This window comes from Amphiprion ocellaris, chromosome 22, assembly GCF_022539595.1.
Source record: "Amphiprion ocellaris isolate individual 3 ecotype Okinawa chromosome 22, ASM2253959v1, whole genome shotgun sequence".
NCBI lineage: Eukaryota > Metazoa > Chordata > Actinopteri > Pomacentridae > Amphiprion > Amphiprion ocellaris.
In genome coordinates this window covers 15061050-15347516 of record NC_072787.1, presented here as the reverse complement: position 1 = coordinate 15347516, position 286467 = coordinate 15061050, and the positions used below count along the sequence as shown (strand labels likewise).

Sequence of the window (286467 nt, the reverse complement as noted above, 5' to 3'; positions counted from 1 at the left end):
GAAGTTTGTCCCTCTATTGTCTTTACAAGCATGAAGTCGAAAATGAGGTCTGTTTTAAGCTTGTATTCTGTTGCTTTTTCTGCTGCTACAATTAGCCACTGATAGCACAAATGCTACCCAAGATGGCTGTTGCCTTCGTACCTAATTGTAAATGTCAGTGGTGACCCAGTGAAGTAGGGATCAGATTTTAATCTGATGGCTCATGATGCTAAAGTAGATGCCTGAAATGTGTCAGAAAGAAGCCTCGGTCAGGGAAATAACCCTCAGATATTAAGCACAATCAGACTCAGATTCATGAGACTTTATTTCTATGACGGCTTTGAATTGGAGAGTTTTATTCAGGCTTATCACAGTGAAATGGAAAACAACCTCAGCTCTGTGTGCCTCAAATAAAAAAAAACAAACACACAAAACCACCACGTTTTAAATTGGAATTAAATGAGCTTTCATGCCTAGATTTGAGCTAATGAAAACGAAACGAGGACACTTAAGAGTCCTGACCGATTTCCCAAACCCAGAAGTGTCCCGATGCCAAAAGTGGACAAATGAAGATTATGCTGAGATTATAATAAGGATGCCAAAGCCATTATCCAGTCTACTTTGACAAATGTTGTGCCTTTCTGTGAGCAGATGGGACCTAGAGTTTGGGTGGGGAAACAGGCAGAGTATCTTTCACCCAGTTGGCTAGAAAAGACCGGGATAAACGGCAAGCCGGGACACTGTCAAGAATCGCCAATACTACATGTGATTTTGTGTTTGGGTGTTTACATTTGATGAAATCTGACCTGTTAGCACAACAAATATTACATTATTATTCAAAGGTATTTGTATTTAAATAAAATTCTGTTATAACAGGTTTGTTCGCCACTGTTATGATCTTTTTGTGTGTAAATTAAAACATAATAAAACCTCAGCGATCCCCTGCTTATGTCAGCCAGTGACAGCCTATAGCCTCAGATTGGGCAGAGAACCTTGGCCGCAGCTACTTAATTATGAGAGTGTTAAATGCCGTATGTTGTGGGCTGGGGCAAAACAAACTGACCAGAGGCTGCAACAAAGAGGCTGTTTTCCCTCGTGGAAAAGGATTAGAATGGCCTGTCACTCAGCAGGGTCACGCAGAGCAGGGGCACTACTTAAAAAGTCATTTAGAAAATTAAGATGCCCCCAGTTGAGCATGTGATCTAGAAAAAAAAACAACATGCTAATTAAAACGCCAAATAAATACTCGGCACAGCCTTGAGGCATCCACAGTTGACCTGTCTACTACAAACTATTTTGCTTTGAAGTTCTTAATCTGCAAGGCTTTGGCGTGTTAAATGTTGATCTCGCATGGAGGTCCCATTAATTAACAAGAGGTTTCTTGACTGCACACTGATTAAGTGTAACCCTCAGAGGAAAAGGTAAAATGTGGGGAGCACCTTCATGTGTCCTGTGGCAGGATTTACCTACATTTGTTGATGGGCTGCTACTAAAAAATGCCAATGTCCCCGATAAACACAATCTCAATATTTACAATGCAGATGTCCTGTTTGAAGTTCGCCCCTGAACAGAATGGGACTAGAAAATCACCTGCAGCAATGTGGGATGACAGAGACAAGATGAAAACAAGCTTCTCACAACGTGATCCAGGGACTCCGCTGTAATTACCACACAATTACCTTTGATTACTGCTGTATTTAGTTACTGCTGCATATATTATTGTTCTACCCCGAGCTCTCAGGACACAAGCGCAGGAATCAGCTCGGCAAGCAGCAGCACAAATTCATCCGCCAATTATTTTATCTTTTAGGTAATCACTGCCATTTTTCACCCACTGTCTCAGTTAAAAACATTCCTGACATCTACTGTTCAGACTGAGACAATCTGTAATCTATAAATAAAAGATTAAGATGAAGGAAGTGTAGCGTGACTCAGGATCTCTGAGAATTCGGTCAAACGGTATCATTTAAATCATGCATTTCTGTATCTGCCCATGAAGCAGCATAATCTGAGCAGGTTACAGAGATTATGTCCAGGTTACTGAGCACTGCTGCTGTCCACAGCGGCAGGCAGGACAGACTGAATGCTGCTGCTTTGACAGAAGTTATGAATACAGATCGGACCTCATAACTGACAGGACTTACTGATGGATGCTCGGGGCCTCTGGGACTGAGCAGATGATTTGACAGGGAGCTCTACAGTAAAGCTGCTGCTACAGAAAAGGTGGACGACGGACAGGTGAGCATCAGCTGTGTTGGTTAGGTATAGTGTGTTGAGCAGTATGTGCACAAGCAGGGGGAAATGTGAGAGTTCAAATGGTGCACACCAGTTTAAGTTTCTGCAGATTTATCTCATAAAATATTAACTAAAGCCGGTCTATCTGACTATTTAAAATTGAAAAATAAAGTTTGTCATTTACATTAAAATCTGCATATTGTAAGCACTTACATACTTTAAATTATTATGACATCATGCTTTTGAGCAAGCTATGTTTTCCATACAAAATGGCTTAAATGGGATAGTTTATGGCTTAATTGAAATGTAGAAGAGGTTTTGTTTACAGTCTTTACTTTTGAAGGCATTAAGGTGCATTTCAGTGTCAAATCAATGACAGTTTTATGTGTTGATGTGCTGATAGAAATTCAATTTGAATTAACCCCAAAAACTGCAGGTATTATCTTTAAAAACAGAAAGGAGAAAAAAAATTCAAAATTACACCATTCATCAGCACTAGAGCCTGTAAATCAGGATGTTGAGTTACTCATCTGTGATGCATCGTACTGTTGGAAAACTTAACAAAATCTATGCTGAAAATCATGATAATATATTCAACATATCTCATCATTTAAAAATTCAACAAAAATAAACCATTCACTTCAGCCAAAGAAAAATAAAAATTCTGGGCTTGTCAGTGCAACCATGAAGCCATTAGTGATTCAGCTGTGACCAACAGTCACATGGCAAAAATACAGGGACTTTTCAGCTGAGCATCAGGCTGTTTACACAGAGCAGAGAGGAGACAAGTACGGAAAAAAATGAATAATGTAAGTAGTTAAATATCTGTGGTATGTGGAGCCTCTATTTTCTTCAACACCTGTGAGTACATGTTGGACATATTGATTGCACTGATTCAGTTTCTGTATTTAAAAAATAATAATAATGTATTTTTTTCTTTTTTCATGAGTTGCACTGCACAAAAGACATTTTTGAGTTCTCTCTCCCTCTAGCCCTGTTTATGCTGTTTCCACAGAGATGTAAGACTTTATAATGCTGTGAAAAACAACCCATAGCGAGTAAAAAACAAAACACCTGAAACTGCTTGAGGTTCAGAAGGTTAAGTACACTTTTTGGACAAGGTAAAGGTCATGAAATTGTGGCATAATAAAGAATAACTTCTGTATTTTAACTGATATACTGATTTTTTTTTTATACTGTTGAGAAACATTTTTTTATTATATCCAACAATAACACTCTGTTTTAATAAGAAATTGGGAAAGATGCACCTAAAAAATAGTTTGTATGTTTATCGATGGAACCTCCCTGCAACATCTACATGTACAACATCTTTGAAATGTCTTCTGCATAAACAGCAACTGATTTGTTTTTCTTGCTCATCACTTGATAATGCTACATTCTGCATGTGAATGTGCTGCTGAAGTTGCGATGCACTGTGGCAGTGTGCTGTGCTCAGAGTGACATCCTGATTCCTGAGCCTGTGCATGAGTCAGTCCCACCCTTCCATCTCTGGAGCAGGCTTCAGCCCTCACGCCTCATATCAGCCTGACTTTGATGGACACATGTTCCCTCTGTGCTTGGCAGGACGGTCTTTTGAGGAAACTCAACAAAAATGGCAACAGGGATTGAGCCGACACACACCGACGCCCCCAGACCTCGTCTCCCAAAAAATCCCAGACATGCACTTGTTTGCTCGCACCTTTATTCTGCCACTTGATTCTTTATGATGAAATCTGGCAAGACACTGTAAACTATCTGCACCTTTAGAACTGGAGATGTCTTTAGATCATTTGTAGACAACTTTCAGTCACTTTTCTGGCCAAATTTGTGCTGTGTCAAAAAGTTAGCCAGTCATTTACAGCGATAATTACTTGACAGAAAAAATTAACGCAGCATCCACTACAATAACTGTAGTGTTGCTCAGTGTAACAAATACATGTGCAGCAGGCTATAAACATTTAACATCACAAGAGTGAACATAACTAAGATTAACTGTGCACTCAGAACATAAATGCCAACACATCACTCGCAGTGCTAAAACTCTTTATACTCTTTATTCAGCGTGGCGGCACACTTGACTGAAGCAAGGTCTACTCCTTCGCCAGGAGACAAAGGGAGTCCTGCACTACGTCTGTGTCAGTCTGTTCATCCCATTATATCCACTCTGCTGCTCCCAGTCATCAGCTATGACGAGCCTTCACCTGAGTTGACAGGTGACTGTCCTGAGGCAGCGCAGCGCCCAACAGGGGAGCCTTAACCTGCCAACTATCTGTCAGTCCCCCAAAACCAGCTCTGTCATGTCATCTCCTGCATGCCAATCACAGTGACACATCAAGTTTGTGTCAGGAAACAGTGTTGGAGATTACAATCTAATACAACATTGCCCTGAGCAAATGGGAGGACGAGGCAATTATTATGAGACGGAGATGATAATGTAAATGTTGGCAGGCTGCATGCAAATAATTACAAATAGGAGATTTCTTCCTAAAGATGGAACTTTTGGTGTGATTGCTTGTGCGATATAGAGGAGGAGTAAGGACTCAAGAGAGTCCACTGATGAGAAGATGACAGGGTCTACAACAAGAACAAAAAGGATTTCATTAAAGTATCATGTAAAGTTGCAGCTTCATCCCCGTAGTGAGAAAAAGAAAATGAATATAGTTCTCAGACTAATCTCCTAATTTTAGCCAAAAAAATCTGAACACAAGCTCCTCTTACAAGGAGTTGGATTAAGAATGGAATGAGATGTGCAACGATTAGTTGAATCGCTAATTAATTGATTGAAAGAAACTTAATTAGTAATTGTTATGGTAACTGATTAATCTTTTATATTTTTGGCAAGCAAAAACACCAACGTTTTTAGCTGACAAGTTTGAAAAATAGTTTTTCTGTTATGGTAAACGGAATGTTTTAGGGCTTGGACAAAATAAGACATCTGATGATGCACTTTGTGCTTTAGAATATTGAGATTGGGCATTTTTTCCTGTCTTCTGATATTTTATAGACAAAATGATTCATCGAACAAGTGGGAAATACATGACAGATGAATCAATAAAGAAAATAATCACTTGAGACACCCACCATAACTTCCACATTTTGTTTACAGGGTTCCATGATTTAAACAGAAACATGCTTCCTAAAAACAACAATAAGCAATCAGAATAAATAAGTCCGTAAGGCTTGTAGAATCATACAATAATAGTCCTATTACAACAGCGGTGTATGTGAAAATGGTCACTAATGGTGATTAATCCACAGAGAATTGTCACCCGACTCTTACATAGCTGATTTTTAACAAAAACTCACTGAAAGCTGCCTGTCCAACACAAAGACATCAATGACAAAGTATACATAAAGGGGCATGAACAGCTAAAAAGTTGGTTGAGACCAAATCAGAGCTAAAAGGAAAGTAAATATTGGACTTACATTTACCAAGAGACCAGAGAACAACTATTTGTGAATGGTAATGTTGTTCAATATCTGCTGGATTAGTGGTGCAAATTAGCACCCGTTAACTGCTATTGAGCTTGTTATATGAACTTAAAATGGTTGTGTTTACAGATTATTTACTGTCTCGTGTTTCTTTAAAAAATATCTCCTAGTTGAGCCTTAAGATGATGCTATTTTGTCAATTTCTGCTTACAATTTTGACCTCATTTAATGAATGAATAAATAAATAAAAAGATAATTTGTCCTCGTCCCATTTTGAGACTCAGCAGGACATCATTCAGCACCAGCGATGTATTCATACTAAGTGCTTTATGTGAACACAGCTTTAAGAAATCCAAGTTAATTTATCTGTTGTCCTTCGCTTCTGATTAGACCGAGATTCATTTGTGCAATGGTAAAGGTTGAACCGACCTAGCCCTGTAATCACGGATTTTTGAGTGTTAGGAGGGGGGAAGCAGTCTGTGCCATATGGCTAACGATCACAATAATAAATCAATTTCAGGCACCACGTCATAATTTATCTAAGAAATTATGAATTTTCCCGTTCAGTTGTTTCCAGTGAGTTGTCGTGGCATTCCAGGACCTCATTTGAAAAGTGGCAACGAGGCAAGCAGGCAGAGTTTTAACCAACTGCTGGGATTTTACATGGGACTAATCATGAAGCATTGATTGATTGAAACCCTGTTATCAGTGGACGCTTCCCCCCCATATGTAAATGAGTAACCTTTAGGAGGGCTCCGAGTGGCAGCAGTGGCAGATGGGCAGTAACTGTAATGGGGTGGAGGTTGGCTTGAATAAATATCCCATAGTCTGGAGCGTACCTAGAGTCTACAGTGCCCAACCAGGCTCCATGACAGAGTCCATGACAAAAGAAAGGTTAAGGCTCCAGGATTCAAAGTCATTGAGAGAAGAGCTGGAAAAAAGTCATTAAACTGATTAGTGGACATACAGAAAATCAATTTTGAAAATAGATTAACAGAATAATTCAGGTAATTTTTCAGTAAAAATGACACAAAAAAAAGGTTTCAGGTTCACAAATGTGATTATTTGCTGTTTTTTTCCTCAATCATTTAAATTTGACTTTGATTTAAGTCCAGGCCTGATAGACAGTAAACAAATGATGAGATAAAATAAGAGAAAACTATTTCTGACTAAATTTGCACTGCAGTTTTTGTATGGATCAAACTTACAAGATGTTATGTGATAATTAGAGGCGTTTGCAGATTTTGTCTCTTTGTTATCTGTTTATCTGTTTCCAGCAATTGTGCTAATCTAAGCTGTCTGGGTCCTGGCTGTGGTTTCCTATTTAACAGACATTATAATGGTATTAATTCTGTCATCTAAGTCCTAATTATGAAGTTAATAAGTCTATTTCGCAAATTGTTCAACTCTGACTTTAACTCTACACCTCAAAAGGAAACAGTGCCCAATATACTTATTTTCTCTGACTTGGTGTGGAAGCTGTTCATGCTTACACATTTCTATTTATATATTTAGCTAAAACCATAAATAGACAGTCTCAGTGGATTTTAGCATGTGTCACTAATTTCATTTTGAAGTACTTGAGAGACAAAAGCTGCGGCCCTTTTGTCCTCGGCCCAACAACTGGGAATACGCAGAAACAAAGGCATCAGTGGCATCTAATTGAAATCCTTCAGAGAATGTCAAAAGGGAGAGGAGGACAAAGAATACAGTGGGAGAGAAAAACTAACACAGACAGAGAAAGTGACGTTGGGTTGGAGAATAAAGCAAGAAAACGCTGCAGAGACAAGTGAGGTCACCCTGCTGCTGATCTGGAGAATAGCAACGCAGAGTGCAGCTGAAAACAGGGCAGCAAAGACTCAGACCTACTGTGAGGCAGAGGTGGAAACGTCCATTTTCCCCTGCAGCCTTAAATTAACATGACAGCCAGTGGCTTCTTGCAACCGCAAAAGTGAGTGATTAGTATTATCGTTTAAATTGTAATTTGGCAGTTAATTAAAGTGACCTTGGTTTCTATTGCTGCATCTGTAAACGGGCAACCAGAGTGCCGTTCCGTCTCTCAGCCGTCTGTGAGGCCGCTGTCACTGGGGCCCGGTACAGGATTAAGTCACCCCGGTGACAAAACCAAATTAAGCAGCTGTCATCGCCTACCTGCAGCTCGGAGCTTAAGATGATCAACTTATGACCGGTCGGGGAGCAGAGCCTTTTCCTACTCTCCCTCCTCCCATTATCATTTTGTAATTTATGATTAGTTTTAAGGCTTTTTTTTTTTCTGGAGCATCATTAAAAACGAGATGTTAAGAGCGACCTGCATGAAATCATTGGTACCACGTATTAATGTTTGATGAAAAAGTCTGTGACAACATCTTTAAAACCCAGTGGAGTGCGTTTTACAATTAGTTGTGTAGTTATGAGTGTGGAAAATTGTCCGCTGCATTCTCTGACCCTGACTAAAGCGTGCAAAATAAATAATTTAACAGAAATGCAAGCGTTTTGAGATTCCCGGTGTATAACATTCTCTAAACGTTCTAATCCTGTGGGAGAAACTGAATGTGACAGAGGTAAACTGAGGGAACCTTCATAACTACTGGAAGGTGACTGCACTCCATCAACACCAACATGTTATGATACATATTTCATACTGTGATGGAGAGTATAAAGTGAAAATGCACATCAACTGGAAATGAATTATAAACACGTTTTCATCATCCTCAGAGAAAGGCAGCTAACTGCGTTTACATTGCTATAATCCTGCAAACTAAATGTATTGACTTTAAACAACTTATAGCGTGTGAATATTTCATGCTCTCAGGACAGTTTAAGGAAAAACAACAGATGAAGCTTAGAAATTGCATCTGTGGTGTATTCACGTCCTCTCAATCTGCCTCAGCTTATGATTTCCTGCATCTCACAGAATGTGGTTAAACAAAGCCAGGAGAATATGTCTCCTCTTGCTGCATTCAGTAGGTATACATGTTGGTCAGGACAGACACTTTAACACATAATAAAATAGTAACTCTCTCACGCAATATCATGGAAATGTGTATAAATAGCATGCAAAATGGTTCAGGTGCAAAAAAACAACAAATATGAAAAAATACATTCTGGTAATATATGTTTAGTTATATGGGAATTTAGAAAATGATTATTATAAGCCAATTGGCTGAAGGTGTAATAGCAATGATATTGGTGATTTGCAGTTAAAAAAGCATCTAAACCTACATTTTTAACATATAACATGTCAACACTTCATCATTTTACCCTGTTAGACATTTGTGTAGAATTTTGCTAATATCTGCATATGAATCTGGAGCTATGGACAGAAATATGTTTTGCGTAAGGCGTAATGATATTCCCTAGAGGATTTCAACATATATCATGTTCACAAGAATGGGATGGACAGACAGACACCCTGAAAATCTAATAAATAAATATAAACTGCATTTAATGACTGTATTTAACATGTGTTAAATGTTAATATAGTATCAAAATGTAGACAAAACATGTTAGACAGGACTATGTAGGACTTGAATACACTACTAATTTTAATCCAGTTTTAAAATTTTCAAGGCATCAGCAGCACTACACTGATTCTCACTCAAACATTACCATAATTTCAACAATAACTTTGACAGACACGCTCCATCAGTGGAACCAATCACAACATGACAAATCATTAGATAATCAAAGGTCAGTGTCTTGTGTGTCTAAAGCTTTACACAGATTTTCTGTAATTACAATGACTAGAGTGATGTGCAGGAAATATTTCAGTGCAGGGACCTGATTGACAATTTGATAGTTGTCCTAATATCCATAATATTGTGGATAGAACTTCATATGTCATGAATAAATCCACAATGTGTCCTTTCTCTAATATGTGATCATAAAGTTATTGGCAAACATTAGTAAAGGTGGAACTTGACTAACGTGACCCAATGTCAAACTTTGGTCAATCAAAGCTGATATACACTTCAACATCACCTGTATGAACAAGAAAATGAAACAGGTAGTCAGACATCAGCTGACTTAGCAGGAGGGAAAGAGCTGGAGGGAAATTAATGGTTTGTCAACGAAAAACTTCTGATGAACATGCCACTAACTGAGAGCTAAAGTGAAACACAGAGTTTCCCTAAACTCGGGGTTAAATAAAGTTTCATAAACCTGCCTGTCCCGGCAGCTAAGGGTGACAAGGTAAGAGACGATACCTGGCCACATCCAGTTGAATAAAGACACAACAGTCATGTTTCCACTGCAGGAACTTGAGGCAGAAAGAAGGTAGAAGGAACACGTATGGAAACAGCTCCCTAATTGGCCCGTTCAGTGTTTCCGTTTCCACTGCAGTGTACTGATCTAGGAAGTAACATAATTTAGCATCAGCTTCAACATCAACCCAGAGTGCATAAAAAGAATGACAACAGTGTAGGGAACTGAGATGGTTGCTGGGTCACTGTTGTGTTAGCGTATACAGTGAATATTTAGCTGTTGATGGTGATGCTTGTCTGCTGGGTTGCTGGTTTTTAAGAAACTGTGCTTGTTGCTATCTTGTCCAGTTCAATCAATTAGTTGTTCGTCAGCCTTTGTTGGATGTTGGATGCAGCTATGAAGGTAATTACATTATGGTACTAACTCAGGAATAATAAAAATATGCACAGATTATTATTTTGTTTGCATAAGTGTATGTCGATGCTGGCTCACTGTCACGGCTTACACTGACACTTGACTAGACCAGAGCGATCATTAATATTATTAGTAACACCCGAGCCTCTCCTGCTACGACAAGTCAAAATGTGTGAAAGAGCCCACAGCAGAGGTCCACCCACCTTCAATCTGGGCTCAGGTCTAATCAGCTAAACAACCGAAAGAATCTGTGCAGAACCTGCAAGTAAATACTGGGGCTTTTACACAAATATCTGAACCTCTGCAAGTGCTCGCTCACTCTTCTTCTGTCGCCACAAGTGTAAATCAAGCTACTGTCCTCAGACGATGACACTGTGTTGATAGGCTTTGTCTATAGCATGACGACTCAGCAACCTCAGAGTAACTTCTCCTCAGACTCATCAGCCTGAAAGACAATTTGTAAATCTAACACTCGCGAGCATGCAGCTTCGAGGCTGAAACAGGTGGCAGAAGATGTGAAGGGTGGGAGAGTGTTTCTGGGTGGGTGGGATGAGACAGAGTTGGGGGAGGGGGCATCAGAACAAGCACTCATGATAAAACAGGCCCATACAGACTGACAGCAGGTAAATTGTATGTCAGCAAGGTCTGCATTTCAATCCTTGCATATTTTCAATAGGCACAGATGAGAAGCCTCCCCGCATCGCTGCCCGCAAACAGACTGATTCGGTGCTAACTGTTTTTGATTAAAACGTCAATAAGGCTGTGGGCTCCTTTCATCTCTCGGGTCCCAAGCTGTCTGTCTCCTCACCCACGAAGCCCCCGCCGCCGGCCCCCACGAGCGGGGTCCAGCTCGTGACACGGGCGGCCATTTATCTACTCTGAGAATCGTGTCAGGTAATAAGCCCCGTCTCCAGAGAGCATTTAGCCTGATAGCAAAAGCTGATTGGGACAAAAGGCCCCTGAATCTCATTCTGGCTCCCACAGTGGCAGGTGACTGCTGAGGTAAACACACTTCTCTGGGGATAAAGAAGAGACGCGAGGAGGAGATGGAGTAAAAGATACACCGCGGAAGCGAGAGAGTGCTTCATCGTGGCAGCTGCTCCTAAACTTGGGATCTACTGGAGATGAGACAAATGCCCAGGGGTGCTGTTTGTAACCATTATTACCAGAGGATACACCAGAGGTTAACACACTAACATATGTGCTGTGACTCACTGTTTCAGGTGTTCTAAACATAAAAACAAACCACTGAAATAGAGACGCCTTTCCACAGTGATGTTGCATTAACAGAGATAGATGGATGTGGCTCTTATCGCCTGCCTTGAAAAAAAATGACATGAACTGGACTCACAAGGAACTCAGCCTGTAGATTCTAACACTCACCCAAAACAGGCACATGAGGATGCTGTCTTGTTTGGCTTTGTTTGCTTGAGCCTGAGAGAAACAGAGAGGAGGGAAGGCAGGATGGTCAGAGCAAGCAGCAGCTGTATCCACAGATGCTCATGTAAAAACATCCTTATTCACATGTTCCCCTCCACTTGTTTGTTTCCTGGTAATTTAGCCCTTCAGCACCAAAAAAAAAAAAAATGCTGCTTTGTTTTCATACTAACAAGGCAATTAGCAATCATTACAAATTTTCTTCTCTGGGTTGCCTACAGGCAGATACTGGTAATGATTTTAACCAATGCGTTTAATCTTCAATTCATGCACGTGTGTGTCTTGTTTAAAAGAGAGCAATACATGCATGAAGGTTAAAATCCTGAGCAACCAGGGTGTTTATCTGCCACCGTTTCCCACTGAGTGTAATGCCGTATAATAGATGTGCATGTCCTGAGCAGAGACGAGCACAGGGCAAGTATTGGAGGTACAACGGAGAGGTGGAAATTGGAGCAGACAGGAGGCACTGACACCAAAGGAGCGGTAAACGGTGCTTCCGAGTCCCCAAGGATGCTCTGTCACGCTGTGATCACCGGTAACAGCACCAGGAGACCAGAGGGAGGGGAGAGGCAGAAAAGAGATAACATAACTGCACCTAAAACAGCATTGATTACACCTGAGGGAGGTAAGACTCAATGGCAGATTCCAAAAAAAGCAAGTCAGCCTTGCGCTGTACTTGTAAGGATGCACCACTGAAAATTCACCTGATAAATTTGTACACTGTGGGGTGGCAAAAAGCAGGAGCAGCTATAAAATAACTTGGGCTGTAAGCATAAACATACTGTGGGCATTAGTCAGTAAGCTGAGAACAGAAGTCCATAAAGTTAATTGTTAAATATAAAGCTTCAAACTTCTCTGCCATTAACCTCTAACACTGTCCTGCACTTGCTGCAGTCGAGCAACATCCATTCATTTTCACTGCTTGTACTATTTCACAATGCAGCTATAATAAAAACAAGACTACAAGCAAACACCCTTTTTCTCAAACTGGCTGAACAAACTCACTTGTAAACTTTCACTTGATTGAACCAGAAGTCAAAGTGCCTCACTTCCTTCCACATAGAAATGAATAGGAAATCAAACCCAGTCTGATTTGCACGTTTTCTCAAGAAAAAAAAACCTGGATCTAGATATAAAAACAATTATATATTACACTTCACAAACTTTTTCAAAAAATCTACTAAAGAAATAGTTTAAAAGAAACATCTTTTAAAATGCCTTTTTCTACACTATTACACAAACTTCTGGATTCACACTTTTCCTAGATTCTTAGCCAAACTTAATACCAAATTTCAAAAAGATTCAATAAGACTCACAGAAATACTGACAGAAAAACACAAGCAGAAACCTTGCCAAGGGCAGTAGAAAGAACTATTATCTCAACTCAACAGCCTCCTCTTTCATATTCAAGAGTAGTTTTAGCCACAGCCTTATTCTGTACTGTACAGTCATCATGGAGAGGGGACGGGTATGCCAATGTCAACAAATGTGTTTTGCTTTTTATCGCTGCTCTAAAACACATCATCTTGAGTGAGCAATTTGCTAAAACCATCATTCCACTGAGTGTCTGCCTTTTTAAACAACCACACAACAGATGCCCAACCTCCACTTTCCGCCACATTCATGGTCCCCAGCTCTCTGTGGCCTCATTTCATATGCAGGTTCATCTGGCCCAGGACAGCGTGGCCCTTGCTGCAGAGTGGCCCGACAGTCCCCTGGGCCAGGCCCTCTGTTCAGGGTCCCCAGGGGCCAACCCCCTACCCTGCTTACCTGCTTCAGCTCATATGAGCGGCTATGGCTGCCATATGCGAAGCTGTAGGAAAGCAGATGCTGTTTTTCCATTTGTGAAATCAAGTTTTTGGAAAGCAGTCAGCATTTTGATGGTCAGAGTGAAGCCACTGAGTGAGTGTAAAGGGAAGAGGGCGGTGAGGAGGCAGCAGGCTCAGTTGTTCGGCGCTGTACACTAACGCTGCAAGGTCTGATCATAACTGTGAGGATATGCTGATCTCGCAAAGCGGGGGCACGGCATTGTTTTATGTGTCAACACTTGCACTCATCTGTGCAAGTACATACAGTACAAAGACATGCACACACACAGGCCTGATGCGTATTTGTCTGCAGCTGAGCAGTTCCTTTGTCAGTCATCTGCTGATACTGATAGACAATACGGGGGTGAGGATGCGTGTCATAAAGGGAAAAGCCTGAATGAAATGACAGAATCTCTCGCCGTCCTCCTCCTCCACTGCCTCCATCGCTCCCTGTCCCCGAACATCTCACCCTCAGCAGCCTGGGAAGCTATGACAAGCCTGACACCTGTCAGTCATACAGAGTCAGACAGGATGGAGAGGACAGCAGCATACACAGGTCCACATGTTGGAGCAGAGCTGCACTGAACTCACTTTACCACTCATCCACACACACACACACACACACACACACACACACACACACACACACACACACACACACACACACACACACACACACACACACACACACACACACAGCAGGTACAGTAGAGCTGCTGCTGCATGGTGACGCTGCCAATGTGACCCATGTTGAACAAATAGTTTTTCCATCCATGTTTGTGCACAGCAACCAACGGAGACAATTAAATAAAACACCTGCAATTTCATTTTTTCCTAATAGTTTATCAACACTCTGAAAGCAATAATCCATAAAGTAATACAACTCATAATGTTTTGATGTGGATTATATTAATACTACAATTAAAGTTATGCTGACTGGAAGTTTGAAAGGTTAGATTTCACACAATTATGTGTCAAAGCGTTGAACGACCGCAGTCACCGGCTCCCTCCTGGCGACAAATTTCATTAACAAACCTGATGTATACAGCACACGCAGCCACAGTTCAAATGGAGGACATAAATTTCAGCCCGTGGGGTACAGCGGTCACATTACAACTAATCAACTGCTCTCCCTGTACCCTTCTGGGAAAAAAAAATCTTCTTCTGTTCAGATGGGTGGGTGGGTGGGTGGGTGGGTGGGGGGGGGGATAAAGGAAAATATGATGCTTTATTTCTAATCAGCATAAATTACCGGCATCCATCAGGTGAAGTTCAAATTAAAATCCTCATCTGACAATGCAGTGGGAAATGTGTGAGCTCACTCATGAATCAGTGTGATTTAATCCAATCATATAGGACCCCAAAGCCAAAATTTCCAATAAGAATCAACCCAACTGCCCTTCTTCACATTTCGTCATTAAATCTTAAAGGGAACGTTTGAGGTTCGGGCAAAATCACAAAGAAAACAAATCATCACATCATGTCATCCTACTCAACCACCTGATCTTAATCATTTTTCACTTGCAGACTTGTGCGCAAATGTCAAAAAATGCCCTTAAACTGAATTCTTCACATTTTATTGTATAGTATTCTGCTCTGTCAATAGTGCTACTATCCAGGTGAAAAAGTTAGAGGAGGAGCCAAAGAAAGGGGCAGTGAGTAGTTACCTGGAGTTGTTGTGACTGAAGTTAACTCAGCAGGACTTCATCAGGCAGCTTGATATGGTGTTGAAATTCATGTATGGTAATTAAAAAACATTTCCTCCCACAGACAAGCAAACAGATATGAAAGAGTTTCCCAAATTAAGTCCAAACAGCACCTGTTCAAAATGTCCTCCAAAACGTTGGGTGTTAATTGGCAAGCCCCGCCCACTACCTGCCGCTACTTCTACTTACTGCTTTTCTTGTTGTTGAGATGTGTGTAGTTTGCAAACAGATTTAGTGCATTATCGCCACCAACTGGTTGGAGTGTGAATCAGACTCTCACGTTTGCAACTTTGGCCAAAGGAAAAAAAATCTAATTGGTTTGTCTAAGCTACTGAAGTATAATTTGATAACACTCACTTTTTTGGTTGCTTTGTAGAATGTCCATGATATCAGATTTTACTTTTATTTTCCTGAGGTTTTGGTTGTCTTCTTTCTGCCTCATATTTCTCACTCCCTGCTACCACTTAAAATGAAAAGCAAATAGAAGAAACAGCACGAATCACATGATTACAACCTTAACATAACCTATCAATATAAAATATAAAAATGCAAATGTAATATTAGATTATTGCAAGTCTTTACTTACAAAGTACAAAAATGACCAGCTGCCTTCTTATTGCTCTGCTATTTCTTTATGTTTTTTGGGATCTGGTTTCCTGTTTGGTATTTTAATTATTTGTAGCCAACTTGAAAATTACTACTATAAATAAAAATATAACCTTAAACAATGATGCTCTTAGAACTATATTTTGAGAAAGTGGACTAAAATACGATGTTTTATGACTTGGTGGTAAAGTATGAACCAACTACATCAGTTTAGTATTATAGTTTAATTTCCATGCCATGTCAAATTTTCAAATTGACACAACCCAAATAAAACACAATGAGGGATCCATTTATGTACAGGATTTCTGAAAGGCTTTGTCATTTAGAATATGGGACAATTATGCAGTCTTTTTTTAAATATTGTGGGATGACACTGAGCTATAAAAATGAAAATGAATGACAGCTATAGGATTGTGCAGAAAAAAAAAACAGCAGGTTAAACACAATAGTACATCTTATTGGATAATTTCATGCTATTATTTGCACTTTGAAAAGGCAATCAAAAAGCGATTGTGAATATAATTAATTTGCTTCAAATACTTGCAGGAATTTGTGACATAAATATCAAATCTTTTTTATTTTAAAACTTTCATTTGGGAAACAATTCACATAATTCAATCTGAGACAATGCACATCAGCAGTAACACACATTTGAGAATGAATTATAAAAAAAATAAAGTAATAGTTAAGCACACTATTGCTTTAGCAGCTTTAAAATACAGTCTAACTAATGGTTAAAAAGACCTCATGATTCAGTTCTAGTGCCACAGTCCCTGGTCTTATAACTCACATATTTATGGCAAAATAAAACCAATTCAATTTGGGCTAATTTTAAGCACTATTATTTTAACCTTAAATGTGATGGCCGGAGCCCTGACAATGTCCTTGCAGAACCTCCAGGCGGCCGCTGCTCACAGATTTAAGACAGGAGTCACAAAGACAGCACCCTATAGATATCACACCTAAAAGCCACTTTAGTGTTTTCAATTCAACTTATGAAACTAATTAGTGTAATTGATCTAATTATTAGTTAAAGTGCACATATTTAACATTGGTAAAAATGTTTAAAAGTGGATAATTAAGAGGAGCTACTCAGAAACACCTCTATAAAACATGGGAGGCAAAGAGAGACTGAAATGGAACTTGTCCAATTAATCAAATAAGTGTGGCAATTAACTAAGTGAGTGCTTAAGGGCGGCAGTGGAAGAGAGGACAATTGATTTTCTCTCAAAGTGCTTAATGCCTCTCATTTTATTAGAACTAAAGACTGAAGATGGTTGAGAGGCTGAATCCAGATATACAATGTACAATAAAAGTGCCTAAAACTGAATTTACAACATAAAGGAAGTATAGACAGAGAGGAATTGATAGAAATAGAATAGAATAAAAGAATAAAATTGAAAGAACAGCTCAAAATGAATACAAAAAATAAGTCTAGTGATCTAATATGGACACTTGTGGGTTTGTTTTAGTCCAGCATCAACATAAATGCGGCGTCTTTTGCAAATGACAATATCCTGGGCTGATTGTGAACCTTGTGGCAGGGAGTTCAAAGACAAGAAGCACATCCAATCAGGGCGGCCTTGGAAGCAGCTCTCCCTGCCTAGATTAGTTTTATTGAACAGATGGCATTTCAATTTTGAACTTTTGCACTGGTGCAAAAAAAGCTTGGAGAGTCAGGCTGTTTTTCTCACATCACTGACAGAAGCTGCGCATCAGATGAAGGGGATGTGTGAAATAGCATTCCCAAGCATTTCTGTCTCCATGCTCAGGACACAAACACTCAGATACAGACACGGTGCGGAGGCCGGACCATGCTGCTCCATCAGATGTTAAAACAAAAAATATTAAAGGCAAGGAATTCAGTGCAAACTCTCCACTGAATGTAAAGCCATGTAACAGTAATGAGTTGTATTATATGCTGTACAATGGTGCAGGGTGTCGTGTGGTTGCATGTGTGTGTCGAAATGTGTAATTAAATAAACAAAGGGAGGCGAATCATGGGGGTCCTGTCATATCAAAAACAGAGCACCAGTCGGTTATTTAATGTCTTTCTACCACCATCCGCTGATATTGCCCCACATTAGCGGCATCATGTTCTCAATTTTCCCCCAGTAGCATTGCTAGTCCTGGCAGCCAGCTTGCCCACGCCGGCACGAGTCGAGAGGACAACTGGAGAAAGATCACAGTTCAGACTCAGTCAGATGGAAAATATGGAAATCAGGCGGTGGACGGACGGACCGCTGTGTGTTCCCCCTGTTTCAGCAAGCTGCCACAGTTTGACTGACAAACTGACTTTTTGAGGGGCCTGTGCCCATTCCAGTCAGAGTTTATTGAAGGTGATTTTGATCTCCTCCATGAGGCCACAGCAGTGGTGCTGCCATCTGTCACCTTGATTGCATGGCGGCCTCTCTAGGGGGAGCGCCATGGCTCCTGATCGTTTACAGATTGTGCTGCTTTCGCCTCCATAAGGGCCACATGCACAGGGCCAGATGGTGAGCATACACGCTTATTATGAGTCTTTATCTCTGTGCAGGAAGGAGTGGAACCATTAGGCCTCCCTCAGGATCTCCACTCCTCTCTGCAGCCATGCTGTTCCTCCACAAATACAGTCCTCTTCTTCAGCTGTCACTGGCCTACGACAATACACATACACACACGCACAGGCACACACAGAGCACACAGGACCACTTGTCAAAAAAACAAACACAGATCTACTTAGGGCATGTGATGGTTGTGTTAATACATCTGCACACAGACACACATGCACAAACACAGCTACACACACACACAAACACCTGTTTCTAATCCTGAATAATGGGAAAATATGGCATGTGGCAAAATGTTAGGTGGGGATGGGTGTTGGTGACATTCGTAGTCATGGTAACGCGTTGTCATGTAATAGACACTGTCATTTGATGTGTGACATGTAGGATTATTGACATATGCTGTCAGTGTCACACCTTTAGATAATATGTGAGAGTATCCTACAGGATCGTGGCGACGCCTGTGTGACCACATGGGCTAATGATCACCCTTAATATGCTTCTAAAGAGGCATCCGTGTGTGTGCCTGGAAATTGTCACAATAAAATAATCAGAGCACTATGCTGTGCTATAGAGTCTGTGTGCACAAATGTCCATTCATGCATGAGTCTGATTCAAACAGATTCAGCCTGGTATGAGACATTGGCAGGAGGCTGTTGTCCCTATCCCTGACATATGTACTGCATGACCAGGAGGGTGAAGAGTATGTTCAGGATTAAAAACTGACATGTGTAACGTCACCACACATTTGTCATGCTCCTTTAGAAGCCCAAAGTTCATTCACTTTAACGCTATTCACTGTTTGGTAAACTGTGTGATTTTATATGGAGGCAAAATGGAATTCATAATTATTCAGGCATTTACTGTGTAATGCCTTAATGAGCATTGCTAAGCTCTTCATGAGAGGTAATATCCCACTTGATCAGAGATTAACAAAGGCATTTCGGTGTACGCTTTAATGCAAAAGGCTTAACTGCTCGAAGCATGGCTTCATTTCTCTCAATTACATCTAATCTAATGTTTGGATTCCCTCAGCAAAGATGCACTATTCAAGCGCATAGCTGACCTAATGACTGAAGAAACACTCCCTTGCATAAATAATGTCTCAAAATCTTCACTGTAGCATATCCACCGAAGATAATCTACATAATTCCTTTGTGTGGGTAATAAAAACCTGCTAAATTGCTGCTTGTTTGTTAAAAGAATGGGTTGATGTCAGTAGAAAATGCAGTAAGCACTCTATTGTCCTTTGCTGTCCCTGATTTTCTGTCCTGGAGCAATACGGCAATGTGCTGCACTTTTAGGACAACAGCCGGCTATCTGTGAGGGTGAGCCCCCTCGTCAGTCTCCAGCACGGTGCACAAACTGACATACTGTACGCCAGCCTGTGGTCATATTTCAGCTCAGAGCAAAGCGGAAACACTCCATTGCCGCAGACTGCAGCATGACTTTGGTCAAACCAAGGCAAGGCAGAATGAAAACCACCGTGAATATATTTCAATAAGCCTTGACTTAGAAAGAAAAACCATCCCAGTCATGTTAAAGGTAAATATGTTCTCCCCATCCCAGCGCATTTCTATAGAATCATGCATTTTATACCTGAACCTATCAGTGTGCGGAAAAAATTACATTGAAATGTTTTAAAAAATGTAAAACATGGACTGCTGGCATTACCTGCCACAAGTCCATCAAAGAGACAGAGCATCTGACCGGCTAAATGAGCACACACCACTATAATATCACCACACTAAACATGAACATAATCACTCATGAAAGAAGGTCACCGAGGCCTTCAGGGGGTGTACTGTACTGAGCAGCACCTGAACTGGACCCAACTGCAGCTCAGTGGGGTATCATGAAAAGTGCCACGAGCACCCAGCCCTTGCAGGCCTGTCACAGACTGAAGGTGTCACCCAGGAAACAGCAGATAAATTAACCTCTGTGGGCTCCAACCAAACGCAGCCTGCAGCATGCCAACGCAGCCCAGCAGAGCATTTTCGTTCTCTGTTCGGTTCACTGAAGCTTTGGTGAAACAATGCCGGGACGATATTAGTAAAATGAGGTGAAGATAATATAAAATCAATCAGGAAAAATGTTAACTGATCACTCATGGTTTGGCTTTGGAAGGCCATCCACAAGTGAAATCATACACTACCGACACATATTTAGTTATGCTAATGGTCTTTTTTCAATGAATCTAAATGGCACAAACACAATTTCCAAATTCAATGGAGCATTTCTGACCTATACACCCGGCTGAGGTGAAAATTCTTACATGAAACAACCATTTTCAGATAAACAGTGATCCAGCCAGTGTGAAAATAATAAAATTTATATTCCTCACAATGCATCAGCAATGTTTTATAGGGGATTTGGTGGCCAAACTTCCATGTAATTGAAGAGGTATTGCTAGACCCCACTGGAGACATACCATCGGAGCACACCAGAGCTGAGTTACTTAGAAGAAGCTTCCTCTTGTTTGCATTGGAATTAGCTCCAAGAGCACATACACACATGCACACCCATTTCAGCACACACTCACTCTCAGCCTTTTTCACCCTTCTGCATCAATCTGTTCCCAAGCTGTTCCCACATTTTGGTGAATTTCCCAGGCTTATTCCTTGGCAGAAGTGAATACTGGGGCTGATTACTTTAGCGTGAACCCATCGAGTCTGCCCGGTCTGCATGCTCAAAAACCAGCTACCTTCCTCTTCTCGCAGTGAGCTTCTCAAAGAAATCTAAATGTGGGGGGTGCAAAGTTGCAAGCTACATCATTAACATTAGTTTAGTACATACAAACAACGGCAGCCTCTTCCAAGACGCCGCAGCATCCACATCGATCTTTAATGCAGAACAACCGTCAGCAACAAATCCAAACCTCATTAAAGAATATAAATTCAAAATCTATTCTGGCACTCAATCCATTGCAGATTTTCTCCCTCTTTCTGTCTCATAAATTACAGTTCTGGTGCACTGTGCAAATATTACCAAGCTGTAAGACAGCTGTGCCCCATTAAAATGTGTTATGGTTGCTGATTTCCTACAGCACATGGTCATCTCGCCAAATCTGCAGCCAGTAATTAGCAGAGATGAAATGTTTAATTGTGCCTTAATTTTGATAAAATTTATCTGTCAACCATCCTATAATCAGGCATTATGCTCACAAATCAACGTCAGCAGATTTAGGCTGGGAGACATCCACTAACCTGACAGACATGTCTAGATGTCACTGCCCTGCTCTAACTGCTTAGAGCTGAGGAAACAGGATGGTATGTTAATTCTGATTAGAGAACTGAGGGGATAAAACAGAGGGCTTCATTTTACTAGTGCAGATAATACAGAGTGTATCCCATTACTGCCCAGACAGGAGTCTATACAGTTTGATTATGTGTATGCTCATGGAAAAATTTAGTCAAAGAAACAATGTCTGCGTGTGCCGTTTGTCTCCCTGTGAGCGGATAACAAGATGGGAGCATGTGGGTGATCTTGTCAGAATCACAGGACAAGAGGAAGAAAGAATTCTCTGACAGATGGATGACAGGAGTGCAGGAGTGGGAGAAGGTCAAGATGGGAGAGACACAAAGCCGTCCACACTAACTGGGAGAGAGTGTGCGATTTCTCAGGGTGCTAAACCGTGTAGTCCTGCCAAAGCACGGTCCAGGCAGGCGGAGAGGGGCTGCTGGTGGCTCTCTTGTGGGGATACAGGGACTCGAGATGAGGCAGTGGAGAGGACCATGTATTAACTCTGACAGCAAGAGGATGGTGGAGGCTCAAAGTGATGGGTGATTTGGATTATTGGGTAAATGTTAAAATGTTAAATCAATAAAATTGTCATTGTGATCGAGTTTAGTTTGTGCATCTTTGTGTAAGTGTCTCACTTGGTATCAGATTTTTCAACATCTCTAAATGCAATGTTCTTACAAATAAAGAATTTTAAGTCTATAGTTAGAGCAACCTTGAACTGCAACAAAGTGTGTTTGTGAAATCGCACGCAGTAAAGGACATCAGCCGTTTTGCATATTTATGACTTATGTTGTCCCTGAGAGAGGCCACCCCCTCCCTAGGGGCATTATGGGTGATTATTGTCATCTCAATGCAGCCAGTTATTCACCAACATGCACCGCATAAAACACATCATTACAAAGGGCCACGACAGGAAATGAGATGTGGGGCAGGGCTCCAGGAGCAGCCCTTTCTAATCACAACGGCCAACTGTCACCCTCCGCATCCGCTCGTCTGCCACAGCTTTAAGCGGCAGTGTGGAAGGATTTCACTGCAAACTTTCGAGAGGATCTGCAGTGGTAGGACATCCTGCATAACATGTGGCACCCATGATAATTACGGCAGAATTAACACAGGCGGGTTTATGGCCCTTCTGCCGCCAGGAGATGGCTGCCAGATAGACACAGGCCTCGTGTTTGAGCAGCATACTTGGGTCCAGACGCCCACCCGTCTCTAACACTTCTCACTACAACAACTGTTCTGGAGGAGAGGACCACTTTCTGCAGAGCTGCCTGTCACAAACCCTCTCATCCTCACAGCAAAGTCTGAATAAATTGAGAACAGTTCTTGGAAACTGGCAAATTACAAACATGGAGAAGCCAAATGAATACTGTTAGTGCTAGACTTAAAGTCTACATTTCAACTCAATATTGAACCATTTAGGCAGTGAGGAGGAAATCCTATTTAGTGCTTTTGTCACTGTGCCCAAACATATTAACATTAACATATGATTAACGTGAGCACAAAAATGTTAAAAAAAAAAAAAAAACTTTTTTGTTGCAGTTGCAATTATTTTTAATTAGGAAATTCTCTGACAGAACAACCTGTGAGATAACTTGGAAAGAAATCTAATCCTCTTTACTATGAACAGAGACTTTCCTTGTGCAGATGACAGGATACACATGAGTTTCATGCGTATACGGCGACTGAACTGGATAACCAGACCCATCAAAGCGTTTGTGTCCCCCCATACGGAAACTCCATCTCTAAAGCGCCACTACAAGGGAGGGGACATCAATAAAGAAGAGCCAGCCACCCTCTCGTCCTTGATTTCTTGGGGTTTTGTTCCGGGATTAAAGAAGAATGTTTCCGATTTGCATTTTAAAACGTCATGATCAAAAACAATTACCCTCCTCCTTCTGTATTTTTCTCACAACAAATGAATCCGATTACAGGCCTTGGTGAGCACTGGCTTCTTATGGCCTTGTTGCACTGACAATATTTGAAGTTTCCTGCAGTAACTTCATTAGGCGTATTTTGTCCAGAATTAGTGGAGCGTGCTGAAAATTGCTAATGACAGATGTTTCTCCACACTGTCACACTCCTTGTATCATTTGATTTGGAAAGCAACATACGGTGTTCTGCTCCATCAGTATGTCACAGACTGTCTGCAAACAGCTGGTCATAACTCAGTTCAGTGAAAACCATTACTTTCCAATGAAGTGCTGGACACGTTCCAAATTGGGTTTTGGCATGGCCTCAGCTGCACCCGTGATGCAGTGCAGCCCAGTATTGCAGGTACACATGGCGGAGAGGAGGAGGGGTGAAGGGAGCAGGTGAAGAGGTTTTCTATGAGCCCTCTGTCTCTTTGCTCTCCAGCCGGGCAGACGCTCAGATAGTGGATGAATTCTGGAGGAGCCGACACAGAGCGTGAACAAAGACGAGATTGAAATACTGTAACATCGCCTGTTAGAAGCTCAGTGCTGCTCTTGAGCCATCTTATTCCTAAATAGCATGCAATGAGTTTAGATTCAAGGGGGACAGAAGTGATATTTTGATTTTAAAAATATTGATTTATATCACTGGTAAAACACTTGCCGAGATTATTTATCTTTAGATAAATGAATATATTTTTAACTATTTGCAAATTAAAACATCCAAATATCAAAGTTATATTTTCAGTGTTTTCCTTCAGATCACTGTAAAAGCTGTTTTGTTTGGACCAGAAAAGAAACAAGCAATTATTTGAAGAAATAGTTTGACCTTTTGGGAATTGCAAAAGAAAAAAAAAAGTCAAGATGTAAGTTTGCTCAAAGAGGCTCGAATTGGCACAATGAGCTACCGGTTTGAGTTGAAAATGTTTCAGAACCCTGGGGAGTTCAAAATCTGCTTCAACTAAAGACGCTAGTTGTTTTTGGTGAAAAAAACACAAACTGAATCAATGGTCAAGCAGTTAAAATCACATAAATGATACAAGGCAACACATTTCTTTTGCTTTCCGCTGAAGAATTAGACCGATGCAACTCTCATATGTGTCTGGTAAAATATAAAACTTCAGCCAGGAGTCAGTTTGGGGACCTTAGTTTACGACAAAAACTGCAAACAACAAGACTGACTCTGTCAAATGTGGCAAAATCTGCCAACCAGCATCTCTAAAGCTCGATAAGTAACATATTAACATGTAGCATATTTAACACACCGATCTGAGAGTGGTATTAATCTTCTCATCTTCACTCTTGGAAAAACAGCAAATAAATAATTTCTTGGCTTTTGCTATTCTACAAAAATGACAAATTATCATGTACTGAGCTTTTAGACTAAATAAATCAATAATGTATTAGATATAAAAATAACAGTGTGCATTTGGAATAAGTACAGATTTCTACCATACACTATGCGGACTCTGTGTGCGATGAATATTCCTGCAATTAAAAGGTAAAGATTCTGGGTGTTAGGCTACAAAGCTCTGGCCAGGAAGACGGTGCTGTGTGCCAGGACATCTCACAGCTCAGCTGCTGCCTGCATGCAGCAGAAGTGTCATTGACACCTCGCTCCATCTCTAAAGATAAGGCAGTAATGACGTTCCGTATTCCCGGGCCTGTCGAGCCTGGGTGTTAGTCACTATTTGGCCCAAGTGGTAAAGATCCCAACAGCAAAATAGCATGCTGGCAACATATGCTAAATTAATCTAAAATCCTTCATCTCAGAGTCATCTTTCTTTTACAAAAACAGATTTTTAGGAAGGTTAAGAAAACAAATGAAGGATGATTTTGCGCATGAAGGTTATATTATGGCAAAAATGTAAAAATGTTTGATAATTCTTTCATTGGGTGGTGTTTCATTACATTAAATGTCACTATCATCACATTCTTGGTGTTAAAAGGGTCAAAAACACCAGTTCAACATGAACCACTCCCATTTACTGTATCAGTTCTGTGACCTCTGGCGATATCTGGTCATTTTATGTCTTCACTGACTGTATAACTGTAACTGTTGGTTTGAAAACCTGACAAAAGAGAACCAAATTGGATTAACGAAGACAAATGTGTGAACTCGGTTGCATGAATGTGGTCTTTCTAGTCCCTTTGGATGGTATTTTTGCTGCAAAGGCCTGTTCTCTCAATCACTGTAATAAGGCTGATCCCAGGCAGAGCTCTGACAGCTCAGAGATGAGGCTGCCCTCGTTCTATACAGCACAAATAATTGGACTAACAAACTGAAGTCTCTCTATGAATGCACCACCACTGTGTGCAACTGCGCATTTCATTTACACTCAGGTGCAGTGAAAATTAAAGACAGTTATAATCACCCCCAAAAAACCAAACATCTTGCCTTAAATTTTTCTTTTTGGTTGAAATTAAACACAGAAGTTATTCATTTTTCTTCATTCAGTGGAAAAATAATCAATTTGTATGAGATTATTGCTGGTAACAGTCAGGAATCACTTTTACTTTACTGAAATCATGCACGTCTGCTGCTGCACTTTTCTCTACAAGACACATCAAATTTAACTCATTTACACTGGTATCCTAACAGTATTTACCCAATATAGTGAACAAAGCATTTTATTTTCTTTAGAGGTGTTACCGAAGGAGAGTGTCTCAATTTTTCCTCACAAGAAACACACATCATTCATAGTTTCAGGGATGAGGAGCTGCACTGATGTACACAGCAGTGTTATCTCATTATCTCCACTGCCACTGTTAGCAGACCATGAGCAGTACAGTGGAAGTACACAGAGCATCTTTAAGGAATATCGTCCCATTACGCTGCTAAGATGTCTCCCACAAGGATAAAACCCTTTACTTCTTGTATTAATGTTGTTTCTGTGGAGAGCAGTAATGCGGTGTTGTTTAGCCACGAAGAAGTGAAAAATGAAACATCATTTGCGCGTTCATGGTCACGTAAACATTGAGCACACTATCCGCAACGCATGCAATGTCCCTGCTTTTAATGGGATGTTATTTATTTGAATTGTAAAATAGGCATGTCTAATGGAGCTCCACCTCACTGTGTGCTGTGCAGAGATACAGTAGCGCTTCATAGGTGCTATATTAAGGCAAAAGTGACAGCACTAATATTGCTAACATAACTAATTACCTTTAATAAATGAGATATTTTACCATTTTAGTATGCTGATCCTCATCTTCTATTCCCTGACCCCAAACTGACAATTGTGTTAATTACATCTGATGAGGTTAGTTGACACAAATTTACGTTTTAACTACATTAAAGTGAAAGGAAGAAGACATTGCCCTTGGAGTCATCAACTCAATCAACACTAATGACTCTAATGCTTCTTTGAATTTAATACTTATCACGCATATAATTGAGGCTCAGTCCACAAAAATCTGAGCAGTAATACTGTGAGGACAGGATTTCTGCTACAGTTCAACATTTTTGGACGTAAAATCAGCTTAAATTTCCCCAAATCACATAAGAATAAAACTTGTGATTTTTTTTTAATATATATTTAATTCAGGGAATATCTCTATCTGTTGACCTTTATATTGTCTCTCCTGTTGTCTCTCTTGTTCTTTTTGTGGATCATATTTCCTCTCCAGTCACTCCAGCATGCTCCAAGTCTCTCCTTTGATTTCACAAGGATCCTCCTCAAAACAAAAAGTCACATTTATCTCAGTAATTGGCCTCAGCGTTTAAGTGGATAATGTGGTTATCGCTGCATTCTTTGTTTCATTTCTTCCCCTCCACCGCTCTTTTCTTTCCCTCTCTATTTGTCTTGCCTTTTTTTTTCTCCGTGAAACTGTTGAGCTGGTAAGTTCAATGCAGAGGCACGTATGCACTCTGGAAAGGTAATCTAGAAGCCAGTTGAGCCATGACAAATAGGGACAGCTGGCCTAATTGAATCATTTGAGCTAAGACAGCTCAACTTGGTTATCCCCTCTGCAGCCCACACTGATATTAGTGCAGGAATCATTAGCCATGAAATCATGTCTGCCCTCTCTGACTGCATCCTTTATGACATGACAGCCAGCCCAGCCTGTCTCTTTCACTCTCACACCAAAAAGAGCCCTTCATCATAAACAGGCAGAGATGGAGGCAACCAGGACCGACTAAAATGTCTCTTTGTCTTTTTTTGAATGCTTGTTCTTATTAAAGTGTTTCACCAGATGTCACGCACAGCGCATTGTGCTTATATCAAGGCATTACTGTACAACAAAAACATGAAAACATTTAGTTTCATCCAATTCTTCTGCAGCGATGTCAGTATCAGGGTAATGTTTCATGACACAAAAATGTCCTTTCTGTGTTCAAGAATGTAACAGATATGTCGCTTTTGAAGATATTTATCTGTCCTCTTCCAGTAAAACATTTTGAGTTACCACCTGTCACACTTCGCAGCCCTTAATGAGACACAATTACTTTCATTCCTGGAGACCATTTGCAAATAATGCAATCAGGTGGGCACGATGGGCTCCACTGAAGGATCCAGGGAGCCTCTTGGTGGAGGAAAGACGGATGCCACATGTTCCGAGACCCCTCCTGTCTCTCAACCTGTTTTTTGTGGTTCCTTTCTGCAGGACCCCCCTTCATGCCAGGCAGTGCCATGGGCATCTAAAACTGAGAGGAACAGAGCAGCCAAACAGACATTTATACTCAGTCTGGCACTGGTTTGGTAAAAGAGGGTGAAGCATTGAAGAATAACTGCATGATTTCTTTTGATAATTTTGATTAAACAAGGGTTCGTGTTTTATTTGTTCAACTACTGAGTACAAAAACTCTCTTTAAAGCCCTGAAAGTTCATTATCCTCTGCTCTGGTGTAGTGATGTAGGACATGAGGGGGTGGGGACTAAAGGCTCAATGGATGGTCCTTGTGCGCTGTGTAATAATGGACATCCATCCCAGAGTGAGGATGCCTAGCTTAATGGAGCTCAGACTGGGGATACTGTGCAATGTTCAGGCCCATTTCCTTTTGACTCACATTCCACTGGGGGTGGCATGACCCCAATGAGACGCCTGCTTTCCCCAGGTGGCAGTGAGCGATGCTCCTCCACAGTGTAGGGGCAGGGGAGCGAGGAGACCCTTCTTTGCCCAGTGGGTTGGGCTGGAAAAACAGACGCCCACACAGGCTTGCACATCCCTTACGCACACATTCACTCAGTTGCACCCTTCACACCCTCAGGGTGTCCAGCCCACTTTCAAGGAAATTTTGACATGAGCAATTATTGAGGGTTAGGGAGTGACAGGTCTATTCCAGGTTTCAACAGGCACACAGAGGAAAAGCGGGCTGACAATCGTCTGGAATTATCACTCGGGTTGAGGCAGTGTGCTGAACTAAGTGAGCTGCATGTCTGTCTGCCTCTCTTTTTCTCCCTCAGGGCTTTTTAGACGAGCGCTCTGCCTCTCCCTGGATGTTTACACATCATTAAGGTTCTCCTGTCTCATCTCTGCTCTGTCCTTTAAAGAGCGGGCCTGCAGTAGGTCTGAGGTGGAAGAAAAGACAGTTTCTGGTCAAGCGTGAGGGAAAGAAAACAGTGCTGCAGAGGAGGCAGCAGCAACCTAAAGACAGTGAGAAAACACTTCGGTTCATGTCAAGAGGAGCCGCTTGTGTGCTGTTAGAAAGTTTTTCCGAACAACTTGATGTTCAGACTTTCAAACTAAACAGTTTTTCAAAAATATTTTTTGGTCGTGTACCAGCCAGACTTTTGCTATAGCATCATGTTATTAATCATATCCATTCATATAACTTTTTCAAATGAGCGCGTTAGAGAAACTCTACAATTATTATTAACAAAAGTAAAGCAATCAGCGATTGTTTGCATCATCAACAGAGCTTTAAAAAGAACTTCCAAAATCTGACTTCTGGAAGAAAAAAGAAAGCAGTAGCAGGAAAGTCTGGTGTGTGGCAGACACGTTAGACAACACTGGTAATGAAGCATTGGCAGAAAGTGATAATTATTTTAATTAATGATAATGGTTTTAATGATTCAACATTTTGGCTAATTGATTATGATTGATTGCACATTACTAAACAAGGAAAGTGAATCAGGGAGGTAATCAGACAGATGACAGCACAGGTCAACACTACAGCGTGACGGAACATACACTACACATGCTAATCAGACCCAGAGAGACGAGAGAGGCAGAGGGAGAGACGGGCAGATGGAGGCTGGGATGAAGAGCTGGAGTAAAAACAGAAAATGGGGCTCTCTAGAAGAAATGCAAAGAAAGGAAAGAAAGCAAATGGACTTAAAGATAAAGAAACGCCACGGAACATGCAGCAGTTGTTAAAATAGAACAGGAAAACTGCAAAAACAGGGGAAGTGATTCCAGCAAGTAGCACATACTTTATCAAGAGAACTTTTTTATTTGTTACAGGATGATATCTTAAAATAGCAATAATAGCAGCTGAAGGATTTTGCATCATTGTAAAAGTTCAAGTTTAAGTTTCTGATGAACATACCTAATTTCCTAGGCACATTACTATAAAGCTAGTAGTTAAAGGTGTATGCAGGTGAAGAGAGAAGATTTGTTTGCCCTTTCGCCTTAATTTCTAAAGCAGATTTGTTTCACCATCAACACTGTGTTTCTAGTGTCCTCCAGCATCCCTCGTGGCTTTTGTTCACCATTGTCTCACTGTGCATCTCTTTAGGTAAAATCTCTAAAATCCTAATTACAGATGGTGCAAACCGATAATAAACAAGGCCTCAAGCAGGAATCTGGGCACGAACAAGAGCACACTTCCTTGTCCAAGAGGTATCAGTGACACTAGTGTCTCTTCACAGCCACTTGAAGTGGGTTTGTATCAGGGAGGAGGCATCAAATCTCCTGCATCCTCATCCCACCGTGGAGGATCACCCTGCGACCCAACCAGTGATTAACATTTGTGATGGCGATGGTCCTTCCTCTCCTCTTCTCCATCTCCTCCTCTTGCTTTTCTCCATCGTGCCGACACTTGTCAGAAGGATTTTGCCACTTCCCAGACTCCCCCACTCCACCTCCATCATCAGCTGCTATTGTCTAAGCCTTGAATCACAGCCCACCCCAGGAGCCCGTGACATGCAAATCCGTCCCCTTGATTTCACTTTGGAGAGACGGTGAGTGGAGTGTTGAAGTGTCCTGATCCCTGACCCCCCCCCAACACCTCCTTCTCTGTCTGTGGACGGACTCGGTTTGAGTTTAATTAATGAAATGTATGATAATGTGATTTCTTTAATAGAATGACATAGTCTAATGGTGTTGTGTGATTATGATTAATATAGTACTTTGGTGGGAGAGAACATCAGCCAAGAGCTAAATGAGAACCTTCTCTCTCCAGTTCCAGTCCTGGACACAGTTCAGCTCTGCCTTGGACCTCTGTACAGCGCTGGTGTCTGTCACTTAGCTTAGAAAGTGACTGGGATTTACTGAACAGCATGTGCTTTACTTTTCCTCAGGCATTTTTAAAGAAACAGTTTGACGTGTTTGGGGAAGTACTTTTATTTGCATTATTGGTGAGAGCTACAAAAAGATCTGTATTGTAAGTATGAAGGTACAGCCAGTAACCAATAAGCCTAGCTTAGCATTATAAGTTGTGAATACACAACAAACTAACATAACTGTTTACATCAATCTTTTTGAGGTGTGACATTTTATAAGGAAATTATGTTTAACCAACAAACTAGTTAGGAGAATTAAATCTTCTGCAATCAAAGGTGTTTTTAAATACACATGACTGGCAATAGAAACACAAGATTTTAAACTATTTATAAAATGAAGTTGCTCCAACTAATATATGCTTGTAATTTAAAAGGTATTTTCAAGTTTTATGTACCTAATTACCATAGTTATGAACACAAGTTTTAAAGTTGACAAATATTTCATAAATTGAGTTGTTCCAATTAGACAGAGAAAACATAAACAAGAAATTTTCATTTAAAATACACACAATATTAAGTTGATGCATTTATCAATACTGTTTTATCAGCTCAACTAAATAAAATAATGTTTGAAAATGAACAGTTTTATCAAAAATAAATAAATCAATGCAATCAGGTGGTAAGTAGGTGGTGAGAACTGGTCCTCTGAGTTCATAGTTTTTAGAGTCTTCTAACAAGCACCTATAAATCTTACAAACTAAACCTGCAATAATAGATTATTTGGCCATTTGAAAGAAGCAGAATTTGACATATTTTAATATTTCAAATTAAGGTGGTGAACATGATAGTAAACGGTTGCTGAGTAGTAGATATGAAGAAGTGTTAAGAGTATGGTCATTATCAATATTTCGTCCACTTAAGTTGTGTGAGTTTGTACCAGTTACTAAACACTCCACTCCATCCATCCATCCATTATCTACACACTGCTTAATCCTCATTAGGGTCGTGGGGGGCTGGAGTCTATCCCAGCTGACTGAGGGTGAAGGCAGGGGACACCCTGGACAGGTCACCAGTCTATCACAGGGCCACACATACAGACAAACAAACAATTTAGAATCAATTTAGAGCCACCAGTTAACCTCAGCATATTTTTGGACTGTGGGAGGAAGCCAGACTACCTGGCATACACAGGGAGAACATGCAAACTCCATGCAGACAGATCCCAGGCCCTGGCCGGGATGCAAATCGAGGATCTTCTAGCTGCGAGGCAGCAGTACTAACCACCGAGTCACTGTGCATCCCGCTCCACGACATTCATCTGCTAACTGTAAATTGTGTCTACTGTTGTTTTTGTTACTGTTTTTAATGAAAGCCTGCTGTTCTCTGAAAATTATGCCACATGAGCAGCAAAGAGAAGCTTTAAGACACAGTGAAGTTGCAATCTAAAAAAACAAAACATTTGGCTGAAAGATGCTATGGATATGAAGTGAACTCGTGTCACTTGACATGTAATTACATCATAAATAAAAGTCATAGCCATAGTAGCTTTAACACAAAATAATGATGTGTTAAAATGGTACATTTTGATTTTTTTTTAGATGCTGAGCTGTTCCTGCTGACAGCCTGACAATCTTACAGTGAGAGTGACTGAATGTTTCCTTCTGTTGGGCTAAGTTGTTGTAGATTCATATTTAACATACAGACATGAGAGCACAATCAATCATCTCATCTAAAGCTCTGCAAGAAAGCAAATAAGCACTTAATATGAACATATAGCTTATCTATCTTGTTTATAGAATATGCCAATATTTACTCTGCTTATGAAACTGCAGCGACTACATCCACTTCTAAAAGCTGCTTCTGTTTTCATCATTGCTTTGTGAACTATAATGTCGACCTCATATAAACACATAGAAGATTAATGCTTCAAACCGATCACACATATTCTATATATCTTCTGCTTGTAATGATACCACAGGTCAAAGGTCACTATTTTCTCTCTCAGATGCAGCCTGGTGAAGAGGCAGTCAAGCATGAACCATATTATCCTTGAAGAGATTAATGTAGCTGAGTGAATGAAGAGGGTAATGATGTGGACAAAGGCCACTTATTTTCTTTTCACAATGGGAGTCGCTACTTTGATTTCTGTCAGGTGTTTTCCTCATTGTCCAAATATTCATTCTAATTTCAACATATGGCAAGAAAACTCGTTTTGCACTTCAGAGTTGAGACTCTTCTTTGGCGGTTAATCCGAAGTGGAAAAATCAAGGTAAACGCTTGTGTTTCAGAAACAAAGTCCTCCATCATATCCACCTGTCTGAAGGTTGCCTGAAGGACAGGAGTGAAGCCATTGTCTGGAGAAACAGGAGGTTCGAGGGAAGTTCTTCTCCACAACCGTTTGTCACTCTGATATCTGGTAAATGTGATAATTAATACTGTAATTTAACTAAACCCACTCTGTGAGGTCTGTAATTAAAACTGATGTACCTACTTAGCACACCAAGCATCACAGGTGGGCCCAAATTAATCTGCAAATAGAGCTAAATTGCCTGTGCTTAGCGTTTTCGTCAACGTCACTCACTTTGGGAGGAAATATCTGTAATTAATTCTGATATAACAAAGCCATAAATTTGAGGTTAAACGCAGCCTTGACAACAGACGCGATGACAGCAAGAGACCTCATCTTGTCCTCCCAGATGGGATCCAAGACTCTGCTTTCTCCCAAGAACTTGGCTGAGACTTCCTCTGACAACTGTTTGCTGCAATAAAGACAAGAGCAGATATTCAGAAGATAGACTCTTTTTTTTTCTTGCTTTCCCTTTCAGTCATTTTCAGTTTCGAGTAAATCGAAATGAACTGTGAGTGAAAGTCGGCTTCCAGGCAACAGAATGGAAAATGAAATGATTAGTTCTGGATGGAAGCCAAATGAATGAATGCATTTTTGATTTTGACTCACAATGAAATGAAGCTGCATCCACACAACAATTTACAAGCTTGTATAGTCTGACTTTTTGCTCTCTCCTCAGCATTTCTTTGCTACTTCAGGCACAGCAAGAATGTTTTACTATATGTTTATGGTTCTTTTGTAAATCCAAGTTACACCCTGTTGCTCACTGGTAAATATACTACAAGTCTTATTCTCAGATATGGAGCATTAAAATCATTAAAGGAAAGTTTTAATAGTAATCCGCACTAAAATTGATTGTTAAAACCTTAAATTTTGCACATTTAAAGCCTGAAAGATCAGTTTACAACATGATCTGAGACATCCAGTATATAAAAAAGGCTTCAAATTATCTACTACAACTACAAAGCTGAGAAATTTGCATACGGATAACGTAAAAAAAAAAAAAAAAAAAAAAAAAAAAGAGGTGTGCTGAAATTCAAGGCTCCTGCTATGAATGCACAACATTGTTCATTGTTATCTCCTGGGTTTTTGTTTTGGTTGCTACACACACCACAAGCTGGCACACAGCTATTGTTGAGGAAAAATAGTAGATTAAACTCAACGACAGTCAAATCAAAGAAATAATCACATATTTATGAATATTTAATATGGTCATGGCAAATAAGGCAAGTAATTAGGAGTTTCCATAAATTAGCAAATTGTTATTTTATGTTAATGAGAGATCTTCAGCTTTTTTTCCTCATGAATAATTTATAAATCAACAAAAAAAAAGAGAAAGTTTAGCAGGGAAGGAATGAGGAAGTCTGACTGTTGATCAGACACATGCACATGTGCCGAGACACACGAACGCACAGCTTTCCTTCACTTCCTATTGTTTAGCTCAGTTTGTCACTGGATATTTATTAGGTTGGAGATGGCAGGTTTTTAGCAGTTGAATGTACAATGCAGCCGGGTGTGGAGTTGTTTTGGAAGAAGAGGTGATACTGGCATCGCAAGCAAGCGCCTGTTCATGGCCACTTTATTCAGAAAGCAGTAGGCTCTCCCAAAGGTACAGCAGAAGAATGTGCAAATTAGTGGGAGAGACAAATGTATTGTGAGCAGAATGCAGGGATTTTTTAATTTTTTGGGGGAAGAAATACAGGAATCAGTGAAGATCTCTGCACACTGGAGGGGTGGGGTCTCACTAAAGGGGTTAATATGAAGGCAGAGGAGAGGGGTGGGTGGGGCAGGAAGGGCAGCCAGTCAGAAAACAAGAGCAAAACAAATCTGTGATCTGGAACTCGGAGAGCAGCCACTCAGGAGGGATTAATGAGAAGTAGGAGGCTGTGAAATTATGTGGCCTTTGAGTGGGGAGAATGGCCCTAGCAGAGCATGGCCCTGAAATGAGGTGAGACAAACTTCACCTGATCCACAATTAACGGCATCATGCGGATGGGTGACAAAGAGTCACAGCAGGGGGAAGGCGAGGAGAGGGGTGGGGGATAAAAAAGCACAATTCACTTTGTGGCAAATTATCAGCCCCTCCAAAAAGGGGCAGCCATCAGAAACCGGGACTCAATGAGGTGGAGGAGAGGATTTTACACACCTGTCTTTTTTAAAAAAGACAGTGACAGCAATGAGAGGAGAGATTTATGCCTAATAAGGGCAAACAGTAGCTGGGCATGGAGACAATTAACGATATGGAAAAGCATAAATGAAGAGTGAAAGAGTGAGAGACGGAGGAGGAAAATGGGGTAGAGTTGATTGCGCACAGGGTGAGGAGCAATAACAGGAGCACAAATGATTAAGTGGTGTTAGGGACTAGGAACACTTGTTTGCAAGGACAATCTTTGTGTGCTTTTGTTGTCTGCCGGCCGCCTTTATCTTTGTGTAATTCTCCGTCTGATGAAATGTGTTTAAAGAGATGAATTGGGATCGGAGGAGCCGTCCTGACATGATTATGAGGGATTCATCTGCAGCCATCTGCCACCGTTATGAAGGGGGGGTGGGGAGGCTAGCAGAGATAGAGAGAGAAAGGGAGAGAGAGATGGAGGGAGGAAGGAGGGAGGGAAGCGCAGACCTTCTGTTCAGCAACCCTGCCACAGACCCACTATTACACGGGCCTCTGGCCTACAGTTTAACACGAAGACTGGGTTCGCCCCAGTATGTGAAGGTGAGTCCAATTAAAGAAGCAGAAGTGGGTCATAAAACTTGTGCGCTTGTTTTACACGATTCATTAAAACATCATCTTAACAGCAGAAAAGACGACTCGGATGGTAAATGCAGAGACACGAAGACGGCTCACGTCAGAATCACAGTCTGGAAACATAAAATCAAACTTCATCCTCTTTTTCTAATATTTCCCAGGTACCACTGGTACTACATTCCGGCTAGGAAATGGCACCTACAGACTACATCATATTCACACACCAGTTGGAGAACAGGGCACAGCAGATGGGTCCATTGCTCATCACAACGTCCACTTGTTCTAAAGGGGAAAGCGGGGGCCTCAGACAGCATGTCTTAAGTTGTGTAATAGGCTTTTAGTGTCACAAATGAAAGTCACACATTTGCTTTTTTTTCTCAGGTTGTTCGCTTTTCCCTCTTTTTTCTTTTGGACTGAGAGATTTGTTCACACTGCCCAACATCACTGCGATAAAAATGGGATAGAAGCAAATTGTATAACATAAACCTCACATGGTCTCATGGAGAGGAAGGCACAAACATTAACAGTCATGATTTTCTCTTGAACAGTATTGATGACTAATGCCTCAATCTCTGATGTGTGACAGCAGTTGCCATGGCATCTGGCATCCATGTTTTTCTCTCCTGTTGTAAAACCATGGTCTGTGTTATTCGCCTCTATAATTTTCGAATTTTAAATTGACAGCTGTCTTCTTTTTTGATGATTACTTTGTGAGAAAAATCACACCGTTCCTCGAGTGTTTTAACAACGCACCTACACTGTTTCATCCTTTTCCCACTGTTAAGACTGAGCCATCACTTCCTATCACAGGTCAACGTTACGGTGCTTAATTATGTGCCGGCTGCTTGGGGCTTCTAATAACCTGTCATTGAGGGGAATTTGAATGTCACACCATTTTGTTGGGCCCTAATGGCAGCGGGCAGATCCACTGATGAGCCGTTTTGGGACAATTACAGCGAGATAGTCAAATCACAGGTCCCGCTCTGTGTGCGCGCACAAGCCGGCCGAGCGCGCGCACGCACGCACGCACGGGGCATGCGCGCACCGCCACACTTGTTGTCTCTTGACCCCCGCAGTCGGGCTCGCGCAAAGAAGCCGCGTCTCCTCCACCGGCGCAGTTCAAACACTCTCACTGTAGCCTTTTATTATCCGTCTAATCCAGATATCAGCGATTTCATCAAGCCGGCAAGATATGCATATCATGAATTATTTTGACACCGGGACCTTTTAATTTTCGTCGGCAATATTTCATCCCACCAATCAGTGCCTGGAGTGGCTGTCGCCGGGGCGGACGCGGCGGTGTCAGAGGACGAGGCTACCCCCCGGCGGATCCAAATCATCCGGGGGACAATAATGAGCTATGGCCACAATTATGAGCTGCCTGTGTGTGCACGCATCTCATCAGGGCCTCCGTAGTGAGCTGCTGCAGGGAGGGAGGCGGAAATACACAATGCAAGAAATATACATCAGATTATACAGAAAAAGAGGTGACTTTATTTTAAAAATTATAATAAAAAAAGGTGTTCTATTGGCAGAATCATTCAAATCAAGGAGCAGGTATCACCTTATACTAGTACTGCATGTAAATATTGTAGTTTCTTTTACACTGACTTGCAGTTTAACAGTTCTTTAAGCCACATTTAGTCTACTACAATACACCTGAAAGTGTTAATTTGATGTTTTTTATAAGCTACATCTACAACACTACATATAAGATCCACCACATTGTTTTCTTTTTTAAATCACAGTTAAAATGTGGATTTTAAATGCAACGCACCTACACAGGTTTTATAAAATATGCCACATTGTTATAGAATTAGGTTACAGTAAGTAAAGGCTGTTTCATTTGACTGTTGCATAATAATAGAATTAATGTATTATGATCAATTAATATCATCTTTAATATCAGTTTCAAGATATACATATCATTCCTTTGTAGTTTTAGTTGATGAAAAAGCAACTGAATGCAGGACATTTACTTGTATTCCAGTTTTTATAGATTCCCTTTGTACATCAGAAACAGTATCTGAATGTTTCTTCTGTGCAAAACATCAGCTTCTGTTGATATGTTGTGCAAAATATTTCTCATTCATAGACAGACAATAGCTAAAGTTCAGCAACAATTAAAGCGCTTACATGCTTCACTAACAATTATCAAGTATCATATAATACTAAAGAAGTCATTCTGTATTATAAAAATACTATATTTAATTAGATTACTTGAAGCTGAAGCATAGCCTGTGATGGAAACTATTTAATATTTGTGATTTTACTTCAGAAAAGGTTTAACATGTCTGGCATTCTCCAAAGGGGCATCTTCACAAAGCTGCACCTTATTGATTACTTAATGATACACTATGAGAATGAACTGCCAGGTTGTAACTAACATGTATGACTGCAAATATAATGGCTTGTTGGAAGGGGAGAAGCCAGTGGCCATTTATTAATGGTCAGCTAACATAATTGCATATTATGTGTTCCTATTAATGGCGATTTATAAAGAGGTAGTAAAAGATTTATTAATGAGGACAATTAATTAAGGCAATAGCTGGGATTTAACACATCAATAAAGGAGCCTTAATATAAAGATGTAGCAAAAGAGTCCTCTTCAGTCACACTGTCTACATTTTTTGCTGCCTGATATACTCACAAAGGCTACATACACTGTAAAAAACTGTAATTTTACTGATTTTTTTTCTGTATTTGAAAAAAATTTATAAAATTACAAAAATGTACTGAGTTTGCGTGTCTTGTGTCAGATAATATTTAAAAAAACATGTAGCTGTATAAACATCAAAATTTCCAATTTCTTACAGAAAATGTATTTATTTATTTTAAAAACTGTTGAAATACATTCACAAATGTATTGTAATTTCACAGTTATTTTTATTTTCTTTAACAGATAAACTACTGAATTCAAGTTTGATACTGCAGATATTTTTCTAAAATTAGATATCATTTGTGTCAGTTAACGTAAAAAAAACAAGCACTGTTTCTGTAGTTTTACATAAGTTTGTTTGTTAAATGAGAAATATCTTGTATAATCACAGAAGTTTTCACAACAAAAATGTTGAATTAAGCAAACTTGATCAGTGCAAAATACAGTTTCTATCTATCTATCTATCTATCTATCTATCTATCTATCTATCTATCTATCTATCTATCTATCTATCTATCTATCTATCTATCTATGTTCCATTCATTCATCCATCCATCGTGGGTTGTTCATTGTTTTTACACGTATAAAGAACATTTAATAAACACCAAAAATGAAAATTAAGGCTAGAGAATGTGTTTCAAGTGTGCAAAATTACTGTATTTTTACGAGATTGCTATTTTTCCCATTATTTTACAGTATTTTATGGCACCCAAGCTGCTGCAATATTACCTATTTCTGACTCTTTTTTTTTTTTTTTTTTTTTACAGTGTATAGAGTCCCAGAGATGCATGACATTCCTGCAGCACACAGGGTCTCAGGTCTGTCAGTGATATGTGGACTGTGTAACTTAATACTGTGTGTCTTTGCCCAGCTCCCTGTAGAGCGGGTATTACGCGCGCAAATTGGATGCTCAAACAGTCAGTCCATGACCTTCCCTCATCCTGGATGTTGACCCCCGTATAAAGAGAGACATTACATCTCGTTACACAACAACACGGCTCCGGCGCTTCGCTCCAGATAAAGAAAAATGTCTCAATTAAATCTTCACCGGGGCCCCCCTGCCGAAGAGTTATCGCTGCCCCGGTAGCGCTGATCGCTACACTCACACATCCTCAAAAGTTATTTGACATAAATTGCCGGAGTCACATCATTTCCTGCCACACTCTGAGCGGGATTTACGGCTGATCCCATTGACTGGGAGCTGAACCTCCAATAAAATTCCTCAAGAGCCAGGCGGGGGCCGTGAGACGCACCTATCTGCCCTCCATCGCACCCTCCTCCCCCTCCTCCTCCCCCTCCAGCACCCTGCGCAGATTAACCATGCAAATACGCACAGGTGGGAGGGTGATACTGACAACACAGCTATGCACATATATGCAACTGGGCTGATATGCGCGCAACACAGTCTGATTGAGTCTTATCTGATGGGAAACTGCAAACGCGGCTTATCCAAAGGAGTGAAGGAGGGTGAAATTATCTGCAGCTTTAATATGAAAATGAGAGGCGAGTGCAGCCTGTGTTCTCTGGAGGATGTCCCCTTATGTGCACCCCCCCTCAAAAAATAGGAATAATGTCATTAAAAGGCAGCATATGAACCCTTGAAGAAAGCCATTTGAAAGTGAGAATTGCTCAACATTAGTGCTCAGGCGTTGAGGAGAAAGGTGCACACTATTAACTGCTAAAAACAACCTTATGGCTGCATTAGTCCCGTTGGGTCCACTGATATTAAAAGCTGAGGTGACCAAAGCATGTTAATGGCTGCAGGGCGTTAATGGTTAAATGATGAGTCTTAAGGCTCGAGTTCAAAACCTACCAGGTGGAAAAGCAGTTTCAGCATGGGAGCTCTCAATAATCATCTGAGGTCATGCAATTACAAACAAGTGTTTTCATCAGATGTGATGAGATTATGCTCTGAACTACACACTCATTTGTCAGGCTTGCTGTCTCTCTCTAGTGGTGATGTGTGAGAAATATGAGCTCAACGACTCACAGGCCTTTTATAATGAAAACTGGACACCCCTACAGCATGTATTTGATCACTGTCAATAGCTATGGATCTGTCTGCGGCAGTAAAAGGCACAAGAGAGTCATTGTGAAGCAGTAAATTTAAATGCCGCACAGCAGAGTTCACCTACATGAGACACTGGATTGAAACTCAACTTGTCAAGTGCTCAGAAAATTGTACATTTCCAATGCTCTTGTATGAATGGATTCTTACCTACTGTAGTGCAGGACGGAGTGGCCAGGAAGGTGGGGTGCAGCAATTAGGAGCTTCAACTCTTTCAGGCTCTTGAAGACGTTTCATCTCTCATCCAACAGGCTTCTTCAGTTCTAACAAGGTGCAGCAAGTTTAAAGACATTTCTTAAGCGTCATAAATAAGGTGTTCTAAGTGTCCAGATCATCCTCTTCATAAGGAGTTTGACCTCCTTCCTTCAGGCAGCTGCTCAAAATAAATAAAACAACATTTTAATTATCTTTTATTCCTTATAGCCAGTGAATGGCTGAATCTATCCTTGTTATTTATATTGTAGAGAACAATGTTACATCTTACCACTTTATCTGTTTGGTGTTGGTCTTAAAACTATCTTTCACGAAGAAGCTAGTAGTTTTTTTATTTATTTTTTTGCTTCTACTTATTTTTTAGAAAAATAATACTTTGTACATATTTTCTTTACTGTTACCTGTTGTCATCAATGTTTGTGTATGAACAATGTGTTGATATTTGAATAGGAACAAAATACAAAAGGGAAATAAAGCTACAAGACTACTGAGGAAAACCAGTCTAGGTGGATTAAAAAAAAAGAATGTTTATCCCCCTAAAAAAGCACATGAAATTATCCTGTCTGTTTCCTGTGTGCACACCAACAAGCCAGCTTACTCGGGCCCGGCAGAACTAGCTGAATGATTTACAAGCTGTGTTATTACCAGACTTTCTTTCTGCCCATCTCAGAAGAAGAAATTTGTCAGTACAAACAAAGGTTTAATATAATTACGGCCTCGGGAAATTCAAATGTCTTCTAGCAACATTAAACATCATTTCTAGTCCTCGTCCATCTGGATGATACAGCAGATAAGTGAAGGCCTTCTCACCAGCTTGGCACAGCATTTCATTGGATGTTCAGCAGCAGCAGTGGCTCCAGGGCCTCCAGCTGGGGTTGGCTGCTGCTTCTGCGTGCCTACCAGCACCGCGACTGGGGGAAGTGGTGGGCCGGCCACAGGATCGCCCTGGGGCAGCTCACTTATTCACCAGGACAGAAAAGTGAATTTCGCCTCTCTCTCTCTCTCCCTCTGCAAGGAATGTTTGCTGCCCTCAGCAAACTGATTTGACAAAGTGCATTCTGGAGCACTGGTGTGAGCTCTGCACGTGTCATGTAGATGAAACAATCAGAAAGTAATGAGACAGAGTACAACACTGACAAATGATAGGTCAACGCTTTACGCTACAACCGAAAGAAAAAAAAGATCTGCGAAAAATAAAAGGCACAAGACCAATGCTGATTTTGAAGTTTTATCATAATTTGCATTAACAGTGTCTGGGAATCTACAGTTTTAAGATCTGCATACATTATATTACACCTGCTAACAGTTGAAGTCTGTACACATGAAGTTAAATTTGTGAGGACTTAGTTGTTAGCCTTACAGATGTGGTCAGTTTAACAGTAGAGGGGATTTATACTTGGATCAACACATAATGGCAATTTTGAACAATGTTCAAGTATTTCTTTGCAGTATGAGCTGAAACATCAAATGGTAAAATCACACAATATGATGCAACATAGAGATTAACTCTGTGCAAAATGGACAAATCAAGAAAAAAAGAATACTGCTGAGAATTACTATTTTCAACTAACGTTTTTGTTTAAAAACATTACTTTATAGGCTGTTGTTGACCTATTATCTCTACATTAAATGCAAAAATGATTATTGCTTCTCCAGAGGGTGGCAACCATCAGTTCAGGGTTATTCCTTCCTCTGTTTGACTTCAACCAAGTGTGACGTCTCTCCACCATCAAAAGGATAAAAGTCGCCTGGTCAGCAGTGTCAGTAATAATTGTTAATGACACTCACACATGTCAAAATAATAAAACCTTGAGTAAGTGACAAGGTTGTAAGGACTAAAGAACCATGAAAATCCTCAATAGCATTAGTGTTTGCGGCTACAACATCAAGTCCTAATTTATGTCAGAAAATGCAAACCAGTTTAACTAAAACAGAAAAAAAAACCTTCACATGTAAGGTCTGAGATTTTAGGGAATCAGGCACCATTTACAAAATGTACATAACCACACTGTTGTTACAGGACCGCTCATACAACAGCATCAGGGAGTCCTCTCTATGAGTGTGTGTGAGCGTGCACCAACATCATCTTTGCTTTAAGGACACTGCTGGCTAAACTGAAAATGAAACAGAGCAAGTGCAGCTACAATACTGTAAAAATGTCAGTGGAATTCCAGGTTAACACTGAGAAGTATATGAGAAGCAGGCAGGTAACAGGTCTGTCTTCACCATGCTGACTTAGGGTTTTACTAAAGCTACAGAAGGCTATAATGCTGATGTAAGGTAGGAGGCTGAAAGCAGAGGTAGCCTAAACTCTGTGCAGTTAACACAGGAAGTTGTCAGTCAGTTTGTAGCCACTACAGAGCTCACATTTGATTTTTTTTTTCCTGGAATATTATTTTATCAGAGAAGTCCTGATTTTTGACAGAAGCGACTAAACACATGGAGAGGTTATATTTTAATCAGCCAACTAGCTAATTAGTTGTTCTTTCAGGATGCAGTAGAGTCTAACGCGTGTGAGCTAGTGGCTGAATTAGCTGTGGTCTCTTGCTGGTGTCTATTTACTCTCTCTACTGAAGTGGCGTCCCTCAGTGAGCTAAAAGATGACAGAGGCCAGCTGCTGCTACAAAAGCACAAACATTAAACATGCTTGGAGCTCTCAAATTATTCGAATGAATGACGAATAAATAATAATTACAATGAAATGTCAAAAAGGCACACACAATAATCAAGGATGGAGGCATCAGGCAAGATTGGCACAAAAGCGTAATAGCATGCTAAAAAAAATAAAACTGAAGAGGGAAGCAAAAATGGACATAATTAGGAAATTAAAGGATGAAAAATGTGAAAAATGTATATATGGTAAAAGGACAATAATTGGGAATAAGTGCCAGGAAAAAAGCAACCAAAATCATGCACAAAAAAAGGAACTCCCAATTTTCAACGTACGCAAAATCAGCCTCAGAACAATTAAGTACGGCTGCCACATGTCACCTCAGTCAACACAGTGATACACATTTCCAAAAAGCTATTTGGTTTCGTTTGATTTAAAGTCCTCTGGCTATGTCTTTTGAGATACATTTGCAGCTAGTATATAGTTGTGCACATACAGCCAGTAGTGGGATTTGGAGCTCAATATATACGCAAGTTATTGCAGGCTCCACTTGGAAGTCCAGCACTTGTTGCACACGTGTCAGGGCTCTGTGTGCTTTGGAGAGGGGAGTCTAGGCTAGTGTAGGGCCGTGAGGAAGGGCGTAGTCCGGTACTAGGCTGAGAGATGCTAAGGCTGCAGCTAGATGGTACCTTTGACAAAACAGGGAGCAAAAAAAAATAAACACAGGAAGTTGTCACCAGTAGAAGGAGCGTGACAGGAAGTTGGCGGCTGTGCTCAGCCAGCCCATGCCGTCTGTGATAGATCCTACACGTGTGACAGCCTTGTCCTGCTCCTGGGACGGACTCTCCTCCTCAGGCAGGTAGTCTGGGATGTCCGTGTTCTCCTCGACCAGCACTGCTGAGTCCTCCTGGAATGGCACCACCAGCTGCACACAGAGGAAAAAACAGTTAGTGAATAAATTGGGCCCTTTTCATCTTGAATGCAAGCAGTTTAACCAAAAAATATATTCTCTTAATCAATATATAGTACATTTATGTAACTACAAAGTCATATAGTTTTTATTTTCAGCAAAAAATACATGACTAAGCGAGGTCTGACCCCTGCTGGCCACATACAGTACTGCTACTAGTGTTACCTTTGTCTCTTTCAGCTGTTTGGGCAACATGTATTTAAATTCTTTAAGGAGGGATTCCTTATGTTTTATGGAGTGGAATTTCACATACTGTTAAATTGCTTGTAAATATGGAGCCATGAAAGAGTTTGGAATATGCGCTGCTAATTGGTAATACTGTAAAAGGTGCAACTAGGACTGGTCACGTCTTTTGTAAAAACCAACTAGCCTACAGTGTACGGCAGAGCTGTGACTAGCTAATCATGTCAGTGTGAATAAGTCTCAGCCAGAGGCACTGGGGTTACACTCCCTGTACACAACATACAACAAGCACACAGCCCCATCAGCTCACTTGTTCTAGGAGAAAATTAGGGTTATGTAGAGCAGTTTAAAGTAAACAATGTCAGACAATTCAGTTGTCCTCACCTCTCCTCCGTCCTCCGTCTTCACCACCTGCTGAGCCTTCATTACTTTGGTGGAGTTAATTGCAGTTCCCAATGCCTGTGAGAAGAAAATGAGTTTACTCTGAAGGAGAAATTTAATGTTAATGCTAAACATTGCTGTTAATGACTAACAACTTTGTTCCTATCACAGGTTGATAATACTACCTAGTCTGCTGTCCTGTATACAGTTTTGTACCATTGGTGGTTTGGTTCCAAAATCAATATCAATGTTATGTCATCCAACAAATTTGATGGATTATATGTATTTGTTTTTTTTAATATGATAAGAGTATGTTTTCATTTCTTTTTTAAAGCTGTGCTCTCTGATTTAACAGCCCAGTTTTAAATAATAAAGCTTTTGCAATGACACAAGGGAACAGATTTCCCCAGTTTTAATATCCTGAAAAGCATATTTTTATTTTCATAAATTGAACATGGACATATAAAGTACTAAGCAACTGGTACTAACCAAAATTAGAATTGCTATTCATTTATTGTTAGACTTTGGCAATAAATATATAAATAAATAAAATGCAGCATTCTTTAACTCCAATGTAGTTTTCCCTGTCTGGACACTTGCCTCAGCTTTAAGGTCAGAACGGATCCTGACAACACATCTCTTCACAGCCATCTGGAAGGTGAAACTGATGACTCCTCGAATCTTTAGTAAGGCCTCCTCACACAGGCTCCTTCGAGTCTGGCAAAGGACAGGAATCAGGTGAAAGTTAAAAACAGACAGTGACACAAAAAGCTTGTTAATGAGTTGATAATGATGTCTTAAAATCCATTACGCAATATGACTCTGAAAATGTAATGTCAAATCAGCTTCAAATGAATTCCATTAAATGTGGACATATAAAATAATAAATATCCCACTGCAACATACTTCTGAAAAACAGAGTTTACATATCCATGGTTTCCAGCTGCCACAGTGTTGTGTGTCTCCACTAAAGCGACAGGGATACAGCCCACCAGAGGCCGTCTGTTTGCTGTAATGTAATCTGGCTAGGTGCAAGCTTCCTGCAGAGCAGCATTCAGGTTCAATCTCAACGTCCTGCTGTTCAATGGCTGACATTTACAACCTGACCCCTCTGCCCTCCTATCATGTGCCAGATAGACACCCCTAAGATACTTTGGCAACACTGTGATTATGACAGCAGCGAACACGCTGAACTGAAAAGAGATTTTTGCGCATCAACAGGCCTTTGGTGTGTGTCTGGGCATGACAGATGCGCGCCAATATGCCATGTTGAGCCCTGAATGCACTCTGTGAGCACTTACAGAGTCATCCAGTCCATCAATGTGCAGCACTACAGTTTTGGCCCTCTTGTTGGTGGAGCCCAGGAAGAACTGAGCTTTACGCCTGCAGGAGGCAGCCGCTGCCTCGGCCTGTTCAGCCTCATCTTTACCAGCCGACTGCAGAATCTCATAGATCTCAGAGGCCAGCAGTTTGGTCTCCCCGGGAGATGTACTCCTTTGGATGAAAGAAAGTGAAAATAAATGACAGACAAGGACACAGTCATACATACATAGTGTATATACAGCACAATTTACCAAAAGTGGTTTATGTACACACAAGTAGCCAGTGGCACTCAACTGAAAATGCTTAAAATCACCTGTTATGTTGACATAATTTATTTCTCAGTGCATCAGTAACCAAACTAAAGGATGATGTCCAACATAGGTCTGTCAAATCTAGTGCACTTTGAAATGGCAATTTTACCCTGGGAAGATATTTCTGTCAGGTTTTATAGAAATATTAAAGCAAAGGCAAACTAATCATGATGTCTGTAAGCCTCTCTGGAAGGAGGAGGTGTGAACCATGCACCAAACTGAAGTTAATTCATTAAGCTCCCATTTTGTAATATCCAGTGAATGTGGCCTGAATCTGACTAGTTTGACTGGCTTTGTGTTTCTGAGAGAACACAGGCACCCACACTCGCAGCAAGCATTTATATGCACTCAGTTTATGAATACCGCCAATTTTTACATTTCTATATTCAAAGATTCCTTGTATAACCATTCAGTATATGCAAAGGCAACACTGCCGTCCACCACATATTGAAACTCAAAGCAAATAAGCCTATTCAATAATTTTGTCGTTTTTGGTGCCCTTTTGCAAAAAAAAAGCCAGAACAGAGTATAACATTTTTGACATTAAAAAATGAAAATCTTCTGTGTTAATATTTAGAATAACACAGACTCCCAAACAAACCTCCAGTGAAATTCCTTTGTCTGTTTAGTTCTATATATGTTTGATTAAAACAGAGCTTTGTAGCTTTCATCTTTCCGTGTCGACTAGTCTGACTATCTTTCCTGAGACAGAACAGGCCCCTACATTAGTAGAGAACATCTAAATGTAATCAATTCAAGAATACTGTCCATTTTGCATCTTTCTATTTCAACATTCTTTGTACAACCATTTATTTCAACCAAACAACACTTTGGTCTGGAACACAAAATTCAAACCCAAGTTAATTAAGCCTATTCGCCACTTTGTCAGGTTGGAAAAAAACAAAAGCAATAGCACAGCATAATATTTTATAGGGCAGCAGCTTTTTTTCTTGAGGAAGCCATGTGAGTTCAGTTGCAGTTGTGGTGACAGAATTGATATTTTATGAGAGATTCTCGGTTAACCCTGCAGGCTATACTGCTGTATATGTCACCAAGTCATCAGTCCTTCTATAGTAACCACATACGACACTGGTTGTCTGGCATTGCTGCCCTCTGGGATCCTGGTGATCTCCAGCACTGTGCAACACATTTCTACCACTGCTGTATGGAAGCCTGTCAGCCTTTCAGCAAACCAAACACTCTCCTCGGTTGACCTATTCGTCTATACAACACTTTAGGCACTAGTTAAGCGACAACATCTTCTAAAACTTCAGATCTTAATGAGTTGAAGGATTAAAAATGAAACTCACACCTGGTTCACGCAGCTATGCTAGACACTCCCCCTCAGCCATGTGTTCCCACTCTGTCCAGCTATGATCGACCTCTATCCAAAGTTAGACTGACTGGACTGTGAGAAGCTTGCTGCTGTTTCTGGAGGGCTCCTCATGATGCCAATCCTGACTACCTGAAGTGACTGCTTTACTTGCGGGCAAGCAAGAGCTTTGCTTTAGGGTGGAGGGTCTTAGCTTCAGGTTAAAACCAGCTATCCTCAGACCACTCTACTACACGGCACAGGTGACCAGAATGTGTGCATCATCATTATCATTTTAAGTATAGATTACATTAAGCATAGTGTTACTAAAAAGCCTATAAAAGGACAAACAACAACAACAAAAAATGTAATACACCATGTGTGCAAAAAACCCCAATAAGCAAACAACAAAACAGGAGTAAATATATGCCTACATCAGTTAAAACACGTAAGGGGACTCATCAACAATTTCTAGACCTGACAAGATCTATTAAAATCTATATGATGCACAAACAGCATTTTAAGTCTTTGCCACTCTATTCTAATTCAACTCTAATCACACTTATCCTGACATGGCAAAGAGAAGGACATTGCCCTGCCTGCCTGGAAATTCTGCAGACTGGCAAACATTGTCCACGCAAAACAAAAGAAATCCTTGGTTACAGTTTTATGTCAAGAAAGTGCATTGTGAGCATGTGTGTGTGTGTGTGTGTAATGTGGCAGTAACAGGGACTTGCTTCTGCATGACATTCTGCAAACTCAGCATCATGCCCAGCTCGCCCTTCATCTTCTCCCTGTTGGCTCGACATTCTGCCAGGTAGCGCACAGCCTGCAAGGACAAGGGCAACTGTTATCTATCCAGCGTTAAAAGCTGACAGACGCTTTGTAATATCAAAACAGAAAGTCTGTTTAAAACGGGCATGCATGTGCAGTGGTATAATATTACATAACCAATATAAATACACATGCACCGACTTTGTGTTTACACTTCACAGGTCACTGTCAAGGAGCAACTATTACATAAAGCCACTTAAATGTGTACTCGCAGTACAAGGCATGTACTGTACAAAAGGGTGGCTGTGGCTGAAGGAGGGAGAGAAAGCTACATGTAGGCTCTGCATCATGTTTACACCACAACAGACAGCAGATGTCACCATTGTACAGTGCTTTTAAATATACAGTCACTTTAAAGCCACCACGTGTCAGTGTGTGACTGCGTGGGACACCATGGTACAAGAAATGGCCTTTAAACCCTCGCTGAAAGCTGCACCGACACTAATGGACAGCAGGGGGGGACAAATGACATTAGCAGAAAACAAATGAACAACAGATCCAGTAAGAAACTGCTGGTTATTCCAGACAGGTCGAATCCTACAAACTGCTGTATATTTTTCAGTTAAAAAGTTAATATATTTAATAGGAGTCAATCGATATGTTTTACCAGAACAGATACTGCTTATTAGTAATCAAGGAGACCCATGACAATACTCTGAACTGATACACATCTGCAGTAAAAATAAAAATCGTGTTTAAAAACACAAACTCCAACACAAAACTTCACTGAAATTCCTTTATCTATTTATGATTCACATATGTTTGAAAAAACCAGAGCTTTTTTCAATTTTATCCTTCAGTCTTGACAGACTGTGATGTGTAACCAATCACATAGTGCTGTGGGCAGGGCATCGCTTGAGACCACGCTGTTCTGTCTACAGAGAGAGGCAGCTGCATCAGAGCCAAAGCAGCACAGTTGTAAAAAAAATTATCAAAAATTGGTTTTAAAAAAAAAAAAAAAATATCAACAACAATAATACTGGATCTGATAATGGTCTGATCTCTAATATTTAATATCTCTCTTTACACTTATACTGAATATTCTCCCCTGTGTATTCAGGGCACCTTCATGCACCAGGTACTCTGCGTGTGGTGTGAAGAATCCAACATGCATGCATTAAGAAGATGTACAAAAGTGGATGCTGCTTACCAAGAGTGCAGAGTAGACGACCTGTGGGTTCGGGTGGTCCAAAAACAGAATGAGACCTGGCAGACAGCCCTGGTCTTCTACTATGGCTCTCCGGTTTAAGGGGTCAGCAGCAAGATCTCGCAGCTGGTTCACCACGGTCAGTGCATCCAACTCCGCACTCATGGTGCCTCTTGTCTAGAGGCCACACACATCAAAACAACCTCTCCACTTTACTGAAAAAAGAAAGATGGCATACATCAGGATGGTTACGCGACGCAAGTTAGGATGCAGCTAATGATCATTTTCTTATCAATTAAGAGTAGAGCTGCAACTATTAATTGTTTAATTTTTAACTATGAAATGCATCACCTACTATTGTGATATATGCTTAATCGGTTTGATAAAAAGGCTCCAAATTCTCTGATTCCAGCGTCTTCACTTTGAGTGTTGTTTGGTTTCTTCACTCCTCTTTGATAATAAACTGAATAAACCTCAGCTGGAGAAAAAAGAAGACAAGACAAAACACTAATTAACATTTTTCACCAATTTCTAGATCAGACAACTAATCAGTTTATTAAGAAAACAATCAATAGAGTAACTGTCAATGAGCATAATCACTAGTTCTGATAAATATGTCCAATTTCTCAATGTGGCATCTACAAATTTGATATTTTTTCTGGTCACTGTTGAAATTTAAAGTATAGTAGAACAACATAAAGTACAGACTAGCCATATTTTAAAAATTATTACAGTATGGTATCACTGAACGTTTGTCGAGTCATCTTCATTAATTATGTGAATATTAAATAGTTGTCAGAATTGTTTATAAAGCACTACCTGTGAATCAGCTATCTGACCAATCAATGAACAGCCACACTGCTAAAAACACCTTAGTAAATAACAAAAAAATATATAATCAGCTATTTCAAACCTTTTTCACTAACTTGATACAAACCAATGCTATTGTTACACCTTATAATATTAAATGCCAATGACATATACCAACTATGAAGCTTTTGTTATTCTATTTGATCTTATTCCACTGAGTAAGGCCACTGAACTGAACTTCTATCAGTTATTAGCTGCGAAATGCAGTAGAACGCCATCTGACTTCATACTGACTACTGTTAAGTACCTGACTTTAATTATACACATTGATGAGACTGTGGCTATCACATAAAAGAACATATGGCTGAGCACACAATGGTGGGCAAAATTTTAAATAGTCTGGTGTAACTCTACTTCACAGCAAAAACAGACGTATTGTTTTCGTAAGCCAAAATACAAATGTTCAGTTTTGTCCGAGACACTTTCTACGACCCCCAACCTCACCTCAAATCACGCCCTGTGCAACACAGACGAGTCGGCAGCTAAGCTAGGCTAGCAAGCGCTACTTGACAATTACAGCATACCTTTTTGTCAGTTTTCATGAAAATTACGGGACAACCCCCGCTGGCTTCAGTAAGGGCAGACACAAAAGCGGCTCAACGGCAAACAGTTATGTTCCGACACTATCTTAAAAACTAGTGGAACCAAACAGGTTCATGAACGATAGGCCTGCGCCTCTTTCTTCACTGTGCTTCTTTAGCTAGCAGCTGTGCACTGTGTTTGGGTTTTGTGGCACACTACTGGGTACAGCTGTTTTGTGATCCAGGACGTCCCAACTATCCACAAGGATCCCCACAGTTTAAAGGTGACATTTCCCCGCCGGGAAACGTAGGGAATCATAACGAGCGTCCATGGATTTTCTGGCAAATGATTGGATGTTGAAATTTGAGTGACTGTCAAAATAACAAATCGTCAGACAGCTTTCTTTCGTCGCTCAAATATGGTTGGCGATTTTACCTGTCAATCATTCTGACTAACCAATGGTTGTGTTTTACAGTGACAATTTATCCTTTGTAATCCCAATAACCCAATTGGCTCTTCCCACTTTAATCACCTCCTGCTGTACATGTCCGTCGGTTTGACAAGGTGGAAAAATTGAGAAAGTTGTCCGCTAGCGGGAGTCCGGTAAGTTGGTTTCAAAGTCACACACGACTGAATTTCAGATATCACTGATACGTGTAGCTTTAGTACGCTGTCACACATTTTGGGTTTCTGAAACTGTGCGTGTGTAAGATAAATCCTGATAAACTTCTCTGCGGTAAGTTAGATGGAGTTAGCTCGTCCGCTATCGTTGTTAGCGTCAGCTAGCATCTCTGCCTGCTACCTTAAAGTTCAAAAAAACACCCGTTAAATTGAGCTTAACGTACCCATTAGCAACTCTCAAACATTATATCAGCTTATATGTATCAGACCTGCTGTTGACTCAGTTTTACACGTTTCTCGGTGTCCTTACTTTAGCTCTGAAGTCAACAAACATCTGTGGAAAAAAACTAGCGCCAGCTGGAAAACGTCTGCTCCTCCGATCCCAAGATTTTGTCTGCGTGATAATAGGTAGGTTTGTGGATACATAACGTTACGTACATAAAACGGTGCAGTAAATACTCTATTTACCTCAGCTGGAAATTGCAGTGTAACAGCAGTCCACAGACAACAACTTAAACTGCATAAACTACAATTGCAGCTTTAATAATAATACTTGAAAGCTAACTTAGCCCTCTCTGGCTGTACAAGTTTTGTTTTTGCATTTTTAAGTAAGCTTACTTATGGCTGCTTAGCTCATAACAATGTTGCTTTGCTGTTTTACTACAGTTGTACCATATGCCTACATACGAGATATTTACATCTCTAAATCAAACAAGTATTGACAGCAAGGATAATAATGGAGAGACGGAGAGAACTATGCCAGTTTTCTAAATAAATATCAGGCAACACAACCAGAGGTTTATGCAGTCTGCCAGTGTGTTAATAGAAACATAAAGTTAGTAGAGTTACTATATTTATTTGCTTATTTCTATCTGTCTATCTATTGTATATCTTATTCTTATTGTTTCGGTCTGGAACAGGTGCACAATACATTTCACTGCGTATTATACTGTGTATAATTGTGTTTGTGATAAATAAAGGTCTTGAGTCTTGAATCTTGAATCTTTAATCATATCATTGTTGGTTTTAGGTTTTGCGTTTGAAGATGATTCAACCTGAATTTCTTTGTTGTTCAGTATTTCTTCTAGATTAGCATTTGCTGATGATGATGCTGGGCCATGTGCTCATCTGCCCTGGTGAAACACATCGATAGATATGAGTAAAGAGCATGCACGGATCGAAATGGACCTGGTACGTGACCGACTATTTCTCTACATTAATGCTGCACAGGCATAACTGCTGTATTGTTCTTTGTCTGTCATTTGAGAGAACTTCATTTGATTCTCTCACTTATCAAATGTGTCAAGTGCCAGCCATAGATTAGAGATATTTTTGTGTGTTTCCACTCAAATGCACCTTGGGGAGACTGCATTTAGTTAAATAGTAAAATAATCCTGAATGACAGAATCTGGTATGTTATTTTTCCTCTCATTTGTGATATAAATTTTGTGGAAAATCTTTAATTTTACAGGCATTTGGATCAACAAAGCCTTATGGGTCCACAAGAAGTATTGTAAGGAGAATAGCAACTAGTCTTCCCATCAAACCCTGTCCCAGGGTTCATTTTCAGGTGAGGAAAGTTTACTATCATTAGAAATTTTATAGCAGAACTTATGTCTAATGCTGTCTTTTGGATTTTAAGATAATGACATGTTCTCCCTCTTGTCATTTCAAGTGCTTTAAACGTGACGTATGATTTAACCGTATGTCCTCATCTGTCTTTCCACCCATCTCTCCTGACTGCTGAAGTTGCAGCCAAGTGACAACAAATCACACCCTCTTCAGCTTTTGTTTACCCTCTGCTTGGCTCCCTGTTTTCATTTTATGAACCATAAACAGAGTGAATGAACTTTTTGCAAGACATGTTTCTTTTTCATCAAAACACCGACTGAACCTTTGAGATATTTCACCTCAGTGGCATGTCATTTAAAAAGTTGACTTGCTTTTCTTTACTGTCTGTCACCTTCAACACTGTGCTTTCTTTTCTCTTCTTTTCTTCTGTCTCCAGCTACCCTCCCTAACTATGAGGAATGCAGTATGTCTGCTTTAGGTCAGTTTGTTCAGCAACCTTCAACAACCTTGAGCTGATTAAAGACCACCTGAGCTACCTGAACCTTTCATTAACAATGTACAGACCTATTCCTACCTTCTCCCGCTGAACTGCCTGGATTTTTACTTAATGCCTTCTTTTTATTATTAGTTGTTGAAATGCAGTGTTGTGATGTGTGCTGGTATGTGTGTGTGTGTGTGCTCTCTCTTCTGGCATGTTTTTCCCTGAACTTTTTCTCTAAATGTTGAAAGCAGCTTTGTCTCCTCTCGTAGCTTTATCCATACACTGAGGATGCTGGTGTCCTGATTGGCAACACGAGACAGAACAACCTGGTGGCCTCTCTGGCTGATATTGCCTGGCTTGACAAGGATGATGATGACGACGACGAAGATTACTTTGGCAGACCCAGGTGAGAGCGGCATGATGATTGCAATGTTTTGACTAGGGTTGTGTGTAGCATGAACTGTTCGTGGAGTGGATGTGCTCCAGAATGTATCCTTTTACAGGCTACACCTGCAGGGCATGTACAGTGTAGATTTATGTGAGTCACAGGCAAAACAAGATGGTGAGCTTTCTGTTTTGTTGTGTCTTTAGTTTTTGGACTGAACACATTGCTGTTTTCACAGAGTTTACATCACTGCAGTACAGTAGACTATTTAAGGGATAAAGTTACTAAGCAACCACCAGCTGATACTGGCAAAACAAGTACTTAAAAGGTCATCAAAACCCCAGAATGGAAGCTCAGGTTTTATACAAAGTTGTGTTTTTTGTATATTGGTAGTTCAGTGTAAGAAAAATTAAACACTTTATTACCCATTTCTGTGTTAAAAGCCATGCACACCTCGTGTAAAAAATATGAGTGGAAGACTGGCCTAATTTTGCATTTGCAGAGCAGATCTCTTTGGTGCACTACTTGCGTCCTCCTCTCATGCCTGGTGTAACCAGTTTTACTGTTTATGATGAAAGTATTGCGTTGCAGCAGAAGCTCTGTGAATCTATATACATGTTCAGTCTGGCCATGGCTTAAGAAAACATCTTGTAGAACACAATTTCACTGTTAAGAATTGATATGTTTTTTTGAGTAGTGTCCTAGAAAAGGTGATTCGTTAATTGCTCATAATTGGCTGTATTGAAACAGGTCAGGGATCCCACAAGGACTTGCATTTCGAGCCCACCATCCTCAGAGAAAACCCCCAACCCGCCGGAGGTCACTACCCAGCCTACATCAGGGAGCTCCGGACCCCCAGGGGCCAACAGTTGCAAATGATGAGGCCATTCAGAAGATCAGCGCACTGGAGACTGAACTTGCAAAACTCAGAGCTCAGATAGCACAAATCGTACTGGCTCAGGAAAAGAACACACAGCCAGGTGCCTCTTAACAAACAAACTATTATATGACTGTACTGAATAATTTGCTGTCTACTTTTTGTGCCCAGTAATACCACTATTTTGCCTCTAGATGGCAGCAGAACATTACATTGCCAGCTTGTAAGCTTTTTCCTTTCTTTGTTTCACAGCAGCTGCTAACACAGGGACATCTCCTGCTCCCCCTCCTCCTGCTCCACCTCTTCCTCCTCCTCCTCCTCCTCCTCCACCACCACCCCCAAATCTACAGCGGACATTTTCAGCCATTGATTTGATTAAAGAGCGCAGGGGGAAGAAGACAGACGGCCAGACAGCTTTGGATTCAAGGCCAGCAGAAATACCCAACATGCTTGATGTCCTGAAGGACATGAGCAAAGTCAAGTTGCGATCAGTTAAAAGGTTGGCCTCAGCTTTCAGATGTGAATGAGTTACACATTTAGATATATGTGGAAGTGACAGATGGTGACCACAGAAGTATTCCTGAAGTCTCTCAGAGGTCTTTGTAACCTCATCAGTGAACATTACTGTAAATAGTTACAGATCCATGTAAATGCAAATTCAACTCAACCGGACACCTTTTTTCCTCCACATAAACTACCAAGGGTTAATCTGAATCTCTTCATATCCATTGACATCATGTAATTGTTCTGTTCCTTCATTTGACTTAACATCATTAACTGGACAATGTCGTCTCATGTTCTCTTTGAGTTACTGTCATTATTAAAAACACATGTTTGTTGTGGTCTAAAATAATATTGTATTCAGAATTTGTAAAAGTCCTTGTTACCTTCATGTTTTTATAGTCGTCCAGTGGAAGATGATGCCAAAGTGAAGCCCAGTGAGCCGGCAGACGCTGCAGCTCTTATCGCTGAAGCCTTGAAACGCAAGTTCGCTCATCGCTATCGAAACAACAGCGAACACGATGACGTGGAAGATTTCAAACTTCCTGTCCCAGATGTGAAACCTCAAACTGAAACCCCTCTGGTGAGACGTTACTGTATTGTTGTTTTTCCTGATTCACATCTAGAAGGTGTAAAAAAACTGTAAATGCGGTTTTTGTACATGTTAATTCAGATGCTAACATTTTATTTATCTATTCTTTTGGTGGTACTTCTGGGTTTCACACATTCTTTTATCTACCATCTAATCAAGCAGTTGCAATGCGCCTCGTGAGAATCTTGCTGAAGTGGTTTGCGGTGTTGTCATAGAATTTATTCAGTTTTTTCCTGTTTTCACAGTTTGGCCAGCACATGTTGAGGGCAACTGGAAAAAGAAAGCTGCTCTGAACAGGTGGATCTGAGCTCCAAGTCCAGATGTTCTGTGGACACTTTAAAGTGCCTTATTGACCTTTCAGTACCAGCTGTTTCTGTGGAAGGACAAGGGATTTAGACTAGGGAGTTAGACTTGCTGTGCCAAGTATCAGTCATCTCATAGTGTTGCTTCTGGTCATCATCCTGACCATCTGTTTTTGCACTTTTATAACTTATATTAGCTTTCTCTTTTACAAACAGATTTTTTGTTTGTTTGTTTAACAGAATGTCTTTTGTTTTTGTGTTTGAGAGTCAAGATTTCTCACAGTTTGGTGTGAACATGCATGTTGAACACTACAGAATGATAAAATGTTAGTTTTATTTTTCAATTATTAGGTTTTCATTTAACTGGTTGCACATAGTTGATCAGTTATGCATTCCCATTTTTGAGGGTGTATAAAAGCTTCTACTGCAGGAGAAAGGAGCACTTTCTGGAATATTGTGCTGTAATTTTATATACATGTAGACTAATTTATAATTGGGATCTATGTATTTATGTTGTGGTTAAAGTAGATAATTTAGTTTTAACAATTAATTTTGTCCTAGACGTGACTGTTATTAATACCAGTTGTTTTCAGTCAAGTTTCAGTGTGACGTTTGAACAGATTTTATCTGCTGCCTGTGGAAGTTGCATCACATTTGCTCGTCTTGCCAAGGCTTGTATGGTTCAAATATGTGCATTACAATTTTTAGTTTATATTTCTCTGAATGATTCACCTTTAAGAACCAAAGACATTCCATTTATACCCTTCAAAATTCTGCCAAATTATTCTTTTATGTGTCCTTTTCCCTTTCTTATTTCCCAGTTAAAATTATGCTTAAATATTTAGGAGAATTATGTTCCTTTTAAAGTTTCTAGTTGTAGATAATTAACGGTACAGGTACATATGCAGTGTTATGTTGCTTTATCGGTGCCTACCTCTGGTGACAAGAGCTGCCTTTTATTGAGAAACACTCTCCTAAAACACTATTCACTAAAGAAAATACTGCATTGTTGTAGTTCCAGTCTGTATTGATGGCATAATGGGTCCTAAGGTACTCACAGTCATCAGTATCCCAAAGGTATAAATTATGCTTTCAAGCCAGTAATCATCCCATTTTTGTGCCTCTGTTTTGAAATGTGACACTTGCTGAGTCACGAGGTTTTAGGCAGTATTTTGGTCAGAGTTATTGATTGCACATTGTTACCGTTTCTGATCACTGTCCATACCATTGTAGTTGCTGCTTCAAGTCAACTCGATTACCTTTTATAAGGGAAGGTGGACTGGGTGTGCCAGTAGTAAGTGACTTAAATTACAGTTCAATATTTTGTAGAAGAGTTCTTTTAAATATAAATTAACTTAAAATTGTCAAATCTCTAAATAAAAGTTCTCTCTTGATATGCTCTGGTGTATTTCTGCAATTATTCTACTTCGATTTGAAACAAATTGTTAATCATTTTTCATTTGTAAGTCAGTTGTTAGTTATTTGTCATTGGTCCCACTTGTGTATTTCAATATTTGTAGGTGTGGATTATTTGTCAGATGAAACAAGACATTTAAAAAAACAATTTGGAATCTAAGGAGTCAGAGTGGCCATTTTACAATGTTTTATAAAGCAAACACGTTGTCATCATGCTTGTATTTTCTGCAGGTTTATCATAACTAAAATCAAAGGGAAAGAAAAAGTGGCCACAGAGCTAAAGTAGATCTTAACACTGGGGTTGTCAGAAATCTAGAAAAGACAATAAATAAAAATACAGTGTTCTTCCTCTTCCTGTAACCTCTCCTATCAGACAAGCACAAGCCTATGGGATATACACAAGCAACACAAGCTTGATCACAGACATAAACTGAATTAGCTGTTGCTGCCACCGCAAGCCTTTGGGCAACAGAAGGCTAAATTCACCATAGTGAACCACCTACCTAAACAGCAGGTAGGGACGACCCATCCACCACCATCGTCCCTGTGCTCAAAAAGTCGTTACAACCCTCAATGACTACTGCTCAGTCGCCCACACCCCGGTCATTATGAAGTACTTCAAGGGGATGATGTTGGCCCACCTCAAGAGAAGAATCCCTACAGATCTGAACAGCCATTAATTAGCATACCAAACGAACAGATCTACAGAGGATACCGTCTCGGTTGCCCTTCATATAGCCCTAACCCACCCGGAGCAGCCAAATACCTACATCAGGATGCTCTTAGCAGTGCCTTCAACACTGTAATCCCCCATAAACTGGTATACAAACTCACCAACCTTGAACACTCTTCACCCCCTTCACCATGGACTGTGCCCCCACCCACTCCTCCAACACCCTGACAAAGTTTGCCGATGATACTACAGTGGTCGACCTTAGAAGGGACAACAAGGAGACCTGCTACAGGCAAGAGGTCCAACATCTGATAGGGTGGGGTGCAGACAACGACCTGGTCCTCAACACCACCAGAACAAAGGAAGTCATCATAGACTTCAGGAGGACCAGGAGAGTCGTACAGTCCCCACTCAATATTAGCGGGGAAGAGTTAAGAGAGGGTGGACAAATTCCTTGGCATTCACATTACCAAGGATCGGACGTGGACGCTAAACACCTCCAAACTGGTGAAAAAAGCCCAGCAGAGGATGTTCTTCCTGAGGACCTTGAAGCAGGCTGGTTTGGCTACACAACTGCTTATGAACATCTACAGAAGTACCATCAAGAGCATCCTCTGCTAAAGCAAAAGACAGGAAAAATTTGTCCCAGACTATGAGGCTGAGGAACAGCTTATTCCCCAGAGCTGTAGCCTCCATTACACCACCTCCGTCCCTCTCCCCCGCCCACAAACAAGAGCAGGAACTCTTACCACCCCCCAGCTCTCAAACAGAGACTCACTAATGGACCATAAACATATTAATGTGTAATAACCATCTCAACCTAAGCATTTTATTTTAACTAGCATCTTTAAAGCAGATATTGCACCTCATTGCACTGTTACACTTATTTTAATACTTGTTTTTTGGAAGCTGTGTGTTGTTGTCTGTTACACTATGTTGGTTTTTTAAAAGTGCCAACAAAATTTTGTTGTAGAAATGCAATGGCAATAAACAGAATTGAATCCTTGAACCCAAACAACCTCTACAACACATTTAGATGTTACAGAAAAATACAGTTAACTCTTTCAGTAGCCCAGGAGAAGAGTGGCAAGCTCAGAGTATAGTAATTCTTTTGATTCTTTGATATAATTGCAGTTGAATGAAATGAGTAACTTATTGCATTTGTTAGAGGTAACTTCTAAAATGTTGCACAAAATTAAAAGAAAATGCGAATTAGGTTTGTTGGAAGCAGCTGCCTTAGTTGGAAGAGGGCAGTATGGAATGTAATAAAGTAGAAGAGTTTTCAGTTCCAGAGATTGGAAACTGCTCAAGGAAGGAAAAAAAAACAAATTTAGTCCATCTACTACAAAAAACCCCACTGATAATTCTTTGATGGCAACTGGTATTGGTCGTTTTTAACGCTGTCTGAAGGCTAAGACTTGATAGAAGTGGAAACGGCTGATCATCGTGCGAATTAAATGTTCGCCGTTTCGGAAATTATTTGAAAAACGTATTTCCATCTCCCATTATGTGCATTAACTCTTCAAGAAAAAAAAAAAGTCAAATGCATCTCAGCGTAAAAAACGTTCACGAAATTTGGTACGTTTGTTCAAATTATGCCATTTCTCTTAACTTTTTCTGATGCGATACTTCAAAATGCAAAAAATCCTTTAGAGGCGCTGCTTTACAGCTGCTACTAGTGCAGGAGTTGCAGCTTTTCTTGTATAAATTTCCCATCATCTAATCAGGCTTTCTACCATAAGGATGTGCACATGCATTAACCAATAGGAACAACACTCTTCCGCTGAAAAGACCTGTGATTGGTTTAAAGCCTGAAAACAAAACTAGCAGGTGGTGCAGAAGACTAGTTTCCTCTCACACCCTTTAAATTACAATATGCTGAAAAGACATGACAGAATTTTGCCTCATTATACAAAAAAATAGAAATTGCTTATCTCACCTTTAACAAAAGCTGAATGGAAAGCCGTGGCTAACAGTTTTCATTGTTTCATCGGTATACTTGACTCTTGTGAAAGTCAGATATTTATCAACAACAGGTTTTATTATTCAAATTGTAACTGCAACAAGCATGTATCAAAAAGGTCAATACAGCAAAGCCTTTACAAAATGTGGCTCGACACTGAAGTCTTCCCAAAAATGGCTGTCGCAACAAATTGTAAACAGTTTTATCAACAGTCTTACAGCACTTACAGCAAAATACAAATCAGCTAAAGTAAGAAAAGCACCTGTTATCTTTCAAAATGTTTAAACACAAACACAATTTGTGCCACTGTACAGAATCAAGGTAGACAAACCAAACACAAAGAAATGGAATGTTCAAATTCACTCGACCATTTTGTTTCCATACAAAAAAAAAAAAAAAAGGACAGCTGGAGTTGTTCCTCACAACAAAAAGGCAAAGGGATCGGACAGTGCATTCAAACACAAGCACACCATGCACTTGATGGGAAAAGGAGTTGGTTTGGTCACTTAGCATAGTTTGTGCATAGTCATAAGGCATCATTTGAGCAGTCCTTTAGGTTTCATGTGGCTGTGAGAGACATTCTGCGGAGAGGGAGTCTCCTTCAGTAGATCCTAGCCAAAAAAAAAAAAAAAATACAACCTTGCATCGTCCATGGTCACCTCCTCCCTCTCTCCCTCTCAAAAGAGACTGGCAAAACCCTGAGCGAGTCGAGTTGCGTGGAGTGGAGTTCCAGGTGAGATGCATGTGCAGTGACTGACCAGACTCCAGTGTGGCAGGGGAAGCTTCCCCCCTCCTCAAGTTCATCTAGGACCGGATGATGCGGAAACATCATCAGAAAATGACTAACTTCTATAATACCTTCGCGGGATGTCTTGGAGAGGTCATGGAGACAAAGCTGCACATCCAACACCATCGTTGTTTGGGAGTGCAAGAACACATGGTAGCACAGGTGGAGTCATTTATGGCATCTGGTGTGTCTGAATAAGGTTCTGCTCATGGCTTCAACAGTGGGATGACAGTTCAAACGAGTGGTTCTTCACATCTGTGCTTTGAAGGCAAACCGTGGAGCCGACACGATACACTTCAGTTCGAGGGAAAGATACAACAAACAAGGAAATGCGTAAACAGTCTTCGTAGAGGCAGCAAAAGGACTGGGCTTGTCACATTTTTTTTGTTTGTTTGTTTTTACATGAGGAAGAATCTTCAATACAAATGCAACATGGCATTACTTTAAAGTCTTAGGAGGGTCTCATGTCTGAATACTCCGGTTGTCTCAGTCGATTCAGTTCAGATCATTCTTCAAATCTTTGTTTTCAAATGGCACTTCAAAATACCAGAAAAATGTCTTTATCATTTCGTATACTGCTTTCCCCTTAAGGTTCACCAACAAAGAAAAAAAAAGAAAGTGGTGCATTCAGTCAGCAATGCCAAAACTTCAGTTGACAAATAAATAAAACAAAGCAAATAAAAGAAAAATACAGCAGTAGCCAAATGAGGTATCTATGTATTGCTCTATGCCAAAAAAAAGAGGAATTAAAAATTAAATAAATTAAATAAAATCAGTGGTTTATCAAGATGGGAGGCCAAAGCAACAAAACACAAATAAGGTGTTGGGATCAGGTGGGGCTGCGGCAGGGCTGCGGGCCACCGGATGCCCCACCCAGCCCTCAGTGTGGTGAGGCCCTGAGGCCGGGGTCAGGGGTCAGGAGGTTGAGGTGAAAGGGCACACTAGGAGTGTCAGGATTCTCTGCTTCCCTGAGGTATTTCTTTGGAGCTGGTTCCTCCTGCGACTGCAGCTGTGTTAGCGTCTCTTCGCGCAGCGGTGGCAGCGTCTCCTGTGTCTGCGCTGGCTATGCTGGCCTCTGCCTCCTCGGAGACGGGGGTTTGTTCCTGCTGCAGGCCCCCCCAGCTGGCCTTGTTCAGCCCCATGTGGCCCAGCATAGTCTGGGACAGGCGGGTGTCCGAGAAACGGGCCCACTCTGCAAACAGCGGCTCCGCCACATACGTCATAAAGCCTGAAGAGGGAGAAAAGGTGGCAGCTTCAGTGTTAGATACAAGCCATAAGAAATGACTGAATACCACAAACATGCATCACTGCTACAAAACTTGCCTATTTGAATGTTGCCGACTGTGTTCATCTCTCTGTCACAAAGTGGGCTGACTTCAAGTTTGTGCTTCTTCTCAATGTCTCCTAATAAAATTGAATGTACAGAATTTATTTATAAACTGTTTTGTGCGTTCCACAGTTATAGAATCACAGATAATAATTACAGAAAGAACAAAGCGCAAAACAAATAAAAACAAAGAAGATGATGAACAATGTATGAGCAAGCAGCAGACAGATAACCTTGTTGGAAGAACTCCTCTGTCACTTTCTCACTCCACTGTTTGCTTTGCTCCCAGGGTCTGCAGGGGTTACAGATGTCTGCACACTTCAGAGCCATCTGTACAGAGTGGGAATAAAAACAAAATAAGAACCCAGTGTTTTGCTGAGAGGCTGGAGTGTTTATATGGCAGAGGACGTAACCGACCTGCAGGATGAAGTGACGGTGGCTGGCGTTGCTCAAGCACAGGTTGTTCTGATCCAGGTGTATGCGAAACCTGGACAGGTACTCATTCTGTCTGCTGATGTCCGTGGCCAGGATTAAGGAGCCCAACTCCCTCTCCATGTTCAGGCTGAGGTGTCAGAAATTGTGTTGAACAAAATGTTCAGTTTAAGCACAGACTGTGGCTTCTGTTGGCAGTTTCTCTTTAAAACTCAGCAGAGAAGACTCCTAAATTAAATCAGTTTCTGTATAACCTACTATTGTGTGCCATGTGGCACGATGTTTGACTCTTCTGGGTACTCTAAACAACATTTCAGTGTCAGACTGACCTGTCCTCAGCAGGCAAATGGGAAAACAGCCCAGTCTCTCTGAGCAGACCCACAGCCGACTTCCAGTGGTGGTTTTCCAGAACTGAGGTATTCTGTGTGTTAAAAATGACATATTGCAGACAGATGCTCATTAATTCAATACACTGTGTGATGGTGTCTTCCACTCCAGTCCTTTAATAAGTAGGTTAGGCAGGTTAAAGAACAACTGTTATGTTGGCTTACTCTATAGAGTGTGGCTAGATAGTGGTCAGTCTTGATGAGGAAAGGCTGGTTGACCCCAGGATGGTCCAGGTCATGTGTGGCAGCTGCTAGGAGACCCAGTAGGATGTCATAGGAGGTCAGAGACTTTGCAAGCTGCAGTCACAAGACAAAGATTATGAGGACTTAACATTAAAATACAACTTATCTCAACATGACACACAGGCTAGAAACATTTTTTTGAATTTAGACATTCAAAATTGGCCATTAACTAGCTGCTTAAAACCAAAAGGACCAAATGTCTTGTCTGCATGTCTCACCATGGGTTCCCGCAGGTAGCAGTACATGGCCTGTGTGACATCTGCAGCATGGACAGCATTGTGGTATGGGTTGTTGCTGTGATAGTCCTCCTGAACCATGACCAAAAACCTCCAGAGTTTGACCATGTCCAGCTGGAAGAGCTCCACCAGGCCATACTGGTTCAGCAGGTGGAAGGTCAGAGTGATCAGGCTGTTTCCTGAGTGAGAGGACAAATAACGGTTAGCACTGAGGTAAATGAATTGCTACTGTAAATCTGTTGTGTGCGTTGCATTCTATGAGCTATTTTCCACCTTAATTTTATGTATTGGTGCACGTACATTCACTTCACCTCCTAATCCGTTTCATTTTAAATATGTGAGACTTTTAATAATGTTCCTTCCCAAAGCACTGTGATCAAGTCAGGGGCATTGCAAGGACATATTTTAAGGCTTTTTGAGGTCTCTCCTTTTATAACTGTTCAAAAATTGATGGTTTAAACTCTAATGTGAAAAAAGAAGCAGTTACTTTAGTTTTTGGTTTGTCACCCAAACCTACTGTGTACTGTTGAGTTGTTAATCTCCACTGCAGCAAATATGCAGCAATTTTTAACTACTAAGGGGAACTACCGTAAAACTCTTTATGTTATATGGTATTATAATAATACATTTTATTTGAAGGCGCTTTTCTCGGCACTCAAGGACACAGTACAAACAAACATTTTGATATATGCACAATACACATTAAAAACAGTAAAGAAAAGTTTGTTTCATATGATTTTGAAGATTTTAGAGAATTCTCTCAACAAAAGTAAGCACTTAACAATGGAAGGCCCAAGCAATTTAAAAATGTATACTCTGCACACAATTACGAATATAAACTGAAATTCTTAAGGCTCAGAAAATGATGTTCTACCAGGATTCTGCTGATTTGGTTTGCTTGTACAAGGACTCTAGTGGTTTCAGGACTGTTTCCCCTGCCTAATCCCATCACAGCATGCAGCAATATCTCTGCTCCATCCACAAAAAGGCAGTTCTCAATTAGTCCAAAATTTGCCGTTTCCACAGTTTTTTTTGCCATATTGCCTAAAATTATTTTAGTTGGTTCCATTACTATGCAAAAGATTAAATTCAGTAACCACATCAATCTTTTCACCATTCACACAAAATGTCCATATTAAGGGGCTTGGAAAAAAAATACATTTAGAGAGTTTAGGGGAAATGACTTTCAGATGATGCAATTCTAAAAAACACAGCACAAACTCCTCCTCCTTTATCAAGCTGTTTCTTTGGAATCATTTGCTCTAAAGCCGAACTGCATGTGATAATGATGCCCTTCCCAAAGTCAGATGTAGTTATTCAGTTACAGAGTTAATCTCCAAACTGTCGGCCATCCAACAGATGGCACTAGTGGTAACACTTTGAATCTAAATCAGAGTTGATGCTGGATTCCCCAGTCAGTGCATAACTTTTCATATCATGATATTTAAATGAACTTCTCATCAGGGTTTCAGATCATATTTTACCTACCGTTTGTCAACCTATCAAAGCGGAAAATGTCAAAGTTCCAATTCCCGACTTTTTCCAGCATGCACTAGAAGAGATGGAAAAGAGAAGCACAAAGTTAGTGATGTGAAGTCTGGGGGAAAATGGTGGAAGTCTTATTAGGATGACATTCTATAAAAGATAGGAGCCATACTCTAGCCTGTCCAGTGTAATCTTCATCGAGGATGTGGAGGGGGATCTGTTGGGGGACTCCCCGCAGCAGGCGGGACGAGTGCAGGTATCTCTGGAAGCTGAGCAGCCTGTGGACCCTCCTTTCAGGACCAGAGCTGGCCGACGTGGACCCACAGCTCAGCCGCGCTGCACACACAGACACGCAGAAATATTTTACAAAAGATGCAACATGTGAAATAGACAACAATTTTTAAGGACGTGTTTATTTCAAAAGCTCATTAGGCTCGGAGAATCATTTGGCCCGGCCAAGCTCGGTGGGGATCTGACACCAACACAGCGATATACAAACAGTCGCTGCTGACACAGCCGCCCACTCATAAGCCTTTCGTCTGGGATCACACAGCAGACATGCTTTGTCAGTGGTCTCCCTCACATACACACACCCTCACACAAAGGCACACTGTCTGAACAAACTGTGGCTGCCATCCGGAAACACGTCAGCATGAGGTAGGATTACTTTTGGGTCATAATGTCAACACACTCACGTTACTTCTTTGTAACTCTTTGATGTTTTCTGAAAAGCCTTCATGGAGTATGAAAGTGGATATTTTATCACACACCTATTCATACAGGTGTGATAAAAAAGCCTCAAACAAGGTTTAAACTAAGACACGCCTCCGTCTTTGTCATCATGTGAAGTATTGTATAAAAGCAGCACAAACATCTGTCAGTCTCGCTGGAGAAGGACAAACTGTGTGGAGCTACGGTCTGCTAATGCCTCTTGTTATCAGAGAGGCTGGCAAGTCAAAGTAATCGGGCTGCGATTCATACTCACTGTGAAGAGTTCGGAAGTCAATGCACAGGTATGGGTGGGAGCTCCTTCGTTCCGGTTCAAATCCAACCTGACTTCTCACTCTCACATCTCCTAGAAGAAATCAGCACTTATTTCCTCAAGATTCATACTGTGTGAAAAAAAAAGTGTCTGAAAATGTTCAGCCAAGCAGTAATTGGAAATATTTTTAGTATATAGTGGAATTTTTCTTGTGTAAGTGCCATGAGGATGGGCTTTACCACACGATGAACAGAGTGTTACAATTAGATTAATGCAGATGAATTTCAAGTGACCACCACAGGTGAAATTCAGTCCCAACCCTTTAAAACAAGCATCTTTTTCAAAAGCCCCAAGCCCTGTCCATGCATACATAGGTATTCTAGAAAATACAGCCTGTTTGCTTTAGGTCACTAAAAAATGAAGTGTTTGGAAAAGTCCTTCCATTCATAGTGTTGACGTGTAAATGGGGAAAACGTTTTTGGCCGTTGATATCAGTGTGTTCCGTTACCTCCTGGCCAAAATAGCGCTAGGGCTAACCTTGCTAACAGGGCTTTCTAAGTGTTCACACATAAATGTAAAGTTACTCTTCCACTATATTGAAAATCAGAGGCATCAAAATCCATCAACACACATGAATCCACCTGTCCTTGATGTGCTCCTGCTGGTGGCCTAGAGGAACTTGTAATAGCTTAATTTCAGGCTTCTGATTGGCCAGTGTGACTTTAGGGTTGCAGTTAAATCACGGCCTATTGGTCTGGCATGCTCTTGACATGGCTTCATGGTGTTTTTGTGTTTTCATGTGGAGGTTTTTATTTAAGAAGAAAAAAACTATGACAAAAAAAAAAATACCTGTGTACATTTGGACTAGGCCCTAGATAGTATCATTTTCATCTAGAATGGTTTCATTAATTAGTCCTTCTAAAAAGCTGAAACTTATTTTCGTTTTCTGACAACATTCAAAGACAGAGTGACAATGTGCAACAAACTGCTATTTTTCCTGTTATTTCTGATTTTAAAATGACCTTTTGTTGCTTCTGTCTTTGATATGATCCAGCCTGTTTAATATTTTGTCTTAAAAGCTGTGTCAAATACTTCAGAATTTTTTTTGGAAAGTGTTATTTGAATAAATACAATTGTATGCTTAGAAAAAATACATGATTTTAAGACAAAGGTAATAATAAACTATTCATTTTGTTAGAATCCAACAATAATAGATCTCAAGTTTTAGAGAGAAAATTGCTGTGAGTTTTTTTTCTATAGTTGATACACATTCCCTGTAGCTTGAAGTGTGGACAGAAAATCCCTCCATTAGGTCTCAGCTTTTCATAATCATCAGGAAATAATCCATCTCATACTAAGAATTGACAGCGAATCAGAACATAACCTCTCTGTTGTGGTAAAACCCATCACTTTGGTATTCCCAGCAAACTAAAACAAGCAAAAGATGTGATTTCAAAAACACTATTTGACCCAGGCCTGCTGTGTGCTTATCCATGTGCGGGCACAGTCACACACAAACGCACACTCCCATGTCCCAGAAGAGGAAATTCAACAGACAGACAAGTCAATCAAACAGCTGAGCATGCAATGCCATGTCAAGACAGTCTGGTCTACTATTAGTACTCAGAGCCGCTGAGAGTGATCTATAGTCCAGCTATGTCTGTTTTTAGTAGTCAGGCAGAAGAACAGGGACAGGCTCCAGACTTGGACCCAACAGACGGCGGCCGGCCTGCTTGTAGACTGCAGTCAGGAGCAGTGAGAGCATAGTGAGGTGACAGGATGGTGCTGTGACACTGATGCAGTAAAATGCTAGTGTGTCGTTCCAGGCAACACTCTATAAACAGAAAGACTATATATGGCAGTATACTGATCAAGGTGCTAAACAGTGCAATGGTATGTTTCCAGCATGGCACTTCATATTGTGTCATGTGTGCGTCAGGATCAAAAAGCAGTCACACAGGTGTGTTCCCACATCCAGCACGTTACTTACTTGCAAACAGCTGTTTGAATACTACACAAGCTCCTATCAAAATACCAAAAACTAAGAATTACTATTCAGGCAGAATGATGCTAAACAGTAATTTGAGAGGCTGTTTTTGACATGAATGTGGAGAGTGAAACTATGTCAGTGGCATTTCACGTGCAGAACAGAAATTATAACCAAAAAAAACACTATAATCCATGCACTCCTAGTGTGCGAGTGTGTGCCCACATGTATATACACATCTGTGACATCTGGAGATGCATGTGTTAGGGCTCAGCATGTGTGTGTGCTTGTGTGATTAGTGTGTTTTGAGTGTCACAGGGTCCATGTTTCCCCTACGGTGCATTAGTGCTGGCGCTCTGGGGTGGATGTAGGTCATGTCATTATAACTGATGTGGCGAAAGCTCTGAGTCCTGCTATTTGAAAGCACATCAGCACATCAGCATTAACTTGGCAGTCTGAACCCTGGCCCAGTCTGCATTAGTGTGCCTCTCCTCACACTCAATTTAATATAAAATCTACAGACAGATGCTTTATGCCAGTGACGTATGAGGCTGCCATCATACTTAGCCAAGTAAAATGATTAAAAAGCTAAAGCTCTTTCAGTGAGCTCCATAAAACGCTGTTACTGTGACTAGACACACGTGGCAGCAGTTGACTCAGGACCAAATAGGAAAAATAGTATAGCAATATTACGTGAAACCAAGAATAAAAAAAAAAAACTTGCTATGTTTTACAGTAGCAATCTGATGCTGAAAAACATAACATTGTGAGCGACTATACTTTGTTTTTTGTTGCCGATACCTCCCAGTCAAACCACAAGAACTATGACAAAGTGGCAGAAGCTGCATGTGAGGGCACATCCACGTTTAATAGACAGAACTCAGGCGTACAACACAGCTCTAATCGCACCATTATACTCAATAACCCTATTGATTAGTAAGCCTCGGCTGATCTGGCTGCTTCCTCGATCTATTTGATACCATCTGCCTGGCAGAGCTGTGATCGCTCCATCCATACATCCATTTTCTAAACTGCTTATCCTGTTTAGGGTCACTGAGGGCAAATGGACACATACACATGCAGTATATACACGCAGACACATGTACATAAACACAATAATACCCTCCAAAGAACCTTTGGTCTGTTTAGGGGTCAAATGTAATCCAGATCTCATAACAAATCTGATCAGAACTTTAAAGACACTCAACACTACAGATACATAAAATCTAAACCTATTGTGACTGGGAGCTTAGAAAAAGGCCAGGGATTGCGTGGATTCTGGACGTGCACTTTAGTGCGTCCCCATCTCCTCATAATCTCTACATCCCTCACTCCATTTCTGATCCATCCATTTCCCATCTCATTGCTGTTTTTTTAAGCCATTGCATATTAAGAAATGGACATGATCATGGAGGAGATAAAGTCTCTGATATCTGTAACACGTGTATGTGTGTCTCATGAAAATGCATGTGTGTATGCATGAAGAACGGGGAAACACTTACCTAGCATGCGAATGTACAGCGCTGTCTGGTCAGAGCTGTCGTAGGAGATGGCCCCTCGTCTCTGAACAAACAGAACGAAACATCATCAACTGTTTACGGTTTAGACCAATATAATGTCGCAATTATATTATTACCGCAACATAATGAGTTCCTGCCACTGGTTAGTGAGCCCAAAATTGATGTGGGTGGCATAACAATCCCATCTACCCCAAACACACATTTCAAAAACACAAAAATACAGCCATTATTTATACATTTTAACATATACACAGAACTTGATGAGTTGAAAGTGGCGCAATGCTGCTACTGTTCATTCTAATCTGCAGTGAGTGTGTGTACGTGTGTGCATTACTGTTATACTGATAAACAAGTTCCAGCTCCGTATCATCAGCCTGATATGGCACTGCTATCAGTCATGTGAGAAACACATGTGCAACGTGCACAAACATACACACACATAGAAATACACACCTACAAACACACACAGCATTTCCCATAAATAGAAAATATCTTGAGTCTCATCCAAATAGATCTGCCCCCACCCAAGACGTTTTCTGTGATATTTTTACTTGCCTTTAAAGGTTTGCCTGAAAGCCCAGTTGGAAATGCAGAAAGGTTATAAAGTATACATTGAAAAAAAATACTTCCCTAATATTATGTCAGCAGGTGAATGCAATTTGAATTCATTTGAATTTGTATTTGAATTGACTCTTGTAGAGCAACCGGGGCATATGCAACCAACCAGTCAATAACAAGTCCATTCCTAAGGAGAGTATCTCATACATTTAAAAAAAAAAAATCAATTTAATAATGAAAATAATTTGATATAATTCTCCTTTCCATTCTCAACCAAAACACATACATTCTAGCAGCTGCATCTTAAGAGCATTTCTTCTAAACAGCAGATACAGGAAGTACGGTCTCCAACAAGTTTAGTGGCCATCTGCTAAGGGCTGATTTAATAAAAGCTCATCTAAACTGAGATTTGGACATTTGATTTAGATTTTGCCAGGGAAACATATGAAACAAACATGACGAACTTGCTGAATTAAAAGCAAAAATAGACAGATCATGATGTGCAAATAACATTACAAATCACTTAAGACTACTTAGCTTCCTGAAACAATCACACTATTTACAGCATATGGCTTCCACAATCCGAAAAACACACGTTTGCAATAAAGTGGTGAACTTCAATATATCAAAGGATAGACAGTATGGGGGCAACATTTTTACTGAGTAAATACTTCAAGACTATCACCAAAAAGCTTCTTATCAGGGAATGCTCCCCGAAGCACCAGGAAGAGTCCAGACAGCTGTGATTTCCTAACAATAGGTAATCTTTTTCCATGCCATTCTTGAGCGATGGAAATACAGCTGCCACCACATCTGCATTGTGGGTTATGGATATTATTGTTCAAGCACAGAACAGCAACGATGTTCAGCCTCATGGCAATTTCCTGAAGTATAATTTAGTACCAGTCTCTGCCACTGTAGTCAAATCTATATTGTTGCACAACTTTCTAATGATACACCACTTAAGTTAATGGTTTATAGTAGCTCATCAGGCATCACAAGGCTCCAGTTGTGCATCAAACCATTTTCATATGCAGGCTGCAACTGTGGTTTTAGGGCATCAACAAGAAATTTATTTTTTTATGGTTTTTGAGATCACTGTTATAACTGACCTACTGTGCAATTAACTAATATTATATAAAGGTTGGAATAAGGATGCCCCTTTTGACCTTGGAAGGAGGAATAAGTTGCAAAATGCTTGTCTGCAGTGATATCTGGTGCCAACTGGAATCCCTGAACAGGAGGTAGCTGCAACAGTGGTAGCTGTAGCTTGCATGACTCTGGTAACTGCATATTTGCTCTGTCGACAGACAGCTGCTCAGGACTACACTGAGGTGTTGGCTCACCTCTCTATGCACTCCACACATCCTGGCTCAACTCCCCACTCTCCCTTCTGGGGCTACCCTTGTCTAGGGTTACCCATTCCACAGGGAGCCTGCATAACTGGCAGGTTGGCTCAGTAGCTCTCTGCCAGACTGATGGCTGTCCAGTTGGACAACAGGTCTAACCTATCTGGTTGACTGAATAAAAAGTGCATAACCAGAGAGTAAACCCCTGGTTAACGCTTACTACCCAGCACAAGAAAGTTTGTAAATAAAGATTTGATATTATGGCTCAAACCATAAAGACTAAGCCTGAGCTACAGCAACTGGCTTGATAAATCTGTCTATGTTCTGTGACCATATAATGACAACCGTCTGGCTACACCACAAAGACAAACACATGCAAACACAAATGAACTTGCTTGTATACATATTAGTTCAGATCCTTCGGATTACTTTGAATCTCCTTCACACACACAAATACACATCTGACAATGTCTGTCCTCTAAGCATATGACAGCCACCAATCCAAAGCTAATATTTTACCAGCTAGCAAACAGCTTGACTCAGGGTGGGTAATGTGCAAAGCTGTATTTTAGTGTCAACAGGCCTCTGTGTTTACACACGGCACCAGTGTTTAGTGTGAGCGTTATAGATTGTGTGCATGTATGCATGGGCTGTGTGTGTCTGCGTGTGTGTACGGGGGTTGCTACTGGCTGTAACATGCGTGGGAACTGCATAATGCTGGCTCAAGGGCTGGGAATGAAGAGTGACCAGTGCTGCCAGCACTTGCCCAAACAAACCTTTTGGCCAGAGCTTGCTGGACACACACACTAACACACACTCTCTCATACAGGGCCAGCCACCAGTTGGCACTTACTGGCATGTGCTCCCTCATGAGCTGGTAGGAGGTAAGCAGCAGCGCACTTTTGTCTGTCACATTCCCACTATGAACACAGGGGAAAGTCACGTTTTACCCTTGAAAAGGCCGGCCCACAACACACACCCATGCCACGCCTTGCAGCACCAACACACACAGAATCACACACCCGTAGCGCAGTCATGGTCCGATAAGAACCTGAGCCACTTTGTAAGCCTTGTGTGTTTGGTGTTTCCGCATCACAGCTGAGGGTGATGAGAGAAGCAAGAGAGATGCAGGATGTCAAAGGCAGGATCTGAACTCAATGTCACAGATGCATAATTCACTTATTAAAACTTAACGAATAAATTTGATTTGCTGTCATTGTTTACATGCACGTCACAAATTTGAATCACATGAAACATTAGGAATGGAACCCAGCAGTGGTCAATCATGTGTTTGAACATGTTTAGCATCCAAAATTTGAGTGTAAAATTTTGTTTTATCCTGAAAGTCACATTCCTGTTCTGGAAACAGCATGTGTCTTTCCGGGGATTTACAACATTTTTATTAAGGCTAAACAGAGATGTTTAGAGAGTTACAGCAAACTGATTAGCACAGCATGCATACTTTATGCAAGAAACTCAAGAGAGCTTAACGCTTTGTTCAGTTCCTTAACAACAACAGCCTTCCATGGGCATGTTTGATACTGGAAAGTTTTAACTATGAAGCAGCTGCAGGAGGTATTTATTTGTTTGCTGCTAACTTTCATCTGTAGCAGATCCGGGCATTTTTCCAAGGTTTTGAACCTGTGGAATCTGTGAATCTCAACCTCCAACATAAAAACATTGGTGGCACAGTGACCCTATCACAGCTTCTCATCATTGACGTTAAACAGGTGCGTCACAGCTTCACAGAAATCTGCCACTTTATCACAGACAGACAGACAAAACACAGATAAAACACCTGAGACATCGTCAGTAGTTTTCTAAGCGCATATTTGAAGCTTTTTTATTTGGGAATCCTCGTAATCACTGTCTCTCTCAGTCTCGCCCTCAGCCACAAAGAAAAACACCCTAACTTAGCTAAGCGGCAAATAGGCAAACATATCTGCCAAAGTGATCACCCAATTAGGAAGACTAATATTAAGAAAGAGAGTTTTTGACAAAAATGCATCCTTTCATTTCATGATACGAACTGTTGGATTTTACACTGACTTCTGGATCAGAAAGGTCATAGAGTAGACCTACTTTCTGGTGGGTCAACATGTCTTTCAGGTTGACAGCAGTCCTTGTTTTTTTTTGTTCCACTATATTTTTTGGTCTGGCTTGCTAAAAAACACAGTTAGCCCCTTTTTCCTTAAATGACACTGAAGTTGCCCAATTCCCTCCTACTTTTGATTCAGTGCCTTCATTCAACATTGCATTGACGACAAAGGCAGAGTGCCAAAATGAAGAAAACAAAGTGCAAGGGAAATGTGGAGAAATTCTGGGTAAAAAAATAACGACATGTCCCTGAGGCAAATGCTACAAAATGTACAAAAAAAATAATAAAAATCACTGACATGTTTGCCGCAGGACGTTCTTCAGTGCCCGTAGACCGTGGCCGATGATGGTGGTGGTAGGTGAGGAGACGGAGAAGGATGAGGGTGAAAGTGGAGGGAGTGTAGAACCATTAGGTCATGAGAAATGATGATCATTAGCATGCTATGCTATTCTGATGTCACTTCCTGTTAAAATGGAGTTCTTCTCCTCCACTGTCGTCAAGTGCTTGTTCTATGGGAACCACAGGTTTGGTTTGGTTTCTCTCAATAATACTGGAATTAATATTTAAATTAGTCAGGTAAATTTGTAATGTTAATCTTATTTGTCTGTTTTTTCCCCTCTCTTCTTATAATGTACTTTTGGTCAATGTCTGCTTTCTTTTAAATATAAATAACAGTGATTTGACCTGATTTCAAGAGCCCCTTGATAAAACTGAGCCATTTGGCCAAGTGGTGAACAAAATAGCCCAGTGTTTGCAAAGTTACATGGATAATACCACTCCAGTTAAGCTAGCTTGCTACATTTACGAATGCAGGTGTAGTTTGAAAGCTAGCTAGTTACAATGCTAATGTTACCATGTCAGTGTGCCCACCGGCCAACACAATTAGTAAGCATTTGCTGTCTGTTTGTAGGGTAGCTCTCATGGCTGTGATATGTTATTATTGGGAAAACGGTATTTTGTCAACCACTATTCAGCAACATTAACAGTGAATCAGCTGACAGCATTTGTTGTTTTGTTCTTGTACTTATTAGGCTCTTGGGCGATCTTGCCTTGACCTAAAAAAAAAAACATATAAGATTATTTTGTGTAGCTTTACTTTTAATGCAATGCTGATTTTATCTTTAGGACACCAATCAGTGATGTCTCATCTCTCAAATACGCACAGGATGCTCTCACTTGTTTTGTTTAGGATCCATCCAAAGATTTTGCAGACATCCTTTTCACTTACTGACTTTAGAGTTCACTCAACGCTACTTTGTCTGGAAAACACATATCATCTAATTAATCATTTATCATGTCCTCTCTCTCCCCCTCACACAAACAGGATGTCATTGCTTGTTTTAGCATTCATCGCTGTGTAGTAGACAATTTTCAACATTTTCTGAATGTATTTGTCATGTTTTCTTTCTTTTTACTGTTTTTTGAGTTCCTCTTAATTGGCAAATAAATAAATACATTTAGGAGACAGTGAAGATGGGTGAAGTGTGACCAATAATGGTGGTCCGGTGTGGGCTAAAAATCCAGGGTCGACGTTTTGTACCGGTCCACTATAGATTAAATACAGTCAGAGTTCTTACTGTCAGCATCTAGCGGACATTAGAAAAACTACAGCCTCAGGAACTTGTGCTTTGCCTCTACTGCTGAGCCGTGCTGGTTGTCAGTTTGCATTTGACCCACTGCCTCAGGCATCAAACTAAGCAGAGATGGGATTAAAATTTCTACCAATCTGTTTTCCTTTGGGCTCATGCAAAACAGGGTGTGAGGGGAGAAATGTGACTCACTGGGCTCTAAATACAGTGAAGTCATCATTCATCCATCTCTGATGTATTCTGGATAGATAATTTCCAGAAATAAAAGCCTTTTGTTTAAAAAAAAAAAACAAAAAAAACAACCAAACAAAAAAAACTCACCATTTTACATTGTTGATTAATACTTAAGATTAACACTTTTTTGTTTACAACATAATTCCATATGTATTCTTTTATAGTTTCGATGTATTCTGTATTAATCTACAATGTATAAAATAATTAAATATAAAACATTAAATGAGAAGGTGTGTCAAAGCTTTTAACTGGTACTGTATATATACATCTAACCACTACTATGATAAAAAGTGACATATTTGTATATGTAGTCAGACCTAATTGTAGTTAACTGGTACAAACCCTAACTTATGTCATCATCCATGTCCCGTGCATGATGGTCACTTTAACTTGTAACTGGGAAAATACAAACAGTGCAATAAGCAAATGGAAGAAAAAATACTATGGGTCTTCCGTATACTTTATAAAAATTACCTAATGAATACTTCATTGAAATACAATATTGGAAATACAGCCACAAAAAGCAGAAAACTGGTTCCAGAAAACCTGCTAATGCATTTCATACATGCTATGGATTATGATATTGGTATTTCATTGGTATCTGCTGACAAAAGCTTTAAAAGGAAATCTAAGTCTTGCCCTGTGAATACATACATTTAAAAAGCATTTCAGCACAATATTATAGTAACAATAGGCATAATATTATGTTAATTCCACTAAAGGACAGACAATACGTGGAAAAAAGAAGTGCATTTATCAGTATTGCCATCAGCAATCGCCCAAAATGAAATGGAAAATATTGGCACATCGGATGTGAGCAAAACTCAATATCATGCATCCCTAACACAGGCACTAAAAACCAGGCATATTGATTGTGGGCCATGTTTTTTTTCCCAGTTTTGTTCAATGAAGCTTCACAAAATAAAAAAAAAGTCTTGCTTTTAACACCTGAATTTGCAGGCGCTTGTTGTTTGCTTGCAGCAGCCTGAGAACAAACCGAATTCAGGCTTGTTTGGAGTTTACCCCCAGCATAACAGTCCGCTCATTGTGCTCCCTGCAAATCCACGTAAGTTTGTTTATATACGGCTCAGTTTCTTATCTGAGCTTCATCTCACTGCCTGAGGTCACAGCACTCAGGTTTCTGAGGTCAGGACCTGATGTCCAAACAACTGACTGTGTGAGCAACCCCAGGGCTTCGTTGTTAGTCATTTTATAAAATCCTACAAGTAAATAGATGCTAACTATATCACTAAAAGTTTCACAAATATGGACTCAAGTGACCCAAGTACTGGAATCTGGTGAAATTTTGCTTTTTGTCCCCCTAAACAGCTAATTTATTCTGATGGTCATGCTTGATCCAGGAAAAAAGACCTACGCACATGTATTTCTAGTAAAAGACACTGGACGAGTTGCAAAAACTCTACCCATCAACAGTTCATCGGCTTTGTCATCATAGCATTGTGATTAAGCTGATATTGTAGTCTGATGACCTTTGAATTGTATTCCATGGTCCAGTACAGTCTCTCTTCCTTGTTCCAAAAACAGGCAAAAAACTTCCCTTATTGTGTTATTACCTTTGAAAACTTGGTTTTAACCGACGACAAGCCTACTGCAGTCACACACAGTAGGCTTGTCACACAGCTGGGGCCGAGCAAATGAGGAAGCCAGCAGTATTCCTATAAACTGACATATCAGAAACAAAGCCGTGCACACACGCACACCACACACACATGTAAATTCCCGAGATAAAAGCCGCTGGACTCAGCGCGGTTTCATAAACTAAAAGCTTCCTTCTGAGTTATGACCTCTTGCAGCGTTCTGCTGTGTGGGACGGCACATTCCAGTAACTGAGTGCTAGGCCATAAACACTGGCAGGTTTGGAGAGAGTGTGTGTTTGTGCACCAGTTGCTGCATACACAAAAGCCCTAGATAGAGTCTACCTGTTGGAAGAGTGTTTTATGAGTACACTGTCCACTGTGACACACTCCAGCTGCAGTGAGTTTTTGAGAGAGGGCTGCTGGTTTGAGGAAAGGCCTGGGGTAAATTGGCCTGATGCCTTAGCCAGCAAATGACATTGAGTGTTGTCGCTGAACAAAGTGGCACACTTGTCGAGCAGTAATATATCTGCAACGGCTGTTTTTTTTACTAGCGGGTAAAGTGTCATAAAATGATTTAAGCCTTCTTTTACACAGAGTGCTTTAAGGGGCCTTGCATACATTTGCTTTTAGCGGTGCTCTATGAAATAGGCACAGTTAAGAGGTGGGGGGAAGAGGGAGTTTTGCTTCATATTCTCACAGGCTGTGTATCCTGCGCAGGAATTTCATTCATTTCAAACATCATCCCCAGGCTCTAATTGCTTCTCGGGGCCAGCTTAATGCCCCCCCTCTCCTTGAAACTTTCTGAGGAAAGCAAACAAAAGCCAGGTCACCAACCAGTGAAACCTATCTGGGGGTTTAAAACCAGTAACACAGCTTCCTTCCTGTATAGACTTATATATGCAGATACATATGATTGTTTATTCAGCCAGAGGGTTGACATTGTGTCTGTTTGTGTGTTGATGTAGAACCACATTCTCATGGCCGATTGCACTCGACACTGCAGCACAAAAACAGAATGGTCATGTGACAAGAGGGGGGCCCCTTACAGAGAGACACGGGGAGCGCATATGTTTAAATGAAGACAGGATATAAGGTTTGGCTCCTCTTTAGTTATAAATAACATACATCTGCTTTAATAACAAACAGGACCTTGCATTCCAGTTGAACGTAGGTTTTGGCAGCACAGGGGTTAAAGTTTTTGTGAAAGGTTGTGAAACACCAGGCTCAGACTCTGAACAGCTCCTTCAGCATTCTTACCACATCCTGAAACAACGTCAATCTCATGGCATTGCACAGAAAAAAAAACCTTATCGGTTCAGTTAAAATCAACAAAGTTACTCCCTCAGAAAGAAGGGCTGTACTGTATTCCCTTATCAATCTCTCCACAGAAACATCCATAGTTTGGATGAAACAAGCAGTGCTATCTCCTACCCTCATGCACAGACTCGTCATCATCTCCTGTGTCTAAACATCTAGAATGAGAAGAGTTGATCTAGGGTCAGTGGCCACCATACTCTTGATGATATCTCTGAATGTGATATGACAGGCTGATCAGGGTTTCCAGTCTTAGCTGTTTTCCTCCCATGACCACCAACAGCCATGCGAAAGCACATCAATACTGAGCATCTGTTTATTGACTCATGTTGCTACACGATATTTTTTTTCTTTTTTCTAAAGTTGTAAATTGCACAACCTTATCGCAGTCATATGACCGTGCACAAGTGTGCATTACTAGTACCAGACCATGATACACACGGCACAGAAATCCTCAGTCCTGCCATGTGCGTCAGTTTGAAAATTTGGGCAACTCCAAGCTGTCTGCATGTGCATATGCATGTTTGTTTTTTCGTTTAGATGAGAAACACATGACTCTTTACAGTGTAATACCCTTTGTCTGGTACTCTGGGTTCTTTCATTTCATTTTGCACCAATCTAATCTGTCTCAGTCCTGTGTTTACCCTCCGCTTCTTCATGAGAATCCAGAGAGAACCAACATGCATCTCTATATTCAAGTGAAAATTCAAACCCATCTTCCACCTCACTTTTGGGAATTAATCAACAAGCAACATGCATTGTACTGCAAACAATGGAGGCATTGTAATGGATAAATGAGCCCATTTATTTAATGCCATTGCTGTTTTCAACGCCTCTTCAACAGCATATTTACACCCAATCATAAGCATTCCACAACCACAGTGACATATTCTTCTGAGACTCAGTCGTGTCTACAACCCTACACTTTCGTCCTCTGTTTACAAGAGGAAATGTCTTGATCTGCGAGGGGTAGGGGAGGGGGCTAGAGGAGAAAGAGAAAGAAAGAGAGGGAGCTTGTGAGTGAGTGGAACAAGATAGCCAGAGAAAGAAAAGAGGCTGAGACTCCGGCCATCTGTGAGTCTGGCAGAGGGCCAAACCACTGCCCACAGAGCCCAGGCACATGCCTAACTGCCTCTTTCTGCAATGGTAGTCCAGCCCTGCTTCCACAAACAACAGGCCTGTGGAACCACACACAAAAACACAGCAGCCACCAAGGACAAATGCACCCTTATGGTCATAAATAGGGCCCGAAACACAATATTTGTAGAAGTGTAATTGCTCGGTGACAAAGGCTGACTGACACTGCTTTATGTGTGCATGCATGCTCACCCAGTTCTGCCAATACTCCCGAGGATAAAAAGACAAATGACAATGTCAGCAGGTCTTTATGTTTAATTACTAAATTCCTGTCTACTGCTTTGTTATTTTTGCATCATGTATAGTGATTGCAAACATTGTGTGATTTAACAATGTCTCCACAAAACATCATGCAGATAATTATTGTTTCACTCGAAATTTGCTTAACACTACGGAGTGTAAAGTTAATTGCAAACGACCCCTTTTTTCACAACAGAGAAGCACAAAAACAGCATACCTCATACTGTCTGATTAAAAAGGAACCTGGCCATGAGACACCACTGCTTTACAATTGTGTTTGTATGCAAACGATGAGTTAGCCAGCTTTATACCGAGATGAATTTTCTCCTGAGGTTTTGAGATCTCCCCCGGCAACCCTCCTTTGGGCTGTGGTCTGAGGTACAAGGTCCAAGAACCACCAAGGCAGGAGGACAGTTTCAGGGTCTGGGATGAGTCTTCCTAACTGAGGCAAGTTAGTAATGATGGGGATGTAGGAGAATGACTGCAAGCATGAAGCAAATAGATTAATAGACAGATGACTGGATGGTTAGAAAAGTCCTGTTCATCCAACTTTTCCAACATTTCAGTACATCAGTTGAAAAGAAAAAAAAACAAGAATCCCTGTCAAAAAGACCACTGAAGATGGACCTTTTATAGTCAAGGTCTATGCGGTGGTCTTTTTGAGGGCAGCCTGTGAAGATCCGTGGTGGGATCAAAGCAGACACACATGGGTGATTATGTGGAGCAGGGTCCGGTACAAAGCGCTAATGGACAGCCCATTGAAGAATACTCTCACACAGTCAAAGACAGTGACTTAATGCTTAGCTAATGGGTTGAGAGACGCCATCCAACACAGTGGGAGTTTCTGTTCATGAGTAACTAGCGAGCCGTGACCCAAAGACATGAGAATACATCCTGCTGCTTTTGTCCACAAAAACTGAAGCAATAGTAAGGATGTGTGTACATTTTTTTTTAAAGCGTAACACTGTGGAGACTCATTGTTGACTTGATGTACAACTTTTCTCTGAGCTGATATCGCAGGCACACGTGTCATAGTGGGTTAAACTAGTGCACTAGACAAAGGCATAATAGATGAAACATCATCTGAGACACATGCTCAAAAATGCAGTAAAGGATCAATGATTGGTTTATGCATTGGAAATGCACTGTGCTGCAGTGCCAATTTTTCCTGAGAGTCGAGCAGAAAGTGACCTCACAATTTGAAGACTGTTGTTGTGGCCCACCTTTTCTTTTCTTTCACCACAGAGCAGGTGAAATAAATAGAGGCAGGCTCACCAGAGGAACACTGTCAAAGAGTTCAAGTCTCCAAGAAAGCAGGAAGTTCAAGTATGACTCAATGATTTGTTTCAAAAGGACGTTAACATAAATAACAGTGTTGCACGTTCCTTCTGGCCAATCCCAGGAGTAAACTGCTATACTTCAGCATCACGTTGTGAGTGCTGGCTGGTGCAAGCCAAGAAGGCCTTTATCTGTGGGCAACATACACAAATGCAAAGTTGGTTTTGTGAGATAGCTTGCAGTGTGTGTTTTTGGGTCTAAGAGATAAGAATACGTTGTGTGTGCCGTTGCAAGTGAGCGTTCACTGTGTGTTGGGGCCTAAATATCCAGCAACCACCTGCAAGATTCCTGTGGATTATTCGTGTATTTGTTGAAAAGAAGGTGGTTTTGAGGCCTGTGTGATCCCCAGAGCCAAACCCCACTGTGGCTACATGATTAAAAATTAAGAAAGGAGTAGTAATTTTTAATTTGTTTTACCTGTGACAGCTGTCTTGGATCAGGAGCCCCGAAGAGAGAAGAGCTGGAGCTGAAACTAATGGCTCCCCTCCGGCTGAGGACATGCTTGGGAACCGGCCTGTCGAGAGGCAAAACCGGCAGCTGATAACATACTTCCATTGAACACTCAGGGCTGGATCCGGATCAAAAATATATTAAAAAAAAAAAAAAAAGAAAAAAAATCAAATATACAGCGAAAAACGATAACAGATGCAATGCGAAAATAGATGAATGGTGAATTAGAAAATCCTCCCAAAGCCGAAAAAAATCTTTCAAAATTGTGGAAACGATCTGATATCGAGCCGCAAAGTATTTCTGTTCATTATGAGCGACTCAAAACTTGTCCAGATCGCCTTCATTGATGCTGCGTCTCATCTACCTCCACCGTTTTACCTCCTTCGGTGTCATTCTGTGAGAGCAAAAAAAATAATAATCATGCTGCTGTTGCATTTGCCCCTTTCCTTCTCATTTTACTCAAATCCGGGCCCACGGACGACGAGACCTTCTTGCCATTTTCTGGGTCTTTATGAAATCGCTTCCTCATTTTCAAAGCAGAAAAAACGTCCGTTCATTTGGGTTTCGTGGCGCTTGCAGATCCGCATATCACATATCCCGATATGAAAACAAAAGGCACGACCACTTCCAAAAAATGTCATCAACATATCATATTGTGAGCAACACCGGCGGCTGAAGTGAGGCAGCTCCAGGACGTGAGACCTTGTCAGTCGTGGCCGGGAGGTTTTTTTCTCATTCACACTCAAACCGGTGGCGAAATATAATCAACATGTAGGGCTTTTCCGTCTTTTTTCTGAAGCTGCATGATGAAGGAGCAGTTGTCTAATTCACCGCTGACCGTAAAGCAGAAAGTGTCTGGCTCAGAGAGGGGAACCCCGACGTTCATCTCACTCACTGCGACTCCGGCGCCTTTAAAGGAAACGTAATGGCGCGTAACACAAAACTATCAACCGAAAACGACAAATTAATGACCTGAAGTGCGTTTATTTCCCTACAACTACCTACCTATCGTCCTAAACATTAGCCTACTGTATGCTTTTAAAGCGCTCACCACCTGCCAGAGATGGTGCTGTTGGAGCGAGCGAAAAAACGCCCTTGCCTACGTTTGACCAATAGCGCAGGGGTAGGGATTGTAAGCTAAGCGCTGATTGGACAACGCTGCTTACGGATGATAAAACGGCTTTCGTGATTCGCTGCGGGGCCAGGGCGATCCTAAGACCTATATGAGCAGTCGTTTGCAGACGGCGTGGACTTTCTCAAGGGTATTCCTCCACAACGGGGCTTGCCCTGCAGCGGTCCACATCATTGCCTGTGATTACCTTCCTCTCATGAGTCATACTACTTGGGAGCTGAGACTTACAGGGAGTTTGAAACACAGCCTAGGAAATACAGAAAAAATGCTGCATCTCTGTCAGGCAGTGGCAATTTGCTTTATATGACTGCATGAGGTGACTCAAGACACTTTCAAATTACAATGCACAAGTGAGTCTGTTACCCCTTTTACTGTGTGCGTGCACTGATTTTATCTGTCGTGCATATGTGACCTCCTGCTCCAGCTGAGCCTCCAGTAAGTCCACAAGTCAAACACACTATAACATCAGCTGTCCAGAACATGAGCAATTTCACTGGAGGTTTCCCTGCCATGCCCATGTGCTGGGGGACAATGGATGTGCCATGGCAACAGTCCGGCCCAGTACCAATACAGGAGTAATCCCCTCCCTCCCCATTTCAATGGGCCTGAATGTTGTTCCTCACAATCACACCCCCCACAAAGAGGTCCGGCATCTTTTCCAGGCAACTAAGGCAACACTGCAAAACACAACAACAAATGTGTCGTAGGCAGCGGCAGGGGTGGAAAGAGTACCAGAATAGCCTAGTCAAACAGAGATACAGTATGATTTGACTTTCTGATCAGTTCATTTAAGGAGCTTGTGTTTGAAATGACAAAAGGAGAACTATAAAGTAGATATATTAACTAAGTGACAATCTAAAAGAAAATGTAGTGCTCAGACTTAAACCACTTCACAACCTGAGCCCTGCAACACAAACCTCCATCTGGAAAATGCACAGATACCTGCCAGAGTACTGAAAATCCTTAAAAGATTTTTCAGAGGATTTGTTCAGATGGAGAGAAAAAAAGGATCAGTGAAATTTATATTTAAAAAAACCTCCAAAATGATCCATAACTGTATTTCCCTCAGTAACTCTAGCAACCCTGAGGGGAATGCTTAATTAAAAAAAAAAAACTATTTAAGTAATCCAGTGAAAGTATAATAACTAGGTTCAGAATGCACTTCAAGGAGAACAAGTAGGTGGAAAAGCTTCTCACTGACTCTACTTCTAATTTCTTTCTTTTTCCCTCTGAATGGTTTGATGGTAACAACGACTTTCTCTGTGGTGTTAGAATAAGTGTAAATGACTAACATGACCTGGCTTGCTTTTTAGAGATGGTCAACCACACATGGGTGGTACTGTTTTTATCTTTAGAGTTTACAAACCTGTTGTTGCCAGACAACTCAGAAACAGCTTGATCTCATTTATGACTATGTCAGTGGTGCATCACATGGCTGTACATGCAAGAGCAGATATTTTACATCTACTCCTCTAAGTATACATTTGGGTAAATGATTTGGGAAGCATTTCCGTTAATTAATTTCTTCCGCAGCCTTTTTTCTTTTTTGCCACATACACATAAACTAGCGCACAAAGTACACAGACACACACCTTTGTAGCAGGTGTGTTTAACTGCTTAAGCATCAGTCTCAGGAGCTCTAGTAAGACAGCTGAGCTGCATACCTGCTGATTCCCCTTGGGGTCACAGGTGCAGTATCTGCATGAGAGACCCCCCAAAGCTCCACTCTTCCTGACTCTAGTCTTACTGAAAACTCTCTGGAGCCAGATTGTAATCCACCACGGTGTCCCTAATTCATTTATCTTTCACCCTCTGACGACACTGTAAGCGTCACTGGACTCTATCTTTTCCTTCATTAGCCATGCTGCAGTTTTACACCTTTAGTTCTTAAACACATTCCTTATGTGCATCTATCAACAGAGCGCTATACCTTAACACACATACACAGACATTCCTGATGTTTTAAAAATGTATGTAAAACTACTGCTATTATTATTAGGGTAAATTTGAAGAAATAAACAGTATAATTCTATATTAAGATAGAATTACAAAACCTATAAATGCATTGCTGCGTGTATATAGAGCCATCTTGTGGTGAAAAAGAGGCTACGCAATTAAAGTGTGCAGGTAGAATAAAACAATACCTTCAAGATAAATTAGACAAATTAGTGCATATTTCAAGTATAATTTAAATTAATAGATTTTGTTAATTATGAAGAAAAATTTATTCATAACAGACTTATATTTTTCAGAGTATTGAATACTACACATGACTTTATGCCTGCCAAATGCAAAAACTATGCAAACCTGGCACATATTCTCTGTGGTATCACTTACAGTTTGATGAGAGCTTGCATCTCTGTACTTGCATACATGCTTTTTGAAAAGGTGTTTAAAGCTACATAATACTTAAAACTAATAAGCACGTTCAACTTGACGACAGAGTCCAAGATATCACCAATGTGTGACTATTTATTATTTAGGTGTTGCTTCCATCCATATTGTGTACAATATATTTGCTGAAAGGAATATGAATCATAAGATCTAAATTCAGCAGCATAACCAGGACTGCAGTGTTCAGTCTTATGGTGACGACTGCAATGATGTCAATATGCAGCTGGACATTGTCAGCCCTCTTTTTGCCACTAGATAGCACCCTTTTACTGTGTTAAGGGCCAGTTGATTTTATAGTAATGGCTCCTTAGTAGAAACTAGAGTAGGGTGCTTCTTTGATCAGCATCAACATTCAGATAGTTTATTGATTTGGATATGTTAAAAAAAAAAAAAAGTATTGAGAGAGTTGGTTAATTTTTAAAGAATCAAAACTCTCATCGGTTTATGTATTTTAATACTGAAGCTCATAAGTTGGCACAGATGGGCTGCCTCTGTGCTTCAGGGTTAAGACATCAGTCATGAACTGCAATGTCCCAGGTTCAGGTCCATCGCACTTCCTCATTTTTTGTCATTTCCCTCAAGGCAAGATGCCCTAGCAAACAATTTGGCACTAGAGCTGTATGGATGTCTTCGGTGAGAATAGGTAAGTCAACTTTATTATAAAATATGAGCACCTGCCACCTGGTGTTGAGGAAGTCGTTTTTGCAAGTTGTTTTGAGTCACAGATAATTCATTCTGTACCCAAGTTGCAAAATAACCCTTTAAAATTGTCTTGTTTGATTCACATTACCTCACCTTGAAAGAAACTTGATGTCTTGGTAATGCACCTTTGTAAGTGTCTCTGTCCTCCCCTGTTAGGTTCTCATGCCAGAAGGGAAAATAACAGTTCAGTAATTAAGTTGCTCAAGTAACAATGTATTAAACATAGCTTAAAGTGGCCACGACAGAGTGGAGAATGTCAAAGGATTCATAAAAATGCCAGGATTCTGTGTGTTCACTGTACCCTTGGTCTAACCTGCTTAATGCAGACAGCTCTTGACGTGTAAACACCTCAGAGCTAGATGCTGAAATCACCCCGAACCCTTCACTACACTCTGAAGTAAATTGTTAAAGAAGGTAGATGCACTTCTCATGGTTTAGAGGGTAGGAGATTTAAACCAGGCTGAGACAAGCCCTTGAATGCTGAGTACATCTCAGTTTCCCATGACCATGAGCTGCAGTGGTGCTTGTTAAAACAGACTGACGTCTCTTTTACGTCACTGTATGGGAGAAGATGTTACATAAAGTTCCATGAGGAAATCTGGCTGTTTGACTTCATCTTTCTTATGATCAAGTACTATATGTCCAATATGACATATACAAAAGTGATGTATTCATCATGAAAATTCCTCTGTATACATAGACTGTTTTCATTATCAGAGGATTTTGGAACAGCAAGATTTGTGTTCTGAAAGATTGTGGTTTAATGTTTTATTATTATACTGCTGGACTATCTTTAAAAGCAGTTGTACAATCGTGACCCATATTATGCATATACTGCAGCATGAACTACCAGTTTGACATGAAACCAGACACCATGTGTAATGATTTGTGTGTAGTATATCTTTATAGCAGCCTAGCATGGTTGAAAAATGGCTCTTTGGTTCAGTCTGTCTTTTGCTGACAAACATTTATAAAAAGCTAAATTAAATTTTGAATGATGCCTGCAAAAGAAGCTCTGTCACTTCAACTAGTTTCAAATTGTGCTGACTCCAACAAGCAGGAAAAGACACTTCTCACCATGACAACCATTATTGACATCTGACAAAGGGTGTAAAAATTCTGATTTCACAAGTGAAATGTGGCTATACTTTAATGAAAATGTGTGATATTATGTTTGAATGTCCGGTTAGATTTTCAGAACATTGGTCATTTGAAGGATTTCTACTTAACAAGTAACGACAGATAATAATGAGCCACTGTGTACCTTAGAAGACTATCGGTGTGCTGCTCAGGACCTCTAGAAGAATCGATTACAGTCTGACAGGTACACAGGAATTGGGAAGCATGTCGGAGAATGTTCTGAAGCTCACCACCTAAAAATTGAAGAAGAGAAAAATAGGTAACACCTTCTGATAGATAAATTTAGTTGCTCCTCATACCTTTAATTGTGTGATGTAGGATTTCTGTAATGTAGTACCTCTAATATCTGCAACAGTACACAGGGCTAAATCAGTTTTGCTTTCAAAATACCATAACTCTATACTTGATATCTTGAAACACCAGAGACAATCTCATAGCCGTGATAACTGCTGCGAAGATTCCTTCTCTCCAGGACATTATATAATTGGAGTTCTCCCCTGAACACGAAATGGTTCTGCTGAACCGGCTATCAGTTTTTTGTGTATTGTTGTTTCTCTGTCCAACTTCTTATAATTTGTCTGCTTTATATCCCCATTATATCTCTATTTTGCTCATCTCAATCATACGCTGTATTTTTTATTATAAACAGGCCCAGACCTCTCTTTTATCCTTAAATATTATTAGTGTGTTGTTTGTTCAATCTCTTCAGCCTTAGTGGGCTGCATATGTTGCATTTTAATATTATTTGAAATTAAAAAAATTTAGTATTTTGCATATTATCATAAATTTCGCACATTGGTCTCTGGCTAAAACTTGCCATAACATAAGGAATTTACATTAGACCAAATAGTTTGTGCATTAAAATGGATGCACAGAAATGAAAAGGGGATTATACTCATTACATTTACTCCCATTGCTACAATTAAAATACTGTGTAGTGCACTTGTAACTTTAATAGTATGCAAAGTAGCCTCTTGTCTAGTGTTTTTGCGCTTTCCTACAGATTACAAACACTGTAGCTGTCCATAATAATAACAAACTAAGTCTAAGTGTAAATTGTCCAGAAGTTGGCCTGCTAACATTTATAGTCCATCAGTCCAAGTGTCTGGACTTACTGTTTTTACTACGTCCTTCACATTTTAAATCATCTTGGAAAATATCTAACAGTGTTCTCTACTGAATTGTGAACAAGATACGTTTTATTTTTACTATTTTCCTTCTATTTCTCCTAATCCCCAGTGATTCCACAATGATCTACAACTGCTTTTACAATTGCTAGTACATTTGTAATAGTCGGTACCAGTCTTTCAGCTGTAGGTTTAAATTTACGTAAGTATTTCTGGATTACCAGGGTATATCAGTACTTCTTGTAATCCTGATTCCTAAGTGGTGGAATTATACTTCAGTGGGTCATTTTGGGACAAGTGTGGAGATGCAGATACATTATTTGAGATTGCTTACCAAGACTTTTAAAATCACAGGCAGCGACTGCTTGCCATCTGTATGAATACAATATGACTTCCACCTAACTGAAATATTCATAAAAGAGAACAGATGGCACCATTTGCGCTGCTCCCTTTTCTGGTCCCATATACACTTTTATCTTGCTTATGAGCTTGTAGACCTTTATGTGTATGGATACGTGTGAGTGCATGTGTATAACATCTCCTCTTGTGTATTTTGTGGCCTTGGCGGTGCCTGTAGACCTTTTTACTATACACTCAAAGCACCGCTGAGAAAAAGAGAGGAACAGGAGTTTCACACTGTGCTCTTTAAGCTGGCAGCTATTAGCCTCAAAAGCAGCACTGTCTGGCATTCATATTGGCCTTTCATCTCCAAGAAATCTCCATACTGCTCTTAATTTGTCAATCTTTATTGGATTTTTGCCAACAGGCAGTACCGCAATATTATGAGTCAGACATTAATGGCGTAAAAATTATGAATTCACTTCAATTGCAAACATAACTCAGAACATTTCTTAATTGATCTCATTTGAATTCGCTTTTAGGCATCATCTCGTGAGCATCTGAGCAGTCCTTGCTTGTTGCTAATGAATACGTAATCACACTAGTTCCTCCTTTATAAAGATAACTGATTAAAACTAAAAAAAAACGGTGTGCCCACAACATCATAAGATTACAAAAATGCACCATTTGTAGAACAGAACAGAAAAACACATATGCAAAAATGAGAAACTGGGCTAAATGCACATGCCTTTACTTCATTTAAAAAAATCTGCTATTTGGCATTTTCATAGATTTATAAAAACACAAGAGACAGAAACGTTATAGCTAAGAGTAGGATATGAAGGCAATGACATAATTCTCACCTTTTAAGCATTAACTTGGTAAATCTTTACAGCTGCAGTTCCAAACTTGCAGTCTAATTTCACTGGATGGACACCAAATGAAACAAAGGCGGACAAATTAGCTAGAGAAAGAGAGATTTGTGTATTTTCACAGTGATAACATCTGTCTAAAATGTTTAAATATGACTCACTGATTCTGATGTGCCCGCATGAATAGCGCTCTGTTCATATCCGAGTGGCCTTTCAATAAAAGGAACGAAGGTGTGGGGAAGACAGATGTCATATTGGATGAGTCAGATGTAAAAAACAGATTAGGTATGCTTAGATGGGTCACATGCTGCCAGAACTATGAGAATATTATGCCATGCCTGTTTTGATATAAGTCATTTAGTTTGTAGTTAAACACACTTTACTAGATATTTGACATATTTTGTATAAATGTTTAGATAAAGCAACAACACACGCTTTCGTAGTATATTAAATACAACATAATTACCTCTAAACCTCCAAAGATAATGTTTTTTGTTGAAAAAAGCAACAGATGCTGAACAGTTTCTCCAGAAATTAAGATTTTAAAACATTTTTATCATATACATTAACAAGAGGAGACATGCCAAAGTAGTAATTGTCTAGACCTCTCATTAGTTGAAATGCAGGTGCTGAGGAATTTTATTGCAGTGTATCAAAGCCAATGGTTTTCTTCATGTCAAAATGTTGACAGTATTGTCAGTACAAAGACAGAGGCAGTCGTTCATCTGTACGTTTAATTGCTTTCTTCGCTTTTTATGAAACATCAAAAGAATGGAGCATTCAACTAAAGCAGAAGTCTTTAAAACATTAAAGCACTCATACACATGCATAAACTGAAGCAGTCCATTACTGAAGGACGGGCATTTCAATTCGTAATTTAAATTAATATGCTGCTAATGAGACTCACTGGACAGAGGATAGCATTTGTGAAACAACACAGAAAAGTGTCATCCATTATAAACAGACACTTTATTAGTGTGTGATGCATGCTACGATCCTCCACACAACTGCTAATTATTGCCTCTGAGTCATCCATCTGAGTGTGCTTGCAGTACAGTCACAAGCTATTTCATAGTCAAAGCAAATTATAAAGTTTGTTTTCATCACTTTAAACTCAACGGTGTACCTGCAGGTGCGATCATTTTTAATTTAACATGCAGATCGACAATGCAAAGTACGCTTACTGACTAGACCTCCACTGTAACTGAAGCAGATCTGAATATTAGTTACCCTCCGTTCTTGTTTGACTATGAAAAGCTGAGGTTTTTTCACTGAAGTATGTTTGTAGTGTGAAAATGTAGTTCAGAAAAAATGACTGAATGTACAAATTTCTACACTCTAGCTAGAAACCGCTCTCCTTTCTGTGCCTAAAGGTTTTATTTCCTGAAAGATGCATTTTCATTATTTTTTTAGAAAGCAATGCATGTAAGAACAACAATCTAAATAAAGAAACTGCTTTGTATTCTGTCTATTATACAGCACGTCTACCACTAAGTATCCTGTCTATTATACAGTAGGTGGACCAGTAAGACAGCAATCTGCTGCCAATGAGAATTACTGGATAGAGGACAGCATTTGTGCAACAACACAGATATGTGCCAACCACAATAAAACAGTGCAACTACTGCAAATCACACAGTAGTTGTTTGTGAATTCGAATTTACGTATATGACGTATCGCTATTACACTGCAAAAAAGAATCTCTCCTTCGAGCCGGATTCGAACCAGCGACCTAAGGATTACTATGGAACCACTACAGTCCTCCGCTCTACCAACTGAGCTATCGAAGGGAGCTACAAGCTAACATCGAACTGTACAATATTATTGATAAACACAAATACAGTCGTCAGACGTCTTACGCGAGTCTGCGGTAGAGTACAAATGCTGCATGTGGTGTCAAGAGGACGCTACTTTCCTTTCGTCGCCGCACATTCGCGTCCGCTGTAGTTAGTTCAACTCAGCTCCACTGTTTCCAACTTTCACACTCCGTGACAATAATAGAGTGATAAGAGTTATGAACAAACTTACTTTCACTGACAGTCGCCATTTAAGGCTAATAAATCCTCTCGTTCATGAACGTTTAAGCTAACCTAGCTAACCGAACGTTTAAGCTAACCTAGGTTAAACGTTGACGTTAGCTAAATTAATGCTACGTCAAAGTCCAAACTTCCTGCATAACGCGAAATATAGCACTAACACGTCAGGTGTTATACCGTCGCAACAAGTAAACCATGTTTTTGAAGTTATAATGAGTTGCAGGCGGATTTGTCTGCACACCGTTTAAAAGGAGACCATAAAAACACATGCTACAGTGGGGAATTAGCTCAAATGGTAGAGCGCTCGCTTAGCATGCGAGAGGTAGCGGGATCGATGCCCGCATTCTCCAGAGAAACCTTTTCTAGTTCTCAAACGAATGTGACAATAATCCAAATATCGCCCTCAAGCGGTTTGTTTTCATTTGCTTTTTTGCTTTACAGCTACTTTAATAGATGGAGTCACAACTGCAATAAAGCACAGCATTGATGGGTAGCAATGTCAAGCTAGCTAGCGCTAAGCTAGCTGTTTAAGGACAAAATAATGGCTAAAACAAAAGTACTTTGTTGTAGTTTTACAAGTACCGCAATTTATTTAATGCTTGACTAAAAATGCAGCTTAATAACTCACCTGGTGTTGTAGCAAACCTTCCCAGGTTTATGGTCGTGGTCTTTCTGGTTCAAGAAGTTACTGCTTCGAAGTTGGTCCTCTGACGGCTACCTGGAAAGGTGTTACCTAGCGTCCGTCCAACGACTAGCTAAGGTTAGCTGTCTAAAAAGTTAGCATAAACGCAATGCTAAAAAACCATTTTGGCTAGTTTTAATATTTTAAAATGTTTATTATGCGTTTATATCTTGTTTCCTATGTCTGTTGATTTGCTACTACGTGTATTTAATAGGTATCGGCGTTCATTAACTGTTTAAACTAAATATTTTGTTACATGGGAACGAAAGTGTCTACATTCACTTACGAGCGGCGGGCCGCCATTCCGAATTCCTAGCCGCTGCTCCTTCAAATTTCTTTTTTTTTATTGTAGCAAATACACCACCGCCGTATGTCTCCACCTTCACAGCAGTCTTGCACTGTCGAGTACTCGCGAGTACTAAGGTAAACTACAGATAACTATCTTGCTTAGTATCTACTCTTTCATACCTTGGGTTAATACAACGTTAATTACTCGCGAGAGCGCGGCCTTGAAAGTGACGTCAAAGCACCCAGGCAGCAGGTCAGAGTCAGAGGAGTGTTGTCTGGGAAAATAGGGCAGCGACTTACAGGAGAAAAGTTAGCTTAAGATAACTCATAATAGATTTTACAAGTTAAATAGACATTCCCAAAATATTGATGACCAGCTATCGTTACGTAACATATCGGTAGCTTCAGTTAATTGGGCCCGGTGCCAACTCAATGTGGCTAACATGAGTAAACCAATTGATAGCATTAAGCTAATATCTACACGCCATGATGTTACTGCTGACTGCATTTTCAGATGAGCTTCTTCTTCTATTTTATTTTTAATTTTTACATTCAACCGTTAAAAGGTATTTTCAACTGGCCATTCAATAAATAAGTTGTAAAAGTAAAATCTGCAGTCAAATGTCATTTGTTTACGTTGTCACGGCCACTGCTGAAAAAAATCCTAGAGGAAACACTGCGGATGCATTACTAGCTAAAATCATTAATGGTGTGCAGCGTGACTGGGCGAAATATATGTTTTTACTTAAAGTCAGGTATTTCTGGTAGCTTAGGCATCCTTTATCACGACTGTGAGATGCAAAGCCCCCACCCCCCTGAAACATACAGATACACGGAGCAGTCCCTGGTGGTGGTGTAGAGGAGGCTGTAAAGGCTGGTGGGCAGCTGTTCAGTCCTGCCCTGCTCAGTTTCAAATATGGGCAAGGTACAAATGGCAACCTCAGACATGACAGCAGTAGCTGCTAAAAACAGAACTGACACCAGCGAGATAGGAGCCTACACCCTCTAGGACACGAACAGCAGGCCTACTCCTCAGGCTGACGCTGGGCCTGCTGGAGATTGCTTTCAGAAAAGGACCTTTTTGAAAATAATGCTTATGTGGGTCTTATCTAATTAAGTTCTGGTAGTGTATCAAATCGCCTGACAGAGCCTATCACCATGGAAAACTTGGAGAAACAGCTGATTTGTCCCATATGCCTGGAAATGTTTACAAAGCCGGTGGTCATCCTACCCTGCCAGCACAACCTCTGCAGAAAATGTGCTAATGATGTTTTCCAGGTAAGCAACTGAGTAAATTCCACTGACTGTTTTAGTAATGGGATAAAAGTAGTTATTAACTCCAGGATTATTGCTGTTATACATTAGTTCCTCAGTTGACAGCCTGTGTCATCTGTACCATTGACATATTTATGAACTGACCTGCATTTTTAGCGCATTAAAGATTTTTTCTGGATATCATAAATGCACTCCCATTTGAAAGTGTTGTGTTTTAGTCTGAAAACCATCACTGTGTGTGCCACATCTACTGATAAATTAACATTTATAAGCTGTGTTTATCAAACAATATTAATGACAAAGAATTACTAACAGAAAATACAACTTTTATTTAATTGTTCTAAGTATTAGTTTGTATATTTATAACACTTGTGAACTGTCAGAGAGTTGTGCTAATGGGGTTCCACTTTTGTGTTATTGACTGCTAATCCACTGGATTAACATTTCATAACTCTTAAGTGAAACAATTTAATTAATTTATCCATCAAAACCCTGCCATCATACTAAATTTAGGGTTTGAATTGTTATCGCTTCAAGGCTTCAAACCCATACCTTCCAACAAGAAGCGGCTCGTTGACATCTGGTGGCCGTTTCCGATGCCCGTCCTGCAGACACGAGGTGGTTCTGGACAGGCATGGTGTTTACGGTCTGCAGAGGAACCTCCTGGTTGAGAATATCATTGACATGTTCAAACAGGAGTCCAGCAGGTGAGATAGATCAGACATACATTCAGTCTGTCTTGATATAGCAAACTGTCACCACTTACACGTTACACCGTCATGTCGAGAACATCGTTTGTGTAATAGTCAAAGCTGTCCTTAAGCGCTGTGATTAGAGATCATAAAAGAGAAAAGGGATGAGCAGTGTACTGACACAAAGTGTACTAGTTGCTGGTGTGGCTTTCGTGCCGGTGGCTACTGAGTCAGGGAGCTGCAGTGGATGACAGGATGATTCTAGTAGTAGTCATCCACACAGATGATTTATCCAGGAGCCGACTGGGTTGCCAAAGGGCTTGTATGACACAAGATCCACAACACTTCAACTCGTGCACTCAGGATGCTTAGCGTCCTACTTTGTCATTGTTTTGTGGTATTGTTTTATATAATCAAATGTAGTATTTTACTGACAATTCTCTAATATCTTGGGTAGCTTGTATAGGATGAACTGATATGAACTATTTATAACATATCAGAAATTCCTTCCGTTTTCTTCATCTTCAACTGAGGTCGGTCGTAGTGGCAACAGTCTAAGCAGGGCATACCTGACGTTCCTCTCCCCAGCAACATGTTCCAGCTTCTTCCGGAAAGAAGCTAATAGATATCAAAGAGATCGCTGTATACTTGCAACCACATCTGGATACTATTCAGCTTACTGGTGACCTATTGATTACAGTGCTGACAGTTCATGTGTATAGCGAGGCAAGACTGATGGATCATCAATAAACTGCTGACATGTATAACGGTGACATTATCAAACTGACAATACATGTCACATCAGTATGCACTGAAATGTGCAGCGTGACAGCAAGGTACCACTGTTTTCAATACACCTCAACAGCAGCAAGCCAGCGCCGGAGAGGAAAGAAGAAACACCCATGTGTGATGTTCACGAGGATGAAAAGATCAACATCTACTGTGTAACCCATGGTGTGCCTACTTGCTCCATGTGTAAAGTGTTTGGAGCCCACAAGGACTGTGAGGTGGCGCCAATCAGCAGCATCTACGAGACAAAGAAGGTGAGGCCTTAAATACTCATGGAGGGTCGTAGTACAAAAGTAATGCAGTAAAAATAAACAGGTTTTATCGTGAAGTACTTTTATTTTTGTTGGGAATTTGTCCAAAATTAAAGTCAGTAACCACTCTGACGTGTCCTTGCCCCCTAGACGGAGCTGAGTGACGGGATTGCCATGATGGTTGGGAACAACGACAGGATGCAGGGCATCATTAGTCAGCTAGAGGAAGCCTGTCGTGCCATAGAGGTCAGTGTCCAACTGCTGCAGTGTCGGGCCGCTCACTCACACAGCAGGCCTCACTCTGCACACACTAATGCACCTGTACAGACGCACAAACTGATGTAATGTGTCCTTGTCACCGCCGCTCTCTCGGCTTTTATCGGTCTGAGAGATTTAGACAGAGAGGCAGGAAGTGAAAAATGAATGTTTTGGTGCCACAGTCTCTCTTTTTCACATTTTCTCCTGTGTTGGCTTCACATACACTCGGCAGAGAGCCTCATTCTGCCTCTGGCCCTCTAACATTGACAAAAACAAGCAGGGTGATGGATGGGGAGGGAACAGACAGCTTTTTCGATGGTTCACGTGCCACAGTTGGACGTAGTAGAAAGGAAGCTGGAGTGGTTCCAGTCCCCCATGTGTTCCCCACTCAGTGGCGTCACTCAGGACGGACGAGCAAAATGAGCCTCACTGTCCTCCCTGCACATATGGCCCAACCGGATGAACAGAAAACAAACTAACAACAGCATTTGTGCTATGGAGTATTTACACCATCATACATAAAAAAACTACTATTATTTCATGTTCTTTGGTTTTTAATATTCTAAACCCTTTTGTACCCTGGAATTTTATTTGCACACTTACTCTTGTCACCAACGCCATGATAATTGGTTAATGATATGTCTTTCCCCTATGTGTCTCTTTCTGTTTTCCACTCATGTACGTCCAGGAGAATGGTCGGAGGCAGAAGACTCTGGTGTGTGAGAAGTTTGACCATCTGTATTCTATCCTGGAGGACAAGAAGAGGCAGATGAGTCAGAAGGTGACGGCCGAACAGGAAGAGAAGGTGAACTATATCCAGGGCCTGACGAGGAAATACGGAGACCATCTGGAGGAAAGCTGTAAGATTGTGGAGTTGGGGATCCAGACAATGGAGGAGCCAGAAATGGCTTTATTCCTTCAGGTAAGAGAGGATTTTGACTCCCACATGAAGAAAGCCCCACAGTTAGCAGTATTTCATGTATGAAATATGAATGGAAGAGATCTTCCCCTTGTATTTTTCAGAACACAAAGCCTCTCCTCAAAAAGTGAGCATATGTTTCAATGCACCAATCATTTCACTGATGGGAGATGTTTGCTGTGTGAAAAAGATAACATCCTGTCATTTTAAGATCAAAATCCTAACATAACACTGTTCAAAAACACTTCATTTTTTTCCGCCTGTTTGCAGTTTTTAAAAAAAAAAAAAATGCTTGCGAACAGTTTACCAAATTCACATCTGTGCCTGCATATCAAACCATAACTCTAATGCAACAAGGTCACACCTCTGTTAGCTGTGGAAAGTAATTGTGTGAAATGATGCAGATCACTATCTTTTGCTGTGGCATCTTGAAATAGCTTGTGGAACGTGCGAAACATCACAGATTTGTGTGTATTTAGGAAGTGTTGCCTTGACTATGTGAGGATGGAGCTTTCCTATAATTATACTATTTGCACCTTATGCGCTCAGGATCGCAGAAGCATCCACCACCACACACTTGGACAAAGTTGAGCGCGGCTACGAGAACATGGATCACTACAGCGTCAACTTCAAGAAGGAAGGAAAGGCCCTGCGCACCATTGACTTCGCCCTAGGTGAAGGGACAGATTGATCATGGAATCAACTTACAAACTCCACCTCAGTCGTGCAGCTCTACTTATTTGTACCTAACTTCTTTTACAGATGATGACGACGAGGATGAAGAGGATGAGGACGCAGAGGGAGGTACAGAGGAAGGAGAAGGGGCCCAGACTGTATCTGGAGGTGCTGCAGTTACAGCCACCTCCAGCCAACCTTCTGCCCCCCAGCAGATAAGCTCCTCTCCCAGCGCAGCCAAGAGCGCCGCCTCGACCTTATCCGACAACCGCCAGACAACACCTAAGCCAGGAGCAGAATAATTGTTGCTCCTAAATGTTGATTTCAGGTCAGTTGTGATACATTTTCTCCCAAACTGGGGAACTGTGCGACAAGTTTAGATCTCTGCCGAAGGGAAAGCCTGAGTTGCAGATCCAGAAGAAAGAGACAGAATTTATAATGCACTTCTTTCTCCTCTATTGTGCATACTGACTGATCTTATTTCTTTTTCGCTCATTAAATACATGTTTTGCTTCTTCCTTTTCATTTTGGACACACTTAATGACAGAGCGACTATGGGTTTCCGTCGGCTGTTTCCAGAATTCAGACGTATTCATACATTTTTTATGTAGCTGACCTTTTGCGACTGCTTAAACTACATCATTAGAGAGCATGACAAGAGGGCCTCAGGTTTTCCTCCCTGTCGTATACTTTTTTTTTATGACTGATATAACTTCATGAGTACGGAAGCAGAGTAAAAAAAAACTCACTGTGACATTTCAGTATTTTCTACACGCAACTGCCTGAATTATGTGTCGTATTCATTGTCGTGTAACACAGTTATATTTTCCTATTACGGACAAAACATCTTTTCACCATTTTTATGGTATATTGTATATTATGTGACATTAAAACTGATGTGATCAAAGTAGGCTATTTCTCAAGTCTTAGTTGACTTAAAATTCCCCAAAATTCTGTTCTCATTTTTATTTCTTGCTGTATTTTTGGTCTCTGAATACACTTTTGGGTGTCTGTGTGTGCACATGTGCAACAAATACTACTTTTCTCTTCCACTGCTCCTTTTTTATCTCTTTTAAACTCCTTTTCACTTATTTCTGTCAAAGGAAATCCAACTATATGCATTAGTGACCTTTTTATAGTTCAGGCATTTATAAGGTCCTTCTCTACTGTATGGTCATGACACCTCTCCTGCAGACTGCCAGCTTCACAGCGAGTCTTAGGCTGTCACTCAGCTTATTTGCTGTCCTGCAATGGTCTCACCTTGCTGCAGCTCCACTACTGAAGTAGTCCACCACTGAGTCCCATCTAATTATTGCACACCATCTCTCAGTGAGTTGGATCCTTTACAAATGGGCTCAATGCAGCACTAAGCCCCAAGTTGCTACGTGGGCCAAACAGAGTAGGATGACTCACCACCCACAGCTCTTGCTTGGTTTTACCCCGACACTGTGGGTCAAGGATCAGCATTCACATATACGCACAAACACAGATCAATACACAGGGACGCGGCGTCTTCCACACTCATTAGGTGTCGGTGGTACATCTCTGAGCTATTTGTGGTTGCCTCTTGCTGGTATAATGAGAATTGCCTCCTGAGGAGTAAGGGTTTAGAAGAAAGGATGCTGTACAAATGTCCACCTGAATGGCTGTGAGCGCTCGTACAGCGTGCTTCCTAACATCTCCCAGCAAATTGTTGCTGCAGATTTTGTGTGTGTTAGAGAGGAGGCACGGTGTTAACCCACGACTTGGCTCCAGAGCAATGCCATGGTTACACCATATACAATTTTTGTATTCACTCAGAAAAACCTCTCTCTCGATCAATATCTGTGTAGGCAAGACTCAAGATGCAGTGGCCATTTGTGCTCTGTCTAACCAACTCTTTGCTTTTTACTTTACACGTATATACAATATATTCAATGTCAGATTTAAAATGTCAAAAAAGTATTATGGAAGCGTACTTTAATCAGATTAGTAATTAAATAGTTTTTATTGGGAGTTACTACTAACTAATATGTAAGGATATTCACAGAGAAGTGTAAGCATTGCTTTGAATTTTTTATTAAAAAATATAGATATAAGACGTTCTGTTGCACAACAGAAAATGACTGGTTGCACATAAGTTTATTAACAAACATAAATATCATAAATACAGTGGTTCATAATCTAAAACAAAATGCCAATTTTGTCACTGCAAGTCATGTGTTAACCAAAAGTATTTCATGTCAAATATGAAGAACGGCGCAACTCTACAGATCTGACACCAACATTAAAATGGCAAGGTACAATCGGCTCATTATAAGTCAAGCCCGTTTATGCTCCATAGTTTGAGGTTAAAGCTATAAACAATAGAGTGATAAAAGCAGCACTATATTGTACAGAGCATGTTTTGTGCTGATGGTAAAAATGAAAAAGAAAAAGAAGAAACAAAGAAAAAGAAAAGGGAGATGAGATCTTTGGCGGAATGGAAAGAGGTCTTCATTTCCCGAAGAGCTCCATCATTCTTCTGTTATTTTGCGCTTGCTGGGCCAGCTGTTCCGCCCTGGACATCTCCATCATCTCCCGGAGCAGGTGGAAGGTCAGATCCAGGGATATCGGCGGGTCCTCGGACCTTCTTCCCCTCTCCATGGATTCGTCCCCGCGGTCTCCGAAGCCGCTTATGAGCGCCCTGATGTTCCCAACTTTGCCTTGTAAAAGGCGTCGTGTCAGCTGGAGTTGTAACGCTCTGTTGTAGATGGCAGGTGATCCGCCGGGATACATGGACGTGGATGGGAAAGAGTTAGAGTCCCCGTTGCCCAGCCGGATGAAATACTCCTCTCCAAGCCGCTCCAGAATGGGACCAGACTGCTGCTGTTGCTGGGAGTTTTGGGTTTGGGGAGCTGGGACGCGCAGGGTACCGCCAGGGCTCTCAATAGCCCGACATTCGTAGCGCGGTAAGAAGGCAACTAGCAGAATCACGGTGGTACCAAGTAAATTGAGCTTCATGTCAGGATATCAGCAGGAATCTGTGAAGAAAAAGACATGTTTTTGCATTATTAAATTGTGGGATTTATCCCAACCTTTGGTATGAAATGTGCTGCGTAAAAAGGCATTTACGCACGAAAGAAGAGACATTAGAATAATGTAACAGGTTGATAACTATCACTGTTAATGTTGCACTTTATTTTTCATACGATATTTTGTGATTCATCACCAGCTCTTGATAATAATCCGAGTGGGTCTTGTGAGATTGATCCGTAATGTGTAATATTTGCGCGTAAAAAAAAACTCGGATTTCTGGCTCAGTGCGGATGGAAGTTGAGGATTATTATCTTTTATCGTTACATTTTCTCCATTGCGGCAAAAAAAAGATCAGGTATGAAAGTAAAATGTTACTACCGAAGATGAAAAGCCACTTTGTGATCTGCAAATACGTTTTTCTGAACGTTTTCCAAATCACAAGAGCTCTTCAATCAAATGTGTTTAGTTAAATCGTGCACCAAAAAGAAAGAGAACGTGTGAGATGGAAGGAAAGCATGTAGACTAACTCGAAATGTGGGTAAGATAAATTAAGCTTTTCTTACCTTCAGTCTTTAGAGGAGGTCCAGTGCAGTGTTGTAGGTTGCCAGGTAGTTTGGCGAGATGCCGCCCTCCTTCACTTCTTTGAAGAAACAAGTATATAGTTACTTAAAGGGGAGATGCTGAATGGACTTATATAGCCGCCGTCACTATAAGTGTCGCGCTCCAAGCTGAGATTGAGTCTGCGCGTTCTTGCATGGGGTGTAACGTGAATGGACGCCTCTGACAAAGTGCTTTAGTTTAGATGAGATGAGTCATATGTGAGTGTGCGCGCGCGTGCACGAGCGTTTACCTCTGTTGCTTTCAGAATAGGCCTATAGGTGCCACACCTGCTGGCATTTTCACTGGGATGAGTTAGAGTGAAAATAATTGCAGAGGTTCTTGGTTTATAGGAGGAAAAAATCCAAGTTAAAGGTTAGTATTAAGTCAGGATGCGTTTGAAATTGTGCTTTATAGGCTTAGAGCTCATCAAAAAATGTTCTTTACAGCTGATGGCTTCAATTGAGGTGTTACTATGCAAAAGTTATTAATGATTCAGAGAGGAAACATATTGCAGGTACAACAGGTACATTTTGGTGCCATCTGCAGAATGGGTTTGTTTCTTCATATTGCACAATACTAATAATTCTAAAGCTGTTTCCCATCAGACCTGCTGTATTCACTGCATGCGCATTTGCAAACACCTCAGGCTGGGAGAGAGGTATTGTCTCCCTATGATTCATTGCTGCTGCTGCTGCTGCACATATGTACGTCACTACCTCTGCCACTGGGTGCCCTGGCCACCCTCCTCCAGAGGGTCCAAACACCACACTTCCAGGACAGAGAGTTTAATCAGATGACCTATTAGAATGTTAAACAGTTTTTTAACTTGTCTGCTTGTTTCTTTTTAATTCGTACTCCAGCTGTAGTGCAATACCATAAAATATTGAAAAAGTTGACACTTTTCTTCCTAAGTGACTCAGTATATTTGTTCAGCAACCTTTTACAAACCTCTGTCATTAATCCTTAACAGTAAATCCATTTCACCCAGACATTCAGCCCAGGAAAATTAACTTCCAGACATACAGTGTAATGGGCAGAGTGGCTTAGCAAGATACTGTGCACGTAAAGTAAAAACATCCAATCTGGGAGAGAGAGCAGAGGAGAAAATTTGATTTTATAAATGTCATCATGGAGTACAAGGTGAGTTTTTTTCTCTCAGAATAAGTACCATCCTTCAAATCTCACACATTATCTGTGGACATTTTAGAGGATCAGAACGTAATTTGCAGCCGGCGTGAAATTGTTTCTCCTATAGCCTCCCCACTTTGTCGCTCTTCATGCTCCGTGCTGCTCCAGGGGAGGTGTCAGGTCCCATCATGAGAAACACATGTTGCCTGACACAAATAGAAAACACCGCCAGATGAGAGACGGACTGCTCGTGGTCAACTCACGTCACCTCATTTTCAAATCACTGTCCCCTGAACAGATCACTGCGAGAGAAATCCTCTATTGTGACGCCACACCGGAAAAGACTTGGGCTTAAATTATCATCCCATTGTTTCCTCAATTAGAGCAAGTCTCTCAGGTGATTGGATGAGATTTAATGAATCGTCCTTGGAAATTAGGATGTTTCCATTTGACCTTTCATTTTGACCTTTTTGTGGGGAGGGAACACAAAATAGCAAACACTGAAAGCTACTTCTGGGGAAATTTTTCACTATTAGATGTACAAATCCTCCACAGCAGGGGATTCATTAACTGATCATTCGATTTTCTGTTTGAGAACTGTTAAGGGAAGGGGGCATGTGCTTCTCTCTGAACTGCCCCTTCCTAAATAATTGGACAGTGTTTCCCAGTGTCATGTTTTTCCTCATACTTCCGGTGCTCTGCTCCACTTTGACAGACAAAATGTTAATTATCAAAGTCACTCTTGCTGTTTAAGTGAGTGTAATTGCTGCCACTGAAGAGTTCAGGGCTCCACACTTACGCCACCACTTAACCTCAGTCCTACAGCTCAGGTGTCCTTCTGGTTTATAGTCCAGTGATATAACCCGTTATAAAAACACTTCTAATAGAAGTGAGAGTCTGGCCTTTCATCTTGCAAAAAAAAAGGACATGGAAAATTTTTACAGAAATGGCATTTCTTGCTTTACAGTTCACAACAAAACAACACGAAGTGCAGCCCACTTGATACACAAGTAATTAAATATAAGATCATTTAAGGCCAAACTTATCAGTAAATTATGCATCTGCAGGTCAGTGTCATCCAGAGTTTACCAGATGTTAAATTATCCAGTGCAGTTAAGCTGCTTTAAAAAGATCTGTTTTGATGCATGTTTCAGAAATATAACAGACCTCTGAAGATCGTGAAATGATCACCTTGTGAAAAATTAAGCGTGAGGCAGCTGGCTTTCTCAGGCTTCTCCTCTGGTTTGCATGCAACTTAACAGTGTGTACGTAGACCGCATGAGACTGTATGAAGCCAAGCTGTCCGTAATGCATCAAAACCCCCAAGGGCCATCCTGTCCATACCAATCTAGCATGTGTAGGTCTGAAGGTGCAAAGACAGAGGCTTCCCTGACGCTTGTTCACATAGCGGATGCCCATCTTGTCACATGCAGGCTGTCATCTGACAAAATTTGGTGATACTTAAAACGCAGCCCTTGATTTACAGTGTCATTTCAATGTTTCAGCCATCAGATATCGCTAAAATGCTTTCTTTATCTGTTTAAATGCAGTGTCAGAAGTAGAAAGCTGACTAACAACTGCATATTAAGTATTTTTATAGTTACTTGGTGCCTGCAGAGTAGTACTGAGAAACAAATCTAAAAAAGTTAGAGAAAATGCTGATAGCAACCATGTTTTGAAAAGGAAGAATAGTTACCTCTTGATTTAAGAGCCAGCATGACTGGTTCTTACTAAATAATCAGTAAAATTGTAAATGTGATTAAATGTTTATAGTTTCCTTAATTTAATCTAAAAGCTAGTTGTCTAAATAAGATAGTAGACATTTAGATTATACAATTTGTCTATGGATAACATAATGCATGCATTAAATTAAAGTATGAGTCTTGGGTTTCACAGTATCCTACTGACAAGTCATGTAAAAACACCAAAACTGTGCGTTAGCCGTCTCTCTTTACTGTCTGGCTCAAGCCTGTTTGTTCCTCTGAAGGCATAAATCTTTTAAAATGGGTCATAAAGACATAGTTTCATTTTTTAAAGAGATCAATAATTTTCCAGAACAGCTGGGTGCTGTAGTTTTTAGCAAAGGTTACCCCAACAGGAGTAAATGTTGCATTTGTTCAGCAGACGCATTTGCTGTGGTAGTTACTGTTTACAGCACCAGGATGGTGTCTGTAGCAAAGAAAGAACATGTCAGTCTGTGCTACTGTGTGACTTTATGTGCTTTTAGCTTTTCATGAGCTTTCTTCTCTAAATGAAACACGTGCCACTTTTTGTATCACAAATTAGTTAAAAATTGTATCTTTTTTTCATACATTGGTGTGAAAACACAAATAAAACGGGATTATAAATGTTTTCTTTCAGAGGCCGCTTGATTTTTTTACCATACAGCTTAACATATGCAACCTTGATGCTCAAATTTAAAGATTTTGCTGAACTTTAACTTGTAATTTCCCCATTCAGCCCTGATGCAGGATGCCTATAGCACCAGTCAAAATGAAATGTTCTCAGCTCTCACATTCATAGAGCACTTTATAATAGTAATGGTCATTAAGGATGTGGAGTGAGATGTGGGAGCAGGTCTCTGTGTTCTCCTCATTATGTTATGTCCATAAAATGGGATATATTTTACAAAGTTGTCTCTGTCGGGAAATGCTAAATGTTCTGCTTCTGTGAGTGATTTCCTGTTATTAAGTGATATTTTATTTAAGTGATGCGTGACATACAGAAATAAGGTTTTACTCAAGGCAGACTGGCTCAGTGTGATAAAAAAAAAACTTGTAGTCTCAAGAGAAATCTAGGTCAAAGCCATTCTACCAAAATTGTAACCCACTTTTCCTTGCTTTTTGATAATACACTTTGACCATAATTGTCTCTCGGGGCCCCTTAATCTTAACATATAACTCTGATACTGTCTCCCACCGTGTGCCCTCATGGTTGAGTTGTGAGTCATTTAAAATTGAGCGATTCTGTCACATTTTAATGCAGCTGTAAAGTGCAACCAGTGGCGGGAGATTAAAATAACTTTATGCCTCCGTTTAGGATGATTGCTAAACATCATATGCATTGACAGTGACAGGTCAAAGTGACAGAAAAGAGCCAGAGAAAAGAAACATTTTGTTATTTTAATGTTGTCTGTGAGCGTTAAAGACCTTAAAACTCTTTTCTACACAACTACCCTCGTTCCATGTAACAATTTGAGGCATAAAGGCTGAAATCACTGAACGGGTTTCGTCCTGCCTTCATGAATATCTGTCAGACTGATCTGTAAAACAGCGATGAGTGGTTAGCTCAGATATGTTTACATAAGAGCTCTTTATCTGGGTTAAGATGTTCAAAAAACTGCAAAATGTGCAGATTAAAATGGTTCTGTCTGCTATTACATAATATTTGTTTTCCTGTTTGACATTTTAATATATAAGGCAAAGACGTTCCTAGTTTAAGATCAAATGCGTTTTGGAAAATGTGAGATTTATTTATTGTCAAGTGGAAGGCTAATCAGACAAGACTGCCTAGTTTGTTTTCTCTCTTTAGTGTGTTTTCCTTTAGAATATAGCAGCTACAGTACGTTGTATTTCAACATGAGGAACAGCATCATAGCAGCGATGCACATCTACTACCACGCAACAGTAACTAGCTCAGTCAACACATTTCAAAATGCGCGTTTGATACCAATTATCTCAGAGTTCACTTCTTGGCCTTCTTTTGTCAGAGATCGGAGATGTGATGTTGCCACTCTGGGTGGTAACACCTTCCTCAAGCTCCCTGCAAGTTGCCAGTTCGCAAGAAAGTCTCGTTAGCTCGATGTATGTGTTCAAACGGGGCGTCCTGCTGCCGCTTCATGTCGTGTGCAACAAAACCCCGAGTCCTCTCACACGCTGGGCATTCGCCATCACAGCGCGCATAATGGATGTCCTCCACCACATTAGACAGGACGGAAAGCCAGTGAAGATGCAGTGAAATCAGCTGTGTTGGTGCAGGATGAGAAGCATTGTTGTTTTTCAGGATGTGCATTTTTAAAATAGTCTAATGAGGAAAAAAAAAGTACCATCTAGTTGTGTTGTGTATTATGATGGAGCAGCAAATCGGGTCCCCTTGTGCAGAAATGGGACTATCTCCACCACAAAAATACACTCCTGATTCTGGTGTGTATCACATTAGATGGTAATTAGGAGAGTGTCTGTCCAATCAAAACATGCTGCACATAACTGTGCTCCTTATCCGTGCATGTTTTACCCCCGAGTAAACCGAATGACTCATCCTTTTCTGTTTTACTGGTTAAGATGAGAAGATGACTGAGAACTTTCTACAGGAAGCTGGAAAGTATTTCTCTTCTCTAATTGTTTTCGTAGGTGTCAGTGTTTCCTCCTCGGTTTCTCTCTGATCCTTGGTGAGGAGCTAACAGGCACTGATCACACAGTGGCAGCAGGCCAAAATCAGAAATGAGACAATCACGGCAGACAGTGGCACTCAGGGAAAATCTGACAACAGCGCAAGAAAAGAAATTAATTCTTTCTTTGCATAAAAATGAGCCTTAAACAGCAAAACTGAACTCCAAAATGGCTTTTACGACCAATAAACACACCCCTGTAATGCTATATGGTTGAAACAATGTGTATTTTTACTGTACAATGAATAATATGTTTTTAATAAATATACCGTGCTGCTGAGAGCAATAACAGTGTCAGAGCATCATTGCTGGAGGGAACCTTGCTCTTTGTGATTAATTCGATTGAGTGGCCGTAATTTAAAAGCTTCCAGAGCTCAGCATCAATCTACCGCACTAGTCGAATAAAACTAATGTAATGAATCAATCAACAGAGATCCACACATTAATCTGGAGCGCTCCTCTGTCAGAAACCTTTCAACACCAGGCTTAAACCCCTCCAGAGAAAGGGAGAGAGTGACTGTACAGCATGTGTGACTAGAGATGGAGAAATCACATACAGTAGGCGGGAGACTGAGAGGAGGAAGATGCAAGTACAGTATGGCGAGCAGTTGGACACGCAGACCACTCTTGTCTAGTAAATTCATTAGTTTGAGTGATTGGACGACTCAAGAGTGACATCGTGACAATGCAGAGGCAGCTGCCAGACGGAGGAGAAGGTGCCAGGAACTGCACTGTCCTTCACTGTGCCCCCTTTATCCAGCGATGATGGGAGGTCATCCAACCATTTAGCAATACAGAGGATCTGATGTAACTGTCCCTGACGCTTTTAATGCAGGAAGAAAACACACTTTGACGCAGCGAGCACAAAGAAATCAGTTTTACGACTTGAGTGGGAAAAGCGAGACGACACCTTGTGACAGATGTATTGTTCAGATTATCTCCAGGAATTTCCACAATCAGAGTTTTATGAAACCACATCACAGAGCACAGACACCAGTGTTATTACTTGAGAGCGGAGAGAAATCAGAAGCTATAAAACAACATATCATACGTAGCATATTTAATAAGAAAAGTTTCACATTGCTTTTCCAGCCCAAGACAATGTTCAGTACATAATTCTCTTGCGACATAGCTGCTTTATGCAGAGATTAAAGAAAAAAATGTCCCTAAGCTCTATAGGTGCTGGTACACAAACCTCTAGCAGCTGCTAGTTTCATCAGTTTATACATATTTTAATTGTGATCAAAATAGACACTGTGCAGGATGTTTTACAGTTGAAAAATATACTCTTAAGTCCTCTTGGGTTGAAATTTCTGGTAATTCTAAATTGCATTTTCTTCTTAGTAATTAACCGACATACACCGACAAAAAAAGATGTAAAGGTATATACAGCGTTGCATCATTTAACATCAGTTTTATGCTTTGTCAGACACACTAAAATCCTTCACTAATATGGGCTATGCAAAATCTATTCATCAACTGGATTCCCTAGCAAGATTTTTTTTTTTTAAACTAAAAATGTTCTGAGAATGTTCTGCAAAATTCTAGTAATGTTTTCAGTTGGACTTATGACTTTTTTTTTTTAAACATAGAATAACATTCTCTAAAGTCACACTAAAAACATTTGAATGCTGCACTGAGAATGTCCTTCCTTTTTTATTATGTCACACTGTGTAATATTGTGGGAATGTTTAATACTATTTAATATGCTACTTTAACAACATCCCTGAAATATGCTCAGAATACTGCAGGCAAAATAGTCTAATTTTGTTAATATATCACATTAGAGGAATGCTTCATAATCTGAGGCCTCAACAAATGCTGGTAAATGAATTTTGAATATTGGTTTGGGAGTGTTTTTCCTTTGTTGTCAGGTAACATAATCTGTGGCCCTAAGAACATCCTGAAAACATCATCTGAACTCGGAAAGTTTTAATTGAAATTGAATTCTAACATTTTCTTTAAAATAGTATTAGAACTTTATGTACTGGCCGCTGGATCTACACTGACAGCACCGTCATGGAACAACTGGAACCTTTGACTTCTGCAAACCAAATGCAAACCTGAACTTTCAATTTCCAGAAGTGAAAATCAGGAATAACCATTGGTCAGATTGTAGGAAGTGTCTTTGTCCTTCATCTTACAAGAAAACATTTCAAACCCCTTCACTGAAATTATATTATCATAATGCAAATTTTCTCAGAACACCTACAATACATGTAAGATTTCTTAAGGCTTTCCTAATGCCTTGCTTCTGGCTGCCCTTATTACAACCCACAAACTGAAAAGTTGCTTATATCTGCAGCATCCTGTACTGCTAAAGGATAAAAATTACTTTCTGTTTATGTGCTCTAAATTGCAGCTGCAGGCTCTTGTTATGCAGCCAAGCATACTGACCTTGTGAGAAACTTTGCATCCTGATATGTTTAAGCTCGGAGGATATGCGTGGCCTTCACACAGCCACCGCCTGAGCTTGTCATGTTCTCCTCTCTATACATACTGCCTGCGTTTATCCACTGTCTCTGCTTCAGCTGCTTTGGCAGACCTCAGCACACCCTGCTGCCGATGCGACGATGCTACAATCAGCGGCCTGCTTTGTTTTGCTCCATCCAGATTTATCTGTGTCGAGAGCGAGACCTCTGCAGCCCACGTTGTGTTCTCTTTTGTCCGACTGCTGCATCTTAACCGCTCTGTTGGTCTATTTTTACTGCTACACACCCCACTTTTGGCCTGTCTTAGCGTCAAGTTTTGAATCCCCTGTTAGAATGAAATATCCTCTATCTGTAGATTTACCAGTTTCAGTGTGCTTGCTAACACTGACCGCTGCATGTAGTCTAAGCCGCTTACCACATCCTGTCTCAACCTCTAAATCTGCTCTTTGTTGTAAGATTCACATTATGCCATCTTCCTAATCTTTAAAAACCCCTCTCCAGTATCCTCAAAATGGTATCTTTCGCATACAGTGCTTTTTTTTTTTTTTTTACCTCACGGTTTTCCTCAACTGTCATTTCTTCTGTAAATCTCTCAGTCATGAGCAAGAGCTGAAAACCATCTCAGTAAATGATCAGGATGTAGCTTTTAGATGTGGTTTTCAACGTATCTCCACTCTGATGTTGCACTTTTTGAGCTTAACTTCATTCTCTAATGTATGCAGCGAGTTAATTTCAGTGCAAACTGCAAAAGTGTTCCTCTTGCTGCTCTGTTATTTTTGCCAGCTGGACAGCCTGTTTTGTACAAAGCGAGATAAGTCTAATTTGTCTGATAGACACAGTGTTTTCCGTATTAAACAGTAAATAAAAATAATATGCCACATGGAGTAAAGGTGAGATTTTTCTTTGTTGCCTTATCCCCGTCAAGACAGCAATTTAGATTGGCTTGCATGATTCCTTGCAATTAAATTCCCTTTAAAATCTCACTAAGTGCTCTACGATGGCAGAAGGTTGAGATTGCTTTGGAGTTATTCCCCGCAGCAGGACTCGAAGACGTAAAACGAAGAAATTAATTAAATCTCCGGTCATTATATTTGAGTACCTGCAGTTTCGTTGCTAATTGTTGTTTTCAGTTTTACATACTAATCCGTAAAGCTTCTTTAATTACCTTGCGTCTGCGTTAAAGCCTGTTTTAAAGTATTTATCTTGGCGCAAAAATGCCACTTAAATTTGACAAGCAAATGTTCATTGATCAGAGCTAGAAGGCTACACTCAAGTATGCCAAGAACTTTCAATGTGATTACTGAATTGCTCTGTGACCAATGTTTGCAAGCTGTGTTTTGTAATTAGTGTTTTTTTTCCCTCCTTTTTTTCCCCTCCTTCTTTCAATCCCTCCTGATGTGTCCAGCTCACTGGGCTGTGCATTTAACGCCCACGCAGGCGATTGTCAACTCAGGTGGGCTTCCCCAAGCTCCTTGACCCCTCTCAGCACCGGCGAGCATGAATTTCATTACCCACAGTTACGCAAACACTAATTAGATGGGGGATTTGGATGTTGGCACAACACCAATCTTTCGCTCTGCACTGAGCTGGAAGCCATTACTCTCCATGACGCTCCAGTTTGTCGTTTTATCTCCTCCGCTACACGTGTTGCATGTATTTCTACCACGCTCGCAACAACGCATACTTAACAATACAGCAGAGAACAAGAGCGGAGACTTAATATATGCAGCCATCTGCCTGATTGAGTCGTGTGATATAACAGTGAGCCTCGGGGTGGGAACAGTTTAGTTTAACTTGGGTTGGCAGTGACTTTCAAACAGGGCAGAAGGAAAAGGAGCCTAACTAACCACAAGTAGGTTGTATGTAGCCGGAGGCGATTCACACAATGGCAGTCAAGATGCTGCTTTGTTGCACCGCTACTCACTGCCTGTAACAACAAGTAAAGAATCTCAAAGTGGCATCTGTTGTCTCTTCTAAATGATCTGTGACTCTGAAACATCATGTTTTGTTTGAGTCATTTTGGAGTCAGGGCAGGTTTGCAAAATGAGCAAAGAAAGCTGGAGTAAATTATCCACAAATCTTTGTTCAGGAGAAGAAAAAAAACCAACGCCTCAATACACGTGAGAATTACCACAGCGGATGTGATGTTTGGTTTCACTTTGAGGTGCTTCTTTGACGTCATTGTGTGAAGGTGTGTGTTCTGTATTCTCATGACAGATTATAGGAAGCTTGTAGAGACTGTAGAGAGCACCCTCTCAGAAGAACTGCTGACTTCTGCCATTTTGATCATCTTAAGAGCTTCTTTCACTCGCTGGTGAATCCAAAATGGCAACAGAGCCGCGGGAGTCCCACGTTTCAAAACCTCCACCTCACATCTAACCTCCGAGTCGGAGCAAGTGTGGACAAAATAACAGAAACACCCAATAATATCAAGCACCTAAGAGGGAGCAGCGTCACGCTTTGCTTTGAAAACAGATTTGAGGCTTCTTTAAATGCTGCCACAGTCTGAAACTGTGTTTAATGAATAGAAGAAATTCCCTCTTTGAAGGGTGATGGAGGTGCAAATCTGCTTTCCTCGCTGAGATTCAAAACTCTCCATCAAGGTTCATTGATGTTTCGATTTTATTCACTGCTCAGGGGTGCAGATTTTAAGCTTCTTACACCAGGTTTTTCTTCTTTATGCACAGGCACTGGATAAAAGTGGTTTCTGAAAGGTAGCTCTGCCATACATTCGAGCTTTGAATGCTGAAGGTCACAACCTACAGTTTTCTTAGGAGCAACAGAGGTACCAGTTCAATTTAGTGGTCACTTTAGTGATTCAAGACTGCACATCCGAGGCACTTAATCACTGTACTTTAAAGTCCATTTATGACCAGTGCTCCTCTCCGCTGATGCACTTTGTCCACACTGATGATTTCTGAAAGTCTGGCAGTTGACTCATGTTGCGTGGCCAACATAGATTCCACAGTTCAACAATAATGATGCTTAAACCCCAAGATCAAATATAACTTTAGAAACCAAGCGTGTTTGAGTAGTCTGAACCTGAGACGGCTTGTGAAAATTCTTCTAAATTGTTTCACTTACTCAAACTCTGGGGCATGAGAGGGGGAAAAAGCAGAGTTTAAATTTACATATCAAAGCAAGGAGGCTTCGGGGTCCCTGCATAGATGTATGTGATCCATATTATTTATAACTCAGGAATGTCTCCTGGGTTCCTGATGCTGTTAGGCATCTGTCAAGCAACAAGAGAGGACAGTTGGGTGAATGGAGCTCGCAATTAGTGACTGCTGCACGACGCATGACCAACACTTAATCACGGCGTTGATCAGAGAACTTTTTGAGGAACAAAGCAAACCGGCTGACAGGAGTCACTTTGAGGGACGCAAGACTTTACATGACTACCACTGTTTCTTTGCTGCAACATGAATGTGATCATACAGGGATGTTTAGCATGCCGGTGACACTGACACTCTGTTAGCAATAAGTGACAGTGGCCCTGAGGATGAGTGCAGCAAGGTGACTTCTGCCCTTTTGCTAATGAGCACCTCTCCTCTGGCTCATTCAACAACACTGACTGATGTATGAGCTGCTCCTGTTGAATGCTGCCAGAACAAAGTCACTGTTCCCTGGTGGATTACTTTGAACCTATTCAGGGTGTGATGCTCAGCACTGAATATGTCATACAAGAGAGTGAATGCAACGAGTGCAACGGCGTCCCCTCTTGCAGATGCAGATGAGCATCAAGCACAAATAATGGGCTAATGGATTGTTCAATTAGACCAGCGGGAAAATGTAAAATCTCCATAGCTGGAATAAATTCAACAGCTTGTAAAATTATGGTTTAAAAGCCTCCAAACAGTCAAAACACTATTTAAGTTCATCTCTAAACTTGCACTTTGTGTCACTGACTCGGAACCATCATTTACATCCTGACTTGCGTCTCCCACTCAACACTTTTCCAGTTGCAATCAGAATTAATTAAGAGCTTTTGAATTTCACTAGACAGATAAAATGTCTACAAATCCTTTTTGAAATATCAGTGGTGCATGACACGCAGCCCACCAGGGAGACAACAGCACTTCCACAGCGTCTTCAGTGCCTCATTGAAAAAGACAATTTGTCACTTGTCAGGGCACGTATTTAGTTTGAAACAATTTCCCTCTGTATTATTTTCTTACATTCCCCATGGTCCATTGCCATCAAATCAACTGGCATCAAGCTGAATAGCACTTAGTGGCTAAAAGCCCTCTTGTCTTTGAAGGGTACGTCATCAAGGAGTGATGATTTCTTTTTATAAGCCACATTTTCACACAAAACGACCACTCATCATTAAACTGCGTTCAAAAAATATATGAAAACTATATTAAATCGTGCACATCCTTTTTAGCTACTACTGTGCTTTTTCCCAAAATTATGTCTGATTGACCAATTTCTACATCCTTCCTGCAGTGAACAATTCCCCAAAGGAATTAGTGGCTGTCTGCATTCATTAAGCTCAGTATCAGTCTAATTATGCGCCAATGTGCACCTACGGGCTAATTAAGTGGGGATCAATAAGGGCCCTGGATGCCCCTCACGTAGGGGCCCAGCGCTCAGCCCCCTCATTATTGGAGCTGCACCGAGGCTTCAAAGAGGATTTCTCAAGCTCTACCCGAGGGCTGGATGACACATTAGGCTGCAGGTTCGGCAAAACTTGGTGTTTCTGCTCATCTCTTTCTTTTTACTGTGTGTGTGTGTGTTGGAGTTAGAGGCATGTGAAGAATACCGCCGGCTATAGAGGAAGATGACGAGCTATTTAAAGACATTCCACAAGTCATGAAGCCCAGTGGAGTTTTAACATGATTATGAGGTGAAAGACTGTAAGGACCTGTGGCAGCGCAAAATTTAACCATCTTGCGTGTGCGCTGCTCATGTAGTGTAACTGTCTTGTTTCTGCCTGCTGAATTTAGATGAATGCGTCAACCACTATTTTAAGGAAAATCATTTTGACGTATGGCAACTCTAATGAAATTATGTTCAACTAACAAACTTAATTGAGTGGATGAATTAGGTTTTCCTTTATAATGAAAGATATTTTTAACTGTCAGATTATGTTAAGATAGACGAGGTGACATGAAATCCTAAACTCGAGGTGACCAAAAAATCAAGTACGCAGCTAATTTATTAAGTTATCTCAACTTGAATTTTGCTTTAGATCTTTAAAAAGAGAAATATGAGTTTAACTTACACACAATGTGAAATTGATGCAGTTATTGACAGTATAATGTTGATGCCAGACAAAAAATAATGTTTGCAACTTAAAAGGTTTATCTAAATCAGTAGATTAGATGTGTTGTGTGTTTCTATTAATTAAGTTTGGTCTCTTTGATTACTTTTTAGGGTGGCGTTTTTTTTTTGTTTGTTTGTTTTACTGTGCATTCATATATTACCGCAATAAAAAGACACAAAAACAGCACAAACATGGACAGAAATAGATAACTAAAAAATGTCTTCTCTGCAGTGTGACGAAGGTAACAGACCATAAATCATACAAAAGAAATAAAGTGAATGTTACATTTTCTTTTTTGGTTATTTAATTTTTTGTTTTAAAAAAAAAAAAAAAAAAAAAAACACAACTGCAATCAACATATGCAACATTCTTCCAAGTGCCCACAGGTGTTACTAGTGCTGGAAAAATATGAGCTCTACATACTATAGACCATTGATGATTTATATTTTTCATTTGTTCCTTTATGTGTGTAAACAATGCCTCAAGTTCAGCTCACTTCAGATGAAAAATCCCAGAATTTTTGTTACATGACTTTGTCAACGCACTGAATTTCTCTTCAAGGGTTAATTATATAGATTTGTTATTTGTTACTGTTTGAATGGACTATCTTCAGTTTATCTGTCAGTCCTGTTGCTTGCTTGGTGGAAATGCAAACATCCAGTTTAGATTCAGCTTCAGTTTTATTTGTGTGCAAATAAAAATAATCAACCCTGTCGTTTGTCATACAGTGATTTGGTTTACCTTAATGGTGGTGGCTTTTTTTGTCGGCTTCGTTTGGTTTTATTTGTCTGATGTTGTGCAGTACTTTGGGCAACATGTTTGTGTGTTTGTGTTCAGATGTGTTATATAAACAAACAAGTAAGATCTGAGGCAGCAGAGTTTCTAAAAAAGGTTTAATCCGGTCAACTTAAGTTATAAAGTTTGCAACAGAACAACCCAGATCCCAATCATCCCACAACCTGGCTATGGACGATAAATGATTATAATAGCTACATAAAAACAACATATCCATTAAATACATTAAAAATGGGAGAATAATGATGTGCACTACTAAAACTGGTTATAAGAGAAGGTTTAAAACAGAACAAATTTTGTTTGGTGCAGAATTAACCAACTTTTCTCGCTCTCCAGCACATTTGAGTCAAGTAGCTATCACTCTGAGGTGCGACAGTTCGGCTGTTAATAAAATCTAGAAGGTGACCTTAAATGTGGTGACAGGTTTTAATGAATCTTCTCTTATCTTATTTTTTCTTACTTGAAACACGCTAACATTACCTCTACCCATCTGTAGGGCAGGAAATGTACAGACATGCTATAGGGGGCAAATCCAGAGTGAAGAGGAGACTGAACAAGGTAGTTAGAGGGCTGAGTTTAGTATTTTAAATATATGGAACCAAGAAGCTTTAGCTGCAGGTCCAGAACATGCAAATAGTTTGCTAGAGGTTACTGCCATCTGTTACAGGTGTAGCTGCTATCAGAAAGTATCTCTGGCAGTTAAGTGTTAATGAAGCAGAGATGGATGACGAGTATGTCATTGCAGCGGTGGTGTGAGATGGCATCTTCCAAAAGATGCAATAAGGGCTGGATTTAGAGGGTCACTTATCCTGCAAATTAACAAAATGACTTTTAAACTAAATCTAAGGTAAGAAATAAGTCCATTTCAGGATAATGGCTGTGGTAATAGAGGAATCACTTTTGCACAAAGTGCCTGATTTAAAAGAAGTATAAGAAAGCCATTAGGCAAATTGTGTTTATCTGAAAAGCACAAAAAACAGAGAGAAAACCTCATCATCACTCAATTCATTAATCTCTGTTGAGTAGGTTACCAACCAAAGGCAGGAACTGAACAAGACAGGGGGACAAAGTATTGTTCAGAACTAATGTGTGGATTGAAGTTTTCCAAACTCAAGCCAGACTTTTAATGGTAGTCGTAGCAACCAGGTTGTTTTTGACGCTGCTTAGGGACGCTGGAAGTAAATTCCAAGGTGCAATTAGTTTTATAAAGACAATATGTTAGTATGAACTGAGGGTAGGTGGTTGTGACAAGGCTTAAGCTTGACTTATACTTAGGTACAGCGAAGCCACATACATCATGCCATAACCTGCCATCCACCTCTGTAGACATGTAACTACATATTATAGCCACACTGACTGCTTAAACTCTGATTAGTCTCCTTGGTAGTAATGATTTGCACAAATACAATGCTTTTGCAAAACTAAATGTTTGTAATAGATCGTAACTGTATCTGGCATGCTCCTAATGCAAATACAATGTACATATGCCATTCTTTTGTTTCCAGACCTCTACCAAATTGTCTAAAGAGTCAGTAGATTCCAACAGCCAACCTTTATTATTGATGTAGTAGCTGCGGTTGGTAATGTTACTTGCCCAGTTAAAAAGCACTAAACTGTTTTCAGACATGAGCTGTAAATCCAATACAAGTAATCCAATTTGGGCAATGTAGACAATATTTAGGGAAGAAAAGGCAAAGGGCTGGAAATATATAAAAGTAGGTACTCTGCACATAAGGAGAGTGAGTGCTATGTGATGGGTTATGGTTAACAACACTGTTTCTACACAGAAAGCCTAGTTTCAGTGTCAGTTTAACAGAGCAGTACCAGTGCTCTATGTCATATACACAACACGTTCAGGCACAGTATCGAGTTATAGGTCACCCAGGTTGGGCAGAGCTCATGGCCCAATACACATTTACTGCACTTACATGTGTAGATTGCTGGACAACACTGTAAAAATATGCTTCTGCTCACATTCATCAGTGCGTAAATCTTTGTGTAGACAGCTGGAACTGTCAGATGTGGGTGAAGCAGATGAGTCATCTCAAGACACATCACACGGTCAGGTCAAGGCCTTACAAAGCAGTGGAGATAGTGGGTGTCCCTGGCATGTCCTGACCTGAAGATGAAAAGGCTTCCATTGGTGCGTACAGATACAACTACTGAGGCCTTGCACAGCAGGTGAATCCAATTAATATAGAAAATATTTTTATAGAAGCCCAAATTGGTTTTCCACAGGGAGCGAGAAGACTACTTCAAGAGAAAACAAAGTGTAGCTTGTAATTACTGACAAACTAGTGTCGTCCAAATTTAAGAGAGCATTTGATCTTTTAAAATTCTGATTGGAATTATTCGTTTGAGACAGCGAGCTGATTTTAAATTTTAACTTTTAACTAGATGTTCTTCAAACCCTAAGGACTATTAATTGATGCTATTAATACAAAAAAAACAATTAAATAAGCTGTTGATAAATTAGCCTTTAATCACTCAGTTCCTGTTCCGACAAAGTTGTGAGGCAACTTCTTGGAGGTTCTGGCTCGGCGGAGTACTGGGTGTAACCGATGATGTCACTGCAATGAGCCCCCACCGTGCTGCTGAATACCAAACTGAGGGACGACCTCTGTAAGTTGCCATGACACCAGGCGCCACCCGGCTCCGTCTGCTTCCAGCATTCAGCATGGAGCCTCTCCACCACATACACACTCGCACAAACACATGCATGATCATAACCCCTCACACACACACACACACACGCGCGCACACACACTCACACACGCAGTGGTGATGTGGTTGGAATGATATCTCAAGGACTCTCCTCTCCGTGCCATGCTGGGTCTAGGAAGCAGGCCAGGTTTCGGGGAGCTGAACCGCTTCAGTCGTGTCAACTGGACGGAGAGGGGGTGCACTTCCGGGAGACGACGGCTACGTTTCCTGCTCGCCTGCTGTGTCCTGGATCGACAGAACTGGGTAACACTTGCCACAGCAAGACGTCTAAACACATAATTACCCTTTACCATCTTTTGTCGTGTTTAAAATGAGAAGATGCAGCAAAATAACTGTTTATGCTGCATGTCTTTTTTCCCTGCAAAAAGAAAAAAAAACACATAAACAGATGATGCAGTTTGTCTTCCGGCCTCTCAGAGCGTGAGATGCCATGCGGTGCAGGCAGTAGTTCGGGAGCAGCAGGTAGCTGTGAGGCATTGCTCATCGCCAAATGGTGTTTCTGTCCCAACCACGGCAGATCAATAAGAGCTCTGACCTCAACTGTCAGCCAACTAAACTCTGCTCACAAGGGGACGCTCATCTCCCTCGTGAGGATGTACAGGATGTAATCTAGAAAAGTGCGTAAGCCTGTCAGCTAGGTCATGTGGATTTTTTTTTTTAGTTTTAAATGAGCAGCCATGGGTTAACTTAGACAGATGGATCCTTTTATTGATTCGTTCCAAGAAAACGTGTCACATGAAGCTGTTATTTAGCATGATATTTGCCAAGGTGATGGATCTATAGGTTCACTGTATGTTCAGGGAATATGTTCGAGCCTCTTGTATGCCTCTTTGACATCTGAAATTCCTCCTTTGCATGCTCAGTCACTTCTCTTTCTCCCTGCAGAAGGAAGACATCACCTTGCAAAACATGGAAAATGCGGAATTTCTTTGAAGACAATACACAGAAAGACATTTCTTTGAATCCTGAACAAATGGATTAAAAATACCTTCTCTCTCCTCCAGCCAAGTAGGTCAAAGAATTTTATGTAATAACAGAACAACTATAAATACACAAGCAAACTGTCAGCAGCTAATCACGTCTGATTTATGCCAGGATGGTGCTGACGAGATTATTTTGCTCTCCTATATGCGGGCCTCCAGCGCTCTCACCTCTTCTGTGATGCTAACAGGTCAACTTTGGGAGGGAGAAGAAGGCTTCAAGCCTCAGGCCAGTGTTTGCATGAATGAATGTCCTTTCTTGTTCACAGTGATTCATAGATCATGGTGGCTACCAGTCAGTAGGTATGTAAAGATGAGATGAATACCGATGCATGCACATCTTTCAAAACTGAACATTTAATCTGTGAAAGATGTAGAATAGAAACACTCTTTTGTGTAAAAAGCTTTGAATATGTTGGACAGATGCAATATTTTAACTGCACATGTATTCAGCAAATAGTGTAACAACGTGCAGCTTGAATGGACTCTGTAGCTCTTTAAATAATGCAAACCACTGATCCTGTTAGAGTTTGTCCCTGCTAAGTGAACCATTCACAAGTTGTGTTCATTCATAAAAAACATAAATGTGCAAAGCTGCTTAAAGTCTTTATTTATATCTCAGTCATTCCGTTACGTGGCAGGATGTCTTTCACACTGAAGACAGATGATAATGTTCAATGCATTTCAAATGCATTATTAAATATTTCATATTTTCAGAAGAGAAGTCTAAGGGGTGATGTATTTTACACTTTCTCTCAATATGAAAGTTTTTTTTCAATATCATATTAGGAGTACTTACAAAAACTGCAAGGGCCTCATCTCTTGCAGATGCAGATGAATTATGAATGTCTTGGCAAAGGCAAGGGAGGCCAGAAATGTCATGACATAATCTTGTCCAGAATTCAATCATCTCCAGTGAAAAAATACGGTTCTTTTGCCTTGTTGGCGTGTTCTTGTGGTGTTTGTATATGTTAGGAGACACACAATGAATGAAATTTGTAAATAAACACCAGGAAAATTTCAAAAACACAGACTTCGGGTTTTCATACATAACAAACCTAAGGAACCAATCCTGTCAGCTTGCAGGGGGAAGCTTTCTGTATCATCATATGTCTTCACAATTGGTTTGTGAGTGAAACATATCTGGCTGAATTACTCCAATATTACAACTTGGTTTTGGTGTGCTTGAGCTGCAGTGAGCAGAGGTGTGGCTCATGGGGACTTCATAGAGCTGCTTACTCTAGATCAGGAGTCACCAACTTTTTTGAACCTGAGAGCAACTTCAAGGGTACTGAGTAGTATGAAGGGCACCTTGTTTGATACAAACTTCCTCAATAGCAAACTTGCGCCATCATCTTTAAACAATAATAAAAATAATGAAAATAATATGTAAAAAGACTGATCACATTTATGTTAATTATTCCCTACAATAATTATTAACAACGATTTCCACAACAATGACGGTAGGAAACACAGACACACACACACACACACATATGGGACTCTGTTCCAATATTTAAAAGTCAGAGATATCCCATCTCTGAAACTTTGGTAAATATCTTTCTTGGCAGTTTTGTATGAATCAGCATAATTGCAGCATTTTGTTCAAAATCACACCAGTTACATTTCTGTGCAAATTATCACTTCTAACATCTTTAGGAAATCATTAACTGTCATCAAATCATGCTTCATTTGTGCAAACCGCTACCTTTGTAATATTTTTAAATAATTCATGAACTCTGTCCCATGTTTGTAAAAATTATCAGTTATGTAAGAAAAAAACAACTCTTTCACATTTTGAAATGAATCCTATCACATTAGTACTAATCACCAGCATTTTTCACCAGCATTGCAACATTTTTAACAGATCATAACAACAAATCATTAAATGTTTTCAACTAATTATTTTTCACATTTTTGTGTAATGGCATGGTGTTTTGAATGACAACATGTTACTTCTTTCTTTGTCTGTAAATGTGTGTTAGTGGGAAGCCTGGCATTGCAGAGCTTATCATGTCTTACCTTTACCTTGCAGCTCACAGTTCAGATGGTTCAGTTTCCCAGTGATGTCCGTTAAAAATGCAAGGGCAAGAATCCACTCAGTGTCCTCAAGCAGCAAGGTGTCTTCCCCTTTGGATTGCATCAACTCTCTGATTTCGACAAACAGTGACAAAAAAACGCTGCAAAACGGGTCCCCTGCTGATCCATGGGGTTTCTGTGTGCAGTAACAGGTCACCATGTTTAGCTGACAGCTCTTCCAGCAGCACCTTCAATGTCCTGGTTGTTTGGCTTTGGAGCCATTTATGATCTTCACAACACGAGTCATCACATGATCAAATCCGGTCACTTTTGTACATACATATGTCCTGCTGGTGAATGATGCAGTGGTAATGTAGGAATGTTGGGAAGTCTGGATCACCTCTGCATCGTACAATGAAGCCTGCATGCTTTTCCTGTCCGTATTGCGCATACAGTCTCTGTGCGCTAGCAGGTGGCTAGTTAGCATGGAAGCTTTGTAGCGGCTAAAGTAGCATCTCTCCGCATTGTGTTCGCTTTGGCGACAAAATAGTCGCCCCGCAAATAGGACACATACATTTATCTTTCACTGTCGTGAAAAAGAACTCTTCCTCCCATTCATCGTGAAAATAGTGTTTTCTCTTTCAATTCTCTGTCATGTTTTGGAAGTAAAAACCACAGCTAGCTTCCCAAAGTGTCTGCACCCGGACGCTGCAGCAGAATGACGTGGTGGTTTGGCATGCGCAGTGAACTTTGACTCGGACAAGGTTAAAGTTCATTTACACCGAAGACATTTTTGTTTTGTTTTGTTTTTTTAATTATAATAAATATTGTAATTTAAAATCTGAATTAATTTAAGTATTTTTGATTTAAAAAGAACAGCAACTATAATTTTTATAAGGAATTTCATGGTGATTAGTGTTATTTTTAGAACATGTGTTGGGGGCAACTCACATGGTCTCTGCGGGCAACCAGGCCATTTTGCTAATGTGTCTGATGTGTTCATAAAGTCCTGTTTGCGGACGACACAAACTTGCTCATGTCTCACAAGAGTCCAAGTATGCTTCAGGCTCTAGCTAATATGGAGTTGGAGAGAGCTGATTCTTGGTTTAAATGCAATAAACTATCACTCAGCATCAAGAAAACAAACACCATAGTTTTTCATTCTGTTAGAAATAAAAGCATTACCAATCATATCCCCCTCAATATAAATGGACAAAAAATTAACAGAGTAAATTCTACAAAATTTCTTGGTATCTACTTGGATGAATTTATTAATTTTAAGTATCATATTGATGTGTTAATAAACTATCAAAATATACTGTATTCTTTAAACTAAGACATTATCTCCCACTCTCTGCTCTTCTTACTTTGTACAGATCCATCATTGAACCACATATCAACTATTGTAATATAATATGGTGTAACACTTTTCCAAGTCATCTCATCAAACTACACTCTTTACAAAAGAAGATAATTCGTGCTTTTACATGGTCTGCTTACGCAGCTCCTTCTGGCCCTATTTTCCTCTCTCTTGATCTCCTGAGGCTTCCTGATTTTAACATCTATCACAATGCCTGTATTATGTATCAGGTTATCAACCAACTCAATAAACGCTTACGTGAGCTCATCCCAATCTTCCATCCCCTCCACACTCATAACACCAGGAAAAAAAACTATATATTTTGGAAGAAACGTAAACTTAAATGTACCAGCCTGAGTGTTGTTTGCAGGGGTCCACAGATCTGGAATGAGCTAGATGGGTTCATTAAATTATCACAGTCCTTTTCTGCCTTCAAAAAAATGTTAGAAAAAAACTACTGTCTTCCTATGTATAATCTCTCACAAAATCATGTATTGTTGGAAATGATGCTGTCTGTATATGTGTGTGTGCGTGACTGTGTGTATGCTTGTGTGGGTGCTTGTGTGAGGTGTGTGTTGATGGGGTTGGGGGTTGAGAGGGAATGTGGGTGATGATGTGCCAAATGCAGTGTGGTGGTACAAAGAAAACACACATTAATACATGCACATGTACAGTACACTCATTCTTACACATCTGTACACACACACTAACCCTGTTTCATGCCTGCAGATCTCTCAGGACTGTTTGGCTCAGTTTGACAGTTCATCTCCGACCTTGGAAACAGCAGGCGACAAAACATGCCGGTGATGATGGGATTCCACACAAAGCTCCAGAGCAGCTCCTGGATGGACTGTGTGGTGACCCTGGTTTGTCAAGTGCTGCTTTGATGGTCAAGGACTCCCTTTTAAACCTCAATTTCATATATGGAGTTGCACACCTTTTGAATTCCCACACTTTAAATAAATATTAAATCCCTGTAAGTACAGGTGTTTGTGTAGTTGCCTAGTCTTTCCTGCCTTTATTGTTTCGTTTTAAACATAAGAGGGTATAATGGAAATGTCAGTCCATTTTGCTTCCCGTTGCTGAACATGAATGAAAGAAGGGAACTAAAAACGCTGTCCAATAACAAAACCTGCAGGAACTCTTCAAAAAAGCTCAAATAAAAAATGAGAAATGAACATAAACGCTTAATCATCTTTGAGTGCTTTTATACTTGACTATACATTATTTAAATAATTTCTTCGCTTTGAGTTTCTGTGCTGACTCTTATAATGGCTGCACATCATTTTAAAGTTGTGGAGTCGTGATAAACTTTGTAACAGGATTACTATAAGTGTTTTCAAGAGAGATTAAATTCCTTGAATTATTAATAGCCCATCCCTGCTCTCCAATGTATTCTGCATGGGTTTCTTCCATAGATCTAGGACTATAATGGCTCTATTTTTGTCCTCGTCTCCTCTAATTTGAAGGAGGAGGGGGGCTTCTATTACAATTGACTGGCTACTGGTTGCTCAAAGACGACGGTGTTATTATTTTGGGCTTCAGTAATTACATTCATCGCCACACTTGCCATGTGAATGCTAACACTCTGACAGGCACAGAGATAAGGTCACAAGTGATGCTGTGTTTGGAGATGTGAGGAGGAAATGCGTAATTAGTGGCCCAAAGTCCCTGTTGTGATTTAGAGGGGGCTATAAGGTCCTGTGTGACGTGGATATATATCACCTAAAATCACCCAATTTAAACATAGTCCACTGGCTGGCTGGCTGGCTGGCCTCGTCTGCTGGTGTCATTTCTTGCTGACTTTTGATCCTGGGTGAATTCAACCAAACAGGATTACTTTTCCATGGTGTTTCTTTTATGAAAGGATCTACAGCGCAGGCTGGATAAAGTTCTCTATGAGCTGTGACCACAGAGCAAAGACATTCCCACTTTCAGTGTCTGCATCTCCACAGCCTTTAAATGTGCTTAAAGGATAAGATTTAGAAAGAGTTCTCTCCATAACATATTACAGCTTTCATGGTTTCTCTTTATTTGTTAGTTTCAGCCAAAGGAGCTCAACCATCTTTTTTTTTAAATCAATGTGTCTGAAAAAAATGACATTTGGGACTTGGAAGGGGGATCTTGACATTATGCAACCGACTGAGTCCCACCTGAGTTTGCAGTGCAGCTAATGCAGACAATACACTAATGATGGATAGAAAATATCTTGTTAATGAGGAATTTATCTTAAAGAAACCTAAATCCAGGCTGTGTCTTTGTTTTGTTTTTGTATATCCTTCCCTCCTTCTGCAGCAAAAAAAGACTACTCAGCCTACATGTTTAACTGCTCTGGATTATGCTATTATCTTGTGATGTATGTATATGATGTTCACACACACACACACACACACACACACGTATGTATGTATGTATGTATGTATGTATGTATGTATATATATATATATATATATATATATATATATATATATATGAATCAACCTTTGAATAATAGCATTTTAGTACATGGTGGCCCTCTTTATTCTAGAAGAAGGAAGGATTATTTATCTCTTGACAGTTTCTGGTTGAATAAATAAAATTTCATGATTAAACTCCTTCTTCAGCCAATGATTAAACCCCTAAAAACGTATCCATGCAAATAATCCCCTCCTGCCTTAAAATGTCTTGGATGGAACTCTACACCGTTGCTTCATCTAGAGCAGGGGTAGCCAACGGTGCCCGCGGGCGCCTGGTTGCCCGCAGAGACCATGTGAGTTGCCTGCCACACATGTTCTAAAAATAACACTAGTCACCATGAAATTCCTTATAAAAAATTATAGTTGCTGTTCTTTTTAAATCAAAAATGCTTACATTAATGCAGATTTTAAATTACAATATTTATTATAATTTATTTAAAAAACAAAAAATGTCTTCGGTGTAAATGAACTTTGACTGCGCATGTCAAACCACCACGTCACTTCTGAAGCGTCCGGGCGCAGACACTTTGGGAAGCTAGCTGTGGTTTTTACTTCCAAAACATGACAGAGAAGTGAAAGAGAAAACACTATTTTCACGATGACTGGGAGGAAGAGTTCTTTTTCACGACAGTGAAAGATAAATGTGTGTGTCCTATTTGCAGGGCGACTATTGCGTCGGCAAAGCGAACACAATGCGAAGAGATGCTACTTTAGCCGCTACAAAGCTTCCATGCTAACTAGCCACCTGGTAGCACAGAGACTGTATGCGCACTACGGACAGGAAAAGCATGCAGGCTTCATTGTACGATGCAGAGGTGAGCCAGACTTCCCAACATTCCTACATTACCACTGCATCATTCACCAGCAGGACATATGTATGTACAAAAGTGGCCGGATTTGATCATGTGATGACTCCTGTCGTGAAGATCATAAATGGCTCCAAAGCCAAACAACCAGGACATTGAAGGTGCTGCTGGAGGAGCTGTTAGCTAAACATGGTGACCTGTTACTACACACAGAAACCCCATGGATCAGCAGGGGACCAGTTTTGCAGCGTTTTTTGTCACTGTTTGTCGAAATCAAAGAGTTGATGCAATCCAAAGGGGAAGACACCTTGCTGCTTGAGGACACTGAGTGGATTCTTGCCCTTGCGTCTTTAACGGACATCACTGGGAAACTGAACCATCTGAACTGTGAGCTGCAAGGTAAAGGTAAGACATGATAAGCTCTGCAATGCCAGGCTTCCCACTAACACACATTTACAGACAAAGAAAGAGGTAACACGTGTCATTCAAAACACCGTGCCATTACACAAAAATGTGAAAAATAATTAGTTGAAAACATTTAATGATTTGTTGTTATGATCTGTTAAAAATGTTGCAATGCTGGTGAAAAATGCTGGTGATTAGTACTAATGTGATAGGATTCATTTCAAAATGTGAAAGAGTTGATTTTTTTCTTACATAGCTGATAATTTTTACAAACATGGGCCAGAGTTCATGAATTGTTCAAAAATGTTACAAAGGTAGTGGTTTGCACAAATGAAGCATGATTTGATGACAGTTAATGATTTCCTAAAAATGTTAGAAGTGAAAATTTGCACAGAAATGTAACTGGTGTGATTTTGAACAAAATGCTGCAATTATGCTGATTCATACAAAACTGCCAAGAAAGATATTTACCAAAGTTTCAGAGATGGGATACCTGTGACTTTTAAATATTGGAACAGATTCCCATATATGTGTGTGTGTGTGTGTGTGTGTGTGTGTGTGTGTGTGTGTGTGTGTGTGTGTGTGTGTGTGTGTGTGTGTGTGTGTGTTTCCTACCCTCATTGTTGTGGAAATCGTTGTTAATAATTATTGTAAGGAATAATTAACATAAATGTGATCAGACAGTCTTTTTACATATTATTTTCATTATTATTATTATTGTTTAAAGGTGATGGCACAAGTTTGCTATTGAGGAAGTTTGTATCAAACAAGTACCCTTGAAGTTGCTCTCAGGTTCAAAAAGGTTGGTGACCCCTGATATATATATATATATATATATATATATATATATATATATATATTAAAAAAATAAATAATAAAGGCCCCAAAACGGAGCCCTGGAGAACCCCATGATTAATTATTTTTCCCTTGGATTCATGGCCATTTATATGAACATACTGTACTCTGTCCTGTAAGTAGCTTCTAAACCAGCTCAAAGCAGTACCTCTAACACCATAGTGGTGCAGTTTGCCAAGCAGAATCTCAGAATCAATGGTGTCAAAAGCCTTTGACAGATCAAGGAAAATTCCAATGGCATGTTTACCATTGTCAATGGCATCATTAATTTTTTCAGTTAGATATAAAACTGCCATGCAAGTAGTGCTGTGTTTCCTGAAGCCATACTGGGAGGAGGTGAGGATCTTAAATGTATTAATGTAACCATTAACCATTGTTTTTGTTTTTGTTTTTTTTTATCTTGTTCACACTTCCATATGGTGTTTGTTTTGTGCTGGAGGACAAAATAAGTAATAAATATTTCCATCTTGAAAATTCAGTGTACCAATGACTTTAAGGGTTTTACATGAAACAGACCAAAGTAACCAAAGGCTCAGGCTTGTAGTATCATTACTACTGTGAGAACAGGTTTCCACTTTGAACATTTATGGCTGAATTACTCTAATGTTTGAACTTGTCATTTTGTAGTGTAGATGCAGCTTTACAGTGAGCAGAGTTGTAGGTGAGCTGGTGTGCTTGAGCTGCACTGACTGGGGAGAGATGGAGGAACTTCATAGATCTGTACAATCTAAAGGAAGCAACAATGTAGAGTTACATCTGAGTCCTTTTAAGGCAGGAAAGGTTTTTTTTTCCCTTGGAAGAACAAAATTCTAAATATGCAACTTTGATACATAGAGATGAGGCTTTAGGGGTTTAATTTATGACCAGAGAGGGACTTTTGCACTCAGACATTTAATTTTAATGGCATCACGACTAAACTTTAAATCAATCATTGGTCCATTATGCAGCTCATGCAAGCATGACGTGGAAACCTCCAGAGTAGAAACACTGAGAATGGACTGTTCACTTAACTATGAGACATTTTTAATCACAAAATGTTTTAATATTCAGAGACACTGGATTTTAACTAAAATGATGGTTATAGAGTATAGATGGAATTTTAAATTATGTTTTGACTTTTTAAATTATTAATTGCTGTGCAATGCAGAATATTTTAATGCGTGTTTAGACTGAGCCAATCAATATGCATAAATGATCTTTAGTGATATAGAAACAGATGGCACTATTTATTCTATAATGTCTCTGAAATCTAAGCATCGAAAGTATTATAGATATTAAAATTTAGTGCCAGACGGATAGATAAGTGTCACTGATAGGGGTGCAGTTCAGGAATACCTCCTCTGCGTCACCCAGGCTACAAAATGAATTAGGAATGTAAAGATAATTCTTATAATCTTGCAAGGAAAGTGATAACCAAGTGAAATGCAGTTTTGCACAGATATAGTTTCATTCTCTTCTAAAGAGTCCCTTCTGTCAGCTGGTTCTTAAACTTACAGATCAGATAACGGCCAAACTTAATCACTCTCAGACCAGCACCGCTCTCCAGCCACTAATTAATTATTACATTAACGAAAGATGCTTATCTGGAACATTGGAAGAATTAAACCAACTTCACTGCTATCTGGTCCTAAATCATGAATATAGATTTGCAGAATATCTTTAGCCTCTCAGAGAAGCAGAAACAGACCCAGTGGCCACAGTCAGGGCAAAAAGAAAGAATGACACAAGAAACTGTGGCAACTAACAGAAACATGAGACAAATACAAAGATATAAAAGAGAAATCATTTTAAAAAGTTCAACTTTTTAATCCCAATCTTCACTGAAATACAATGAAAAGCAGCAGATTTTGACAGAAGAGGGACAAACAACATACTTATCTGGACAATACGTGTCTGCATGTCACAAGCTGAGTGACACATAATTAAGCTATCACTGAATATGACAATTATCCTGACATAACCTTTTAAACATAAGGCCACACACACTTAATGTTTTTTCCCCTTTTTTGTGCCAATCTCTTGCTCTTTTTTTAATCAACCTAATCATTTTCTTAAGTCTACCCAATAAGTTTCTCTTTCTAATATTTTCACCTCATTTGTTTCTCACCATCCCTGATGCTTTGACAATAATGTTTACCTCATATTTATGTAAGTAAAACATGTTGAACTGAAGTGATATATGGCAGAGTTGAACTGGATGGAGAAGTTTATCTGTTTAAATGAACTGTCAGCTGCTGAATTGCTGTAGATTCCTTCAGGCAGTTGTTTTGTTAAAGTCCAACAGAGGAGCAAACAGGAGGCAGTTTGTTGTTCCTTAAGTGGAGGAGAAGAGAGGAGTTCATTTTCTCAGTAAAGGGGTAATGAGGCAGAAAAAGAAGACGGTGAAGAAGATTATTTCTTGGTTGGCATTTAAGAGATTTTAAAGAGGGCAGTCTCCAGCATTTATTAGAGAAGCCAAAATCAGTCAGCACAATTGATGACACTAAAGCTGAAAATGTGTCAACATTAATATGTTTAATTGACATATGTATATTTTTCTTTATATTTTGAACAAAAAGTCATTGTCAGCTGCAGTCAGCTACAGTTTAAACAATAGTGGAGGCAGCAAAGTCCAACTCAGTTAAATGTAAAAGTTTTCAAGGACCCAAGACTGGTAAGTATTTCAAATAACCACAGAACAAAGATGTTGTTTACTGTGCAGAGTTTAACTGGCAGATAACAGCAACACAGCACAATACACCTGAAAAGAAAACACACTGAGACACTTCACATTAGTTTGCTTCTCTCCTGCTCTCTATGCTCACATATTCTGCATTTTATTAATGCCGAAATCCCCAATAAAGCTGTACCATTTGCATACTGTTCTGTTTCAATCAGACAGCAGAGTAAATATGAAAGAGCAACTGAAACATGGTTCATTAAGATGTTAACAAGCAGTCACTTCCAAAATACAGATTAGATAGCTGCAGTGCCATCTGATAAAGTCAGGACACATAGGAGTGAAAGACATTTGGGCACTGAATTTCATAGAATTCAAAATGACTACTAAAGCAAGACAACTACACAACAAAGAGGAAGAAGTTGCTTTAGCTGATCTTTGTTTTTAGAAATGGGCAGTGCTCATGCTGCAAATCATTTTTAATATAAAGAAAGAAATCTTTATTCAGTTAAGGGGTCAAATAAAAACTTGGATTTCTTATGGAATTGCACCACTCCACTAAGTTAGATAATAAACCCGTTTTTTAAAGTTAGTATTTCCAATTTAATGCTACAGTTCTGAACTTTAATGGGTTAACTTTTGTTAACATTTCATCAAAGTCAGAATCAGTTTTATTGGTCAAGTGTGTCTACATGTACAAGGAATTTAACTTTGCATTTAATTTGCTTTCACAGTACTTACACACACAAAAAACATGCTTTAAAAGAAGGGGAAAATATTAAACAAAAATGAGTGCTTAACTACTAACTACAGCTTTGGATATGTGTAAAAAAAAAAAAAAAAGACATGCGTGTTTTAAAATAAACCAATGTTTACTGTACACTACCAGTCAAAAATTTGGACACACCTTCTCATTCAGGGGTTTTTATTATACATTATAGATTAATACTGAAGATATCAAAACTATAAAAGAATACATATGGAATTATGTTGTAAACAAAAAAGAGTTACTCTTCATTATCAATCTATAATGCAGAAAATAATACAGATAAATAAAAAAGCATTGAATGAGAAGGTGTGTCCAAACTTTTGACTGGTAGTGTAAATTGTGCAGATTCTGATAACTGAATGAATTCTGTTAATGACAATAAATACAGGGCCGTTGACACTTTATATACATGATGTGGGTGAACGATAGAGCAGTGGAGCAGAGAGCTGCATTGCTGGAATGAGATATTAACAGGCATTTGATAAACAGTACATACAACGATTCAAAAAGACTTGTTGCTACTTCATAGATTTCACACAGCATCCTACAATGACAGAGTTTATCTAGAATAGGCACAGTTAAATTGCTGTTTTGAAGGCAAATTAATTTAGATTACTCATTTTTTTTAAAAAAACAGTCTGCATTCTAAGAAAGCAAAACAAAAAATAAATTAATTGTTGCAGGGTAAAAATTCGAATTAAATGATTTACATTTTCCTTTTGAGTTGCAACATTAGTTGGATGGGTTAGGGTGATGTAATTATGTTGCATCAGCTTAATATTGTGTCTAATTTAAACTCAAATTTCTGCATTAATTGCATTAAAACTTGATTCAGGTTGAGGCAACTTAATGAAATTGGCTTGATGATCAAACTTTTCCTTACATCATCAGCAGCTGAGGCAGCATTTATGGGTAATTTTCACTTCAAACTATTTTTATATATGAATATTTTGTTTGAAATGCTTATTTTACTTTATTTAATGTTGCATTAAAGTATAATATTCCAACTTCATGAATTATTTCTCCTTCAAGTGTTGCATTCAGTGAGACAGCGCCGCCCCCTTGTGTCCCCATGTGGAACTACACTCAACAAACTGTAACCCGGAAGTAAATCTCGTGTGTTTTTCTGCCTCACACGTGGGGAGTTTGAACACTGACCAACATGGCTGCGTGCAGTGTGGAGCAGTTGTTGGCTAAAGCCGAGCAAGAAGAGGCAGAGAAGCTGAAAAGCATCTCCGTCCACAAGGAACTGGACCTGGACTTTGACGTCGGGAATTTGCTCGCTTGTGACAAAAACCGCATCGAGTCCAGAGACTTCAGGGAGCAGAAGAAGGAGGACTTTCTTCGCTCGTTAGCTCGCGACAACACGCAGCTCCTCATCAACGAAATATGGAAACTGCCCACGGAGAGAGTGGAGGAGGCGATAGTGGCCAAACTACCGGAGCCGGCGACCCCGCTGCCCAGAGAGAAGCCGCCTCCGAAGCCCAGACCTCCGACTAAATGGGAGCAGTTCGCCAAGCTGAAGGGCATCCAGAAGAAGAAGAAGACTAACCTGGTGTGGGACGAGAACGCGAAGGAGTGGAGGAGGCGATGGGGCTACAAGAGAGCCAACGACGACACCAAGGAGTGGCTGATCGAAGTGCCGGAGACCGCAGACCCCAACGAGGACCAGTTCGCCAAACGCGTAAAAGCCAAGAAGGAGAGGGTGGCCAAGAACGAGTTCAACAGGCTGAGGAACATCGCCAGGGCGCAGAAAGTCAAAGTCCCCGGTGTGGGCCTGACCCCCAAAGCCCAGCAGTCCAAAGACGAGCTGTCCAGAGCGGTGAGTGTCGCCAAAACCTCCACGGCCTCCATGGGCAGGTTCCAGGACCGCCTGCCCAAAGAGAAGGCGCCCAAGAACCAAGGTAAGAAGAGGAAGTTCGAGCCCCTCATTGGGGACTTTTCCAGCGAGAAGCAGAGGCAGCTGGAGCTTTTGAAAGTCATGGACAGCAAGAAGCCCAAACTGGACATCACCAAGGCAGTGAACAAGCAGATGAGAGAGGACGACAGAGAGGAAGCCGCAGCCAAGCACAAGAAAGGAGCAGGAAAGAAGGGACGGAAAGGAAACATGTTAGGGAAAGGGAAAGGAGGGAAAGGAAAAGGAGGAAAAGCTGGAGGAGGAGGGAAGAAGAAAGGCAAGCCTGGGAAGCACTGAGGACTCTGGTGAACTCTGTCCAGGTTGGAAAGCGTTGGAGTGGACGTTCATGATGCTAATATGGACCTGAGCACCTGTTACTGACAGGATATGTGTGGCTATTCTGCTCTGTGTAAATTAATCTGACTGTAAGCTGGTCCCTGGTGATTAAAATGGTAAAAATGTCTAATGTTCTTGTAAATCACTTTACAAATATACTTTAATATTGCAGTACAAACCGAAATCGAGTGATTGTTTTTCTGTGGATTTTGCACCTAGCTCAGCTGTTAAATTGTTTACACATAGTTATGACGCACCTATATTTGACCTAAAATCTGCAGGAAACAAATGTAAACTGCATCAAAATGTGTGATCCGTCAAGTTTATTATCACCACAACATTGTGTGTTCATCATTACATTTAATTGTTTTTATAGAGTAGACAATAATATTTCCTTACATATTATTTAAAATGCACTTTTCCCTTTGAAAGACCTATTAAGCTAAAAACACTTCTCTGAACAAGTGTGTGGTATGAAAAATAACCTCTTTCATGGTATATGTGACTATTAGTTAATATGTCACTATCTATTTTTTAATAGTATTTTTGGTAAAATATGTGTTTAAGACAAGGAAACAACATGGCCAGTTTTTGTGGCTAATCCAAATTTAAATTAAAAACCCAAAAAATTAAGGTAGCTCAACAAATTCATGCTAAATTGTATGAAAGAATTACACAAATATTGCCGTAAACAGACCTAATCATTGATTTGCAGTATTGTGTTTAATGGCCTAATGCACACTGAGATATATGCAGGAAATATGCACACATACTTTTTATATTGTCTCATTTATGTGTTCCCACGTCACTAGATTTTCATTTGTAATAAATCAGATTCATTAAATGAAGCTGCATCAACAAGCAGTGAACACATTCTGCATGTCTGCTTCATATCATATTTATTATTAATGGAGCGGTGCTGGCTGATACTTTGATTTATGAGCTTTTTGGTGTATTTCATATATTTTTCAATAACTATCCCAGATTGTCTTGACAGATAAACACTTTGAGCTGCTCAGCGTTCATCTGTTTTCGTCTTCCTAGAAGCAAGCGTCACATCACTTTTCTAAGCAGCTTAACTGTGCTTTTTGGTTATGTAAAGGCTTTGCTTTGGCCTTGGAGTCTAGACTGGAGGCATCACGATGAATTAGGAGCAGTGAGGAGAGGAACAAATAGCTCACAAAGCCAGATTTTGCACCTTCAGTATATCTGAACGCAGCCTAAAGCCACAGAACACCCTTTGAGTGCGATTTTTCTGTCATTCAACTGAGCTCTTTATGCATTAAGTGGTGATATTTTGTCCTCTGCAGGTGTGTGTTTTCATGGTGTGCCCGCTTTCAAAGAGTGCCGGAGGGGCTACAGTCCAGTCAGCCGTTTTGCAGGACGACTGAGGCCACAGATAACGAGGCTAATTAGCTGTCTTATCCATTTACAGGTCTTTACTCATTCAGAAGGTAAACAAACACACTTCTCCCTGAGGTCAACAAGCTAATCCAGGATTCAGCCTTGTTTCCTGTTGATTGTAACTAACAGGACAAATAGAATGCACATATTTTCTATGAAGATTTGTTGTAGGAAACAAAGTTTAAAAAAAAAAAAAAAAAAAAAGTAATTCTGCACGTGTCATCATTTTGCATTAAAAGCTGTTTATCATAATAGCTGCAGGCTGCTCAGATATGATTGTCCGGTTGACTGATCTCTCGCGTTAGTGATGGATGCTTTTTAATCGCTGACACAAGCTCACAGCCAAGCTCCATCGCTCCGGAGCAGGAGAGGGGAGGCAGGAGAGGGGAGGCGGTGGGGTTTCAATCACCATCTGTTGAGCGCTCCGTCCCAAGCCCATTCATCTTTGTCCCTGCTCAGCCAGGCCACTGCAAAGTGGGACACAGTCAATAACTCTAAATCAATCAAGCACTCTTGATGAGGTAAAATTATGAATTCTCATTCAGAGAGCAGAGCTGGCGGTGGCCTCTAAACTTCTCCTGTATGTGACCAGATGGTTGAGGAACAATAGATGCTGGTATGAAGATGAGGTGGTCAAGCATGATCCTGAGAAAGACATAGCCTTTAATTCCAATGCTTAGCTGAAGATATTAAAAATACATCTGCTGGGTCACTTTTCATCTTGAAAATGAACAAAACTCTACTTATTAGTCTAATAGTTACATGTTATCTGCCATAAGCCAAGATCTTAAGTGTCCCAAATCTTGCGCTGTACATGCTTGTGTGTGTTGCACTCCAGAGAGGATGTGTTGTTGCTTGTGTCCAGCTCCAGTCAGTGCTGCAGTGGATTAGTCAGCCGCATTTATTTTAAGGGTGTGCAGGCAGAGCGCAGGAGTCTCGGTCAGTTTGCAAGTGTCACATCTTCAAGATGCAGCAAATCTACATGCACAGCAATGAACACTTTGAAGTCTTCACCACTGTCCTTGCTCCTCAAGGTGAGTGGAATCGTATCTGCAGTGAAGCGTGGCTTAGCATGACATTATTTACATGGTTAGCGATGGCAAGATGATATATCAGTGCCAGCTAATTAATAAATAATGCCGTAGATCCTTCGTTTTGCCCTGTTCATTTACTGAAGGATGCAGTTGCAGAGATACTGATGTGTAGATATTCATGCTAGGATGCTGTCATTCATATTTGCAGCTATGACAAATGTTAAAACTAACCTTTTTTGCTGATTCATTTCCACTCTCAATGGTTAACAGGGAGATATCGATACAGGACAGAAGCTGAAAAGGCAAGTTCAGCTTTCTTTTTACTTTAATATCCATCAATAGAAATCTAAGAAGTTTATTTAGTCCAATGTAGATCTACAGCAGAAATATGAAATAGAAAACAAAATTCACTATTTCATGTAAGTCCTATTTAGAGAAGACTGATAGATATGAGTGTGACATTGATGTTATATAAAGTCAATCAATTTCAAATCAGTTTTATATTTAGTTTATCTAATTCCTCTGACCAACAAGGACCATATTTAGGTGGAACAGATAATGAAGACTAGGTCCAGATTTAGGGTTTCTATTTAACTACGCAGCAGTTAATCTCTAAGTCTTGACACATAATCCTCTCCATTCACTGAATCTGACCTGTAGCCTGCAGCGAAAACTCGGACACTCACAATAAGTTCAGGGGACGGTTTAACATGCCACATGAAATCGAAATTAAGTGTAGAATTTGAAAGTGCATATTGCAATTTGAACTGATCAAGCCCGAGTAAATATGACTGTAACTCTTTCTGTGTCCATTAGATGGTAGTGGTGCACAGCTACAGGCCTCACTGGCCAGATGAGCTGGAGCTGTCCCCTGGTGACGTCATCCTGGTTCTGTCCAAACATGAGGAGAGGTGGTTTGGGCGGCTGCAGGACGGGCAGCAGGGCTACTTCCCCGCCTCATGCGTGATGGAGCTGGGCCAGGTCGGTTGGCTGGCTGCCTGAATGTGCTCAGTAATGCAGTATGACTGGACTATGCTGCTGCTGCTGCTGCTGGTTACTGTGTGAGGGCAGATTAGACTTTCTGTTCTGTTCTGTTCTTCCATAGCAGTGTAGGTTTTAAATATAACCAAAACCTCTAACAATCTTATTACGGTGAGTGACAGGGTCCTACATAAACACATTAGTTTCTTGATTGAGCCAGTTTGTCTGTGTCATTGAGTGGCAAACTGTAAATAGATGAGGATATTTGTTCCTAAAAAAATTGATATTTTTAGAAATGCACTCCTCTATTTTTACACATGCAGGTCAATTTATTTATGTATTCTGGCTAAGAACAGTTCTGGTGGGAGTTTTCCAAAAAACAACCCTGATTGCTTGTCATAGTCGTGCCATTATGGCCATCTGAGCATGAGCGTAAGACACAAATATTCTATTACAAACTAGTATTTATACATTTAAGTACCAGGGAGGATCTAATCCACTAATTTCCATTATGAGAACTGTTGTATCTGAGGTGTTTGTACTTTGACCAATGGATCCTGAGGACTGAAAGTGACATTATCAACCTCTGTTAGTTTGATTTTCACCATTATTTTATAACCTGCAAATCCCCCAATGTTATGGAAGCATATACTAAACTGATGCAACATCCCTTTAAAGTTATAAAGAAAAACTCACATGAAAGGAAACCGCTTCAGACAGTTTAAATTGGTGCTGAAAATCAAAAATCTGAAAATTAAATGTGGGTATCAAGTTAGAAAGAAGTGACTTCTGTTGCCCATGTCTCATTTCTGTTTAAGGATATCCATGCCAACATTCGCTGCTACCAGTAGAACACACTTAAATTTTGGATGATACTTGCCAAATGAGATGCATTTTGGGCAATTTTAGGACAAGGATTTAACACGAGACAAGAATGCCTGAAATAAAGAACATTTTTTTAGCTTTCCATTGCAAGTATAACAACACCATTTGAGTTTAATGTTAAATCCGTGGAGTAATACTCTGGAGACTTGCAGTAGAGCTGTACAACTTATTTGTATTGATATTAAATGCTTTCTAGAAAGGTTTCAATCAAGGGTTTATAGGGTTAGTTTACTTGATGTTATAGAGCCCATTTTTATTTGCAGAATTTGTTTTAGTAAGAAGAGATGATTCACTGGTTAAGATGGTTAAATTCTAAGACTGAACAGAGAACACATTCATTTCTGTCTGCTCCTGATGTCTGAGGACAGAAATAAATTCAAACAAAAAGACATTTGAAGTGATTACTGTTTAAAAAGGGAAAAAGGCAAACAAAAGGATCGAGGACACTGTCAGAGACAGCTCTCAGGTTATGTCAGGACATCGGTGGGACATTTTTAACTCAGATACAACGTGTTTCCACTCTCAGGTAAATCTGCCTCCAAAAGGCCTACGGAGGAGTTTATCTCTGAGGATCTCGGTCGGTGACACTGAACGCGTCAGATATGGAAAGTAAGTGTTGAACACCAACAACAGGCCTGTCAACAACTACACGCATCCCCCATCAACAAGTGTATGCATACACACATCGCGCACACGCGCCCAGCATCCGGCAGATGTTCCCCACATCCCCCATCTCCAAATCCCATCCCACCGCTCTCCGCCCAGCGCCCCTGAACAGGTGGCCCCTCTCGTCCCTCATTAGTTGACAAAGCACACTGATTACTAAGCCCCCTAAACACACACATGCACACACACACGCACGTACGCACACACACACACACACACACACACACACACACACACACACACGCACGCACACACACTGCATCTCATTAGGGCCAAAGAGAAACGAGAGGGAAAGGAAAGACTTTGTAGTGTTTTTTTTTTTACCTAAACCAAAAATGAAAATGTTTCTCAGCACAACTAGAATCCTGCGAGAGCTTTTATGACATATTGTTAGGGATTAAATCGCTTTTTATCACAGCTGCCACAGGAGCTGTCTGATAGGCCACAGGGGCGTTTATATTGCAAATACTTTATATCCCAGCCTGCCTTGCTGGTGCACACTCCCGACACAAACACAAACACAGCCCTCTGTGCAGCTCCGTGCCTGTCTTGTCTGCTAGCGGTGGAATTTGGGTCATAAGGAATAAACAGGGCCTTTGTGTTTGTTATTTCCTCTTTGTCCCCCAGTGGACACATTCTGCAGGCACTCAGGAGGGGGAGCAGAGGAGGTGGAGTGGCAGCAGCAGGAGGTGGAGGAGGAGGAGTGGGGTTGGATGGGGGCCAGGGTGAGCGCGAGGGCCCCTTCCTGGTGCAGAGGCCCCAGATCCCTGCTCCTCAGCCTGTGGCCTCCCAGCCCCAGACACAGAGATCTCCGAGCCTGCTCCACAGGATCTTGTCCAAGTGCCGGAAAAAGAGTGAATGCCAGGGAGCCACCAATGGGGCCTTCGAGGGCGACTAAGAAGCCCTTTTCTTTGTCTTGGGTGGCTGAGCTGAGTTCACTTTGGTGGGGCTGCGCTGGGGGAGTAGGTGGGTAAACACAGGGGCTTCTGGAATAAACACGTCTTGAATATCGTGATGTGGGGCCAGTGCCTGTGCCGCATCAGATATTCTTGACTTAGCTGCATTTCTAGAAGCCAGGAAGAGGCTAAAGGCAGCCACCTCAATTAGTGATGTCGCACAGGTCTTTTTGCTCATTGCGTTTGATTGACAGGCGTGCTGTGACATCACTGATGGGGGCGTGGCCACAGGTGCCAGAGAGTTTGAATGTACAGACAGCAGAGCAGTGGTTCTTTTCTGACCAGCATGCCGAGAAAAAATGCTAGATTTATGCTTCAAAAACAGTCACTGCAACCATATGTGTAATAACATAGCAGCTAGTGGCAGCCAGGGAAGCAATAAGTAGCCTTTTTCTATAACATTGTGCGTGTATTGTCATTCTTATTTCTTAACTTCATTTGCTCATGTGAGTTGTTGATATATATATATTGCTGCATAATATGGAAATTATTATTGCAATGATGATAAAACCAGCAAACCCTTCCTGCCCAACGTCTATTTATTTCAGTGGAAACATGCCTCAGCATATTAGTCAATACTTAAGCTCCTGTTCATTTTCCTTTGAAAACACTGGGCCTCCCTCCTTTTTCACAGTGCTGGAGGAAGAAAAAAACTCTCTCAAGCGAAAGGAAGTGTGATTGAGGCCTGCTGAAAGCCTCGCCAAAGGCTCAGGGATTGTGCCAGTTGCCCCAGCAACACCAAAGTAGCTCTCAGAAGTCGCATGTAGTCTTCTTCTTCTGTGGTGCCTCCCAGCATGTCCCTGTGGTGGGATCTCTATAGGGTGGGCTGTAGATTACCTCTTTGCAGTGGATACAAACAGCAAACCCAATCCTAACCTTGGCCTTGACCTCCTTAGGGAAATTCAGACCCTCCTCCCCCCCGTTGTTTGATATTCACTGTTGTAATATCCTTTGTAATAAAGGCTGTAGGAGGCAGTCACTCTGGGGCCAGTGTTTGGGAGGCATGTCTTGCACAGGGAAGGGCATAAATGTTACAAAGACAGACAGCTCCACTGGTCCTCTGATCAAACTGTGATTCATGAGGAGAATATCTGAGCGAGCCTTTCTGCAGCCGTTGCTGTTGCAGCTTATCTCTAGCATGTGACTCTCACTTTAATGTAGAGCCAAGGAATTAGTGGGAATATCTAACACGTGAGAAATTTGACTTTTAAGGAAGAATACAGTCAAGTAGAATAACAGAATATAAAGTAAAGACAAAAGAATGAATTTTACAGTATATTTGTGTGTGAACAGGAGGTGCGTAGAAGGAGAAACATCACTAGTTTGAAGCTATACCATTTTTTTTTTCAAAAGGCCATGATTAAGCCAGTCAGAAAAGGGCCACATTGAGGTGCAGATACAATTTCCATTCAAATTCAAGTAAGTCATCCACTGTAGGTGTAGCAAATCCCCAGTCAAATGTGAGCCGGACTTACCTCACGTGGCGCTGACACAAACACACACAAAACAGTGGAAACAGTGACCTAAATAAGGCAAGGAAAGGCCAGGGTCCAGTTTTAACACGCACACAACTCTGAGACTGTGGACTCTCCCGCCTAAAAGCGTCCTATCCCTGCTGTGTTGTGTTGGGTGTCTTTTGGGGGGTGGGGGAGGTGAGGAGGGGGTAACAGGGTGCCTGCCAGATGACTGCTCTGTCAGCCCTATAATGGGCTGCCATCTGCTGTCTAGCATACACAAAGGCAAACAGTGTGTGTGGGAGAGTTCGTGCGCTCGCTTATGGGTGTGTGCTCGCAGAGGGAAGGCAGGGGAGATTTGGTCGGACGCCTGCAGGCTCTGTTTCATGTCTTCAGTGTACAAGGTAGAAACAAAAATGGACATGCACATACCTTGCTTAATGTAACACAAGCTGACTAAGTGATTGGAGTAGTAGATGTGGGGGGAAACATGCACTGGATGGTAAAATTAAAGCAAACTACAGCATGTCAAGTGCATGTTATTACAAATTTAATAGATATTTCTGAATCTAATAATAGCAAGTGCATAACTAAGTGTCTTCATGTCAGTAAGTCACCTTAATCTATGGATTGATTTCCCTGAGTACATGCAGGAAGCATAAGGTGGAAGGGCTGCTGCCAATAACCAATTAAGAGGCAAAAGGTCCCTGACATCTTTCAACTCTTAGTGTGGGTCACACAAGAACAAAAGGCCCTCTTGTCGAAGAATGAGAGCAAAGGGAGGACAGATTGATTAAGTGGACATGGCGTGCATGTGGCGCCTGCTTGTTTATGTGTACATTGTTCGAATGCATGCGCACTGCTGCTCCTTCAGCATAAGGCAAGTCGTCACGTTCTTTGCCTCCCTCCATTTGGGGGGCAATTGAGTGAATGGGCCTGTAAAACCAACAGCCCTAAGGACAAAAGAGCCCGGGGGCATTAAGTCATGGGTGAGTGGGCCCTTTTAGGGGCAGCAGCTGACCCTGTGGAGAGGTCTCTTGTTCTGGTGGAGGGGGCTCGTGTCCCTGGACCCCAGGCCAAGTTGACAGCATCCCAACATATACATACACACATGACGGGGGGGGGGTCAACTTCAACCTCTTTATCAGACGTCAAAACCAGCCTTCACCTGCTTCACTGTCATCTCCACCTGACGACAAGCGTCTAAATATGATTACAGGTTGAGGATTTCAGTTTCCAGTTCCCTGAAGAAACTGACTTTCAAGACATCGGTTTTTGGCAACAACTCTAGATGTTGCCACGCCTGCTGTGAGCATGTCAGAAAAACTAAAGGATCATCAGAAATCTTTATTATGCTGGAAACGCCATGTAACGTATACTAATTTGTACAGGGGCACTTGGCAGACGATACGGAAACACGCAGACACAGGAACATCAAAATGCCACAGAAGTCATGCAATAAATGCATTTATTTTTCCAAATTAAGTACATGGTTACAAAGACAGCTGGCAGGATTTCTATGGTACCTTGGTTATGATTTCAACTGCAAATGCTACATAAGAGAGCGCAAGTGTTACATCTGTGATTCACCCTGTATATGAAAGCAAAGTCCGGCGTCCTGTGTATTGCTCATGCATAACTATAGTAGTATATGGTAGCTGCTACTATCCTGTAAATGTACTTAATTCCCTCAAAACCTATGATGTTACATGGCCAAGTGTTGTTAAATACATATATTATGTTGGACTTAACAAATGGAATGTACAAACACAAGTCAAACCATCAAACAGAACAGAACATATGACACAAATGTACACAGATTAGACACATCTCAACCACCAGATTCAAATACAAATGACCTATATGTATGTTAGTCAGGTTTCTGTCACATACCATATTCTCTCGATCTTTCCACTTGATCTCCCTTACAAGATTCCCTTCTTATTCTCACTCAAATGCTCAATGCGGGATAATCCAGATTATAACTAAAACTGGATGCAGTAATACAAGAAGACCATTTATAGCTGTAGTGTTAACTCACCAGATTACAGAAAGTTTGTGTCATGAATCATTCTGTTACCATGGAAGCACTAGCCAAGACTTTCTGTCTTTCAGAATCACACCCAAATTCACACGTATTTACATCAAAATGTAGGTATTTTGTTCTTATGCAGCATATCTAAGAATAAGGGAGCAGGTAAGGATTTGGGATATTGCTCAATGGCATTTTCAGCAGGATATATGGAGACAGTGGCTGCTGCAGCGATCAAATGTAGATCTTCTAATAATGAATCTGTGTTGGCTGTGTTTTTACCCACAGCCATCTGTCTTTAAAGATCCAAAGTGTTCATGTAGTGTATGTTAAGTACACCTTTCTGCAGCCAAACAGGAGAAAAGAACATGTTAAAAAATCAAGCAGCATGAACTTAATGTCAGCATTCATTACAAAATGGAGGAACACACACGCAAACACACAAGTAAGGACAAGAGCTACATCATGAGAATGAACAAACGTTTAAAATTTAAACGATGAGTAAAAAGTGCAATTTGTCTATGATTAGAGGTCGGAGATGGAGTCCTGCTACCTAACAGCGAAGAACACATTTGAATTAAAGTTAAAAAACAAAAACTCCTATCTATTTGTTACAAGATCACACATACAACTACACAATGATTATTTGCTAGATCTTGCCTCATCAGGAAAACAAATTAACATTAAATTAGTGGCAGTGCATGTTCTTCTAACTTGGAGAAATGAAACTGAATGGTAGCCCAATCATGATTTTGAAAGAGAAAAGACAATATAATTCTTCAATAATTTCTCTTAAATTTTTTTTTAGAAATAAATAAATTAGTAGACATTAAATAAATAAAACCTACAGCCTTCACATAAAAAGTAAATCCTTCTGAACCAAATGCTTGTTGTTGTACGCTAATGATATGAAAATGTCAGCATCAATCGTCACACACTGAAACATCTGACCAAAAAGCAATGGTGACCATGTCTTCTTTTAATACAGACTGAACTGCTTTAGAGCAAGTGAGAGTTTTTAGGCTGTTTTGTCAGCAAAGTTAAACTTCTTAAAAACTCACGGTGTCCGATTTATATTAATATCTAAGCTTTAGAGCTGTCAGATAATAAATAAAACAAACAGAAATAAACATTAAGGTACCCTTCCATTTTTGAGGTTCTGACACGTGTACATTGCAATGAAATACATTCAACTGATGTCGCCACGGACGCTATGGCCTTGGAAAGGAAACGCTGTGTTGTTAAAAAAAAAAAAGATACTATCACAAGTGCTATCCAGTTTGCCCTTTAAAACACTGCTCCTTTCTCAGCAGCAAAATCAACTCAGTAGTGCAATACTGACAGCTTCTTTTTTTCCATCATCAAAACTTCACATCACCGCGGATAGGCGTTCTCAGCAACGCAATACTGCTGTCACAAGAAACCACACAACTGCATTTTTTGTTACTTGAATTTGAAAGCAATGGTTAACATTATATTCGGTAAGGTATGTGTCTGGTTAAAACCCATGGTGTGATTTTAAAAGCACATGGGTGTCAGTAAAAAGCTACAAAAGTTGCATGTACGTGGTTTTTATCAGATAACAGCAATGGGGCAGTTCAGCAAGACAAGCTGGAGGAGATACACAATAAGTAGCGTTACATCATAAAATGTCTTTCTTGTCATTTAAACAATATATTAACGATATAAAACTTCGAAGCAGCCACTGCTAGTAATACTATTTCTATAGCGTACTGTATGTGCAGGTTGATTCAACACTACAGACTGGTGCAGAAAAATAACTAGCCTTTTAGTGTTTGTACAAAACTGCTCATGTAGTTGGGTTGCGTTCTTTCAAAAATAAAATACAGGCCCAACAGACAACTTCTCTGAACAAGGGCAGTGACAATAGCAGCAGCCATGCCTCTGTGTGGACGTCCTTGGCAGTGCATTCCTGCTTCAAAAGAGAAATAAAATCATTAGTCTTCACTGGATTGTCTCTTACAGGATTCAGTGGAGGCTTCAGATGACGGACAGATGTAGTGCTGCCTGCGTAGCGGGACACGGGGGACGGCGTTAAAGCACGAGGGCCCTTGAGGTAGAGCCGGACGACGGGTAGGGATTCAGGTACTGACGAGCCTGTTCTGTCATGATCAGCTGGTCCTCTGTCTTCCCATAAACCACTGCTTCCCACTCACTCACCTACAGAGAAGATGAACAATGGACCCTGTGATTAAAGTAGCCTGAAGTAACACACAATCACATTAATCTATTATGTCCTTTATGTACTATCACATTTACACTTATATGTGCTTCTTTGATAGAGACCTTGATAGTAAGTGTATTTTTTTCGATACTTTATAAATGGCACATAGAAACACTGAATATATTTCATACAGGTTTACTTTGGCTTCAACATACCTGTGTGGTGGTGTGTTTGGGTGCTTTGTGGGAGGAAGGAAGCTTCTTCACCCGAGGGCTGGTAAAGCGTTGAGGATGAATGGAGACGCCTAATGAGGACTCCTCTTTCAGTGTAGTCAAAGAGATGCTACTCTCTTCTTGCTCAGGGATCGGGGTGACCAGCGAAGAGCTTGTTATCAGACTTTCATCTGTAACCTGCAACGTGACATGCAGTGAATGGTGTTGTTTTAAAACTTTGCAGCCACTGACACCCCAACAAAAACAATGGCACACAAATGTTTTGTGTGCAGGCACTAATGGGCCTGTCCAGACAATGGCGCTACAACAACAAAGAAGAACACAATGATCTAGTCAACCCTAGTAATGCCACAGCTGCCCTGCCAGTATCGAGTAGGAGCAGCAGACAAAAAGTACATGTGTAATGAGCACCATGATGAACATCCAATTTTAGTTTTTCTAACACTTAGAGCTAAAAAATAGGCTATTTCTAATAATTTAAAATGTAATTTCTGTATCATCTGATGACTCCCCTCATTGTCTAATGCTCTCACTTTGACTGACCTCAAATTTGAATCAGACACCCCAAAATGTAAAATATATAATAAAAAATTAGAGACAATTACAAAGGCTAAAAAAGCAGCTCAAACCTGCATTAGTAGTCAGTCGCCTTCCATTTATACAGTTGCATGTTTTAGTTTTTCTGCACAAGCACACATTACTACTGTCAGCTATTGTGTAGCTCTTTGGTGTGACATGTTCTACTCAAGTACACATCTGTGGTAATTACTGATTTACTTTCTGATCCCAGATGGATCTGAACTTTGTGTTTAAGTGATTTCCGAGTGACTTACCTGCGCATCATTGAGCTGCTCTTGGAAGAGTTGCACATTGAGGCTGTGTTTCTCCCACGGGTCTAGCACAAGAGACTTGCGCACTTTTCTGGCTGGACCATCCATCTGAGTTTGACAATCCAACATTGCAATAACATTAATAGGTGTAAATGTAAATGTTTACTAAAACAACATAGCAAGAAAGGAAGTTGGGGTAATGAAAGATGTCCATTTATGACATACATTCTGTTTCCAGGCTCTGTAGTCTGGTTGGATGTCGGCTCTGTTAAAGATGTCTGTTCCAGTTTCCTGCTTCAGGACTTCTCGAATGTCTTCTTCTAGAAATGCCAAAGGCTGTGGCTGCAAATCACAAACAGATGAGTATAACCACTAGAAGAAGCGGCCATGTGGTTAGTTGCTCACACCAAAATTTGACAATTTACCTCCATCTTCAGAGGGCCGTGCATTTTCTCCTGGGCAGCCAAAGCATTTTTGAAGGGTGTTGGTGTCCTTGGTGTTGGAATCATGATGGTTTTATGGAATTTAGGAGTCCTGGAACTACAAAATTGTCATTGTCATATTTTTTCAAAACTATAACATCTTCTAGATTGCTTTTTAACTAATGTATTTACCCATCATTCTCTTTCTGGTGCTTCGGTGTGGTTTCTTTCTGGAGAGGCGTGTTGAGGAGGCACCTCTGACCACACACAGGAGTTGAGGTGAGGGCAGGGTTATCTAAATTCAGATGCTCCGCTCCTGATATGTTACAGAACTGGGAAAACAGACAGACACGGTATATTGACAACAGGAATGAGACAACATCAACTAAAACTATGTGAAATAGTCAGCTGAGGTGAGAATTATCATGTCTGCAGAAAGAAAAGTAGGTTTCATTTACTCGTGAGGGTGTAAATGGCAGTGACTTTGTGGGCGTCTTCTTGGGAGAGTTTGAGATATTGTCCAAAAAGGAGGAGCAAGTCCTGTCACACAAAGGAGATGGTTCTCCTCTCTCTCTTCTCCTCCGCCTCCCAGTGGATGCCTGAGTTGGTTTGGATGAGTTGATAGGAGTCAGGGAGGTGACACCTCCAGGACCAAACTGAGCACAGTTCCTGTCATGGCCTGAGATGGCAGTGGGAGCGTTGACTGTGTAACCCATTGAATCGTAAGTCGACCGCTCTTGCAAGAGTGTGGTGAAGCCTGCCTGGTTGTGCCGGGGAGGCGTCGCTGTCTCCGACAAATCAAAACTGGCCACATCGCTCCATGCAACAGGGTCCTGCAGAGCAAAACACATCTACAGTAGATCTTTAATACATTCATGATATTTGGTCAACAAATTCATACAGAGATACATTTGTTCTCTGTTTTGCTCCTTCTGTTACTCACTGAATCAATGAGCTCCATGGTCTCTGCAAACTCTGGTATGGTCTGCAGGGTGGAGAGCACAGTGTTGGCCTCTACAGCCAGGAACTTGCTGGGGGAGACAGGAAGCTGTGATGGAGGCCCCTGTGGGATCTCAGGGCCCCTCCAGGGTCTTCTCTCCACTGGCTCCTCCAGGCTGCTGCTACTTGTGGTCTGAGTGTCATCTGACACACTGTCTGACCAGGCTGAGTACGGTTCCAAACTCTGAGGGACAAGGGGGAAAGAACACTAGTGTTAGATCTCTGGCTCCTGAAGGAACTAATGTCTGATATGATGGTGAGAGTGGTAGATGCGATGTAACTTTACTGTTTATTTGCATCAGTTTTCAAATGATCTCTAAGTGGGAATGTGTAGAAAAATCACTGGCGATACTACAACACATCAGGCCAGTCTTGATAACTAAATGGCACATTATGAAGTAAATGACTGTGTAGAATGAGGTAATAAATGAATGCAGTGAATGAAATCAGTGTCAATGTGGACAGAACTGGAACAGAAGAGACAGAGTGCTGGGGTCAAAAGTCAAACTGCTGGCTGAGCATGAGTTTGGTGGGTGGGTGAGGACGAGAGAGGATGAGGGAGCGGGTTCATGTCTGAAACTGTAGTAATGGCGGGAGGTAGGGCAACTACCAAGCACAGCTTCAGGCCAGTCTGAGTAAGTAGCAAGATGGTGAAAGTAGTTATACAGCAAAACTACAGAAAATGAGGCTATAGGCACGCATACATGTGCGCCATTCTCGTTTTCACATGTATACACTGCAAAAAGTCCATCATGAAAAGTCGAGTCATTTTTTTTTTGCTGTTGATAGCAAAGAATAACTCCACAAAAGAGATGGGGTTTTAAATTGTTTTCAGTGTTAGCATCATTAATCAAGCCAGATTGTGCAACAGTAATATATGTAATATTCTTTCTCATTCTAATTGGATTTTAAGACTCAGTGCTCAGTCAAATGTTTCATTTATCATAAAAATGACCCTTTTTACAGTGTATGTAAGCTACAAACACACGCAGGCTATGCTGACTAAGTATGCTAACACACATTGGGAGTGTGTTCTTACACATGAACCTCTGCACTGCATTTGTCGTTGGACTTCATTCTCTGCTGACATAAGCAGCAGCTCAAGCTCCTTAATTCTTTGCTCTCTGTCAGGATCAACCAGGCAGGATGGCTGGAATAAACAAATGTTGGGGAAGAGAGGTCAAGAGGAAAAGAGGACAGAGTTAGGAGAGTTAAGAAAATCAGGAAAAAGAGACAAAAAACAGCAAATTTACACATAAAATATTTACGGAAGAACTGAAATGTACCACCGTGTAACTGTTATTGAAAGTTAGATGAAAATAACAGGACATTCAAGTATTTGATTTGAGGTCCAGAGTTAGCAATCACAAGTATGACAACAGAAAGACCAGAAAACAAAGTACGTGAAAAGTTTTCCCCATTTGCATGCACAGAAATACACATAGAAAGACTTACTGATATGAACCCTGAATTTTCAGGAAGACTGTCCATCATGTGTCCATTGTGAGCATCATATGGATAACCAGCCATCTACAACACAGAGCATCATAATCAGGTAGAACTCAGAATAGAGCACAAAAGAAGTATTTAGAAAGGCATATAGCATGACAGGCAGATTAAAAACAAACCTGGTTGGGTCCTGTCATAGGAAGAGGACTGCGGTCACAGTGCTGTGGTTCTGTTGGAGTTGGAGGACACAGTCTGTTATGGCGTCTCTTCCCACCTGCAGAGGAAGTGAAACTCTTGCAGCCATCTTGCAGGTACCCCTCGTGCTCCACCTTTCTCCTCATGGTGGAATTCCAGTGGTTCTTGATGGAGTTGTCTGTCCTGTTGGGGATAGAATTATTGTTTTTAAGCATGTTTCCTGTTTCCTCATTCAAACTAAAAGCAGAATTATATGTGTGAGGTTACATTACCGTCCAGGAAGAAGCTTGGAGATCTCTGCCCAGCGGTTGCCAAGCCGTTTGTGGGCTTCATAGATGATTCGATCTTCCTCCTGAGTCCATGAAGACTTCTTCACCTCTGGATTGAGGTGGTTGTGCCACCGTTCACGACACTGCTTTCCAATCCTTCCCTGGAGGTGCTTTGCGATAACTGACCAGCGCTTGGGACCATACTTGTGCACCAGGTCAATAACCTGCACCAACACCATTACATGGGGAGTATTTAGTAGTGGTGGGACATTTTGTTTTCATTTTCAAGTCAAGAATCTATTACCCACACATTGTTGCATATTCCAGAAATGTTCTCTGTCATCATTTATTTTCTGAGAGGATGATGTAAGCCCCCAATGGATTTATACAAACTACAAGCTCATATAAAGATTTCTCATTCATACAGCAGCACTAGTGTTTTGAAAGCCTTCACTGAGGCAGCAGAGCTTGTTTGGCTGTTTCCATCAGTCCTGAAAAATGCTGTGATGTCATTGTAGGCAGGCCAGAGTGTTATTGATAGCTTTGTGTTTCTGTTATGATGCCAACATTTTGGAGTAATGAAACATCAATCTTGACATTCTTGAACAATAGTGATCCATTTAAGGAATGCATTGCTCATTTAAGAGCTGCGGAAGATATTAGAGCTTCACTCTGTACTAAAAAGGGCTGGGCACTGAACTACTGACTTGGAAAGTCTGTGGTTTTATTAGCAATTACGTAGTGGAGCATTGACTTCACAAAAAAAGAAAAAGACAAACTTCTTGGCGGGAAGTAACTTTGCACATGCGCACAGCCTTGTTAGTCTGAAGGTAGGCTACATTGCACATTATGATATTTATGTTTGTATTGTGTTCTTTCACTCAAACTAAACTGCTTTCTGCACTCCCTGCAGCTTACCTCTGTCTCCCCTATCATTTACCTGTTTTGTCATCCCTCTTTCTATCCAGAACAGGAACTTCCAGCTCATCTTACCTTCTGATCCTCCTCTTTTGTCCAGGGACCTTTCACGAGCTCTGGGTTGAGCACCTTCTGCCAGCGGTGCTGACACTGACCATCTGTCCTCCCCTGTGATAGACACACAAAGTGCTACACCTCAGTACACCACACCTCCACCCCACAGTTACACCTACCCCTCACAGCTGTAAGTTAATCTGTCTCTCCAGTCACAGCCCTCATGACTCAAAAGTTAGCTACTGAAGTTAGAAAAATCAACAGTTTCTGACTAAAACCAACTATACAGTGTAGATAAACTATGTACTTACTGTGAAAAAGTTAGCAATTAATTTCCAGGAGTCAGTTCCATGCTGCTCAACTAGCTTTTTCAGCTTTTCATCCTTAAAATGGTGAGGGATGGGAAAAGAAGATACAGAGAGAATATAAGGCCTCCAGCAAAAACAAAGCTGCAATTATTAGGATTATTTCTATATGTGGATCATGTACATAAACACATTCATATTTACAAGAAGATAAAATGCATAAAATGACATGCATTGTCTCAATTTCAGGTTTCAAACATGAAATTCTTGGTCCAGACCTCACGTATATCTCTGATAAACTTACCTCATCTCGTGACCACTTTACTTTGCACAGTGTCTTTTTATCTTTGCTCTTCTCTTTACTCTCTGGATCTGTGGAGTACAGCTCTTCATCCTCATCATTGCTAAAAACATACAGGTTAAAAAGGGAGTGAAAGAAGAGCAGATGTTATTAATAATGGTATTAAAGATATTTTTTACTTGGTAAAGGTGTATCCTGAGATTAGATTTAAACTGTATATTTCTTGAAACATCCATATGCAAATCTATGCTTAGAAGTGGTAGCTGTTATTTCATGGTAAAATAAATTACTCCAGAAGGGTGCAACAAGCTTAACTACTGCTACAAGAGGAAACTTATGCTCTGAGTGGAAATTTCAATTATCTTGTTACTTGAAGTAGGTCGGCTAGCTCTTCAGCTGAAAGAATTAATCACCGTTAAAAACATCAGCTGCTAGCAAACTTATGTATACAATATGCTTTCATACATTCTATTGAGACTAAAAGTGATCAAACAACCTGGTAAATGCTGCTTACCAACTGATAATACAAATAATTCAATTAAATTCAAAAAACTTTATTTGTCTCCAAGGGGCACTTAAAAAGGGCATACAAGCAGCTTAAAAAGGACAACCAAGCAAGACACACAATTACACACAAAAGACAAAACAACATTAAAAAGACTTTAAAGTGCTTTTTTTGTTGTTCCTCACGTATGGGACAGTAAAGTGCTCGTAAATACTATGTTAAAAGAATGTGTGTGTTAAAATAAATAAAATAAAGAAAAAAACACACTGATTTTTAACATCTTTATATTACATTCAGTCTAAATCAATTCAGCATATTGCTATAAATACAAAGAAATAAGTAAAAAGGTAAACAAACTAATGGAAAAATTGGTAAGTCAGGCTGAGGGGTCTTATTATCAATATAAAAAAGAAGCAACATTTACTCTATAACTGCTGTTAACACAAAATGTAATTACTAATGATACAAAAAGTTCACAGGTATCATTTTACTTTTGTGTTCCCATAAAATCTACTGCTAGGCAACACTTTCTTTGTGGTCATGGCACAGACTTTAATAAATGGAAGAGAAATTAAATTCCCAAGCAGTTCCCTGGAGCTGCTACCATATTGCAGACCTTTACGGTTGCACATACAGGAGAAATAGTGCTTTCCTCAGGGTTTCTATCAGAGTGCGGATGAAAGGTCTTCTTGAGTGTGCAAACTTGAATATGGCAATTGAATTTTGGTGTGGCCTGATTCCTTCACTAGTGCAAAGAGTACTGTGAGCTGAGCCTGGACCTATGGTTGAGCAGAAAGGAGGGGTGTAAGGTGACTGAAGGAAAGAGGCAACCCGGCATCAACAGGCTCTTTCACTTCCAGACGTGTATGAGTGTGTGTGTGGATGAGGTGGAGGAGGTGTGCTGGGGTGTGGTCAGGGGAATGGCAAAGCCTAACGGTCCAGTTGTTCAAAAAGTTTTTTAAAAAAAGTAAAAAAAAAAAAAAAGGCACATTTATATAACCTCTCTGGCTTTAGCGAAGCATGTGATTTATGGGTTTATTAACTTTGGAAATAATGTGAAAAATAAAATGCCTCAGTTGAAACACACAAAAACAAACAAATATCAGTGTGCTAGGCATTTATGACAATGTTTCCTGTATTAGGAATGCATGATCAGTCACATGCAGCTAATAGGATATTGTTAGATTTATGATGTGGGATAAAGTCAAACTCTGAATTGTAACTGCAAAAGAAAAGACACCCATCTCTTTCAGGATGTGGCATAGGGGAAGGATATGTAGTGGAGATGAGACAAATACTGTTGATCCAAGATTATATAACACATACTACTTACATCAAATGACATACTGGTGTCATTTTGGTGTTAAACTGATCATAATCATTAATACACTTCCAACAAAAAAAGTGTTGATTGTTGATCAGCCTGTTCATTTTGTTTTTTTCAATATAAGCGTTTAGTTCATAAAATGCCCAACACAATATTCAACAGGCCACAAATACATATTTAGATGGCTTGTTTTGCTTCTTACAACAGCCCCAAACCTTAAAATCTGAAGGTGTATCAGAAAATCTTCATATTTCATAAGTTGGAACAGGAATGTTTGGCATTTTTTCTCGATGAATGACTAAAATCTAATTCAAACTTAATAATAATCAATATGCTGATCAAATAATTAAACAACTTATGGTTTCCAAATTCCTCATACATTTTATGTTAATTTTATTGTTTGACTTCATTGCAACTACAATTATTACTAGCTTACCTGCAGCTGAATACAAATAAACTATGCACTGTCTGCCTTGGTTTTGTTTTCTTTGTACCTTTTGATCTTGGTCTCTCTGATCAACAAAGGCCGAAACTTCTAGGTACTTTTCCCATCAGCTTTTTTTTTCAAATGGCAGAACCACAGACCAATGTATATAGCAATGTGTAATTACAGCACACGTTTATTTGACGTAGTTTTTAATCTGTTATCTTTTTACACAACAGAAAACAGAATCTGAGCAGCAAAGAGGTTCAGTTTATTCCAACTATTCTGCCAAAGTTGTCACTTTCACGAAATGTGTTCTCAAGGAAGCTGCTGTTACATAACAGCTGTTTGACAATGAGCAGCGCGCCTCTCATTCAATGGAAATATTACCATATGCATAACAAGGCTTCCAGCAAACTGCAATCCATGCTTCAACATGTATAAAATGTATAGTTTTCAACGCATCGTATAGCAAACGAACATATTTTCCACTTTCTGGTATGTTGCGAGCAACCAACTATATTTAAGTATTCATTAACTACCGTTCATAAATCTCAAAAATGGACCTTGTCACAGTGTAACTGCAGGTGCACAAGCAGTGCTCATAATGAAAGTGCACGAAGTGAAGCCAAACAGTTTATCAACAGTACACTGATACACCTTTAGTTATTTTTGTTGGAGGTGCATAAACAAACAGATGGCAAGCTACACTGATAATGCAGCAGCACCTTATTATCATTATTATTACTATCATTATTACTGGCACCTACCTGCGTGTTTTCACGTTGTCCATGACAGCCGGTAGGACGTTTGAAGCTTTTCAAAGACGAACCTGTGTTTGTCAGTTCTCTAAAATCCCACATTAATAGATGTGTATCCATAGAAACCGCTGTCAATCATCGCCGGTTTCTTCGTAGCAGCTAGCTAGCAGTGTTGGGCTAGCCAGCGAGCTAACTTAACGTACAGTACATAACTTTATGCTCTCTCGGTAAAAGCCATGTCCAACCGCAGATAATGTCTTTCCAGAGAAAGGCGTCACCGTGTCCTCTTCTGATACGTGCTTCCTAAAAGGTAATATCACACCCTAAAACCTCGCTGCTAAACTGGAGGGACTCCTGCATGACTTTCATTAGTCTGGACTGTCTCTATCATTATCGTTCTGCTCTGTGCTTCTATGATTTTTGTCCATCCCGCCGATTCTCGCGCCCAGCCCTCTGCGCAGGCGGCCTCGCTCCTGATTGGTCAGAAATTGGGCTGTGAAAAGAGGAGTCGGCGCTCGAACCTGATTGGTCAAGATTGAGGCAACACTGGTGTGTGATTGGGCAAACTGCTCACTGGCTTTCGCTTCATTGGTTGAGAACTTCGAGGAGGCGGGCGTTAAATTAGACAACTGTACTGACGCCTTCTGCAGCAGAATGGATCTTTTCATTAAGGCGGTGGTGGGTCGAAGTAGGGTGCGGGGACATGTGGGGGCCCTTTAGGGGGGTTGTGGGGTTTCAGGAGGTTCCCAGCTACATAATGCATTTAATATTTGCAACTAGGATGCATGTTACCTTTAACTACATATTCATTCAAACACTAACTCCCTTTTAAATTATTTATTTAAAAAAGATAGAACACTATACTGAAGCACATGTACACTAATTGTAACACCTTATGATGCATTTTCTTCATCAGATAAATGTATTTGCATTGATATGATACACAGGCTAACTGTGGTACCCCGTGACAAATAAAAATCATTAAAAGTCACATCTTGACATGATATTTGTTATTAGATTTAATTTTTTTTTATCTGATTCTGCAGAATAGTTGCACCCATAAATGAAACTACTGCAGATAACACAGTATTTCCTTTTCCCTCTGACAGGCAGCTCTGCAAACAATGTTTTGCTGACATCTTGTGGACAAAATGTTGGTGTCTCCACAGTGATTATTGGTTTCATGTACATAATAGACCATATTAACCGTTGAAAATGAGTTTTGCTCATACGCTACCTCATCTTAACATTTCGATAGATTATATAATGAAAATGTAAACACAAGGTTATTATCCCTCAGCGCGGTTTCAAGCAGGTAGATCGACTAAGGACATTGCCAGTTTTTCTTTTTTAAAAAAAATCTGGTAAGTGGTGCAATGCGTCTGTTTGGATTTTGAAAATGGATATTTCTCTATCAAGCACTGCAAGTTCAGATTATATTTGCTACTTTAGTCAATGCGCCTTAACCACAATTATAAAGTTTAGCATTCTGGCATACTATCTCAGAACAAGTCATTCAGTGTTAATGTATGTTGCATAATTGTGCCTTTTGAATTATTAATACTGTTATGATTCTTTGTTCTTTGCTGATTCTTTTTTTTTCCTGAGTGTTAAAAGCCATACAATTATCTCTGTGCAAAACTCGGATGGTGGTGGTGATTTTTCGGGGTATCAGACATGTCCTGCTTCTTACCTGTAGGTGACACTGTTTAACTGTTTGACTTCTCAGTGTTGTCATTCCTGAATGTAAAATTAGCTGTGCTAAGCAAACCATAATCACACCAGCAGGTACTTACTGTGCCTTTAAAAATAAAAGCCTGGATTCAGTCGTTTCGAAAACAATTATATTGTGCGATCACAAAAACATTTCAAGATGTTTCCAGACTAGAATAACATTAACAATGAAGCCATTTTAAACAGCTGTACTTGCTGCAGTCTTATGTTTTCATCTCCCAACTATCTTATACAAAGAATAAGGACATTTCTAGAATTGGCAGTCCTTGACAAATGGGCTCCAGGCTTTTGGGTCTGCAGACTCTCAGAGAACCTGAAAACTCAAATCATTTGGATATTCCTGTAAGCACACACATTATCAGTTTAACTGGTGTGTAGAGGCATGAAAAGAAAGCATACATGTCTTTCCTGTGAGAATTATATGAAGATTACTATATAAATGGATTGATATTCCTGTACATGTAAGTTGAATTTAATTATTGTTGCTGGTTTTTAATCAATCTGTGGTAGTTTATTAAATGATGGCATGCTTTGCTCTCATCACCTTAGATGCTAAAGAAAAATATGTAGTATCCTCTATCTGAAAGCTATTGGAGAAGAGGCATAAAGTGGCTGGAAATTGATTTAAAGTACCTCAAATCTGCACTTCTACAGTATTTTGGTAAATATAAGGTATTCTGTTTCACAATTGAACTCCCAAAGTATTTAACTTTATATGAAATATCTCAAAATTGCACTACCGCAGTATTTAAATAAATATAAAATACCCTAAAATTGAACTCCAACAGTATTTAAGTAGATATAAAGTACTGCAAAATTGCAGTACTGCACTATATAAGTACAGATAAAGTACCTCCAAACATGCTCTAGTGCAGTATTTTGGTTAATACAAAGTATTCTGCCTCAAAATTAAACTCCTAGAGCGTTTAAGTTAATACAAAGTACCTCCAAACAACACTAGTGCAGTGTTTAAATAAATATAAAATAAAAGTTTAACTCCTACAAGTATGCAAGTAAATATAACGTACCTCAAAACTGAAGCCCTACAGCATGCATATAAACAAAGTACCTCAACACTGATCTCCTAAAATATGCAAGTAATTATAAAGTACCTCTAAATTGCACTCCTGTAGCATTTAAGTAAAAATAAAATAATTTAATTCAATCTTGTACTCCTATAGTATTTAAGTAAATTTAAAGTAACTCAACATTATACTCTTCCAGTATTCAAATAAATGTGGCAGATTAGACTACGTGATTGTTTTCTGTCGTTTTAATTTGAAACGCAGAACCGGAAGCTCCTCTGTGCATCATGTCCGGTTTAACAGAGCTTGTAGCCCAGAGGTCCCGTGACAAATTTCATTGGAACTTTCTACGGCCAGGAAAGACTGATGTTTCCTGCTTCTCTCGCTTGTCAGACGCTTATGAGCGGCGAGAGGGTTTCAGTTTGAGGGTCTGGGGGTTTTGTCCCAACCCAAACGGGAATAATGTTCGCTGTGCTGACATTTTAAAGGCTGTAGAGCGAAACATCCCCGCTGGAACCGCGAAAGTCGATGGATTCCGTATCAAAATACTGTAAGGTACGTGATGTTCATGTAACAGTTACCTTGTTCTGCTTTTGCTAACGTAGCGTTGGCTAGCTGTGGGGCAGTATTTACCTGTTCTACTCAATTCACCAGCATAACACAAAGCAACACAGCGTTTATTTGTTTTTTTTATAATACTAGCTTTGCGATAACTATGACATAACTTTTTGTCTTTGAAGTTAACACTGAACACAAGTTCAACCGAAGAAAACTGGCATAAAACGGTAAAGTTAGCTACTTTGCTATGTAGCGTTTAAGACCAGCTTAGAGCATCTTCGATTTTACCATATTGTTTACAGGTTGTGTTATATATGAGGGCTTGTTAGAGCATGTTAAACCCCATTTCGTGCGTGTCGGTGTTTTATTTAGTTGCTCCTCCCTCCTCTGCCGCATTTTTTTCCTCGTCTGGAGAAGGTATGGAGTTTTTTTCCCCCCGTAATACACTGAGAAGTTGTACCAACAGGCCAAAATATAACCCCTGCCCAGACTTTCCCTGGGATCAGAGTGTTCTAACCTGTTGTATATTCTGGTCCAGTACAGTTTATACCCTGGAGTGTTATTTTGGCAAGACTGTTTCTTACCCCTAAAGGGCAGATTGTACCCCACACACTGAAACACACAAAATATGCAAGGATACAGCATTAAAAGTCTTTGATTTTATACACCGATGACACCATTTTAATCACTTAAATACCCTTGCAAAATAATCAAGTCCAGACTACAATGAGCTGTGCAAAATATGATTGGTTTTGTTGGGCTTTGTTGATGGATTTCTACACCTTAGATGTTTATTTTCATGAAAATGTGCAGTACTCTAGTATCCCCAGTTTTTCTAATAGTTGAACTTCTTTACTATTGATACTGTATTCCATATGATAAAAGTGACAACAGACTTACTTTATCGTAGCACAGTTCTACTTCTTTAAAATACATAATCAGCAGTAACATCCCTGAAGTGTTGGTACAAGTCTGTACTGATAAGATATATACGCTGCTAAAAGCTATCACTGTCAGATATCAGACATCTAAAGGAGTACGGACACTGCAAGAATATGCAAAATTATTGCAAGAGAAGTAATACCTTGGTGTTTTAGTTCACCCAAAACAAAGAGATACTCCTGATTGTGAAATAGTTGTTAAGAAATCTTTGTTTTATCGTCCCTGACATCTGATGTTGATCGTCTTTGTTGCAGCAGCTTGTTATTTTTAAAACTTACGCTGGAAAGAAACTCTAGACTTTGAAATACAAACTTATTTATGAAAAACACAAGCAGTAGGAGGGTATAGCCTGGCCTTGCCCACAACTCACTCCAAGCATTAAACCAGCTGAGGTTATTTCATACACCGTGGTAAATTTTGGCCGACCCACATTATACCCAGGCATAGTGTGGTGGAGGGTTACTGCTACAAGTGAGAAAGTACGTGCATAGCCTTAGGTGAAAACCACTGTAAGCTTACCAAATGGTTCTGCCAAAGTAAAAGAGAAGTAGCCAAGCTCTCTTCAGTGCTGTTTCTGCATTGAACTTCAGAAACTGTCAAAATAAATCCACACCTTAGAGATTAATTCAGCTGTGTGGTATGCCCAGTGGTAGCAAGTTTTCTTTTTTTATTCCTCAAATTTGCAGTGCCAGGAAGGATGCTTCTCCTGATGATGATTTGCTATATATTTCCTTCTTTGTTCTATGCAGAATATTACTGCTATGAGTAAATCTTGTTCTTTTCTTTTGCTGTCATTTCAGGAAGTTCAAAGTTAGTTTGGTGTTAACAGGTGGCTATTAGGAACAGGTTTTGAATGACAGAACTAGTTCTCACATTAAAAACAATGTCATGGTGTATTTAATAGGCTTTTTTTCCTGCACACAGGAATGTTTGACGCATCCTAAAGAAGTTTTAACCAGCACCAAAATACTTAAAATTGAGAATGAAACAGATATGTTAATTGGGGTTTCATTTACTTGAGCACAATAGACATTTTTATTATCAAGTGGGCAGAGATAATAGGAAAATGTGTAGATTTTTGTTAAATAAGGCAACACAGACACAAGAAGAACCCTGACTTAGCCCACCTATTAATAACACTACATCTGTGGTAGTTGTGTAGTGATTCAAACTTCAAAATCAACTTTAATTCCGATACCACATGTAGAAGCTGCAGAGAAGCTGCTTAGGTTTTCTTAGCGAGAGCATCTTGTATTTTGTGATGTCGTTTGTTTTCTTCGGCTGATGAAGCAGTCATCTTGCCAGTGCATAAGTTCATTAGGACTTCTTTGTAAAAGGAAGTCGGCAGACTGTGGCCGTCTGTGAGCTGTCTGGACCATCAGGTTAGGGTGAGAATTTGGTCAAAAGCTTAGGTCAGCTGCACATACAGTTGACTGAGTTGACTGAGTTCATGCCCCTCAAACTTTTCCAGCTGCTTGCATAACAAATATCCTTTACATTTGTCTAAACTATTTAGATTTACACATTTTAAGTCAACCTGTGGAAAGTTTTGTATAGGATAATAAATAACTGATCTACTTAGTGGTTCTAAACAGTTTTCTGAAATACATTATCTTCCCATTCAAGCACTGGATAAAGTCAAACAGGTCTATGTGTGGTCATACCTTCATATGTTTCTGGCTTGTATGGGTCAGTGTTCTTCATTTTATTAGTAGACGCATGCTTGATTGAGCTTTCGTGTCAGATTTACCATGCGAGTGTGACTTCTGCTTTGTTTTCTGGCTAAAAGTCCTTGACACGCATGATCCAGAGCCACACACGCAGCAGAAATAACATCCCCATAGGATATTCAGTGGCAAGGATGTGTGTCTGAGCAAAGCAGGAAGAATGCTATTTTTGATCCTGTGTAGTAACCCTGCGTATTTGTGCCTGTCAGCACAAGTTAATTCATGTTGTGGTGTGCATGCAGGACATGCTGGGCTTAAACTGCGGCAAGGAAATGTGCTTAACATTAATCTTGTGTTTTTTTTTCATACTCATTCTGCCTTCTAGGCTTTGTTTTCAATCCCGATAAACTTGACAATGTTTGTGGGTTTGGTGAGCGGCAGCATTCCATATGTAGGAGTAGCAGTGTCAGCTGAAAATGTACGTTGCACTGGATGGCTATAGGTAATTTCCCACTCAACAAAAATATTTCTGGAATGTTAAAAAGCAGGTCCTACCCAGTGACGTACCATCGTTTAACCATGAAAACAGGCACAGATGTGAGGCAGCTCAGGAAAGTGCCCGGCCATTTTTGTATGTAGCACACACAGTTGCATAAAGTTGAGGTTTTAAAAACACAACAGACTGAGCTGTTTCCTTCTAGATTAGCTGATAGAGTAGAAAAGCCAAAGAAAGGTGCTGGCGCTGATGTCCTGTCATGATAGTGTTTCTAGGGTCCAGTTTTTATTAGAGCTGAAACTATAAATCACTTAATGGATTAGTGGACCAACAGGTAATTATTGAGTAACTACTTTGATAGTCGCTTTCAGTCCCCTTGTTTTCTGCCTGCAGCATTCATGTCATTGCAAACTGAATATTTTGGGTAGTGAATTGTTGACATGATATAATAAGACACTGTGAATGCCGCCTTTGGCGTCTGAGAGACTGTGATGAGCTTTGAACAGATTAAACAGTTTATACAGAATTAATTGTTCATTACAACCATAGTTTTAACAGTTTTAGAATAGGAGGAAAAAGAATTGTGTGAGGAAAATGTTAATGCTATTGGTCTCTTTGTTGTTTGTGGTAATGAATGTGGGTGAAAGTGAAACTAAAAGAAAGTTGAACGTAGTAACAAAAGAGAAAGAAGGGCTAGTGATGAAGAGGGCATTAAGGTCCCTCTGACTGCACACATGCATTTTAAAGAGGGCCGCTCTTTTTACCGTTCGCTCAACGAAACGTGAGCAGAATGACTTATCCCTTCAGGATGCATTCAGGATCAATATGCAGACCGACGAAGTTGACACAAAGCTGGTTCTCCGTGTGTTTTGAGCAAACAGCAGTGAGATTGTGGTTAGAAAGATAAAAAACTACCGAACAAACTAAGCTGACCTCACTAACATCACACAATGGACAAGTCAGAGCAGCGGACAAAGAGCTTTGTTGTAAAACAAATAGACATTACATAACTCATGGTGAAGGATATGCCTGTGTGTGTGTAATTTAGTTAGATCACAGTACAGAATATGTACAGTACGCAAAATGATTGTTTATCACATCCCCAGCCAAGTTAAATGCATGAAACAGCACTGATTGCATTGGATTAGAATTAAATTATTAGATGTTGCAAGCCCTCTTACTTATATAGTGTCTTTAATGGAGAGAGTTTATTCCACCTCAGCAATGATCTTCATGTATTTAGCTTATTATGTTTAATTTATTGTGTCTTCAACCTGCAAGACCACTGGAAAGTTATTTAAAAAATACCTTTCTAGTGACCGAGACAAGCCAGAATGTCACGACATGTTTGACAGCTAGTGTGAGTGAATGTTGCTTTGTATGCGTTCATATGTTAGAAGGAGGAATGTGAGGTGAGTGCATGTGGAAGATCCTACATAGATACTTATATTTCTCAAGTGGAGGGTATAGCTTCATTAACAGCAAAGAAAAAAGTAGACCTACAGAGTGCTTGACTAATTTGTTCTGCAGTGACATTTGTCCCTTCAAATGATACTTAGAGATTAGTCAGATGATAGCATGGATGTGGCTTTCATGCTCAGAGGAAGAAGTGAGTTAACTGATTACCCAGGAGGAGGGAGGCTGCCTGCTGTCATGTTCCAGCTCACCGACCCGCCTGTTGTGTGTGTACTCTCACTACACTCTTCCCTCTTTAAGAATCCAAAAGGACCTCTAGAAGACCAAGAGTGCCTTTAAAGGCAACAACACTGAGTCTTTTTTTGGAAGGAACAGAGTTAACATTTTTGCTCAGCGGCCATTTGCGTCTTTAAATCTATGCACTCCAAAGAAAAAGAAAAAAACATTCATTCTTGGCAGAGTGAAAACAGCAGCAACAGTATCCCAACCAACACAGGGATCTAAAACATGTCAAAAATCTTGCTAATAAAATGTCCATTGGTTACAACAAATGCATTTGTGCTGCTACTAAATAATAAAACTGATGAAGGGATCTCAGTTGAGAACTTGAGCATGTAGCTGTTCTAAAACCCCCTTTAGTTAGAGTGAATTTTAATTTTACCAGGAATAAAGACATTGGCATGAAGTGTGGTACTTGCAGGCAAACACCTGGTGGCCAGGTGATCTTTTCTATCCCTAACAAGCATGGCATGAAAAACGCAGCCCCTTCAACCTTGGCCTGGATAACTACAGAGAAAACAAACGGATGGAATAATGGATGAGTTACTATGATTAATTAAAGCCAATTAGCAGCTCTCACTACTGACCAACAGTCAGCCAGGGTACATTAACGCTCACATCAAAGAAATACATTAAAAACATAATTAATAAATAAATGCTGCTTTTGTAGTCGGAGTCAGGGATGAAGGTAAACACTGCAGACGGAAATATGTAGAAAGCAGAACCAGCACCAGTTTCACTTCCTGAATAACAGTAGATTATTCTCTTTTTTCTTACGCGGCAGTGACCCAGGATGGAGATTGGCCAGTTGTATACTTGAAGCCTTATCCTGGAGGACACATTACTTTATGACATTGCACATTTGACTGCCGACAGGCCCCAAGATGGAGGAGCAATCCAGTCTCCCCAACGTCAGCATACCCTGCCACAATGAGCAGAGGGACAAGAAAAAGCGCTACACAGTGCGTGCATCTATTAATTTGTGTTGACTTTGCAGTAAAATTAATTGTGCAAATAATCAGTTCAGAGTTTGGTTTTCAAGCATTAACGCTCATAAATGTTACTGCTATAAAACTAGCATACAATCATATTTGATACTCTTCTTTGTGTTTACATTTACTCTCATCACCTCTTTTTTAGGTTTACAAAGTGATGGTCACTGTTGGACAACATGAATGGTTTGTCTTCAGACGATATGCAGAGTTTGATAAACTCTACAACACAGTGAGTGGTGGAAAAGCATCAGTCTGATTTTAAATCCAAAGGGACATCCAACACATTACCCTAATTCTGTTAATGAACAATTGATTCTTTTAGTTTTTGATTTACTGGCCTGTGTGTCATGCTGTTTACATTCACATTTAGAATAATTACAGACTTGTGGCCATGTGCTTTTCCGAACTCTTACATCATTTTCTCTGTCACCCTCTTTTAATGAAGTTAAGGAAACAGTTTCCATCTATGAACTTGAAAATTCCTGCAAAGAGGATATTTGGCGACAACTTTGAACCAGGTAAGTGTTTGCACTATGCCATGACCACTAAGGTTGACACGTAAAGAAAAAATATAACTTGATCCATGCTTTTTGTCTAGTGTTTGTTTTTTAATACAAAATATTCATCTCCCCTAAAGAGTTCATCAAGCAAAGAAGAGCAGGGTTACATGAGTTTATTAAGCGAATTGTCTCACATCCTCAGCTTTGCAACCAGTAAGTGTTGGTGTTTTCGCTGTCAGTATATTACATTATCTGTGTATTACTGACTTTAGACAGATGAATTGTTTCAGAGATGTGAATCATTAAAATGCAGGTTGGCCAAATGTATTTAACTGCTTTGTCCATCTCAAACTTCACAGTCCAGATGTGAGGACCTTTCTGCTAATGGACAAAATGCAACACTTTTCAGATGCTTCTGAGGATGAAGATGACAAAGTAAGTAGCTGGTCCATGTTGTGTTAGTTCAACAGTTTGTTTTTTTTTTGGATTTATAGTTTCGTTTTCCCACTGAGTGAGTTATTGTCACTGGATGTGGTGAAGTCTGTTTTTATGTACAGTTTAAACACTGATTTTAAATATACTATATGTGTTACAGATGTGTTTACATATATTACAGAGAGTTAATTTTGCTTATTGTGTTAATGTAGCAGATGTTCTGCCTTAGGTTCAGCCTTTAGTTACATGTTGGTGGCTAATATAGATGATGTTTTCTTGGTTGTTTAACAGAACAGCTCTACCTCCAGTAACATTAACCTGGGACCCTCTGGAAATCCACAGTACGTCCACTACTCAGATGCACTTTTTAGGAGAACAACACACTTTGTAGTTGTGCAATCATATCCATTTTCATATTGGTAACCCAAAAATTGTGTCATTTTTTTCCAGTGCCAAACCCACAGACTTTGACTTTTTGAAAGTCATAGGAAAAGGGAGTTTTGGGAAGGTGTGTATACTATGTAATGCTAGAAAATACACTTGTTTTCTCTTCATCCCACGGTTAGACTCTAAGATAGTTTGCGATTCTGTGTTATCTGAACTATTGTCTTTAATGTAATACTGTATTACACAGAAAGCAGAAATTGCAGAAATACATTGAGTAATACATTTTTGTTACAGTTTAGTTGCGTGACTTGAGATAAGAAACTTTTTGAAATGTGTTTGTTGTTTTCTGTTGGGGAAGCAGTAAGTTTTAGTTCTCATGTGTTGGTCTTTCCATGTAGGAAGTGAGATCAGATCGGGATTTTCTTTGGTTTACTACACTGATGCAATGTTAATCATGCACTGTTGTCCATGTGACGCAGGTGTTCCTTGCAAAACGAAATCATGATGGAAAGTATTATGCTGTCAAGGTCTTACAAAAAAAGGTCATTCTGAACAGAAAAGAGGTAATTTTGAAATTAGATGTGACCCTAATAATATTAATTTTTTCGGCATGCATATATGTATAATAATGCTCCTTTTAAATAATTTTTCTGAACAGCAAAAACACATCATGGCAGAACGCAATGTGCTGCTGAAGAATGTGAAACACCCTTTCCTGGTTGGGCTCCATTATTCCTTCCAAACCACAGACAAGTTGTACTTCGTCTTGGACTTCATCAATGGAGGAGAAGTGAGTTGTTTCAGTTTTGTGACAGAAATGAGTCACAAGATCAAGAACAGCTGAGAAATGCAGTGATACAGGATACTAAATAGCTTTAAATGAAATACGTCAGTGCTGTACTTTCACTATTTAACACACCTCCATGTGTGAAGTTCATTTTAGAGATAACAGCATTACTTGGAAAGAATGGCTCTTGAGTGTGACTTCCTCTCTGGATCTCCTTTGAGTGTGACCAGCCTTTTTAAAGCTGCCATGTGTGACTGTGTGAGAGTGACTAACTACAATCTGTGTCCCTGGAACTGTGTGTCTTGCCCTTCTGAACGAGATGACTACAAAGACCTCTGAAAAAAAAAACCCACTGATCATTATTTCCATTTTCCATATCTTCATTTCAGCTTTTCTTTCATCTACAAAGAGAACGGACCTTTCCAGAGCCCAGAGCAAAGTTCTACATTGCCGAGATGGCAAGTGCACTGGGATATCTGCATTCTCTCAACATTGTTTACAGGTATGCTCCTCATTAATTTAAGTGCGTAATATTAAATTTATGAATTACTGTATGTCTTGTCAGATAATCAGATCCTAAACATAGCTCAATGCTAGAAAATGTGAAAAATGGTTACTGAATCACACACTAAGGCTGACTGACACACCAACACGCTTGCTTGACATTGCTAATAATATGTTTCTGCTAATACAATATGGCTCAAATTGAGAAATGACCTTCTACCTTCTGGGGTTAAAGCTAAATTTATTTAAACATATGTGTTTAAATAATGCACACCTCAGTAACTGATTTATAACTGTATTCACATTCATTTCATTCCAGAGACTTGAAGCCAGAAAATATCCTTCTTGACCATGAAGTAAGTGTTCATATTTGTTTCAATGTTTCAATTAAACCCTAAATATACCTACGTGGCACTGGACACAGTTTTCTCACATAGGACATTGTGTTGACAATGTTGTGTTCATTTTTGTCTGTAGAGCATCACGATATTCTAAACCCTGGCTACAGATTTGTTACATAAAACCACCCCATTTACAGCACACGTTTCATCCTCCTCCAGTCATATTCATACCACCAGCGTTATTTCCAGTTCCAGCTGGACATAATGCGTGTGATTGGATTAGGTCGTACTAATGATTTTCCTGCCTAGCCTTATTGAGAAAGTGAGGGAACGGTGAATGGGGCTGACAGAGCTACGCTGCAGCCAACATTCCTGGACAACAATAGAATCTTCAGTCCGTGGGGATAATGAGCTGCTTGTGTGGCACATGTTATCTAAAAATGTCCCTGTGTCCTCTCTTGAAAGGGGCATATCATTCTGACGGATTTTGGGTTGTGCAAGGAAGGCATTTCCCAGACAGATACCACCACTACATTTTGTGGTACACCTGAGGTATGGGTATTACTATGTCAGCTTGGTGCTAATTTTGCAGCAAAGAAGTTATACGATCAGTGTCAGAAATCTAATAATCATTGAAAGCCTTGTTGGAAAAGCGTGGTTAATAATTTTACAAGTATGAGTGTCCTCCAGCTTGCTATACAGCTGCATGTGTTGTGTATGAGTCATATTTTCCAGACACGAAAATAGGCTTTTGTGATCAAAAATAGTGCCTGATAAACACTTGGTTGGTACATTTTAAACTAAAATAGCAAAGTTAATGCCATATTATTATGTTTGTGTGCTTCTTGTGCCCAGTACTTGGCTCCAGAAGTCCTGAGGAAACAGCCATATGATAATACAGTAGACTGGTGGTGTTTGGGTTCAGTCCTGTATGAAATGCTCTTTGGCTTGGTGAGTTTTCACTCTGGGCCCTCTTTTCTATAAATAACTCTGATTTGAAAATCTGTACTAGCACTAAATGTTGAGTCATCTTACTGTGCTGCCACACCCACATGCTTACTTGCATGATTCTACTTGTCTCACTTGTCGTCTTCTGTTCTTTTTTTTTAAATGTTTTAGCCGCCATTCTACAGCAGGGACACACACGAAATGTATGACAACATCCTCCACAAGCCGCTTGCGAAGCGTCCCGGTGCGTCCAGCACGGCCTGGTCCATCCTCCAGGGCCTGCTGGAGAAAGACGGCACAAACAGACTGGGGTCCAGGGATGACTTTGTAAGTGTGATTATTTCATGTGCTTTCTCTTCTATGTACAGCAACCTTTAGCGCCCTCTGGTGGTGCTTTTGTATATGTCATGCCATTACTGCTAATGCTTTACAAATTTAGGAATTCTGCTGTGAAGTCTGTTTCATTATATTAAGCTGATTTGTTTTTCATTTTCAGAATGAAATAAGAGCGCACAGCTTTTTCTCTTCCATCAACTGGGATGACCTGGAACAGAAGAAGATCCCTCCCCCTTTCATACCCAATGTGGTAAATACTTTGTGTCATGCCCAGTAATTAGAACTTCCTGAAAATTCTACATGTGACTTGACTTCACATGACTGCAGTTGATTTTAAAGACATGATTCACACTGACTTTTAGGAGAGAATTAGAGAAAGTTGTTGTTTTTAACTGTGTTTATCCTCTATTTGTGACTTTAACAGAAGTCACTATTGTGTATCTGCTTAATCTTGTGCAATTTAGTTACAACAGATGTAATGAGATTGAGTAACAAAAACCGCCTGTATGAGCAAGCAGCAAGCTTTTATTATTATTATTATTATTATTATTATTATTATTATTATTATTATTATTATTATTATCGTTATTATTATTACAATAAAATTCAATACCATTAGCCATACAACTTTAAGTACGGTACATTTAAGTGGACTTCTTTCTGCCACACTTCAAAACGCTTCAGAAAAAATGAGATTTATTGCATGGTTATTGTATTTGATTACACTACAGTACACAATCTCCTAATTAAGTGCCTTTTTTATACTACTACTACTTGTTTGTAGACTTCATTTCATGTAATGAATTTTGGTGTTTCCTCTTACTAACCCTTTGTTTGGTGGTTATTAGTTAACAGCTAATTTGTAGTTCCATAATTTGAGTGGATTTTACATATTTGATTCCTTGTTTTATGCCATTTAAAAGCAATTAGAAATCAAGACGATGCTTTTATGTTACCAAAGCCATGTGTATGAATGTATATGTTCACTTAAATGCTAATTTCCCTCTTGGTTTTACAGAGCTCTTACTGTGACATCTCAAACTTCGATCCCGAGTTCACTGAAGAGATGGTTCCCAACTCCATCTGCTGGACTCAAGAACATTCCATAGTCAACGCTAGTGTCATGGAGGCCGATGACGCCTTTGTGGGCTTTTCTTACGCCCCGCCTTCTGATGACTCCTTCCTATGAAACATTCCTAATGAGGTCCTCAAATGCCTTAACCATTGTAACTTTTTGAGACTAAAGGGAAGAATTTATACCATGGATTAACTTGTTCTATGAAGCCAAAGCAAGCAGCTGAGAAGAAACTGCACTTAAAAAAGCATTTTGGTTGGAACAAGGTGGGCCAGAAAGTCTTTTTATTTTACCGATTTGTATTTATATAAATATATGTATACATAACAGATGATATTTTTAAAAATTGAGGCTATTCTCTATTAAGTAGATTTCTGGTGGTTTCGAAAGTGAGCCTTTACAAAGCCTTAAATTTATCCCTTCAATAAAATCATTAAGCAGTTTTCTGAAAAACTTGAACAATTCACTGGACTTAAAATGAAACCATCTGACTGTCAGATGGAACTGTGTTTGTCCATGTAATTACTGTAAAAATAAACTCATGTATCATTCATATTAACAAAGCTGGAAGTAGGGATTACTTGAGAGAGACCACTGAATATAGCATTATGGTGTATAGGTCACATTTGTAAAAAGAAAAAAACGACTTTCCTCTGCTGCTTCTTTCAGTATGCCTTTGTGAGCACTGATTGATTTTTTTTTTTTATTGGATTGTTTTTGTTTATTTTTTGCTATTCTTCGCCTTAACACGTTTATTCATATTCAGAAATTAGAAATCCACGATGCTTTTCTTCGCCTGGCAGTTAAAGTAGGCGGATCTGTACTCCTGCACAATAATAATAAAAAATAATAGAAAAACGGCGTCTGTGTTCAGTTTCTGTGTATATTTTTATAATTTGAAACAATTTTGATGAAACGATTACACTTAATCGCACTTCCTGATTCTTGTGGTCACCTTGGTAACGCGGTGGAAGTTAGAGCGCTATTGCAAAATTCGATACTAGCTAATCAAGTTTGCCTATTTAAATTTACTTATTTTACTTTAAAGTGTAAATGGCTAACATTTTATCGTTAAAAGAGTCAGTTCTGGTCTACTTAGACCGAAGTGGAGGACTCCAGAAGCTTACCGAAGACTGCAAACGTTTCAACGGTACGCAAGTTGTGCTAATTAGCCTGTTAGCCTGAAAGCTAAAATCACTAAACTACTGGACTTTGCTAACATTTGCTCCTCACTTCCAGACCCCCAGCAGACCGAGGCAGTCTACAGGTTTCGTATCAGAGTTAATCCCACAGATATACTAGAGATGGATCCTGTTCTGGGTGACTGTGTTCTGCATGACCCCCTGAGAGCAACTGTTTTGTTTCAGTCTGTAAGTGAAAACTGTGAGCTGATAGCTAGCTAAAATAAAGTGTAGCTCCATTTCTGCCATCAGGTTAACTACATTTATCCAATTCCTCATTCAGGTTTGCTTCCTGGCCATAAGGACACTTTCACTTATTGAAAAAATACATACAGAGAGTCAGGTATGGACCTATGAAACTGTTTGGTCAACACTGTTTAGCTTAACCGTCTAAAACCCAAGCACTGGTGTAACTGATGCTGATTTATCTAAAATTGTTATCAAATTACTGTTTTCATTAGCAACCTTCTAATTGAGAAAATATTGAATTTTTTTGTTTTTCTTAGTTTTTTAAGGAGTGAAATGTTGCAAAACTGCAACAGTGGATCTTAGTTCTTACAAATATCACTTTCATTTTAACAGAGTTCATAGATTATTAGACACTACAGATGCAATGATATTAAAATATGTATCCTAAAAATAATTTTAATGATATAGATCTGTTTGCAACATAAAACTAAAAAGCAATTGAGTTTTACTAGTTAAAACTGTATACATCTGCACAATATTTTGCTCCCTACTTGTATATAAATGGGGTGAATGGAATATTAGGGACACTTTTAAAGGTAATGCAGTCCAGAGCACCACCATTCACTATGATCTCAACATTAAGATTTAGATTAGTAAAAGTAGAGTTTATGGTGACATCTGATGAATTTACTCATTAGTCAGTAATGGGACCTTTTCCCTGAATACGTAACAGCCATTAAAGGCCGCTGTTGCAATTTTGCAATACTGAGAAAAATCCCCACTGATCAAAGAACTTTTCTTGATTGTTTTATTTATCACTAAATATCTTTCAAATGAAGGAAAAAAATATTTAAAGTGAAATATATTAAATATATCACAACTGGTTCAGAGGTTAGGATGTCAGGATGTCAGTGAGATTGGCATGTAGGACATCTCACAGTATTATTTTTCCAGCAAAAATGTTGCAGTGCTTGTTTACATTAGGTCAGGAACAGGTACCACCAAACTGTGCCCACACTATGGGCATTTTGTCACAATAGGGAAAGCACAGTAGAATTAATGATGGCTCAGTTCCATTAAGTGTCCCGTTACACCATGACAGTAAACCATCATGCTCATAGCAGGACATCCCCTCAGTGGAATGCAGCCCTGTATTAATACACCTGTGCTTTCCCAAGTATGTACAAATCAAAACATCTGCTGTGAAAACAGTCTAACCTGACCTGTCTGAATCATCAGCTCGGTCTTGTGACACTGTATCATCTATTTTTTTGTTTTGTTTTATTTGAGGTAAATGTAATTCTGAACTTTACACATCTGCCTCCATTCCCTGAGTACACACTGGACCTTTGTAGTTTTCCTCGTGTTTATGGCCCCATGAGGCCTGTCTCCATGGAGGGCCTGGTCACTGCCATGACAAGGGTTACGAAGTACACCCAGGGGGCGAGGTTCCTCTGTATCAATGATGACTGCCCCTGTTCTGCAGGTACAGTTGTTTCTCTTATTTTATGGTGACACACAACAGTCTGTGGGGAGATTTAAAGCAGTCGTCAGACAAGTAGTATTTAAATTCTTAAAGTTGGACTACAATTTCATTACATTTTTCTGTCGCTGGCACCAGGGTTCCACCACATCCGAGTCCATGCACCCGGGGCCACAGAATCAGCAACCGTGAGAAACAATTTCAGTTGCATGATGTGCAGCTCCCAACTGAAAGAGGATGTGAAGTTTAGAGTTTTGGGAGGTGAGAGTTTGTGGTAGGATTTGTGCATTGCTATGCTCTATGTGTGCATACTGCATGTGTCTTTTTTGGAAACAGATAAACAGCTGGTGGAGCTGATCCATATCAAAGCGCTGGATGTTTTACGAGGCCATCAGCAAAGCTCACTCAGATACCAATCTGTCACACTGTTTCTCAGAGGTACGTCTGCAAGTCGACAGTTTATATCGGCTTTGTTTCCCCAATTTTCAACTAGCAAATATCTTGATTGTAATGTATCCGATAATTAGAATCATGTGTAGCAACATTAGCATTCGAGAAACAAAGCGCATGCAGAAATGATGGTAATGTAATGGCATCAGATGAAGGAAAATGAGCACTTGAACTATGTATTACAATAAATCATGATCCAGATTATCAACAGCAGAAAGCAGAAAACACATCACAGTGCTCAATGTTTACATCAGAGTAACCTGATATTAAAACAAAGAATACAAAATCATAACATAAATAGTACAGACTGAGACTGCTCCTTTATAAAGTTCACCTCTGATCTGCTTTAGAAAGGACTTTGTGTTTCTTGGCATCTTCTTTTTAATCCATACATTAGCTTAGATTCCTTCAACCTGGATTCAGCCTTGAGTCATTTAAAGCTTTTTTGCTGTGAGTGGGTTAGTAGTGAATCCCCTGGTATATATCAAGATGGCTGACAGTAAACTGCATGTTAGCTAAAAAATCACTGTCATGGCATTGGCATTTAGAGAGTGTTGTGTTGCTGATCTTGCCCTGTGAGCATTTTTTTTTTGCTCAGGTATAAAGGTTTAAAGGTGTGGTTCTCATTTCCAAGCTAAAGGCTGAAAGGGTATAGTGTAGATTAATATCCTCAAACTGTAAAAGTGATTCTCATCCATTATATTCACTCCCAGTCCTGAATAATGTGGTTATAATAGTTTATATTTGCAGTCAGTTGTATTGAGGTATGCCATTAATTCTAAATGACTTTCTAAATGAGGCTCACTTTGGAACACAAGCTTAGTGGGAGAGAGTTCAAATAAATAGATTTTTGTGCAGCCAGCTGTGCACAGTGCCTCATAGTGGGATATTAAGTGTTTCTGTCCCCTTGAAAAACATTGTCCTGCCAGTACCCTTGAGAGCTTCGCAAATCTCCGCAACAGGATTAACATATTCTGTTGACCCAGTCCTGTGGAGGAATTCAATACAGTGGGTTCCCGTTACTAAACATATATGTTAATAAGTGCAAGGAACACTCATTAGCTGGCTGTGCAATTCGCACACAGTGAAATCTTTGTTCTGAAGGCCTCACTGTGTTTCTCTTGGCAGCGGCTTGTAGGTGGCATGCATGTTCAATAATCACCAGGCAGCAGAGAACAACCCCTTTGAGTGTTGCTTTGTTTCCCCTTACTCACGCAGATGAGCTGTGTAACTCGATGAGAATCGGTCAGTTCTACAGGGTGTTAGGCATTCCTGCGCGTGTGCACCAGTGGCCCAACATTACCTGGAGTGTAGAGGCAAATAGCGTCCAACCGTGGGAGCCAGAGTGTAAGGCAGAAAATTATCTCATATTAAATCCTGCTCCAAAACTACAGAAATCAATTCAATATGCAATGCTGATAGAAGATAAGAATCTTAACCTATCTTCACATTTTAAGCGTTTAAACTGTGTATTGTGACTGGCATTTATGTTTCAAATATCTACTGACAGATTGCCACAAAGTCAGTGGCAGCTTCCAGGAGCTGTTGAAGGCCACTGCTTCGTCTCCCTGGAGGTTCTCTGCCATTGTAGCTCACTGCTTCGGGTTGGACGTGGCTCCACCAGGATTGTACAACACACTAAAGCTGAGCCTGTTGCTGAGCTTGGTGCAGACTCGAACAGATGCAAAAGACACATTTTACAACTTGGATCTCCTGGTTGCCACCACTGACATGCTCATACTAGACAGGTAAAAGCAATTAAAGTGATTTGAAGGATACTAAACTTCAGAAATAACCCCCCTCATTACCCATCAGCCTTTTGCTTTGTGCTAGACTAATGACGTACAGCTTGAGTTTGGCCTGGCGTGGTATCAGGCATCAAGCCTCAGGGGAGATATTTGCATCTCTGTCCCGGGACGAACATGGAGCAGGCACTGCTAACATCCATGCTGGTTCTGCCCTGTTAGCCACTGGGGGCATTTGCATGTTGGGAGATCTCGGCTATTACAAGAAGGACCGGTTGGATTCCATTCAGTCAGGTATAGCACCAAGCTGGTCGATAAAATAAATGCTGTGATTAGTTAAAATGACTAGATTCTGCCATATAAAATTATGGATAATCCCCATCAAATGCCATAATTGATGTACTTGTCTTGTTATTTTTCTCAGTTTTAGAAAGCCACACAGTCTCTGTGTTCATTCCAGGGAAGAAGTATGGTGAAGATGCTGACCAACAGCTTTCCTTTCCAGTCCACTGCAGCTTCTGGGCCCTCACAGACACCACCCGCCGCTCCGGGAGGACAGACTGTGCTGTACTGGGAACAGCAGTGAGTCCAATTATAACATTACATTGTCTTACCATTGTATCAGTGTAGACTAGCAGGTCTAAAATTAGATTTTTGTGGAAAATATAGTGCCTTGCTCTCGGGGAGCTTAAGCTTACAATACGTTGAGTTACAAAAAAAAAGTCACCTCAGATGTTGTTTGTAGGTAGTAGAGGCCAAACAGGAACTTGAGACAATTTAGTTTTCTTGAAGGAAGTGCCCTGCCCAAACATTACTTCACAGGAGAGCCCTGGAGAATAACCAGTGCTTTGTTTTCTTCTATAGGGAAAAGGTACACAGCGAACTGTGTATGTTTTAGATTCCAGGTTACTTAATGACTGTCTTGGTAATTTTTGTGAAGCTACTGGTGTGAAAACAGCTTGTTAATGCCCAGTTTGTTTATTTGTGAGCAGGAAATGGGTTCTGTACCACTTCAGCTGGCAGATGCCTTTGGCCTCGTCATTCAGTGTAGGGACAGAGTGGGAGAGGAGGCCCTGCTTGCACAGACCGTCCACACCCTCCAGCAGGCAGTACAGCCAGGAAAACCCCAGTACCCATCCAGCTGGGAGTTTACTGCTCAAGACTACCAGGAGGTTAACAGTCATATTCTGTTGCCCTTGCTTTTTTTAATTGCTGATCAAATTCACTGCCTTGACAATCATTTTTATTCTTTCAGCTGATAGCCCATGCACAGAGTTTGCAAGTGGAGCTTACCCCTGCAGCAGAGAAAATAATCCACGGTTACTACATGGCGAGCCGTAGAGTCCGAACACAGAGTCAGGGTGTTAACATGTCAGTGGCCTCAATCAAACTACTGTAAGTGTCCTACTGAAAAATCTGCTGCTTAAATATTCCACGTCTACTCTCTGCCTCACCTCTGCTTACTGTATGAGTCAGGGTCCAATGTAATGTCACTATCATCCACTAGATGGCACACACTCACCAAATCCTTGCTCTCGGATGACTATTTTTCATTTATGTATGACAAATGTTTACAAATCTTTTTTCACTGTGGTGACATATTTTATGTGGAACTAAAACTATGAAAATAAATCCATCCTCAGTAAGAAGGCAGGACAGGACAAGTCACATTAAGCTCTAAATCTAGAAACATTTACTCAGCCTGTGTTCGTTTTGATTTATCCATTTACATACTGAATTGTACACTTCTACAAATTACTTCTTGTACAGCCATAAATAAAAGAAAACCCTAAGCACACATGCAGGCATTCACACTGGACATTCTTTATGGCATTTTGTCCCAGGATCTCCTTGGCTGAGGCTCACTGCAAGTTATGTCTCAGAACTTGCGTACTGGAAGAGGACGCTGTGATTGCTGTACTCCTTTGTGAGAACTCAGTCACTCTCAAACATGGTATTTTTTAAAAATCAGGACACCTTTACATGACACCTATAAGTACATACCTGGTACCAAAGAATATTATTTACTTACATGTAGTATTATGTATTTATTATAAGCTATTCTTACATGATTTTCCTTATGTGTATCAATAGGTATGGAGTCTAATACTGCAAAACATATAGCTTTACAATTTTTTGTTGTACATTTTTATCTTGTTCCAGGGTAGTTGTTCTTAATGAACATTACGTAGGCCAACAGGTTCAAGAGTGTGGTCTTCATGGGATGCTGGTCTTTTCCTGCAGGGGCCTCTGCTCTCATTCTTCCACCCGATGCAGTGTTTCCTTGTGACCTGGGGGATGTGGACAGTTTGCACAGGAGAGACGCTACCCTGGACGAGCTCCACCAGAATATCTTACGCTTCATCTACACCTACGCACCTGGAGCAGACGCATATATTGCAGAGGAGTAAGACTTCTATGGAGGTTAACAAACACAGGTAAGCAGTACAAGACCACACTCTTGTTTCATAAAAATATTAATAAAGATCAATACAACCATACCAATACATATTGAGTTTAACTGAGTGATAATTGAGAGGACTGTGTACAAGTTAGCCAAAATATGAATACAGTATGTGTCCGAGAAATATTTAAAATATATATGACAAAATGGATGTACAGGGAAACTAATCTTCATGATCATGTAGAAGCATGTCTGGTAGGGATGCTGTATTAATGATGCATTGTACCAAATTTTTAAAAACTATGGAAGATCAATCAGATTCCTGATCTAAGAAAAAAAATACACATTCAAACAAAAAACTGGAGGCACACATATTTTATTACAAAAAGGTGCAGTCACAGACAATGGACACATTTAAATTTCAAAGACATATAAACTGGCAAAACCTGACCTAAAACATAAATTGGATGTAGGACTAGCTGAGGAGTTGGGTTTGGCATTTACCTTTTACAAAACAGGTTTCCTCTGTACCGCTGGATCATTCAACTGGCTTCATAATCTAAATAGTACACAAACACACAGTATATAGTCAGTTCAAGTGAAAATAAATAATTTAAATAGACAAAAAAAATAGTTTTTAGTTCAGTTAGTCACATTCTCAGCAGCCCATTTTGGTCTGATGGGTAAACGGCAAAAAAGTGAACTCATTACAGCTCAAAACAGGATATAACCAGTCTAGTGGACAGGCCAAATGGAAAGCAAAACACTGAATACATTAGTTGGCTTTACTTACTGGGGAAGAGATGAAGTCAGCATTGATGTAACTCTGTGGCTGCTACTACGGCGGCCTATCTGTAGAATATGGAAACCACAATTCATACACTGCAATTCTACCTGTAGCATTACAATTTTCCTTCTGCGTTGAAACCTTTGTTAGAGTAAATAAAATCATTGAGGCAGCAGAGCAGATGGTTGCAGCTGGTAATTCAGTAGTCACAGTCTCACCACTATTGTCTGATGGGTAAACGGCGAAAAGGTGAACTCATCACTATTCCAGCTGCAAAAGATGCTCCGCTGTTCAAGTTTGGAAATGTATCCACTGTATTCACACTTAGACTGACAGTTTAAAAACTAAGGAATACTTGTCCGATGCTCACCAAAGAAATCTAACAAAAACCATATTGGTCTGGTTTCCAGAACAAAATTTAACAAATGTATTATTTTTGCCTGCTACCCATCAGTCACTCTCAACCTACTGTGTTTGGCGGGTAAACAGATAAGGACCTCAAAAAGAAACACTGTGGTAACATCACTCACCTCATCTTGGTAGCAGACAAAGGTTTACATATCCGGTGGCTCTCGTCACTACAACTTCAAGCAGCTGAGGGAGGGAGGAAAAAACAAAACAAATGAGACGAACTTTACTCGCAAAAAGAAGCTCTTTTACATCAGATATTCTATTCTAGATTAAGTTGGTCTTTGTGTTACGCTGGCATTTCAGTTAGTCACAGTATCACCATCTTATTGTCTGATGGGTAAACGGCGAAAAGTGAACTCATCACTATACCAGCAGCAGGCCCGGACTTAAGTTAAAACCAAAAACTGCAAAATACTTTAGCACTCACCTTGAAGGCCCACACAATGAAGACATTTGGTCATCTGCAGTTTGCAGTGGTGCCATAGCATCTGAAAGAAAAGAAAATCACCTACTACTTATTACACTTTTCTTAAATAGTGATATAAAGCAGCATATGTCCTTTTCTGAACTTGTTTAAATAGTAATATATGCCTTAGTCTTACCTTGTCAGGTGTACCAGCCATAGTGTGACTTGGACATCTTCATCACCACTGCTAAAAAGACAAAAGCCACATATTTAAATGTTAACATGTTGCCAATCATTAACCTCCCCTACCCCACAAGATCACTGCAGGTCCATCACTGTAACTTTACCAAATTACTAATTACTCCCAGGTGTGATGTGATATTGGTTTTCAGCTGGGTTGAATAAAACGTACTGAAGGATTAGTCAATATAGTGAGCACAGATGACTGATCACCAGAAGGTCAAAGGGGACAGTGTAACACAGCTTGAGAGTATGGCTAACATCGCAGGTCTGAGGACGGGTTCAACAGCAGGTCACGACCTCTGCCATGACCTTAAGTCCTCAGTGGGGGCCATGATGACTCTCCCCAGTGTAATAATGGGAGAGAGCAATTCCCTGACCAGCAGCTCTTCTGCTGACCCCTGGACAAAACCAGATATGGACAGTGCTGCACGAAGCTGAATGACACTGAGGGCGTTTTTCCTCCTTTGAGCTGTCTTAAAGGATGATTTATTGTTTTACATGGGGGATGAGACCTGTCGTTACTGAGACATCAAAGCTAGAGTGCTGGCAGAAGTAGTTTTTAAAAGTTACATAAGCGGTGCTTATGCAAATTATAAAACATGACATATCTAGTGATTATGTGTAATAATAAAGACTTTAGTAATGGTAACTGTAGATTTGTCCGTTCTAATCCATGTGTAAGGCCATATTGATGTGCAGTACTCAACATGACATGTTAGTTTTACTAGCATTATTACACATATAAAATGATTTGAGTTAATCAGAAACAACTGTAGCTCCTTCCACCCACGTGGCCGACATGCTAACTAGCTTTATGCTAACTACGAATAGCCTCGTTTAAGAATTATTTCCGAGTCATCTTGGAAACATGTTGCAGCACTTTAAGCTCTGAAAATCCACAAAACCATTTTACAATAGCTTACCTACGCAGCAAATCGCGAAGAAGTCAAAGTTAGGAAGCGGTGGGGAACACGTCTGCTCACCACGATCACATCCGAGACAAGAGGGAGAGTCTCTGCTCCGCCTTCCGGTTTCTGCGCCGCAGAGCTGCGCACTGCAGCATACGGAGCGCGCACAGCTTAACAGCGGTTACAGTGTGAGCAGCAAACAACTCAGACTATTTGATTCTTTTATTCAAAATAAAAACATGCATTTTGTCCTTTTTATTACATAAAAAACATTTTTTTGTGAAATATTTTGATATTTTGTGGAAATTCGAATTATTTTTCTTTTCAGTTTACTGCTAAATACATTTAAACTCCCCTAGAATATACATATAATGCAATCTGTCGCCTTTTAAAAACGTTGTCATTTGCGGATGCATTTATCAGTAATTTAAGACGTACTTTATGCAATCAGAGGAATTAATCTATCAATATTAAACAAATGAAAAACAAATACGAGTCGAATGACGTGTATCATATACCATTTGCTTCCACTTAAATCATAAGTCGTTCAAATGTTTAAAGGCAAGAGTCGTTTTCTGCTATTTAATTTAAATAGATATAAGCAATTGTTTAATGGCACGTTTTTTTAACCGTTTAACTCATTACAGTTTGTAAGTGAATATATCCATATTCTTCAGCAGCCAGGGGCAAATAAAATTTGTTGCGAACTAATAAAACCAAATTCTTAGACTACAATCCAGCGCCAAGGACAAATGTTACTGTCACAGAAGCACAATTTCCAGATTATCTCAAAAACAAATTTTAATTTCCAAAAAAATACCGTAAATAATAATAATAATAATAATAATAATAATAATAATAATAATAATAATAATAATAATAATAATAATAATAATAATAATAATATCCTCTGAATTTCAGTTATTATCCGTTTTTATTTATTTATCTCCCCAAATTTGCTTTTGGAAAATGACACATCTGTAAAGTTTCTGTCATCGTTAAAATCGTAAGAAATTCGTCCTTTTTCATTGTCAAGTAATTTATTCACAAACACATTTACAACCATGCATGTAAAAATAAGGAGAAACATGAGATGAAGAGTCTCCATTGTTGACTCTGACAGACTACTTCACATGACAGATGTTAAGTTATTCACACATGCATTTAGTGCAAATGTCTCAACTGAAAGTGCACACTGAAGCATGACGGGCTCGTCAGGCTACCCCGTGGAATTTCTACAAATATCATACCTGGGACATGTGTGGATCTGCACAATGCAAACAGGATTATCCAAAATAACAACAGAGAAACATAATTGTGTGCTTTCTCAAAATTTGTACAATAAAACTCACGTAATATATTAATTTACAACGTCTTCCTGTTGGTTCAGGGCTTTAGTGGAAGTCAGATTGGCGAATTGCTCGACAATCATAAGGCTGCTATCGAAGTAAAGCATGAACTCATGCAGATATGAAATCGTTTCCTACAAATGATTAAAGCCTGTTACTGGGAGGTGGACGATGATGGGCCTTGATTCTCTGACTCTGACGGACTTGAAGTGTTCAGGAACTGTCCGGTGGCTCCGACATACAGTCTGGATCGCATTGGCCATTTCTGTAAAAAGACATTTAGTTTGTCAATAAATTAAACTAAAAAAAGGCCTCCAATGATAATTGTGCATACTTAGATTTTTTTTGCATCAACAATAACAATAAGAACAGCTGATCACTGTTTTTTTTTCTTTTACGCACAGAAATTTCACACAGAACGTGTTTAATTAATGCAGAATTGACAACAAAAACAATAATGATATCTAAGCACAGTAATAATTATTATTCTAATTGTTGTCATTGTTATTATTATTAGCACTGACCTTTACTGGGTGCAGGTAGCCTTCACCTTTCAGTGAGTGTAACGCCTCTGTTTGTTTTGTGCTCTCTCCCTCCTCCGTACTTTCCTCTTGCAGTGTTCGAGTCAAATGGGCAATATAGGTGGTGGCCAGTATCAACACGTCGAGTTTGGACAGTTTGGTGTCCGGCGGCACTGACGGCAAAGTCCTTTGGAGCTCCAGGAAAGCGTTTCTCAGCGTCTGCACCCGGCTCCTCTCCCGCGCTGCGTTCGCTGCTGCCGGCCGACCTCTGCCGCCGAGCCCGCCGGCCTGGAGCACTCTGGCCCGGTGGAGCTCCCGACGACGACCGTCCGGACTGGGGCTGGAGCTCGGACTGGATGCTGGGCTGTCATCCACCACCGCCCCGGAGCAATTACCGCTGTCCATCCGGAGCGTCTGTCTTCCAACCATCGGGGTACACTTACAGACCTGAAGGTTTAGATCAGATAAAAAAACAAAACTTACTTCAGTAGTTGAGCCTGGCCACCATATTGCACATTTTATTTGAACTCAACTGACAGCTGTTTTAGACACAACTATTTATTGTTCCACATTTATCTTAATTTATATCACAATTTACAATGTTAAAGTTATTGCCTTTGTATTTTTCAGTTCATAACTTAAATTCTCAGCTCAGCACACTGTTATTAAAATGTGCCAAACAGAAAACACACTCCACGTCTACAGCTCATTCATTAACAAAACCTTAAAAAATGACTATGCTGCACTGACAACCAAATTCGTGCTCAGTGACATGTCAGATGAAGTCCCTGCCAACACTGGATCAGTGTCTGGCTGCTGTTCTGATACGGAGTTTACCTCTGGTATTTCTCAAAAGCGCTGTCTTGACAAACGACATGAAGGCGACCCAAAGAAGGCTTCGTTATGATGGGAGAATTTGCACGTCAATGTAGAATAGTCCCAGTCCACGTCCAGCTTATCCTTATAAAGTCGTGCGTCTGCAGAAATGGTGCGCGGCGCTCCCTTTACGCGCATCCAACACTTCACCTGTGTGCGTAAAAGTCTCAGGAGCCCCTAATTTATTGGATACACAAAGCGGTGGACAAGTATTTCACTCCGACGTAATTAATCACTCGCCCCATAACACTCCCTCACAGCGGAGGAGGCTGTTCTTTCCCTTTCCCAACTTATTTCTGTCTGAGGGCAGTAGAGGCTCGTTTTCAACGCCAGAGGCAGGACTCTCCTTTGCGTTAACTCTGATATGTGGTAGGCCATGTCCCACTCTAATTGGCTGCGAACCTGACACTGTATTTTCTTTATAAGCCTATCAAAAAGTGGCAACGGGAAGAATTTTACTCAAAATTACCCCCAAAAATGTCCTCTTCATTGGTCAGAAATAAGGGCTAGTCTATCAAAACGCTGTTTGCAACAGACCATGAAAACAAACTGACAAGTGTAAGATGATATGCAAAACATTTGATGAATTGCCAGGGTGTCTTGAATTGCAAGCTCATTGGAACAGCTAATAAATAAACTCCAGCGCTGCAATCAACAGGCAGGCATTGAGGAAATTCTTGCGAGGCTCATAAATTAATCACTCTGATTTCCAGGGCTCCAAACGGAGATGTCGGCAAATTAATGAAAGGAATTATTCATAATATGTATATCCTCGGACTGTTCTTAATAAACATTGTTTTTGTAAGGATGGAGTAACAGTATTGCTTCAGGCTACTAATTACAAGGCGAAGTAAAAGGAGGTTAAGTAAGCTTGTTTCCCTAATTACCCCGCATCTTTCAGGGCTGACACGCCCACGTGGCCCCTAAAAACTCATTCAAACACTTAAGGAACAAAGATGACAATAAATACATCCGCATTGTTACTGAATTTGCTACAAAACAGCACCGAATCATTAATCATAGTTGTTTGAATGGACGCAAATGATGTTAGCTTTGGATATTGCAAAAGCTTGTAATAATAGAGCAGAGTGCTCATTTAGATTGTGCCACTCTGCATCTTCCTGTTCACTTATTTGCACTAATGCATTTAGAAGAAAAATCACACACATCATAGAAAATAGAGGGCTATCAGCAAGCAACAGATTCCAGAATTCTACTTCAAATAAATCAGCTGTGAAAATGAATGGAATAAATGAAATTATTTTTTTTAACTCTTTATTTTCTTTCATTACTACTTACTATTTCCAGCCCATTAATTCACTTATAGGAGCAAAGGTTTAGTCGTAACTGCAAGTTAAAATCAAAACATTTGTTAATATATTGTGAAAAAATGTCTATAATTTTAAAGAACAGTAATCCACCAGGTCAAGCGACTGCAGTTGTGGACATCACAGCGTGGGTGACAGTGACTGTGTCCTGTTACAAGGATAAAAAATCCACAGCTATGATGACGAAGGTGCTTAAAGAAGGCAGATGCATACTTAGTCCTGTGCTCTGGCTGATGTGCACGTAAGGTGGAGGAGTCAGTCGACTGGTAGGTTTGTCCTAAGCTTCTGTATGACTGTTGATGTCTGATGACACGGCCACACTGTAACAAATTGCTGTAAAAATACAGCATATTTTGTACAGCAATATACCGTTCTTTGTAAATACAGCCGAATACTGTAAATTCATGCGTTTTTAAAGAACAAAATATTAACAGCAAGCTACCATACAATCTTACAGCAGATTACAGTATTTTTCTGGTTTGGGTTGATTTGAGTATAACTGTTGCTGCAGTCCGACCGTTACTCGTCTCGGCAAATTTTCCTGCACATCACCACATTTAGCAAACAGTCAACACAAAGAAGTGACGAAATAGGTTTAAAATATTATGTATCAGTGATTTTACTCACTACTGAGGAAAGAATTGGGAGAAAAGGAAGAACTGAGGACGACAATTTTCGGCCGGCTCAGACCTGCAGGAACCACCTGTAGCTGATCCATCCTGCTCCGGTTCACTGAACAAGGTAACTGTGGTTTTTGAAAAAGTTAGCCTTACTTTTAATTCTGTCAGTCTATTTTATGTTTTATTCTTTGACAGTAACATAAACACAGCCAGGTTAGTTACTGTTTGGTGTTAGCCACGAGTCGCTAGCATGAATGCTAACGGTTCCCACACTGCTAGCTAGCAGCTAGCATGAATGCTAACGTTTCCCACACTGTTAGCTAGCAGTTAGCATCCTCTCCTTTGGCTGCAGAGTGGACAAAACTTTGGGTCTTTCTTTTAAACCAGACCAGGAAAATGAATTTCTAAGCCACCAGATCCAACTAGGTTAGGTTAGCTATCTCTGTCTTTCGTGTAATTTTCCATCAACTATACAATGTGATGCTCCACTGATCTGTTATCAAATCTCCACATGTACTTGTCTGCATTCGACCATTTAGGTAATGTCAAGTTTTAAAAAAGGTTTGTAGGATGTGTCATGTTGCTTCTCTCTCCACTTAGGAAAGGTAAATTTGGGTGTTATGCAAACAGCTGCAAAAAATAGGTTTAAATGTGTATTGAACTAAATAGCTGTTTTAAGTGGAACCCTCTGTTTTGCTTAATAATTTGTTTCCTGTTTTTGTTTGTATGTTTTTTTTGATGAATGTGACAGAGTTCCATATTAAGTTTAAGGGATCTTTGCCTGCCACACCTAATATATTCTTTCTTTTTCATTTCATTGTAGACACTTTCTTGGTAATCAACCCTGAGAAGGGAACAAAGGCCAGCTAGGAGAAGGTGATGTCCAAGAGGTCGGGGAAGCTGTTCCAGAAAAGACATCTACTGTAAATCCCCATGTAGCCTCCCTTATAAAAAGACTCATGGACTCTGAGTGGGACTTCATGTAAACCCAGAGCACCTCTCCACACAGGACCTCAGTTTCACAAAGGAAAAGCCCCGTCTGCAACCAGATGTTCATGTTGTCATTTTAAGGTAACAAGTCTCAATATTGTGTTGGGTTCAGTATAAAATACTTCAGTTCCAGGTTTGTTCCTTGACTAGGTGTTTATTGAACATGATCAAGAGTTATGAAAGACTGATTCTGAAGGCAGGGTACCTGAAATGTGATATGCAGTTTTTATACAGATTGTTGACAACCTGTTAAACATCACTAATTGTTTTTATAGATATTATTTTACAAGACTTGAATTACTTGAAATTTGTTAGCTGCTGAATGTGTTCAATGCAGTAGTTAAATAATTCAAGTGATATATAGATATCTTTTGTTACAGTTCAGGGGAAATGGAAACCAAACTCAGTGTACCTGAACTAGAACATGCACAATGGGAACCTGTTCAGCATGAGGAAATGATTGTATGTTACTAAAATTTAATGGGTTAAATAGGTCAGTTTTTGAACTATGTTTGATACAGAGTTGGCTTTAATAAAAGCTTAATGTTAAAAAGTCATCTCTTGTCTGAGCCATTTGCTATTTCCTGGGGCTTTCATTTTGAAAGCCCCAGGAAATAGCTCTCTAAACAGCATAATACTGTAATATTTTTTACAGTAATAAACTTGTTGTAGAATATGGTAGGATTACTGTAAAATAACATTGTGCTGCTGGCAACTTTTGCTGTCAGCTCTTTACTGTGAATTTACAGGGAAATTTCTTAGAGTGTACTTACTATTTCCAGCCAATTAATACACTTATAGGAGCAAAGGTTTAGTCGTAACTGCAAGTTAAAATCAAAACATTTGTAAATATATTGTGAAAAAATGTCTATAATTTTAAAGAACAGTAATCCACCAGGTCAGGTGACTCTGCAGTTGTGGACATCACAGCGTGGGTGACAGTGACTGTGTCCTGTTACAAGGATAAAAAATCCACAGCTATGATGACGAAGGTGCTTAAAGAAGGCAGATGCATGCTTAGTCCTGTGCTCTGGCTGATGTGCACGTAAGGTGGAGGAGTCAGTCGACTGGTAGGTTTGTCCTAAGCTTCTGTATGACTGTTGATGTCTGATGACACGGCCACATAACTGAGTCCATTCATAGCAATCTCTCATTGTTGCGCCCTGTAAGATCAAAGAAGAAAGATGCGTGAACAAAAAGCATTATTAGATCACAACAGAGAAATATGAGCCAAAAATGAGCAATAATATACAAAAATAGAAAGCACTATTCTTCAAAATGAATAAAACTAACCTAGAAACTTCATCACAAAGTTCTAAGTTATATGCCAAGAATATAGAAAGAAGGAAATCAGAGTAAATGAAAAATAGCTGACACCAACTCAAGAAATATGAAGTTAATCAATTTAACATTTTGGTTGATTAACTATAAGATGGAGTTCAAGCCTATTAGCAGCTGTCATCACTGATCGTTTGCACATTTGATCAAATTGTGCACGAATTCTGTATAACATCTGGATGTATACTTGTAAAGATATCACATCACACATGTTAATGTCTGCAGTTCAGTAATTCAGTAGCTAATAAAATAGAGCCAATTCTAGAATTTCCTGAATTATGATACTGGACCTGAGAGACTGTTGTGGATTCCAACCCTGCATGTTGGCGTGGCTGTAGATGTGACCAGGATGTGGAGCCTGACCCATGTTAAAGTCATCTGGAATATAAACAGAGCCAGATACACACAAGAAAATCAAATGTGTACAATATCAGGCAGCATAAGGTAAAACAATAATAAATGTGTCCACCAGAAAATTAAGCGACCGTCTTTATCAAGTTACCAAACAATTCAGTTAACTAAATGATTTATTTAGGTGGCTATTTGTCCGTATTGTGATTATACCAATTAGAAATTTTATTTCTATTTCACTTTCATGTGACTAAAGCAAAGATGAGACCAATTAGGCATTGCAGAAACAAAGGATGGCGAAATAAAATGTCGGAAAATGGAAATTGTTCAATGAAATGAAGGGATGCTGTATTGTAATGTGTGCAAAGATTTCACAATTCATTTTAAAAACTAGAATTTAGTGACTTACTTGTTAAAGAATAGGGGATCGATGAGTCAGACGGCACGTGTTTGTTGTTTTTTCTCTTCTTGGCCTCTTTGGATGCTTTCCAGTTAACAAGGAACTGTCTGGTTAACTCATGAATTTCCTTTCCATCGAGAGCCTCTAAAAAAATGAAGAATTTAACATGTAAGAATTAAAATCTAAAAGTGAACAGTGTATATTTTTTAAATTTATCATCAGGTAGATCTTAAATTTGAATAGGGGCAAGTCAAAGCACTGAAGTCTATTTTAAAATCAGCATGCCACTGAGCAAGAAAAAGAAGAATATTTTTACCAAGTCTTTTGCACTCAGTTATCATGCGGTCTCTGTACTTTGGTTTTTTACACACAGGATTTCCACTTAAATCCATTAGAAGCAGCTGAGGCCATAGGCTGAACACATCTTCTAGCTCCTGAAAACACACAAAAAGAGAAACATTACCTACAATCTGTTGTGTTGTAACCACTAATATTTAAACTGGAAATATTATGTCTCTAAAGTTATGCTCAGTAACTAAACAGGAAACAACTTTATTTGAAACAAATATAGACATTTACAATGTGATTACTGATTAGAGACAAACTTCACTATTTCTTTTTAACACATGGTATAAGTGAGTAGTAATGTTAAGTACAAGGGCCAGGAGTAAGTACATAAACAACACATCAGTCTGTTTTAATAAACAGTGTCGCCGGTGTCATGTAACTACAAGTTCTCTCCTGGGGCAGTGTGAGGCTGGTTCCTCCAGCGAGTAGCCTGCAGTTGTATGTTTATCTAAAGGCACATTAATCCAAGCCTGGAAATATGAATACTCTCTGGACACGCTCTGATTGTTCATTGCCTTCCTGTCTTGGCCAAAGCGCTTCCACTTTTCCAGCTCGAGCTGCAATCAGTTCAGAGGGGACCCCTGAGCACCACGCGCTCCCAGGCTTTGATAAATGATCGTGTCAGGGCCGTCACTCAGAAGGCCCTCACTGAAGAGGAGCCCAGCGCCAAATTGCCCCCCACGCGGGGGCGTGGAGAGCAGCAGAGGCTGGATACTCACTGAGCCCGGCCGGCTCTCTCTCGCCTGGACTAATGATGGGCCAGTTATGAACCTGTATTTGACCAGAGCTTCGATTCCCCTGTCCTCTCTGCCCTGCACACTGCTAACAGCCTCTGAAGATGCTACCCATTTGTCACCCCGGCTGACTGCCTGTCATAATCTATTTTAAAAATCTATAATGTTTCCTCTGGATTCTGACCAAATGGTGCAGAAGAAGGAATTGATCCTTCAGAGTGCTGTCTTTGCACAATCAATAGTGGCAGACGGGCTGCATAAATTATAGGAGATATCTGCTAAAAATGACACGTGTACGACAATTACCTGCATCAACGTTCTCCAATGAAAATCATTTGTGTTAAGAAGGTAACCGTGGCAGAGCAGTCAATTACAGAGCACTTTAAATGTGTGATCCTGGTGTTAAATGCCAGACCTTTTAAATAAAGCCATCAACCTTTTCAGTATATATATCAATTCAAATAGAAAAATTACTGCCATCAAAGAGTCGGCCTAAAAAAAATAAGCAGGTCATTTTTCAAAGAGTCGGTGAGCATAAATCAGATCTCTGCCTCAGATGAATCTCCCAGAAAGTGATATACTGGCGGTTTAGGATATCAAATAGAGGATTCTAAGGCAGAGAGGAAAAACCAGCTTTCCAAGGAAAGAGAGAAACTTGTGCTTGTTTAAAGCTGTCAGCAAGAAAAGTCTCAGGGGACTGGCTGGCTGATTTGTTGAATAATTCGGACCCTGTGCGAGTCAGAGAGACTGGGAACCTCTGGCGGGATTTGCAGGATTTGGTTCTTTACAACCCTGTTCTCCATATCATTTCACACATCACTGCAGAAAGCTACAGAACAATGTTAATGCTGACCTGGTCGACTAATAGATGGTATGTTGATTTTAATTGCCATGTCATGCATAGTTGCTGTGATGTGCTGGTATTTACTTTGACTGCACAGTGTATAAAATGCAGTCAGATTCTACTTCTGCCGCACTAGAGTAGAAGTCTTGAATGAAAACTGGTTTAACAGACACTTTTCTGTTAAGTCTTTAAAAAATAGATATATTTACCTCCATATTGTGCAATTCATTGTCAGCAGCAGAAAAATGTTGGATTTCCTTCAGCACTGCCAGGTCTCTGATATCATCAATGTTGTTGTTGTTGATGTTCAGGACACAAAGGGAATCCTGTGCAAAGAATTGATTTTCATGAAGAGAGAAGAGTTTGTGATACAGTCAGTACAAGAATAGAATATTATACAATGTACATTTTAAATAAGTTTTTGTGATCAAATCAACAAAAGGTCAAAACGTACAGTTATTTAAACATTTAAGACAACTTCACAGACAGCAAATTAACATTCATTTATTAAGGACATGCATTAGCTCGCACACAATCAAAAAAAATTGCAAATTTATCAGAGCATTTCTTTATGATTAATGGCTCCTTAGAGGAAGCACATTACAGAGCTATTATGCACACCCAAAATAAATAAAAACTGCACTTCGCAGCGTTTTTATCTTTTTCTTTGCTTGTAATCCACCTAGATCTGTGCTCTTCATATGTCTGAAGTACTTGGATCCCATCCAAATCAGACCCTATATAGTGCTGTTTCTAAATATTCATCTTGGTTTGAAGTTCTATAATGGCACATTTATAAAAAGCTGGAGCTCTTTAAATTTGCACAGCAATTTCTTTAATTTATCCAAACAAACAAGAAGCTGAGACTTTTGGTGTGTTTATCCATAGCCTGGGCAGTAAACGAAGTAAACGGACCTAACTGATTTGTCAGAGCAGAGAGAGAGCAACAGAGGTCTCTTTGACATCATCAAACCCTGCACAATACTGCTTTTACATGGATCACTCGCGTCTGAGAAATCTGAGCTCCCTTAAACTGCTTCTGATAACCCAGGGTTGATAAACCACACATATCTTTGTGTATGAAAAGAAAAGATTTTACTTTGCTTTGATCTCTGATCATTAGGAAATACAGGCTGAATTAAATGAATAAAGCTCAAATTATTAAAGGATCATAGAACCTATTTTTTGTGATTCTATTTCTGTACTGAACAGTGTGAAAATAGGTCATACAGCAAGTGAGAGCAGAGTCCTGGGGTCAAAGAGCAACTTTTCCCCTGGTTCCAGCCTCTGATTCTCCAGATGAAGCTCCTTGAGCTCATGGAGCTGCTCTAAGCCTTCCACCACTGCAATTCTGTTTCCACCCAAATACCTGGAGAGGAGGAACATTACACACATGATCATAAATACCTTAGACTTCAAATGACTATTGCAGCAAAGAGCACCAATCAGTTAAAGTATTTACTACTCACAGTTTGGAAAGTTTCTGCAAATTATATAGATTGTCTATATGAGTGATGTTGTTGTTCTGCATATACAGATGGGTGAGTTTGAAGGCAAAGTGAAGGTTCGAAATGTATGTCATCTGATTATCATATAGGTAGAGAACGGTGAGGTTTCTACACATGGAGAGATCTCCCTATAATGAAAGGGGAAAAAAAGCATTTCAAAAGAGTAATGGAGGAAATAGCAAAATGAAAGCGCCAGTGTAGAGTGAGTTTGCCACTTACAACACTTTCAATATTCTTGTTGGAAAAGTGGAGGTGGGTGAGGGTCTTGAGATACTCTGACAGGGAGAGGCCCCTTTTCTTTTTGAAGTGGTTGCTAGATTTAGCAATCAGATCGACAGTCAGACGCACCATGCTGGCTTGTCACACACTCTGCTTCAGAGAGGATCCTTTTCAGCTTCAGCCAAGCATACAGCCCGCAGTAGTGACTAGGGCTGTCTGTTTGTGAGAAAAATAGACACATGTGAGCTGAAATAGCAGGAAGATGAATGTTCCTCTGAATCACTATTTACTAATACAAAATTACTTCACTACAAGTAATCAGAAATGACAGACAAGGCATTGACCTTGTGGAGAATGTAAATTTTTTGAAAAACCAGCGATGAATTCACAATTAGAAATAAACTGTGAAAAAACCATCACTGTCCTCCAGAAAACTTGCCAAGAGGCAAAAGGCTTGGAAAAACACTAGGTTTACGTGGTAATTAGAGTGATTACTTACCCGTGCAGGTTGTGCAGAGCTTTCTCCTTCCTTTTATCACCTCCAGTGGGCTTGACCTGACATCAAGATAATAACTTTTGCACTTCATTGTTTATATGAAATTCTTTATTATATATCACCTCTTCACCTGCTAAATATACAGCTGTCAGCATGCGTAGGTAAAAGATAGAAGGCAGAGGGATTTGACAGGGGGTCTTTTCCACACTTTATCTCAAGGTGTCAGGTCGAGGTTTTAGGAGAAAAGAGACACAGATCGATAAACCAGAGCTGAACTATGGACAGGAGCTATAGGCTAAGTGAACTCATACACCCTTGGCCTCTAGTTTCCGGGGACTTGGGTGCAGTAGGTGAAGGATGGGAAATACATGCTGAAGGTAATTCAGAGAAGCAGCGAAGGCAGTGTAGAAAATGAAACAAAAATCTCTATCTTCTGTTCAGTGAAATAAAGGCGGATATAACCTAGCTTGGACTTACACCACAATAACACCTAGCCTAGCCTAAAAGCTCTGTTAACAGTGTAGCATTAGCACCGTGTAAAGCTCCATTTAGCGTTAAGTTCGCCGTTATTGAGGTGAATTTCGACAGGTGTGAAATTTGTACTAAATTCTCCTACCTTTAAGTTTCGTCAGTGGGTTTTAAAATGCGAGTTGGCTAAACACTTTTGAAGCGAAAAGTTGTGAAGCGAGCTGAGAGTTTCGCCGTTTTGTTTGAGACTGTCCAACTGTTGCTATGGAAACCACGTAAGCAGCGCGTCGGTCACAGAATATGTAGGGTGACTGAATTTGTTGCATCACCGGAAAAACACCAGCTGTTACCAAGTTTTTTGTTTTAAAAAAGCACGTTATTTCATATATTTGGATTTAATCATGTAACTGCAAAGGGAAAACGGTTAGACACAAATTATGGCCTTTTTTTTTTTTTTTTACACACTATTTCGTAGGGTAAGCAGTTAGTAAAAGTAAGTTAAAAGTCAATCTCGCGTTAATTGTACGCTCAGACTTTACGCTTTACATTTCCCGACTTCCTCTCTTCAATTAACACGTACCGAACTAGATTCAATTTTCAACATACCAAGTCAGGACCACAACCCACTTCTCCCAGTGACCCCTGCATTGTTAATCTATATCATGTCATGACCTGGGTTTCCTGTTAGGGGGTGACTTTCCTCCACTTATGCAGAGGCACATGGTGGAGGGTTCAACTTCTTCACACATGGCACCATGCTTGTGGGCTTTACTCTTCTCAGTGCCAAACTAAACATAACATCTCCAGTTCTTGGTGGGGTGATTAGATCTACAGGGCCTAAACACTGAGGCTACTCGTGGCTATTAATCAGGTTTGTCAAGTCACTAAGCTGCTCACTCTTTTTATTTTTGTGCAAACAGCAAAGGTGAAGAAATTCCACTGCAGTTGGAAGCTTTATATAGTAATGGGGAACATACTTAGGAATTAGAAAATTGCTAAATGTTAAAAGAGAATGGTAAAAAAATAAAAAATGTGGAATGGATTTTTGGCTGCCCACAATTTGACTTGATTAAAATTTGCATAAATTTCCTTGTCATGCATACAAATGTCCATCTGGTGATAATCACAATATTTATATGTCCAACGAGTTCAATATGTTTCCCTGATTCCTAAATAACTATGAAAGACCAAACTATTTTAGAAGTGCATTCTTTAAATACTTCCTCAGCACCGTGACAGTCATCAATGTAATATATTTAAATATGTGGCAAAAACATGAGCTATTCAGGAGACTGCGCAAAAACCTTATTCAACAACTTTAAATTCCTAAATTGCATTAAATATAATCTAATAAGTTTCCTCTTCCTAAACCACAATACTGAAAACCCTCCATTTTCAGACTTGGCTTAAATAATGGTAAGAGAAAATCATTATAAGAAGTGGTGCCAAAGCTCATGCATATGAGAAAAAACAGGCACCTTCCCTGTCCCACTGGGATTCTCTCATCGGCAATACATGGCATCAAAAATATACATTTAGCCATTACAATACCAGAGAAAAAAGACATAACACAAACCCAGGCCAAAGCAGTTGTCAGTAAAAAAAAAGGCAGACTTGGCGAGTGTCTGCTTCGATGTAGAGCAGACGCATCGGGTGAATAGACTCCAGTGTGTACGGCTTCTGTTTCTGCGCTGCATCACTGCCACACCACAACCTGACGAGCCGGCCGCTCTGCCACGACGTGTACCACTGAGAGCCAAACTGTGCTGGGAGTGTCTCCGCAGAGACATCCCACACATAGCAGTCGATTCCCGCTGAGCCTGTGCAGAAGCTTGAGTTTGTTGTTCCATTATGTAATGCTATGACAGGCTACGCCACTTCAATGACTAGTGCGAGGTTAGACCGAGTGTTACATGCAGTCGCGCTGCGTTGTTTATATGTTGTGCTATGGCAGGTTATGTGTGAAAAGACGTTTAGAGGCCAAATCATGAAAGGACAAAATGTTGCTGTGGCTTCAGGTGTTGACAATACATACTATGTCTATAGTGCAGAATATTTGGAGAGCAAAATCCACCCTTTAGTGAAACTGCTCATTGTCCCAGCTATACTTTGCTGCATTGTATCAAAAATAAAAATCATATCACTTTGTTAAAAATACAAAAAAAAAACCATATACAGTACTTGTACTTCTTATATTTTATTTTATGCATGTGTCCTGAATGCATTTCTTACTTATGTCTAGGAGAAAAGAACAAAATGAATAGAAAAGCACTCCCCAGAGAAATCACAGATAATGCTACTCTTAGCCGTTAAACACCATAACATCATGAACCAGTCAGTCCTAGGCATGCACAAGGAAACACTTCCAGGTGAAATCCAAATCCCCTTGCGGTTCAGGTTTAATTGGCAGATGTGTTGATTTGATTGAAGAGTTTGTCCTTAATGACTTGAGACATCAACCCATGAATTGCCTCTATGGTTGTCTTGCAGCTAAAATAAACCACAGTGAAAAATGAAGATTAGAATTTAATGCAGAAAAACGGATGCAGCATATAGAGATGCTGTATTAGTACACCTTCACAAGCACTAAATAGTGATGTGAAATATATACATTATATCTTGAAAATAATTCATAACTCAATCAAAACAAAATGCTTATTTTTTTTTTATTTCTCAAAAATTCCAAATTGCTTTTGTATTTGTGTTATTCAGTACAGATTCAAGACATTTGAAGATGGGACCAAGTTCCATTATTAACTAATTAACTGATAAAATAATTACAACAATCATTGCCCTCAGCTAGAGAGAAGTTTGACATTTACCAAAGTCTTTACATCATTTGGCACATTCAAGAAATTAAATCTCTATTATCAACTGTCCTTACTACCCAAAAAGAAAAAAAATCTAATATCGACAAAATTGATATTAGGGAGTTCAGTAATCTAATGAAATAGCACTGGACATATGACAAAAATAATATATTTTACTTGGAAATAGGGTTGTAATTAATGGAACATATGGACAAGAATGTGTTGCTAATAAATCAGCTGAGTGGGCAAATAAAGAATATCACACTCTAGCAAAATATGATTAAAGTATTTCAAAGTAATACCATCAAACACTCCAATCTTTGGAGAATGTAATTGGATGTAATATATAAACTTTGTCAGAACAGACTATAGCCAAACAGAACACTGAAATTGTAATACCCTTAATAAAGTACATATTTAATTAAAAAACTTCTAAAATATATCTACCTGTCTCGCGTAGCTTTGGCCAACTTGTCCTCAGACTTCCTGTCATGCGTGTCCAACCCGAGCATGAAGCTGCCTCTGCCCAGCTGAGCCTCCGACTGCTCCAGCTTCTCCGACAGGTCAAACACTTGGCCCGTGGTGTAGTCCGAGTTCTGACCATCCAACGCAAACGCACACACAGAGAAACCAATTCATGCACAATTTGCCAACAAAAGCTAGATAACAGATTTTCCGCAAAGAGGAATTTTTTAGCAGAATGGCAACAAATCTGCGTAACATGCTGAAGGAACACTTTGTGTGTCGTGGTGAATGAAAAGAAGCCAGTGAGAAGTTTGCTTAAGGTGAGGCCGTGTTTATGGTAGAAAAGGTAATTAAAACACAATGACACGGGGGCCCCTGACTAGGGTGACAGTGTAGCAACTGACAAAGCCTGTCACCCACAGAGCAGCTCGTTCTTGACATGTAGTCAATTCATCTTCATCCAGAATGCCAAAGAGCTAACTGTTTGGATAAGCCTGATGCCTATTTGGACTGTTTAGTCAAGCTCAGGATAGAGTGACTGCAACCACAATGGGAATTCGCATGAGGGGCTTTCAATCTTTAAACTGAGCTGCAGGGGAAGGAGCATCAATATCACTGGAGTCAGGTACAACTTTAATACTTATCTGCTTTGTACAAGAAGTTCACATACAGCTTATTACAAAAATCAATAAACAAAGACGTTTAGCTAATAAGCTGCAATAAATCAAAACATCACAAGCTGGTGACCATATGTCCCAGTGAGTTATAGTCTAATAATTAACCATAAATCAAAGTGTCAAACAATTAGTGAACATTTTGATTTTTGAAGTTGCCAACATACCGTGAGGAGACTTGAAGAACTTAGAGTATTAACCCAATATTTATTCCAAAGGAGTTCCAGGAGCTTTCTATCAAGGGACGACTTAAAATAAGTTACCTCCAAAGCGTAATACCTAAATGGGACAGATTGCAGGAAAAACAAGAGCAAAAACATTAAAAAAACCCTGCAAGAAAGCATATTAAAGTACTAAAATTCACGTTAACATTTAAAAACTCAATTTATGAGATACATGTATTATACAAGTATTCAATTAAAACCTGACAACTTTGTAATATGTTAAAAAAAATACTCACTGTTTACAGTGTACACCAAAATCTTCAATCTTGTTCAGAGGGATTGTCTGATATTCTGATGGTCCCTCATCGGGGGGTTTGTAACCCTGAAAATCCAATAAGAAAATGTTGAGAAATAATAACAAACCAAACAGCTTTATTATAAGATGTAAACATAATTACGAAACGAATAAAAATTGAAGACTGGCAGGATAGTTTATACTGTATTAGAAATATACAGTTGAACCTAGATTTAACGTGAGCAAAACAAACAAACAAAAAGCACCAATGCACAAGGTGCATTAATAAGAAAACATGTAATTAATGACTTTTACACTTAAAAGAGGAGAGCTGCTGTTATAGAGAGTTTTTGCTTTACCTTTGGGTAGGTTCTGAAGGCACCGAGGTTGACTTTCCCTGCAGAAATAGTCCGAGTTGGATCGATCTGTAGGAAGCAAGATACAGTAGAACAGGAAAACAAAGTCAGGGGTCACACAAACCTCCAGGGACTACTCAAATCTGGCCACCAGGAGCCCTTTTACTGTGGCTGTCAGCATGCTGAAAATCCACACTTAATTATCTGACGCCTCTGGCATTTAAGCACCGCTAAACCAAATGAAGTGTAAATAACATATATGGTTGCAATAGCAAAATATTCATCAGTACTGCATGGAAACCTACACCTCATATATCAATAATCTCACCCCCTATCTGTTACACTCACATTAATGTGTGTTACGACACTTAGAAAAAAAAACTTTTACTTTCTTGTACACCATTTCAACAGGAGGAAATTAGAAATCACAGTAAGTGATTTGAAATAAAAGTGGTTACTATTTCCTGTCTTACCACAACAGCCACAAAAGGCTCCTGAAACTGCTGGTTGAGCATCTGAGTACTGACATCGATACCCGAGAGCCAGCACCCGTAGCCTGGGTGACTGTGGTACCAGCCAATAGCATTCTCCAGCCGTCCAACCTGAGGGATCAGAGATTATATGTCGGCTGCAATTCAAGTTTTAAAGCCAGCGCAATTTCGCTAATTTTACAATTTTCCTGTTCAGAATAGCAGTATGACAGGTTTTCAAAATGTGACAGTTTAAAAATGTTAACCCAATATTAATATTGCTGTCAGTATACGGCAGTGGTGAATTGGCAATTTTCTTCATTGTCAATAAATGCATATGAAAGCTTTTTTAGTGTGTGTTTAAAAAAATGCAATAATAAACTGTCAGCAGTGCAGAATTAAAGTATGGTGGTTATTTTTAAAGAAAAAAAATGTTTGTGCAATCATTTGAATTTTAAAGACTCTTTCAGACATGAATTACTGTTTTGAAACAAGCATGGGATTGAAGAAACCTCAATCAGAGAATGACACTTCATAAAACTGATAAAAAGTTAAAGGATAAAATCGCCAGACAAACATATATGCCTCTGACTAATCCAGTAAATAAAGCACCCCAGAGAGCACAGTATTTCATCATATTGATCATTCAAAATGTTCAGTATTTCCATACTGCTGTCCTGCTGGTATGTTTGCAAAATTGTCTAGAACAGAGCGTGAATACAACTAAAGAAAAACGGAAAGGAGGGTTTAAACAGCATTGCAAAATCTCTGACGGTAGGAAAATCGATATTATCATCGTCATAGCCCCACATTTAAATGACCATAGATTAGAAGTGTCCTTTAAAAATCCTATTGGTGTATATTGAATCCATATTGCTAACATAAAAATAGCTTTTAGGAGTTTAGTCATATGACTCTTACTCAAGTCAAGAAATGAACCAATATATGGGCATATTAAGTTTGATGCAGTTAGTGTTGCCCTTTTCCCCTGCCTCCCTTTTTCTTGATCATAACTTAAATAAGCACTTATGCGCTGTATGTGAGTTGAAGTCAGTGTCCCACCTGTTTGGCATTTTCAATATAGGCAGCCATGTATTCATAAGCTGCAGCCTGGGCGTTGACTCTGGTTTCTGTACCCTCCACAGGCAATGCAAAGCTGTCCATAATGATCATAGTTTCACCGTCCACCTTCCCCAGCATGAGGCCCATCACCTCCAGGTTTCCTCCAGACCTGGCGTGCATCACCATCTTCAACAGGGCCAAAGCTGAGATCTTGCAGTACTTGAAGTAATGATGACTGTGGAAGAAAGAAAGACATATATTTGTATTTATCTTAGGGATAATATAAAGAAGAAGGAACATTGGTAAGTACACAATGCACTGTGCTACTGCTGTTGACAAACAGACCGGTATGCTAGTTTATAGCCAAGCTATCCGGAGTGCTCCCTGCCGTGGCACAACATACAGCACAATAAATGTAGCTCAACAATCGTCTAGACACTCAAACTAACAACTCAACATCACACAGCAGTTTTGAACGTACTCCTTTGTCCATGGCTTCGCAGCGAGGATTTCTTGTTGTTGCTTTTTGTCATATTTGTAAATTTCATCGATGCTCTGAACTTCCTGCATGCTGTTCGACAGCTCCCATGTTTTCTGAGCCGTACTACTCCCCGCCATGGTGAATTCTACAAACAAAAGCCGTCAAAACTCCCAATTTCAGCACGAACAGGCGAAGAAACTATATATTTTCCAAAGATTTTTGAAATCGTATCAGGGCCAAACGTCCACTCTATTCAGGGAGCCATGACAGTGAATGATACCAATACGGCAAAGTGAAATCGCAGGGGACGTTTGTCATAATATTCCACAAATTTTCCTTTGATACGTCTATAAGGTGTATTTTCTTTTTTTTTTTTTACATTAAGTTCAGAATCATATATCCCAATATTACAAAATAGAAAGATTTTCTTTGCGTATTTATCAAGGTTATTAAAGTGCAGTCACCCCTCTAACAGATGTAATGGTTTAGTCCTGAAAGACGTTAGCTAACGGTCGGGGACTCACTGACATCTAGCGGGGCTTTTCAGAAAAGCAGATACTCCTGTGTAGGCTTTTCCTCTCTGGTCTTCAACGCTGCACTTTCAGTGAGGGCTGAGGTATTTCATGAATCAGCTAAAGTGTCGCTAATATTTATTAATGAAGATAAATACTCTACAAGAAAGCCTGTAGCTAAGGTTCAAGGGGGCTGCTAGCTTAAGCTCGTGTGTACTTGATTGCAAAGTTGGCAGTAAATCTGATTTCCACTGAATTTTATATTAATGAAAAATTTTCAAAGACAAATATTCCATTTAATAGTCAACATTGTAGACTAATTACAAATTTAATGTGTGGCGTAATTAGATATATTTCCTTCGTTTTAGACCTTTGTGTTTGCTAGTTACTTAGCCTCTCCTAGGAGCACGTTTGTGTCATGGTTGTCAATGGCAACGGAATGACGCTTTGTGTCTCGCTCTCTGGGAGGGAGTAATTGTCAGATTTTGGACTGCGGAGAAAAATAATTCAGATATGAATAATATATATCGTAATGCCATATTCTACATTTGCTGCCAGAGTTACAGCTGAGCTCTAAAAGATTCAAACTCGTTCAGCTATTCCCTACAGGTTCAGTGATTACACTGTTGGATGTATGTAGCAATGAACGAAGATGGGGATGTTTATCGAGGCACATGAAGAAGATTCTCCCAAAGATATGTCAACATTGACATACGATATATTATTTGTACATGCAAATTAAGGTATGTAAAATTAAAAATAATGAAGTTTAATCACCTCGTAGCTATTAAATCAGCGTTTTAACAAATATTTTCTTTGTTTGTTCTCCACAGCCAAGGAGTTGTGATGTAAATAACACTGAAAACATGTCTCTGGCATCTGCAGTGCAAGGCAAAAACCCATATCCAGACAGAGGTAATGTGCAAGTATCTGATAGTAAACAGGTTGCATTATTTGAGTCTAGTGTCTCACAAAACTTCAGTGTTTCATACAGTCTGTGTGTTATATGTATACTAAATTATTCAGGTTTGGGCTTAAACTTGTTGGGAATTGACTATGAAAGGAAGAAGCAGAAACTTCAGCAGGAGCTACAGCTCGACTACGAACTTTTTATTTCTAAGGTCTGATGCTGTACTTAAAAAACAATTATTGAAACATGTTTTTGTTTCACTTATTTGCTTCTCTGTTGCATTGTATCTTTCTTTTTATCATTGGGATATTCTTCCAACAGACAAAGGATCGGAAAACCAGAGAACCCTGTCCGCCATCCCAGGGTCTCTCCCTACCTATCGATGACAGGATATCTATAAAGGCATGTGTGTGTACCTGAGTATAGCAATATATCAATAAGCAGGTGGTCATCAAAGTGTTACTTGAGTGCTTCAGCTTGAGCGGATTATATTGAATTGTTGGTTACAGAGTGCTCTGTGTTTCATGGCAACAGCTTATGCTTGCAAGTGCAAAGAATGATTTCAAGGCTATCTTACTGATGCAGCAGCGTAGTCCAAGCATTTTTGAAACACTGTGGATAACAGCAAGTCAAGAAATTGCAATCTTGCAGAAATGAGATGCATGGGAACTGTGTTGCTCTGTAATGTTTGTACACAATCAGCATTGTATCCATGTAAACTATTATGGAAAAATAACATGCACTGAGGTAAGCCCTGCATATGCCTCTTAAAGCCTTAAAGTGAGCTTAAATTCTACATAAATCATTTCACGTACATATAGTAATAATACATAATACATAATAACACACAGTGAGTAGTATTTTCTCTTTTGGAGATAAAGAAAGTTAGGGTTTTGGGATAAACATCAGTGGGTGGCCTTCGCTCCAGTGATTGTGCCTGTTGGGCATTAATTGTGGGGTTTATGGTTTGATGTCTGACTTCTTTAACAAGAAGTGTATCTCAAATTCATGCTGTTGTGTGTATGCGTCAGAGAGAGCTGCTTTGGATAAAATAGTCTGTCTATTTTCTTTAATTATATCTAGACGTATAGTTTATGTGAGTGTTGAAGCTTTTTAAAGACACTTTTTTATTCATTCATTAATTAGAAGTCAACAGGAAACTAATTGAACTATTTCAAGATTTCTAAACGTTTTGTTTGAAGTCAGCTTTAAATACAGCAATGGATGCATGTAACTAGTGTTTTGGCTGCTTGCTTTAGATAGATGACTGAATTTGTTTTCTCTCCCAGCAAAAACTAAGGGAAGAGAGAAATAAAGAATACAGCCTCTTCCTCCAAGAACAAGCTCAAATCAGAAAGTTAAAGAGGACAGCAGCTCCTGTCACTGCCAAAGTATGTAGATTACGGATTAGTACTAGGATTAGTAGTAAGTACACAATACTACAGTGCATTGGTGCAATGATGCGTGCAATTTGTGTGATAGTTTTGCAGCAAAGCTTAAAAGATTATTCAAATTGTTTTTTATTATAAATGTTTACCCTTTTATTCAGTAGATACAGCTAATTAAATGATTGAAATGTTAATGCTGAATAACATTTATGCCACCAAATTATAAAGTAAAATCTTGTCACATTGAATTTTTGCATCACATTTTCACTTTCAGCTTGGGCAGGTTCAGGCCTCAGATGCTGTCAGTGTTTCTCCTCAAGTGTCTCCCCTGTCTGTCCTCAATACCATCTCAACAATGCCTCCTCCTCAAAAGGAGCGCCCTGCATCCCGGAGAGACGCAGCCACTCTGACTGAGGCAGTGGATAATGGAAAAAGTACAGGGACTTTGGGTCCAGGTTATCGGCGGCGAAGGCGCTGGCAACTCTACAGACAAAAAGAGCCCTATAGCTCTGAGGAGGAGCTTAACACAGATGAAGAACTCGAGTCTGATTTTAGATGCAGGAGGAGGCAAGACAGATGCACTCGAGAGCCTGAGTACAAAGAAGAGAGAAGAAAACAAGAACGCAGAGTGAACAGGTGTAGTGATTTTAAACAACTGGTATTTTTTATCTACTATCTTAGTGTGAAGTTCAGGTTTTGTGTCATAGTTTTTCTGCTGTAGCTACCTGTCTTATCTGTTTCTATAGCAGAGCTTCTCGGAACATAAAGGATGTGGAGGCCCCTATTGCTTGTGATCAGAACAACAATGATAGGATTTGGAAGTCAGAGTGAGTAAGAATTATTTCTGTGCACAATTCTGGGCCCCATTTCCCAAAAGCATCTGACGGCTAAATGATCTTAGAATTTATAGTTAACAATGGGCCACAGATAATCTTAGCCTTCAGATGCTTTACGGCAGGGGTAGTCAACACGGTGCCCGCGGGTGCCTGGTTGCCTGCAGAGACCACGTGAGTTGCCTGCAACACATGTTCTAAAAATAACACTAGTCACCATGAAATTCCTTATAAAAAAAATTATAGTTGCTGTTCTTTTTAAACCAAAAATACTTACATTAATGCAGATTTCAAATTACAATATTTATGATAATTAAAAAAAGAAAAAAAATGTCTTCGGTGTAAATGAACTTTGACCTTGTCCGAGGCAAAGTTCACTGCGCATGTCAAACCTCCACGTCACTGCTGAAGCGTCCGGGCGCAGACGCTTAGCTAGAAGCTAGAGGTGATTTTTACCCCCAAAACATGACAGAGAAGCGAAAGAGAAAACACTATTTTCACGATGACTGGGAGGAAGAGTTCTTTTTCACGACAGTGAAAGATAAATGTATGTGTCCTATTTGCTGGGCGACTATTGCACAATGTGGAGAGACGCTACTTTAGCTGCCACAAAGCTTCCATGCTAACTAGCCACCTGGTAGCGCACATAGACTGTATGCGCACCACGGACAGGAAAAGCTCGGAACTTAAAGGCAGCTTTGACATCTGCTACGCGACAAGAAGTTTCTTCGTGGAGAAAAATGTACCATTAGAAAAGCTTGTTTCAGTGGCGACAGACTGGTCTCCCTCCATGACGGGTCGGCATGCAGGCTTCATTGTACGATGCAGAGGTGATCCAGACTTCCCAACATTCCTACATTACCACTGCATCATTCACCAGCAGGACATATGTATGTACAAAAGTGGCCGGATTTGATCATGTGATGACTCCTGTCGTGAAGATCATAAATGGCTCCAAAGCCAAACAACCAGGACATTGAAGGTGCTGCTGGAGGAGCTGTCAGCTAAACATGGTGACCTGTTACTACACACAGAAACCCCATGGATCAGCAGGGGACCAGTTTTGCAGGTTTTTTTTGTCACTGTTGGACGAAATCAGAGAGTTGATGCAATCCAAAGGGGAAGACACCTTGCTGCTTGAGGATTCTTGCCGTTGCATTTTTAACGGACATCACTGGGAAACTGAACCATCTGAACTGTGAGCTGCAAGGCTAAGGTAAGACTGTTGCTGACATGATAATCTCTGCAATGCCAGGCTTCCCACTAACACACATTTACAGACAACGAGGTAAAACATGTTGTCATTCAAAACACTGTGCCATTACACAATATGTGAAAAATAATTTGTTGAAAACATGTTATGATTTGTTAAAAATGTTGCAATGCTGGTGAAAAATGCTGGTGATTAATACTAATGTGATAGGATTCATTTCAAAATGTGAAAGAGTTGTTTTTTTCTTACAGAACTGATAATTTGTACAAACATGGGACAGAGTTCATGAATTGTTCAAAAATGTTACAAAGGTAGTGTTTTGCACAAATGAAGCATGATTTGATGACAGTTAATGATTTCCTAAAGATGTTAGAAGTGATAATTTGCACAGAAATGTAACTGCTGTGATTTTGAACAAAATGCTGCAAATATGCTGATTCATACAAAACTGCCAAGAAATATATTTACCAAAGTTTGAGAGATGGGATACCTCTGACTTTTAAATATTGGAACAGATTCCCATATACATGTGTGTGTGTGTGTGTGTGTGTGTGTGTGTGTGTGTGTGTGTGTGTGTGTGTGTGTGTGTGTGTGTGTGTGTGTGTTTCCTACCCTCATTGTTGTGGAAATCGTTGTTAATAATTATTGTAAGGAATAATTAACATAAATGTGATCAGACAGTCTTTTTACATATTATTTTCATTATTATTATTATTGTTTAAAGATGATGGCGCAAGTTTGCTATTGAGGAAGTTTGTATCAAACAAGGTGCTCTTCATACTACTCAGTACCCTTGAAGTAGCTCTCAGGTTCAAAAAGGTTGGTGACCCCTGCTTTACGGGAATGATGCCCTGGTTGACTGATGTTGGCGGAGTGAGACATCCATTTACATCCTGCTGGAAAATCTCATAAATTTTCAGAATCAATAAAGCACTACAGTTGAACGAGCCAACAATGGGTGACTGTAACACAACACAGGTACTGATAATTGCTTCCATAATCAGTTATTGCTCTTCGGCATTTCTCCCACAGGCTGTTGTTGCATTTCATCGTTTCCGGTTTATGCCATTAAAATGAGTTGCTGTCAGTAAGCTGCTGAAATGTTGGGTGGTGATGGAGCGTGAGCCTTGGCCCAACTCCAGGCAAACAATTACTCACCCCAGGTCTATCAGAAGGGCTGGATCGATTGGAGCATCAGCCTTTACTCTCTGCCTCTGAGTTATAGATCACAAAGCTCTGCAGGCAAACTGTGAGGAAGTGTGTGACGTAAAATCGTAGCTGGGTGTGGCTCAGAGGGGAACTGATTGCAGTGCTGTTATGCTTTTGTGCTGTCAGTAATTGGATGGTTCTTGTGGAGCGTTTCATTCCGTTTGTGTATCTTCAATAGGCTGCAAATGCCAGACAACATGAGGATGGCGGCAAAGTCTACACCTGGTATCAGCAAAGAGAAGCCTGGGTTTGCTACGGGACTCATGATTGGTAAAAGTCATTCTTATTGCACATATATATTGAGTTGTGGAATTATGGATCTAATTTGTTTCATTCAGAACTGTAGGTGGCACCACTAGTATGTTTATGGCTCTCTGTTCTGATGCAGGGGCAACAGAAGATCAGACGGCTGCTCAGATGAAGAAAGAACAGTATGGGCAGGAGTTGCTGAGGCAGATTGCTGAAAAGCAGAGAAACAAGATGATGTAAGTATTTGTTCACTAAACTATCATTTTCATTGGAGTTGTTTCCACTGTTATACCTTTGTCAGTCAACAAGTGATAAAAAGAAAAAAAAATTGAGTGATTTGCAGCAGCCATTTTTTCTTTCTCAGGGAGAGGACACTTGAGCTAAGAGTTGCCGCCACTGGAGCCACAGATCCTGAGAAAGAGGTAGCAGTAAAATAATGGTCTAAAAATCAATGCAGTTCTGCTAAACATGTTCCAAGATCACATGTGCCACAGACCTGCATTTGCTGTCGTAGCTCCCACAGTTATTGGATAAAGCCTTGTAGAAATAAACTCAATAAACATTATCAGCATCCTACATGGTGATTATATTATATTTCTGCATTTGCACAACACTACCTTGTGCAACAGCTTAACATATTTGTTGTCTGATGAATCTTTTTGTGTCACCTCTTCCAGCCTGACAGAATAAAGAAGCTGCGGGGTGTAAATCTGCAGTATGACAGTTTGAGACGGGATGTTCCTCACAAGCCTGGAATAGAGATGGAGTCTGACGGGAAGAATCTAAACCCAAGGCCTAAAGATGATAAACCCACTAACAACACAGAACAGACGGTTCCCAGAGGAAAGTCTGAGGTGACAGTCCCTCGGTCTGGAATGGGAGTAAGACAACGTTATCCCTCCTTGGAATATTTTAGTGAGGACTACCACAGAGACTTTTCGAACATGCTTGGAGAGGTGGCCATCCAAAGGTAGTTTACAGTTGCTTTGCGTTCATATATCTGAATGACATCACTAAGTCTGCTGTAAATTCACTGTAGTTTTGGCCATTTTGTTTTTCAGGGTTTTTGAAGCTGCTCCTCCTGTACCTCCCATTGTACCTAATACTTACAAGACTCCATACGATGCAGCTTATTACTACTATGGAACCAGGAATCCATTAGATCCTAATCTACCTTACAATCAGAGTATAGTATTACAAACACCTCTATTTAGGAATGTCAATTTTAAAGAAATGTTTTTGCCTTTTTCACATGTTTACTTTGCAGTACTAAACCTTTTAAAGAATGCTGTAGTTTACATACTCTTGTAAAGACCATGTATATCATGGCAGTATTGAGTTTCCAATGACTCCCATAACTCTTAATTTTCATGATCGAATAATTAAAACACACGTCTTTGTCACAAAAAGCAATTACGCATTTTGGTTCTGTCATAGATTTATTATAGGTCTTCTGAAAATATGACAAAATCTGCTGGGTCAGAAGTATACATACAGAAATGCTAATATTTGGTTAATTGTCCTTTGGCCATTTTCACCTCAACTAGACACTTTTTACAGCCATCCATGAGCTTCTGGCTAATTTCTGTTTGTATTAGTATCTAATTTTGTTGACTTGTTGGCTGACTCTTGATCATCCTGACCCACTGTCTCTCAGCAGCAGGTGATAGTTTATGTTTTCTTCCTGATCGTGGCAGTGACACAACTAAACCAACCACTTTATACTTACAAACAAGTCTTTACACACATGATTTTGGTGTGTGTAGCTGCTTTGGAATATCTCCAAGTAGCTTTCCTAACTTATTCAAGTCACTGATTCGCTTTTTCAGATTTTTTCTGAGCTCCTCAGATTTTTTGTCCATGGTAGTGTATCAAATGGGCTCTAGTTAAATTGGCTTAGAGGAGTCAGCAGCTGTAGTCAAACAGAATCACTCACAAGAAGTTAAGAGATCAGACCACTAGGAAAATTTGATGCACACAACTTTGTACATCCCAAAATTGATCATTCAGGTTGCTGTATTTATGTATTTGATCCAGCAGATTTCCAGACGACCCATAATAAATCAATGAAAAAAAAACTAAATGTTTTTTATTTGTGACAAAAATGTATATGTTTCAATGATTCCATCAGAGAATATTAAGAGTTATAGGAGTCCTTAGAAACTCAAGACTACCATGATATACATGGTCTTCACAAGTGTATGTAAACTTTTGTTCACCAGACAACTACTGATTTTACTCCACTATAGTAACTTACAGGCTGTCAAAGCATATTCATTATGTTGCAGTCCAGTTTTAAATACACACTGATGTGAAGTCTGCATAACAGCAACATTAACAAAAATAAAATCACCTGCTATGTTCACTCTGAAAGATCGCCTATCATAATTCTACTAACTTCCAACTCTAAGCAAGGCATACAGATATAGACAGCCGCAATAATGTAGAGAAATATAAAACATTTTAAATACTACATTAAGCCTTGGGAAATGGGCAGCGGTAAAGTTAACTATATCACTCTATGGTGTACAGTCATTGCTGTGTCAAATGTTTTCATTGTTATTAACTAGCTTGCAGTATATAACAGTATAATCTTAGATGGAAGTATTCAGAGTGCCTTAAATAAACCCACAGTCCTACCTGTGGAGGGTTTCTACCTTTTATCTAGAGGCCATTTTTATCTCCATATCAACAATCATGAGGACTTGGCATATTTATTCATCTCATTTTACAGCAGAAATTATTCATATACTGGGGAAATATACAGTTAATTGCATAGATTTCGGCAGTTCCAAATCATTCAGTTGCTCTGTTTGGCTACATGTATTTCCTTTCCATTTTTATTCTACTGCCAAATTTCTGACCCAGACTGAGCTCAGGAAATGTTTACAGTTGGACAGAAAACGTGGCATCAAATAACTGATGAAATTGTTAAAAAGTGTGTATTAATTATTCTTTTTTTTGTATTTTCTGCATTAGATGACCTTCCCAGAGAGGTTCAACAGTCTGAGAATTTCAAGATTCCTTTTCAAAATCCACGTCCTCTCGGATCCAGTGGCACCATTAAGTCAGTGCCCATTCCAACACTTTTATTTTGCAATACAAATGTATTCATTCAGATGACAAATAGAGTGCATTCAGTTTAAAGTTGCTTCAGAATGTATGCCACTCCTGTTCTTTGCTTTGGAAATAAATTTGCAGGGAGTGCTACCTTCTGCATTCAATCCTTTTTCTCTTCCAGAAGAGGGCCCTCACAGCAAACTGTATGTCTGCCGCTACCTCTTTTACACATCCCTCCCTGTTATTTTCCACTCTGTCTGCTTTTAGAGCAACTCGCCAGTGTACGGCATCTCCCTTGGCTTTTGATGAGCTTCATGAAGACAAGTCCAGGCAGAGGAGAGAGAGTATACTGAGCTACCAAGAAGCACTCAAACAGCAGGTGCAATAGGCAAAACCATTCCTTTCACAAATCATGGCAGAAGTGGTCTCAGAAAGTGCATCAACTTTCAAAACATCCTGCCTTCCTTGTGTGCAGATCAGAGAAAATGAGGAGCGTAAAAGAAGAGAGAAAGAAGAGGGGATGCGATATGATGCAAAGATAGAGGCTGAGATGACGGCTTACAATCCCTGGGGCAGAAGTGGTGGAGGTGCTCCCATTAAAGACCAAAAAGGCAACCTTGTTAGTAAGTTGCTTTTTTTTGCATTAATGTAACCTGCTAAACCTGAGATGTGTCACAATAAATGTCAATACATCGCCTTTCAGATATTTCTTAATACTTCCTTTCTCTCAGGTGACCTGCATCAAATGCACAGGAGCAATGAGAAGTCAAATAAGAATCCCATTGATGCCAGAGTTCCCCTTTCCCATCGACTATCAGGTGGTGCTATCTCTCTCACAATGTGCCAAAGTTGTGACAAACTTGGCCCTTGATTCAGATGTATTATGTGTACATGTTTCTCTTCTTTTTAATATCAATACTTTTTGTCTTTTCATACCTGTGTTCGTCCTCGCAGGTTCCAATGATCCTCCACAGGAGCTTCACACGCAGGACAAATACAAAGAAGCCCTGAAACGACAGGTACTGGATTCACAGCCCTCAGTCTATGCTGGGAACTGCCTGAATGGTGTCGATGGTGTCCTTTTTTTGTCTTTTTTTTTTTTTTTAAAGTTGTTATTGGTTACAACCGCTTCAGTGTTTCTAAGCACTTTTGTGGTGAAGTATTTGTGGCTGTGAATTTCCATTTCAAACAGATAGAGGAAAGAAAGAGAAACCAGGCAGAGGAGAGAGAACGTATTAGGATTGAGGAGGAGAAGGAGGAGAAGAGGTTGGTGAGGCAGAGGGCTCACATACAGCAGGAATATGAGGACGAGCAAAAGAAACAAAAGAAGATTGAGGTGAGGAGTTCATCTCTTTGATGATCAGCACTTTATCGTTCCTCCTTCCTTACATTTAGGAGGGGGTTTCGTCACACCAGGCTACCCACTGAGAAACTATTTTGGTTCGTCTCTGCAGCACAGGCTGGAAAACCAAAGCTGGATCTATCAGCCTAAATCACATCACCAAGAGGAGGAAAAGAAGGTGGGGCAGGAAAAAGAGACTGACAAGATGCCGCAGAGTGCCAAAACAGGAGAAGAGGAAATTTCCCAAATGAATTATGAGGTACAGTCAGCCTGAAAAGACATGCGTACGGTAGCTCGTGGTTTATTGAGCATCTTTGTCAAAGAGTGTGACTCTGCTCATTATCTTGCAGAGGGAGCCATCTCCTCCCATCCCAACCTTGCGGAAGAAGCAAACAAGTCCTGTAGCATCTAGGCCTTCCTCTGTTGGGAGCCAACTCTCATCCAGGAATGTAAGTCACTGAAGCAAATATTTTAATATCAAGCTTGTTATGGTAATAAAGAAATGGATTTACCATATTTCTGTAAAATGCTCACAATTTTCACAGAAGCACCCTATGTCAGCGCCACACAAATGTTCAGTCTCTCTGAAAACACCCCAGCTAGACGGTAAGATTGTCTTGACTTCTGTATATAAAAGAATTAATGCCCAGCTGTATGTACACTAAAAAATGCCACTTAAACATACATGTTTCTGATCCTCTGTTTCCCATCACTCCCTCTTCTTACTTCAGATGGTCAACAGGAAGTGATCAAACAGCTGTCGCTCCTCCGGACGCATCTGAGGAATGAGCAGAGACAGCTGGAGGTTCAGATGGGCCAAACAGCTCCACCGGAGACTCCCTACACTCCCCCCAACAGGTATTAAGCTCAGGTATTACAGTATAGGTGCACAGAATAAATGGGATTTCATATTTTTTCCTGGCTTAGCTTTAGTCATTTGGAAAAGCTATTAGGTGTCCAATTTCACATAATTCACCCCAAGATGAGTTAAAGCGAAGACACAATCATTCCGTCTTGTTAAATCGCAATTTTGATTTGCTATTTGTATCTAATGAAAGGGAGCAGGGTCAAGCTGGTTACCTTCTAATCTCCATTCTCATTTTTGCGGTAATGTACCAGTGTGATCGCCAAAGGGAAATTTTCTCTTCATTGCTCTTCACTTTGCTCATCTGTCGTCCAGGGTCAAATAGGGATTCAGTGCTTTGCTGGAGGGCAGTCCTTATTTATCTTCCCATCCTGCAAAGCATGCGCAGCTTAAGAGCAGAGTAACCACCCCACACAATTACAAGAGTGTATCACAAGCTACTTGTAAGTCTCTGCTTGTATTCAAATTAGCTTACTGCAAATCATCTTGAGAAATGCCGTTGGATGGGTGCCAGTTTCACAGCTTTTCTTTGGTTACAAGCTGCTTACACAGAAAGCCCAGAGCTTCAGGCATCATAAAAGCACTAAGTATTAACAAACACAGGCCAGGTGTTGTGTCCTTCTTTTTTTAAAGCACTACTAAATTCACTCCCTTTGGAATAAACAGCGTAATAAGTCGAACTGAGTGGTATAGTTATTGTGCACCACTGGAAAGCTTTTGGCACAGTGAACTACTGGCACATTTTCAGTGAGACATCTGTGTGTTGTTAGAGGCAGTTGCTGTGTTAAAAGTGGGGATTTCTTCCTTTGCTCAGGCAGAGAAGACGACTCAGAGAGGCGGCTGCTGAACGCGTTAATATGCAAAACATCAGGGAGTTCAACCAGCTTAAACACAGAGGTAATGAAAGACACTGTGACGGATTGGAAACGGCATTTATTTTTTAAACTTAGATCACCTTTACTGCAAGAAACACGTCCTTATTGAGTTTTCTGTGCAGTATCTTTGCTTTCAGTTTGTTTTAAATACTGGTGAACTGATCATCTTCAGCTGATGTACTGTAGGTCAACACATTTTGAGAAAGTCATTGACAAACCCTCGTATGACTGCCTTGGCCATGTGCTAGAGGCTAGGATGAGAGATCTCAAACCAACTGCTTGATGGTTTAGAACCTTATCAGTCCTCTGTCTCCCACTTGCCACACTGAAACTTTAATCTCATGAGGTCATGGGAGGTCATCCATCAGTGACAGGCAGTTTGGCAGTGTAAACAGTGAATGTAATGGAAGCAACCAAGGAAATGGCTTTGGATGGCTTCCCAGACTGAGTAAATGCAGGGGTCTGAAAGATGTTCGGAGCTGCAGAATGTAAAACCAACAAAATAGGAAGAAATGTTAGTTTGTGGCGAATTGACCAAATCGCTTACCAAAATTCCATGTATAAACAATGGATTTATGCAAAACCTGCATCTGAAAGCCGCACCAGATCCATTCTCTATAGTCAAACCCTGATGGGACATAGTTGGAAGGATGAAGCCAGGCTGTTAAGATGCTGAATCACTGCCAAACTACTCATTTAGGGAGGGAGACTGCTGAGAAAGTGAGGAGGGAGCAATTAGGAGTTATACATCAACAATGTAAATTGCTCTACTTTAATGAATATCTTTGTCTGGTCAATCTGTTTTTGCTATTTATTTTTGTGCTAATGCAGCTGTTGTTACTTCATCTGAAAAATAATCTATACCACCTTTATTGGCCAAGCATGTAAACACACACAAGGATTTGACAGTTTTTTTCTTTGTTCTTAAAGTACTTACACAGAACACATATGCATTTAAACAAGGGCAACAGGTCAAACAAAGGAAAATGTGTGTTTAACTACTATGTACAGCTTTGGATATGTGGAAAAAAGCATGTTTTAAAGAGAAATTGTGCAGATTTTAATGACAGGAATAAATACGGGGTTATAGATGCTTTATATACATGTAATATACAGTATATACAGTGGTCCAAGGTTAGGATTTCATTAGACTCATTTAATGGTTCATCAGAGTGATGGCTTGTAGGAAGAAAATGTGTTTGTGTCTCACTGTTATGGGACATTGGACATTTCTTGGTTTTATTTGTCAGGTACAGCATCTCGTGAAGGGGTCCGAGCCATGTACCCTGATGCTCCCACTGATGCGCAAAGTCTGGACATCCAACAGCAGGCTCTTCTACGTGAACAAGAGCGCAAAATCAGGCTTATGAATAGACAGAAAGAGCACGGTATGTGAGCAGACACACACAATTTTTAATTTTTTTTGGAAACTGTTCTTTTTATCTCCTTGTTCTATCTTCCTTTTTAGACTTTTTGGACCAACAGCAAGACCTTTATTTTCCTGTAAGTGGTCAACACATTCATCACAGTATGCACTTTCATTCTGTTAGATTACATAAGTTAGCCCAGCATGGCTTATTCTCCCTAATTGTTGACATTTTATTTGTGTCTACTCTCAGAGGAGGAAACCTGGATCCTTCGTCCACAGAGACTCCGTATTGCCGTCTCAGTCTGCTTTTATGGGTAAGCCTGGATGATTATAGCCTGCTTGCGCTGCTCCTCTTGTCGTTTGCTTTCTGTGTTTACACCAGTGTGGACACAATGCACTTTGGGAGTTTTCTCTTTCCAAGGCACCATACGGTTTCCATAAAGGTGACATGGACTGGGAGGCCTGCTGCATACACCCTCACAATGCCATACTGCAGCAGTCTGTGTGCCAGGCCAATTTAGCTCTCTGTCTCTGTGCCAGGCTAACTGTGGCACATGCCAGCTCATGTCCCCGAGTTGCAGCTGCTGCTAGTGCTGTGTGCTAGGTGGCCATGCCAGCTGCAGGGTGATGATAGCAGAGTGCCAGGCGTTAGGACAAAAATTGTTAACAAGCCTGATGCAGAGGAGGAGGCTTTTAAATACTCTCCCTCGTACATCGTTCTGCCTCATTTCCCTAAAAGGTTTCACTGAATGGACTTTTTTTTTTTTTAACCATTTTCATTTTACATATGCATTAGCTGAATGAAATATTTGGTCCCTAACCTCTGCCCGGCTGTAAAGACATTTATATTGTGAAATGATAAATGCGTTTGTGGGCTTTTTCCCAGATGTTTACAGTGGTGATGCACGTGACCATCAGAGATCCTCTCAGCCCTCAGCAGAGCACCGAGACAGGACAGCCCCACGAGGGAGACATAACTGTGATGTATGGTGCTTATCGGTAAATCGATTCTTCTGCTCAAAATGATGTATGTAAGTAAAGTACGACAGCTCCTGGTATTTTTTCACAGCAGGTAGGGGATTCTATTGATCAGAGGGAGCATGACAATCAGTCAGACGACCGGTCTCTGCAGTCCGGCACGAGTCTGAACCTCAGATCTAAAGTCAGGGACCACAACCACCACCGCATCATCAGACGAGACACTTGCACTGGGGATCACAACAACAGCAGAACAGGTGAGAGGAAAGAATTCACTGACAAAAACATTCAAATCATTAAAAAAAAACTATAGCCAGTGTGGCAAATGCGGGCATCTCTTATTAACTTTGCCACCTTTACAACAAATATGGATATTAAGTATTGTTTTATAACAATCACAAATTTGAATCAAGCCTACAAAAATTACGAGGCCTAAACAAACACGTGGTAAATTTTAAGCATCCTTTAATATGTGACTGCCTGAAGAAATGTGTGAATGTGTGATGGATAAGCACCTGTACCCTCCAGAGGTGCTGTCTCCAGATGAAGAGGATGTCTTGTCCCTGCGCTCTGCCTTGGGGAGGCGTGTCTCCGTGGAGACAGTTGCCACAGAGCCCTGGCTGCGGCCCGGAACAGCAGATGCTGTTAAACACTCAGGCTGCAGAGAGACGCCGAACAGCAGGATGGATGCTCCGCCATGGCTGACACACTGCATCACATAGCTCCCATTAGCTGCTCTCCAAGGAGAGGAAATTGCGAATCTCTCATTCCCTAAGGTGCAGGTGGTGGGTCCAGTTACTGTGCTGAAAACATAATTAATGAGTAACAACTCTAATTTCTTTAAACTAAAATTGATACCATAATCAGACAATTTTAATTGTTCTCTTTCCGTAGTCATCATTTTTGAAGGATGTGATTTTGTTTCACTTGAGATTTGCAAAAGATTAGGCTTTTAGTGCATCCGATAGCTGTAGCGGTTTCTTGACAAAAAAGATTCATCCACATATTTAGTTGTATCTAAAGGGTCCGTGTATGGATCTGGTAACTGGATTTTCCGTTCTGAAACGGGTATTGAAAAACAAAAAACGAGTGGTTATTTGATTTTCGTTTTAAAATACAAAAATTAAAATTGAAATACAAGGCGTTTTTCCTTTTCATGATCAAAAAGGGATGTACGATTTTTAAAAAAAAGCTTTGATTTTTGTTTTATATTTAGAATAACAAGAAAATAAAATCAATAAGAGACAGAAACGAAAAAAGGTCCGTTTTTTCATTTTCTGAGACCGGAAGTGGTCATCAGCAAGTGTGGAGCCAAACGGAATACGGTGCATACACTGTATATAATTTTTTTCGTTAGTTTTCATGGTCAAAATGAGAGATCAGGTGGCCGATCTTAAAATAAATCAATATTGATTTTTTTTTATAGAGCGTTAAAGTTTTGCGAAGCCAGGGGGCGGGGCTACTTGATTGACAGTCCGGTCTGGAATGATTGACAGGTCCTATGGAGGAGGCAGCAGAGACTCTGCTCTCCTGGTTTGGATTAATTCTGATATAATAACTGTTGGTTTATTTATCGGTGGAGCAGCACAACATTTTCCACAGACAGTTTTCCTGCCCGTTGGCTTGTTTTAACCAGTTTTCTGCCTTCGGCTGATTCTACCAGCAGGCACTGAAAGGACTCTAATAGTTCGGTAAGTAAATGTTTATTTTCGTATCGGTGCCGCTTTTAACGCACTTTATATGCAGCTTTAGTGTCAGATGTAATGTGTGCCATGCACTCCAGATGTTGGTGGAGTTTGTTTCAGTGTGTGTTGACCAGAGAAGAAAGTTAGCATAGTAAATATTAGCTTCAGTGTTAGATGCTAAACGAGATAGCTGCTCAGTCGTAGCCTGTTTAAAGCTAACGTAGCATCAAGCTAATGTGTTGAGTTTCATGTGAACAGCTGAAGTGTGTTGTGTTCCTGTAATGTGGTTCATTAAGTTCATAAAACTGTGGCTGGTTGACATTAATGTAACGTAAATGTGATTAAAACAGTAACGTTAATGTTCTAGTTGTCAGTAATCAGCTTTAATTTGACACTAAAACAGACTGTTTTAAATGACATCAGTTTCATCAATTTGTTGAAAATTGTCTCATTTGTTGTGATGTTGCTGCTACTCATACTCATAGTATAGCGTATCATCCAAAAAACATCATAGTTTAGCATGTCGTCCAAAAAACATCATAGTATAGCATGTCTCTTTAAAATTGTCACAGTATAGCATGTCGTCCAAAAAACATCATAGTATAGCACGTCGTCCAAAAAACATCATAGTATAGCATGTCTCTTTAAAATTGTCACAGTATAGCACGTTGTCCAAAACACGTTATAGTATACCATGTCGCTCAAAAAATGTCATAGTATAGCCTTTGGTCCAACAAACATCATAGTTTAGCATGTCGCTCTAAAAGCGTCATAATATAGCATATCGCCCAAAAAACGTCATTGTATAGCATGTCGTCAGAAAAACGTCAACCTATAGCATGTCGCTCTAAAAACGTCGTATAGCATGTCGCTCTAAAAACGTCATCGTATAGCATGTCGCTCTTGAAACGTCATCGTATAGCATGTCGCTCTAAAAACGTCATAGTATAGCATGTCGCTCTAAAAACGTCATAGCATTTCGCTCTAAAAACATCATACTATAGCATGTTGCTCTAAAAACGTCATAGTATAGCATGTCGGCCAAAAAACGTCATCGTATAGCATGTCGCTCTTGAAACGTCATAGTATAGCATGTCGCTCTAAAAACGTCATAGTAAAGCATGTCGCTCTAAAAACGTTATAGTATAGCATGTCGCTCTAAAAACGTCATAGTATAGCATGTCGTGCAAAAAACGTCATCGTATAGCATGTCGCTCTTCAAACGTCATAGTATAGCATGTCACTCTCAAAATGTCATAGTATAGCATGTGGCTCAAAAAACGTCATAGTTTAGCATGTTATCCAAAAAACATCATAGTATAGCATGTCGTCCAAAAAACATCATAGTGTAGCATGTCGTCCAAAAAACATCATAGTATAGCATGTCTCTTTAAAATTGTCATAGTATAGCATGTCGTCCAAAAATGGTCATAGTATACCATGTCGCTCAAAAAACGTCATAGTATAGCCTTTGGTCCAACAAACATCATAGTTTAGCATGTTGCTCTAAAAACGTCATAATATAGCATGTCGCTCAACAAACGTCATTGTATAGCATGTCGTCCAAAAAAACGTCATAGTATAGCATGTCGCTCTAAAAACTTCATAGTAAAGCATGTCGCTCTAAAAACGTCATAATATAGCATGTCGCTCGAAGAACGTCATCATATAGCATGTCGCTCTAAAAACGTCATAGTATAGCACGTCGTCCAAAAAACATCATAGTATAGCATGTCGCCCTAAAAACGTTATAGTATAGCATGTCGTTCTAAAAATGTCATAGTATAGCATGTCGCTCTAAAAACGTCATAGTATAGCATGTCGCTCTAAAAACATCATAGTATAGCCTTTGGTCCAAAAAACGTCATAGTATAGCATGTTGTCCAAAGAACATCATAGTATAGCATGTCGCTCTAAAAACGTCATTGGATAGCATGTCGCCCAAAAAACGTCCTAGTATAGCATGTCGTGCAAAAAACGTCATCGTATAGCATGTCGCTCTTCAAACGTCATAGTATAGCATGTCACTCTAAAAATGTCATAGTATAGCATGTGGCTCAAAAAACGTCATAGTTTAGCTTGTCGTCCAAAAAACGTCATAGTATAGCATGTCGCTCTAAAAACGTTATAGTATAGCCTTTGGTCCAAAGAACGTCATAGTATAGCATGTCACTCTAAAAACATCAGTGTAGCATGTCGCTCTAAAAACGTCATAGTTTACCCTTTGGTCCACAAAACGTTGTTTTGTCCCGGCTGTCTGAAGTAGGTGAGGAGCAACACCAAAAGCATCCAAACGCTGGTTTCCAGAGGGTTAGACGAGTATTTATTTGAAAGAGGACGTTTACAACAACACATGTGAGGGGGTTAAATGCAAATGGGTGGTAGTAAAATAAAAATAAATAAACAGAACTAAAAGTGAACTTCATGTTGACATTGATGGGCATTCCAACCTGGAACAAAGTAAAAGATAATCAATACGAAAATAAAACTCTTCCTGTTCACCTCTTCAAACCCAAAAACACACCGCAGTAGCACCCTGAACTAAAACTACCAATGGGTTCCCTGTTTTCCTTTCTGAACAATTCAAAGGTCCCTCTCTATCTCCCCACACATCCACCAACCACTGGAACACATCTCCAAAGTTCTGCCGGGCCAGCTCAGCTTCCCTTCAGAAGAAGTTCCACCAGATGAAGGAGCCTTTTGAGAGGCAGCTGGCATCGTGATTGGACTGTACTTTGTTCTGTTCCAATCCAGCTTCAGCTCCAGAGACGGCAGGCGGGACGAGTCAACGGAGGCCGGGTGGACGAAGGCATGCAGCTGAGTACAATACAGAAAACAACAGAGGAGGAGTACAGCGGCCCAGGACCAGAACAGAGTAGCATGGTATGTCTCTGAGAAAACATCATAGTTTAGCCTTTGGTATGAAAAAACGCCATCATATACATCGTATATTGTACAAATAACAAGTCAAAGGAAAGAGACATACATTGTAGAATTGTAGTAATTGTGGGCTGACTGATTTACTGATTATCAGTATTTTATTTTTTACTGATTTACGGTAATAAATACATTTAAAAATGGCGCTACATTGGCTCTGAACCTTTATCTACCTGTGGTCGCTCTGTCTTCTGGAGTGATTTGATTGGTTATACGTCACGAATAAAACTCCTTTAACTTAACATCTGGAGACAAACAAAAACGTATCAACAAAATTTTTCTGTTAAAGTTTATGTTCTTCTAAGTTTAACTCCAAGATTTTAAATACTTTCATTTACTGCAAATGAATATCCAAATGAATATGCTCCAGATGTCTCACTAATAATCATTATCAGCCTTAAAAACCCACAAAACAGCCCTTTATACTCGACCACACTTAGTACAGTCCGGTTCCCCCTTCTATAAATCTGCTTGGAATCATCCACTTCCTGTTTGTCAAAGTGGCCTTCTACCTGGACAGGTTTTGTTGGAGCTCATGCAACAAACATTTTGGGTAACTGCACTTTAATATGGATGGATGACACTGAATTAGAGTCTGTTTTAATGAGACTGAGCTAAGATGTGTAGCTCTGTCATTAAATAGTAAATTATTTCTCAGAATTCACAGAGAAAAGTCTGAAATGTTTGCTAGGTTAGCGTCCCACATGTTCTTTGGCTCAGCTAAAGCTAACTCTCTCCAACTTCTGGATCTCTTGAGTTGCTTGTTGTTAAAATATCTTGCTAGAGGTGCTGAAGCTCAGAAAGTCTGAGGTGTTTGTTCAAAATAAGCTCATTCTCAAGTCTTATCTGAACTGTCCTCTTTTGTTTGAACTTTCCCTAAACTTAGGAGTTAATGACAGAGCAGCACATCCAGACTCAGTCTCATTATGTAGAGATTAAACTTCAGTGTCATTCATTGATGTTAAAGTGCAGTTTTTCAAATGTTTGTTGCACATGCTCCCGACCAAACCAGTCCAAGTGGAAGACGATGTGAAGAGAAAGCTCCAGAGGATGAATATCACACATTTACGTTGGAAATAAATGTCTTTTAATTTGACATTGTCATGCAAATGATGTTCAAATCTTTGAGTGTTTTGTTGTTGGTTTCTAAATGTTTTCTGATACTCGGCCCCAAAGATTAAAACCTTCTACGGCTCACAAGCTGCAACAATTCACACATTATCAACTATCTTTCTGACTAAACTAAGATAAAAAGTGAAAAACTGCCAGATTCCTGCATCATGAATGTAAATCTTTTTGGTTTTTATGACAGTAAACTTAATATATTTGGGTTTGACATTTTATAAACCAAAAAAGAAATGAATTACTGGAGAAAACAATCAACAGATTAATGGTCAAAGAAAATGTGTTTTCCAACATATATGGCTGAATTACTCCAAAATTACAAGATACATACAATTTTAATTCAATTTTATTCATATAACGGCAGTTACAGGTCAAATTGTCACAAGATGCTGTATTTTTATTTATTTTTTTTTGTCATATTTAAAATATGACAATGTAAGAAATTTAAACCTCTTGACTAATCCAATTTATTATTTGGTTTTTAAGAGACTAATCAACAATTAAAATAACTTTCTCCACTGAAACTAATAAACATGAGGTCAAATAGAAGGAACAGTTTTAAATACTGCAGTCCCACGATGACAAGAATAAAGTTTGTCAACAAAAACTAAATCTGCTGGTGGATTCCATTAAAGTCCTAATAAAGGATAATAAAGTGTGATACTAATGGTTTGTGGTGCTAAAAATCTCCAAGTAAAGATATGAAGTTGAACATGTGGATGGAGGTTGATAAAAGTTGACCTCCCTTCATTTCTCTGGAGCGACTCCATGGATTTCATGGATGGTGGTTAAAGACCTGCTCTTCTAGTGGTCTTCCTTCTAGTTGCTGTAAAAAGTCAGTCCATCCTGGCCGACTTCAACACCTCTTCATGACAACTTGTTCTGCCTCGGACCTCGTGGAAACTCCAGAAACTCGGGAAAACCCATGGAGACTCGAAGAACTCGTGGAGACTCGAAAAACTCGTCGGGCGGGGGAAGGTGTGGTGGGTGGTGGGGGGAGGTGGGGGAGTAGAGGGTGGAGGCCGCCACCCACCTCCCCGCCTACTCTCCGCCCTGACTCCACCCAGACTCCGCCTTGGCCCCACCCATGTGGTCACTTCAGGAACTACGATGCCAAAGGGACGACGAATTTATTTCTTTTCATCTGATCTGTAGCTCAGTGAGTTAAGGATTTGCCTGTGGAGCTGCAGGTCGCTGGTTCAAGACCAGACCCTTCTTAAACTTTATGAAAATCCTGACAAAGACAAAGAAAGAAAACTGCCACTGGCGGGTCTCGAACCTGCGACCTTCCAGTTGGTAGTCTATCCTCTTATCCTCCTGAGCTACTCGCTCAGATACTAATTCTTCTTTTTTTTGCGCATTTATCATCTATTTTTTGTCGTTTTCGAGTTTTTTTTTAACTCGAGTCTCGACTTGACCGTTTTTCTCAGGAGGTTGGACTTCAGCCTTTGTGCTGGAGGGTGGAACCCTCACTTCCAAGACTTTCCAAAGCCTCCACACCTCCCGAGTCCTCAGGACCTGAGCTTTCACACAGTCTGAGGGCTGAAATTTTCTAAGTCCAACAGTAGTTCTCTGTTAGATTGAACTTTCAGACAGTCCAAGGACTGATATCTTCAAAGTCCCACAGTACTTCTCTGTTAGTTTGAACCTTCAGACAGTCTGAGGACTGAAATTTTCTAAATTCCTGAGTACTTCTCTGTTAGTTTGAACCTTCAGACAGTCCGAGGACTGAAATCTTAGAAGTTCTTGAGTAGTTCTCTGTTAGTTTGAACCTTTCGACAGTCTGAGGACTGAAGTTTTAAAAGTTTCTCAGTACTTCTCTGTTAGTTTGAACTTTCTGGTTAACAGAAGCCTTAAAACTTGTGACCATGAGTCTTGATTTCACATTTAGACCATCCGAGTTCTTCTCAGACCTTCAACTGTGGGTTTTTTAGAAATCCTCAACAAACTTTGATTCCCTTCACTGAACAGTAAAGTTTGTGGAGATCAGAAGGTAACATTAGTTTGATAAATGCCTTCAACTACTAGTAGACTTTATCTGGAAAGCAGTTTTCTGAAATGAGTTCTTAGTAAATCTATCCACAATCAAACCAAGAACATAGAGGAAATGTTTGAAGAAACAACTTGATGTTTTTGTTTCAGACTAGAAAACACTTTCAGATCTTTATCTGTTTTTGCTCTTTTTGATCGTTTTATTGTCTCTTCTGTTTAATTTGATCTTCTAAATTTTAACTGGTCTTTTCAAATGTTTTGTCTTTAGTTTGATTCTTCTTAAACGTTTAGTTTTGCTCATTTCTCACCTTTTATTCTTTTCTAATGTCTGATTTGATTTCGAAATGTTTTGTCTTTTTAATGTTTAATTATTTTTTCAAATGTTTTATCTGCTTGTTTGAATTTTTTTTCTTTCCCAATATTTAATTTTTTGATTAAATCTTGAAGGTTCTTTTTAAATGTTTTACCACCTTTTAATGTTTAATTTTCTTTTTAAATGCTTCATTGTATTTTCTGTTTAATTCCTATTTGAAGTTTTATTGTCTTTAAGATGTAATTTTCTAATTAAACATTTAATTTTTTAATTAAATGTTTTGTCTTTTTAAAAGTTTAATAATCTAATTAAATGTTTTGTATTTTTTTAAATGTTTAATATTCTTCTTGTTTAATTGTATTTTTTAAATGTTTAATATTCCTCTTGTTTAATTGTATTTTTTAAATGTTTAACATTCTTCTTGTTTAATTGTATTTTTTAAATGTTTAATTTTCGAAAATAACTTATCTGTAATTTTTAATATTTGTATTTTAAAAATTTTGTTTAATTTCATAATGACATGTATTGTATCTTGTTTAATTATGTAATTCAATATTTTGTCTGTTTAATATCATTTAATTGTATTTAATGTTTAACTATATTATACAGACAAAATATTGAATTACATAATTAAACAAGATACAATACGTCATTATGAAATTAAACAAAATTTTTAAAATACAAATATTAAAAGTTACAGATATTTTCGAAAATTAAACATTTAAAAATACAATTAAACAAGAATGTTAAACATTTAAAAAATACAATTAAACAAGAAGAATATTAAACATTTAAAAAATATTTTTTATAATAAAACTTTTTAAAAGTTTGATTGTATTAAATTTTTTCCCTTTGATTTATTTGCTTTTTGTTATGTAGTTTATTTCTTTAATCTTCTTTTTCTGTCAAGATTTAAACCCCAACTTTAAAAATGAAATAAACCCTTAAATCACAATGAAAATACTTCTGTTGTCACAGTCATGAGTTAGTCAATTATTCAGTTTATCAATTCAACTTTATTTTTTTAGCACCTTTTACACAGATGACAAAACTAAACAAGCAAATAGAAAAAACTATGATTAAAACTCAAAAACATTTAAAAAAAAAAAAAAAAAAAAAAGATTTAACATGGTAATAAAATATGTTGTGTCCAGGGGATGGAGGGAGTTTATTGAAGTCTTCTTAGGCTCACATGGTAAATCATTTAAAATATAAACTTGATATTCAGTCTAAGGAAACTGCAGAGCGACAGAAGAACCAACAATATCTACTGTTTTCTCCTTTAATGAGTCGACTCTTCTTGTGCTTTCAGACCAAAGAACTACAGACTCTTCACAACCTGCTCAAACTCTTGGTACAGGACCTCACCACACAGGTCAAGAAGGTTTCTGTCTCATTTCTACTCTGAAGCTCACCTTCTCCTGCTCAAACTGCTGACAAATGTTTCTGCTGCTCTAAAGTCTGGTCTCCAGAACTTCCTAAAAACTCTCAAAGTCTCTTCTGCTGCAGGTTGCTTTGTAGAACTGTTCCAGAAAACCTCACTAAACCACATGGAGGGGCCTCAAGATAGTCATCCAAATGAAACTGTACAAAAACCAAACTAACTAGTACAACCCAAACGCTAAAGTCTCCTGCAGCCTACCAGAGAACCTCTGAGAACAGAGAATCAGGACAGGAACTCTTACCTTCTGGACAACCAAGAATACAGAATGTGTCTGACCAAAAACCTCTAAAGACTCACTACAGCCAAGATAAAGACACAACTCAGCTGTACCAAATCCACTAATCACTGCACACATTAGCACCATGTGCTAACTGTGGCTAAAGAACCACATTTACCAAGACAACTATCCAGTACAAAGCCCTAAAACACACCAAGAAACACATTATAGACGATTTTACTGCTGGAAGCTGCAAGCCAACGCCTAAAGAACAAACACAACGGAGCCAAACCCGGTTCCGTGGTGAAGAGAAGCAGAGGAAATGTTTGTCTGTAGCCACATAAAGCAGGAAGACACTGAGCTGCTCAGGTGTTCCTGATAACACCAAGCAGCCACCTGGACAGCCAATAGGAACACAGCTTACTGGAAGTCCAGAGGGCTGGCTTAGTGAAGGAAATTTAGTTTAAAGTTGAGGCAGAAAGTTAACAAAGAAAGTTGAAAACCACCTTCTGATACCTGAAATCTCTGAGTTTTCACACAAAGAACGCCTGAACATGTCAAACTGGTTCCATAGTAGAACCATCATTGTAAAAACGTCATAGTATGGTGTGTTGCTCAAAAAACATTACGACCCGGCTTCTAGGGTCGCCGAGGAGCAACGCAAAAACAGGACAAACGCTGGTTTCCAGGGGGTTAGGAGGCTATTTATTTGAAAGAGTAAGTTTACAACAACACAACATGTGAGCAGAAAAATCACAAAGTCTGTCTTTAGTTCAGCTAAAAATATTAGTTTTTGTCTTATTTATTGACCAGACTTTTCAGGAAGTAGATGAAGAATAATTAAAGCTCTCATGTAGAAGTCCAACTTATTTTGGATCCTTGTGGAGAGTTTAATCTTAGAGTTTGTAAAGCTGTTGAGTTTTTAGAGTCACATGGATTTTGACATTTAATAACCGAGTCCTGAAATAAAATTACAGTTGTGGATTTCTGTCATTTAGTCTGGACTGAACAAATAACAGCAGCATAAATCTCAAACGTCATTATGAGGAGTCTGGATTGAGGTTTCTCACTTGATAATGATCAAAACATGAAATTTAGGTTGGTTTAAAGGAATATTCCACCTTAAATCTTTGAATGTTGACCTAAAAGTTTGGTTTCAGGAAGTATTCCACCTACAAGTTCCTCAAACAACCACCTCCTCGTAGGACTCCTCCTGTAGCCTTGAGGGAACCACAGGAACATTCAGTAGCTGTTGGAGTTCTTCCTGTCAGGCTCGTGGTAGAACAGCTCTGAAGAATCTTGTACTTGTCTTATCTGGAACAATCTAACAGCCTAAACTGTTAACAGCAGTGTAAAGAAGCAAACACACAGGCATAGATTAGGACTCAAACTAGATTTATTTTAGAAAACAAATCAGCTTCGAGGCATTTGTTCACACATGTGGCTGAATAGGAGGCCGTCCAATCAGGTTCAAGGTCTTCACTCTGTAGGTTGGTTGTTCGGTGAGACTCTTGTACTTCCATCAGCTGACGTGGATGTTTGATGGTCTTCCTCTCTAGTGCCAGATGATTCATCCATGAATTCAGCAGCTACAGACTGAAATGAAGCTCATGCTGCCGTTATTGAATTCCTGTTCCAGATCTAATGTTCAGAGCTCATCTTGAATGCAGCCGTCTGCTGTCTGATAGTTTTTCTCATTGTAGTCTTCAATAAAGTCTTTTTCCTCATGTCAGGATGTGGTGAGACTCTTTCTCAGTCACTGCAGACGTCCCTCATTGTGCATCTCCAGAGAAGAAACAGAAAAACTGGTCACTGCTTCAGCATCACAAACGCTCTCCAGCATTGAGAGTGTTTTAGGAATTCATTCATTGTGTTGTGAACTTTGAAGGAGCAGAAACTTTACAGCTGCCAAAGATATGAGCTCCAATTCTGGATGTTTTAGGAAATGAAGTTCATCAAATGAACACTTGATTTTTGTTGATAACTCATTAAATTACTGAAGAAATCTAGCATAAAAACCTGTAAACTCTCAGGCAGCTTTTGTTAAAGTTTGTCTATCATTCTATCATCATGTTCTGGAACCAGGACTCTGCAGAAGTTCCTTCAAACAGATACTTGTGTGTTTCTATTTAAGGCCTCAGGTTTGAACGTACAGCAGAGGATTAGAAAGGAGTGATTTTAATATTGAAATCAGTCCAGTAAATATTTGGCGTGAAAATAATTAAAATTTTGATTTAGAAGGATTTGTGTCAAATAATATTGTAGTGTCTCGCTTAAATATATCCAAATGAGTTCAATGTATTTACATTTTATAGAATATTTGATTTCTTAATCTCAATACTGAAGGGTCTGACCCTAAATATTATAATAATGAGTCAGTTTAAATAATATTTTAGCGCAGAGTCATAAACTTTAATCAGCTAAACTTACATAATAAATATCACTGCACAATCTTAACCTGAACATTCATATTATTGAGGTAAATTTACATAAATCATGATATTCCAGAGTCTTCACTGGAATATTTCTAACAATCTTTGTATTGTGCTGATAAACAACAATAACCCGACTTTCAGATAATATTTGTTGTCTGTGATTGTGAGACTAAATTCCTCCACATTCTGGAACTGGACTGCATTTCCCAAAATTGAAACATGGACAGAATTTAACACTCACGTATCCATGGCAACGCTAATGTTTCTGCTTCTTACCAAAGTTCACAACACAAGTAAAGATTTTAATGTAAAACTTCAGGGATGACTGCTAACCATAAGTATTCTGATCAATACTTCATGATCAATATCAGGACAGATGTTACAACTCCAGCTGTTGCATTAGACTGCAGTTATTCACAGAGAAATTAAAACATCACATTCCTCATAAAAACTAGATGGGACTTTTATTAAATAAAGTGTTGGTGAATAAACAGTGTAAAAAGTGCAAAGCAGCTCCATTAAATCAGGAGATGTGAGACTTCCACAGCATGGATCACCATCTGCTGTGTTGATTCATAGCTGAATGTCAGAATGAACTGAGATAGAAAAGCTGCTTTGAGCTGCAACATTACGGTCTGACAATCCAACACCATCACAGTTTTCATCTGGTTGTTTTGCTCCAACATGCTGTGAAGTTCAGTTTTTACCTGAATCAATACAGAGATTCTATTTCCAACCAAGACTGGAATAAAAATTAGAATGTTATGAGGTTATTAATCCAACTAAATCCTTTCAGATGGAAGGATTTACTTCTAAGTTCTAATTCAAGTTTCAGTTGGAGCTCATTGCATTCACAAAGAAAAACAGCGAAACCTTCATAGCAACATTTAATAAACCTAAAGCTTCCCTGTTGGCTCATTGGTGGAGTTTGTTACTGAGCATCTGAACCTTAAATCCAGTGAGACGACCATCTTCAGTCGAGGCCAGTCAGAGAACTTCAAGACCTTCCATCAGCTGGACCAGATGTGGCATCATCTCCCTCTGAACATCTGGATGACAGGAGAAAAGACAGAAATCAAACACAGATCACAGAAATACAATTTATTCACTTTCATCATTTTATAAAAGTAGCATGAACTTTATTAAAACTTGACAACATCAGTAATGAAAGTAAATGTTTTTATCTCGTGTTGAAGCTAAATTTAAAGTCAATTTTAATGACAGTTTATCCTGAGAGGAGTGAGAATGGAGCTTTTCTTTCCTTTTTAGAATATTCCCTCAAAATATTCTGTTTATTATTGGCTTTAGAAGCATTTGTCTTTACTTATTTATTTTTAGATACCTCAGACTGATACACTTTGCTGGTTTGCAGATAATTTCATGTACAATGACAATAAAGATCTTCTATTATAACATATTTCGCTAAAACAAGAACTGCAAACCTTCTCAACCATCTCTCAGTCTGCAAAATTCCAACTGCGACCAATAATTATCTGATGTAGTTATTATTATAATCTTTACTGTACCAGCCCTGGAATTAATAAAAATCTGTATATGGATATGATTTTCTCTGATGGGACCACTATGGAAGCTGTAGTAATTATTAACTATCCTTTGAAGGGAAAGATTGGGTCTTTATTCAGGTGGATAAAAAAATGCTCTCCCTTAAAAAAAAAAAAAAAAAACTGCGTACAATAAAGTAAATCTCTTCTGCACTGCACACATACTACACTTTTGTATAACTCTGGATGTCAGAGTAAAGGCAGACAGATCCACCAATCAGCCACAACATTCTGACCACTGACAGCTGAAGAGAACAACATCCATCATCTTGTTCTAATGCAACGTTCTGCTGGGAAACCTTGACGTTCATGTGGATGTTTGACATGTACCACCACCTAAACACTGCAGGACAAACAACCCCCTAGTCTCCATGGCAACAGCAGTCCTTGATGCCAGCTGCCTCCCTCAGCAGGACAAACTAAAACTGCTCAGGAGTGGTCCGAGGAACACGACAGAGCTAAGCTGTTCACCTGGGTTCCACACTCCCCACATCCAGATCTCATTGAGCATCTGTGGGATGGTCCAGGATCAGCCTGGTCTAGGTAGGACTCACCCTGCAACCCACAGGATCCACAGAATCCACAGGACATCCCCAGAGGTTCTGATGAACCACTGGGTCAGAGGAGTTTTAGCAGCATAAAGGGACCAACACAGTATTAGTCAGGTGGTCAGAATGTTATACTGTTATATTGTCATGCTGATTATATGATCAGTAAATGTTACCATCAATTATAACATCCACAATGATCAGGAAAAAAACAAACTATCAGTTCATTCAGAAACTGTGGGGTTAAACCTAAAAACACAGACCTCAACAGCAGTTTGTTTCAAAGCAGAACACCAGCCGGTTTTCACTAAAGAAGCTTTCAAAGCAACAATTAAATGACAGTTTTGTTCTCATTAAGTTCACAGTCAGCCAAAAAAAATGGATACATACACATCAGGAAAAGAAAAACTTTTATAAATATTTCATTTGTATAAATACTTCTACACATATAGATACCTCTTTCTAAGTTTAATCAAATCACGATAACTCTGTGTCCTGTTGTACGATGTTTTCCCAACAGATGGCGCTACCCTCATGAATGGAGCATCAACAAGTGACATCTACAACACAACAGAAATGTCTGGAAGCCAGTGGCCACCACTTTGAGCACCTCTTGTAATTGTAGAGGCCAAAGATAACTTTTATTAATCTCTTGATGTCTGAATAAATTTGGTATTGAAATATTTATGCAAGTTTTTCTTTTCCTGATGTGTTTAAACATTATTCTGGCTGACTCTGTATGATGGGTTTCTGACAGGTCACCAGGCAACATCTTTTTATAATAATGACAAACATACCTGCATTCTACAGGAGTGATTTTCCTCATGTGCAGGTAAAGATGTGTGAGGAGCTTAGAGATGACAGGAGCAGGAGTCATCCTCACTAATTCAGCTTCCACCTAGAAACAGAAAGACCACAAACAAACACACTGATATACTCTCAAATGTTCAACCTCACAGCCTCAAAATATCTGTTTAGGAAGTGTTGTGTTTCTAAATTCTCCTGAAAGCATTGACAGACATTCTCTTACAAGGTTGTGTAAAAAGCAGCCTGTCCTCTGAGCTACTGAGAAATTTTCCTGAACAAAGTTTCTACGTGTAAATCAGCTCAACAAAAACTAAAGCCTCAGTAAGAGATAACAGGTATCGCAAATTATAAAGAACTTTCTTTGTTAACTCAGACTTTCTGCTTCAACCTCACATAAAAAAGGGGAGTTTAACTCATCAGGTGACTGAAAATGAACGGCTTGTGCAGTTCTAGATCCAAAAGTAGGATGTTTCAACTCATGTTTTACTACAAATACATGCAGTAATAAATAAATACAATGGCTGGTTGTTAGTTTATTCACCATTAATGTCATTTTATATACTGGATTGAACTTGAGCAGTGGAAGAGAGAAGGAATTTAATGAAATTATGGAGATTCAGAGAGGTAATGTTGCGGAATATTAAGTTAAGCGTGGTTTAATTCAAACCAGCTGAATGTTAAACTTCAGTGCAGCTGAACAGGTTTCAGTTAACCTTGAAGTAAAATCACTTTTTTAAAAGCTAAAATACACAGCAGAGAAATACAGGTTGAGAAGGTCATTCTAATAATGAGGGACAGCTGTGGCAGCAACTAACACAGGTGTTCAGCGGTAAGTTAGCCACCTGTGTTAATTAGCCCGCTAGCTAACTTAGCCGCTTAGCTAGCTAACGCGTCCGGACAAACTGCTCAAACACGACAAAACACAACTCTTCACAAATCGCTGACAACGTACAACAAGACAACGCTACAGGTTAGAAATATTTATCTTCTTACCGTGTTTTACTTCAAAAACAAGATCAACAGCAGCCAGAGATGCTGCCAGACGTGCCGACCATAGATATACATAGACTAGATACGCTAGCGCGCTGTCTTCTATATTATCTATGGTCTGACCAATCACTGCTCTCTGGCTCCGCCCTCTGAGAATCTTGTTGTCGTTTGGCTCCACACTTGCTGATGACCACTTCCGGTCTCAGAAAATGAAAAAAACTGTCTCTTACTGATTTTATTTTTTTGTTATTCTAAATATAAAATGAAAATCAAAGCATTTTAAAAATTTCGTATATCCCTTTCTGATCATGAAAAGGAAAAACGCCCGGTATTTCAATTGTAATTTTTGTATTTTCAAACGAAGATCAAATAACTACTCGTTTTTTGTTTTTCAATACCCGTTTCAGAACGGAAAATCCAATTGCCAGATAAATACACGGACCATGGTGGTTCTTCTTAAAACAAATGTGTTTGCTGTCTGTGAACACTTCATGATTTTTGTTGCACAGCTTTTTGCTAGAGACGAGAGTCCTTCAGTCAAAACATTGTTAAATTTTGGCAAGAATCGAACATAACACTCACATCTGTTAATTTCTCTTTCAAATACAGAATTTACAGACTACATTTAGCCCTTGAAAATTTTGTAAGGTGTGTAACTATGAATGTACCATAAACATATGTACATGCGAATGTTGTTACTTGAGCTTTAAGGTTTATTTAAAAAATAAAAATATCATAATGTTGTCGGGCTTCTCATTAATGTAAAAGATAAAACAGCTATCAGTTACTGTAAGTCAGTGATTCAGCATTTCAAATCAACCAAGTTCAAAAACTTTATTGACCTAGAACCTGATTAGAATGCCAGATGATGTATTGTACAGAAAGTTGTACATAATCTTTTGCAACATAGAAAACTTTACATTGCTGTATCATATACATTTTGTTTTCTACATCCATGAGCAGGAATGCATCCCATTCATACTTAAAGCACAGCTAACATTTGTCATTTTCTCTATACATATAACTTTCCCCCAAACCAAAGAAAAAAAAACATTAAATATATTATTAACTTTTGATTTTGTACACAAGAGTGAAAACTAAACTCACATGAAAGCAAAAAACAGACTAGTGACTCAAAAGCAGCTAGCATCAGTTCACTCTCTTGTCTTCCAGTTCCAGAAGCCCAGTTATCATCTATCTCCATTAAAAACCTAAGAACATACAAAATGGAATAATTTAACCCTTCACTTTCCACGGTCTTAATTACAAATCGTACTGTGTAGGACAATCTGCAGGAGATGGTACAGTCAAATAAATTATCACAAAAGTAAAATCTCCAGTGCATTTAAAAACAGAGATCAAGTGCAGCAAATCCAGAGAAGGAAAAATAATAAACAAAAATAAATGAAATCTAGTGTTATAAGATTATATTACATAGCGGCAGATCTGTACAACTAGTTTCATCCAAGAGGCTATCAGTACTAATGTTAGCCATCTGCGGTGCAGACAGAAAGATCGTTACTGTCAATGTGTGACAAATGCCACATTTCATAGTTGCTGAATATGTCTTTTTGCATGTTGCTGAAACCATTCACTCTTTACTTTTTAAATATACAGTAAGAAGCACACATTTTTTGAAATATATTCCTTCTGAGCAGATCAGAGATATGGGTAACTGTCAGTTGTTAATCAGTAGTTTGATCCAGTGGAGGCATCGCTACACCTGGTACAAGACATTACTGTTTTCATCGTGATATCAAGTACTCTGTCTGGGCTGTGTGTGGGTACAGGCATGTCTGTGTGTGTGTGTGTGTGTGTGTGTGTGTGTGTGTGTGTGTGTGTGTGTGTGTGTGTGTGTGTGTGTGTGTGTGTGTGTGTGTGTGCGTGGTGACAGGGTTAAGGGTGCAGGCGTGTGGTAACAGATGGCTGATTGATAATCAGCCATTTAAGTCAAGTGTCCGGCATAAAACACATGGAGGGCCCTGAGGCGGCACAGAGCCACAGCACAGTCACACAGACCTGCGGTGGAAGCCTCAGTACAGCTTTGTGTTCCAGGCTGCTTGCGGTGCAGCATCACTGGGCCTCCTCCCCGACCTCCGTGTCTGTCTCTGGCTCAACGTGTGCCTGCCGAGGGTCCGGTTCAGGCTCAGGCAGCTGTGCGATGTGAAACACGAGGCCGATGCGCAGGTAGAACTTCCTTAGAACAGCCCGGAGCTCAGGGATCAGGTCGAACTGCATGATCTCACACAGGAGAGGGTAGTATCTGGACGCATGAGCCTTGAACTGAACGTGGAGGTGGGATGAGAGAAAAGGCAAGAAAGAGACGGAGTGAGACAGAGACATGCATGTCTTTGTGGTACACAGAATAAAGTTGCACAAGTCTTATTTATATGCCAGTTCAGTAGCTCCCAAACGTTTCAGGCCCCTCCACTATCCCTGGAGGCGTTTGAAGTAAACAAATGTTACATATAGCTGCACACACACACTTCAGCCTAACAACCGTAATATTATGATATAGTAACTTAATATAGGCTAGTGGCAGAGTACATCAGTCAAAGTAATCTCCATATATGAGCATTTAGTACATATGAGTAGCAGACTTACATGTCTGTGTGTGTAATGAGCAAATTTTAAACACTGTTTATCACAATTATGGCTAAAATATACTGTTTCTGGAAATTAAAAAATGTATTTGATCTCTGGAAATCATTACAATCGCCAAACTTTGGGGTCACATGACCACTTGAGGGCTCCTGTTGCCCAGTTTGGGAGCCATGATGCAAGTTGACTGGTATAAAATAGATTTAAGTGACAAATTCTTTTAGACTGAGGTGAAAACATGACACTTAACATTGTGCACAAGGGTTGAACTATAAAACTGTAAAATTAATCTAACTGTTGAAGGTGGTATTTTAATCAAAACTGTTCTATAGTGGCAACTGTAACATGATACCTCCACTATAATCAAAGTATACAAATTTAAATCAGTGTGCAAGTTGTGCACAATATCTACATTATCAGTCAATAAAAACCAAAAAATAAATATCAGCATTAGACCAAAACAAACACTGACAGGCAGATAATTCCCATCAGGCCAAAAGGTTACAGTTTTGTTTGGGAAAGGTGCATAACAGTAATTATGGCAGGTTTTACATGTTAGAGTAGTTTTTCTCTGCAATTACGGGGAAAAATATGTGCATATATCAGCAATCAGTCAAAATGAATATCAGATACCTGTAAAAATCCAATATTGTGCATTCCTATAAGGCGTCTATTAGCTACAAACATGACCGACAACAACTTAAAAAAAATGGATGACTTCTATTTGATCTTCTATTTTTGCCTGTTATACTAATAATACACTGAAAGTGCAAAAATACACTCTAAAGTGCTAAAGCAAAGGGAATTCCTGTCATACATTTGTGTTGATATCCAGAATTGTTGAAAGCTGTCAGGGAAGACATCAGCGCGTGTTTCGGCTTCTTACCCTTTCATCGCTGATCTTTAGCACCTTGGTGAGGAAGAGCAGCAGCAGGTTGGTCCAGGCCTCTCTGTGGCTTTCTGAGGTCAGAGCCAAGAAGTACGCTACGGCCTCACTGCACACACTGCACCAAACACAAGCACAAATGTACATCACTGCACTGGGAGAGCATTAAACACAGCAAGCCTGGAAACTGTAAAAGTATTCACTGAAGAGAAACGGCCCCTTATTGCTGCGTTATGGCGAGACAGCATCTGCTTCTCTGCCTCACTTGACACATGAAAAATAGCAGGGATGAGGATGATGAAGATTGCTTTTGCTCAGTAAGTGCTAATTAAAGCGACTGACTGAGGCTATTATGAAAACAATTAGAGGCATTTTTCTTGACAGTTTCAGCTTGAGGAAAACGGACACAACCTCCGACCTTCTTCTCTGACCCTGCAGCCCTCTTCTCACATCAGCTCCATCTGTTCGCCATTCACCTCCCTCCTCCCCTCCTCCGTTCACACTCCACTAACACTTCACTTTCTGTGACCTAATCGCCTTCCAAAGCTGTTCTGATCTGTTTGCACTAATCAAACTTGCATGCATGTTGCCTGGCCTCTGGTCAACAAGGGCGTGCACGCGTGTAATTTAGGAATAAATGTGCGCCTGTGTTGCTTCTGGATGACAGGATGAGGCGATTTTGAGGAAGAGGAAAGGAACACAAAGTGACACAGCAGCATCCCTGTGAATTAAGATACCCTCCTCCTCCTCCTGCATCTATTCTCATCTTCTTTCTAATAATGAATCCAACTAGGAGAGACGGGCAATGATTCTGCTTTATCCTGATATCATCATCGATATGAAGGCGAGGCGGGGAGAGAAATGGGGTGATGGCTGTTTTGTGATGACAGCAGTGCTGACTGTAAAATGAAGCATCAGTGTGCTGATTCCTTTGGATCTATACAGCACACAGCATCCGTTTCAGGCAGCTGCAGAGCTACGCACACGCTGTGCCTTTGCCACAGGTAACCAAGGGGTTTAGTTAACTGATTACTAGTGACCAACATTAACATTTTACAGTTGCTCTTGCAGCAGTTTCAATGCAAATCACTAAAAAAAGAGCCCTGGAGATCTGGAGCATTTTCAATAACAGGGACTTATTATCATTCATTTGTTCTTATTTTTGGGCTGCACAGTGGCTCAGTGGTTAGCACTTTTGTCTTACAGCTAGAAGATCCCCAGTTTGTGTCCTGGCCTTTCTGGGATCTTTCTGCATGGAGTCTGCATGTTCTCCCTGTGCATGTGTGGGTTTTCTCTGGGTTCTCCAGCTTCCTCCCACAGTCCAAAACATGCTGAGATTAATTGATAATTCTAAATTGTCCGTAGAGGTGAATGTGAGTGTGCTTGTTTGTCTCTATGTGTAGCTCTGTGATAGACTGGCAACCTGTCCAGGATGTTCCCCTTCCTTTTCCCTGTCAGCTGGGACAGACTCCAGCTCTCCCATGACCCTAATGAGGATTAAGCGGTGGATAGATAAAGGATGGATGTTCTCATTTTCTTCAAGACATATTAAAATACAAAATAACAAAAAATGGAAGATTGAGCTTTTGAAAGCAAAAACATAATCAGACCCAAAACCCCCATATTCATCTATACCATGCACACACCTAATTTAATTATTGTTACTGTGTGTTTCTGCACAAAGATGTGGTTTACATTTACAAGTTCTGAAACGCATTCATCATGTGTTTAAAGTCTCAACAACAAAAGCACCAGCTGGTGTACGAGATCTGTCAAACACAGTAAATTGCTATGCATATGCACAGATGCGTCTATTGTTCCAACTGTCACTAACCATATGTTTAGAGGTAGTTTACTCCATAAAAATGATGAGGGATTGTCAAGAGATGCAGACAGCATCACTAAAGGGATGAAAATGAGCAGAACAGCCACAGAGGCCATTATAAAGATCAGTAGTTCAACCTGTTTAGGGAGTCTCCTCTGCTTTGTCTAGTGCGTGGGTGTTATTCTCTGACTCATTTGAGAACTTAGCAGATGTAGTGATAAAGCTGTCCATCGGTGATACAGTATGTGGTCCTTACTTGAGCAGTCGTCTCTGGACTTCCTCCCAGGCGTCTTGGCGGCTCTCGTCTGTGTACATACGAAACAGGATGCGCAGCCCACATGCCAGACTGCTGGTCTCCTGCTTCAACAGGTTGGGCTTCGACTTTCCTTTGAAACCTTGAATATGCACATTTAAAGTTGAACAAAGTTACAATTAAAGCCATTTTAAGCAGATTTCTTGTTATGATGCGTCATCCCTAAATTGCCCCAAGAAGCAACACAAAAACCCCCCACACCCAGCTTGGTATTGTGATTATTTTGAGTGTTTGATCAAAAGCAAAGCAACGATGCAGACAGTGGTTTCTTCTCCTACCTGCTTTCCATAGTAATGTCCTTTGTTCGTTGTTGGAGTTGAAAGCCTTGGCAAAGCGGTGTGACTCCAGCAGGCAGTCCAGCAGTTTGAAAAGCTGCTCGGAGGTCAGGTAGCGATACATGCCCTGGTCCTGGGTCTCTACTGGGACATCTGCTGCACACACAGCATCCCGCTTCAAAAAAGAAAAAAACAAAACAAAACATTGTTTCCAACCAAAACTGCTGATTAACAATCAAGATTATCACTGAAGCGAGGCTGTTTGTACCTGAGCAGCAGCGAAGTTCTCAGCATCTTCCTTCTTACTGGTGGCAGGAAAAAACACGATGTTGTCAATGGTCTGGATCAGCTCCAGCTGCACGACACACTTGATCAGCAAAGCTGAGAATAAACGCTGCTCCTGGACCTCTGTGGAACACACAAGTAAACCGCTGTCAGAAAACACAGACAGACGTAAACACTGGCAGTCTGTCTTTGAGTGAAATGATGGACTTACTTGTTGGGGTCCTGCTCCTGGAGCCGTCCTCACACATGCCTGAGGCTGCGCTGTACTGACTCTGTCGACGGTTCTCCATCGCTACCCTGTCAGCACTGCTGATGGAATGCTGGTCATCAGAGCGGGACTGAATATCCACTGACTTCTGGGAAATGGAGTCCTGAGAGCACAGCAGGGAGAGTTAATGCTATACAATAGCTGCACATTACTTAAAGACATACAGGCGCCGCACAAGTGCATCAATTAGTTATAAGAAATTAAACCTTAAAGGAGGGAAATTAATATTTTGTGTCAAAGCAAAACATATGTAAATAAAACTGAACAAATACGACAATCATATGACTTGAATCACTTGCAAGTGCCCAAATTGTTATCATAAATATTAAGCCACAACATTAAAACCACCTGCCAAATTTAGTGTAGGTCCCTCCTTGAACCATCAAGGTATTGACTCCACAAGACCTCTGAAAGTGTCTGTGGTATGAAGACGTTAGCAGAAGATTCTTTCAGTTCTGTACATTTGGACTTGTTTTTCCAGCACATGCCACAGATGCTCAGTTGGACTGAGATCTGGAGAATGTGGAGGCCAAGTCAGCACCTTGAACTCGACAGCTTCCTCCAGTTAGTCCTGAATGATTTTTGCAGTGCGGCAGGGAACATTATCCTGCTAAGAGAAGCCACTGCCATCAGGGAATACCGACGCCATGAAAGAGCGTATGTGCTCTGCAGCTCAGTTTAGGTAGATGGCATGTACAGCATCACCAGCAGTGCTTCCTTGGATCAGTGTTGGCAGGTATTAACTACTGTCTATTTGAAACACCCAAACAAACGTCTCCTGTTGTTTTGGAGTTGTCTAGTTATCACAATTTGGCTTTCGTCAATGTCATTCTCATTCTTACACTTGCTAATTTTTCCTGTTTCCAACATGTCAACTTTGAGAGCTGACTGTTCACTTGTTGCCTAATAAATCCAACCCCTTGACAGGTGCTATTGTAGTGGATAATCAATGTTGTTCATTTCACCTGTCAGTGGTTTCAGTGTTGTGGCTGGTTGATGTAAATGGAAAATAGAAAATTAATGTATTTGCGCACCAGCTGTTTGTCAGAAAGGCTCTGTGTTGTCAAGTGTTCTCCGTCTGCCCCTGCTGGTCTCCATGTTAACAGCCTTAGAGAGAGGAGAAATATTTATTCAATAAAGCACATTCATTCTTAAACAGAATAGCAAATGGCTTCCAACTTCAATGCAGGAAAATTACCTGAGGTGGACAACTGAGACAAGTTAAACAAGGTTTTTATTTAGTTAAAGTTTGTGTATGTTCTCATTTTCTTATAAAAATCTGATTTATGTTTCAAATAATCAAATTACCACAGAGATTCACTGCAAAGTGACTAAAAAATTTCTAGTTTTGTTGTATCTAAATTTGAAAACAAGGCTTGTGTTCTGATTTTGTAGAGGAGGCAGTTTTGTATCCAGAGCAGCAGCTTACGCGTGTGGGATTGTGGTCTTGAAGATGTCCAGCATGCAGTTGCATGTCTTGTCCCAGGTCTCCGGGGAGAACTTCTCTCCATTCAGGATGACCACATTCTCTAGACAGTTGGTGCCTGAACGGGCAAGCTGCTCATTATCTACAGACGCACAGACGAAGAAGAGGGGGGAAGGATAAATTAAAAAGGAGGGAAGTGACAATATAAGGTAAGATGCATCAACATGTAAAGTCTGTTTATCTACTATCATATAAACAGCCCGCAATCACTAAAGATAGAAACTAATGGACCAATATTGATGCAACACATAAAATCCTAAACTTGCATTATTAACACCATCTCTTCCCTTTTCTTTTCTCTTTTTTTGCCACTACTTAGACAATTCTAGACCCTAACATTAACACTACAACCTGACAGGAGGAAGAAAAGGGGTCGGTACTCACCTTGCTGCACACACCAGTAGAGTTGAGCCAGGATGTCATCCAACAGGACGCCATTGAGTGACTCAAAATATTGGGTGAAGACATCACAGATGGCATAAAGTGCATGGTTGCAGGTGGTGGTCATCCATTCTGCTTTCTGAGAATGCAACACAACCTCAGTGAGAACATGTCCATGAACATGGGAAGCAAAAAGAAGTATTCACTGGGAGATTGTGTTCAGATATTGCAGGATGTCAAACAGCAGTCACATACCTCAGTCTGCTGCTCGGGCAGCTTCATGTTGTCAAAGATCCTGAAGACGATTCTGAACAGGTCTTGCCACCAGTGTTTCTCGAAGGTGTGCCCATAGGTCTTCATCACTTCAAACATCACTGTCAGGCCCCTGGGAAATGCACACAAATGTGTTATTCTGGATATGTGATGTGTCTATTTTTCTACAACAGGCAAACAGTGGATGTGCAGCTAACTTGTACTAAGCTCTAATTCTGCCTTTTCAATCAGTTGGAATGTGAAGTAACAGCAACACACAATTTTATATGCTTAATGATGCCCTCCCCCTAAGTCCTAAAATAGCAGGCTAAAGGTGAACCTCCCGCCTACCTGGTCCTGACATCCAATTTACACCTGTTGATGATGCAGGAGAGCTCAAAGAGAATGGGGAACCACCCCCGCACCCACACACGGTCCTCTGGCGCTACATTCATGTCATCACTGGTGTAGTCTTTGAAGGCCTGCCAGAGAAACAGCAGTTACGTTCACCACTGTACAATTTCTGCTGCCTCGGGAGAGAATTAACCCTCCTACACGAATACACATTTCCATACATACTGTACGTGCCCCTGATACGCACTATGCACATCTCCTCATTATGGCGTCAAGGATGAAACTATGACTGTAGCACCTTCTCAGAGGGTACATGTTGATACATAGCAGTTAATGTAAATAGAGGTAGGATGGATCATACTGAAACATACTTATTAAAGCACAACCTGCAATCTTAAGATATTAGCAAGAAGCGCATTTATATATAGCATTTAGAATGTGTTATTCAGATGTATTATGTATAATAAAAGCCAAAGTGTCTGCATTAATTGTGATTCTGCCACAGCTACAGTTTTATCTTCTATACTGCTGCTTTAACCAACCAATAACATCCACTGACTCTAAACTGAAGCCCGATTTGGTCAATTTATTTCACATCATAATCAATCAGGACAAAGCTTCTTACAAAAACAAATTAAGTGTTTAGTAAAAGACCACGCCTGATATTGACCTGTGGCCTCTCTGAGACGTATTTGGCGCAGTGTCGGATGAGGCGGATGGCTTCCATGCTGGTGTCTGGGAAAGAGGCATTGCAGGCAAACTCTGACAGACACTTGACGGCATCCTGGAAGGAGTCGATTGTAGCCGCAAAGTGCTTTTCAAATACATTCGCTGGGAGATGGGCGGAGGGAGGTTAAGGCAGAATAACAGAGGAGTGGGTAGAGGAGGATGAAGATGGATGAAGAGAACTGATTAGAAAGCGTAAGAATGTGACATCCAATCCAACATCTGCTAACCACAAGATCAATGTAGCAGGTTAACAAAATAAATTAGGAGGGTTGTGTGTGTTGGACTTACTGACGATGTGGCCGGTGGTCTGGAAGGCCAGTTCTACGATGCTCTCATCCTGGTCAGAGGCAGCCAGGTGGAAAACAGAGAAGATATTCTTCCATCCTGAGCGGATGTTCGCTGCCTGGGAGTTAACCATCTGGGCTATACAGCGCACCACCATGTCTCTGATGGTGGGAGACCTGAAGAGGAGGCACAGCGTAAGAAGATAAGAATAATAAACTGGAAACAAAGAGGAAAAGAGTTCAGGAAGAGTAGCTGACAGTAGGGGCAAGGAAAGGTCAAAGAAGCAAAAGGATGAGGCAAAGAGAGGTTGTGGAGGGAAGAAAGTAGGAGGCATAAATGTCCATTAATTAAAGAGAAGAAAATTAATCTCTTTATTGATGCCAATTAGCTTTAAAAGCTCTTGATGACATTCTCAGTCACATTTTCAGAGAGAATGATTATTCCAGCTCCGGCTTGTGTTGGCATGGCTGTTTTTATTTTTACAGCAACTGTTACCATAGTGAAGAGCATTCCTAATTGCTCAGTAGTTATGAATGAGAGAAAAGCTCTGCCTCCACTTACCAGTACACACACCAACACAGACGAAGGCAGCATGAGTGAGCTTAATGGACACACTGCGCTGCAGGGTTTACATGGCTTCCTGCCATCTCCTTTCTGTTGAAGCTCTCAGCCAGTTCAATCTGGGGGTGGATTTATACTTACACTGCTACTCCTATTTCATATCAATGAAAAGTATACTGCAGTAAAACAGCTTGCCTTTTTGACGTGCTGCACGCCGACATTTACAATGGCAACGTGTACAGGAATAAATCTCATTTATAAATGATAGCTGTTTAAATTCAATTCAGTTCGAGACAGATTCAAACAAGAGGAGGCTTTTATATGAATTCACTGAAAGGGTAATGCAAAGAGACTGAAATGGGTCAGCTGAAACGTTGACTTACTGACTGTCTCTGAGCAAAAAAACAAACAATATGCTCACTCAGTGCTATAGGAAGAAAAAGAGAGACAGAGACAGAGAAACACAGGGAGGAAAGAAGGAGCAGGAAGGCACAGAGCTGCTACAGAGGTTAAAGGGAGGACTGGGAGTGTGACTTGATTCAGTGTTTGTCTGCAGCTATGTGAGAAACCGCCCAGAAATAGTAACCACTCATGACCACAACACAGATCTTGTCCTTGCACTGCTTGGCACTGCTGAATTACATGTGGGAGTAGTAACATGAGCACTCACTCAGACAAATGCACTTGTTTCTTTACCTGTTCTTTTTCATGATGTGCTCGAAAGGCCTCAGAAAGTCTTTCTGGAATCTGAAGTTAGCCAGCTCCCCTTTCTCCAAAAATTTCATGGACAGTTGCCTGAGAGAATCCACTGCGAAAATTGCCACATCTTCATTGGAATTACACCCAACCTGCACAAAGATAGAGCACATTTCACTATTATTATTACACCTACACATACAACTTAGATTTAATCTCTCTCTTAGTGCAGCTTTCCAAGAATATACCATTCCTTTGGTACAACTTAGAACTGAAAAATATGCACTAAAGAAAGTTCATCCTCCAGGTAAAAAGATTTAATAAAACTTTCCAAGATGATAAATCACTACTTGGAGATATTGTTTCTTGTTCACAGCCTCTCAGAGAGAAGCAAAATCTTGGTTTGAGTTGCAACCACAAGTATCAAAATGCCAGAAAGCTTTTCTGGCAACAGTTTGTGTTAATCAGTGATTGAAATCATACTTAAAAACAGAAGGTGGAACAGAAGGAAAACAATTATTTGCAGCTCTTTGTTTCTTCCCAGCTAAAAGTTCACTCTCATGCTTTTGAGGCATGTAGATAATAATTAAAACCAACCATACCTCTATTTTTTTTTAGTTTCTTTTAATACAAAAGAATTAAATCTTTATTAATTATTTACTTCTTTGGGATTTCCATCCCCACCCACCTTGTTAAAGTGGTCCCCAATAACCTCCCAGATCCTGGACCACTGCAGCCTGATGCGACCCATGTTGTAGTAGGAGATTTCCACTATTTTTTGCAGGCTGAACATGCGTGGGTGTGTGGGCGAGGCCAGCTCATCCATGGACACAGCACACAGCCAGCGCACAAAATCAACTGACGAATGCACAGAAGACATCGGCAATGAGCAAAGAAAGGTGCTTTGTAGAGGCGATGTGACTCATGACAATCAAAAATAGCTTGAATGAACTGTAGAGTGTCCTTGAAGCAATAAGAAAAACACATTATGTAGCTGGATCAGTTAGACTCACCTATTGCATTTCCATCCAGTCTGGTAGAACCTGTGAATATCCTGAAGCAGATAAACAACAAGACAATACATTTTTAAGAGACACATTTTATTTGCAGCTGTTTAGCCTAAAACCAAGACAAAAAAGGATTTAAACTATGTCTGGATGCGATGAAGTGAATCATACTGCCTGCACTTACTGCATAACTGGTTATGAACAACTGACTGGGAGCTCTACTAATAAATGTGGGAGTTTGGCAGCAGTTAAAGTTCAAGGTCACTACAGTACCTGTCCACAGCCACCACCACACTCTGGGAGCTGGTCTCCCCGATGGACTCTTGAATGCTGGCAATTTGCTTACGGTCCACCGTCCCTCCGACTGCAGAGCAAAGCACAGAGGATTCAGACGTCTAGACACACAACTTCTTTATGAGCTTGTTTACAGTCAACAACTGAGAATATATATTTGACTGATTTACTAAAAGCACAACAAAACCGAAAAAAAAGCACAAAAATAGAAAAATGCTGTGACATTGGACTTTCTGTGTATGCTGCATATAAATCTTTGTGCTGACCTAGACCCAGGTACTCGTCGTTGCTCTGCTCCTTGGTGCTCGTAACAAAGCCCTCTTTGCCCCGTACCGTCCCTGAGATGTAGCGTGCCTTCACCCCTGTGCCAATCAGCTGAGCCAGCTCCAACTGACTGATGCACTTCATGATCTGAGAAGAGAATGAACAATGACATATTTAGGAAAATAACACAGAAGCAGAAAGAGGAAAAGGAAGTGCAGAGAACTACAGACTGCAAGAGATATGGAGACTGTTATTTCAGGAAAAATGTGACACCAGCACAAGCCAAAATTTTAATGACAGCAATGTTACACCAGTTGGACTGGCAAAGTCTCACTGGTAGCTTTAAAATATATTTAATATATCCCACTGGAATTTAAGGACTGTTGTTACTCATTTCTTGAAAAAGGAGATTTAGTGAAATGACAAATGAGAGACGTGATGAGGTAACATAAAATAACATGAACAACAAAAATCAAAGGTAACAGAAAATCAAACTATTTCTCATCATCTAATTATTTTTAATGTTTATTTCATTGTCAATTTTATTCGCTTTTGCCCTCTATTTATTTGCTTATTTATATATTTATTTTTCTTATTTACTGTTACTACTATTATTATAATTTTTTGCCTTGCGTTTAAGGTTTTTCCCTAACTTGGATGTGGCATTTTATTATTTTATTTTGTGTTGTTGTAAAATTTTATTTTGAGAATTTTCTACCAAGTTTGGACTGACTAGTATTCTGTTATTCAATGTTCTTCCTTTTTTGCACTGTCTGGAAAGCACTGTCTCAGATCTGTTTTGAAAATACTGATGAGAAACAGAGTAAAAGTCAGTTTGAAAATTTGATAAGAAAAGCAAACCTCATGCCAGGAGTTGCCCAGGTAGTTGCCATCAGTGTGGGCCACAGTGATGAGGGTCTTGATGGTGTCAATGTTCTTCTGCTTCATTTCAGCGATGCCAGAGCTGGCTGTCAGCAGGGTGAACCTTGCCAGGGCCTGCACATATGCATCCCTCTCCAACTGTTATAGGCACAAAACAACAAGGATCACAATAATGCCAGGCACGACTCACAACCAGACACCAATCCTCCAGTTCAGACTGTGCTACCTGTATGGAGAAGATGCAGGCTATCCTGATGGCACAACGGATTCCTTCGAGACACAGTGAGGCCACTTCAGTGTCATCGCAGTCCTGAAGGCCCACACTGAAAGCAGCCAGGAAGGGCGTCCACGCCAGCTGAGGAACAACAACAACAACAACACGGATGAGGATTCCAGTTTGTGTTTGCAACAGTGTGCATGCAGTATGTTGCTAGTGTTACCTTGAACATGGGCCTGACGTGCTCCAGATGTGTGGCACTGGTGAAGGGAGCCTGGACATGGCTGACAGCCTCCATCAGAGCTTTGGCTGTCTTGGCCATCTGCTCCATCTCCACATTGTACAGCAGACGCCTCTGCTTCTCACTGGCCACACCTGAGCAAGAATCAACACCAGACAGTCACACAAACACAGAAACATTTAACGTGTTGAACAAGCTCTGCAATGTGTCAAAAGGAAACTGAATTATCTAGAGGCAAAATGTGACATTAGGCTCCTTCATGCCTTTAAGTGGCTAATTTAAGTGTTTGTTGCAACAAAGATATCAGGTAAATCGCTCCAGATAATATCTAAAATCTCACTATTTGCATTTATTACATCTTTGAGACATCCCACGGGAACGAGACTCACTTTGCTTGTTGGATTTCATGGTGAGCTCTTTAGTTTCCTTCATGGCAATCTTCTTCCCTGCAATCTCGTCGTATATGGCTGAGAGGTATTCCTCAGGTAGGTCTTTGCTGTCGTTGATGCCACGGTTCATCTTGATATATTGCTCTTTTGTCATTTTATTCTTCACCTTTGCAGATAAAAACAAGGATGAAAGTCAAAGGCTGCTTATGCAATCCTGGCGATTTATGTTGCATTGATATCTGAGGGAATCACTGCTGTCAAAACACATTCCCAAAGACTGCTGCCTCACTGAGGTGGAGTGCTTACCTGTGGACTGTGAAGGTCTGTTGTCAACATAATGATTGAATAGGCAAGGACGTATGCAGTGTCAGCGCTGGCAAAGAGGGTTTGCCTGGAAAATTGAAAGAAAGCGAAGAGAAGGGTAGGGAAAGAGAGAAAGCAGAGTAACTTAACACCATGTTGGATACTCGGCACTGAGAATCAAATCCAGCCAGAGATATAAACTCACCCCTGATTGCATTCAAGATATCTTGCTGCAAATTTCTCCATGAGCCGGTCGATCTTCTGGGCCTCTCCAGGGAGTCGAAAGCCCTCCAGGAACATCCTCAGCGCAGAAACAAAATCTTTGCCCTGGAAGTCCATTTGATCCACGTAGGCATACATCACCTCTTTATTGAAGCGGTCATTATCCCCGAGGAATTCTCCCACTTGAGTCTAAGAGAGCGAAAGAGAGATGTCAGGTTTAACGTTGTGCTGTTTTATACTCTTTATGCACATAGCTATTAACTGTTCCTGAACTAACATTTCTCTCACCAGTAGAAAGAAAAACAGAGGAAGAAAATCTATTTTTATTTGGTCCTCCTACCTTACTTCTTAACACTGTTTTGCTGTTTGACTCATCTAACAGCAGGACCATCCAGTCAGTGTGGATTACACAAATAATGAGAGTTATCCACTCTGTGTGCCGCCACTGTGGAGCCACTGCAGCTAAGGGCCCTTATTTCTAACCAGATGTTACGTATGATCTTAAATGCTGATTATTACGGTGCACAGACACCCTTGAGGCTCTCCAATCAAGGCTGAGTGTTCTCCTTATTGAAGTTATCACTTGGGATGTATATAGGACTCTAACTTAGAGTGGTTCAGTGGCTTTTTATTGCTGTAGGACACATATTACATTACTATGTTGCTTCTGTGCAAATTATGTACACAAAGTGCAAGGTTGAGTACGACTGGCTATTTGTTTTTTGGCCAGCCATTTTCCTGCTACACTGGTCGCCAAATGCTAATTTTCTTTTGGACTCATAAATAAACCGAAAAACTGACACAAACTCAAATGACCTGCCTTTTGTCCATTCTGACAGAAACTACAGGTCAAAAGGGTAAAAAGGTTAAAGTTTCCTGAATATTTGAATAAATTCAAGTTCATCAACACACAACTCTGACTCATCCACATTCTGCCTTCTGTTACAATCACATTGAAAGCATTATTTTTCCTCAATCATTATACGGATCATTTTTTTCTTAGTTTATTCCTTTCGAGTGAACTACATTGCGCTCTGAATGTTTGTATGTTTTATGTTACTGATATGAAGATTTATGTATTTTATGAAGTCAGTTTGCTTGTGCAAAATCCATTTGTGCTGTTTTTTTAGGATACCTTTTGGGACTGTTACATACAACGTGTTTCGGGAGAACACATAACGTGCAAGAAAAAAGCGATCAGTCCTACAGTGGCTTTGCGTGCATTTGATCCAGTCTCGGAATAATCTTGTAATCGATACACTTTGTCTGAGATCAGTTGTGTAGTGTGAGCAATCACAGAGCTGCTGCACCGCTCACACCACAAAAGATATTTTGTTCCAGAGTGTTGGCATGTTGGCGTGAGCGGTGCAGCAGCTCTGTGATTTCTGAAGCTCTGTAGTCTGCACTTGCTTTAAGCTGAGTACCCTAAATAACAACAGAATGACTTCTTACAGAATCAAGTCTCTCCTCCTGGTGCAAGAACTGAGCAAGGTCCTCTGGGGTTGTACCCAGCATGCCTTGCTCTTGAAGGTACTGTATTCCTCTCTTTGGTTTCTTGTTGAACCTGTGTAAAATCCAGAGACACGGAACTTAATGTAGCCATATCGCAGAATCAAGAGAATAAAATAGCGAATTTATGGGAACACGTACAGGTCAATGCCCTGCTCAATGATCTCCTTCTGCTGTTTGAGCACTTCAAACTGCTCAGGGTTGTCAGTCCCTGACATCTGTGTGCTGTAGCTTCCGATGCCAGATGAAGCGGTGGAGTCCAAAGAGTTAATGCTCCCATAGCGATTTATAGTCTCCGGGGCCTTGGTCTCTGTGCTCTCCTGCTCTGATGGCTTCTCTTGCCCTGAGGAGCAATAAAATAACAAAATAAGACAACCTAGGAGCGATGACAGATGACTGGAAATGAACCAGATATTCTGTTGTTGCTCTAAGAAACAATCCCTGAAACCATCATAAAGGTGAGGTCTTTAATTGAAACTCTGGCATCGGCACAAACTCAGCCTGGAGGCCTGAAACAGGAGCTAACTAAAAGTTGGTACTGTAGGAGAGAAACTTTACTGTATGAAAGGGGAAACTTCAACACAGAACAAAATAACCCCAAGGCCTTCTTAATGATTGCTGCTGGCAGGGAGGGCATGAATACAGGCATTACTCACGTGCACACACAACCACAGACTAATAAATTCCAGAAACACACAAACAACAGGTGCAAGGCAGGGCAGCAGGGGAGGATATTATAAAAGGTGGGTTATCTAAAAAGCTCCAGGCAGTCAAAGGGGAAGCAGACAAAACTTAGAGGCAAAAGAAAGGTGGTTTCTTAAGCCTGCTGAGATGAGCTCAGGGATCTGCTGCTGTTGGTGGAGTGAGTCCACCCAGTAACCCTGCGCTGGAGCCCGGCATCTCGTTACCCATTGGAAACTCTTTAAAACATTCAGGACAGTGTCACAGTAATGTGAGCTACTAGTGTGCTTCCCATTCTTAGACTTGCAGAGCAGAGTGGAAAAGGTGGGAGGAATATAGACAGAGGACAAGGAAGTGAAGTTAAGGTTAACTGTGTGTTTGGCAAACATTTTAACATTTTCATGAAATGAATAAGACGCATTTTTACCCATTTAGTCCATAAAAAATATTTCTGTCATTAGTTTAAGTGAATCTAAACAATGATTTTGGTTACAAGCTATGGGAGTAAGTGGGAAACCCCTACAAAGTTATATAATGCAACACTCGTACAAAACTGCCTAAAACTAAAGACACAACAGGCTTCAAACGGGCAATTTTCATCACAACAATGTTCTAGCAAACACTCCATTCTGTTCAACTATTACCTGCTCTTGCTTTGAGGCCATCCAGAAAGTGGAGAAAATAACACAACAAAGGACAGTTGAAAAAGTGAACATGATATATTGTTCTGTAGGACTAGACTCCACTACACAATTCGATATTTTGTACCAACAAATCATACTGCACGTCCATTGAATGATGAAGAAAATAGTCTTTGTCTGAAATCTCCATCACCCATCAGAGCAAATTTAAAATTCAAAATTCAAATACTAACCTATGAGCTCAAGCTGGATTACTAATGAGTGATTACTGGCAAAATGTATATCCTCTGAGGGAACACATCTGTCTCTGCGGGTTAGCCTTGACAGCTTAGCCGGAGGTTAGCCTGTGGACAGTTCCAGGAGCTTGTGGGATATCTTTCCAGTCCTTTCACAGAGTTACACGTTTCCTTGGTCTAAGCCTGTCCTTTGGCGAACAACAGAATTCCTCCCATGTGCAGAAGACCCAGGGCCAGACTCACACAGAGGATGTGCTCTGTATGTCGTAGAGGAGTGTTTCATCACGGTTTGGCCTAAGGTATCGCTCTTTTTAGGACTAAACCTCCAGGATTAGCCTGTCTGCGCTGGCTTCTGGGCATTATTTCACTGCCTCCTCTGGCTAGAGCTGAGCTGATGGATGCTCGCTTTCTTTCTTGGTGTGGTAGTTTCCCTGATGAATGCCAACTGTCAATCCTACAACTGATTGCAACCGTGCTGATGGATATGAGCTTTATCGCAAACCCCAGGTAACCTTCGTGATGAACCGCTGCCAAAACCAAAGCAATCCCAGGAAAGACTACTTATAACCTTGGCTGTCTCACACACAGTTCCCACAATAAAAGTTCAATCCTCCACAGCCTATTGAGGTAAAGAAACAACCTGGATTTTTATAGGCAAAGCCAACAAAGCATAAAATTGCAGGCTTCCCGTCCATCCCAGCATGTATCATCTTCATTTAAGGCGTAAACCTATATCCAAACTGCCTCTAAGAAGACCAGCTACACTAAAGGACTGTTTATTCATAAAATAATGTGGAATACACTGTAGTGACATGCATCTGTTTCTGTAATCTAACAAAACTGTCTTCAAATCCTGTCCAGAAATCCCTAGAATTTCCATTGGAATTTATTTAAATTTTTAATAAAAGCGAGTAGCTCAACAGTAACAGATTATTTTGTGTGTAGTCAGTCTCTCTTGGACTGACCCGAACTGAAAGATAAACATGAATGCTGGCACTGGTGTGTCTACAGATTAAATATTTGCTCAGTGTGTGGAATCAGAATGAGGAGAAAAGGTAATTTTCTTGTGTCTTGCATTCAGATCAGGCAGGACGGCTGCCAGGTAGTTTTGATAGATGGCACCCATGTTCAGTGCATCAGTGACTCACCGAGGCTGGTCTGAGAATTGGGGTTGACGTATTGGTCTTTACTCCATTCTACCATACATTTCAGGATGGACACTAGACATTCAAGGCCTTTCTTTCTCAGAGTCAGCTCCTAGAAAGCAATAATAAGAAAACCGGTAAGAATAAGGGTAAAAAATTTGAACAATGTCATAAATATTACAGCATCAGTAAGCCTAAGTAAAGTGAGGAAAAGAGATTCTTAAAAATCACCTGCAGAGGTGTTGTACCAAGTTCATGGCCTCCGCGACCCTGTGCAATTTTTGAGAGGTCATTGACCAACCGCTCAAATATGTTAGCAGCATTCAAGTCACAATCATAGTTCACGTAGATGTCCACCACGCTCTGGGCATCTGAAAGAGACAGATGGGACACAGACGGAGATTGTCAGTGGAAAATCTATGAAACAAATACAGACTGTGTACACAGCTTTTGTGGAGTCAGAGGCATACATCTGAATAATTACATACTTAATCAAAGGTTAATTACAATCATTAAATCAAGCTCAGCCTTTTATGATGTGATTAAACACATTTAGCTGACAAATATTTGTTTAATACATCCGTTGTATTTGCGCTAAAAGCCCCCATAACAGCTCAAGTCCCAGATATTTTATTGATTACACAATTTAAAAGAAAAGAGAACAAGCCAACCTGCACATATTCTTGTGAGGGTTTGTATGACCATCCACTTGTGGTCATAAGAGCTTGTGGACGTCTCAAGGATATACAGGAAAATCTCTTTGAAGAAAACCTGTAGAGGAAGTTCATGTGAGAGTGTAAACAGCACGACAAAAACACCATCAGCTGCTGGCATAACCGAAAGAAAAAAAAGCACACAATACTCCAGGAGCCCACATGATTTCCCTTGAGTAGACAGAACAAATTCAGCAAGTGGAGGTCATGTGTTAGAAACTCTGAACAAACCCAACCAGATTAATAAACTGTAAGCAACAGAGAGCATATATATAATGGTTTGACTCAGCTGAGGTGGAAGAATGTTACAGACTCTGTGAGAAATGTTCACATATATCATTTGTGTCAGCTGCCAGCCGCATTGAGAAATGGTGTCACACTGTCAATATAAGAATATACTTTATATGGTGCTTTACTTGTTCCCACCAAGACTGTCGGTAACAGAAAGAAGAGGAATGTTCAACCACCTACTGTACGTTATTGTGAAAAACAAATTCAACAAACAAACGAAAAAAATAAAATAAGAAAGAAAAACATTTTATGATGACAGCAGGCTGGAATTACGTAGCAATTAATATATTTGTTCTCACTTTGCCTTAGCATTTAACTTTAGCTGCTAATTTCCTGTGTTCCCAGACAGACTGTCAGCTGCCGGAGAAGGTGTGGAACTGTTTCTCTGTTGCCCTTTCCTTCAAGCAGTGGTGGGTGGATATGTAAATATAGCTACTGTACTTAGACAACTAATTCATCATGTTTTCCTTGAATATCGCCAAAACATATACAGCAGCAAAAAAGACAAGCCTAAAACACCTGAAATAAAGAACGTCTAATGGGTTCATCACATTCTGGTCTACTGAGACTGTCAGGAGAGAAACTGTAACCCACGCTTTTCAGATTAACAAAAGCTTGTATATTACCTCGATTTGCATCTTGAGGTGCGTCTTGAAGTGGGACAGCAGAGTGAGGAAGATGGAGAGTGAGAGTTCGAAGACCTCAGGCACAGAGGAGACACCGTTCTTGGACAGGGCCACACACAGGTACTGCTTGATGGCGTTTATGAACATCTCATTGGTCTTGAAGATGGGCCCAGCGTTCTGCAGGATGGACAGCAGCAGCTGGAGGGACAAGACCTTCGATCGCAACTCATGAGACCTGGAGCAAGGAGAGAAAAGAAAGATGTTGGGAGTGTTAAAATTCGTACAATTTGTGAAAAGTCATAGAAGAGACTGCTAACATTTAAAATGTTATACTGAAAGCAGGGACAGACCAATTATTGGCCTGGCCGATTAATGCAGCCGATATTTGGCATTTTTCCAATTATCAATATCTGTAAATTACTGACAGATTATTGATGAATTAAATGTGCTACTTCAGGTCTGATGCGGTCATCTCTTTCAGTCTGTCATCACTCTGTTGTCTCAGAAATGTCTCTCTAGCAGAGCCTGCAAAAACTGAACACAACCCAGGAAATTAGCTGGTCTGTGACAGTGGCTAAGGGTACACTAACGGTTAGCGACTAAGCTAGAAGGCAGCCACAAACAATAATGGAAAAATAATTATTAATGCTTTAAGATATGGACCTTAGTTTACAACTATAGTAATGGAATTGTGAAAGATTAAGAAAATAGAGATGAACAGCAGACATAACTGCAGGAGACAAACTGATCAACCTCAGTCGAGAGCATCCTAATTTAATCACTCCTATTTCTACTTTACATATTCAGTTACAGTCATCTTACTAATGAAAAAGTCTAGTTATGAATGACAGGTTCCTGCGTTAGTCTATGTGTGTAGCTTCAGCTCTTATTCTGTATTGTGAACCTTTGAGAATAAGGTTGAACGCTGCCTAAAACAATTGAAATGATTAGATTCTTTCCCAGCCATCAGCTCCAGACTCTCAGAGCACTTTGTCGAATTTGAGAAACGTTAACATTTCAGTCGCACAAATCATCAGCAACAAAAACAAAAACCAAGTTCCACTAAAATCCAGTATGTATAAGTGAAATGATCTGTCCTTCAAGCAGGGATACACCACAAAGAAAGAGTAATGCACAGAGACCACATCATGTCGTATCTTGACATCAGAGTTAAAATCTTCAACAGCCTTCAAAGAAATGCTCGGGCAACTAAATCAAAGTGTCTCTCCGTATAGAGCTTCGGGTTGTCTGAACTGTTTTTCTGCAGCAGCAGGACAGAAAAAAACTGAATCTCAAAAATCTTACTTTCAGCTACTTTATATGCTGAGTTTGGCTGCTCCTCTGCAATGTCTTCCATCTCTGGCAAGCAGACAAAGTGGGATTTATGTGGCACAACAACAATGTGTCTGCTTCTTCGGCGAGGGACAAAAAATATGGACATTTTTTTCCCCAGAAGGGCCAAAAAAAAATCGGAGGCATAATGACTCAAGGTGCCGCAAGATTGTTGTGACGAGATGAAACAATCTGGTCCAATGAACAGATGCAATCTTGAAGGAAAGGAAAAAAATACAACCAAATCCTTCTTAGATGGATTGTTATAAAATGATTCTGGCATCTTAAAACAGCGAAAATGAGAAACCTTGTGTCCCAGAAAAACTTAGAAAAGCTAATGCATGTTTATTTCTAGTGGAGTGGACTAATACGACTAATAGACATTTGCAACTTGTTCAAAATGCTGCTGTCAGAATACAAACACCAACAAAGAGAACACATCGCTCCAATTCCTAGATCATTGTACTGGTCTACAGTTAAATATGGAACTGAATTTAAGGCCCCTATTACCGTCCACAAGTCTTGCAACGATCTGAGACCAAAATATAATGTAGATACCTTTTTTAAGTATAAGTCTAGCAGGTCTCTTAGATCTGCAGGGACTGGTCTGGTTAGTGGTGATAACGTTTATTGTTTATCAGGTTAAATGGCTTTTATCTATTATGCTACACACTACTGGAATCAGCTCCCCTTGAATCTTTGCACCAAATTTAGCCATTTCCAACTTGGCTAAAGACCGTTCTTTTAACTATTTCTTGAAATTAACATTCCACTTTTACATATTCTGTAAATACTGGTTTAAACTTGTACAATAATTGTCTACTTTTATAGATTTTATACTTAATCTTTAAATCTTCAATTTTTGTTTGCTTTTAATTAAATTTGTTTTAACGCATTTTTTTCTTTTTCATGAATTGAATGCACTTTGTAAAAGTCTTTCTGTGTGAAATGTGCTACACAAATAAACTTTCTTGGTCTTAATTGTTCATAAACATTATTGCCATTTACACCTTAAATAATAGAACGGATTGATCTAAATCCTATATATGTATCAGAATCAACACTACTGAATTCTACAGAGCTGGAAAGGAAACACTAAGTATTGTTGCTGTTCTATTTGGCAACAGAAGACATTTTTGTACATTTTATACCATAAATCACCACTGATGTACGGTAATAGGGGTATGATGAATGAGTAAGCAAAGAGCGATAGCACCTTTCAAAATAAAAGCAACAAAGTGCTTAACATTAAAAGCAAAAAAAACCAAACAACAAAAACTAACAAAAAAGAAAAAAATGCACATTAACAAATACATATATATATATAAACACATCAGGTTGGTAGGTGTTGTTATTTTTTGAATTAGATAATCTCATATTCAGAGGTAGACTATTCCAGAGTTTAGCGGCAAAGACAGTCTCCTTTCACCTTGAGCCAAGCTCTATCAGAAGATGCTGGTTAGTCGATCTGATAAAAAGCCCTTGAGACCAGAGGGGTGTACTGGAAACAAGATTAATGGGCTGGTGAGGTATGTTGAGCTCAAAGTCACGAAGGTGGCTCTCTTTTAACCTGCTAGATCGTCTTTGTAACTGCTGCTGCATGGCTAACCTGCTCTTGGGAGGGTTCTGTTCAGAGTTTAGGATTTAAATAGGCCGTAAGAAGCGTCAGCTTTTCTTTCTTTTCTTGACCATATTCTCTATTAGCAAGACAGACTGTCAGCTGAGGGAACACTCTACATTTGCAAACCTGTTCAGCTGTAATCCCATTAAATGAATTCATGCTGTTAAATTGTAATGTGTCACGCTGCCACAGGAGGCTACATGCATTAAATTTTTATGCAAAAGCATAAACATTTTGATATATTTGGTCCTGATTTACTGCCAAGTCCATTTTATACTGCTGGCACTGAAGCTAATAGAACACAAATGAGAAAATTAGTTAATCTATTTGTATTTATCATAGAGTATATTCAATAAGTAAGATTCATTTCACTTTGATTTGGCCAAAAACTAAAGTGAATTCCATGTATCCTTCATTATAGGATGGTGTCAGAACCAACTGCACTTCTAGATCATCGTGTTCAAACATTTAAATTTAAAACTTTAAGATTGCTAATGTGCAGCCATCGCATTAGAAATAGGCAGCAGGAGCTGGGAGTGCACTGAGCGGTGAAATAAATATATTAAGTTACATCATTTACAATTTTCTGTCCGCAACCCTCTCCGCAATCATTTGTAGTGAAAGTGCTTTTTACCTTAATAATTTTTCATATTCTTCAAAGCTCTCTATTATAACAACCTGTTCTTCTTGACTCTTTGTGCGAAAGAAAACTCAAATTACATGTTGAATGCGCCCTTCTATGGGAGGGCACACAGTCTGGTGAAGAAAAACCTGGTTAACAAAAAAAAAGTTTGTGATAATAATCTTCATTTAGATTTTGTCGAGCTGGCGCACACATAGAGATGTTGAACTAGCCTCTACAAACACATCTCAGATGTGTACTTTTGATGCACTATGAGGGTCCTAAAGCAGCTTCTGATAGTTAAGATAATGATAATGGAAGTGTTGAGTCTGTGTGCTGTGTTGTGCGACTGTCACAGAGAGTGAAACATCAGGCAGAACAGCCTTGTTTGGAGGGTAAAAGGTTTCTGTCTGACACTGACATGGCACATCAGTGCTGTGGTAATTGACGTGGCCTTCATCAAACACACAAGATCCAAACAAACACACACACCTCTCCTGAATTTCCAACACATTAATTTCAAATGCTATGCAAGAACAGACCAAGATTACATTTTAGTGGCATAAACTGACACAAACCTGACTAAAGAGTAAATAGATTAAAAAAAGGAAACAAATATTTATGTCGTCCAGCAGACTCTGTGAATTGAGTTTTATACAGAAACCAGATGCAGGAAATCCAGTTTCACATAGGCTACAGCTATTAGCACCGGCCAATCAGACGCCTCTCTTTTACCAAACCAGAGCATGGACCAAAGAAACATTAAATGAAGGAAAAAAATCTGATTATTCTTTTCTTCTTTCTGGTACTTTGAAAAAGAAAGGGGAACAATCAAAATGGGATTCTGTGGTTCATGAAACCAGGAAGTGATTCAGAAAATGCTGAGTGACGCCTCATTGTCTCCTTCATCACCATTTATCAAAAAACTGCTGCTATCACTGGAGCAATCCTCATTTTAAATCATGACTCACATCTATTCTTATGCCCCAAACATTAATACAGAATAACACTGAGGCAGTACAAAGGGTGTTTACAGGGGCTTGACGGAAAGTAGAATAATATATTATGCTAATTTTAGAATTAATCAGCCGTTTAACAAACAATTAGATATTCAAACTAGAATACAACCTTATCTATTGATCTGTACAGAAACAAAAGCTGGGAAACGATCCAAATGACAAATTCTCAGACAGGTTTGTGAATGAGCACATCTAAAATGGAAATCGCATGTTCTGAAAATAATTCAACCTCCAGCAGAAATACTATAAATTTGACAGGAAAACCTTCTCAGGTTAGAGAAATTGTTGCATTTCCTTAAGTTAAATTAATTATAATGAAATATAATTTAAATGAATGTATATGTTTTGAACTGCAGGGTGGAAAAACAAGGGCTCTGATGAAAGCTCTAGAAAAATGCAATAGACATTTTTCACTATTTCCTGAGGTTTTAATGATAAATTCTGAAAAGATACAGCAATTTTTAAAAATTCTAAGCAATTATTTGTAGCGAAAAAAACAGGTACAGACAAAGCTGTTGTTCTGTTTCATTGTTATGCACAATGTTTAATACAGAAGGACAAAAGCTGAAATGAGAACGAGTTCCTTTTAATTTAACTTTTTATTACGAAATTATGGTGTTTACATATTTATTTTGTCTTTCACTGCTGTGCAACCAGTTTCCCTTTGGGTATAAATAAAGTTGCTGAATGACTGATTTCAGTCTCTTTTTTATTGCTGCTATTAGCCACCATCCCTAACCTCAGAATACTTTGAAAGTAAATAACAATCACAATCTTTAACTTACTTTGGATCAGGTGGCCCATCTGACAGCGGCTTCATTGACAGTTTGCAGAGCGAGCGAAAGACAAGGAAGGCATCTTTCTGGAGGATGTGGGAGAATTTCGCACCTGGCGGCTGGCCCGGTGCAGCTCCTGATTCCTGCAGAGGAACAAACACAGTAAACAATCAGTATGTAGTTAGCTAGATCTTCTTTCACTCTCCTCACATTCTGTAGCAGACTTAGCATAAACAGCGTGTGATAATAAGCCTCCAGGTCTATTAGATTTGTTTGACTGTGATCACTGAGGAGACGTCGTTTACATCTGAATGAAAAACTGTAATTACGATAAGAAAATGCAAACAACATATTCAATTGGTTTCTGTCATCTACAAAATGCATGCAAGGACAGCTGCATTGTTTTGTCTTCAATTCAAATCAAAGAGTTCATTTTGTATGTTTAGTAAAGCTCACAACATTAAAATATGAAACTAAATGAAAAGGAATACACTGATAGCTTAAAAGATTTCCTCTGGATGCAGGTTTGAAAGTGAAGCTGATACCAAAATAACCCAAATATCAGAGCCAGAACCTACGAAAAACTAAAGATTCACCTGAACTTTCTGACGGTCCTTGAGCTGCTCTGTGTTGTGTGTTTCCATAAAAAAGACTTACCAAATCTAACTTTAAAATCATCATCAAAATTACTTTATTCCACGTGTCTCATTGAAAAATTAAACTAACCAGATTCTGTAATAAACTGAAAAAAAAAAAAAAATAAATCAGTACTCGTGCAACTGTGACCCAACTGGAGACTCAGCTGTGACTGACAGTCATGTGACAAAAACTCAAAGAATTAGGAATACTTGAACTGGACTGAATCAAACTAAAAAAAAATGGAAGTAGTAAAACGTCTATAGTTTGGAGAGTCAGTTTTCACATTGAAAAATGTAAATGTTGATTCCAGGTTTCCAATTTTTAAAAGAAAAATAGTCAAAGATAAGAGATAAGATAGTTCTTTATTTCTCCCTACACCAGGGGAAATTCACATTGTTAAAGCAGCTTATGTAGCAATAAACATAGTAATAGTAATAAAACAATAATAAAATAGTAGTAATAATATTTACAATATGTACAGGGATGAGAAATGAGAATAGTACAGTATTGACACACTGTAAACAACACAATACAAAGTGGCTTGAAAAAATAAGTTTAAAAAGTGCAAAGATGTAGCAGCGCAAGAACCGCGGTGCAAATTTTATGGTTTGGGGTGATATGTAATGAGTCCAGTATAAGCTAGCATCAGCCCCTGATGCTGATGTTGTACAGTCTTACAGCTGATGGGATGAATGACATGCAGGGTGGGTGTCTAAGTCTGCTGCTGAAGAAGCTGCTTAAAGACCCCACAGAAATACACCTTGCCCTTTTTCTTATTTTTTGTTTTATGGAACTGTAATGTGTGGCTACATAAATGACACTTTAGAATTCTCTCTACATCTAGCCGTGGTTGTGCTCTTTTTGAGAGGTCCTACACCTCTCTCTCCACAGAGGTGTAGGACTTTATAACGCAGTGAAAAATGTGCCCACATTGAGTGAAAATGTGATGGAAGCAAAAAATGCCCTGAAAGTACTTGGGGTTCAGGGGACTAATTTGACTTAAACACAATACACAGAGGAAAGCATGCTGTGTCTCCACATCCCTGATCTCTTACCTGAGTGTCATTGGACGAGACAGACAGTCTGTCATCAGGCAGCGACGGGGTGAAGCTGGCAGAAATCGGAGTGCCGGGGATGCCGTTGGCATGGACGTGCTCGCTGTCGCTCCCAATGGTGCCCTCGTCCTCCAGGGAGCTCTGGGTGCCTTCTGTCACCGCTTCAGTCGGCTCAGACTCTGCAGGCTCGCCTTCGCCACCACACTCCTTGGTGTCAGAGCAGAGTTTTGCTGGGTCCAGACAGTGACCTGTAGTGATGATGGAGAAGAGACAAGCTGGATGACACACTGATGTCTAGACATAAACACCACAAAACATTCTGTACTAGGCCGGCATGTTAGATGAACAGAAAAGCAACGTTGAACTGTCAGATCTTTATCTAGAGTTGGGCACCGTGTTCTCATTTAGTACAAAGAGAACATTACTGTGGCACTTAAACAAACAGCATGTTCAGCATCATCCAAGAGAACTTTCAGGTTGCTAGAGGATACTAGAGAGCACTTCTTGTAATCGGCTCCTCCCCAACCTTTAAAGGCTGTTTGTCAAAGTGCTGCCCAAGGGTAAAAGTGTTTTTGAAAATAGAAGTCAAAGCACTGTTCTACGTGTGTACAAATTAATAAAGCTCTTCTTGCTGCCACGGAAAAAAAATGTTGTTTTTTCCCCATGTTTGCACACAAAGGAGTGCTGTGTCTTGGCACGAGCTAAAATTCTATTATAAAGGGAATGTATTTGTCAAACAGCCTGAAAGCAGCGTTTACCTGTCATCTGAGGCACAACTTATATATTATGTAAAGTGCATGTCTTAGCTTTCCCACACGAATTTAAGAAAGGACTGTGCAAATAATGAGAGGAGAAATTAGACGAGTGGCTGATTCTTTGGCTGAGCTGCATACGGCCAGATAAAGGATCAGCTTAGCATTAAAAAACTCACAAAGCAGGTGTAAATTTGCACTGGTATTTGGTATGAAAGTGAGAATTTAAAGATCTCTTACTCTGCAGAAATGTCGAAGTCAGCAAACAAGTGTGAGCAAACTGAAATGTGCTTTTCGGAGCTGCCTTGAACAAAGACTGGAGGGGGAGTTGGCTGCGGTACTTGAACTTTCCGTTCGCTGAGCTGCAAGCTCACTTTTTTGAGAACATAAATAGCCACTGCCTTGAAAAAAATAAAACCAGTTTTATTTATTTTTTATTACATCATACAGAAAATGTCTCACCTCCTGCAACCGTATTGACCACCTCCTGTAGAATACTCTGGACTATTTCCTGGGCTTTCTCCTCATAGTTTGGGGTCTCCTCATCCTCCTCCTCACCTGCTTGTGCATGCTGCTGGGCTGCTGCATCTGAACAACACATGTACAGTTTCGATACACGCCCTGATTCTTTTTGTGTAACTAAAACATGCAAAGTGGAATAAACAGGTTGGTTCTGCTGTAAGTATAGCACAGTTACAAGGTCACTGAAAGACATTTTTTTAATCCTCTTCTTCAAATTCTACAGCAGCTCTTTCATGGAAGCAGTTTTTGTAGTGCTGAATGCGGTATCAAATGTTCGCAACAGCCAACGCGGGCTCTTCTGCTTTTTTTTCCCTCTTAACATTAAATTGCACAAAATGTCAAGAGTGAGGCTTTTACAGTCTGTTTTCAAGGTGCTGTAACTCTCCTGTTGGCAAAGACACCAGCCCAGAAGTGATATAAAACTTTACAGACATGCAACATCTACAATATATGATTCTCAAACATTCCTATGATTGTTAACCCTTTGATGTGTAGCGTGGCTCAGGAGATACCCATTTTCCATTGGATTTGGGTCACTTCTGACCCATGTTGCACATCAAAGGGTTAATGGAAAGTGAATACAGCCTAATGAGTTTAAAGCTGCAGTTGAATAGCATTCACTTGTGAGGAGGTTGATTGCTGACTTGTTAAAAGAGGATATGTGGCCAAAAGATGATGCATGAAGAGTTCATTCAAAATTGCAAACCAATGGGTTCACAATCAGGCAGGATACAGGTTTTTCAACTGATGTGAAAATAGTGGGATTAGTGAAGCCTTCATGAGTACTGGTATTATTTTTGTCCATGTATGTTGGTAGAAAAACGGAACATGATTTAGGAAACTCTGAACATGGAAATTACGGTACAGAATAATGCGTTTATTCTCCCTTTGAGCAGTCTTACTCTGTGCCGCTGCGGTGGCTTGGTCTGCCTCCGTCTGTTCATTTTCAGCCACACAGAATTCAGAACCATTTTCTGGATCTGGGTTCTCGTAGACGGGTCCCTGTTCTCCCTGCTCCTCCGGCTCCCTTTGCTCCTCCTGTTCCCCAGACACAGACCTGCTGCTGCTCTCCGGGGCCGGTGTTGAGGGGGTGGATGGGGTGGATGGGATGTTGATGCTGGGAGTCGAAGGGGTGACGGGCCCATTGGCCTCCTGGGTCAGACCCTTGGCTTGCAGGTGAATGTGAGTCTGGAGCTGGGGGGAGTCCGGCTCAGTGTGCTGGGTGACTGGGGAGTGCTGCCGGTGCCGCTCCCGCTCCAGCTGTTTTGCTTCCTGCAGCTGTGGTGAGGGTGGGACACACGCACGTTCAAGAAAACAAAAAAGAAAACACACAGACAGCACACACAAAGAACGGCAAAGGCATTCATAGAGAACAGGCACATGCGACACACACATACGCACACACAGAAAAAGATAGGTTAAGAATATGTAAACAAACTCATCAGCAGTTACAAGTTTGATCAACCTGTCTACATTCCCTGAGGACTCACTGAGCGCAAAGCAGAGCCACAACACTTCCAGATCTAGAGTGTCAGCATACATAAGATGTGCATTTTTATGGAAATGTATATGAATATGCACGCACTAAGAAGTAGGACATGCTACTAAAACAGCAATGAGACAAACTTTATGCAGTCAATCCATGCTGGCCTGTGAGTCTATTTTAGTTTGCTGGTGGCACAAGTCATTTTTGGTGGAAAATGGTTCATACAGCCATGTCCTGGCTGATGTGTCATGGCTGACGTGTTACCACTGCTTCTGATAGGGAGCACTGGAAAATGTTGCTGTGCTTTAGCTTGCTAGGTCAAGAGCCAAAAGTGGGTCACAAGACATTTGTGCATGGTTATTATTTAAAGAATACAAGTTATAAGTTGATAAATATTGTGTTATTTCATATATTAGATTGCCTCCTGGACAAGGTAATATTTGGATTCTAAGAGGAAATACATAAAAATGAATTCAGATTGTGATCTCCCAGGGAAAATAATCATCCGCACAGTTAGATACTTCACTGTTTCACAGCAAACACCAATACACGTTCCGAAAAGAGAGCAAATAACTACAAGCAGCGGAAATTCTCTCAGCCAAGCTAAATTGACAACAGCCCATGGTGCATTTGTAATCCAAGTGCATTTGTAGATTTACCAAGAAAAAAAGGTTAAAAAAACAAATTATAGACTTGAGTGACTCAAAGAGAAAAGACATAGTAGCTGAAAGGGACACGGGTAGCAGATGAAAATATAAACAATGTGACACATTTACAAAACAATGGTGATATATGGTGATCTTTCTATCAACAGCAGACTTTCCTTTGAATTCATAACGTAACTAAAAGTGCAAATCTGCAAAGTACAGGAAGACTGGCGGCTAGTGTGAATCTGTTTCAGTGAAGTAGCCTGTCTAATGTCTATTTCTAGCCACAAGACACATAGAATCTGCTTAATGATATTTCCTCACTGGATTTCATTTAAACTCTCACAACCAGAAGCTATCTTTATTGCCAAATTGCATAACTTGCTTTTAATAAATCTATTATGTCTTGGTTTGAAAACTACACCTCCATCAGAAGCTGGTCAATTCTAATTAAAGGAGATTGCCTGTTATTGTCACATTTAAATGCAACCAACTAAATTCAGTGATGCAGCATTCTGAATGAAACGATTAGTATTGAATATGAGCAATGGTAGCAAGGCCAGACAAACGCACCTCAACTGGAGGGGACAGGTGAGGCAGCACAAACAAACTAAGCTCATTATTTAAATGCCACCTCAGTTGGATAGTGAAGGCTGCGTGAGAGTGCATAAGACAAACACTCTGTGTGTGTGTGTGTGTGTGTGTGTGTGTGTGTGTGTGTATATGCGTATGTGTGTGATCATACCATGCTGAGCAGCAGCCAGGAGGATACATCGACACACAAATACAGCAAGTGGATCTCCCTGTGCAGCAGCAGTAGACTACACAGACAGTGACAATACAACAATAGGCCTCTACCTCAAAGTGTGCCTTGTCTCTAACTCCTCTAACTCTACCCCTGACTGCTGCCTTATATTTCTCTGTCTGTGTCTGACTCAATATCAGTCGCTCATTGTTCTAAAAGCACTATATTAGGCCTTGAACAAAACTTAACAAAAAGTTGTCAGGAATAAGACCAGCAGAGCTCACCTGCAACTACTTTGTGATTATAAACTAAAATGTAAACTGGTGTGGGAAAGCGAGATGATTCGTAAGCAAGTAACAAAAGCCACAACAAGCATACGGTGGAAGAAGTACACAGCATACCTGCTCCTGTGCAGTGTAGGAGCAAAGGAAGAGAACGGATGAGTGCATGAATGGATGAGGAAAAAGCTTAATGCGCAAACACAGATACACAGAGAAGAGTTTAAGAGTTCTGATCAGGCATGTCCGGCAGTCCTGCACGCTTTACCTGGCGGTCACGCTTTCTGGAGGCCTGAGACCAAGATATCTTGTGATTTGTAAGCTATGTGTCCAAAAGGAAGGTAGGGAGGCGGGTGAGGAGGGGAGAAGTGTCATTCAAAAAGAAAAAGATGACATTAGAGCAAGCTTTTTTGAAGGCAACACCTAAAATGTCCCTCTGGACACAAAGCAAACAGTAGACTTAAATGAAATCAGGAAGGTCTGAGTAAACCATCAAGCAGAAAGCTTCTATATTGTATTACAATTCAATCTGGCTCTATACCAGAACAGTTGTACATGCTGCTAATTTTCGTGGCAATTTAAAACTGTAACTTCACAGACTTTTGAATGTTAAAACTACAGTGTGTTTGATTCTGAAACAAGCTCTAACGGCTTTTGTTAGTGGCTCAAGAGAAGAGCTGTCCTCTCTGTCTCACTTCCGTGTGTCTCTCTACATAAACAGAATGTTTCCAGAAAGTTGAACATACTGCTTGATTCTCCATGCGTGCAAAGATGACGTTGAGCATCTGTGTGAGCGTGGCCTTGGCTGTGGTCTGGTTGATGAGGTTCTTGCTGGCCAGGTAGATGTTGTAACACGTGCGGACGGCCTGCAGCACGGTACCTTCGTGGATTTCTATGTGCTGAGAGGTCACTGCTGTCAACAGAGCCTGGTAGAAAGAGTAAAGAACAGGGGTTAGGGAATTAGGTGGCTGAATGGTTGCTGGTACTTTTTCTGTTCAGAATCTAGTAATGTTTCTAAAACGCTTCCAAGTGTCAAGCCACAGTAACTGATGCATCATTACACATGAGCCAAAACTTCAAGTTATAGAAGCAATGTGAGATTTTTTTTAGTGACATTGTTTCTAAAATTGATTTTACTAAGGATTTTCACCACAGTACAACAACAAAATAGACCACAAACAGGGACTATACAAGTCAGTCGTAGACCTGCTTACAGAATAAAAATGTAGTAAAACAGACTTGAAAACAACATCATAAATATGTGAAGAAAACGGAAATGTAAAAAAATGATGGTGATTCAGAGACTTTCCTCGACGTTACAACTGATGCAGAAACTACATGAACTATCACCTATCAAGTTATGAAGATAAAAAAGAGATTCAAAACCCCAATGAAGTCTATAGTCCATCATCTAGACAGACTTCAACAACTGGAAGTGCTCTTCTACCTGTGTGGCATCATTTCCTAATTTACTGTTTAGCAGTAATGAGAAAACAAACAACTCAAAGAATCAAAACTTGACTATTTTGCTAATCGATTGATCACTCAAAAAGTCAAAATTCACTGATTCCAGCTTCTTAAATTTGAATATTTTTAACAAGAATCTTTCTATGACAGTAATCTGTATCTTTGTGGCTGTGGACAAAACCGGACATTTTAGGATGTTATCTTGGGTTTTGAGAAACGCTGGTGACATTTGTCACCATTTTTTGCATCTTATAGGCCAAACTACTAAACAATTAATCGAGAAAGTAATCTACACATTAATAGACAGTGAAAATTAGCATTAGCTGCTGCCCTACTGGGTTATATAATCTCTACTTCACACTTTTAATCAAATAATTACCACTTGTCTCGATGTAAAGCTCATATTTATAATGAAGAGCAGAACAGCTACATTTTTTATCAATAAAAAAATATTTTCATTAATTTAGAAAATAAATTAAAGACAGTGACAGTCTGCAGGGACCAAGTTGTTTATAGTTGTTTATTAATTAGGTATCGATAAAACCATCTTCATATCACAAAGACACAAGATCTTTGTTCAAGAAATAACTGATGGCTAATTAGACAATCTACAGCTGGTTAAGTATCTGTGCAACAAACTGTGACATTTCAGAAGATAAAGACAGCAGCACACCTTAATAATCTGTAGCTGCACGCCTTCATCAGTCTGTGGTCCTTGGAAACAAGCACAGATGGTCTCGATGATCCTGTCGATGAGCTTCTTGCCTGGAGCCGTGCTGTCCGGGGCGCTGCCTGTCAGGTGGCCATACGCTATCAGCTTCTGCAAGTCAGATACATATGCAGACACACATGTAAACACACAGGCACCCCCCCCCACACACACACACACACACAACCACAACCTGTGAAGCCTGTGAAAATTAACAATTTTTGCCTGGAACTAAATGTCTGTCTGTTTAGATACATTTTATTCATTTAATACTCAGGAGGACTTGGCAAAGACTTCCAAAAACAAGGAAAAAGAAGAACCTGGCATACAGTGGGCTGCCAGATAGAAACACTCCTGTAAACATTTGGGGGTTCGCAGCTTGACTTGTCCTGCCACTGACCTGTAAACAGTCGAGCGAGGTGATGACAATGCGGGGACATTTAGACTGACATGCCAGCTCAAACGGCAAGAAGTACTTGTCGGCTTCAATGAAGTTGGTCTTTGATTTGATTGGCGGTAAAGTGCTGGAACCCGATTTGCCATCTCCACTGGGTGGACTAGGAAGGGACAATATAGGGGAAAAAAAGAGATAGAGACTGCGATCACATGGTCCAGTCTGTCAGATAGAGTCACTAGAAAAGAGAAAAGGTTAAAAATCAGCCTGACACACATACACTTCCCTTGACATCAAGGAACACTGAATGAAAAAGTGAGTGCTAGAAATGGTATGTCTCATTGTACAGAGCAACCTTTTCTTGTTCCACAGCTGGAATGAGACATTAAACATGCTAAACCTAAAAACATCTTACCCTGAACCCTTTTCTGCAGGCAAAATGCAGAGCAACAAAATCTTTATGACACTGAATTTAATATACCCCTTTAAATTTCTCACTTGATCTCTCCTGGGAAGGGCAGTAATCCCAGAGGTCTGTTATTCAGGCTCAGACTTTGCCATGCGTTCATGCTGACATAGCATCTTCTGACCTAGGACTAGTAACTACACCTTACATCAAATGACAGCAGCTATTTTTTCTGAATTTTTAAAGACCAGAGACGAAGACATAAAACATGGACCATCGCTGTCAGCAGCCATGTCTCTACAGCATCCCCAAGCACTACCACCACACCCACACTCCACTAGCTGGAATAAGAGAAGAACAGAGAAAGGAAGGGAGGGAGGCAGCCAAACAGGGAGGGAGGGAGGGAGACAGATAGCAAAGGAGGGAGCTGCATTGTTTATGTCTTGGCAAGGAAAAAGGATGACTTCAGTTCTTTTTAGAGGGACGACCTCACGGACCATAGCAGGGTGCAATCATAGAGAGAAGCAGAAGAACAGAGGAAGCATGCCTCACTTAAGTGCCCCGTCAAGGAAGGAAAGGGGGAAAATATTGAGAAGAAAGCTATCCAGTCGCATGAATTAAAGAGGAATTAGAGAGAGATCCAGAGAATGTAGAGAGAGGCAGAGGAATGGAGGAAGGGAGGAGAGCTTGGGGAAGGGAAGATTGACCTGAAAACAAAAGAGGAAATAGACATGAAGTACAACATATCAGAGATGATTTAAGAGGGGAATGAGCAACAAACATCTAAACATAAAAATATCAAATACGCGAATCTCCTGAACATCCTGTCCAAACAGTAAAAGTGGAGCTGTGATTCAGCATCCACTGTCAGCTCATGTGTACAGTCTGACCCAGTCTCTGTCTCTATGAGCGGCTGTGCTGTGGATCTGCAGGCTTATTCCTGGACTGCCTGCTTAATGTCAGCTGCCTTGCCCTATAACTTATTATCAGCCCAGTGTGACTTAGCCTGCTTATAAAATACAACATAAAAGTAAAATAACTGGTCAGCCAGCAAGGCCTGCATCCATGTCTCCCTGCTGGTATTGTGAGAAGACACAATACAAGTGTAATGCAGCAAATAAACCAAACTCTTCTTATTACATACATGATGATTAATTTTTAAATTAGTTTAAAAGTTTCTTAAGCAAAAAAAAACAAAAAAAAGTCTAACTAAAACCCTGTCTCCTTTCAAGGTCTACTTAGTATCACTCAGTACTCACCTCTCAACTGTAACTAATTGTCTTCATTAGCAGCTGAAATTTGGTCAGCTGTCACTGAACTGCTGATGGAATAGTTTTACAACAATAAATTTGATTATCTGCTCTCCCCCTTAACTGTAACATAAGAGGATCATTACCCACAACAATGACAGTGACGAAAAGTTTCCAGGAAGTTCCTGCACGTGGTCAAGACATATTCCAGCACATACTTGCTCACAACACCTTGAATTGTCTTTTGTATATTTCATAATTTGCATGGATTAAATGAGCAAGAAGTATGCTATTGATTGCTGAGCTTCAGGGGTGCTAATTAGTGAGTTTTGTTTCCTAGTTTGGACAGAGCTATGGAAGCTGTTTCCCCCATTTTATCTCCCCAGTATTTTATCTTTATGCCAGGTTAACCATCTGCAGGATGTTGTTTCATATTTAACATACATTACGAGTACTGCGAATGTTATCACACTTCTGTAAGAAAGAATGAGCAAGAAAGTTATTTCTTTTGTCAAGTCTACTGTACTTTGAAGTCTGAAATTGCTCACAGTTCTGGAAAGCTTGAACATCTGTATTTCCCAGACAACTGAACAAATTACATCTACTGAGAAAGACAAGCAAATAAATGTAACTTGAGTGCAAATTGCTTTTTAGAGCTTAAATGTTTCATTCTCTGGGTCTTTAGGTGGTGTTACACTTAAGTGATTGCATTTACCAAATTTGAGTGTTTTAGAAACTATTTAGACTGCATGTCCTAAAGCACAAACAGTGATCCCTACATTATACCTCTATATATGAGGCGGCCTGTTTAAATACCATAGCACTTGAATTTGCCAGTATTGCTCAGTGCTATTTCCCATCTGGCTCATTTATCTGCTGTATAAATGGATTCTCAATTGAGCTGAGCAGAACAGAAAATCAATTATATCCAGATATGATTTAAAATAGTGATATAAATGGTACTGTGATTGATGTCGCCCACCCCTACAACCCTACTGTTTTTGTTTCAAGGAAGCCTCTGTCGAAAATGCCTTTACATGCAAACATTTCAGAATGCACAAATAGGAACAATTTAAATGGGGCTTACAAAAAGTGAATTTGTATTCATAAGTGCTAAAGCTACACTTTTGCATCACTACAACAAGAAAAAAATAGATGAGAGCTGTGAAATATCTGAGGTGCAGCATTTGTGTGACTTGGGTGTGGCCTCAGATAGTTGCTACATCTATCTTTGATCTATAAGTCCAAACCTTGAGGGGAAAATCTGGCTGAAACTGGTTACTGGTCAATCTAATGTGTAGAGAATAGAGAACCTGCAGAGAAATAAAGAGGGAGGGAGGCGCTGTGTGTGAGGGGGAAAATGAGGGACTGAAATGTAAGAGTGAAATAAAAATGAGTCGGCAGGAGGAAGAAAGGATGGGGAAGAGGAGAGGTGGCACTCATGCTACGTTTCATTCCAAAGCCCGTGTTACTTGGCAGCCCGTTCACGAGCACGCTGCTCACACTCACACACACACACACACACACACACACACACACACACACACACACACACACACACACACACACACACACACACACACACACACACACACACACACGCACACACACACACACACGCACACGCACACGCACACGCACACACACACACACACGCACAGACACGCACACCATTAAAAACAAGTTCAGCATGAGCAAGGGCTTTATGAAGAAAGCCATTAATGAGAAGGCAAGGGGCTGTTGGGAGCAAGCCAGGCAGAGAGACACAAACAGAAACACACTAGAGGCCGTGCATGTGCATGCACACACGCAGACACACAAAAAAACCACACACAATGTTCTAATCCCCTTACTAGTCTGAACACAGGAGAAAGCAACACAGAGGCTTGTAACTGAGCCATGAATTTTACAGTGCCTGTGCATACACAGACAAAACCCATTAAATGACCCTTGCTGCCATATTTTTGTTACATAATTCATCAATTCTTACCTTAATTTTTCTGATTCCTCTTTGATTTCCTCTGAAAGAGAGAACAAAGAAAGGGAGGAGATGGTAAATTAGTCAAATATGGGCATTTGGGAATGCAAATTCTGCAGCATTTTACTAAAGTAATGGCACCATAGGGAGAAGAGCACATATGACACCTTAGTAGCACAGCTATTCAATTTACTTTTAACAAAGTAATAAAACACTCCTAAATGCACAATTTAAATGTTTATGTTCATTAAATTAGATGGTGTTTTTCAGAGTCTGATGTTGGTTGTGTGTGTGCAGCCCCCAGTCTTCTTCCCAGAGGATTAGACTACATACTGCACTTTGCTGACACTTACAGCTGCACACATCCAACACATTTGTACTCTAAGTGCAACAATGGAGCGGATTTCACACACTTGCAATAAAAGTATTCAATGCGTCCACTGTGCAGCTTGCGTTTTTTTTTTCCCTCGCGTGAATGCCCTTGTGTTGTCATGGTGATCGTCATGTTTACATCTCAACACCAAGCAGAGAGGAGTCTGGTTAATGTATTGCCTCGGCTGCAGCCCAATCCCAAAAATGTAATCATTATTTACTCTGTGCCATGTGCATGAGCCAGGCTGACATTTGTGTTTATTTCACAGATCTCCAGGCATGAAAGCAGTTGTATGAACTTGCTAAGCACTGACACAGAAGAGCAGAAAAAAAAGAGACAGACACACAGAGGGAGGGATGAGAGACAGGAAGAGACAGAAATAGAGCTAGAGAGAGGCCAATTGGTACTAGACATTAAAGTGAGCCTTGAATGAGGAAGCTTTTAAAAACACAGTGGCAATCGGCAAAATCCTCACAGAATTGCACCAGCCCGCAATCTTTGGGAAAAACCCCAGTAATGCAATGACAGCTCAATTATTTCAATGCTGGAAGGCCAACAGTCCTTTCAAAGAAATCCACTTGGCGAGAATACTTAGCACTTAAAACTCTAAGGAATTAAATTAAGGCTGGCTTCGACCATGTTTTACTGCGCTTTTCATGGGAGGTAGTGATTTGGAGCTGTCTGATGTTAATTTATACATCCATTATATACATGCAATCACAAATGGCCTGTAAAATTTGTGTGAAACTGCTCAGTTTCTCCGTGGATCCAAGCTTGACATGAGATCCAAGCAAATATCATCTTTTCATGTCTTTATTATGACACACACTGGACAGAATTTTCATCAGTCTTTCAGTTCTGTGCTGTAACTCGTGTATTATACAATATCCAATCACAGTGCTAATGGTGTGCTGCAATACAAATCAGAAAGAAATGATCAAGTCTGAATATTTCTAGGGTTAATCGATTGATTGCTTAGTCATGGACATAACCCAAAGCTTAATGTGATGTCCTTAAATTGATTTCGTTGTCCAATGAACAGCCTAAAACCCAAATATATTAAAATCTATTATGACATGAAGAGGAAAACAGTCAATCCACATATTTTAGAAACTGCAAACAGAAAATACTTGGCATTTTTGTTGATAAATGACATCTGACAACAATAATGAGAAAAATTAACTGAGTCAAGACCACTAGAGTTAGCAAAATTAAAGTAAGAAAAGACTAAATTTGATGCTCTTCAAGGACAGGGCCACCAATCGTGTAATAATGAAAAAATGACGAGTGTTGCACTTCTCAATACTAGAAGTCCTTAACATTGATTAAGAGTGGAAAAAGTGATGGGATGTCAGGGCATAACACCCTGATGAAGACCTTGTGGGTCAAATTGCTTTGGTTTATCCATGCAATAACAGATTTTTATACTTACAGTCAGAGAGCCTTGGATAATTTTTAGACTCGAAGGACTTCATTTATAAAACATGGAACAGTCATTAGTTTTTCATCTTCAGCTGACTCATTGTTTGGAAAATGGTGAATAGGCCGACCACAATTTCCAAGAGCTCCAATTTAGATCTAAATGTTGGATTTTTTAAATTTCTTTGTCTGAATTCTAAAGGCCAAATACATTCAATTTGCTTGCTCACCTGAACAGGAAAACCAGCAAGTCTTCACATTTGAGAAGCTTAAAACAGAGATTTGCACTAAAAACATTCTTTCACCTCAAATTATCTAGCAGTCAATTCAAATTCACTTAATACAATAATGGCATGGGAATTATTATATATATATATATATATATATATATATATATATATATATATATATATATATATATATATATATATATATATATATATATATATATGTATTTCAAGCACATGATCAATAAATATGAAGCATGCTTAACTCGAAATGAACAACTGCTTGCCACAGTGGGACAGAGAGGTAGCATTAAATGTGAAATAAATGTAACCATCTGAAGCAGAAAGTCGGTATTTTTAAAAGCATCAAACTAAAGAGAAACGAACAACAACAAAGAGATGAAAGAAATGCACAGATGAAGAGAAGCGGATGTGCTGAGAGATACCAGGCACTGCCAATTAACTTGTTATAATGATTGCAACTCTTCCATACTGGCTTTGAGCTTTAAATGTTTATTGTAGGGAACTTTTTGGAACAATTACATTGAGTTGTTCTGTATTTAGTTAGTCTTCTGAGTGCAACACTGAAACTCACTGCAGAACTTGTTTGTCTACTAAGGTAAAACCTGACATTTGAAGCAATAACCGTGAGTTGACTTTAAGTGTCAGCTTACCTTGGTTGCTTCTGTTTTCTGTGCTGACAATAAATGCAGCGTAAAAATTGTTAGAAAGACTGCACAAATGGCTCTCCCAGTATCTGAGGTGACATTTTTAGACTTCCAACAATATCTAATTTACAGCGATATACAACAGAGAACAGCAGAATGTTTTGTATTATTGGTTCAATAAATGACCTCAACGATGATCTAAATTCTTACTTATTAACGAATCCATTAACCGGCTAATCATTACAGCACAAATTATCATAATCATGCACTCTCTGTTATGATTCCTATTAGGGTTGTTGAAGTATAATGGCATTGCTGACAACGGTGATATTAAATAAAACAAACTACTGATTAATATCATGGTAATAAAACATAATATCAGAAATAATTGATACAGTTAGTCCAGTTATACAGTACAGTTAGGATTATTCTGAGCACAATGAATTTCCAAAAAGAGACAAAACACACAGTAATCAAAGATAAAAGATGCTAGCTTTATAAAAACATTTCTATGCCTATCTTGATAATGTTGTTTTTCCTTTGAATTTCCTTTGACCTTGATAATGTGTTTTAAAAACCTGACATTGCGACAGCACGATGAATAACAATCTGACTCTCCCATTGTGCCCTGCATATTACCCCCAAACATGAGTTTTCTACGCCAAAGTGAATAATCAGTTACACTCTGATTTTTTATCTCTTCCAGCTAACCTCTCACTTCAGCTAGAGTGCTAGACAAAGCCAGACATCACAGAACTGGACCCAGGAGATTTACAGTGAAATATCATACAGTACTGCATGCTACAGTGAAAGAAAAGGCTCTGGGACTGCCTCTTTGCTGCTTCGCTTATTGTCTGTAACACTGCAGGCCTGTAGTCCATGATATAAAAGCTACAGCAAGACTCTAGAGGTCTCTTTCACAGGATGCGTGAAATTACAAACATTGGCTGACCCCAGGCTATTCCGCTTTCAATATTAGCTTCATGTCAAGCGATTGCTGGAGTTGTTATCACATTTACGCAAATATGCGCATACAGTAAAGTCAAATTTGATGACATGCAGCGGGTGCATGGGCAGACACTTTTATAGGAGGGTTGTGGATCGTCACATTGACTGTATAAGTAACCATTAGATAATTAGTTTGGTGCGTCAGGAGCGTTGACGAGGAATTGTCACCAAAGGATTTGAACACTGAAACCATAGCAACGGCGGGTGGTGGTGCTGATGATTAGAAGGAACAGACATAGAAGTACTGGATACCCCTGGGACTGGGCGGACATGAGTCGCAAATGAAAGTTGTGGAAAATCACAACTGCTCTGCCAGCAATTGGGTTTGACAAACACACAGCTACACGGTGCAGACATATGCAGGCAACAACAGTCAAGTACGACTAAAAGACACACAGGCAAAGCTGTAAAATGAATCATTTGTCTCTCGTTTTTACCAACTTAGCCAAGAAGTAAGAGCTTTTTTTCTCCCAAATGCTGCACTAGATTAACTTATTTAAATTACCAAAGTAAATGAAGTATTTTAGTCAGCATTTGGCATCAGGCTGACACAAATGCAGTGTTTTTGTGGCTCAGAATGGGCCTTTGGGGTGTGGCTATGCACAACAGTAAACAGAATCGGTCTGCATACAGTAAAGGCAGTAAGCCTTTGTTACCTTATTTGACAGAAATCTATGTATTTTCTTGTCATTTCTGATCATTTGACAAATCTTTGACTATGGATAATATCTCTTTGGGGGTTGCCTAAATGCAGTAAGCCTGAAATGGTTGGCACTAGTCTGATCAAGAGTCCCAAAGTAAATAAAAAATTGTCCAAAAACATCAGAAGCACGGGAGTTCAAGAATACTTTGTGGGCAGAAGAAAAGCGAAATATCTCCAAACTAAAGTTAGTTTGCTTTTTTTGGAAATATCTGGCTAAATAAAAGCTTCTGTTTTCCTTCCATCCAAGCTATCATGAGCTCTTACTTACCAAACCCCACTCTCCCTTTACTTCAGCTTTGCAGCAGTCATACTAACTACTGCTGACCTTGAAGACACCCTTGTGCACTTGTTTGTCTCCGTGTCCTGTTATAATCAGAGGAGAAACAAGAGCAGCAGTAGTTCTGGGAAGTGGGGAAAACCTCCTCTCTGCACTGCTGCCACACTGGACGACAGTGATGCAGATAAAAACTGAATGGCTCACCACTGTTCAATACAATGAGTACTTGTGAAAACAGACCAGGGGCCCACTAAGGGGATTTTGTGGGTTAGTTTGTAAAACTTTGGAAATGAGTCACTGAAACTTGAGAAACATTGCCACAAAGCCCACAAATGTCATGTTCATCTCCGGGCATCCTTTATTCTCCTATTACGTTTCAAGAACATAATTTCTAAGAAATTAAAATATTATTTTTTAAAAACAAAAGCACAGTAAAGTCAGTCCATTGGTCTAAATTGACTCAAATGAACTCTTTAAACGGAACTGCTTAATTTAAACATTTTGTTAGGGAGAATAAATTGTTTCAAGTCATTCAAGTGTTTCAATCATAATACTTAATACAGAATTACAGATTTGACTTTTGCTGTAGCAGGTGGAAAAATTATTACAACTGCACTTACAGGCCTGCAGGAAGCCCATCTTTCAAAAGCACTGAGGCCAAATCACTTTAACAGTGATATGCCAGACTTTAGTGGGGAACTGGAATACCTAAGACACCTATTTCATTGACCAAATACATTAAAGGAAACCTTTCTGCTCTCCAAGTTATAGCCCAGACTTCTCAACACAAAACCTTTGAGAGATCCACAATATGAGAGCAGCCTGCTAAGACCTCAATCACCTCGACCATTTTTATCATCTTCACTGTACTTTTTCCTCTTACCCTGACTTTGACCCAGATCTGAACAGTGGATGACAGAAAGACATTAAATGAGCATTAATGTCATCGTGCCAAATTCCCCCTTGGAGACAGTCATTTTGGGCCTATATGACACTTTTCTTTCATCAGCAAGAGATAAGTGGGTCATCTGCATGTAGAAATTTCATTTTTTTTCTGGGGTATTATTGCATAGGGCTACTTCTAAAGATGAGCTGCTGGAGCTTGGATTAGGCAGCAGTGTCCACACATGCCAGCTAACCCCTCTACTCCTGACCAAAGTCAGTCCAGATACTTTCGTGTGAGCCCATATACCCTGAAGGTGTCATCTATTCAAGTGCCCCCCCACTTCTAAAGCTGTCTCTAAGCTCGGGAGAAGGTCAGTCAAAAGCTGGCTAATCATTTCTCCACTCTACTCTGGAGTGAATGCAGTCTACAATCCTGTATAATGGCAGGAGTGGGTAGAGAGGGAGATTTCTGAGCACTAGCCAGAGCACAAAATAGACATCATGAATGCTTACTGGTACACACTGTAGTCAGGTACTTCTCCCACTGTCAATGTAGCACCTACAACATTAACAGTCTCCTGATGGGGAAACAAAATAAAACTTCCTGAAATTCAGATACATTTAACCTCAGCTACTGTCTACATACCATGATGGCGGTACAAGTTGCTGAGTCAGTGTTACAGTTTACAGCATGATCTATTTATGAAACAAATCCTACTAATAACCATATATATCAATGCATCCCTCTATGTTTAGTGAAGATAATACTGCCCAAACATCTCTGTATATTACAGTCCTAGTGGTAGACGTACTAAAGCAAACGTAATAGCTCAGGTCTCTCAGCACAACAAAGTCTGACATATGACACCGACACGACAAGACCGTCTGTGAAAAATACATGAGATGATGACATCAAGAGACATGCTTCAGCAACTTAGTCTGAAATCAGCTCACGCAAAACAACCAAATTCCAGCCCTGTTAGCATTACAGAGCACAGCTGCACTATTGCACAGACATGAAAAAAGCATGAGAATGTATAGCACACATGTGATCAGTAGAGTACTGTATAAAGATGTTTACAGAATGCATTGTACAAAGTAAGGACTATTGAAATCCGATGAGAAGGACAACTATTATCCTGTGAGATAAAGGCACAACAACCTCACAGCTTCAGGTGCCAGTGTCTTACCGAGATGCTAGGATAAGCACAGCCTGATCTACACAGAAAGACAGCAAAATCACACTCAGTTGCTGAATGTTGACAGTGAGCTGAGACAGGTTTCTGCAGTGGTTTATATATTATGTGTTTCAAAGGGGCTTATCAGTGATCCCCTTCAATCACACTTACACTGAGCTACAGCAAAAGCTGATCAGGGCTTAGATATCAACTACACAATAGTATAGTCAACCTCTTAGGATGCATATATGCAGCAATAATAGATAAGGCTGATGAATCAGCAAGGGAAGTACTTGTAACCAAGAGACAAAGGCTACAAGGAGGATTGTAGCAGGGTTAACAGTTCAAAACCCTGGAATATCTGAAGGCAAACCTGAACAAAGACTGAATGAGAAATCTGCTCCCCTCGTGGCAACTTTGCACTGCAGTTCACACACCACTGCTCCAAATGTAAGTTTGTGTATCTGTGTGAATGTAAACAGTGTGGATAAAAGATGTGCATGAATATTCATTAAACCTCTACTGAGTAAATAAACACTATACCAAGGCAAAAGCTACACTGTATGAGCTAGGGGGTTCAGCTTCACATGATGATGCATTTCAGAAAATACATTATCTATCAACACATACAAGCGGAATGGCACCTGTTTTCATCATGCAACACATCAAAGACAAACTGCTTCTTGAGGCATCATGTGAAAAAAACCTGCTCTCCATCTTCCACTGCAGCCAAGAGCTGCTTGCAGACTAACTTCAGTCTTCCTCTGCCTGGGCGCCACCCTGCCTGAGTGCCGTGACAAAGCATTCCTCAGACAGCAGCAGAAACAGCAACCTGCTGGGAGTGTCCGCCACGGGGACGACAACTCGCCACAGCCATCAACACTGCAATCACAGGTCCTTAGCCCTTCTCGGGTGTGTTTGGGTTCAAGTAATGTGTGTTGTGCAACCGCAGATTAAGCAAATGTAATGCCATCAGTTACTTTTGCTCTACGTGTATAATAACTGGGTTGTTCTTTCCTGAAAATAAGAGATGTCATTTCAAGCACGGTATGGATTTGCTCCTCTAAATGAAAGCTATCGTTTTATTGTTAGTGACAGAGAAAAGGTTGCAGCAAGTGGTACAAAATAAAGTGAAGTACACACAGAATGAGGGCTGCTTGGAATTTCAATTAACATAATTTTTGCGACTCAGTAAGCTCTGAAATTGTCCTGCTCTACCAGCCAGCTCAGGGTTTTGACTATGCAAAGCACAAGGCAGCTTATTATTTCTCCATGTTTATGGATATGCAGCTACTACAGTTGCAAACTGCAACTATAAGCCTAAAATAGGCCTACATTAAAGTTATATATAAACCCTAAATTTTGGTAAGATATTTGTGACAGCAATGGAAAATGTAGCCTGCTGCATCACAGCATTCATACAGTGTTTTGTAAAGGCTATTACAGTATTTTTGCTCCCCTATTGAGAGTTAAATGCCTTTGTGCAAGGGTTGGACATGATGTGTATCCATCATAAGCATAAACAAACAGAAATTCAATTGCAGCCAATTCAAGGTGCTGTATTCCTGCAAAATGTTGCAGTAATCGAGGCAAAGTGACCATTATTTCAACCCAGGGGGGATCTGCTTGCTCTGTTCGCTGACGCATGCAGTCAATGTGGACACTTCATTTGAAATAACCAGTTGCTATTTATTTGCTCATGCATCCCTGCAGTGGTTTCGCAGAGGTGCGGAAGGGATAAATAGGTTTTGAAAGTGCAAAAACACACAATGAGCGCAATTAATTATAATAAACACAGTACATTAAAAAGTTGGATAAGAAGAAAATACATCTTTGGTTTGTGAAAGTACTGTACCCTCTCTACTAAGTACATCTGAATGGTATCATTACTCCACAGTGGACTGCAGCAGTGTGTATAGCAGGTAGAGCTGGGCAATGACCGGCCTGGGCGCCTGCACTCACCTGTACACATATTCTTGATGACTAAAGCTACTGGATCGACACTAATTCAATAAGAAGACATTCTGCCAGCAAGATGTTCACACACAGAATCACAATCAAACATGCGCAGACACAGTACACACACTTAATGTGCATGCACACACACCAAAAATTCTCATGAGGGCTCTAACATTTCATCAATTAAGACACAGCAGAGCCTGCACACGGCTGCTACACTGGTGGGAGGGAGGGAGGGAGATAAACCGATGGCTCTCTGGAGACGCTCTGCAATACGTCACAAGACCAGCAGCAAGAAAAGAGCTCGCTGGGAGGGGACAGTGGGTTCAGAGACAGAGTGAGGAAAGAGAAGGTAGAAAGCAAGAGTTTCCAGGACAAGGACAAGGCCAGCTTCCAAAGAAAATCAGCTTTAGAAACCTATCTTTCGTCAGCTCTGTGATTTTTTTTCTATGCGCAATACAAGCATGTCTGCGAAATATGATGGGTCTCCTTTTAATACATAGTGAGACATTTTTGCTTTCCTGTGCCACAGAAGGATTAGCAGGGAAGCACAGCAAGCAGGAAAAATGGCAAAGGTCCTAATAATTTCCTGCCCTTAAGGTGGGTCAGAAATCTGCAATATCTACCTAATGGACGTCAAACAATTTCTACACACACACAAATAGACTCACACAGGAGAGGCAAGAGGTCATTCTCTGGCTCAGTTTCCATCACCTGAGAGAGGAGCTGGAGGCTAAGAAAGGGCATCCTGCCTCCTGCAGTACCATTTCCATTTCAAAGGGTTTAGAGCCCATCTGCATCTGGCATGGATTCTGTGGTTGGCACAGACCACACCATAAGCAGCGATCAGCTAAAATTCAATTCCGTGCCTGATTGCTTTTACCTCAAAACAAAGGTGGTCGCAGTAGCTGTCTCCAGATACTGACCACTGGCAGTACAGAAGGTAAGGAGAGTGAAAGTAAGAGCAAGGCAGGATAGGACAAGATAAATAAACTGAGGAGGCAATAAAATGAGCCTCTGGCCTCATATGGATATAAACTGATGGTCATAACATGTAAAAAGCAAAGTTTTATCTCCATTCAGAGTTCAACATTGACCCCATCCTCCAGGGTGTGAACATGATTACATCTATATTCATTAATCAAGCAACAGCATTTGGAGAACAGTTTTTAATAAGATAATGTCCACAGGCGTAATAATAAAGACCACACTAAGCCACAAAGATTGGTTAATCTGAAGATGAACTAGTGTGTAGGTGTCCACCTACACCTCCTACCAAACAGATAAACAGGGCAGCTGTGACCACCGAGGAGAGCCTGAGAAAAATCAGACCTCTGACATTTCCATTGTCCAGGATGAAAGGAGAGGTTGCATAGCAGTAATTACATTTGGTGGGGAAGAAGGAAACACTGTCAGAGGTTGTCTGGGCTACCTAATCGTGCGTGCGCATGCCTGTATGTGTGCTTTATGTTTGTGTGTGTCCCACCAATCCTCTCACTCCTCGCACTTGCATTAGCCCTCATCTAATCACTAGGCTCACTCCCATGGCTAAATCAAGTCTCTCGTTTTCTAGCCAAAAAGTCCCAAAGCGTTCTGCCTCCACAAGGCCTTGATTACTCAGCTGTTGGTTTTGTTATTGAAATGAATTCATCTTTAATAATTCAACTGCAGACACATGATTTGACACTTTTCTGCTCTAATGTTATGAACTGCACTCCCTGTCCTATGAAATGGGGTTATTATTACTGTGCAGGACTGTGCTGCACAAGCTGGAGATAAATAGTGAGTCAGTGGAGGATAAATACAGTCGGTGTAGCATTAACTGCATTCTCCTCAACTCATTCAGCCAAAGTGCCCTTTTCTAATCACACCTGCCCTCTTCTACCAGCCCCTGCATGCTTAGCAGCAAGACATAATGGAGTAAAACTCAAGGTGCTCTATGTGAGACTTCATAATTACCTTAATTCTCCACTGAAATTTGAATTCTTCTCACTTTTCGTGTAACAAAATATGAATTGCAGTGAACTGGAAACTATTGTGCACATTTTGCAGTATTTCAAAAGAGGACAAATTTGGAAATATGAGTGAAAAGAGAAGTCTGAAGCTACTGGATGGGTGTTTGTCTTCAGAGACTTCAGCTGACATTTGAAAGTTGGCATTTGAAACATGCCACCAAATGAAGCACATCACAGTCTTGTAGATCCTTTGAACTTCTATGCAAGACATTTCTACACATTTGTACTATTAGCAAGTTACTACAACTGCCCATTTAAAATACTGTACATTTGGAATGGCCAGTCTTGCTGTTAAATTTGTATTTCACGCAGAAAGTGGAAACCAGTTAGCTGCACTGGCAAATAGAAATTGCTGTCCATTCTTGTTATATGAATGACCAGAACAGGGCTGAACAATATGCAAAACAAATCCTATAGTGACTGTTTTGATAGATATTACAGCTGCAATAAGAGTCACAACTAGCAGAAAGGTTAATTTCTACATTTCTTTTCCACTGGAAAAAAATATACATATATATTTACAATGTATATATTTACATATATATCTACAATGTCATTTTTGCTGTGGTCTGGACCAAGCATGAATGTTTCCTCATGTCTGGAAAATATGATTCATATATCTGGGCATCTCTCTAGCACCACAATGGTTCATTTAAAATGGTATGCTGTGACACAGTTTACCTGTATCATAAGATTGCAGCTCCTACAGGTTGGATGGCATACTTGCAACTTTGATAAAATTTCAATTAACTACTCAGTCCTAGATCAGACTGTCAAAATTCAGAGCAACACTGGGGACCCTGGTAGCCTCGTGGTTAAGTCACATGGCACCTAATCCAAACATTCACAGTCTGGCGTCCAGTAAAGCAGCTGAGGGACCTCTGCTGCATGGCCTTTCTCTCGATATGTTCCCTGTCAATTTCTACATTAGCGCTGCAGTTAATGACTGTTTGGACTGTCAATTAATCTGTCAGTGTTTCTCTTAATTGATCAATTACCTGTCAGATCTATCAAACGTCAGTAAATTATAACAACGGCCTCAAATGTTCTTTTGTTTGTAACCCAAATATATTCAGTTGACCATCACAGATGAAAGAAACCAGAAAAAAATCAAACATTACACTGGAATTTGATTCATTAGTTATGAAAATACTTGGGAAATAATTGAATTCCTGACAACTAATTGATTAATCATTGCAGCTCATTGTAAAATGAATGCAAAATTTAAAAAAGAAATCCTACATTTACGCACAAGCACACCACACGGTATATTACCTTGTAATCTTGATGACGACACAGAGTAATGTCACAAAGTCTCAAAGGGGTGATAAAAATCACAGATGGGACTGGCTAGAAAACAGCAACCCACAGCTGGTTAATAGCTTGAATGTCTGTTGGAACCAAAGCCATATTTTGAACTATTTATGGTGCCACAAGACAGATATTGAACTGCAAATTACCAGTACATGAAATAAAAACAGACTACAGAAAAATGTAGAAGAATGTAGTGAAAATGTACTTTTCAGTTACATTTTAAACTCGTAATTTCTTACATGTCACATTGCCTCCTTACTAAAAGGCCTTTCTTCTTTCAAACAACCTCCCTCCCTCTCCTTCCATAATCGTGATGGATTATTTGCTCAGTGCCAAATTTCCTCAGATGAATACAGATGATAGATCAATAAATGATGGATAATACCGATAACTACAAGCACCACAAGCCTGAACAGGAACTGAAAGCAAGACACAGAGAGAAGGGTTTCTCTTCATTCGTCTCATCTGTTTGTGGTATAATTAATTTATCGCCTGTCCCGGGACTGAAGGAGGCATCAGTGGAGAGAAATAATGTATTATGTATGGCGATATCAGTGTAAAAAAATATATATTTAAAATAGCGTGAGAGGGGAAAAAACAGACTCTCCTTCTAAATTCTAAACCACCATATAGATAAAAGGATTATTTATGCTTTCAGAGCAAGAATTGGCCCTGCCATGTTGACTCCTCCACTGCTCATTATCTGAATACCAGTCAACCTTTGGGGTTACAAGCAGCTTAAGTGTCTGCACTTAGTCTGGAGGGGGGAAATGAGACAGAAACCAGGCAGGGGGGCCTTTAATTTCTCCCTTTCTCTACGGGGCATGGAGCAGAAGATTTGCTCATACAAGAATCTACCTTAACATGTACTTCTTTTAATACATGAAACACGTGCCAGGTATGATACATAGTTCTATTTCATATGCTTTTATATAAAAACAACAGGCAAAAGCAGAATCATCACTTGGCAACAATACTTCTGATGAATTTTTTTGTTTAAACTTTTTAAATTTGATAAACGTGCTGCTTTTCTCTCTTTGTTTATAACTGTAAACTGTATATCCTTGCAGTCCCGGACTGTGGATTAGACAAAACAGGCAATCTTAAGAAGTTACCTTGGGTTTTAAGAGTAATTTCTGACATTTTTTGATTGAAAATTTCATTATTGTACATAAGTATTAGCTGCAGCCCTAAAGAGCAGAAGAGAAATACAGGTACAAAGCATGAGTGCTTTTCGAAGACAGATTATTTTCATGCATCTGTCTATAGCTCTGCTGCACATAAAGTACGGGTGTTTTATTTTTAAAGATTTGAACTGAACTGCACACACATGCACATAAATCAGATTCCGGTTGGACTCAAACAGTGGAACAGCCCTGGGATAACTCATTCGATGACATGAACATTAACAGCACCCTGACAAATAAAAGTGACATAAATATAGCCGACGGCTGCCATCTTTTCCCTCATTTACACTTTCTCAACCCCCACTATGCCTGCCAGTTTCATCAGCAGGTTACCTGGTGTGCCTCTGCTGCATGGAAATCAGAATGAAACTTCCTGACTTCAACTTCTGGGCTCCTACTTTTCTGTCAGGAATATGAAGGATGCAGGTAAAAGGTTCAAGCACAGAAATCAATGAAGCTTTTATTATTCTGTAGGAGTGCAAACATCCGAGCCTTGCCCCGACAGCAGGCCTGAACTTCCTTCACATTTTGGGGAAGGCTGTGTTGGGTCTTTGGGGAGTCATGGTAAAAACCTCAATTAACAAACGGGATCATTCATAATCTGGTGCTTATCAGGAGGGGGCATGTGGTGGCTATGGTGCAGCTTATCATGGAGGAGCATGTGTTCGCCATTCTTAATGATCAGAGGTACATTTGTCCCGTTGGCTTCCCTGCCAACTCTAAAAGTGGCCTTGAGTTTTGTGCAAAAGAACAGCTTGCAAGCTCTTGCTGATTTTGTCTGTGTTTACAGCTTTTATTCAAGGTTCCACTGACCTTGGATGGCAAAATATTTTGCTAGAGTTACACTACAAAGACAGTGGCATTAGCTGAACCTTTAAAGCAATGTGGTTTGTGTTTGGACTTAATTAGGTCTTACAGTGAAGCAAGTCCCATGTAGAAGCATTCTTTAATTATAAAAAGTTAAAATTTATATATTTAAAGCGGAGTTGTTAAAGATTTATGATGACAGTCAAGAATGTGATAGCTGTTGGATGTGACTGTGTACAATAACAGCACTTTTGCTAAATTTCACAGTCAGGGGGATTTTACTTTCTAACACTTTGATTGTTAAATGACTATTGACCACAATTTGAGAGAAGATCAATTCAAGAAATTGCTTTAATCTGCATTTTTACATTACAAAAAGTCACTGGTATCTTTGAGAAGTCTTTGCACATAAAACAGAGGGAACATTTTGCTTCTGATTTTCTAAATGAAAGAGATGGAACAAATTCATAGCATGTCTTCTGAATTGTTAACATTTATTAAATGGACTTAACAAAAGGTTCTTATCCCCACACTTGAAAGCTATGTTAAGAAGCCACACATCAAAAATCTACTCTTAAGAGCATTTAATCATCTTTAACAGGCCTTACATTTTAAAGAAGAATGGGATAATGTTGATGAAATTAGAGGAGGAGATGGCGTCTAATGAATCAATTAAAGAAAACAAATACTGCCATTATGGCATGCCAAGACTCAGTGGACCATGTCAATATGGCTCCTAGCTTATTGAAATTTGCTTTCTCATAACCACCCCATGTTGCAAAACAGTCAGATTTAATGAATGTCAACCCTCCCCAGACCATCAGGAACACACCACAGGCCCTCAAACTGTCAATATTTCAGAGAAAGCAAGCTGACAGGCCTGTTAACAACAATAACTCTTGCTCAAAACACAACTGCTCTTGCATAAAACTTACATCCTGCTCTCACCTATGCACATATAAAAGCCAAAAACTAGCTTTTCACACAAGTAAGCTAAGAGAAACTGTATTATAGCTACTCAGCGTGAGGCAGCTGATATAAACCTGATAAAGAAAATCAAACAGAGCCCAATGTTTTTATCAAACCAGGAACAAAATGCCACAGAATAACGATGACGGTAAAGAAGAATCTAATGCGATGGTCATGTTGTTTGGTGTTTGCTCAGTGTGAGAGCAGGTAAGAACTATAATGCCAACACTGGTTTCTTCCACGTGTTTTTTGCAATAGTTATCGCAATATGAACTTTGGCCATGCTTACAGCTATCTTAATAAACAGCTTATCATTTCGATATGTCAAGGTTTCACCAGTGTATGAAAGCAAAAGCTGTGTATGGAAAAGTATTAATAGAATCTGTGGTCACAGTCACACTGTATCTGCAAAATACACTAACTGCATAACTGTCTTCTGCATTTTAACTACAAGTATTGACAAAATAATTTATCTGCAATATTCTGTGATAAGAGAAAACTAAGAAATATTGGGTGAGCTTTAGACAATGTGGAGACATCTTTCCAGCGACTGCCTCTGCACATGAACAAAAAGCACATCTGCAGGCAACAAAAGTTTAGAGAAGCTAACAAGAATGCAGCTGCAACAGGTTTTTATGTTGCTGCAACCTCCGCATCTGACCCTCAGATCAAACACCCCTAAGGGGAGAGATAATGAGCGTTGTGCTCAGCGGGACTCAACCCCTCAAGTGACTACTAGCCTGGAAACAAGCTCTACCTTCTTGTAGCATGACTGTTACAGAGTCTTCTAATTTAGATAGTGGCATTCAGTGTGAGTGTTCTTCACCAGCTACATAAACTCCTCAAGTCAGAGAGGACAGGTTGAGTTTAAGGAGACCGTCCACATCCAGTTTCATGTGAGACTAATGATGTGTGACGACAATGAACCAAAGCCTATGCCCGCTTCAAAGAGGTGGTGGGCAGATACAGCCCGAGGGCCTTTGATATTTTGAGTTAACTGTCAGTCTTACACTGTTTCAGCTCTTTGCTATCAGACGGGTTTCTCTCAAAGAAGCTGATCGTGTGATCCAGAGATAATAGGACCCTGCTACTGCTGCAGTTTGGAAACTGAGATGATATAGTTTCTGAGAGACTGCTGAGTGACATTTTGATAATCCGGGAGAAAAGTCAGCTAGATCATTGCAGCTCCTTCCTTCATATCATGCGCTGTAGATGAAAAACGTTAAACAAATAGTTTTAAACAGGGAGTGTATAATAGGAAGACATTCAGTGACGGCAAAGAGGAAACTCTGGCACAGGCACTCTCTCAGAGATGTCTCAGAGCCCCAAGAGCGAGAGGGGATTATGTAAGTCACTCAGTATACTGGGTCACCCAGTCGTTTTTGATGTGCACTACAACTGTACCACCGCTATGCTCATTGCAGAGAGTCTCATTTTGTAGATTCTGTGTATGCATGAGCACCACCGCAATCTGAAAACGTTGAACTCACCGCAGACAGTTAATTATGATGGGATTATATATTAATTCATTCCTGCACTCTACTGATGTACAGTAGTTAAGGTTTAACCTGAATATTTTTTTTCTGACCTGAGAAGACCGAAACCTCTGACTGTGACTAATACTGCTTTTTAAAGGGAAAGCACACTTGAAAATAGAATTCAGTGTCAACCAGTTAATCACCATCAAACAGACAGACTGTAACAATCTAGAGAAAAAATATGGGGCCGCAAAATAAACAGTGAATAACTTAACAACTGTTAAGATGCTATAAGGCAGCCAGCAGTCGTGACAATTTTATTGGTTTATGTCATGTATTCCTGTATTTTTTTCTGACTCACAGTTTTGAGCCCTACATTTCAACAGAAACCCACAAGGTGAGTGACTAATTCACAAGCAATGGACAAACAATGCTAGCAGAAGATTTAATCAGTTCAAGTCCTTCTGCTCTAATTCCTAGGTAAAGAAACAAATCAGTGGAACAACTCTATGGAAATTTCCCTTTAAACCCATGCTACGCAGAGCTTCCATCTTTCAATGACGGCTAACCTCTAACACTCAGTACAGTGTTTTTTTCTATGGCTCTATTAACAAAGAGGAATAATAAGGAATATATCATTTGCGTGGGTGGTTTGGCTTTACAAAACATCAGAGCAAGCCTAGGCAAACAGGATTGGTGCATTTAGCCTTCTAGGTCATTGCAAGACTGTGCCACAGCTGACTGTGTTGATAAAGGCAGCACTATTGGGACAGGTAGGATGTTGGGCTGCTCCACAACATGGGCTCATTGTTTCTCTGGCAGTGTCATGTTACTCCCACCGCAGCAAAAACAAAACCCAGCTTGTTTGAAGCCATAGATAGATTATAGATTTCAAAAGGTATGGTCACAGTACTATAAAGGTAAACTGCTGGGTGCTTTGAGTCTATGTGAATTTCTGGTTTGCCTACATTATTGTTCTTTTTTTTTTTTAAAGGGAATTCTTGGATTTGTTGGGATTTCATGGACATTTTTGTTGAGCCAGAACTCTAGTTTTAAATAATTCAGGGTAATGGCCATAATTAATAATACCATAGTGTCTTAGCCTAAATGGTTATTATTGTCATGTAAAGTTATTTTAAATATTTTTTAGGGTTTTCCTTTCTTAATATTTAAATTACTCAGGTCAATTCACAATTAAAATTTTTTGAAGAAAAAAAATATCTATGAATCTAGTACTTTTTTGTAATATGCAAATGTGCGAAAGTAGGGCTTTTTAGGAAAGACATCCCCTTGATGTGGGGTAAGAAGCCCCACTTTAATTCCAATATTTTCCATACTCTAGATTCGGATATATTATGTGCACCCTCATCTAATATAACCATATAAAAGCTACCAGATAGTCAAAAAGGTATTGTCTGTCTAAGGCTAACTGGATGATTTTATATATACATATCTTTTTTTTTTATTATAATAGTGTTATACTATATTAGCTTACTGTAGCACTAGCTAGCTAGCCTGTATCTTAGCTAGTGTTGGCTAAGCATCCCGGGTGATTGGTGAATTTATATTATTTTTATGTAAATAATTTAAATATAAATGAGTAGGTCATAATGTCTTAGTAAAGCTACAACTTTTGTCCTTAAGCCATCAGTTCCAAATTAATTGACAGTAATGACACTTTAATTATTTTATCTTTTTTACATTTAGTCTTACAATAAAGTTGTAGTCTGTTATAATCTACCAACCTTCTAAATGTGTTCACCTAAGCCTACTTCTTGTGTACATGTTAAGTTAATATTCAAAATGTATATATTTGAAAACAAAATAGGCATTGTTCTTAAGGCGGCGTGTTTCCCCGGTTTACCCTTTTAATTAATAGCCACAACTAAACCTTTATTTCTTAAAATACACCTGCGAACAAACAGTTTCATAAAGTTAGGACTTGTAGCTACATTTAAAATGACCGTTAAGTGACGCTTACTTCAAAATAAAAGCGTACATAATATGACAACGGATTAGGTGACCTTGGTATTAGTAAGAAAACACGTTAAAGACTGTTAATACCTATTTATTATCTCTCAAATGCATCTTACTTGAGTGCGCTGGTGGTTTTTATTATTTTGTTTGTTTAGACTGCACCTTTATTTTCCTCCTGACCGGAAATCAAGTTAGTATTTTTGAAAATTGACACACTTTTAGCATAAAAGTGCTACTGGCAACTGTCACCTCCTGATGCTCACTAACCCCACTTCACATTTAGTTTTACAACATAATAAGGAAGAAGAGAGCCCTACTTAATCAGTAATAAAGCTGGTTAATAAATTATAGATGTAATAAAAGACTAATACGTCCTCAGCACTCCCTGTACTGACCGGCCACGGCTACAATCTACCAGGAAGAGACGCAAACACCTCACCTTTACGGGGTTAAACGGGCAGTTCAGATGTATATAGTTAACATATGAGGGATGTATGGGGTGTGTTTGTGTGCTAGCTTGATGCTAAAGGAGGACACAGCCTCAAACAAGTTTGTTTCTGCTCGATATTCGGCCTATTCACACCGCTATTAGTTTCGCAGCGTCGGTCCAGCGTTGCAAACACCCACCCCTCCTGCACCATTTCCGTGTTTTATACGGAATCAGTTCCACGGAGCCCGTGCCACGTCAATTAAATACACAGGTTTGGCTGATTTATAATGCAAGACAATAACACGGTGCTAGCAGGCAGCCAGTAGTGGACAGAAAAGCACTGCGACATGGGTGCAGGAAAACCAGTTAATAAGTGAAAGGCTGCATGACGTGTCTAAATCAATGAGACAGTAACAATGTGATGCTAAAACAACACAACTTACCAAGTGCCACCTCGCAGGCTTTGCGCAGCTGTGAGTGGTGAGCCTTTTTCACCTCCTTGTCGGCCAGGATCTTTTCCAAAGCTCGTGTAAGGAACATGTTTTTCGTCTTTTTGCCCTCAAACATGTCGCACTGGAATTTGGAGCGAGGTGTGCCTGGTCCCAAAGGGGGGCTGCAGCCGCCTCGAATGGAGATGTATTCCTTTACAAATGTCAGCCGCCGAGCCCCTAACAGACAAACATAAATAAACACAGAAGGTGGGGTAAATCCCTCAGATTGCCATTAACGACCTGCCTCCTGCGCCATGTTGGAGAGAGGAAGCGACGTCACGCACGTTGGAGAAACGGCCGCAGTGAGGCAGCAGGGAGAGAGAGGACGGAGACATGGAGGAGCCCACACAGGCTGCTGTCACCCAGACAAACCTGACAGCATGTGTGCATGGAAACCAGCGTTTGCAAAATAATAATAATAATAACCCTCCTGACAGTAGAGAATACATTTCCTTGAATGATCTTTAAATGGGTCAGTATATAATTGAGGGACTTTAGAAGTCCATGTGATATATCTTGCATACATTTTTATTAAAAAGAAAAATAAAGTTTTTATGTTCATTATGATCACAAATTCCATAATTATTTATTTTGGAAACAATAACTTATTAATAAAAATGACTGGATATCACTAAAATGTCAACTGAATAACCGTCCGAATTGAATAACAACCACCTTCTAATTAGCTAAACAATGATAAAATGAGCTTATTCAAAAATTATTTTGATTTTGTTCTTTTTATTAAGTCAAGATAATCATGGCAGATATTCCTTTTT

The 286467-nt window shown here is 39.9% G+C and overlaps 15 protein-coding genes, 1 long non-coding RNA gene and 2 other non-coding genes across 38 annotated transcripts; 8 read left to right on the top strand and 10 right to left on the bottom strand.

The window, feature by feature from the left end:
- Nucleotides 1-42157: 42157 nt before the first annotated feature.
- Nucleotides 42158-51610, bottom strand: armc1 (armadillo repeat containing 1). 5 transcript variants are annotated; one of them, XM_023276162.3, is made up of 8 exons: nucleotides 51409-51610; nucleotides 50366-50492; nucleotides 50018-50229; nucleotides 48771-48862; nucleotides 46389-46581; nucleotides 45688-45804; nucleotides 45091-45165; nucleotides 42158-44478 (listed from the first exon to the last, which is right to left on the bottom strand). In XM_023276162.3, the coding sequence occupies exons 3-8, from the start codon at nucleotides 50177-50179 to the stop codon at nucleotides 44287-44289; spliced, it is 831 nt and encodes a 276-aa protein (XP_023131930.1). In that variant the 5' UTR covers nucleotides 50180-50229; nucleotides 50366-50492; nucleotides 51409-51610; the 3' UTR covers nucleotides 42158-44286. The 5 variants fall into 5 exon arrangements, with proteins under 5 accessions (XP_023131930.1, XP_023131929.1, XP_054863266.1 ...); XM_023276161.3 differs by having other exon boundaries at nucleotides 50370-50492; XM_055007291.1 differs by lacking the exon at nucleotides 51409-51610 and adding an exon at nucleotides 51329-51347.
- A 318-nt stretch (nucleotides 51611-51928) lies between these two features.
- Nucleotides 51929-58131, top strand: mtfr1 (mitochondrial fission regulator 1). 3 transcript variants are annotated; one of them, XM_023276143.3, is made up of 9 exons: nucleotides 51929-52009; nucleotides 52343-52435; nucleotides 53104-53218; nucleotides 53499-53597; nucleotides 54350-54486; nucleotides 55216-55445; nucleotides 55598-55841; nucleotides 56246-56426; nucleotides 56681-58131. In XM_023276143.3, the coding sequence occupies exons 3-9, from the start codon at nucleotides 53183-53185 to the stop codon at nucleotides 56726-56728; spliced, it is 975 nt and encodes a 324-aa protein (XP_023131911.1). In that variant the 5' UTR covers nucleotides 51929-52009; nucleotides 52343-52435; nucleotides 53104-53182; the 3' UTR covers nucleotides 56729-58131. The 3 variants fall into 3 exon arrangements, with proteins under 3 accessions (XP_023131911.1, XP_023131908.1, XP_023131910.1); XM_023276140.3 differs by having other exon boundaries at nucleotides 55595-55841; XM_023276142.3 differs by lacking the exon at nucleotides 52343-52435 and having other exon boundaries at nucleotides 51930-52009; nucleotides 55595-55841.
- A 2717-nt stretch (nucleotides 58132-60848) lies between these two features.
- On the bottom strand, nucleotides 60849-83141 carry pde7a (phosphodiesterase 7A). 5 transcript variants are annotated; one of them, XM_023276151.3, is made up of 13 exons: nucleotides 82047-83141; nucleotides 70157-70217; nucleotides 68658-68690; nucleotides 66671-66760; nucleotides 65858-66021; nucleotides 65689-65752; nucleotides 64183-64379; nucleotides 63887-64018; nucleotides 63665-63756; nucleotides 63321-63465; nucleotides 63137-63233; nucleotides 62900-62980; nucleotides 60849-62804 (listed from the first exon to the last, which is right to left on the bottom strand). In XM_023276151.3, exons 1-13 carry the CDS (start codon nucleotides 82182-82184, stop codon nucleotides 62527-62529), a joined length of 1572 nt encoding a protein of 523 aa, XP_023131919.1. In that variant the 5' UTR covers nucleotides 82185-83141; the 3' UTR covers nucleotides 60849-62526. The 5 variants fall into 5 exon arrangements, with proteins under 5 accessions (XP_023131919.1, XP_035806801.1, XP_023131920.1 ...); XM_035950908.2 differs by having other exon boundaries at nucleotides 66671-66757; XM_023276152.3 differs by lacking the exon at nucleotides 68658-68690 and having other exon boundaries at nucleotides 82047-83140.
- Nucleotides 83142-91489: 8348 nt separating this feature from the next.
- On the bottom strand, nucleotides 91490-91575 carry trnay-gua (transfer RNA tyrosine (anticodon GUA)). The gene is given in 2 exon segments: nucleotides 91490-91525; nucleotides 91539-91575. It is a non-coding gene; the product is annotated as a tRNA-Tyr (tRNA).
- Nucleotides 91576-92098: 523 nt separating this feature from the next.
- On the top strand, nucleotides 92099-92171 carry trnaa-agc (transfer RNA alanine (anticodon AGC)). The gene has a single exon. It is a non-coding gene; the product is annotated as a tRNA-Ala (tRNA).
- Nucleotides 92172-93737: 1566 nt separating this feature from the next.
- trim55b (tripartite motif containing 55b) lies at nucleotides 93738-98175 on the top strand. 2 transcript variants are annotated; one of them, XM_023276126.3, is made up of 8 exons: nucleotides 93738-94069; nucleotides 94604-94773; nucleotides 95627-95801; nucleotides 95949-96044; nucleotides 96745-96978; nucleotides 97080-97102; nucleotides 97525-97649; nucleotides 97738-98175. In XM_023276126.3, the coding sequence occupies exons 1-8, from the start codon at nucleotides 93950-93952 to the stop codon at nucleotides 97950-97952; spliced, it is 1158 nt and encodes a 385-aa protein (XP_023131894.1). In that variant the 5' UTR covers nucleotides 93738-93949; the 3' UTR covers nucleotides 97953-98175. The 2 variants fall into 2 exon arrangements, with proteins under 2 accessions (XP_023131894.1, XP_023131893.1); XM_023276125.3 differs by having other exon boundaries at nucleotides 93744-94069; nucleotides 95624-95801.
- Nucleotides 98176-99752: 1577 nt separating this feature from the next.
- Nucleotides 99753-101408, bottom strand: crhb (corticotropin releasing hormone b). Its single transcript, XM_023276146.3, has 2 exons — nucleotides 101211-101408; nucleotides 99753-100652 (listed from the first exon to the last, which is right to left on the bottom strand). Exon 2 carries the CDS (start codon nucleotides 100630-100632, stop codon nucleotides 100126-100128), a length of 507 nt encoding a protein of 168 aa, XP_023131914.1. The 5' UTR covers nucleotides 100633-100652; nucleotides 101211-101408; the 3' UTR covers nucleotides 99753-100125.
- Nucleotides 101409-131426: 30018 nt separating this feature from the next.
- Nucleotides 131427-132708, top strand: rrs1 (ribosome biogenesis regulator 1 homolog). The gene has a single exon (XM_023276147.3). It carries the CDS (start codon nucleotides 131454-131456, stop codon nucleotides 132483-132485), a length of 1032 nt encoding a protein of 343 aa, XP_023131915.2. The 5' UTR covers nucleotides 131427-131453; the 3' UTR covers nucleotides 132486-132708.
- Nucleotides 132709-134769: 2061 nt separating this feature from the next.
- Nucleotides 134770-138977, top strand: si:dkey-97a13.12 (uncharacterized). 2 transcript variants are annotated; one of them, XM_055007248.1, is made up of 6 exons: nucleotides 134770-134962; nucleotides 135233-135264; nucleotides 135779-135943; nucleotides 137355-137437; nucleotides 138122-138162; nucleotides 138196-138977. In XM_055007248.1, exons 1-6 carry the CDS (start codon nucleotides 134896-134898, stop codon nucleotides 138390-138392), a joined length of 585 nt encoding a protein of 194 aa, XP_054863223.1. In that variant the 5' UTR covers nucleotides 134770-134895; the 3' UTR covers nucleotides 138393-138977. The 2 variants fall into 2 exon arrangements, with proteins under 2 accessions (XP_054863223.1, XP_035806794.1); XM_035950901.2 differs by having other exon boundaries at nucleotides 134773-134962; nucleotides 138122-138977.
- Nucleotides 138978-141355: 2378 nt separating this feature from the next.
- On the bottom strand, nucleotides 141356-153513 carry mybl1 (v-myb avian myeloblastosis viral oncogene homolog-like 1). Of its 4 annotated transcripts, none has more exons than XM_055007247.1 (16): nucleotides 153123-153513; nucleotides 150100-150199; nucleotides 149802-149873; nucleotides 149512-149604; nucleotides 148522-148742; nucleotides 148234-148432; nucleotides 148061-148135; nucleotides 147645-147755; nucleotides 146550-146789; nucleotides 146065-146457; nucleotides 145799-145938; nucleotides 145610-145718; nucleotides 145410-145526; nucleotides 145188-145292; nucleotides 144337-144531; nucleotides 141356-144117 (listed from the first exon to the last, which is right to left on the bottom strand). In XM_055007247.1, exons 1-16 carry the CDS (start codon nucleotides 153143-153145, stop codon nucleotides 143992-143994), a joined length of 2319 nt encoding a protein of 772 aa, XP_054863222.1. In that variant the 5' UTR covers nucleotides 153146-153513; the 3' UTR covers nucleotides 141356-143991. The 4 variants fall into 4 exon arrangements, with proteins under 4 accessions (XP_054863222.1, XP_035806788.1, XP_023131922.1 ...); XM_035950895.2 differs by having other exon boundaries at nucleotides 145610-145724; nucleotides 153123-153512; XM_023276154.3 differs by having other exon boundaries at nucleotides 145610-145724; nucleotides 146065-146439; nucleotides 153123-153512.
- Nucleotides 153514-156218: 2705 nt separating this feature from the next.
- On the top strand, nucleotides 156219-168399 carry sgk3 (serum/glucocorticoid regulated kinase family member 3). The gene is made up of 17 exons (XM_023276117.3): nucleotides 156219-156427; nucleotides 162015-162192; nucleotides 162371-162454; nucleotides 162671-162743; nucleotides 162863-162938; nucleotides 163085-163160; nucleotides 163452-163501; nucleotides 163611-163668; nucleotides 164027-164110; nucleotides 164206-164337; nucleotides 164724-164836; nucleotides 165158-165194; nucleotides 165645-165731; nucleotides 166035-166130; nucleotides 166299-166454; nucleotides 166624-166713; nucleotides 167482-168399. The coding sequence occupies exons 2-17, from the start codon at nucleotides 162115-162117 to the stop codon at nucleotides 167650-167652; spliced, it is 1461 nt and encodes a 486-aa protein (XP_023131885.1). The 5' UTR covers nucleotides 156219-156427; nucleotides 162015-162114; the 3' UTR covers nucleotides 167653-168399.
- Nucleotides 168400-168512: 113 nt separating this feature from the next.
- mcmdc2 (minichromosome maintenance domain containing 2) lies at nucleotides 168513-179848 on the top strand. Its single transcript, XM_023276133.3, has 15 exons — nucleotides 168513-168688; nucleotides 168778-168908; nucleotides 169003-169062; nucleotides 170199-170394; nucleotides 170530-170652; nucleotides 170728-170829; nucleotides 172060-172188; nucleotides 172352-172589; nucleotides 172675-172880; nucleotides 173011-173168; nucleotides 173579-173758; nucleotides 173842-173981; nucleotides 174431-174540; nucleotides 174831-175024; nucleotides 179712-179848. The coding sequence occupies exons 1-14, from the start codon at nucleotides 168592-168594 to the stop codon at nucleotides 174995-174997; spliced, it is 2037 nt and encodes a 678-aa protein (XP_023131901.1). The 5' UTR covers nucleotides 168513-168591; the 3' UTR covers nucleotides 174998-175024; nucleotides 179712-179848.
- Nucleotides 174257-177887, bottom strand: LOC111572463 (uncharacterized). 2 transcript variants are annotated; one of them, XR_002746478.3, is made up of 7 exons: nucleotides 177761-177887; nucleotides 176791-176841; nucleotides 176616-176676; nucleotides 176308-176371; nucleotides 175784-175842; nucleotides 175495-175549; nucleotides 174257-174965 (listed from the first exon to the last, which is right to left on the bottom strand). It is a non-coding gene; the product is annotated as an uncharacterized LOC111572463 (long non-coding RNA). The 2 variants fall into 2 exon arrangements; XR_004847844.2 differs by lacking the exon at nucleotides 174257-174965 and having other exon boundaries at nucleotides 175351-175549; nucleotides 177761-177880.
- LOC111572462 (transcription factor 24) lies at nucleotides 178600-180044 on the bottom strand. Its single transcript, XM_035950894.2, has 2 exons — nucleotides 179619-180044; nucleotides 178600-179359 (listed from the first exon to the last, which is right to left on the bottom strand). Exons 1-2 carry the CDS (start codon nucleotides 180042-180044, stop codon nucleotides 179249-179251), a joined length of 537 nt encoding a protein of 178 aa, XP_035806787.1. The 3' UTR covers nucleotides 178600-179248.
- Nucleotides 180045-183563: 3519 nt separating this feature from the next.
- Nucleotides 183564-192180, bottom strand: ppp1r42 (protein phosphatase 1, regulatory subunit 42). The gene is made up of 10 exons (XM_023276160.3): nucleotides 190284-192180; nucleotides 189671-189726; nucleotides 189172-189387; nucleotides 188914-189080; nucleotides 188675-188813; nucleotides 187654-187770; nucleotides 185835-185952; nucleotides 185528-185662; nucleotides 185058-185145; nucleotides 183564-184592 (listed from the first exon to the last, which is right to left on the bottom strand). The coding sequence occupies exons 3-10, from the start codon at nucleotides 189301-189303 to the stop codon at nucleotides 184580-184582; spliced, it is 909 nt and encodes a 302-aa protein (XP_023131928.1). The 5' UTR covers nucleotides 189304-189387; nucleotides 189671-189726; nucleotides 190284-192180; the 3' UTR covers nucleotides 183564-184579.
- A 136-nt stretch (nucleotides 192181-192316) lies between these two features.
- On the bottom strand, nucleotides 192317-197184 carry cops5 (COP9 signalosome subunit 5). Its single transcript, XM_023276145.3, has 8 exons — nucleotides 196913-197184; nucleotides 196432-196666; nucleotides 195373-195501; nucleotides 194903-194968; nucleotides 194545-194630; nucleotides 194252-194363; nucleotides 193393-193541; nucleotides 192317-192625 (listed from the first exon to the last, which is right to left on the bottom strand). Exons 1-8 carry the CDS (start codon nucleotides 197047-197049, stop codon nucleotides 192535-192537), a joined length of 1005 nt encoding a protein of 334 aa, XP_023131913.1. The 5' UTR covers nucleotides 197050-197184; the 3' UTR covers nucleotides 192317-192534.
- A 698-nt stretch (nucleotides 197185-197882) lies between these two features.
- LOC111572471 (centrosome and spindle pole-associated protein 1) lies at nucleotides 197883-223160 on the top strand. Of its 4 annotated transcripts, none has more exons than XR_008600373.1 (29): nucleotides 197883-198167; nucleotides 198258-198339; nucleotides 198451-198545; nucleotides 198656-199725; nucleotides 199997-200358; nucleotides 200469-200549; nucleotides 203156-203247; nucleotides 203366-203462; nucleotides 203591-203648; nucleotides 203904-204196; nucleotides 204288-204412; nucleotides 206206-206293; nucleotides 206554-206665; nucleotides 206762-206909; nucleotides 207018-207104; nucleotides 207241-207305; nucleotides 207479-207622; nucleotides 207741-207887; nucleotides 207979-208077; nucleotides 208174-208234; nucleotides 208360-208486; nucleotides 209308-209390; nucleotides 210619-210756; nucleotides 210837-210871; nucleotides 210988-211051; nucleotides 211624-211721; nucleotides 211810-211972; nucleotides 212244-216283; nucleotides 221080-223160. XR_008600373.1 is itself a non-coding variant. In XM_023276148.3 (28 exons), the coding sequence occupies exons 5-28, from the start codon at nucleotides 200078-200080 to the stop codon at nucleotides 212435-212437; spliced, it is 2883 nt and encodes a 960-aa protein (XP_023131916.3). In that variant the 5' UTR covers nucleotides 197883-198167; nucleotides 198258-198339; nucleotides 198451-198545; nucleotides 198656-199725; nucleotides 199997-200077; the 3' UTR covers nucleotides 212438-216481. The 4 variants fall into 4 exon arrangements, 1 of the variants encoding a protein (XP_023131916.3); XR_008600372.1 differs by having other exon boundaries at nucleotides 211807-211972; XM_023276148.3 differs by lacking the exon at nucleotides 221080-223160 and having other exon boundaries at nucleotides 211807-211972; nucleotides 212244-216481.
- Nucleotides 223161-228590: 5430 nt separating this feature from the next.
- arfgef1 (ADP-ribosylation factor guanine nucleotide-exchange factor 1 (brefeldin A-inhibited)) lies at nucleotides 228591-285966 on the bottom strand. Of its 2 annotated transcripts, XM_035950905.2 has the most exons (40): nucleotides 285644-285966; nucleotides 266339-266369; nucleotides 262699-262855; nucleotides 262263-262409; nucleotides 260869-261048; nucleotides 260391-260444; nucleotides 257869-258244; nucleotides 256907-257032; nucleotides 255693-255940; nucleotides 254008-254141; nucleotides 248629-248863; nucleotides 247670-247769; nucleotides 247230-247369; nucleotides 247002-247110; nucleotides 244437-244638; nucleotides 244239-244350; nucleotides 242770-242975; nucleotides 242568-242652; nucleotides 242262-242427; nucleotides 241855-242006; nucleotides 241641-241769; nucleotides 241394-241552; nucleotides 240535-240679; nucleotides 240248-240338; nucleotides 239981-240021; nucleotides 239656-239825; nucleotides 238968-239119; nucleotides 237714-237886; nucleotides 237367-237527; nucleotides 236694-236824; nucleotides 236346-236475; nucleotides 236094-236229; nucleotides 235653-235791; nucleotides 235258-235330; nucleotides 234167-234326; nucleotides 233939-234078; nucleotides 233674-233845; nucleotides 233339-233477; nucleotides 231258-231375; nucleotides 228591-230053 (listed from the first exon to the last, which is right to left on the bottom strand). In XM_035950905.2, the coding sequence occupies exons 1-40, from the start codon at nucleotides 285765-285767 to the stop codon at nucleotides 229844-229846; spliced, it is 5853 nt and encodes a 1950-aa protein (XP_035806798.2). In that variant the 5' UTR covers nucleotides 285768-285966; the 3' UTR covers nucleotides 228591-229843. The 2 variants fall into 2 exon arrangements, with proteins under 2 accessions (XP_035806798.2, XP_023131896.2); XM_023276128.3 differs by lacking the exon at nucleotides 260391-260444.
- Nucleotides 285967-286467: the final 501 nt, after the last annotated feature.

Excerpts from the sequence above, each read along its gene's own strand:
- mybl1 (XM_035950895.2), bottom strand. The coding sequence starts at position 153,145 with ATGGACAACGTGAAAACACGCAG. Across the intron at positions 147,756-148,060 it reads AAAATTCAGGGTTCATATCA|CCATCCTGCCTGGTTGATCC; the intron begins GTAAGTCTTTCT and ends TGTTTATTCCAG. Across the intron at positions 145,293-145,409 it reads ACAGAGCCTGGAAACAGAAT|ATGGATGGTCCAGCCAGAAA; the intron begins GTATGTCATAAA and ends TGTCAAACTCAG.
- mcmdc2 (XM_023276133.3), top strand. The coding sequence starts at position 168,592 with ATGGCTAACATTTTATCGTTAAAAGAGTCAGTTCTGGTCTACTTAGAC. Across the intron at positions 168,909-169,002 it reads CAACTGTTTTGTTTCAGTCT|GTTTGCTTCCTGGCCATAAG; the intron begins GTAAGTGAAAAC and ends TTCCTCATTCAG. Across the intron at positions 173,169-173,578 it reads GTGCTGTACTGGGAACAGCA|GAAATGGGTTCTGTACCACT; the intron begins GTGAGTCCAATT and ends ATTTGTGAGCAG.
- sgk3 (XM_023276117.3), top strand. The coding sequence starts at position 162,115 with ATGGAGGAGCAATCCAGTCTCCCCAACGTCAGCATACCCTGCCACAAT. Across the intron at positions 162,455-162,670 it reads TTGATAAACTCTACAACACA|TTAAGGAAACAGTTTCCATC; the intron begins GTGAGTGGTGGA and ends CTTTTAATGAAG. Across the intron at positions 162,744-162,862 it reads TGGCGACAACTTTGAACCAG|AGTTCATCAAGCAAAGAAGA; the intron begins GTAAGTGTTTGC and ends TCTCCCCTAAAG.
- trim55b (XM_023276125.3), top strand. The coding sequence starts at position 93,950 with ATGGAAAACTTGGAGAAACAGCTGATTTGTCCCATATGCCTGGAAATG. Across the intron at positions 96,045-96,744 it reads AAGCCTGTCGTGCCATAGAG|GAGAATGGTCGGAGGCAGAA; the intron begins GTCAGTGTCCAA and ends ATGTACGTCCAG. Across the intron at positions 97,103-97,524 it reads ACAAAGCCTCTCCTCAAAAA|GATCGCAGAAGCATCCACCA; the intron begins GTGAGCATATGT and ends TTATGCGCTCAG.
- arfgef1 (XM_035950905.2), bottom strand. The coding sequence starts at position 285,767 with ATGTTTGAGGGCAAAAAGACGAAAAACATGTTCCTTACACGAGCTTTG. Across the intron at positions 241,770-241,854 it reads ACGTCAGGCCCATGTTCAAG|CTGGCGTGGACGCCCTTCCT; the intron begins GTAACACTAGCA and ends GTTGTTCCTCAG. Across the intron at positions 240,022-240,247 it reads GTGGTGGTGGCTGTGGACAG|GATATTCACAGGTTCTACCA; the intron begins GTACTGTAGTGA and ends TATCTGCTTCAG.
- si:dkey-97a13.12 (XM_035950901.2), top strand. The coding sequence starts at position 134,896 with ATGCAGCAAATCTACATGCACAGCAATGAACACTTTGAAGTCTTCACC. Across the intron at positions 135,265-135,778 it reads ACAGGACAGAAGCTGAAAAG|ATGGTAGTGGTGCACAGCTA; the intron begins GCAAGTTCAGCT and ends TGTGTCCATTAG. Across the intron at positions 137,438-138,121 it reads GAACGCGTCAGATATGGAAA|TGGACACATTCTGCAGGCAC; the intron begins GTAAGTGTTGAA and ends TTTGTCCCCCAG.
- armc1 (XM_023276162.3), bottom strand. The coding sequence starts at position 50,179 with ATGAGTGCGGAGTTGGATGCACTGACCGTGGTGAACCAGCTGCGAGAT. Across the intron at positions 48,863-50,017 it reads TCGTCTACTCTGCACTCTTG|GCTGTGCGCTACCTGGCAGA; the intron begins GTAAGCAGCATC and ends TTGTCCTTGCAG. Across the intron at positions 45,166-45,687 it reads GTTCTGACCTTAAAGCTGAG|GCATTGGGAACTGCAATTAA; the intron begins GCAAGTGTCCAG and ends TTCTTCTCACAG.
- LOC111572462 (XM_035950894.2), bottom strand. The coding sequence starts at position 180,044 with ATGGTTGGAAGACAGACGCTCCGGATGGACAGCGGTAATTGCTCCGGG. Across the intron at positions 179,360-179,618 it reads GCTACCTGCACCCAGTAAAG|AAATGGCCAATGCGATCCAG; the intron begins GTCAGTGCTAAT and ends GTCTTTTTACAG.
- LOC111572471 (XM_023276148.3), top strand. The coding sequence starts at position 200,078 with ATGCCTCCTCCTCAAAAGGAGCGCCCTGCATCCCGGAGAGACGCAGCC. Across the intron at positions 206,666-206,761 it reads AAGAAGCACTCAAACAGCAG|ATCAGAGAAAATGAGGAGCG; the intron begins GTGCAATAGGCA and ends CCTTGTGTGCAG. Across the intron at positions 210,872-210,987 it reads AGCAAGACCTTTATTTTCCT|AGGAGGAAACCTGGATCCTT; the intron begins GTAAGTGGTCAA and ends GTCTACTCTCAG.
- pde7a (XM_023276151.3), bottom strand. The coding sequence starts at position 82,184 with ATGGAAGTATGTTATCAGCTGCCGGTTTTGCCTCTCGACAGGCCGGTT. Across the intron at positions 70,218-82,046 it reads ATCCAAGACAGCTGTCACAG|AGACGAGGGGCCATCTCCTA; the intron begins GTAAAACAAATT and ends CTGTTTGTTCAG. Across the intron at positions 64,019-64,182 it reads GCTACCTGCGGGAACCCATG|CTTGCAAAGTCTCTGACCTC; the intron begins GTGAGACATGCA and ends TTGTGACTGCAG.
- mtfr1 (XM_023276140.3), top strand. The coding sequence starts at position 53,183 with ATGAGTAAAGAGCATGCACGGATCGAAATGGACCTG. Across the intron at positions 53,598-54,349 it reads GTCCCAGGGTTCATTTTCAG|CTTTATCCATACACTGAGGA; the intron begins GTGAGGAAAGTT and ends CTCCTCTCGTAG. Across the intron at positions 55,446-55,594 it reads GGAAAAGAACACACAGCCAG|CAGCTGCTAACACAGGGACA; the intron begins GTGCCTCTTAAC and ends TTTGTTTCACAG.
- rrs1 (XM_023276147.3), top strand. The coding sequence starts at position 131,454 with ATGGCTGCGTGCAGTGTGGAGCAGTTGTTGGCTAAAGCCGAGCAAGAA.
- cops5 (XM_023276145.3), bottom strand. The coding sequence starts at position 197,049 with ATGGCGGGGAGTAGTACGGCTCAGAAAACATGGGAGCTGTCGAACAGC. Across the intron at positions 193,542-194,251 it reads GTTCTTCAAGTCTCCTCACG|AACTCGGACTACACCACGGG; the intron begins GTATGTTGGCAA and ends TTGGATGGTCAG. Across the intron at positions 192,626-193,392 it reads GCCAAAGCTACGCGAGACAG|CTGCAAGACAACCATAGAGG; the intron begins GTAGATATATTT and ends GGTTTATTTTAG.
- ppp1r42 (XM_023276160.3), bottom strand. The coding sequence starts at position 189,303 with ATGGTGCGTCTGACTGTCGATCTGATTGCTAAATCTAGCAACCACTTC. Across the intron at positions 188,814-188,913 it reads TTGCAGAAACTTTCCAAACT|GTATTTGGGTGGAAACAGAA; the intron begins GTGAGTAGTAAA and ends CCTCCTCTCCAG. Across the intron at positions 185,663-185,834 it reads AACTGAGTGCAAAAGACTTG|AGGCTCTCGATGGAAAGGAA; the intron begins GTAAAAATATTC and ends TCATTTTTTTAG.
- crhb (XM_023276146.3), bottom strand. The coding sequence starts at position 100,632 with ATGAAGCTCAATTTACTTGGTACCACCGTGATTCTGCTAGTTGCCTTC.